General features: G+C 44.2%; 1 protein-coding gene and 1 pseudogene across 1 annotated transcript; one reads left to right on the top strand and one right to left on the bottom strand.

Annotated features, from left to right (window-relative positions):
* Positions 1-15,306: 15,306 nt before the first annotated feature.
* Positions 15,307-15,482, bottom strand: LOC142019405 (U2 spliceosomal RNA; annotated as a pseudogene).
* A 123,933-nt stretch (positions 15,483-139,415) lies between these two features.
* On the top strand, positions 139,416-262,949 carry FAM120A (family with sequence similarity 120 member A). The gene is made up of 18 exons (XM_075005005.1): positions 139,416-140,516; positions 147,617-147,863; positions 156,519-156,601; positions 177,716-177,844; positions 178,619-178,715; positions 181,214-181,311; positions 181,607-181,890; positions 188,342-188,429; positions 204,052-204,276; positions 216,769-216,943; positions 234,136-234,385; positions 239,545-239,659; positions 246,475-246,684; positions 247,717-247,900; positions 249,205-249,342; positions 251,220-251,361; positions 256,854-256,950; positions 261,054-262,949. Exons 1-18 carry the CDS (start codon positions 140,043-140,045, stop codon positions 261,363-261,365), a joined length of 3,348 nt encoding a protein of 1,115 aa, XP_074861106.1. The 5' UTR covers positions 139,416-140,042; the 3' UTR covers positions 261,366-262,949.
* The last annotated feature ends 4,048 nt before the right edge of the window (positions 262,950-266,997 follow it).

Here is a 266,997-nt window from a genome sequence, read left to right as displayed (position 1 = left end):
TCTTACAAAAGCAACGAGGGGTCCCGTGGCACCTTATAGACTAAGAAATGTATGAGCATAAGCTTTCGTGGGCAAAGACCCATTTCATCAGATGCAGACCCACTTCATCCTCTTGCAAAAGGAGGAGAGGGTGACGACACTCAGTGATGCTCCAGCCCAGGATGGGCACTGGGGGATAACCTTCCAGCAAAGCCACATCAGACATGGGAAGGATGAGGGAGTCAGGAACACAAAGCATCTTCCTCAGATAGGGATTACAAGGGGAGGGTGAAACCCCCAGCAAACCCCTGCCTTATCTGCAGAGGGGAGAACATGGGTAGAAGCCCCTAGTGAAGGCACTGGGAAGGAACTACAGACGGATGTATTTTGGGTAGGGGCTGCGCATTCCCAATTCATGAGATTCATCTCCCTTCAGTTACGTCTTGTAAAGACTGCTCCATCCTTGATTCTTGACTGGACAGAACATCTGCCTCCCAACTCCACCCTGCAGAGATCAACCATCACCCCCAGTTCCAATCTCACTGCACCTCTATCATGTCCTCGAATCCCCCAGACATCCCCACCCTGAGCTCAACAACCATGAGGATTTACCGATACCCCTGAATGCTACCCCACTGTTACTCGCTTTCCAAGCCCTGGACTCACCCACCTGATACATGTAGAGCCTTCTGCTGATGCCCCTCAATGCTAAGCTGCATTTTCATTGCTAACCCTGAGCTCACCCAGAACAACTTCACTGATGGCCCTCAGTACCAACCCTCATCTCCTGCGCTAGCCAAGCCCAGTGTTCCTGCTACAACTCTACCAAAGTACCTCTCTCTCAACCCACAGTCCCTCTACTATCTTGGCTCTAGGCTCTTTGCCCTGTCCCCACATCTCTACCAATGCCCCTCTGCTAGCCCAGCTGTGGGCTTTCCGGGGCCATGTGTAAATCTGGGTAGGTATTTAGAGAAAAGGAGCCCTCTTTGACATCTACTGGCAAATTGGAGGGGAGAGAGAAAACGAGCAGAGATTTCACTGTCATGGATGATTTCCACCTGGCCAACGTGATCAATTTTGTCTATTTTGGTTTAAACTGAATGTGAATTGTGGTTGTAGGTGTAATTAAATATTATTTGCCTGACTGCACAATGAACGGGGAGAAGAATTATAGTGAGTATGCCCTACTAAGGGGTCACCCTTTCCCATACCTCAGATTCCAATCACTAACCCTAACTGTGAGACAAATGAAACACTTGGGTTTTGTTGGGGGGGTTGTTGGAGTTGCTTGAGCCTTTCTCTGTGCAGGTTGTATGGTATAATAATAGAGCAGAGTGTACGCCATAGTCAGTCTTCTCCTGCTATGCTGCTAGCTATGGGAGCTGGAATCACTACGGGAGCTGGAATCACTGAGAGCTGGATTATGTTATAAGGTCTCAGAACCCAGCCTTCATATTGGGTCTGAAGACAGCAGTGCCTGGGAGAGAGGCTGTCCTGGGAACAGTACTAACTTCTGACGGCTAAACAAGAGTGGGGGACAGCAGGAGGAAAAGGAGGCAAGTTGTGTGGTAAGGAAATATGTGTTCAGAGGACTTACAGGTGGGGAAACTGAGGTAAGGGAAATTGCCCAAGATATTGTGGAAGAGGATTTTGCTTAGTATTCATTTGGCATGTAGTAGACTTATTGTGTCCCGTATTAATGCTGTTCCTTCCTTTTGTAGGTTTTCTTTGTTTCCTACAGACTTACTGAGGCCTTATGAGAAGGGAAGATCTGAATGTTAAGGATACCTAGGGGGATTCCCCAGGCTTCTGGGTGGGAGCTTGAGCCAATGTGCTTGTTAATTTCAAGAGGAACCTCTAGCTATTCCAGTCAAGCCCTTGCTGCTATTGACAACACCTGGCAGAAGGGGCTGGTCTCTATGCAGTGATCACAGTGTAGGACTTCAAGGGAGTTTGTGTGACTTTTTTTCTATTAATGAAAACTAGGTGTTTTATTTGGGACTAATTCTGTTAAATAGATTGATTAATTATATTGTTAACTTTCTTACTGCCACCAAAGGGCTTATTAAAGCCCGGGGAGTCTGGAGTACAAATATGTCATGATGGCCCTGCTCAGAATCCTACATGACAGTATTGGTCAGCCATGACTTCAGAGGTAGGTCTGTGCTGAGAGGCCCTTGCAGGAGAAAACTCTAAATGACTGTGAAGTAGAATTATACATTGTCAGGTTTTATGTTTCTAGACAGAACTGTAGAAAATGGTGACTGTTTACAGGACCAAACTGATGTAATTTTATTTTTGAATTGCTACTTTGATTTATTTATTTATTTATTTTAAAGAGAAACAGCAGCCAGCTGCCCTTCCACTAAACTCATGTGAAAGGTTCTAGTTTTGTTTGGCCAGGTTAGTTCAGCTCAATGGTGAATGTGTGGTCTGTCCAAATGTAACTCCAGTGTCTAAGGCCGCATCTACACTAGCAAGTGTATATGAATTTGAATATGAAGGTTAATTCTGAGCATTCCCTCTGTAGACCGTTGTTAAAGATCTGAAAGTTTGTGTTCTACTGAAAAGGGACTTTAACACTGGTCTACAGAGGGAATGCTCAGAACTAACATTCATATTTAAATTCGACACACTAACATGTGGTTTGAACAGGGACAGCAATTACCTGGCCCATTATAAGGACTCTTTTATATACTTTGATGTTCTATGCGTCACTGAGGTAGCCGTGTTAGTTTGTGCCTTCAAAAACAACAAGAAGTCCTGTGGCACCATATAGACTAACAGATATTTTGGAGCATAAGCTTTCATGGGCAAAGACCCACTTCATCAGACACGTGAGATGTTGTTGATGTTTTATCTAAATCTTAACTTCTGCACCCCACCTCACCCCCACCCCCGCCACCGTGCCTCTGCTTTTCTGATTTGTCAACCTTGATAACAATTTTTGGATCTCTGTGCTTAATATAGTGAGTCTGTTCTGGTATGGCTATGATCAGAAGAGTGGGTCTGTCTCACAAAAACTCATCACCTAATAAATTATTTTGTTAGCCTTTAAAGTGCTACGACTGCTTTTTTGTTTTGATAGAATACAGAATAACACGGCTACCTCTCTGTCGCTTTTCTGGTGTTGTCTTAGACACCTAAAGATCTAAGAAGTTAGATCCTGAAATCTTGAAATAATGTCCAGATAAACCTTGAACAGAGTCGCCTGAAATACCTGCTGTTTTGGAACTTCAGAACTCACAGTCCCTCAACACCAGCTGAAGTGTGGAAAGCGAGAGCTCAGGAAATTGCCAATCTTCTCGTACCCAGAGTTCCATCTTCCCATCCCTTCCTGTTTAGATGGTTGCTGTCTGACTGCAGAGCTCCATGCAGGGCAATAACTGCAGAGTTTGGGTGTCAGTGCTGGCCTAGGAAGACACCCCCTGCCTCATGCATAGTACAGAAAGAAGCCAGGATGTTCTGAGCCCCTTGGCTGAAGGCTGGACAGTGCAGGGAACGATGCTGCCTAACAGTGGAAGACTGGATGAGAAATTGCGTGGGGGGAATAAATAGCGAATGGGAGCCTCTCATGGAAAGTCCCTTGTCCAATGCCCTGGTCTCTTATACAGTAAATCCTCTATTTTGTGGACCCCAATTTAGGGGACTTCAGGAACAACGGACATCGGCCAGCCCCCCGCTCCACCCCATTGTTCCTGAAGTCCACTAAATCCACCAGGCCCTCCCGCCCCCAAGCCATTCGCCACAGTTGGAAGAGCCTCTGCGGCCGCCTGCACATCTGCTGGACCCACCGCAAGCTCTTCCCACCGGCGTGGGGCACGTACGCGGGCAGATGGCACTCGGGTCCGTGCCCCAAGCCTGGCAGGAGGAGCACATGGCAGTGGCTCCAGTGAGTTCTCTTCAAGTAGTGAGTTGGTGGCATTTATCTGGGGGGCCACGGAGGGCCTGGCTGGGGAGGGCGCTATGTAATGCTGAACAGACTTGCGGGCTTAAGCGACACCCCTTCCCCGCATTTGTGCGTTGGATGGAGGGTTTATGGTACTGACCCAAGGGAGAGGGATCGCCCCCGCCATAAGCGGCTTCGGACTCACCCCGGTCCCCCCCTCCCGCTCACAATCCCGTAGCACAGCACAGAGGGGCCGGAGCGCCCAGGCTTCCCCCTGCAAAGGGGCTCTGCCCCCAGGCCGGTGCCTGTGAACTGCACCAGCCGCTGGTTGTCCCCTGTGGGGTCACCCCCGCAGCGCTGCCTGCTCTCGCTGTCTCCGGTACGCAGCCCCACAGCCCGGGGCTGTATAGTTCCTTTGCTGCCCTCTGGTGGTAGCGGCGCCCCCTAGCAGCCCACCAGCGAGCGCAGCGCACGCGCAATAGCCTCACACAGCCCCGGCGACTCAAGGTGGGCGCCGCGCCTGCGCGCTTTGAAACCACCCCGCCCCCATTCCGCGCTGATCTCATATTGGCTCGGGCGGCGAAGGGGCGGGGCACGTGCTACCGAACGCGGCCGCGCCCGGAGTGACGTGAGGCGCGAGTGAGGTGCGGGCTGGGTCTGCTTTGCACCGCCTGCGGGTGAGGGGCCCAGGCTCGGTGACGCTCTGACTCTCTCCCGGTGGCTGAGCCCCAGGCTGCACCCCCTGCACCCCCACCCCCCCAACGGCCGAGCCCCAGGCTGCTCCCCTCTACATCCCCCCACCCCCAACGGCCGAGCCCCAGGCTGCTCCCCTCTACACCCCCCCACCCCCAACGGCCGAGCCCCAGGCTGCCCCCCTTGCACCCCCACCCCCCAGCGGCTGAGCCCCAGACTGCTCCCCTCTACACCTCCTGGTGGCTGAGCCCCAGGCTGCTCCCCACCATACCCCCCACCCCCCAATGGCTGAGCCCCAGACTGCTCCCCTTGCACCCCCAGCGGCTGAGCCCCAGGCTGCTCCCCTCTACACCTCCCGGTGGCTGAGCCCCAGGCTGCTCCCCTCTACACCCCCACCCCCCAACGGCCGAGCCCCAGGCTGCCCCCCTTGCACCCCCACCCCCCAATGGCTGAGCCCCAGACTGCTCCCCTTGCACCCCCAGCGGCTGAGCCCCAGGCTGCTCCCCTCTACACCTCCCGGTGGCTGAGCCCCAGGCTGCTCCCCTCTACACCCCCACCCCCCAATGGCCGAGCCCCAGGCTGCCCCCCTTGCACCCCCACCCCCCAATGGCCGAGCCCCAGGCTGCTCCCCTCTACACCCCCCACCCCCCCAACAGCTGAGCCCCAGGCTGCTCCCTTGCACCCCCATGCCCTGGTGGCTGAGCCCCAGGCTGCCCCCCTTGCACCCCCACCCCCCAGTGGCTGAGCCCCAGGGTGCCCCCCCAACACCCCCCACCCCCTCAATGGCTGAGCCCCAGGCTGCCCCCCCTACACCCCCCACCCCCCTGGTGGCTGAGCCCCAGGCTGCCCCCCTTGCACCCCTACCCCCCGGTGACTGAGCCCCAGGCTGCCCTCCTTCTAACCCCCTTGACCCTCCATCTCCTCGTGGCTGAGCCCCAGGCTACCGTCCCTCTGAGCCACTCCCTGGAACACCCCACCAGGTGGTCAAGCCAGGCTATTCTCCTGAAGTCCCCGTACTGCTTAGGGTGGGGCCTTGTCTCTGCAGTGGAGGGGGGCTGTCAGGGCTCTGGCTCACCTGTCCCCAAGCGGAGACTGGCTCTGACTTGGGGAACAGAGAGCTCTGGCCCAAGAGCTGCGTTGGCCGCTTGAAGTGTCCCTTCAGAGCACGAGGTGGGGCGGTGCTCGTGTGATTGGTGCGTGAGATGTGTAGTGCTTTCAACTTTTGTTCAGCCCAGGCAGACCTGCCTTGGGATGCCCTGTCTCCAGTGGCCCCTTCCTGCGTCTTCCAGTCATTGCTCCTACCTCTCCCTCTGGGGAGGTAGGGGGAGGCTTAGAGGTGGTGCAGGGAATTGGCCAGGAGGTGACTGAGCAGTGCCAGCATATCCTGGCAGAAAGGAGCAGTGGGCATGTGACCATGCATTGTCCCCTCACCTATGTGATACTTCTGGTAGCGTCCTGTGGGCAGGTGGACTACCTGCTCCTGTCACTGTACTGAGTGGCTACAATGAAGTACTAGGATGGTATCAAAACAAAAAAGAAGTCCAGTAGCACTTTAAAGACTAACAAAATAATTTATTAGGTGATGACCTTTTGTGGGACAGACCCACTTCTTCAGATCATAGCCATACCAGAACAGACTCAATATTTAAGGCACAGAGAATCAAAAATAGTAATCAAGGTTGACAAATCAGAAAAATTATTACCAAGGTGAGCAAATCAGAGAGCAGAGGGGCAGAAGGAGGAGGGGAGCGTAAAGAATTAGATAAAGCAAAGTATGTAAAAGAGCCCCTATAATGAGCCAGAAAATTGCCAACCTGGTTCAAACCACGTGTTAATGTGTCGAATTTGAATATAAAAGAGAGCTCAGCAGCCTCTTTTTCCAAACTGCTGTGAAAGTTCCTTTTCAGTAAAACACAGACTTTCAGGTCATTAACAGAATGGCTCACTCCATTAAACTGCTGGCTGACAGGTTTGTGAATCAGGAGTGTTTTTATGTCTGTTTTATGCCCATTAATTCTTCGTCTTAGAGAATTTGAAGTTTGTCCAATATACAAAGCATCTGGGCATTGTTGGCACATGATGGCATATATTATATTAGTTGAGGAACATGAGAATGTGCCCATGATTCTGTGAATAACCTGGTTAGGTCCAGTGATGGTATCTCCAGAATAGATATGTGGAGAAAGTGGGCAGCGGGCCTTGTTGCAAGGAAAAGTTCTAGGATTGGTGTTCCTGCGGTATATATTGTGGATATTGGTGAGAATCCTCATCAAGTTGGGAGGTTGTCTGTAGGAGAGAACAGGCCTGTGACCTATGGCCTTCTGGAGTGTGGCATCCTCATTAAGGATAGGTTTTAATAATGTGTTGCAGTGGTTTGAGTTGGGGGCTGTAGGTAATGACCAGTAGTGTTCTGTTCTTGGCTTTTTTGGGCCTATCTTGGAGTAGCTGATCTCTGGGTATTCGTCTGGCCCTGTCAATTTGTTTTTTTTTTAATTTTTCCTGGTGGGTAATTCAGGTTTATGAATATTTGGTAAAGATGTTGTAGTTTTTGGTCTCTGTCATTAGGATCAGAGCAAATGTGATTGTACCTAAGGGCTTGACTGTAAACAATGGATCTACTTGTGTGTGCAGGATGGAAGCTAAAAGCGTGTAGGTAAGTATGGCGATCAGTGGGTTTCCGGTAGAGTGTGGTACTGATCAGGCCATCCTTGATTTGTACTGTAGTGTCCAGGAAATTTATTGCTTGTGTGAAGTAGTCGAGGCATAAGTTGATGGTTGGGTTCTGATTGTTAAAGTCTCTGTGGAATTCTTCTAGAGTCTCTAGACCATGGGTCCAAATCATAAAGATGTCATTGATGTATCGTAAGTAAAGGAGGGGTAATAGGCGACGAGAGCTGAGGAATCTTTGTTCCAGGTCAGCCATAAATATATTAGCATATTGTGGGGCCATGCGGGTGCCCATAGCAGTTCCACTAATCTGGAGGTGTAAATTGTCCCCAAATTGGAAATAATTGTAGGTGAGAACAAAGTTACAGAGGTCAGACACCAGATTGGCTGTGGTGACATCAGGGACGGTATTCCTGATCGCTTGTAATCCGTCTTCGTGTAGACTATTAGTGTACAGGGCCTCTACATCCATGGTGGCAAGGATGGTGTTGTCAGGAACTTATATATTTTTTATATATATATATATATATATATATATATATATATATATATATATATATATATGCTTATATCGCTTCCGCTGGCCCCCAATGCTCCTCCGTCCTTCCTCCAATTAGGAAAACAGAATCTGGTGTGGAAGGCGCTGATCAGGCATCCAAACCACGTGACCAGTTCAATGAAGTTGTTGATGAATGATAATTTTTTCAATGCTGGTCATGTTTGACTCTTCCAGGATGCTAGTGTTTGTGCGCCTATCCTCCCAAGAGATATTTAGGCTTCTCCTGAGGCAACGTTGATTATATTGTTTAAGTGCCTTCAAATGATTCTTGTACGCTGTCCAGGTTTCACAAGCATACAGTAGCATTGGAACAACTACTGCATGGTATACAAGGAACTTTATCTTGGTATAGATGTCCTGGTTCTCAAAGACCTTTTGTCTCAGGTGGGTGAAAGCAGAGCTTGCATGGCTCAGATGATGTTAGATTTCCGCATCAATGTCGACTTCCAAAGATGACTTCCAAGGCATGGGAAGTGCTCCACATTTTCCAGCAGTTCTCCACTGACTTCTCCAAAGGAAGAAAAGTGAATTCATGAAGTAGGATTTGCCTTCAAGAACGAACTGACAAAGATCCCGTCTGAAGCCCGTGTCAGCCTCAATGATCATCACATGACTCTCTGCTTAAAGCTTGCCAAAAAGCGACGGGCAACTCTCATCAGTGCTTATGCACCAACTCTAGATACCAAAGATGATGTGAAGGAAAAGTTCTACGCCCAACTGGATACAGTCCTGAAATACATACCCCAAGAACACAAGATTATTCAGGGTCGGAAGAGACGCGGCTCTCTGGCAGACTACCCTTGAGAAAGGAGGCATCAGGAACAACAACTCCAATGGAGTGCTCCTCCTTACAAAATGTGTGGAACACGAGCTAGTCACCATGAGCACCCTGTTCCCCCAGAAAAACAAATTTCAAATCTCCTGGCAACATCCTTGATCGAAGCACTGGCACCTCATAGGCTATGTCATCATCTGCGGTTGGGATCAGCGTGATGTTCTCACGCATGCAAGGACTAGTGCTGATGGCTGCTGGACTGATCGCTGCCTTATTCGATCCACAATGGCAATTAAGATTGTCACCAAATGGAGAAGTCAGAGGAAATAGATCCGACAAAATATCAACATACAAGGCTTGAAGGACCCCATCTGATGAAGTGACTTCCAGATAGTGCGCCAAAGGAAGCTGCCAACAGTACACCCTGAAGATGTGGAAGAACACTGGTGTCAATTGAAAAATGCCATCACTGGAGCTTGTGGAGAAGCCATTGGCTACCAGACCTGGAAGCATCAGGACTGGTTGGATGAGAACGATGTGGAAGATGAGTGGTTAATTGAGGCAAAAAAGGAAAGCCTTTAGGGCCTGGCAAAGCACTGTCATTTGCACGATGAAGAGAGAAGCATATGCCAAGGCAGAAGTGCAGTATAGAACAAAGACTGAAAAACCGGTGAACTGAGAAGGTGTGAGAACTCCAGCATCTCGCGGACATCAAAATTACAAGAAGTTTCTTCAATGCTACCAGAGTTTTTTGTGGACCAAGAAACCATGGAATCAGTCCCCTGAGATCAAAGGATGGCACCTAACTCTTGAAAGACAATAAAGCCATTGCTTCTCACTCGAGGGACCACTATAACGAGCTCTTGAACCACCCTTCCACCATGGTCTTAGTATCCCTTGATCAAGTCCCTCAGCAACCCCCTAGAGACAATTTTGCAACACTTTCTACGCTGAGTGAGGACCAAGCTGCCATCAAAGCGATGAAGTGGAACAAGGTAACTGGACTAGATGGAATCGCCACTGAAGTCTTCAAGGAAGGTGGTCCAGAACTCCACAAACACCTCCTGATTCTCAAGATAGGGAGTAGATGCCACAAGATTTCAGAGATGCACTGATTGTCAGTCTTTTCAAGAAGGGCAGCAAGTCAGTCTGTGGATACTATCATGGCCTCTCCCTCCAGGCAACACCAGGGAAAATCTTAGCTCAAATACTTGCAAACCAGGTCCCGTCACTGTCAGAAGAAATTCTTCCAGAATCCCAGTGTGGCTTCTGATTGTTACAAGGAACAGCGGACATGATCTTCACTGCCTGGCAATTGCAAGAAAAATGTCATGAACACAACCAAGCTATAAGAGTTTCATCGACCTGACCAAAGCATTCAACTCAGTCAGTCATAGCGCCCTGTTCACCGTCCTCTCAAAGATTGGCTGCACCAAAAAATTTGTTAGCATTTTAAGGCTGCTTTATGACAACATGACTGCCACAGTATTGAGCAACAACGGCTCCCAAAGCAACCCCTTTTGAGGTCAAAACAGGAGTTGAGCAAGGCTGTGTCATTGCCCCATCACTGTTCTGCATCTTCATCACCATGACCCTTCACCTCATTGATGGCAAGCTTCCAGATGGTGTGAAGATTATCTATAGATGAATGGGAAGCTTTTCAATCTTGAGACTGAAGGCTAAAAGCAAGACCACCACCACCTCAGTCATGGAGCTCCAGTACGTGGATGACCATATGGTTGTTGCCTTTTCTCCCACAGCCCTTCCGACCATCTTCAGTGCCTTTGCTGAAGCATACTTGAATCTTGGCCTCACACTGAACATCAAAAAGACCTAGATGCTCCACCAACCTTCACTGACTGGACACTCTCAAGGAAATAAATTCTGTTACCTGGTCACACTTCCAGGGTAGTCTGTAAGCCTGGGACTGCAATAAGGAATGCAGGTAAACATCAGTCAGTCTAGATACTTCTGGCTCCCATCCCTGCAGTCTCTCTGCACTTTGTGATTATTAAGGGATTCTGTACTTGCTTGTAAAGTATTTGATAGAGACCCTGGGACATTAAATGACTAGTCCAACCCATGTAAGGAACTTGGTCCATATTTTTAAAGGTATTTAGGTGCCAAACTCCCATTGAAATCAGTGGAAATTAAGCATCTAAATACCTTTTGGCGGTCAGAGCTGGGCTTTTGTGGGTGAGTTAGGAACAGAATCTAGGACTTTGCATGCTCACTTCACTACCCCTACCTAATGAATTCGTAGTGCCCAAACTGTAGCTGAGGAGCCAATGAAGTGCAGTATGCAAGCCTCCTCCATCTCTGCATTCTCCACCTACCAGCTGGGGTGGAGCTCAGGAACCTCTGCCTTGCAGTGGGGTGGTGGGATAGGTGCTTTTGCCCAATGAGGAGGTGGTGGGCGTGGGTCACAGGGCTTCAGCCCTTTGGTGCGCACCTGTTGGGACTTGGGACTTTAGCAAAAGTGGGGCTGAAGCCCCAAGTAGTGGCTCCTGGCAGGTGGGCTCTGACTTTTGAACTTCTGGAGATTGCCATATGCAGCTCAGGCTACGTCAAGACTGCAGACATCTGTCGACCAAACAGACCGAGGGCACATCCAGACTGCCGATCTCTCAGGAGAGATCTGCTGAATGCGAGCATTCTGTCAACATCCCTGTAGACCTTGCTCCACAAGGAAGAAGGGATGTCTCAACAGAGGGAGGGTTTTCTGACATATGGCCTCACGCAACAGAACTGTTGGCAAAAGATAGGTAGATGTCACTCCCTCTGCTGAATATCTAACATCTAAGCAAAGCAGGAGCAAACTGTATTTACATAGACACACCTGGGATCTCTCCCCACTGCCAGCTAGCTTTAAGGGACTCGTTCCTTCAGGTCCTGCATACATGGATGCTCTGTAATATTTTTGTCCTAACTTCTTTGTGCTTTCTGAACAATGGCTGGTCCTCTGTAAATCCTGTCATAGCCCCTGGAAGACAGCAGAAATGCAAGTGCTGCAGTGAAGTCAAATGTTCTGGGATAAGTATAGTGCATTACAGCTTAAAACCTTGGTCTGGGAGCAGAGACGTTGATGCCTAGTCCTGAGATCTGCATGGAGGTGCTCACAAGGAGGCGAGTCAGGAGAGAGGCTGTTATGCAGGAGCTGGGACAGTAGACATGCCCCAACTTATTTTTCTTCCCTGGTCGTGTAGCTATCCTTCCTGCTGGGGCAGGGAAAGGCATGGCCTGGGGAAGAGAGGTGTTGTCCCAGTCCTTCCCCAGGCTTACAAGGAGGGTGTCACATGGCCAGTGGCCCCCATCTCACTTCTCACCAGTCACCTGTAGTGACATCTGATGGTACCTGTGGTGGTCCATCCCATAATGTGCTCTGCTTCTTGGGTGGAGAGTCATCCTTTGGTTTTGAATGTGTTAATATACCCATCACAAACTCTCTCCCCAGTGTGGTCTATGTTATCTGAGTGCTTGCCTTGGTGTGCTTGGGGTGGTTACTGGATCTGTAAAGGTAGATGTGGTAGGTGGGTTTCCTTTATATAGTTGTCTTGGTGGGGCTGACAGCCACTGCAAGACCTGGGGCAAGGTGTGAGGGGAGCTGCCTCCACTTCCCCAGCAGGGATGGAGCCTTGTGCAGAAGGGGTGGGGCCAAGGGCAGTCAGCTCTTAGCACAGCCTGGAGCACAGCACCAGCCCTGTATCCCCCGCTAGCCACGTGGAGCTGCGGAGTGACACTCCCACAGCATTTCAAAGGGGCCCATAGCTCCTGGCTGCTGCCAGTGCTACAAGCCTGAGTTGTTTATAGCAGGGGTGAGCAAACCTTTTACTCCCATCATCGTCAATAACCGTGGGCTCAGCACCCGTTGGTGTTTGATGCCTTTCTCACTGTTCCTTTCCATCGTTCCCTGTCCAGTGCGGACTTAGTTTCTGTAGACTATTTCTGCCCCAATCTACTATATCATCTACCCATTCTCTGTGGGGTCTGCCTTTTACTCTGCCCCCACCTTTTCATCCTTGCAACTAGCAGGACCCCCAACCTTTCTAGTGTAATCCAAACGGACATAAATTTCTGATCTGCCGATATGAAAAAAGACCCTTTTGGCACGTTTCAGAAAAGAAGTCTGCAGAGTATGAAAACGTTATTAATTGGTGTATAAATGTGAACACAGAAAAACAGTTACATTTCACCATTTTTAATGATAAGGATGAGCGTGAGACCCAGCAGCCAATTGTGCTGCACCCCACTTATGAAATGTCATGACCCCCCTGAGGGGACCTGCCCCCCACTTTGTGCACCCCTGCTCTGTGGGTTCCAGGCATTGGCAAACACTGACCTGTATGTACACTTGATTGCCCAAAGGGGAGTGCGTGAGGTGGCACCGGGGGGTTTTGGTGTTCAGGGAATATTAGGATTTTGGGGCTGTTGGCGCCTTGCAGGGCCAAGGCCTTTGACTGTATTTGTAATATACACTTACGGAGAGTGCACATAAATACTTCCTTGTTGATGATAGGAACATTTTTGCAGGTATACACTGGAACATTTTGTATAGACCTTAGTAATGGAGCCAGATTGAAACTTACCCCATGGGCAACTTATTTCACAGTTCAGGGCTTCTTTCACCTTGCTGTCAAACATTTGTTACTGACCACAGTTGGAGACAGGGATAGTGGAATTGCAGGAAACTCCTTTTTGTTGTTTTTGTGTAAACTCAAAGAAGCAGGGTAGAGTAAAGGGAGTTGGAAGCCCCCCTCTGGCTAATCTGCTGCAAAGGAGCCAAAGGACTGACTGGTTTCACCTCAAACCCATTATCAGCCAATAACAGAAAAGTCTGAAAGCCATTCAGCTGCATGTAGAGCTCAGTATAGACCGGTAGTCCCAAACCTTTTCATGCTCAAGATCATGTTCAAAATTTAAGGGCAACTCAAGATCTTCCTGCCCCTTCTCCCACCACCCCTCTCTCCATCGCTCAGTCTTTCCCACCTGTCCCTCACTTTTACTAGGTTGCGATGGGGGTTGAGGGTCAGGAGGGGAATTGGGGTACAGGAGGGGGTATAGGTGTTGGCTTTGGGAGGTGGCTCAGGGTGAGCCCTGGGGTGTGTAGGATGGGGTTGCTGCTGGCTCTGGGGGGTAGAGCTGAGTTGGGGTGTGCAGGAGAGCAGGGTTATAATTTGGGCATGAGGGGGATGGCTCTGAGGAAGGGTCAGGTCAGGGGCAAGAATGCAGGGGTGCTGGTTCTGACGAGGGGCCAGAGCTGGGGTGGGGATGCAGAGGGAGTGCTGGCTCTGAGGAGAGGGCTGGGGGTTGTGGTGCAGGCTCCTGTTGATTAGCAGTTACTACTGGTGGCTCCAGGTCGGTGAGGCAGGGCAGGTGAAGCAGGCTCCCTTCCTGCCCCAGTCCTAGGCTAGAGCCCTGTGCCGATACAAATGTCTCCCCGCAAATAGACATCAGTGCCTGCTGATCTGCAGGGCTGTCCTCCCAAGAGCCACTCCAGCGAAGGAGAGGAGTGTGGAGCCACCACTACTTGCTCCCTTTCCTTCACACACACACCGGGCAGCCCTGGCCATTCCTGAGCCTGGACTGGCGGCATGTGAACCGGATGGGCTGGGAGCCTGCAGAGTGCTGAGCGCAATGGACTGGGAGACCCCCCCAGGATCGACCATGTGATCGGGCTCAGCTGGTTGGTAACTATTGATTTAGACTCTTCTGGTAGTTCTCTGAACCTGTCTGCGAGAGGGGTCACAGGTCTGTGTTTAGGAGACAACTGGGTGAATTTTGTTCTTAGGTAGAAGATCAGTGACGGATGGGCCCAGGTGCCCAGGGTTGTCCCTGTCGATGTGCAGAACGCACAGCCGTGTGGAACACCATGAATTTTTGGGGTATTAACTTGCCCCAGATTTCATGGTGCCCTATGGAGCTACGTGCTATATGTGAGCTCTGGTGCCGTCCCCTTCATGGGCTCAGCACTGGGGCTCAGGGAGCCACCATCCCCCTGCTGTCCACTGCCCAGAACTCTGCCCTGGTCTGACAGCCTCATCTCCTAGCTGTACCTGCTGCCCCCCAGCCTCTCCCTGCTCACCAGGCAGCAGTGCGTGGTGTAAGTGTGGGCCTGAGGACTCAGGTGGTGCAGGGGGCAGCTGCGAACTGGTGGCTGGAGGGAGGTGGTGGTTTCCCCTTCAAAGCACTCCTCCTTGGTGGGCTGTGCAGCCAGCTCCTGCCTCACCTGAGTCTTCCAGCCTGCTGCTGCTTGCCCCTCCCATCTGCTCCCCTAAGGCTGCAGGTGAGCCTCCCTCCTAGGGTTGTTGATGGTGTATGGCCTGGGAGAGTTGGCAACCCCCTTTCTCCCAGAGCTTCTGCCTGCACAGGCCCCCCTCCTTCCACAAAGTGGCCACTTCCTCCATGGGGAGGGTACAGGTGCTGGGCTGGGTAGGGCACCAGCACTGGTAGGGATGGGCCTACAGGTGTCCTGCAACACTTCATAATAAAACCGCCACATTGGCCCCCTACTAGTGCAGTGGGTATTTTTCTAATCTGGAAAAGTCCAGGCTAGTCTGATACCTCGTGCTTGTGTAGGTGGGGGATTTAGGCACAGAGAAGTCCAAGGTAACAGAGGGCTGGATATAGATCTCCAAAGTCACAAGGTGGTCCCCACAGCAGTTCTGCATCTTAGAAAGAGGGACACCAGACCTTAAAACAGCACACTCTCAAAACAGCTCAGCTGTTTTCCACAGTCTGCCTGAGGGGAGGTGTCCTGGTTCTGCTATACCGGGTCGATGCGTGGAGTGGATGGAGCAAGCTCCTGTTTCATCTCCCTGTTCCAAAAATCCTTTTAATACATAGTCCTCAGGTAGAGCACATATCAGATATTAAACTGACAAGAACAGGGTTAAAATTTATTAAATCTAATGTTAAATTATCCAAAGTACAGGTTTAATAAAAAGATGTTGTACATCTGAATATGCTTAAGTTGCCCAAAAGTATGAAGTTTTGATTTAAAACGTCACAAAATATATAGTGTATAATCTGCAGTATTCCAAATTAGGGTTAATAAATATAATGATGCAGTTCAAATATCAACATCCAAACATTTGGCATCCTAACTCACAAAAAGTTAGGCTAAGAGCAGCTTGTTGAAGGCAAATAAGGGTAAATTATCCCTTAGTAGTTAAGAACATCAGCTATATTGTCCCTTAAACAAGAAGTGAGGCTGCAGTTGTTACTCTGAGCTGTGGAGCCATCCAGTTCTCCCTGTGTGCCTGTGACTTAGGCTGGGGAGGTGTGTTAATTACCGTAACACTTTCACAATTTATAATCTGACTGTAACTGCTTCACTTAATATCTCCATCGTAACCATTCAAAGCAAACCACCTTCTGAAGCTGAATTTTCAGACCCAATAGATCATTTCCCTGAGCTTGCTAGCTGCTGCCTTGTTGCTTCTTTTTGCACCTGAAAGGTACTTTTTTGCCCAAAGCCAGCCACTTTGTGGCCACAGGATGATACCTGGTTGCTAATCGTGTCATTGCATATTTACACTTGGTGCCCTGCTCTTTCTCCCTCCGTCAGACATAATTTTCTTCCCTTTGTCAAGGGTTTTTATCCTACTCATTCCTGATATCTGTCCCTATGAAGTCTCCATGGCCTAAGTGGTGGTGTTGAAAGTGTTGAAATACCAAATTTCACAAACACGTGGAATTTTGGTTTTCGGGATGGGGATGGGGCCGGGGCAGGAGAAAGATGGAAGAATGCTTGGATGAATCCCTCCATGACATTTCCCATTACACTAGCAGAGCTCAGTATAACGAGTGGCCCTCCTTCATCTCAGTGGGCCACGAGATTGTCATAATCAAGATGGTCTACAGGCTTAGGGTAATCTTGCTAACTGCGCTTGTGTACCTAAAATTCGCAGGGTGTGCTGACTGAACTGTAGCAGCGCTTTGATTGGATGCAGAGGGAGCAATCAGCACACACGTCACTTCACGTGCCTTCGCTTTACGTGCATGTTGCTGTAGTAATACCAGTAGGAGAAAACTAGGCAGATGGAAACCATCAGAAACTGGCAATCCTGAATGTGCGCAATGGGAAACAAAATGACTTGTGGGCCGTATGCAGGACACTGATGGGCTGTAGGTTGCCCACCACTGCTTTAGACGGCAGGTTCTGGGGATCCTAGTGGCCAGCTCTGTTCAGACTCCAGAGCTCTCATTTCATTTTGGCAGCGTCCTCTTTTTATGGTTGGCTGTGGAGCTTTGGCACCACCTGCTGGTTTTGATTTCAAAGTTTGGTCGAAAAATATAACTGCAAGGGAAGGGGAAGCAACTTTCTCACTGAGGGCCTCATCTGCACTTACAGGTAGGTCAAAGCTCCAGAGATCAGCCTCCAGTGCCTAATTCTGTACAACTGACCTTAAGGGTATGTCGGCCCCAAACTTAAGAGAGACCATTTAGAGTTAGGGAAAGAGGAAAAAATAACTGTGTTTTGGTGTGAGCAGGACAATGGAGGAGCGGAGTCTCTGTTTATTTTTTATTCTCTCTGCACATAGTTGAAGGACATTGAATCTGTGGACAATCAGCAGCATATTATTGAAGTGGTGCAGCATACTGACAATCAATCATCAGATTTTGCTTTTAAAAATGAATTCAGATAATATATACAGCTTTTGAACTTCAATCTAGATGCCTTATGTAGAAAAAGGAAATCTGGAGAATAAACTCAGAACTTGGGGATACAAAAATAAAGGTACCCAGATATAAGTGGCCGCTCAGTAGAACTGCCAACAATTGAAATAATAGTGCAGGGTTAAAAACCAGTATCACTGCAAATAGTTGAATTCAAAAACTGAGGAGGTAAATTCTGATAGGCCTTGACCAGGTAATTAGAATTCAGCTCTTGGTTGATAATATTTCAGTGAAGTTGGGCAATTCTGCCAAGTGTCCACTTATTTTTGGATAACCCACAAAGCTCGAGTTCTTCTTTACGTGTCCTTCCCAAACTGCATTTTGATCTGTTAACTTTTATTCCTGGATGAAGAAATGGGCTGTAGAGCTGCTTGCTACCACTGCAGCGTGCTGGACTCAGCAGCTTGCAAATAGAAGAAACAGCCGAGGAGGGAGCTGGAGAGTTCTGGGTAGCCGCAGTTCCCAAAATGCCCTGAAAGGAGGCGTTATGCAGGGAACTCCTTACAAGCTCAATACTCAGAATCAGACTGTTTCACCCTCTGGATCCCTTGGCTCTGGAGGTTGGGGTGTTAGGGTGTCTGGGTTGGACTCTGGTGGGGAAGGGGTGTTAGAGTATTGGCTGAGGTAGCCACATAGGGGCTCTTCTGGGGAAGAGGTATGGGTGTCCAGGCTGATGGGGCAGAGTTGCAAGTCTCTGGGCTGGGGGTATTCTATGGCTGTGTTCTGGTGGGGCAGGTGTGTGTGTGCATGGCTTCATGATGGGTTTGGGAGGGAAGAGAACAGAGAAACAGGAGCAGGGATGTTGTAGGAGTTTCCTTAACTATCTACTCCAGGGTTTGTTTTTTTTTATTTGTATTGTTGCAGATATAATTGCCAATAGGTATTTCGAAATAAATGATCAAAAAAATAAGGGAAACTGGCATGATTATAGAATGTTATTTTGACAAGTAAAATATGTGGAATTTTAAAATATTGTGCACGCAGGTTTTAATTTTTGGCACAGAATTCCCCCTGGAGTAAACATCATTCGATGTTAACTCTTTCTGTGCATTTCTCATAGACTGTTTTTGGCATGATGGATGTCAGATCAAGTAAGAAACATTATTACTAGTGTTCCTCTGCTGGCAATGTATCATGGGAATCACACCTTGCATAGAAAGTCTTGCATGGCCTCTGGGAACGATTTTCAAATGCTTCATTGGGACTGGTGCTCCTAAATCAACTAACGTTCTTTGGAAGCCCAGAATATTTTTTCTAAAGTGTCACTATACAATGGAATAAAAAAAATTGGTCATCTGATGTATTGAAAGCTGAGAAGTTTCAGATAGTTTTGTTTACCCCTGCTCTTATCAATTTAATATATCCCCTACTTTAGGACTACAAAAGGGATTTTTTGAACAGGGAAATGGACTAGGAACTAGCTTCATGCACTTCAAACATCCGTCTGGTATTTCGTGGTATTGGAAGTGAGAACTCAAATGCCAACCTTCTTCTTCAAACTTGTGCACAGCATGAGCTTGCTATTGTAAGCACATTCTTCCAACAGGTGAACAAATACAGAACAACTTGGATGCACCCTTGGTCTAAGCATTGGCACGTAATCGACTACTTCATCGCAAAACTAAGATCTTTCTGATGTTAAGTTCACTTGTGCAATGCATGGCACTGGCTCCTGGTCTGTACCTCAGAAGCGGACTGTCCTCTATCATAAAGGTAGATGATGATGTAGCTGCTCAATTAGCCGAAACCAGCGCTGCCTTCAGAAGATTGAGCAAATGCCTGTGGAATGACCCTGGTGTTAAACATGGCATGCAGTGTTGTCTCCTGAACCTTTGTCATTCTGCTGTATGCCAGAAAAAGCTGGATGTAGGTAAACTTAAAATTCCTGAGCCACAAGTGGTGTTTCAACTGTCTTGACACTTCCTTAATCAGCAGTATTGTGGATGATTGGATTAATGTCAACCTATAGAACTGCTGTCAAAATCCTCACTTTCCAAAAATGCAAACACAAGGACTGGCTTGACAAAGACAAAGATGCCCAAGCTTTTCTTCTTGAGATGCATGTGATGCACCTGGCCTGGATCAACAATAGAGTGTCTCCAGAAAATCACCATATATTTGAGCTAAGCAGGAGACACAAGTCAAATGATGGTGAATTAAAGGACTGCTGGAATTATAAAGCAGTTAAACATCAGGATGCAGCTGATGGACGTGATTTTAAAGCAGTCTATGACAGGCTCAAGGCAATCTATGTTGCTGGCTTGTCACCAGCGTGCTCTGCTGATGGACTTTAATCACAGATTGTGCTAAAATGCTTGACTGCTTGGCTGAACATTTGCCAAAATATTAAACCAGATCTCAGCTTTTGATAGCAGTGTTCTTGGAGAGATTCCTCAGTGGACTAATGATTCAGAGCTGGTCATACCGCCAGCTCTTGATGAGGTACAAAAAGCTGCTAAACAGACAAAATCTGGGCAGATACCTGCCACTGACACAATTCCATTAGCAATTTATAAAGCTGCTGGTGGCCAGCTCATGTACCATCTCACCCATTTATTTTATACCATTTGGGAGTATGAGCTAGTCCCCCAGGACTTCAACGATGACCTGATTGTACACACGTACTGTGATGACCATCTGGGCGTCTGTGTGCTCTCTCTAGCTGATAAGAGCCTGCATCCTTTACAACCGGCTTTCACTACATGTGTTCATAAATGGCATTATTCTGGAAAACCAGTGCAGATTTCATGCTGGTCAAAGCACTGTGGTGATATTTACAGCCAGACATATACAAGAGAAATGTAGAGAGCAACATCAGGATCTCTGTGTGATTTTCATTGACTTGACTAAGGTGTTCGACAGGTCAACAGAAGTACTTGGGCAAATTGGCTGTCTGAAAAATGTATCAGCTTTGTTTGTCTTTTCACCATGGCATGCTTGGTCATGTCCTTAACAATGGAGAGACATCAGTACCTTTTTGAAATATCAAACAATACAAAGCTAGGATGTGTTCTTTGTCCTCTCCTGTTCAGCATCTACCTCTCAATGACGCTGTTAGCTGCTTTCAGGGACTGCATGTTGGGCTTACCTATTCAGTTCCAAACAGACGGTAGTATTTTCAACCCCCGGAGACTTCAGGCTTGCACCAAAGTGTTTACAACAACTATCTGTCCCTTCTGTTTGCTGATGACTGTGCATTGTTGGCCCATTCAGTCAAGGATGCACAGGAGCTTTTTGATTGCTTTATTACTTCTGCTTACCATTTTGGACACTCAGTGAGCCTCAAGAAGACAGAGGCTTCCTGTTCAGAAATTGCTCAGCCCTCCAGTGATCACTGCTGTTAGTATTGTCCTTAAGGCTGTTGTCAAGTTCCTCTACCTTGGAAGTGTACTATCCTCTAGCACAGGGGTCTACAACCTGCGGCTCCGGAGCCACTTGCAGCTGGGCGTGGACTTTTTTGTGGCTCCCAACACTACAGTTGCAAAGGGAAAAAAGAACCTCCTAATTATTTCCGATAAATGGTGAATGTCTAAGAGCCCGCCAATGAACAACTCATCTAAATAGCAAACAATATATGATCTTGAAATGCTGGATAACTCCCCCTTTAATATGTGCAGTACATTGCAGGATATGATACTGTCTGTGTTTTGGTCATGGTGCTTATAAAATCTTCATTCTGAAAAGGAAAAAGGAGCTTGCGGCATTCCTGCTATGAAGGGCAACACACATTTTAAGAAAGAAAACTGAAATTAAGCGTGAAGTAACATTGGCCTAATTAAAGTGGCCTCGGGAGTGAAAGTCAGGAAGACAGTGGTTTAAACGCACATGTAAAGTGTGAGGAAAGAGAGTGTGTAAAAAGTTTATGACTGTCCTGCAGTGAACATGTAATCCCATTAAAAATTTTTGTGTGTGCGGTGTTCTTAAAATAGGGGTTACAAAGACTACGGTTTGATGTTACTTATTCAGGACCATCTTTTGTATTCAAGTGCATTGCTGCTCTTAAATTATTGAGTGTTTACCAAATTTGGAAAGAAATGGGTCTTCTTGGCAGTGCTTTTTTTTTTTCCTAGAAAAAAGGTGGTGGAACTCAAGCCCCAACCCTACCCCACCCTGTGCCAGAACTCAAGCCCCAAACCACCCCCCTGCAGCTCCAAATTGCCCCCAAGCTTCACCCCCCGACAGCTCCAGCCCCTCCTCCCTGCTCTAAATGAATGTCCTCCCCCAGAGTCAGGCACCACCAGCCCCTCCACTCTTGCCCCCTCTCCAGAGCCAGGCACCCAGTCCCCCCTCCCACACCATCCTTCACCCCACCCCAACCCACCCTCCTGCAACACTGACTCACCATTGCAAGTGGGAACGCCACATGGTTCTTCACCAGCCATCTGCCATTTATAGCGGCTGCGCTGGCTCTCCCACATAAAACAGCAGGGGTGGCTCCCAGTGCCCTGGCATGCTGAAGCAAGGACTCAACTTAATTGGTTTACTGGCCTGCCATTAAACCAATTAAGCTGGGTCCCTTGCTACAGCATGCCAGAGCACTGTGAGACAGAAGCAAGGATGACAGCATCAGCAGAAAGAGCCCCAAGCTGCATATTGTCATCTTAAAGACCCACACGTGAGGTTCAGAGCAGTTAAAAAATGGTGGCACTGGTGTTGGTGCCAGAAAAAAAGACTGTGAAACACTGTTTCATGGCATTCTGCCAGAAAAAAGGCCCTGCTTTTTGCTATCTTGGTTGCCAACCCCTGCTCTAGAAGGTGGATTACGATATATCTGCTCAATTAGCCAAAGCCAGCACTGCCTTCGGAAGATTGACCGAATGACCATGGTGTTAAAGTCCATACCAAAATAGCCATTTACCAGGCTGTTGTCCTGAATATCCTGTTATATGGCTCAGAGTCGTGGACAACATATTGCCATCATGTTTTGAAACTGTCAGTTCCATATGCGCTGCCTGAGGAAGACTGCTCACATGAATTCATGGGATAAAATTTTTAACATGGAGGTTCTTAAGCTGTGTGGTATCATGGGTCTGGAAGCAATGCTTATGAACAGTTTCACTGGATTGCTCATATTATAAGGATGGATGATACACAGATACTAAAGATGGTCTTCTATGGCCAGTTTGGTCATGGGAAAGTGCTCTCTTGGTGGTCAGTATAAGCACTATAAAGACCTCTTTAAAGGCCAGCGTGAAGTCATGTGGCATATCTCCCAGTGATCTGGAAATTCGAGTTCAGGACATATTGTCCTGGTGGCAAATCAGCGTACAGGCTCTCAAATGCTTCGAGAGTCAGCATGTTCAGGCATTATAGGAAAAGCCTAGGATCCAAAAAGAACGTACAAAACCCACAGTTGGAGGATTTTTATGTGATATCCGTAGTCAGCTCTGCCGATCAAGGATTGGTTTAGTCACTTACCAATGGCATCATAGAAGATAAGATCCATTGATTGATGGCTCAGTCCACCCACGCTAGACCTGCTCGGTTGATCTCTACAGCATTGGTCTCCCAGTAAGTGCAGACAAGACCTGAGTTGTTTTTCCCAGACCACCTGAAGAAAAGCTCTGTGTCAGCTGAAAAGCTGCTGCTCATCTCTCTCACCAACAGAGATTGCTTCAGTAAAAGATCTTACCTCCCCCACAGAGCACTGAGGACAAAAAATTGTGGGGAAAAATATTCCATAAATATTGTCACCTGAGGGGTACACGGGGGCCACATCCACCCCCATGCTTCCCCCTCCCCTCCTTTGCCACTTCTGATACGTACGGAGGCAGTTCCATGCCTCCCCCACAGTAGCATGGCCCAAAAGCACTAGTCCTAGGCTGTGCTGCTCCAGGGGGACAGCCCCCACACCCACTGTAAGTGGCACAACACTTCTGTAGGAAGAGGCAGGCAGGGGCAGGAAGAGGGTGGGGCATGGGTGGAGCAGGGCAGAAGGGGAAGGGGTGGGGCAGAGGCAGGGAGGGGGTACTTGGCCAGTGGGGCCCCCCCCCCCCAATCTCCACACTGGTTACCTCTGCTATAAAACAACAAACAGTCTACCTATGCTAGCCTTACCAGGTATTACCCATCAGCCACGGGGGATCCTGGTAGAGCCGTACAGGAATTGGCAGTCCTTTATTCCAGGATGCTGCACCCATAAGTCCATTTAGTCTGATACTTAACTTTTGACACTCTAGAGGTGAAAGCTACAATATGCACTTCTCTACACAATGGGATTTCTAGTCATGTTTACTTGTTCTAGGGGGTTGGACTAATTAACTGATGATTCCAGATTCCACAGGAAACCCATTCAGCCAGTCAAGAACACAAAAACAAATTCACTATTTATTGATGTGATCATCTAAGGGTAGTTTTTCCACTCATATCATCTGGCATATCTCACTGTAACAGACTTTGAAGTTTCCTTCCTTCTATTTCAAATCTCTGACGTGCATCACATATAGATATGACCTAGCTGAAGGGCATAAAACGGGACAGGAACAGATGAGGTTATTAGAATTGCAGTGTGTTTAAAGGCAAAGCACCAAGAGGAGGGGGGATTCATAGGGAGTCACAGCAGGAAATAGTGCCTGGCCCTCCCTTACAAAAAGAAACTTCTAAATTCTCCCTTTCCCAGTCTCAACCTGGGCTGCAGTCACTTGGGGCAGACAAATACTAATAGTGTAGCATCTGCACAGCTGTGCTAATGAGCTCTGTGGCACCAAGGCTTCCAGAACTACAAGACTGGGGGCATTAAGAGATAGAAAAGCACAATTAGGGAGTTGGAGTCTTTATTATTATGGAGTGACCCAAGTTGAGGTTGTGGATCCATTGTGAAAAGCACAGTACGGACACAGATGGAGAAACAGCCTTTGCTTCAAAGGTGTTTGTTCAGCCTTTTCAGTTGGCAATGGACTGTAACATCATCTTAGAGGAGGTGCCTGAGACACAACATGAATTTGGTGATATGTTACAAACAGCAACCTCTTCCAAGCTCACCTTACCAATCAACCCAGCGATCATGGATCCAGACAGGACTGTTTGACAGATGTGTGCCATAGTACCACCTACATGCAAGCGAGTGGACAGAAAATAATATGCTCCACCTGGAGGATCTGAATTCCTATTCACTTCTCCCATTCCAAATTCTCTCATGGTTGATGCTGCTCACAAAATATAAAATAAAATTTGATTCACGCCATCTCATTGTGATAGCAAATGCCTGGATTTGACTGTAAAATTTACATGTAATCCAGGCTTCAGTTTTGCGTGGCTCACTAAACTGCACTTCTTAGTAAGTACAACCACAAGAATTACTCAACATTTAATGACATCCTGGATGTGGAAAAGCAGCAATTCAGAGCAGTTATAGCTGAGTCATATGATCTCCTGAATGGCCCTACAAGCTGCTCTTGACTTGGCAGATGCAGCTGCCAGATCCACTGTCACTGTAGTTGTTATAAGGTGGGTATTCCAGTTCAATTTGGCAGCCTTCCCACATGAAAGATCTCCCCTTTGATGGAGACAATTATTCTAAGCAGATACCAACACTGTCTTACACACAATGAAGGACTCCAGAGCCACACTCCATTCCCTTGAAATTTATACACCTGCAACCAGGAGAAGACAATACAGATACCACCCTTATCCAAGGCCATGATATCGGCTATATATCCACAACACAACATGAGACAAGACCAGCAACAGAACCAGTGCAATAGAAAAAGGTCTCAGAGGTGGCGCCCACCTTCAGATAACATGCACCAACCTCCTCAACCCAATAAGGAGAATTAAGGGCATTGTTGAGGGATTAGAAAACGACTCATTTTCTCCAATGTCACCAGCTGTCTCTAATTTTTTTGATCAGTGTCCCCTGCTGTTTTATTCTAACTGGCAAACTGTAACATCAGATAAATGGGTTCTGAAAACGAGCAGACTGGGATACACTGTCCCCTACCCCATCTCTCTGCAGGGACCATTCTCAAGATCTGATGCTCCAATGAGGTGCAACATGTTGCACTTGGAGCTATAGAGCTGGTCCCTCTCCACTACTTAGGGAATGGGATTTATTCCTATGACTTTCTGCCAGAGAAGAAAACTGCGGGGGGTGGTGCCCAATCTTTGAACTCAGAGCCCTCCACAAATATGCAAAGAAACTTTAAGAAAAAAATTTAAAAAAACCTAAACCATTTAGACTCTTGCCTCAGCTGTGCGTATTGATAGATCAAAGTAAGAAGGATGCAGAGACATTCACACTGGCTTTCAGACTGTATTCGACTTTGCTGCACCTCTCCAGATATGCTAATCCTCTGACCAACATTAGAGTGCTGTTCACCAGCACCACAGCTGCATCCATAGCCTTCTACACAAGGTGCCAATATCTGACATTTTGTAGAGCTGCCACTTGGTTCTCTGACCACACTTTGGCTAGACACTGTGTCCTAACACAAAGCCTACTTTCTGACCTCTGAGAAGCTAAACCTGTTTTGTCTACAGCTTTCCTTCCATAGCCGAAGTCCCCGCCTCCTTAAACACACGTTGCTTTACAATGGCCCACGGTGGCGCATCCATGGGGACAGCTCTCCAAGCAAAGGCGGTTACTCATCTTGTGCAGTGACTGATGTTCTTCAAGAAGGATGTCCCTGTGGGTGCACCACACCCCTCCCTCTCTCCCCCTCTCTCTCTCGCTCTTGGGTAGAGAAGGAACTGAAAGGGAGGGAGGTTGCAGATGTGCAGTAGCGAGCCACTGAGGGTGTGTAGTGCACACACACGTCCTCCCAGCTCTGAGGACGCTGCTCTGAAAGATGCCAATCAGTGGCACATGGGCGCATCATGATTCTCAGTCCTTGGTCCTGCCCCCACCCACCTCCAGGTGGAAAGCCTGAGCAAAGCATATAGGATCAAGGGCTAGTATGGGTTGATGCTCTCACACATCTTCCCCATCTGGACTTTGGATGTCTAGTCAGCACATCTAACTGGACACTGCCAAGTCCTCTTTTGGACTGGCTTTTCTGGTCAAAAACGGGATTCCTGGCAACCCTACCGACTGGCGGCACAGTTAGCAGAGAGCGCAGGTTCACTCTTAACTGTTCAGGAAGTGAGTGGGCCCTGTCACACTGGTCCACAGGGAAGCTCAACAGTTTCTTGTACTATAAATGTTTTGTGGTATTTGCATTACTATTGAGCTTACGATTGCCTTGTGTTTCGAAAAGAACCTTCCTTCTCTCTCCCCACTGTGCAAACTGCATGTGCCTTCAGTGAGCAATGAGGTTCAGCTACTTGGTGCAGCCTCCATTTTTTTGTCCTGCTGAGACTTTATAAAACTTCTTTGGGGTGCGTGAAGGAAGTTTAAAACAGGATTGGGGTAAGGATTTTTTTGTGCTAGGCACAAGTGCCAGCAGGAGTGGAGGATCTCACAGATCACTTTATACAAGAAACTCTTTGATGGCACTATGCTATTAAGTTCTCTCATCTGTTCAGTGGTATATCCTGACCTACCAGATCATTGACAGAAGGAGGAAGGCTACCTATTATGTGTTCAGGCACCCGCATTTCTATATGAGAACATTTTCAATTTCCCAAGCTTAGCCTGTCCTTGGGAATAACAAGTAAGGGAGAGTTGGCAGATGCCCCTTTCTCACATGTCCCGAGAGAGTAATTTTGAATTGTTTGGAGGCGCCAATATTAGTTGTTGAATAGTGGAGAAGCCGAGGACTTTATACTCATTTCCCGCCTAGGCCTCAGCTGAGGGGGTTAGATTGGTTGGTGCCAAAAAGAGGAGGTGGTGTTCACCCTGTTATTCTGAGTATTAGCCACTTGAAGGAATGAGACTAACATAAGAGGTGAATCATATGTCACTGTTGGGTTGAAAATGACCAGTTTTGCAATACAAATAACACTCCTCAGGGAGAAGAATGTAAGTTTAGCAGCTTTGCTGTTTCCCTTTTTCTTTTTTTGGGAAGTGTTGTGTTCTCTGGCCAGTGCATAACTCCTGGAGTTGTACCAACGCTGCTTGGTCAGTACAGACAAGTGTGCCCCCATTTTTGTGGAGTACAGTGGATGGGCATAACCTGGGATTCGGGGGAGAGGGGTAGGATACAGGTGGGGACAAAGCAACACTCACTTTCCAGCTCTCGGTGATTCAGTTTCACAAGGGCAGCCTGCTGCCAATCCGTCCGACCTGAACATAAGAGTTACATGTATCTTTGTTGCCTTTGGATGACTGTAATGCAATGTTGTGTGAGCCTGTAGATGCCATATGTGTCTGAAGAGGTATGGCTCTCTTGCTCACCCCAAATTCAAGTCTAAGGACATTCTGAGTCACACAGTGCATCAAGCAATCACTGACACATTTTCACAAAAGAGAGTTTGTTTACGGAGATACTTGCTTACGTTTCATTGCCAATGACACTTCATTCTGGTTTACGTTTGCAGTTTTTAAAGTTAATGTACTTGAACTGATGACTAGAAAATCACATGTACCCCTTCAGGAGTACAGTGCTTGTATTTAAGCTTCACAGTTCCAGCTGGAAAGTGATGTAAAAATAATTTGCGAGGTGTGTTTTATTTTCAATCTGCTTGTGTGTTTTAATTTTCATTTTGAAAAATTCCCAAGGCTCACAACTGAAGCATTCGGTCAGTTTTGTCCCATTTTCTTCTGCAAATGCTTTTATTCTACTGGTTAGTGGTATTTAAATTTTAAAGACGTTTTAGAAGTTAGACTGAGACACTGATCTAAACAGTAGTGAAATGTATTATAACTTTAAAAACATGAACAATAAAAGCGGTATATAAATACCGCTTTCAGGGAGTACAATTCATACTGTTCAGCAATTTCTGGTAAAGTCATTGTCAGTGACTTTATGTGACAGGAGCTGCCATGTATGCCATCATGTCCCAGCACTGCCCCTCCGCCATATACATTGGACTAACTGGACAGTCACTGTCCTAAATAAATGGACATAAATCTGCCATCAGGAATGCTTACATACACAAACCTTTTAAGCAATCATTTTAACTTCCCTGGACATTCAATAAGGGATTTAGAAGTAGCTGGTGTTCTACAAAATAATTTTACCACAATATTTCAGAATTTGAATTGGAATTAATTTACAAGTTTAATACATTCAACCTTGGCCTGAATAGAAATTTCATCAGGCTTATGCATTAGAAGAACAATTTCGCCACCTTTGATATTTGCAGGAGTGAGATGAATCCAGTTTAATTTGCTCCATTAACTGGTTTTACAGGTTGAACCTTTCTCATCCTGCACCTTCAGGACCTGGCTGGCACTGGATGAGAGAATTTGCCAGACTACGAGAGGTCAGTGTTGTGTAGTAGCATTTCCAACACTTCCACTGCTTACTGGGCTCTTTAAAGACATTTATGGGTAAATTACAGCTAAATAACAGCACAGAACACTGAGAGCCAGGACTGGTAGGCTGGAAACCCTCGATTCTGTTTTTCCACTGGAATGGATACTAAAAGTAGTCTGCAAAGGCCACAAGATCTTTTCCTGTCCCCCCAGCCACAAGGGCCTTCAGTAAAATCCTGAAAACCATTCCTTTCTAAATGCTCTGGAAACTGGCCATGAGTAGCGAAGAATTAACATTCTTACAAAATGCTATCACTAATTATTAAGCCCTACCCCGTGTGACTTGTCTGTGCCTCCAGGTGCTTTGAGGAAGGTGAAGAACTCCCTAGGTTTCTGCCAACCTGGGAATGGGAAGACAGATCCACACCGCACAGCACTGAGTTGCTAAAGACACAATCCCTCTGTTGTTTGGTGTGGCTCTATCTTACTTATTCAGAGCACTGAGGCTGGGCTCAGCTTTTGTTGACTTTTGAACCTTCATGGCTCAACAAATATCATTGCTGAATGGCATTTCCTGCTAGGGAATGATTTGCAAGTCTCCCAGCAAATACAAAACGAGTAAAGTGCTCTGTATTTGCTGAGTAACTTGTATAGTATTTTCTGCTTCTGTGCTAAAATAAACAGAAATATTTACTAAAGTTTACCTCATGTACGTATTCCCAAGAGGTCTTTTTGGTTCAGTTGTTGGCCACATTGTGGGAAAATTGGCTGTTGATTTATAATGTACCCAACTGCAATGCGTCAATGAGTCTAACCCCCAGGTCTACACTACTGGCACCATAGTTATGACCGCATAACTCGGTAGTGAAGATGCTGCCTACACCAATGAAAGGGAATTTTCTGTTGCTGTCAGAACACTACCTCCCTTAGCAACAGTAACTTGGTCAACTGAAGCATTCTTCCATCAAAATACGAGTGTTTACACTGGGGGCTAGGTCGGCATACCTATGCCCATGGTAGATGTGGATTTTTCACACCACCATTCAACCAGCTCTACCCACCTAAATCTTAAGGTCAGACCAGGCCTTAGTGCAGTCCACGTGGCAGTAGTGGAATACTGGCATAATCCAGGTTTCCAGCTAACCAAACACCCAGGAAATGTGGAAAAGTCCACTCTGCAATAGGCTATCCAGACAGAAAGTTACAACGCTGGTGAAGATCAGCATATGTTGATCAGGAAAAATGCATTGTAAAAAAAATCACATAGCTTGTTATTGGGATTTATTTTTCAGGCCAGACAGCTTCTTTAAGAAACTGTCTAATATCCCTCTTCCCCATGTACTTTCTTTTTCATCCAGACTGCCTGGGGCAAGTGTATGAAATAAAATCAGTTTCCCTGTATGAAACCCCCTCTGCCCCAGCTCAAGGACAAGGTTTTTGCGTTTAATGATTTTTCCTGCATTTATTTATGGAGTTAAGGACATCACCAAATGCCGAGATCTCACCCTGTCTATAGAGACTTCTGTCTGGCTTTAGAATTTTAGAGGCATTCTCGGGACTGTGGAAAAATTAGTGCAGGACTCTGTAGACCTGGATTCTCTCTGTGAGTTTTGTAGCTGACTTATGTGAAGATGTGCAATGATTTGTGTGAGAAATTATGATCCACGCTACGCAATTGTAGTAATTTCTTTCTAAGCACTTTTTGTTACAGTTGGCAATGCAAAAATGTTATGTAAAATATTTGAGGGTGGGGAATTTTGTTCAAATTTTCTTCTGCTGTGAGTTTAAGAGTTGAGCTTTGAGTAGCTTATGGAGAAGAGGAGATGGGAAACTGTTTTGTTTAACAATTTTGCAAGCAAACTCCTTGTGATTTTCCAGCAGTCAAAGGATGCTCAACTCAAGGGCTTTATGTTACATGGTATAAACAAAAGATGCCTTTTGCTGACTCACTTAAAAGGTTTGGCCTCTACCCAGGACAGGCTTTTAGGTTTTAAGACAGGCTCATCCTTCATCCCCTGCCCCAGCTTCACTCAGAACTTTTCCTTTGGAAGAAAAAAGCAAGCCTTTTTTTTGCTATGTTTATTGGTCCCTGATTGGCTTCTGGTCACTCCCTGCCTTTCTTGCTGCTGGAAGGCTATTTCTCATTGGTTCTGCCGGCAGCTGATCCTGGGTAGCCTCCTGAGACAGGTCCTGAAGGAATAAACGTGCTGGTTTTTTTGCCCCATAAAGAACAGCTTTGGGTGGGGTCCACCAAAATGGTGGGCCCACCTGCAGGGGGCAGCAAATGCCTGATATATACCGTCATTAATATGTCTGGAGTCTACGCACCACTACAAGTTCTTTCATACAATCATCACTTAAGTAGCTTTCAGAAGGTAAGACTAGGGCTATTTATTCAAATGTTAGTAGAATGAGAAAAAAATTCCAGTTCCACTTATGTGTCTCCCAGTCATTAAAAAATCATTACAGGTAATATTCTTTTAAAAATCCACTAAGGAAAACCTGGAGAGAACTTTACTGGATAGCAAGCTTGTTACTTCACATTTTTTATTTACAGACTAGCCATGTTTTCTGGCCATAGTTAGATACCATTGTCGTGTGTCTTCCACTGTTAAGTCTAAAAAGGTTCTGAGAGAGAGTCGGTAATTGGCGCAAGACACTTTAAAAGAGCCTTCAAGCTAAAATTACGTGCTGGGTGATCTATGTTGAGTCACTTAAAACAGCTTGTGACTCTCCCCTGGGTGGAGATGATGTAAAAATTAGTATGGAGCAATAATCTCATGAGTGAACATTCACTGCAGGGCGTTTGGGAGTGGGTAGCTTTTTCAGTGTTGTCATTGGCGAAGGGGGAAATTGTGGCCACGAACCCTGTTATTCATACTCTTCCAGCTGTTGTGCAGCCAAAGATTCAGTTTACTTTTCTTCTATCCAGGTTCTAACTGGAGACCTTTGACCTGTCACCTCTACTTCTATGGCTGCATCTACACCACATGCCACTTGCGTATAGGCTATGTGAAATTATCTGCCTTGCTAAAAACAGGCTGCATCCACTCTGATGTGGAGCTCCATGTATCAGTGAAAGGCCTTTGCAGGAAAACAGCAAAGTAGGTTAAGGAGGCTCAGCTCTGGCAGCAGAATTGTGTGTAGGATCTCTATGCTGGGTTTCAGGTGTGTCTTCACTCACCTGAGCAGTGTCTCATTGTCTGCACTGTAACTTATATTCCTGCTGGAGGGGTGTGCAGTTACCAATGGGAGAGGCCAGTGTAGACGTTCCTTATGATAACATGGCAGTAGGAAGTCCTGTTTCACCACAAACTTCACGCTCATCATCTCCTCCTGTGAAGGCTGGAGCGTGACACAGTGTATTGTGACACATTGTTAGCCTGCCACATCTGTCTCTTCCAAACCTCTGTTCTAAACAATAACATGTAGATTCCAGTCTTCACTCACTCACTAACTACTTCCCTTCACGCAGAGCTCTGATATTGTAGGTTCTTTTGCCTCCTGCACATGTGTACATGGAAGATGCAAAGTGTAGGAATACAGAAAGCATAAGCCATAAATTTTAATCAACCAGAACTGAATACCTTGACTCAGTAAATCATAGCAGCCAATCACCATGCTGTACATGCAGTAAAAGTCTACATAGAAGCAGGGTCACAGATAATCACTTTGTAGACTAAACTGGGAATGAAGAGCAGCTGCAGAGGGACTGTGTTCCTAATGTTCAGCTGTTGTGCCACCCATTTTACCTAGATTTAAGGGAATTGAAGCTGGAGGCTGTTTCTAAATGATAACAGTTTTTATTTGCTTCTGGCTTTTTGGCAGGTAAAGTAGACAAGCATTGGTCCCCTTGCACATGGGTGACAGGTGTAAATAAGTCTGTAAGCATCTCACTGAATAGTAAAAACAACCTCCATCTTATATATTCTATGACTCACTTTGATTTTTATGGCTTCTTGCTTCTTTCTCTGTGCTTCCCTCAAGCACAGTGAGTAAGAAATACCTTCCAGTGCAGTTCTGTCAAACAGCTGTGGGAGTAACCAGCACCCTCCGCACAGAGGATTAGTGCATGTCAAATCACACAGCTTTCTGGTGGGCGTGGCAGCAAATCACCACACAGCAGCCTGGCTTGGTATGTTTACTCTCCCACAGTTTGAATAGATCCCCTGCGTAATGGCATTACCACCAGACAAGAGCTCCAAATCTTGTCCTTCCTCCAGGGCTTCTACTGCAGCACATTCCCTGAAGTGTGACCTTTTGTCCCTCACTCCTGTCTTTAGGCACAGGTCTGTGGCCCCAATGAGCTCAGCAGGGCTTCTCTGTACCTCTTTAGGGGGAGCCTTTGGGTCACTGCAGCATAGCTGGGAGAGTATAACCCTTTCTAGAGATTGGTCATTAATGTTCTTATAGCTTTTCAGTCTCGCTTGTAAATACGCTGCTTGTATTACAGCATTAAATGAGATGTTACAGAACGTGCCAAGTGGAGATGAATCACTGAGTTCATGCCATCTGATTCATTGCTTGGGATTCATCAAGGAGGAAGAATTGTTTTCTGCATGATCACTTTCTGTTGAACCTCGAGTTCTGGTCAGACCCATTGGAACGTCCTTCCATAGGTTAGAGAGGAGCAGCACACACTTGGTTTAGCGTTTCATCTGAAACGTTTCCTTTTGTCCATTGTGGACCCCTCTAAACTTTGGCTCCTCAGCTCCTGGGCCACTAAGGCCTCAACACCAGCAGTTAAAATGCTGTGCTACAATAACTAGATTCAAAAGCAGGGCCTCTTGCAGCCCTGTCACATTCCACCACCTTCATGAGGTGTATTAACAAATGGGGCTGATGTAGCAACCTATTGCCACACTATTCTGGTGAGGTCCAGAAGGGGGGGAGGGGGGAGAGTGTGTGTGTGTGTGTATATGTAGGGGGTGTGTGTGTGATGTTTTGCTTGCACCAGTACTTGTGTTAATTTCCCACAGTTTGCTTTTCTTATGTGTGGCTTAGTAGAAGGATGAATGTGCTTTCTGATACATTTCTGCTGAGTAAAGGTCACTGAGTCACACAGATATAAGCAAGGTGGAGTATTGACATTGCAGGGTTAACAAAACAAGAGATGCATGAAAGGAGGAATAGTCAAAAGCACTGAATGCAAACTCCTCCCTAAAATGCAAAGTGTGGTCCCTGCCTGAGTGAAGGCAGTCAAAGATAGTTTTCTTCTCACTGACACAGAAGTGGGGTTGCAAGGAGTAACCTCTTCCTGATACAAATCATAAAGGCAGCATGGGGTAGTAGTTAGTGCATTGGGTTGAAAGCCCAGTGGGTTCTATTCCCACCTATATTTTGGACTTGCTGTGTGACATGAGCAAGTCACTCTAGGTATGTCTGCAGTGGAGCTAGCTTGGGTAATTCCCAGCTTCAGCAGAGATGCCTATGCTAATACATTGAAAATAGAAATGTGGTGCAAGTGATAGGAGAGGCTACTTACCCAGAGTATGGGGTTTTGGTCAGGCAGCTAGCAAAGGTAGGGAAGATATCTTTTATTGGGCCTATTTCTGTTGGTGAAACAGAGAGAGCTTCACAGGTTTTTCTTCAGGTGACCTAACTGCAGAAGGGGAGATGTAGTCCAGCCAGAAAGCCTGGCTCATAGGAGGGAATGGGGCATCGTGGTCCAGAACTACAATTCCCACAAAGCAATGTGCCACTACAGGAAAATGCAATTTAATATCAAAGTTATTTGAAACTACAAATTTTCGATTAGTTCATTAAACTGAAACAAAACCTTTTAGTTTTGATGAAGTAAAGTGTTTCATTTTGATGAAAAATATTAAAACAAAATATCTGGGTATTTCTCAAAAGAAATATTTGGAGTTTTGGTACCACAGAGTTTTGAAATGTCTGGGTTTTGTCCCAACGTGAGACGCAAGATGTCAAAAATTGTCACTTTTGCTTAGCACTTTGAACAAACATACTTATGTAGATGGAGGGGCAGGCTGGGAAAGAGACAGGGGAGACTGAGCAGCCGCGACACGACTGTGGAGGAGGGTGATATATAAAAATCATTCTTGATCTGCCTCTGTGTGGAGGCCCTTCCCGGTCTGGACCAACTTGCTCGTTCTGGGTTCTGCACCCTATCCAAAACAGCCCTGCTGAGATGTAAGGGTGCTACAACTGATTACAACTACCTTTTAACCCACTAGAGCATTGGATTTGAAAGGTCAATTGATGTGAATTTTGTGGATGAGACAGTCAACTTTTCCACCCAACTGGGACACATGCCATTGCTCCAAATGGTGTCCAACTGGAAAAGCTGATGATCCTAGAGCTGAGACACAGCTGTGATGTTGATATCTGTGTAAAGTACCACTTATCATAGAGTCTTAGGGCTGGAAAGGACCTCAGGAGGTCATCAAGTCCAGCTCCCTGCCTAAAGCAGGATCAACCCCAACTAAATCATCCCAGCCAGGACTTCGTCAAGCTGGGACGTAAAAACCTCTAGGGATAGAGATTCCATCACCTCTCTTGGTAATGCATTCCAGAGCTTCACCACCATCGTGGTGAAATAGTTTTTCCTAATATCCAACCTAGACATCCCCCACTGCAACTTGAGACCATTGCTCCTTGTTCTGCCATCCATCGCTACAGAGAACAGTCTCTACATCCTCTTTAGAGCTCCCCTTCAGGAAGTCGAAGGCTGCTATCAAATTCCCCCTCACTCTGCTTCAAAATAAATAATCCCAGATCCCCCAGTCTCTCTTGATAGGTCATGCGCTTCAGCCCTCTAATCATTTTCGTTGCCCTCCACTGGACACACTCCAATACATCCACATCCTTTTTATACTGAGGGCCCAGAACTGGACACAGTACCCTAGAAGTGGCCTCATTAGCGCCAAATAGAGTGGAATAATAACTTTTCTAGACCTGCTGGAAATGCTTCTCCTAGTGTACCCCAATATGCCATTAGCCTTCTTGGCTACAAGGACACACTGTTGTCTCACATCCAGGCTCTTATGCACTCTAATCCCCAGGTCCTTTTCTGTTGCACTGCTACTTAACCAGTTGGACCTGAGCCTGTCACATGCTTGGGATTCTTCCATTTCAAGTGCAGGACTCTGCACTTGTCCTTGTTGAACCTCATCAGATTTCTTTTGCCCCAATCCTCCAATTTATCTGGGTCACTCTGGAGCCTATCCCTACCCTCCAACGTGTCTACCTGTCCCCCTAGGTTAGTGTCATCTGCAAATTTGCTGAGGGTGCAGTCTATGCCATCATCCAGCTCATTAACAAAGATGTTGAACAATACCAGCCTTAGAACTGATCCTTGGGGCACCCCACTTGAAACTGACCACCAACCAGACATTATGCCATTGATTGCTAACCATTGGGCCTGATCATCTAGCCCGCTCTCTATCTACCTTAGAATCCATGTATCCAATACATACTTCCTTAATTTATGGGCAAGAATGTTGTGGGAGACTGCATCAAAAACTTTGCTAAAGTCAAGGTATGTCACATCCATTGACCTCCCCATGTCGACAGAGCCAGTTACCTCATCGTAGAAGCTAATCAGATTGGTCAGGCATGACTTGCCTTTGGTGAATGCATGTTGACTACTCTTGATCACTTTGCCCTCTTTCAAGTGCCTCAAAATGGATTGTTTGAGGAGCCCCTCCATGATTTTTCCAGGGACTGAGGTAAGACTGACCAGTGTATAGTTCCTTGGATTGTCTGTCTTTTCTTTTTTAAAGATGGGCACTACATTTGCCTTTTTCCAGTCATCCAGGACCTCTCCCAATCTCCACAAGTTTTCAGATATAATATCCAAAGGCTCTGCAGTGACATCTGCCAATTCCCTCAGTACCCTTGGATGCATTAAATCTGGACGCATGGATTTGTGTGCGTCTGGCTTTTCTAAATAGCTCTTTAACTGTTCTTTCCCCAGTGAGGGCTGCTCACCTCTTTCCCATACTGCATTGCCTAGTGCTGTAGTCTGGGAACTGACCTTGTCCACGAAGACTGAGGCAAAAAAGTATTGAAAAGTTCAGCTTTAATACATCATGTCACCAGCCTGCCTCTCTCATCCAGTAATGGCCCTGCACCCTCCCTGATCACCCTTCTTGTTGCCCTTCACATTCCTTGCTAGCTACAATTCCAGTTGTGCTTTTGCCTTCCTGATTCTCCCACGGCATTCTTCATCCATATATTTATACTCCTCCTTAGTCATCTGTCCAAGTTTCTACTTCTTATAGGCATCCTTTTTGAGTTTAAGCTCATCAGTGATTTTACTGGTAAGCCAACCTGGTTGCCTACCATACTTGCTTTTCTTTTTGCCCATTGGAATGGTTTGCTCCTGTGCCTTCAATAAGGCTTCTGTTAAATTCTCCCAGTTCTCCTGAACTCTTTTCCCAGACTACAGTACTAAGCTTCCCAGGTGATCCTGCCCATCAGTTTTCTGAGGGATTCAAAATCTGCTCTTCTGAAATCAAGGGTCTGTATTTTACTGCTCACCTTTCTTCCTTTTGTCAGGATCCTGAAATCCACCATCTCATGATCACTGCAGCCCAGCACCTCTGTTTCTCCTACTAGTTCTTCCCTGTTTGTGAGCAGCAGGTCACACTGCACATGGCCCCTGGTCCATTCCTTCAGCACTTGTATCAAGAAGTTAGCCCCAGCATTGTCCATAAACTTCCTGGCTTGAACTGGTCCCCTGTCTAGCAATCCAACAATGGTGTTCCCTGAATTTATAAGATTAAAACTAACCGTAAAACAGCTTTTTGGTAGAAATAGCTGGTATTTTTAAAAGGGCTCTTGTCTAATCAACCGTCAAAGATCAGATGAGCCCACTCTGAAAAAAGATGATGAGATTTCCCATATATTGTCCAACTCAATCAGAAACACCGTGCTGGATGCAATCCTTGATTTCTAATGCATTTGAAAACATGGAGAGAGTACGGAGACAGAGAGTACAGAACAACTGCAGCGCTTAAAGGCAGCGTCCCGTGGGACCACATAGCTAGTTTCTGTTGTACTACTTTATAGCTGTAATTTGTCTTGTATTTACCCAGAAAAATTGTTCCCAGGATCTATTTGTTTCAGCAAGGCCCTGTTTTTAATCCTATTTTGAACAAAGATAACTAATGCATGTGCAAGATAACTGCCCAAGGTCAAAAGCTTCAGTCAGCTTCTCACCAAAAAACTAAGGAACAGCTTTATGGCTCTAAATTCAGGCATTCTGCCTGCCTAAAAACAGCTTTCTGTTTCCACAAAGTAACACCTAGTCACAGCTAGGCACCAGAGAACCTTGCAACATATTTTGTCAATTTAATCTGGTTTCATAATCCTCCAGTTCAGACCTTTACAGACCTGGTCAGAGAGAGGGAGCACTGAAAGGCATTTGCCCGGGGCAGTTTACATTTTAGTGAGTAACAGAGAACACAGTAATTTTGCTGCCTTTTTTTTTTTGGCGGGGGGCGGTGGCCTGCAAGACAAGATCATTTCAGATCCAAGGACTTCATTTTTCATAGTTTCTTTAAACCATTGTCACTTCTTGGAGAGCGCTATAGTGTTACCTCTTTTGGCCTCTTGGTTAGCCAATATTCAGGGTCTTGTGGTTGTTCCTGTTGGAAGGAGAAATTAATGGTAGTCAGGTACTTATTTCATGCAATCCTGTTGCTTTACAAAGAACGCACGCAAAGTCCTATCAAAACAAAAAAGCAGTCCAGTAGCACTTTAAAGACTTGCAAAATAATTGATTATGTGATGAGCTTTCGTGGGACAGACCCACTTCTCATGAAAGCTCATCTCCTAATAAATGCTTTTGTTAGACTTTAAAGTGCTACTGGACTGCTTTTTTGTTTTGATAATATATAGACTAGCATGCCTATCTCTCTGTTACTACACAAAGTCCTGTTTCTGTTAAGGTACTTGGAAGCAAACAATTGCAGATCATTCCCTTGCTTCGTATTCCAGGTCTCTTTCCAGCAAGCACTCTGTCCAAACAGCTCTTGTGGCTGATAGGGACTCAGCCAGCAATATCTGGAGAGAGTCCAGCAGAGGGCAACAAAAATTATTTGGGGGCTGGAGCACATTTTAGGATTTAGGCTTATTTATTTACACACAAGAGTGAGGGGGGGATTTGATAGCAGCCTTCAGCTACCTATAGGGAGATTACAAAGATGATGGAGGGAGGCTGTTTTCAGTGATGACAGAAAGAGGAGCAATGGTTTCAAGTTGCAGAGGGAGAGGTCTAGGCTGGATATTAGGAAAAACTATTTCACCAGGAGGGTGGTGAAGCACTGGAATAAGTTACCTGGAGAGGTGGTGGAACCATCATTGCTAGAGGTTTTTAAGTCCTGTCTTGACAACGGATGATTTAGTTGGGATTGGTCCTGCTTTGAGTGGTTGGACTTAATGGCCTCCTGAGAGTCTCTTCCAAATGGTGTCCAGGATTTTTGGAAGACCACATTATATGACGCATACGAATGGTTTGTGTCATTGTAGAGCAGGAATTATATGCGCTCCATGGGGGAAGGATTACCGCACTTGCTTCAGGAAGTGAAAATTGTAGGGAATGATTATGGCAAATCACTCAGGTTCTAATGCCACCAAGAGGTAGCGCCTTCAATGAAGGGTCACATATTTTGGTTCATACTGTAGTCTCTACAGACTAAGGCTGTTTCTACACAGGCCACTTTCTTTGAAAGTGGCATGGTAATACATGGCCCGAAATATGCTAATGAGGTGCGGATGCAAATTCCCCATGCCTCATTAGCATACAGTCACGTGATTTGGAGTCCGGAAGACCGTTCGTCTGGACTGCAAAACGCCAGGTAGAAGTGTGGCCCTGGGGGTGCTTCCGGAAGGAAGTCCTTCTTCCGGAGGCCGCTTCTTTCCAAAAATTTTTGGGAAGAAGGGGCCTCCAGAAGGACTTCCTTCTGGAAGACGCCCTGGGGGCTGCACTTCTAAATGGCGTTTTGGAGTCCGGAAGTACGGTCTTCCGGACTCTAAATCATGTGACCATATGCTAATGAGGCATGGGGAATTTGCATCTGTGCCTCATTAGCATATTCCAGGCCATGTATTACCATGCCACTTTCAGAGAAAGTTGCCTGTGTAGAAATGGCCTAAGAGACAAAAAAGGACTCTTGGATAAATAGTTTGGGCTTAAACTACCTGGGGGCTTTCTTCGTGATCCAGCAAACAGGGCCCCCTTGTGATAGGGCTGGAAAGACTCGGGCTCATGGGTTTGCATGCACATAGGAACTTTTATTGCTTTTTCAAAAACAATTAGGCTGTGTGTACACTTGCGTTCCTCTTTTGAAATAGGTATGCAAATGAGGTAAATTGAAAATGCAAATGAGGTGCATATTTGCATATCTGGCACCTCATTTGCATAGTCTTATTTCAAAAGAGCATCTTTCGACAGAAGAAAACCAGTGTAGAGACTGCTCTTTCAAAAGTAAATCCCATCTTTGCAAGCATCCTTCTTCCCTTAAAAAAAGAGAAGGAGGATTCTTTTGAAGATGGGGTTTACTTTCGAAAGAGCAGTGTCTGCGCTGGTTTTCTTCTGTCGAAAGATGCTCTTTTGAAATGACTATGCAAATGAGGTGTTGGATATGCAAATCTGCACCTCATTTGCATTTTCAATTTCCCTCATTTGCAAACCTATTTCAAAAGAGGAATGCAAGTGTTGACACAGCCTTATTCTCCAGATACGAGTATTATAGAGGACATACATGTACTTGCTTAGAAACAGCTGTGTGGCAACCATGGGCACCATTTCAGGGGTGAGGGGGCAGCCATGCATTTTGGGATACCGCTTGCTTTTCCCATTCCCTGGACTGTCAGGGAGTGACAGGAAAGTCCATGGCTTGCATGCATGCCCCTCACTCTTGGCTGGTGAGGGTAGGGGGCAGAGGAGTGATTCATGGAATCTGTGCACTTTCCCCTCGCTCCCTGACAGAAGAATGGGAAGAAGAGCAAGGAGTGTTCCAGTCTGCATGTTTGCTGCCCCCTGCCCTCCTGAAATGCCAGCAAGTGCAGTGGCTATAGACCTGAGAGAAAAAGCAAAGCACAGGGGCTGGCCTTTTAATTAGATTGCCTTGGCAGGAATTTTGCAGGATAATCCCAGGACAGTGTAGCCTTAAAACTTCTGGTCAGGAGGCAGTGACAGAAGGGTCTCTGCCTAAGAGAGGCGAGTCAGAGCCATTGAAGTGTGAGCCTGCAATGGACCTTGGAGTGGGAATTCCAGGATACCCCACAGTGGTGACAGTGCTCTGATTGTACTCCTTACAAGTGTCTCTTTGGCTGGTCTCAGCTTTCTGCTGCCTTCTGTGCCTGTTTATGTAGCTCACACATACACAGCATCAGCAGAAATACTATCAAGCCTTCTACGTTTGCTTTTAACCTGCAGCGATGCCCCTCTGTTCACACAGCGCAACCTCTGCCCAGTCTTGCCCATGGCCTGTTTGTTGGGTGATGACACCTACCGCTCCAGCTCTTTTACTCCTGAGAGCTGAAACACTTCTGACATTTATCCTGAATGAAGGGTAGTTATTACTCCCACCCGCTTTCCCCAGGTTTCACCCAACTCCCAGCATAACAATATAGATGTCGTGCAACATGACGGCTGATTTGTTATGACTGTTTCCTTGCTGATGTGGTGAGACAGCACTTATTTGTGAGTAAACTTCTCCTTTGCTTTCTGAAGATAAATATCAGAGGAGCTCACTGTAAAATGTAGAGTGAAATTCCAAAAGGCTGGAGAGACCTGTATGACTGGGAAAAGAACAAGTTTGCTTTTCTGTTTAAAATACTAAGTGCTAAGTCCACTACGCAGTAGGTGCAGAACTTGAAGCAGCGCCACAAAGGGGTCTTTTGATGGCATTTTAATCCTGCAGCTGGTAGTCCTGGCAGGGGCCACAAAATCCTAGTGGGATTTGCTGGATCATGGCAGCACTCTGGCTATGCCCCCACAGCATTAGGAGGAATGGATGGTACAGAGCTGTGATGCCAGTTCTAAGCCCCTAAGGGACTTCTTGTCTGGCTCTGGTCGCGACTTGCTGGTAGCTGCAGTCTGATGTTATGGAGAGAAATAATAGCATCAGAAGAATGAGCTGTGAATGCAGAGCCCTAATCAGTAAGCCTACATCCACACTTACCGGAGAAAATCGACTGCTCTGGGTTGATCTTTCGGGGTGCTGTTTTGTACATGCTTGAAACGGCTTGTTCCAGGGTCGACATTGACTCTGGAACTCCTCCTGCATTGCATGGAAGTTAAAGAAGGTCGACGGGAGGAGTGCTGTCGACCTTCTGTCGTGAAGACAGGCACAGAAGTCGACGGCTTCAAAGTCATTTTTTGGTACGCAATTGGTGTACCAAAAATCACGTCGCAGCTGTCAACTTTCACGATAAGTCTAGATGCTGCCTGAATTACTGAAGTGACACCAAAATTCATAGCTGTTAACATGAAAGCTCTTTTTACAGGAAGCAGTCCCGAATCCAGGATTAAAAAGTATGGCTTATGCAGGCCGCAAATCATTGTCTGTAATTATCACACAGTAACTAAGTCTCATGCAGATTCTGTGCTGGTCATATCAGGAGTTACCTTGCTCTGTCCATTTTTAGGTCCCACGTGCTTGCTTGCTTGCTTTCAGAAGAGAGAAATGGTTGTGTAATTATCCTGTCATTACAAGATTCTGTTCTCATCATACAGTTCTTGTCAACAGTGATCCAAGGAAAATGACAGTCACGAGAGTTTGCACAACGATGCATTACAAAAACATGTAATGCCCAATTCCTAGTGTTACCTAAAAATAAAGTTAAAACAACACGTATAGTGGGTCTCCCCCCTAGTCATCTGTGCATAATTTTTGATTGGCTGAAATTGGCTTTTATGTAGCAGCAGCAATTGTCTCCAGTTCCTTGTCATGGTGATTCAGTAATACTTCACTGTTGTCATGGTTGCAGGCTTACAACTAAAGCCATAGCAGTTGCAGTGCTGTTTTTATTCATAGTCTGAGTGTATAAACTAATTAAGTAAACTACCAGCAGCAGTCTATTTTCTGGGCCTTGTTTTTGTAGTACTCAGTTTTAGAATCACTGTGGTTTTTTTTTGTTTTGTTTTGTTTTTGTTTTTTACAATCACCCTAAAAATCACCCCTTGCAATACCTGAGTCTCTGTGGGTAATTCTAGTGTCCTAAGCCTGCACAAAGTTCACTGATTATTTGATTGCCTGAGAAATGTCCTCTTGAAATCACAAAGGCTCCTGGAGACTCTTTTGAAGAGTTAAATTAAAGCTGTTAGTCCATGCATTTCCACCAAGTTCCATTCCATATTGCTGCCCTGCTCATGGCAGGCACCCAATAAAAATGTTTGGTTTCTGAGTTCATGCTTTGCTTTGTAAAAATAGTGGCAAAATGATACAGAGAGAGTCTGATCCGAGGCATGTCACTCCCCTAGCAAGCAAAAGGGTCTGGGAGCAGGGAGTGATCAACATTCTGACAAATAGCCAAAAATACCAGCTGCCAAGTAGTGCACAAAATGTTCTCCTATATCTGGAAAGATCAACTGATTCCATGCTATGATGTGCAAATTTATTTTCTATTTAAAAACTAGCATTAAAATAAACCACACCAAATGGCCACCCTGATAACACTGGGGGGACTAGCATTTGGGGGTGTGTAAGAATAATAGGTATGGCATGCAGTAAAGATGTGATGCAAGCATGAATTTTGTCTCTGCAAGTCTTGAATGAATGCTCCAGCTGTACTTGAACTGAAGCTATATACAGGTCAGTAAGTGGCAATACAGACACACTGCTTTTTGCTTAACTGAGGCTGTCTATACTAGACAAAGTCAGTCAACTGCAGATACACAATGCTAGCTACCCTTCTGTGCTCAGCTTACTTGGCCATCCCTACGGCACAAGGTTGATGGGAAGCCTCCTCCCTTACTCCTTGTGCCTCATACACGAGTTGACTGCGACCCCTGAGAGGTCGATCTTCTAGGGTATCATAGAATCATAGGGCTGGAAGGGACCTCAGGAGATCAACTAGTCCAGCCCCTTGCGTCAAGCAGGATCAACCCCCACCAAGTCATCCCAGCCAGGACCTTGTCAAGCTGTGACTTAAAAACCTCTATTTCTGATATATCTTATAAGACTGTAGTGACCAGTCCTGGACACTATGCTCCCAGTGAGTATACCACTGATTTATAAAATTGCATTAGAATATTTCCAGTGTAAATCCCTAATTCTTTAAACATCCTAGCGCTTTGTTTGCTTTTTGACCATCACTGCACATTGTTCAGTTCTTCGAGAACAACAAGAAGTCCTGTGGCACCTTATAGACTAACAGATATTTTGGAGCATAAGCTTTCGTGAGCAAATAACCGCTTTGTCAGATGGTCAAAAAGCAAACCGGTTGTTTGCCCACGAAAGCTTATGCTCTAAAATATCTGTTTGTCTATAAGGTGCTGCAGGACTTCTTACTGTTTTCATTCCATGACAGCCCTTTGTCGTGCCTTAGGACTGCTCCATAGAGTTTACTTAAATCATCTCTTTGCCACAGGCTTTGGAAAAGGTTTCATGAAAGTTTCAGTAATTTGTCTACTGGAGCTCCTTAATTTTTTTACCCTGTAGGCATGGTCAGAATTCTAGTAGTTTGGAGAGGTATATTTTTCCTTTGAAGAAGCTGTGGTTTTATCCTCCCAAATAGTTCTGGGGGTTTTAAAGCTCTAATTAGTAATTCGGACAATTTATCTTCTACTGAAATAATAATCTGACTTCTTATAGGCACTATTCATCAGTGGAATTCATAGCATTTTACAAAGAAGGTCAGTATCATCCCCATTGTACAGGTGGGGAAAACTGAGGCACAGAGTAGGGAAGTGACTTGATTACTTAGCAAGCCAGTGGCCAAGCTGGGAATGGGACACGGTTCTCCCCAGTCCCCGCTGACTGCTCTGCCCATTAGACTGCATTCCCTACAGTTTACCAGTTTATAACCGCCAAGATCACTCTTTGAACGGGGCTGCTCTGGAAACTGGTGTCATGTTCCATCGAGAGCGAATTTCCTGGTTTTCCTCCTGTGGGTTCTTCGCAGTGGCGTTCCCCAGGAGCAGGCGATTCTAGCCGCCGCTGGAGTCCTGACAGGGCTGCCAGGTGCCCCGTGGTCGGGCTCCCTGTCCGGTTAAAAACGTCAAGACACCGGACATGTGAATACCCGGGATTTTCGTGGCGGGAGGGCATCTGGCAGCCCCGGTGCGGGGCGCCGGCGGCCAGGACTGCATGGCTCCGCGCGCCTCCTCCGGCCGCCGCCGCATCCCGGGCCTGCCCGCTCCGGGCCGCCGCCCCGCGCCAGCCGCTGGCACCCCCCTGCCCCGAGTGAGAGTCTCCAACCAGCGCCGGTGGGGCGCCTGCGCCGCGGGGCATGCTGGGAGCAGGCGGACTCCTTTCCGGCGCGGGAGGGAGTGGAGCCGTCAGTGGCGGGCAGGCGCGGGCCACTCCAGCGGGGCGGGGCTCCCTCCCACTAGCGTGGGGGCGCGTCCCCACTGCCGGTGTCGGTGCGCGTTGCCCGAGCCTGGTTCCTGCCCTGGCGCACCGTGAGCAGGTTTTGCCTCGCGTCCCTCTGCAGCTCCTCCAGGCAGCCCCTCCGGCTGGGTGCAGCTGCTGCCCGCGTTCAGCTGCACAGCAGCGAGCTCCTCCCTGGAGTGCTGTGACGTGCGCCTCAGTGCCTGTCAGCAACCCTGCAGCAGCAGATCAGCCGTGGGATTCCCCCGCGTGATGAGTGGCCTCCCTCCACTCTCCCACCCTGCCCAGCACTGTGGCCAGGGAGCAGCGTTGGGGCATGAGGCCTTCCCCTGCTCTGGGGCAGGAGCACCAGGCAGAATGAAAGAAGCCCCAGTGTCCTGACCCATCTCCCTCCAGCAGGAGTGTTGGGCAGGGGGGCTGGGCAGGCGACTTGCTACACTCTGACCACGTTTTCCAGGCAGGGGTGTGTGGGTTTTTTTTTAACACCCCCACAGCTGCTGGCGTCTGCTATTTTTGTGGAGAACATCTGGCAACCTTTGGACTCCTGAGCTATGGTGACTGACGCTCGATACTTGCCGTGGTGAGCTGTCTTTGGCTCAGCAACCTACTGGATAGATGCGAAGAGGGAGCATGCCAATACGTGGTTCTCACAACAAATGTGCAGTCACCAACTCTTGCTAGTGCCTGCACTGACAATTTTTCCTAAGACAGTTAATTAGCTTCGGGAAAAATAAAAGAAATATAAATACACATGTCCAAATTATTGTAATTTACTTATGTAGGGCTTATTTAGAGACCCAGTAATAAAAAACAATGTACAATTGTCTCTATTCTGTACTGCACCTAAACAGAATGGAAACACAAAATAAGGGGTTTTGCACAATCTTTATTCTCCTTTCTTTTGCTTTTTTTAGACTTGTTAGCTAGTAAGTCTGATGTGAGATGTGATCTTTACAAACATGTAAATACCACTTTTCACGGCAGATTTACTCTGCCCTGGTAAGTGCAGGGACAAATTAGCTTGGTGTGAGGAAGTGGGTATGGAGGCAGCAGGGGCCAAAGCAATGGTGGGTGGCCAGAGCCTGCCACCATGCAGCTGGGGATCAGAGCCTGCAGAGCCCCAGGTCCTGTGACTGGAATCTGCCACAGGGTCAAAGCCTGACCCCACTGTCCTCTGAAAGGCGATAGGTCATCTTTATGAATTTGGCCCTGGAGAGATTGTGATATATGATTAGCTGCCACATAACTGTGAGCTAGGTTAAACCTTGTTATCGGTAGGGTTAAAACTGATGCATGAACATGTTCTTTCATTCAGATAGCTCAGACAATAGAGAAGCCACACCTGAAACAAGGCTAAATAATCTCACCAGAAATTAGAACCATGAAGGCTGAGGATTTGACCACATTTCTTTTGTCTGCCCCGGTGGGCTTATGTTCTGTGAGTGAAAAAAGAGAGGTCAGGATGAAAGATGCAGAAGGTCAGAGAATCAGGGGTGAAAAGCTGGAACGCTGAACAATAGCCTCGGAGCACAGAGTCGGGCTTGTCTACGCATATAGCGCTGCAGAGGTGCCACTGCAGGAGTGTAGGTGTGACTACACCAGTGCGAGAGCTTTGCCCACCTGTCAGAGGTGGATTAACTACGTCAACAGTGGAAACTCTCCCATTGGCATAGTGGTGTTTGCACCAGTATAATTATGTCACTTCGTATGTGGATTTTTTACACCCCTGAACAACATAAATTATGCCAATGTATGTTTGTAGTACTGACCTGGCCTATGACTCTCTGGACAAAGTGTGTGTGTGAGAGAGAAAGAGAGCTTTTGGGTTTTATATTGGCTAACAAAGCTTACACCTATTTTGTTTGTTTGTTTGTTTCTTGTTCCTCCTGCATTCAGAGAAGCACGTCCTTGTATATCCCTTGCAAATCAACAAGGTTGCATCGAAGAAAAAACTGCACTTATAGATTTTTGCTTCCGACTGGAACCTCCCTAGGACCATCAACTTTGACTAGTCATTCAGATCAAAATGGGGTAACAGTAAAGCTGCTGATAGTGCTGACAGCAGAGGGGCCCTGTTACGGATTAAGCCATGAAATATAACAGCCTTAGACACTAATGGAAAGACTGGGCTGCCAGTTTAGGAGGAAAGAATTGATAGTTGCCTACTTCTCCTTTTTAATCTCCCTAGCTACATTTGAATGCAGTGAGGTGACCTGTGAAGCCCTGTTAAATGCTTGCTGTGACTGCTCTCCAGGGATTCTTTGTGCTTATGGGCTATAAATTAAAAAATAAACTACTTCTGCCTTTTTCTCTCTCCCCCACATTTCCCCTCGGTGAAGGTAAGAGCGTTTGGCAGGTTCTTCTGCAGTACTGGAGTGAGAAGCAGGTCACCGGGGAGACTGACAAAACTTTGATGCAATTGCTAACAAAAACTCTGTAAATATGGGCTTTTCTGTCTCCTGTGCCACGGTATTGCAGCAGGACACGTGGCTGAGAATGGAAATCTGGGACTGTCCCACTGGGAATGAGACATTAAATGTCTTTGTTGCGCTGAAGGTGGTGATCTGAATGCATGATGTGGGAGGGCCTGAATGCCTGTATGATGCTGAGTGCTAATCAATGCTGACATCAGATGCTTGAGCAACAGGCTGTCCAAGAAAGATGCTGTGCCCTGCTTTTTAATCCCCTCTCATTCAGTAATCTGTAGCAAGGCGGCTCCTTTTAGATGTTCTGCAACAAGTAATGAACACCAGAGTATCTCCTTCAGTTAGAAAGCCCTGCATCTAGAATTGGAACAGTTTTCATTAAGCCCACTGTTAATAAATCAGTACTAAGACGCCAGCAACAAAGAATCACCTGGATTACAAGTGACAGACAGATATATTTTTCTAAATCTGGACAATGACTTGCCAAGTCATGTTACCATAGCATGTCCTGTGCAGCCATGCTATATGGCATTAACCAAAAATCAAGACAAAATCAATGCTTTTCGTTGCACTGAGCGATGAAGTTGCTGGATCAGAATCAGGTTTCCCATCTGAAGAGAACGAACTTTTCAAAAAGAAATGATGGCTATTTTAGAAGAAGGTAGTTAATCTGAGCCAACAGTTCCTAATAAATTGCTGTAATCTGAGGAACGCCATTACTAAACTAAGAATGATCCAATCTGTGTTTAATTAGTTTAATTGAATAAAAAGCAATCAGTGTTTTCCACCTTAACGCTGTTCTACATTCAGATTTGGCAGAAGCTATTTCTGTCTCATAATTATATTTGTTTTTGTAGCTCTGCATGTATGCTGGGAGCATCAATTTATTCTGTAAAATATATCAGTTTCTCTTAGACAATCAGCGTGAACAATTTCCTCTGCTTGGACAGGAACTGAGCTGCCAACACCAGCTGCAGATCTGACTGCAGCAGAGTGCATGTTGTGCCTTACCTTTAGTGGTAGATGCTGTTGCACATTTGCTAAATAGACACATTTGAAATGGCATTTCATATCCTGTTATCACCAACTGAGTCTTTTCTTGGTAACAATCAAACATAAAATATTAGAAATGTGTGTCTAGAATGATTGTAGTGATATTTTTACTGCTGTCACCTAAAGATGTTAATTTTCAAAGATAAAACAATATAATTTGCTGTAACCTCATCTATTTAAAGCTGATTCCAGATAACATTTAGCTTTTGAAAGGTGCTGAGTACCTCAAATTTAAATAGTGCAATTGTAAGGAGAGAATACTCCCAGAAAGCTTCCCCCCCGCCCTTAGGGTTACTTACATTATTGATAGAAGATTGGTTTTAAAAAGATTCCATAAAATCTAAAAGCAATTTACTTTGAAGAAATGTCCTAAATTGCAAAAATACTTAGATTTACTTCAGTCCCTAAAACAATATTCAATAGCTGTTTTTTTTAATTTGAGTACGTATTTCTTTCGGGGGGCGGGGGAGGATATGTTTACATTCTGCTTTATAACTGCACATTTGCAAGAAAAATTACTCAATGAAGTGTAGGGCCTGATTTGAGGAATGCAGCCTCCGTTTTTTCAGACTCACTGTTATGCCTGTAATTAATTATGGATGTAAAAATGCCAGCTTGGAACCATTTTAAAAATCAGGCTTATTACCTTGCATCATTAGATATGGAAAGACAAGATTCAGAAGAGTAAACTCAGTATCAAAGGGGTATTACAATCTCAGATTTTGTACGAGTGTCAAATAGTTAAAAATATTACAGTGTAAAACAATATAGCAATGCTTATGTGAGTAATGTAAAACATTAAAATATGAATAACCTAATATCTTTAGGGTTGTAGGTAAATAGAGCAGCATAAAATATTTGCCACAGACATTGCAGCTGTCCAGTCAAGAAAAGGCAGTAGTTTTCTCTGATTGTATTTTTATTGTTTGGAATTATTTGTTGAATAATTTTTGGACCTGGACTGAAAAAGGAGGGGGACACAGAGCCATTGGTAAGTTTCTGTTCTAGAATCAAACTTGTGAAGCAAATGTTTGCAATCACATTTCAGAAACTTGCTTTTCATAAATATTCTGGAATATTTTGTTTTTTGAGCAAGTGTTCTTGCCATGAACGTCATTTGCTATAATTTGTTTGAAAAATGAACACAAAAGGAAACACAAATGGGCATTGGGATTACATTTATGTTACACATCCCTGGTACACAACTGGGGATCTGTTACAGCTTCAGTTACAGCACTTAATCCTTTAGCTGAAGCTGCAGAACTCTGGCAGTCCTGGTTCACACCCTGTCATGTCCAGGAGACAGGGTGTGTCTCACAAAAAGGAAGCTTGATTAGAACTGCTCTGGCTCTTAGAAACTCAGGGAGTCATCTTCTGTTTAGATACTTGAGAACTGGGGTTTAGCCACTAAGGAGTCTGAGATTATAACCCCCACATACAGTGGATTTCCTTAAGCATGTATGTAAGGAATTTTTTGATCAAAAGTTTTCCATTGCTTCAGTGACCTACTGGTATGAAATGTGCATTTGCAAAAATGTAAGTCACTGCGTAAGTCTGCCTTAAATTTTAATTCTTTTTGTCCACAGTACAAGCGTGGTTTTGTGCCTGAATATTCGTATGGGGAGGATTGTGTGTACTGAAGAAAGAACCCTCTTTGGGAACAGCACTGATAGAAGCAGCATTGTTGTACTGTGCTTTTCTATACAGCTTGTAGGGACTCATGCTGCAAGTGCCTCTCAGATAAAGCACAGCAAGGGCCTATGCACAGCAATAACTACAATGAGAGACTGTGTCCTGCTAACATAACTCATTTGTCAGGGTAAAATGTCTGGGAATACAAAATGATCGTTAAAACCGAGCGCACAGGAAAACTGTTTCCTTGATTGTGGTGTTTATGAATACTCTGGCTATGCAGTGGACAATGTTTAATATTCTTGTACTGTCAGCATAATGAGACAAAGCAAGAGCCTTGTAGTTACACGTGAAATAACTTCATTATTTAAACTTTGACCACAAATCAGTTTGCTAACCAATGTGCATTGTTATTTCCATGACCCAGGAAAAGGCTGACCAGTCCTAGGGCAGCCTTACAAATTTATTACATAGGTTACCAGTTGTCAGAGGAAAGTGCCAAAAGTTAGGTTAAAACAAAAATGAGGGATCCCCCACCCTTAAGCAGCAAAAGCTTTGACCATGTGTGGTTTCATCTGGCTTCTGTTGGAGTTACGGGTACACAGCCTCTAAGCAAACAAGGTCATTTAATCTACACCTGCAAACTTTAGCCATCTTTTTTCAAATGCAGCCACATTTGGGTTTAACAATGCAACCCCTTGATAACAGAGAGCATTGATACATCAGCTTAGTGATGAGGAGTGTTCTACCTACCTGAAACTATGGCGGAGGGACTCTTGGAGGCAGAAGGTATTTGGAGAGGAGCCTGGGGCCAACCAGCCTGACTTAGCTCTTGTATTTTTGAAAGGTGGCCTCCAAAATCAGAGTACCCCTAAAGCTGTGCAGTGGAGTCAGCACTGACTCTGAGGGGAAGAGTGCCACCTACTGAATCACTCAGATTATGTTTTCAAGCACACTGGGTTTTAACCATCCAAGTACAGATGAACCCGGCTTTTGAGATCGGCCACGCTCGTTCATGGCCTAAGGCGGTATTATATCTAATTATAACTGTACGTGGATGTTCCCTCCTATAATCAAGGAGCTCATCCTCTCAGACAGTGAGGCTGTTCCATTTTACAATAGAGGCCTCTGCATAGAGCCACAGCATTTTAGATCCTTCCTTATTTCTGCTCTTTTGTTTTGTTGGAGCGCAGACTAACACAGCTACCTCTCCGTTATTATTTCTGTTGTGTATGTAGCGGAACTCACGGTTAGTGACCTTGATTCTAATATGTTGAAAAGGAACGAAAGTTCAGAATTTCTTTGGTTCACTTCAGTGGACTTTGAAGTCTCTATAGTGAAGACTGGTTTCACTTGCCTGGAATGTGGTATACAGTTCTGCAATGTACCAGCCAGGTCGGCATTAAGTGCTTTGCTTCTTCAGTGCTGTTTGAACTGAGGTCAGGCAGTTAAAAGTCAGTGTTCAGTGAGAATGAGGATTTCTTGCTTTTGATTTGCTGCAGCTGCTCTAATCAGGAGTTGGGACATTAGAGGGGTCCGTCTTGTTCCAGTTGCTCCTTATTATGAGTGAGGATACAATTTTGATGTTTATTAAGGATGTTCATTATGGCAGTGCCTGAGGGCAAACCAAGAGTGTGCAAGGCACTGTGCAAACATGGAGGAATAGTCCCTGCCTGGCAGAATCTACAGCAGGGGTGGGCAATCAGCGGCCCATGGGCCAGACACAGTTCACCAAGGTTAGCCATAAACTTTATTTACCTGCACATCCACAGGTATGGCTACTCACAGTGCCCACTGGCTGCAGATCACCAGTCCCAGCCAATGGTAGCTGCGGGAAGTGGCACGGACTGGGACACGCCGTTCTCCAGCCAACAGGAGCTATGAGCAGCCGTACCTGTGGGGAAACAGTAAATAAAGCACCTGGGCTTGCCGGGCGCTAACCCTGGTGCCCTGCATTTGGCCCTTGGGCTGCTTATTTCCCCTGCCAGCTTACAGTCTAAACAGGCAGGTGAGACATTGGGCAGGGACGGGGTAAAACACAGAGTGAACAATGGGGCACCAGCAAATGCCATGTGCGTTAGTTCCCTGATTTTTAAAGGTGGGCTTTGTGAGGAAGGCTAAGCAAATTATAGAGGGAGGGAAGTGACAGGAGAGGGGATGCTGAGAGGATGGGGCCTGAGGGGGACAAGGTGGAAGGTCAGAGGGCAGATGGGGAGTGAAGCTGAGGTGAAGAGCCTGGGTATGTCTACATTGCAATCAGGAGATGTGGTTATTCCTGATGTATAGCCAGGGTGAAAGTAACAAATTTCTTAGGAGTATCAGAGGGGTAGCTGAGTTAGTCTGTATCTTCAAAAACAACAAGAAGTCCTATGGCCCCTTATAGATAATAGATATTTTGGAGCATAAATTTTTGTGGGCACAGACCTGCTTCATCAGATACATGAGTGGGTGAGGGTGGGGTTTAGAGGTGAATTTAAAGAGGGAGTCTCAATCAAGGGGAGGGCCAGAGCTAATAAGGTCTGTTTAGTCAGGGTAGATATGGTCCATTATTGGCAGTTAATGTGGAGTTGTGAACATTAAGAGAGGAGAAAACAAGTCAGTTCAGTCGGGGGGATGTGTCCCATTGTCAGATGCTAATGTGGAGCTGTGAACATCAAGAGTGGAGAAACTGCTTTTGTAAGGGGCCAACCACTCCCAGTCTCTGTTCAATCCTTGGTTGATGGAATCAAATTTATAAATGAATTGCAGCTCTGACATTTCTCTTTGCATTTTATTTTTGAAATATTTTTGTTGTAGGACGGCTACTTTTAAATCTGTTACCGAGTGTCCAGGGAGATCGAAGTGTTCTCCTACAGTTTTTTGTATGTTACCATTCCTGATATGTGTCCATTTATTCTTTACATAGAGACTGTCTGGCTTGGCCAATGTAAATTGCAGTGGGGCATTGGTGGCACATGATGGCATGTATTATATTAGTAGAGGGGCAGGTAAAGGAGCCCCTGATGGTATGATTGACATTAAGTCTTGTGATGATATTGGTGGTGTAGGTAGGTGAGCAGAGTTGGTACCAAGGTTTGGTGCGGGGATTGGTTCCAGGTTTAGAGTTACTGTGATGTGGTCTATAGCTGCTGATGAGAATCCGTTTCAGGTTGGCAGGCTGTCTGTAGGCAAGGACAGGCCTGCCTCCCAAGGTCTGTGGGAGTGAAGGATCGTTGTCCAGGATGGGTTGCAGATCACTGATGATGCTCTGGAGAGGCTTTAGCTGGGGGCTCTATGTGGTGGCCAGTGGTCTATTGTTATCCTCGTTCTTACAGGTTCTGTCATATTGCAGCTCTCCCCCCGGTGGACCCTCAGCTGTGACGTGACAGTGCCTGCAAGAAAGGTAAATGTGGGGTGGAGTGTGGGCTCAAGGCAGAGGGTTGCAGGGGGTCAGGGCTTGGGGGGAGCTTAGGGCAGGGGATGGGGATGTGGAGCATGCAAGAGTCAGAGTTAAGGGACAAGGAGGGGCTTAGCACCGTGTGGGGGGGTGCAGGAATCAGGGCAGGGGGGTGGAGTGTGTGTAGAGAGGTGCCTGGGAAGGGCAGGGAAGGCTGAAGGCCCACCCCCCAGCTTCATACCAGGACTGTGCTTGCTCGTCCCCTGACTGTCATGGTGAGGGAGTGAGAGGATGGTGCACAGCTCGTCTGCCCCCTGCCCTCCACAACCAGGGGGAGAGGAATGTTCTGTGGCTCCCCGACAGTGGTGGGAACGGGGAGAGCAAAGCAACATCCTGGTATGAGTTTCCAGGAAGGACTTCAGCGCCACTCCCACCCCCATTGGTGCGCGGGGGGTGGCCTCTGGGGATGGGGCTATCCTGGATTGGTCAGAGGGCTGTGCACCCAGTGACCCCTTTAATGTGTGTGGCTGCCTGCTGCTTAGTGTGGCAGCCTACAGGAGAGCCAGGGAGCTGGCTGGATGCAGGCTGCGCTCCTCCTGCACCTGAGCGCCCCAACCCACTGACCCCTTCTCGATGGGCCAGTGCACAGGGAGCACTGGCTTATCTCCACCTCGCGGAGCAGCTCTGGTCTAGTTCATGGAACAATAGCAGTGTAGTCATGGCAGTGGGGGTGTGCCTCTACACCTCCAGCAGGACCCTGCTGTCCACGCTGCTGCTGCTGCTTCACTGCTATTGTTACTCTCAAATAGCTTCGATTTAGCTAGATCACAAGTAGCTTGTGTGTGTCTCAGTGGGTTAAAATTACATGTTCGGGGGAGGTGGCACCATAGACACATCTGGTGGGGCGGGGGGAGGCTGGAACAAGCAGCCAATCAGCAGAGGGCAGAAAAAGTCCAGACCAAAGTGTACAACAGGGTTGGCAATAATTTTGAAGTGGGGCGTGAGGGGGGAATGCCAAGATTTTGGTAAATGGTCAAGGGCTGCACTTTTCTACGGAGAGGGTGCGGGGTGTGGGACAGAGATTAGAATCATAGAATCCTAGGGCTGGAGGGGCTTTAGGAAGTGCTGTCCCTGCCTGAAGCAGGATTAACCCCAATTCAATCATCCCAGCCAGGACTTCGTCAAGCCAGGATTAAAAACCTCTAGGGATGGAGATTCCACCACCTATCTTGGTAACGCATTCCAGTGCTTCACCACCCTCCTGGTGAAATTGTTTTTCCTAATATCCAAGCTACACCTCTCCCTCTGTAACTTCAAACCATTGCTCCTTGTTCTGCCGTCTGTCACCACTGAGAACAGCTTATTCATCCTCTTTGGAACCCTGCTTCAGGAACTTAAAGGCTGCTATAAAGTCCCCCCTCACTCTTCTGCAAAATAAATAAGCCCAGATCTCTCAGTCTCTCCTCATAGGTCATGTGCTTCAGCCCCCAAATCATTTTTGTTTCCTCTGCTGGACATGCTCCAGTGCATCCACATCCTTTCTGTACCGGGGGCACAGAACAATACTCCAGATGAGGCCTCACCAGTGCCAAGCAGAGGGGAATAATAACTTCTGTAGATCTGCTGGAAATGCTTCTCTTATTGCACCCCCATATGCCATTAGCCTTCTTGGCTACAAGGCACACTGTTGACTCATATCCAACCTCCCACCCAATCTAATACCCAGGTCCTTTTCTGCTGTACTGCTACTTAGCCAGTCGGTCCCCAGCCTGTCACGTGCTTGGGATTCTTCCATTTCAAGTGCAGGACTCTGCCCTTGTCCTTGTTGATCCTCATCAGATTTCTTTTGCCCCAATACTCCAATTTATCTGGGTCACTCTGTACCCTTTCTCTACCCTCCAGTGTATCTACCTGTCCCCCTAGCTTAGTATCATCTGCAAATTTGCTGAGGGTGCAGTTTATCCCCTCATCCAGATCATTAATAAAGATGTTAAACAATATCAGCTTTAGAACCGATCCTTGGGGTACCCCACTTGAAACTGACCCGCCAACCATTGAGCCATCGATCACTATCAGTTGGGCCCGACCATCTAGCCCGCTCTCTATCCACCTTCGAGTCCATGTATCCAATACATACTTCCTTAACTTATGGGCAATAATGTTGTGGGAGACTGTATCAAAAGCTGTGCTACAGTCAAGGTGTATCACATCCATTGACCTCCCCATGTCCACAGAGCCTGTTACCTCATCATAAAAGCTAATCACATGAGTCAGGCACGACTTGCCCTTGGTGAATGCATGATCACTCCTTGATCACTTTCCCCACTTCCAAGTGCTTCAGAATGGATTGTTTGAGGATCCCCTCCATGATTTTTCCAGGGACTGAGGTAAGACTGACCGTTCCTTGGATTGTCTGTCTCTCCTTATTTTAAGATGAGCACTGTAGTTCGCTTTTTCCAATCATCTGGGACCTCTCCTGATCTCTACGAGTTTTCAAAGATAATAGCCTTGACAACAGCAACGACATCTGCCAGTTCCGTCAGTACCCATGGATGCATTGAATCCAGGCCCATGGATTTGTGTGCATCTGGCTTTTCTAAATGACTCTTAACACGCTCTTTCCCCACCGAGGGTTACCACCTCCTTCCCATACTGCATTACCTAGTGCTGTAGTCTGGGAGCTGACCTTGTCCATGACGACTGAGGCAAAAAAAAACATTTGAGTACTTCAGCCTTTCATACATCATCTGTCACCAGGTTGCCTCGCTCGGCCCCACACTTTCCTTGATAACCCTCTTATTGTAAACATGCCTGTAGAAACCCTTCTTGTTGCCTTTCACATTCCTTGCTAGCTGCAATCCCAGTTGTGCTTTCACTTTACTGATTCTCCCATCGCATTCTTCACCCATATGTTTATACTCCTCCTTAGTCGTCTGTCCAAGTTTCCACTTCTTATACGCAGGCTTTTTGAGTTTAAGCTCACCAAGGATTTCCCTTGTAAGCCAAGCTGGTTGCCTCTCATATTTGCTTTTCTTACAGTGCATCAGGATGGTTTGGTCCTGTGCCTTCAGTAAGACTTTAAAATACAGCTAGTTCTCCTGAACTCCTTTCCCCTTCATATTAGCTTCCCAGGGGATCCTGCCCATCTGTTCTCTGATGGAACAGAAGTCAGCTCTTCTGAAATCAAGGGGCTGTATTTTACTGCACAGCTTCCTGCCTTTTGTCAGAATCCTGAAATTGAGCATCTCGTGATCACTGCAGCCCAGGTTACAACCCACTTCTATTTCTCCTACTAGTTCTTCCTGGTTTGTGAGCAGCAGGTCAAACTGCACACAGTCCCTGGTTGGTTCCTTCAGCACTTGTGCCAGGATGTTATCTCCAGCATTCTTCAAAAACTTCCTGGAATGTGTGTGTGCTGCTGTATTGGTCTCCCAACAAATGTCTCAGTGATTAAAGTCTCCCATGAGAACCAGGGCCTGTGATTTGGAAGCTTCTCTTAGTTGTCTGAACAAATCCTGAAGAAATCTACCTGATCTGGTGGCCTATAGCAGATACCAAACACAACACCAGCTCTGTTGCCTCTGCTTCTAAGCTTAACGCAAAGACTCTCAACTGACTTTTCTCCCTCCAAATACTGGTGCTCTGAGCAATTGTACTGCTCTCTCCCATACATCCACAACTCCTCCTCCTTTTCTCCCCTCAACAGTTTATACCCTTCCATGACCATACTCCAGTTATGTGAGTCATCCCACCAAGTCTCTATTATTCCAGTCATCTTATACTTCTTTTACTGTGGCAGGGCCTCTGATTCTTCCTGTTTGTTTCCCAGGCTTCTCGCATTTGTGTACAAACACCTTAGACAGGTAGCTGATTGGCTTACCTTCTTTTGAGTCAGGGGTCCTCCTTTGTTGTTCCTTCTTCCTTCCCCATTTACCTCAGGACTTGCGTCACTGTCCCCCAGTGAACCTAGTTTAAAACCCTTCTCACTAGGTTTGCAAGCCTGCCCGCAGAGATGCTCTTTCCTCTCTTCGTTAGGTGGATCCTGTCACTTCCTAACAATCATTGGTCTCAGAACAGAATCCCATGGTCGAAGAAACCAAATTGCTCTCTCTGACACCACCGGTGCAAAGTCGTATTTACTTCCACGATTCGACAATCCCTCTAGGATCCCTATCTTCAACTGGGAGGAAGGACAAGAACGCTATTTGTGTTCCATATTCCTTGAGCTTCCTTCCCAGTTATATAATCCACAGTGATCGGCTCAAGGTTGTTCTTTGCTGTGTCATTAGCTCCTAGGTGGAGAAGTAGGAAGGGGTAATAATCCGCAGGTGCAGAAGGAAACTTGGGGTAGGGAGCTGGGGGGCAGGAGAGGGCATGGGGTCTGAGAGAGAGTTTGAGTGAAAGAGGGGGTTGTGACCTGGGGCGGGGGTTGGGGTGCATGGTTGGGAAAGGGGTATGGGTGCAGGAGATGTTTCTGGCCTGGTGGAGGGTTGTCAGAGGATGTGCAGGGTCTGGGAGGGAGTTGTGACCTGGGGAACAGAGGGGCAGAGGGTTTTGATGGTGACATGGTGCAGGAGGGGTTGGTGATCTGGGGTAGGGACCTGGGATGTGGGAGGGGGTGAGGTGCCTAAGGCAGGCTTTGGCTGGAAGGTGCTTATCTAGGCAGCTCCTGGAAGGCCCACTTCTGTGGGAGGTGGTGTGCAAAAGGGGCAGTTGCCTCAGGCCCTTTTGAAGTGCTACAGCAGCACTGCTCTGTGTGGCTGTGAGAAAAGTGGGGGCAGCACTGTGGTTCCGGTGGTGCTAAGGGCTGATTGCCCTAGGCCCTGTCCCTTCTGTCCTTGGCCCCATCCTTCTGGGGCATGGAACTGGGCACCCCTCCCACCTTGCTCTGGGCCCATGGTGGCTGTCAGTCCCACTGGCTCCTGGCCAGCATCCCAGTGGAACCCCAAGGCAGACTCCCTGCTTGCTGCAGCTCCAAGCTGCTCAGAATGGCTGGAGGCTCTCTCCATGTGCCTTTCTGCCCCTTGCGAGGGAAGACTTTGTATACTGCCCCACCCCCAGCCCGATCATCACGGCTCCCATTGGCCAGTTTCCAGCCAACGGGAGCTGCAACGATTGAGCTGTGGCCTGGAGCAGAGTACAAAGTCTCCCCACCTTGTGGGCCAGATCTAAAGGCTCGGTGAGCCAAATCCAGCATGTGGGCCGTATCTTACCTGCCTAAGCTGTAGAAAGTCTTCAGAATGTCCAGAGGACCCTGGTTTGGCTTTGGTGGCTCTTTGTCCTGGCTGGAATCTCTGACTGGCTTCTGTTGGCAGTTTTCCCCCAAAGCTGTATGGTGGGGCAGAGGCCCCACCACAGCCCAGTTTCACAATGTACTACAGCTGGAAGTGGTGAGGTGAGGCCATGTCAGCACTCCCAGGTTAATAAAATGGAGATTCATTGCTCCCTTGTTTATTGTTGAATTCTGCCGAAAGGAACGTCTTTGTGCTGGGGGAATTGATTTTGAAAAGTCCACTCCACTATTCAAATGTCAGCTTCCAGACTTCCGTTCTTTCCGGGGCATTTAAATAAGCGTCACATGTGTCAGTGGCATTTTGTGTAACATTGGGCAAGTGTACCGAAGATTCAAAAGCAGGTTTATGTTTTGAGATGTGTGCAACGACCTTTGCAAAGTTGGAACTTTTTTAGAGGGGAAGAAAGTTTGGAGAGGCTACAGGGTGTGGGAGAAGAGTTCAGATTTCCAGAACTTGTTTTGGTCAAGGATCATGCAAGATGAAATAATCTATCAGGTGGATCACCTATTGGTCTGTATTTATTCTAAAGCTACAGCAGTAACAAGCCTGTAAAATGTCACCACATTAGAGCATGACATCTCTTCCATCATCCTAATTAATCACATTGGGCAGATCGTGATTATGGTCCTTGTGCTCAGCAGGCCCGCAGAGCCTAGCAATAAAAAGAATTAAAGCAACCCACAAGGCAGGCCCACTATTATTCCCTTGTAACTGCATTTAAAGGTAATTGATGGACTTTTTTGACTTCCTAGGCCCCACAAAAATAGCCTGCAGGAGGGAATGCTGCATAATGTCATGAAAATCTAGACTAACTGATAAACAATAAACAATGGAATCCTGATTAAATAAATATCATTTATCCAGTTGCAGATGAGCTTTGCTTTCAGTTAAAACTTCCAGGCCATTATCTGAAGTATTGTATTTCCATTAAAATACGGGTCTGCAGCCTGAGGAGCATATTCAGCTATCAGCATGCATGGAATGTCTCTGCTTCCCATTAATAAGAAATATGCATGTGGACTTTCCTTGCATACCACCACCTGCTCTCAAGCCCCTGTGAACCGTGGCCCAGATTGTCACCCATGTTTGGGTTCTTTTCTCCATGTGGTGAAGTGTCCACCCCATTCTGCACTGAGTGTGTTGAAATGGCCGGGTGGCCTAAGTGACTATGCAGGCTGCACCCAGGAAGCCGAGAACGGAGTAGGTGTAAACAAGCTCCCCTGTGCAGCAACAGGCAGTAGGGCTGTCCCTACCAACAGGCAAAACCCACAGCCTCGTAGGGCACCACCAAATGTGGGGCACCAAATTGCCTCAAATTCTGCAGTGCCCTGCGGGCTGCATATGGGGCAGAGGTAGCTCTGGTTGCCATCCCCATCCCTCTCAGGCTGTGCCCCGGAAGGCCATCCTGGGGGGACAGCAGCCACAAGGAGGCGACTGCAGCTGCTGGAGCAGGAGGGCAGCAGTCAGACACGTGGCCTGGTGAGTTCCCAGGATGGGTATCAGGAGGGGCCACTGTGATGAAAGGGCCCTGTGAAACTCCCAGCGAAGCAAAAAGGAGTTTGGTGCCTTGTTCACCAGCAAGGCTTAGTCCTGGCATTTGGGACTACTTGGGCCTCAGTAGGCCCAGGCCCTGTTTCAGGGCAGGGAAACAAACACTTGCAGTTCAAACAAGAGTCACTCGGCCTAGGCCCAGGCCCTGGCTAAGGGCAGGGCAACAGACAATAGCAGCTGAAAGGGCAGGCCTCCTCGCCAGGCAGAGGGCTGACAAACCCAGGCGTGTGCCTGGAACAGGACAAGGGGAGACTGCCACCCATGGATCAGAGGTGGGGGGGGACACAGGCCCACCCACTCCACTGCACCCCAGCCCAGAGCCCTACAAGTGGCAGATCAGTCTGCCACTGAGGTCAGCCAGGATCCAAACTGCGACACATTGACCCAGCTCTCCCTGGTCCATTTCCACACGACCCCTCTGGATCGTACTTTACGGGGTTGCAAGTCAGGTTCCTCCATGCCTGGCGAGTGTGGGATCTCCGTCCTGGCTTGTAGCTCCTCTTTGGTGAGGCCTGGTGGTCCAGGCCAGTCTTAGACTTTCTGGAGTGCGGTTCTGGCATCCCAGCCTGGGAGCTCCAGACCAGCATCTGCCTTCTCTGGTGGCTGGGCCCCGACTGGGCTTCTCCCCAGGGCTTTTATGCACATAGTCCTTCCCCCTCCAACTTCCAACCAGATAAGGGGGCAGGGCTTGACTCTGCCCAGCAGGGCTTGGGGAGGGGTTCTTCCCTGTCTTGCTCAGTGAATGGCCACCTCTGCTTACTATGTCTAAAGACCTTCAATAATTTGGGTACTGGTGACAGGAGGCTCCAACTGTCAGCGACCCCTCAGTGGAAGGTTGGTTCCTAGGAGCTATGCTTTCCAGTAGCTTGAGGGGAAGATGTACAAGGAAGCCTGTTATAATGTTCACTGGGGCCTCATGTGCCCTCATAGCTCATCCATAAGCTTAGTATCCTGGCCACTGTCTTGATGAGCTTTGCTGCAGATCTGTGTGGGGATGTGAGAGTGCACATTATGCTAATGAATAAATTGAAACCTTTCAAGGGTGCCTTGTACGTGGGCATGTGGAAGATATTTGGAGGATCCAAATGAATAATTAAAAAATTCAAATGAAGGCTTGGACACATCTTTCTCTTCGCCATGTGGAAGGATGAATCACAGCTCATTGTTGGTAACTCACTTAGTTGTGCTTATTTCCCCAGTAAAAATAAATCCCATGTGACATCTAACTGAGACATCATAACCCTTCCAGCTTTCGTTTCCAGCTTGTTGGTGAGCTAAGTTTTCTAGCCTCTCCTTAGGGGCTGGTTAAATCTTTCCTGTGATGGTGATAAAGGGGTAGTCTTTGGTGGACTCTCTTAGGCAGCCATTTTGGCTTTTCATTTGTGTTGTTTTTGTGCAATGTTACATATTTGTGGCATTATTTCAAACAATCCCAGCCAGTCTAGAGAGCATCCTATCCAGGCTTGAAGGTTGTTATGGAGGTCAATGTCCTCTCCTGCCTAAAGGAGCAGTACGGTATGTGTCAGATCCTCAGTTTTGTAAATTAGTGTCATTCCATAGTCTTCAACGGAGCTATGCTACTTTACACCAGCTGAGGATCTGTCCCACTTTCAACTGGAGAGGAACATGGTAGAGAATCTTGTGCACAGTACTGAATATGAAGTTGTCTAGGAGGTCTGAAGACTCCTGGAAAGGCTGAGATTGGTGGTGTTCTCTGAATACTCAAATTTAAACTGCTAATTATTTAACCAGAAGACACAGTTATTCTCAGAGCACTTTGGGCCATTCTGTAAGTTACTGATGACAAATGATAGGGTCAAATGGCAGGAAGTAAATATATGTTATTTGGAGGGTAAGTTGTTCAGGCCAGGGACTGTCTAGTACGCTGTACAATACATGATGGGCTGGGGCTTGCCATCTTGCTGGCCATTGAACAGGGTAAATAGCTCCCCTGCCCCAAATCACTCCCCGCCCCTCCCTTGGCCGCAGTGCTGGAATGGGGAAATGGGGCATGGAGAGCGGGGATGGAGGGAGGGAGAAAAGGCCCCTGCCAGCTTGGGGGTGGGGATGGGGATGAGTGGAAAAAAGGCTGCTGCTGGAGATGGAGGGGATAGAAAGCCCCACCACCTCCTGGAGGAGCCACAGCTCACCCCTCAGCACTTCAAGGTTGCCCAGTGCACCTGCCCTCAGTCAGCCTGCATGACCACCCCGCCCCACTGCCCCTGGCTGGCCCAGGGAGAAGCCAGAGGGTAGGTTGCAAGGTTCCTGCTGCCCTGTGCCACCCCTGGGGAGAAGCTGGCAGGTGCTCCGATTCTGTCCCCCCGTCTCCCCTGAGGTTTCCCTCCTCCCAATGACCTGCCCTGACTCCTGCACCCCCACCACACCTTGCCATGAGCCCCTCTTCATCCCCAGCACTTGCTCTCATCCCCCAACATCCCCAGCACTCTGCCATGAGTCCCTCCTCTCCCCACACATCCCCAGCATCCTGCCAGGCGTCCTTCATGTCCTCGAGGCATTGGCTTGACTCCTGCACCCTCCATGCCACCAGCCCAGAAGAACCAAGCAATACTGTCTTCTAGTTTAAACTAAATCAGATATCCTGCAAACTGACTATGCTACAGACATTGGCACCTGACAGTTGGGTTCCTAAATCCATGTTTGGATACCTGCCTGGTTGTGAGCTTAGCAGTGGATGGGATCCTGTTGTGTATCTGGAAGCTGATGGCTATTAGCAGTGGGGAACTTACAGTAAATGTGGTTGTAATAATCCTGCAGGGATGGGCTGCACAGAAACACCCATAACAATCAGTTTGTCCTAAGTTTTCAGAAGTGAGTAATGATTTTTGGGGTGAACAACTTTCTAGGTGTTTAAACTGAGCTACCTTGGAGTCAGATTTTCAGACCTGCTGGGTTCCTGCCCTCTGAAACTCAGTCTTCTTTGAAATAGTCAGCACTCAAAATCATTAGTCACTTGTGAGAGCTACATTCTTGATCATTGAACATAAAATTAATTAATCACTTTGTTAGACAGCATAGATCAAAAAAATTCCTGCTGCTCAGACATGGGGAAGAGATAACATCTTGGTAACAGCTAAAGGAATTTATGAGAAGTCATAAAGACTATCTAATTTCATACTCCAACAGCAAGACCATAGCTGTTTAGTTTGGAGGAAGTCTCTGTTTTTAGGGTGTTTCTACACTGGCTGAGACAATGGTATCCTAGGAAGGTCATATGTTTTAAAACGTGTGGCAAACTACGCTCTTTCCCCTTACAGTCCTTCCTATGCAAACATCTTTGTGTAATGCTACATTCCTTTGTTGGAGTATTTTTCGTGAGAACAAAAGCTCTTCAACAGGCAGGAGCCAGCTGCTGTTAGGATGCTTCACAAGGAACATACTCATTTTCGTTTTGTAAACTCAAAAATGGCATCAGGTATTTGAAAAGTGTGAGGTGGTGAAAAAATTTCTGGCAATGGGTATCTTTCTTTTGCTCAATTAATTTCACAGTAATTATTACTCTCCACAACTCCTTAGAATGTCATAATTTTGACAGGAGCTCTCTCGCTCTCTTTCTGTTTTGTTTTATTTTCCACATTCTGGCTTGCTTTCCTTTTTCCCTTTGGCCAGTTCCTCCAGTAAGAACAAATTTTTCGTATCTGCGACAATGCCTTTTGCCCTGACAAATGCTCCACTTTCTATTTTCACTGGTGAAAAGCTCTTTCACAAGCCTTTTATTTTAATGGGAAAAATGAGACAGTTGAAGAGAAGCTGTAAAATGATATCTCCTCCCCCCTCCTCTAGCTGGATTTGCCAACTCTTTATAAATTCACACTGCAGAAGAGTCCAGGTCCTGCTTTTAAAGTCCTGTAATTTGCCTCTTTGGCTCTTTTTTTCGGGGGTGATTAAAAACCCACTCAAGAAATTCCCATCCCATTTAGATAATGCGGCTTCAATTCCCCAAAGAACAAGCTGTTTGAGTCTGAAGTGAAAGAGCATTCCCTTTCAGGCTGGTTGGTGTGGAGTATTTGGCTGTTTGCATAGCGTCTCCTCAGCCAGATAATCAGATTATGGTGTGTGGCTCAGCAGCCCTGAAGGCAAGGAAAGAAAGTAGCAGACAGGCTGTAGGAGCAATATCCGTCTTGTTCAGAATGCTGCAGTTTCATGGCATAGGGAAAAAATGAAGGAGTGGGAAGCAGTATGTCTAAATGGAGGTGAGGGACAGAAATGATCGCAGTAGTGGAAATGAGGGTTTGGCAGATGGAAATCTACAGGTACTTGGATCTCAGCTACGGAACCCAAGAGGAATGATTTTATTTTTCTGTTAAGGTTCCCAATATGTTAGGTGTGGAACAAGCACAAAGGAAAGAACAGTCCATGCCCTGAATTGCTCGCCCTCTAGTAAAACAAAGAGACTTCCTTGCAGATAGTGGTACAACAACATACAAATGCTGTGGATCATGGTGAGTGGACATGTTGCAATGCAAGGATTTTAAAAGGCCTCTAACTGACTTATAGCGGTCCTTCAACTTCTGAGACAGTGGCTATGTCTACACTATGAGATACATTCAAATTTAAGGCAGTTAGCTCAATATTAAAACATCACTGTCTTCACTGTAAATACCATTAGCTCGAATTAGGGAGCACTAATATCAATATCATATCATCGGAACTCTCTGGGTGTAGTGTCAAGTTTGAATTTAAAAGTTCAAATAAAGGCCAGTGTGGAAGCGCCATGTCTTAAAATCAAATTTATTAACTTCCAGAAGTGTCCTATACATATCCCACAAAGCTACATGGTTACCCGCTATGTATGGCCACTTCTGTCTTCTCTGCTCTCCAGGTGTGCAGGAAGGAGGTCACAGGAAGCCCATGAATTTGAATTTGATTTCATCAGCACCCAAGCCTGGAAATATAAAGGGTGCTAACAATGGAAAATATCTTTTACCAATCACATTGCACTGCATCGCTAGCCATCGCATCGGTAGCCATCTCCTGCAATCATGAGCACTCAGGGTGGTGATCTGCCTAGTAGTTCTCAGGCTCACAAGAGAGCTCCAGTGTGGAGCCATTAGGAGATTCTGGATCTTCTCACAGTGTGGGGAGAGGAATCAGTGGTGAGCAGACTCTGGGTGTCCAAGAGAAATGTGTGTATATATGATAAGATCTTGCAGTTGATGATTTCCAGAGGTCACTCCCAGGATTCTGTGCAATGCTGAGGGAAGGGGAAAGGCCTGATGTATTGCAGCTTCCACTGTAGCACACCTTGCCACACCAGGCTACCAGATAGCAGTACCACACCAGGCTACCAGTGTCATGGCACCACATAGAATTTTGGCAAATTTTCCCAGGCTTGTGGTCACACAGGATGAACAGCTCTTCTTTCTTGATATCTGTTAGTTTGAGGAGGGTGAGGCCTTCTGTGGCAACCTAAAGAAGCACAGGAGTTTGGGCTGGATTTTTTTGCAATGCTTCCTTCCTTCTTACTTTCCCTGGAGTTCATTGCCATACTATGTGGCTGGCGGGTGCTCCATCTCCCCCTCTTCTGTGTGGGTGGAAGGCTCTCTGGGCCTTCTGCCCTCCCATTTCCCTTTCCCCCCACATTTCCTTTCACTTAACAGGGATCTTTCCCCACCCAGCCATCCCTGCATCTGGAATCAAACCTTTTCCTACCCTTCCCCTTTGCCATGTGGCTGTCGGGCTCTGCGGACGCTGCTGCCACAAAACAGCCTATGCAGCTCATGGAGCGGTCTGAAGCAGAAACCATTGACATGAAAAGGGACAATACACAGCAATGGCAGAATACACCACAGTGGTGGCAGAGAATGCTTGAGTTCCTGTGAAAGCAAGTGGCAAAACAAAGGGAGGACGCAGCAAAGCTCATAATGGCAGTGAGTGACCAAATGGAGGTCCTGGGCTCCATGTTGGAACTTCAGAGGGGCTCTTAACACAGTAGTGCGGGCTACACTCGCTTCTTTCCGGGGTCCCCTGAAAACAGGTTGCCCTACGCCCTATTGTCGTGGCCCCAAACACAGGGAGGGAGGGCAAGGACAACCACTCTAGCCTCAAGGACCACTGCAAAAGGCTATTCCATCACCCTTGACAATATTTCTTTTCTCTGCCACTTAAATCTCTCTTCCCCCCAAAATAAACTTATTCTTTTGAGCTTGGTGTGATTTTTTTGGCATGCATGAGTGGCAGGGTGCATAAATAATTGCGGGGATCTGGGTGGGAGATGGAGCGGGCTGATAGCACAGCTGCCAGCCACTACACTAAGGTCTTCAGAGGACTCGTGGCAGAGGTACCCAGGTGGGGGTGGAGAGGGCTGATAGCACAGCTGCCCGCTGTTATGGCAGGGTCCATAGACAACTCGTGGGAGAGGCACCCAGGTGGCAGGGAGAGGGCTAAAAGCACAGGGACCCTTTTTTTAGGAAAATAACCCTCCCTCCACATCCATTCTTCTTCTGCAACTTAACCCCCTCCCATTAAGTAAAAGCATTCTTTCTGTGTAAGACAGAATCTGATTCAGGTTCATATTTTGATTGGGAGCACAAATCAGTTTGGTGAGTGGGGGTGGGGGTTGGTTGGTATTACAACAGAGAAATACATTGCTGTCATGTATTATTCATGAAGCTATGTTTTAAAGCTTCCCTGATTGCTGCTATCTTTGCATGGCTATTGGTGAATGGCCATGGAGGCAGCTGCAAGTAAGCCCTAGTCATAGCCTCAGCCTCAGAATTCCAGGTGTTCAGGAAATCCTCCCACCTGGATTCACAAATGTCATGCAAAATAACGCACACTGTAATCACGGTGGGGGCATTAGTTTAATAAAGGTCAAAATGGGTCAATAGGCATCTGAACCTCACTTTTAAATGGCCAAAGGTGCGTTCCACCACCATTCTGCACTTGCTGAGTCTTTGATTGCAGTTTTTCTTGCTGCAGTCCAGGCCTCCTCTGTAGAGTTTCATAAGGCAAGGGAGCAGAGGGTAAGCAAGTTCATGCAGTATTACAATAGGCATCTCCAAGTCGCCAAGCTTGATTTTCTGGTCTGGGAAAAAAGTCCTATCCATGAACTTTCTGTACAGACCAGAATCTGAAGATGTGCTCATCATGAACCTTCCCTGACCATCCCACATTGATGTCGGTGAAACAACCTTTGTGATCTACCACACCTGGAAAACAATGGAGGAGTACCCCTTTCTGTTTATATGTGCAGAGGCCAGGTGGTCCAGGGCCATGATGGGGACGTGTGTGTCGTCCAGGGCCATGATGGGGGTGTGTGTGCCATCTATTGTCCCAATACTGTCAGGAAACCCTTGGCCAGCAAAGCCATCCACTATTGTCTGTACATCTTCCAGGGTCACAGTTTCCCTAGGAGATGTTGACAGATTGCATTGGCTACCTGTATCATCAAAGCCCCCACTGTATGTCTGTCCACCCCAAACTGATTTGCCACTGACCAGTAACTGTCGGGTGTTGCATACCTCTTCAGAGCAATTGCCACTTGCTACTGAACTGTTAAAGCCTGCCTCATTCTCGTGTTGCTGTGCTTCAGGGCAGGGGCCAGCAAATCACAAAGTTCCATAAAAGCGGACTTGCACATGTGAAAGTTCTGCACCCACGGCTGGTCACCCCAGGACTCCAGAACGATGTGGTCCCATGGGTCCAAAACTGCCACTTCACTGTCAGCAATGCATTCAGGGCAGCCAGACTGTGTGAGTTCATGGACCACGGTTGAAAGATTTCCTCTTCAAAAACCTTCGTTGTCATCATCATCACCATACTCAACCATCATCGCCCTTTTTAATCAAAAGAAAAATTGCATGACAGCCTGGGAAGTTGCTGTAATGGTGTGTGCAGTGAGCTGAAGTATTTGGGGATCCATGCTTGCACTAGCACTGTGCTGGAGAAAACGGCGTGATCTCCCATTCATTTTCATGCAGCTACTGGGTGCTCTGTGTTCTGGGACAGTGCTTTGCATTCTGGGATTGTGACATCAAACACCCACAAACAACCGGGGCTAAGACACTGTGGGATAGGTGCCCATAATGCATTGCTCATGCAGTTGAACTTGGATAAGGCAATGGGGACATGGCAAGTCAACATGGAGGAATGGTGGGTTGAATTTCCAGGTTTGTGGAAACTTAAATTCGAATTCATAAGAATGAGGTTAAAAATCGAATTTATCTCATAGTGTAGATACAGCCAGTGTCAGAGGGGAGCTTTAAAGTGTGACTAAGGGAGAAAGAGTACAGGAGGGAGCAATGAGTGGATAGGAAGGGATGAGATTAGAGGAACAGGTGAATGGGTCAGTTTTCTGACTGCAGGTGAGAAACCCCAGTGTTAGTTACCAAGATGAATTATGATGAGTGTCAGAGTGAAGGCTTGGGGTCACAATTCAAGAACAAAGTGGGCGGGGACATAGATATCAGCTGGATGATGTGCTGTCTTGAAGACAAAAGGGGAAGGAAATGGCAGGGATCCAGATGTGCTAGTCCTTTGGTGATGACTGTGGTGAAAGGGGGCAAGTGGAGGGCAGGCTGCTGGCAGAAGTAGTGCTACGAGGGATTATCCAGGTATCGGGTATGACAGAAGATTGAGAAAGTGAAGGGACCTTGAGAAGTAGAGTAGGTCAAAGGAAGATAACTAAGGCCAAGGCCAAGACTTTCTACTCCTGGGAGGCCTAAGATGACTTGAAGGAGGTGATCTCTTCTGAGGCAGGGATTCGTTTTCTATGATTAAAAACAAGCTCTAACAGGTCTAACAATGATTTGAACAGGAACAGAATTGAGCCTCCTTGTAGCAAAGATTACATGATGACTGGGACATGGCACAAATCAAAGCAGTTTACTTTTTTAAAGGTGTCTAATACCTTAGTGCAAATCTGAAATTCTTCGGCCTACTTTGAATGCCAGAGCTGAGACTTCTGATTGAGACACGGTTTCATGTGATAGATGTGTTCCTAATAAAGTTCACCCAGCATTCTTTTGAGAAGAAACTAGTCAACAGTGAGTGATGGCCGTCCAAGGTTATACCTTCATTAATGACAACCCAAAAAAGAGAGCAATTCTCAGGGGTGCCATCAGTGATGCTAATATACAAGTTACAGAGTGAGTTAGTGTGTGCGTGCTTACAGGTGTGCAAACAGAGAATGGAGACAAAAAGAAGACACAAACAAAACAGCACTGTAGCTCATCCATAAGATAGTGATGATATCCTGCCTTCATAACAGCAGGGAAAATCATTCTCAACCCTGCTTTGGGATACCAGGACACTTTAACTAATGTTTAAGGAGGTAACCTGATACCAGGTCATTCAAGCAATATCCACGTTTGAGGCAAAAGGATAATCTGTTGGATCTGTGGTTGTACCAACTGGTAATCTGGAAGGGTCTTCTGGCAAAGAAAAGCAGGAACTAATTAGTGCTTGTCAGATTAAAGTCCTGTGCAAACATCAATTATCATGATGTCATTGTAATATGGGTGTCACCCTTCTTTCACAGCATGAGATTAGTTACTTGAGTCACTGAACAAGTCAATAGTGGAGAATAGGTTAGAAGTTGGGTGTGTCTTGTTCTCCGTCCTGTGCTTAAAACCCCTGGACAAGGAGGCAAAGGATACTGTCTCTCTAGAATCTGGAGATGTTGTTCTAAGTTCTGTACCATATCCCCGAGGTGGGGGCTACGTGCTGAGAGCAACCCACTTCTCCCTGTTTTTGCTTCCACCAGTCTTGCAAAGTGTAAGGAAATGGGACTTCTGCAGAATATTTTTAGGCACATTTTCCCCCAAAGAGTGAGCTCAGAGAGACTACAGGTTGAACCTCACTCGTCCGGCACCCTTGGGACCTGACTAGTGCTGGACGAGAGAATTTTCCAGACAATGAGAGGTCAATATTTTCTAGCAAGTTAATAACACTTCTGCTGCATACTCAGCTCTTAGAAGATACTTAGGGGTAACAGCTAACTAACAGCCCAGAGCACTGAGAGCCAGGACTGGTGGCTATAAATAAACTTTATGGACCACAGGGCAACTTGGCCACACTCATGATAAGTGGTCATCTGGCTAACTAAAATTGTGCTGGATTACAGGTTTTGCCAGATGAGAGAGTTCCTGAATAGAGAGGTTCAGCCTGTACTTACATGTCAAGCTAAGCATGTGGAAAAGTGTAAGCAGGGTTGGGGTCTGTGTTACCCTTTGTCAAGTTTTTTTGCATCCTGCATAATAGATCAAGCTTTTGTAACAGAGAGGAAGCCGTGCTAGTCTATACACTATCAAAACAAAAAGCAGTCAAGTAGCACTTTAGAGACTAGCAAAATAGTTTATTAGGTGAGCTTTCGTGGGACAGACCCACTTCTTCAGACCATAGCCAGACCAGAACAGAAGAAGTGGGTCTGTCCCATGAAAGCTCACCTAATAAAGTATTTTGCTAGTCTTTAAAGTGCTACTTGACTGCTTTTTGTTTTAACTCTGTGTTGTGCTAACGGTGCCTCAGCAACTAGTGTCTTACCACTGTTGCAGCAGGTAAGTCAATGAGTGAAAATTATGAGAGCCTTTTGAAAACATTAGAGCTAACCTGATAGTGACCTCTTGGCAGGCGGTGAACTGGTAGCATGTGTCCCAAAGACATGTAGCTGACAGTTCTGAAGGCAGCAGAAACGAACAATGGCATTTCTGTAATGTCCAAGAAAAGACTGTGAGGAAGGGGTTCTTGCATGGCACCAATGAAATTAACTCACTGTTGAAAATGACAAGCTGTGTCCTTTTGATGACTGTGACATGTTAGGGAAGGGTCTCTGTTTGTACTTGCATAAGAAAGATGGCACCACAGGTTAGAGCTGGCTGAAAAAATTAGATAAAAAGAAAATTCCGTTTAGTGTTGAAAACACATTAAAAGAAAATTCGTTTTCTGCATTCCCTTTCAGCCAGCTCTACTAGAGGGAGGGATATAGAGAACAGGGAGTCTTTTCAGAGGGTCGCTCTCTAATGGCAGCTGGCCTTTGATCCATTGATAAACTGTTAATGGAGTTGTCAACAGCAAGAAGTGAATGGTGCTGGGAGGTGTATGGGCCAGATCAGCACAGCCCACGGCTTAGGTCCTGGGTCTTGACATAGCCCCTTTGTGCTGTTCCCTGGGTGCAAATGTCTGTGAGAGCAGCTGAGGCCTGTGGGCACAAATCCCAAGCTGTGGCGTAGGTGGTGTGATGGGGACACAGCTGGAGAGACAGTGTGGCTAGAGAGTGTCTGTACTCAGGTTCAGATGGTGTATTAGCCCCTGGGTACAAGCTGACACAAGTCAAGGGTGGATGAGCCATCCTAAAAGAGGGGAGGTCCCAGGGTTGCCCCCATGGCCTCCTCTCTGCCTCTCCTCTTTCACCAAAGACTATGTCTGTGGTGAAGCCAGAGGTGGGCTGGGACCCCATCAGCTTGGGGTGTGAGGGCTCTGAGAATAGCCTCTGGCACATATTGCCACCCCTGGGCCTTCCAGCCCATGGCAAATGGAAGGTCCACAGCTCCACCCCCAGCTGCCCCCACAGCTCTTACCTCAACCTGCCTCCAGCTAGGGGTGGGAGACCTCAGAGTCTCAACCCAGCCACAATACGTGTAATAGGAAGAGAGCTTGAGACATAAGCCCTTGTATTGGAGGCCTGGTATGAGGCACTGTCTGGCAAGAATAGGGTTGATACTGCAGAAATACATGTTCCTAAGAAATTCTGGGCACAGAGTACTCAAGCAAACACATCCCAATATCAAGTGGTACCAGAACATCCCAGCATCAAGGGTGGTAGAAAACTATTCCCTGAGGATAACAGAAACATGCCAAAAAGATGAGGTCAGGATGATAGTAGCTAACCTGTATATATTAAAATGTGAAGATATCTCTCAGAGGAAGTGTATTTGGCCAGCATTGGAGGCAGCAGGAAATCCGACAACCACTTGCCAAGCTGTGTCCATTGTGACAGGCATACATATTTTAGTATCCTTGTAGTGTCTGTCACATGCTATTACTGTGCTTCATTGAGAATAAATTTGGCCTGGTGCCTTTGTCCCTTAATGAACATGTGGTCATTGGGCAGTTCACTCAAGGTCTGCTGTGCTAGCTGTTTGCACAGGGCTGGGGCAGCACACACAGGAAACACACATGCAGTCAAACCTCTGTCACATCACAATAAGAAGTACCCTAGCAGCTGTGGGGAACCGTGGACCCTCCTTGGATGCCATGGATGGGGGCATAGCCATGTGCTGCTCTCGGGGTCCGCCCATCCCTGGTTGGTGGAAAGACCTGGGCTTCTCACAGCTTCCAGGAGCTGAATGGTGCTTAGATGGAGATTATGCAATGATTCAGTGTCGTCACAACTCAGCTGGACCCAACTCGGTGCTCATATCCCCTCAGGGCCTGTTAAGTAGCCTGTCTAAGTGAGAGAAGGTACTATGCTAAATGGAAGTTGTATGCAATCAGCAGTTGGTGTAAGTGTCAGGAGGAGGAGTTGGCTGGGGTGCATTATGGGAGGGAAGCTCCATCCAACCTACTCCTTTGGAACTGTGGGGGTTTTAATTAAATCAGTGGTTCTCAGCCAGGTGGCTGGGGCCACTGGTGGGTAGGGATGGACTGTGAGCAGGTTTTAGGGGCTCCACCAAGGAGGGCTGGCATTAGACTTGCTGGGACCCAGGGCAGAAAGCAGAAGCCCCACCAGTTGGGGATGAAGTTAGATTCTGAGTGGCTTAGCTTCACAGGGCCCCTGTGACATGGGGTCACTCGGAATTGCCCAGCTTGCTATCCCCTAACACTGGCTCTGACTTTCATTTGCAGAAAGGCAGCTGTTGTTGGAGAGTGGGGGCACCAAAAGCAAAAGGTTGCGAATCCCTGATATTCAAATGACTGTTGGCTGGCTCCTGAGGTGAGAGGAAGAAGGATCCTGGGGAAGGGGGGAAGTTCGAGTGTGGTCGGAAAGGACCCTCAGCTGGACTCTTATCAGCTCAGGCTTTTCCTCAGGAGTGAGACGTAGATGGGTTACGGGATGCCTTTGTTATGTTTTATGTGGCTAAGGGCATTTTAGTGGCTTTTCAAACCCAGAGGTCGATAAGGCTTTGGAGAGATCTGCAGAGCCGTCATAATAGATTTAGAAAAGCAGCCAGGATCACCTGATATGTACAGGTGAGTGTTCTAAGACTAAGCTTAGTGCCGGGGAAAGAGCTGTACTAGTGACTCGGAGACACTGGTGGTGAACATGATACGGGCCCAGAAGGGGGCAGAGCATGGCTCTAGGCAAACGTCTTCTCTTGCTGAAAGTTTTCCTCTTTATTTTCGAGGTTAGAAGTGTCTTTCCTTTCTTGATATGATTCTCTAAAATAGCTTTGTGATACAGATCCAGGCACCTCTCCTATTCCTTTAGGAGTCTTAGAGAAAAATATTGGCCGTGGCAATGCTATAACAACATGGTAATCACTAATTAACTCTGCCATGAAGCCTCTGGGGGTTCCAGGCCAGTCCCAAGCCTGGATAAAGGAGGAGGGTCAGTCAGATGAGTGACGATGTGCTGACCGTGAAACAACAATACGAATGAAATTTGGTGCCACTATGTCTTAATGATAAAAGATGCTGGTGCGAGTGATCGTGATTGGGTCGATAAGTTGACTGCCAAAAGAAAATTACAACTAACACATATACTATCAATTGGAACATGGAACGTTTGAACACTGTGGGCAACTGGAATATTACAGCTGTTTTGGAAGAAGATGGAGAGATACTGATGCAGTATACTTGGACTGGCGGAAATGCGTTGGACGGCATCGGGAGAGATGCGCGGTCGCAAAGTCATTTGGTCAGTGAACACAATGAAGGATGAGACAGGAGATGGATTCTTTTTTAGCAAAAGAGCTAGAGATGCATTGTTCAGATACAAACTGGTAAGTGCAAGAATGTTGGTAGTGAGATTCGAAGCAAAACAGTTCAACGTCTTGGTCGTTCAGGTATATGCCCCCACACTGGACAGTACAGAGGAAGAGATCTAGCTATTCTATAAAGACTTGACAAATACGCTGAGGAGATACTGAAGAGAGATGTGTTGATCGTCAGAGTAGATTGGAATATGAAGGTCGGAACAGATAACGAAGATTGGGAGAAAGTCATGGGAAGGTTTGTATATGGAGAAAGAAACGAATGAGGTGAGAAAATACTAGAGTTTGCCATGGAGCATGAGATAGTGATCTGCAACACAAGATTCCAACAAAAGGACTGTAGGAAGTGGACATGGTGATCAAATGACGGGAAGTCCAAGAACATGATAGATATAATTTTGATAAGAAGATGGGTAACATCAGTAGAGCACTGACGAACTTTCCAAGGAGCAGACATAGACTCACACTACAATCTAGTGATCACAAACATCAAGATAAAACTCAAGAGAAAGTGTAAAACATGGTTTAAAAAAAAAAAAGAGACATGGCAAGACTAGGTGAGGAAGAAATAGGGAATGTATACAGAGCAGCGCTCAAAGGGATGATTAGGAATAAGGCCACAGAGAAAGACTTCGATAAGAGAGTCAAGGTATAGCCATGGCAATAGAAGAGGAGAAGATCAATAAGAAGAGGATTATGCAGGAGACACTGAAGTTGGTCCAAGAGAACAGAGTGTTGGAGATCAGAAGGGATGTTTCTGAGAGGGCGGAACAGCAATATAGGGTGAAATGCAATGAGGTGGCCAGGAAAGATAATGTGAAATGGTTAGAGGAGCAGTGTGAAGATATAGAGAGGTATTTCAGTGAATGTAAGAGCAGGGAGGTGTATAAAATGATTAGGAATATGAATAGGAAGTGGCAGCCGAAGCAGACGGCAATCAAAGATGAGAATGAAGAGGTGCTCATGAGCAAGGAGAAGATTGTGCAGTGATGGATGAGATATTGCACCGATCTATACAAAGCACAGTTGGACACAAGTGTCTCAGAGGGACTGATTGAAGAACTGAAAGAGATATCTCCACTGAGCATTGAGAAAGAGAGACCGATATTTTGAAGGAAGAAGTAGAAAAAGCAGTGAAACAACTAAAGAACAACAAGAGCTCAAAATAAGATTGTAGGAGAAATGATTAAATGTGGTGGAAAGAGTATAATTTAGGAAGTACACCAACTATGTAACATAGCATAGAAAGAAGGAAAGGCACCAAAGGAATGGACAAGCTGAGGAGAAGCTTGTGAAAATGGTGCAGGTGCTAAACAAGGAAGGGAAGTGGTACGGACTGATTACGAACATCAATAAAACAAAACCAATGGTATTTGGAAATATTAAGGAAGATCAGGTAGGTGGGATTGAACTAGAGAATGTAGAGAAGTTCACTTATCTGGGGAGCAACATAATGTCTGTGTCTACACGAGCCCCAAACTTCGAAATGGCCACACAAATGGCCATTTCGAAGTTTACAAATGAAGCGCTGAAATGCATGAGCTCATGGGAATAAGGGGACTTCGAAGTAGGCGGGGTCCTTTCGAAAAGGAGCCCCGTCGGGACGCGATACGCGGCGGCAAGCCGTGTCAATTTCGAAGTGCCACAGCCGCCCGCATACTAATGAAGCGCTGAATATGCATTTCAGCGCTTCATTAGTAAACTTCGAAATGGCCATTTGCATGGCCATTTCGAAGTTTGGGGCTCGTGTAGACGTAGCCAGTGTGTGATTTAGACTGTAAGAAGGAAATAGCGACTAGAGTAGCAAAAGCAAGAGCGAGTTTGAAGGTGATTGATAAAATCTGGAAAAGCAAAGTGATTAGCTTAGAAATGAAGCTGTGCATCTTGAAAATGTGTGTATTCAGCAGCATGTTGTATGGATGTGAGAAATGGGTGGTAATGAAAGAAGAGAAAAATATTGGCATTTGAGAGGAGTTGTTATAGAAAGAACCCGAGAATAGGATGGATGCAGAAGGTCACCAATGAGGAATTATATAGGAAGATACAGCTGAAAGAGAACGTGCTGCAGAAGGTTATACAATGGAAGTTACAGCTATTTGAGCATATGTGCAGAATGAACGACAAACAAAACACAGAGCATGGCTAAATAATATAGTAGACTGGTGCGGAAATGGTCTACATAAACTAAGGCACTCCACACTGGACGGGGAAAGATGGAAGGAAATAGTGAGGGAGGCATGAGACACCAACAGGCGCTGAGCTCATGGTTGTTGATGATGATGAATCACTAGTTCATTTGTATTCACTCTTGTAGTGTTAGTCATAAGGCACTCATTTGGCTCAGTGTCAAGCAAAGAGGGGATAATAGATTTGTGACAATCAGCACTAATGGAGATTCACATATCTTTCATTTAAAATGGTTATATCCCTTAATTAGCATCAGAGCAACTTAGGGAGTCTCTATTGCTTTAATATGAATAAAAGATTTTACAGGGTTGGACACAACTTGTCCGAGTGATTTCTGGGGTTGTTTATTTACATCATTAGGATTGTAAGTCACCTGTGCACTACAGCGGTAGCAGCTGAAATGGAATTCTACATCTAGTTGATCAGGCTGTGGCCTTTATTAAGTGTTCTCCTGAGCCTATCTCCCTCACCCCCACCAGGTCAGAGCATCTCTGTTCATTCCTTATACTAACTGAAGCATTGCATGAATAACAGACGTATCCGAAGCAGAACAAAGCAGCAGTCACGTAGCACTTTAAAGACCAACAAAATAATTTATTAGGTGATGAGCTTTCATGGGGCAGCTGCACTCCTCCAGATCTGAAGAAGTGGGTCTGTCCCATGAAAGCTCATCACCTAATAAATTATTTTGTTTTTCTTTAAAGTGCTGCATGACTGCTGGCTTATTTTGTTAGAATACAGTCTAACATGGCTACCTCTCTGTTACAAATGAAGGTGTGATTGTGGCACAGGAAGGTGTATTTATTCTGGTGCTAATTTAGCTAGCACAGGAAACAACAGTGAGGAACATATGACAGCATGGGCATCAACATGGACTAGCAACCAAAGCACATACCTTGACTCCCAGGCCAGCTTGCACTTGGTTAGCTCATGCTGAAACCATGTTGCCATATCTTCATTAGTTGCCTGCCTTTAGCTAATCCCATACAACTTGGTGTTTCCTCCCATTTCTTTGTTCCTCATGTAACTAGTGTGTTCCATCTGATTACCTATACTCTTCAGGTTCAGAAACCGATTTCTGCATTCCAAACTACTTGTGACCTTTGCTTTTTTTTACTGTGTTTCTTCCTGTGTAAAATCGTCAAGTGCCTAATTCGAAGTTTAAAAAGCAAGATAGGTCCATACCAACCAAAATTCTGAGTTAACAGTTAAGTTGGTCTAATTTACTTAAACAAGCTATGGGTCAAATGTTCTTTGCTTTAATCTTCCATGTAGTTCTGCTAGGTAAAGAGAGAGGATTTATGTCTATAAAATTAAGGTCAAGGATTTGAATACATAAAATTCAAGCAATTCAACCTTAATTTTACAGAAGCAAATCCCTTCTTACCTTAGTACAGGGAGATAACTGTGTTAGTCTATATTCTGTCTAAACAAAAAGGCAGTCCAGTAGCACTTTAAAGACTAACAAAATAATTTATTAGGTGGTGAGCTTTCGTGGGACAGACCCACTTCTTCAGACCATAACCATAGCAGAACAGAGAACAAATTGTTATCAAGGTAGACAAATCAGAAAAGCATAATCAAGGTGGGCAAATCAGAAGACCAGAGGCGCGGTAGGAGCTGGGGAAGTCAAGAGTCAGATAAAGCAAAGTATGTAAAAGCGTCCTTTTATGAGCCAGGTAATTGGTGGCCCAGTTCAAGCCACGTCTTAATGTGTCAAATTTGAATATAAAAGAGAGTTCCGCACTTTCTCTTTCAGGTGGTCATTGAAGTTCCTTTTCAGTAAAATGCAGACTTTCAGGTCATTAACAGAACTGCCCACTCCATTAAAGTGCTGGCTGACAGGCTTGTGGATTAAGAGTTTTCTGATGTCTGTTTTATGTCCATTTATTCTTTGTTGAAGAGTGTTTACCATTTGTCCTATGCACATTGTATGTGGGCATTGTTGGCACATGATGGCATATATGATGTTAGTTGAGGAACATGAGAATGTGCTCGTGATTCTGTGAGTAACCTGGCTAGGTCCAGTGATGGTATCTCCAGAATAGACATGTGGACAAACTTGGCAACGGGGCTTGTTGCAAGGAAAAGTTCAAGGATGCCACATTAGAAGAAAAATGGGAAGAGGGCAAATTTACAGTGACTGAGGTGTTTTGAAGTATATCTTGTTCCTGAAGCATTGGAAAAATACTGACAAATGACCATACATCTCTATGGGCTTCTCTACACTACCACCTTCCTTCGAAGGAAGGATGGTAATTAGGGTGTTGGGAGTTTACTAATGAGGTGCTGCTGTGCATAGGCAGCACTTCATTAAGCAGATTCCTCCCCATGGCAACTTCAAAGTTTGAAACTTCGAAGTACCAGCATGTGTCTAGCTGAGGCTCACCTGCCGGTACTTCAAAGTGCTGGGGCAACTTCAAAGTCACCTTACTCCTCAAAATTTTGAGGGTGAGCTATGGCCAGATGCGTGCCGGTACTTCGAAGTTTATAACTTGGAAGTTGCCGCGGGGCGGAATTTGAGTAATGAAGTGCTGCGTATACACAGCAGCATTTCATTAGTAAACTCCCAACACCCTAATTACCATCCTTCCTTGACCTAGGTGTGTTGTATCTACACTCAAATTCATCTCCAGCAGAGGTAGGCACCCTGTTTCCACGATACCATTATCTCACTTTCGTGAACGGTGTTGGGCCATGGTCAACGTGTTTTGGTTGGTACAGTAGAACTGTAGACACTGTATGACCTACGTTGACACTACCTATCCTGCAGCACTTGTCCCAGATGCCCCTCGCTGAATGTTCTGGTCAGTTGTGGTCATAACTGCTCAGGGTTCACAGAGACAGGACACCGCCCAATGCCTTCAGAATCCTCCTATATTCTAGAGATGCTGTTTCCTCATGCCCAGAAACACATAGTGGCCCTCCCTTTTTGTGTGCAGGTGCCCACCCAATCATGCCAATAAGTGCAGTATGTTATCAGTGAAGAAGAGGCAACTTTCCTTCACCATGATGGCATGCTAACTCACTTTTGGCTTCATTAACCCCAGCGAATGGTGAGAGCCATTGCGATGAATGGGACTGCAATTCCAACAGTGGGGGACATCAACATTTAGTTAGGGCTCTGTCACTGCTGTGCCAGAGAGATCACCTGAGGGACAAGTGTCAGAGGGGTAGCTGTGTTAGTCTGTATCTTCAAAAACAACAAGAAGTCCTGTGACACCTTATGGACTAACAGATATTTTGGAGCATACGCTGTCGTGGGAAAAGACCTGCTTTGTCAGATGCACGTTATGCTCCAGAAAATCTATTTGTCTATAAGGTGCCATGGGACTTCTTGTTGAACCTGAGGGGATGGTTCTGTCAGTGCATGCCCAGTGGCCTATGCAGCAGAGGTTGCTGATGCAGTATTTCATTGCCACCTCCTTTTCACTGCCCTGGACATACTTGTCTGAAGACATGGGTTGGTCCCACAAAAGCTCATTACCTAATAAATCATTTTGTTAGTCTTTAAATTGCTACGTGACTGCTGATTTGTTTTGTCAGAATACAGACTAACACTGCTACCGCTCTGTTACTATTTATATCTGAAGCAAGTTAAGACATCTGGGTAATATCCAGGGGTGAAAACAACTTCAAAGTTCTTACAGGTACTGTCCGATTGCAACCTGGGCTCCTGCCAGCTCTTCAGATAGTTCCCTTTTGGTTTTTGCCACAGCTGGAGCTGCGCACCGTGGTGCGCGAACTCACTTTCACCACTGGTAATACATTCATCATACTTGAGTATCTTCCTTGTGAACTGGAGACAGAGGGGACCATAGGTGGCTCTCTCAAATTTGAGTAGATAGGGATGTGGTCATGTCTATTGTACCACCCCACGTGCCTCCCCTCACCCGTCAAGAGAAGGAGAAGGCCAGTCCTTGGGTCTGGGCAGCAGGAAGAGGGCGGAGACTGGATAGACCTAAGAAGTGGCATGGGAGGCCAAGCCGAGGTATGTTTTGTCCACTTCTCAGCTCCATGCGGAATCCTGGAGGAGATTCTCTGTGCAAAGGGGTCCAGAAAGCAGGTTTGGCTGGGGGAGTCCAAGCTGCTGCAGCTTAGACGTGGGAGGCACCATCAAGGACATAACAAATTTCACTTATTTTTTTCTCCATAGGGACAAGCTCCCTCCTCCTAATGGAAAGAGATGGAGGAAGAGGGCTCATTATGAAGATATCCTCCCCTACAGCCACATCCTGTATGTTTTCCAGGGAAGGGTTATTCTGGGCCTCTGCCATTATTGTCTACTGCTTGTTAGGCTTGGACAATGATCACAGTGCTGGACAGACACAAAGCAGATACATCCTGCCTCAAAGAACTTACATAAGAACCTCCATACTGGGTCAGACTAAGGGTCCATCTAGCCCCGTACCCTATCTTCTGACAGTGGCAATTGCAATACGCTTCAGAGGGAATGAACGGAAGAGGGCAATGATCCACCCTGTGTCATGTAGCCCCAGTTTCTGGCAGTCAGAGGTTTAGGTACACCCAGAGCATGGTGTTGGCTTGGCTAACAGCCTTTGATGGACCTATCCTCTGTGAACTTATCTGATTCCTATGGAACCCAGGTGCACGTCACAACATCCCCGACCACAAATTCCGTAGCTGATTGTTCATTTTGTGAAGTATCTCTTACGTTTTAAACTGATCTCTATTCATTTCTTTGGATGAGCCCAGTTCTTGTGTTACAGAGAGTGGTAAATAACACATTCCTAGTTAATTTCTTCATTCCATTCATGACTGTGTAGACCTCTGTCACGTTCCCTTGGCCATCTCTTTCCTAAACTAAACAGTCTCGATCTTGTACATCTTTCCTTATATGGAAGCTGTTTCATACCCCTCATAATTTTTGTTCCCTTCTTTGTTTTTTTCAATTCTAATCCAGGTTGAACCTCTTAAATTGGGTACTCTCTTGTCTGACAACATCCATGGTCCAGCAGGAACAGGGAGTCCCTGGGCAGGGGCTAGACCCACATACAGGGGGCAGAGACTGCGGCTGTGGCTGGCAGCCTGGCCCAGGCCAGAACTGGAGCCCCTGCCAGTCCTGCTTCAGCACAGGGCTGGGGCTGGGGCCTGATCCCCCTACTGGAGCTCTTCACTGCGCATGGCTGGCACCCCCCGCACCACCGCTGGAGCCCTGTGGCAGCCTTGGGAAGTCCGGTGTCCCTGGGGAACAGGAGGTGGAGGCTTCCTGGTCTGGCAAATTCTGTCATTCGGGACCTGTCCAGTCCTGACCATGCCAGACCAGGGAGATCAAACCTGTATAACATTTCTGAGCGTAGACAACCAGAACTGCATGAAATATTGAAGGGGTGGGTATACCATGGATTTATATAGCACCATTACATTTTCTGTCTTCTTCTCTATCCCTTACCTAACGGTTCCTCGCACTGTTAGCTTTTTTGACTGCTGCTGCATGCTGAGTACATATTTTCAGAGAACTAACCACAATGAGTCCAATATCTTTCTTGAGTGGTAGCAGTTATGTGTAGCTGGGATCACATTCTCCAGTGCATTTCTTTGTACTTATCAACACTAAATTTCAGCTGCTCTTTTGTTGCCCAGTCACCCAGTCTTTGAGATCCCTTTGTAACTGTTCCGCTGCAGGAGGGGGCTCATGACTGTGAGCTCCAGAAGGCATGGCAGAAACCCCAAATTGGTTGTGTGCTCTAAAATTAGATTTCACTAACCTAGGAACAAGTGTGAACTCCTGAAGTGCTATAAGCATCTTAACATGGAGTCACAGAGAGGTCCCTTGGGCACTCCAGGCTACCTGGCCACTTAGGCAAATTGGTCTATGTGATGGATAACAGAGAGGTCACGGTGTTAGTCTGTACTCCAACAAAACAAAGCAGCAGAAATGTAGCACTTTAAATACTAACAAAATGACTTCCTTGGTGATGAGCTTTCCTGGGACAGACCCACTTCATCAGATCAATCTTATTTCCAATAGACACTGACATGAGTACAGAGGACCAAAAAAAAAAAATTGCAATAAAAACTGAGAAATCAAATTGGATTGAAGGAGGGGGGTGAGAGGTTGGAGGATGCTGATTGTCCTGTCTGAGATAATTACAAGCATCAAAGGAAGGGAAGTAATCCTTGTAATGCGTGAGGTAATTGATGTCTCTGTTCAGTACAGTGGAAAGGGACCTAGGGATTATAGTGGATGAAAGGCTGGATATGAGTAAACAGTGTGCTCTTGTAGCCAAGAAGGCCAATGGCATATTGGGATGCATTAGGAGGAGCATTTCAAGGAGATCTAGAGAAATTGTTCCCCTCTGTTCAGCGCTGGTGAGGTCACATCCGGACTATTGCGTCCAGTTTTTGGTGCCCCAGTGTAGAAAAGATGTGGATGTGCTGGAGCAGGTTCAGCGGAAGGCAACAAAAATGATTAAGGGGCTGGAGCACATGACTTATGAGGAGAAGCTGAGGGATTTGGGCTTATTTAGTTTGCAGAAGAGAAGACTGAGGGGTGATTTAAAAGCCGCCTTCAACTTCCCGAAAGGGAACTCCAAAGAGGATGGAGAGAAACTGTTCTCAGTGGTGACAGACAGCAGAACAGGGAGCAATGGTCTGAAGCTACAGGAGAGGTGTAGGTTGGATATTAGGAAAAACTACTTCACCAGGAAGGCGGTGAAGCACTGGGATGTGTTGCCTAGAGAGGTGATGGAATCTCCATCCCTAGAGGTGTTTAAGTCCTGGCTTGACATAGTCATGGCTGGGATAACTTAGTTGGAGTTGATCCTACTTAAAGAAGGGTGCTGGACTCGATGACCTCTCAAGGTCCCTTCCAGCTCTGTGATTCTTTGATTCTATGAAAAATTGGTTGTTGCCGGCAGATCTGAGTGAATAATTTGCAGTTTCATATTTGTTTGAGATATTTCTCTTCTTCCTCTGTTCACTATTTGTCCATGAACAGATTGAATTTCTTGAATTTGCGTCAGAAAATACGTTCAGAATAATTTCTACAAGTTGTTCTGTCTGTAAGTGATTCAGAGGAATTTGTTGTCAGAATTCAGTATTTGAAATTTGAACCTGCTGTGTATATTAGTTTGGATTGGATCTTCATCACATGCTCTGTTCCTCTTCCAACTTGTGGGCACAGAATGCTGTAGAATTCAGGACCCATTTAAGCAGATGTTTCTGAGAACACTTCTACGTGTAAACTTATTCTGCGAGGATGTGTAGGGAAAACAAATACAGAAAGGAATTTGAACACACTTCAAGTTGTTTAAACCCTCAAATATCCGCTGAAATTTTTGCAGTCTTCACCCAGCTGTAGTTACCACACCCCCCCCCGGTACAGTAAATTCTTTCATATCTGGCATTCTATCATCCAAAACCCTCCCCTCCAATAACTGGCATTTTGGCCATAAATAAATTTTAGTTACGCTTTGCATAAGTACAGTATAGGGAAAATAAATACAGCAAATACAGTATCAGTTTACAGGGTACACTATTGTTGGTAAATAAAGTACTCTGCATACCTTTTTGTTTGTTTCTTAATACCTAATCTTGTTTTTCTTTAGTGTTATGTTTATTGCCAGGTATATCTCTGTGTTAACCAGAATATTTGAATAGCTGGCAACCTCCCGGTCCCAGAGTTGCCGGATATGAAAGAGTTTACTGTATCTAGAATTATGATTATGTACTAAGATAGCTTCCCACCCTAAAGAAATGATCTAGGCAGTTCTCACCTTGAATCTATTTGTAATGATACTTTCTTCTGCCTCATCTCAATTAACTGAACTTTTAGAGTATCACAAGAGTTGGTGTGACTTGCAGGAAATGTGAGATATAAGGTAGTCAGGTTCCAAATAATAATCAAAGCTATGAATGTGCTCAGGATAGGCGGCTATTTATTCCCCAGAAATATTTCCAGAAGACAGCTGCATATTGCTAAATCTTAATGAAAACTTCCATAGTTTCAATTTTTTTAAGCTCCTAGGTGGGGCTGGATCTAGAGAAAAATCCACCATTGTATTTGCTGCAGCTCAGTCAGGCTCTGACTGCAGAAATTGATTATCTTGAAGCTCTTTTCGTCGTCTGAAGAGAAAATATTTACCTCTGTGAGAAAAATGTAAAACCATGATTGTAATGTCTACAGAGGTTTGCATGCTTCACCCTGAGACCTCGTTGAAAGAGGGTATTGAAATGAATATATAAGTTGAATCTCTAAAAACTGTGACTCTCTGGTCTGCCAACATCTGTGGTCCAGCAGGATCCTGGATGTTCCCGGGGCCAGAGACCCCCAGTGGTTGGGAGTTTGGGGAACAGGAAGGTCTTGGGGCTGGGAGCCATGCCACACCCAGCGGCAAGAGGGCTGGCTGGCCAGGAGTGCAGCCAGGACCAGTGGTGGCGGGACTTTGGGTATGACCAGGAACCTGGCCGGAACTAGTGGTAGAAGGGCTGGTCAGCCAGGAGTCTGGCTGGCAGCAGGCCCAGCAGCATGGGCAGTGGCAACAGTTCTGGTAGCCCATCGAGGAGTCTGTCCAGCAGCAGTGGGCCCAGCAGCTTAGTTGGGCTTTGCAACAGCAGGGTGGGTAGCCTGATCAGAGCAGTGGCTGTGAGTGGGAGAGGAAGTATAGCCTAGTGGGGGGAGATATCTGCTGGGGCCTGGAGCAGAGCCAGGCAGCGGGGCTGGCAACTAGGGCTAGTGATGGGAGGTTGGGGCAGCTGAGACAGGGAGTGGAGTCAGACATGGGGGGCTGGAGCTGACCTCCCATTATCCAGCAAACTCCCTTGTTCAGGACCAGTGAGGTCCTGAGGGTGCTGGAGGGAGAGGTCCAACCTGTACAAAGTGGAATGTAATGAAAAAGACATCTCAAATGCACAGTGCATCCATAATCAATATTCAGGTCATAGGGAGGATTTCAGATGTAAGGTTTTGCCTTTCTTAGGTGAATTACGGCACAGATTCCCAAAACTGGGGTCTATGGATAACTGGTATTACATAGAGAACTGACTGATTGTATAGAGTTTGTTCTCTATCCTTATTGCTGGTTGCTAATCTGCATTAGAAAATTAAAAATTCACAACACATCTTACTTTTCAACGTAAAAAAATGCTGAAACCGTCACAGAGAACTTCCATAATTCTGAAGGGGAGAGAAGGTTGTCTACATGCTCATGAGTTGTTGAGGAGAGGGCTTTTGGGGACTGTAAATGGGAGGAAGGTGTGAGAAACCATCTCTGTATTTAATCTCTCTAGTTACGTGGTGTCCTCATGATGAAGCCCTCTGATCTCAGGGATCAGGAACAAATCTCGAGAATGAATCAGAAATTTGTGAAACAGAAAAATTTCATGGTATAGATATTTGTGCAGACATTTCCAGTGGATTTAGCTTGTGAGGGTTTTTGCAAATTGATTTTCACTGTGAGATATCGGCGTCAAATATTTAAATCTAAACAGTTAAAATTATTGAGCTGAGAACTGGTCACAAATTTCCAAACCATGGTTAGACCAGACCCGACCTCTTGTTTTGTTTTGTTTTCCAAATATAGTTTTAGAGCTGGTGTAAAAATCCAAGATTTCGGCAAAATAGAGATAAGATTTTTACAAGGAATTCAAAAAAAATTCTGGTATTCAATCAGCTGTAACTGAGTAGCCTGCATTTAGATCTTTGCATCAATTTCCAAAAGGTATCTGTTCAAAACCAGAAGTTAGCTGAGCTTCAACCAACAGATTTGTGAAACTTTCAGAAATACAATTTAATGAACCTGTTCTGAATATTATACAAACCAGTGGAGGAGAACAGACTTAATGCACTTCAAAACAAAAAGCAGTCAAGTAGCACTTTAAAGACTAGTGTTATAGACTAGCACAGCTTCCTCTTTCTTAATACTCTTCAGTGTGCCCAAGGCAGTCATCATTACAGCAACTTTTGCTGCTAATCCAGTAAACTGTTGAGATGAACGGAGATTTGAGAACTCTCCCTCTCTCTCTCACACACACACAAAGCAAGTCTATTATTATAAAAGAAATATTGGTGCTAAAGATCACTAGACATCACCAGTTTTTCTTGACAGTAGTCTCTGTTTCATAAAGGCACATAAACAGCCAAGATTTCAGAACAATATCTTCTTTCGCATGACTATTCTGGTAGGGGTGGGAAACGGAGCACTTGAGGGAATTCAAATGTAGTTACTATTTTATAAGCATGTGATTTTGACCGTCTTTGCCTGAAACTGAAAAAGTAAAAACAAAAAAGTCCAGTAGCACTTTAAAGACTAACAAAAGGATTTATTTGGTGATGAGTTTTTGTGAGACAGACCCACTTCTTCAGATAAAAAAAGAAAAAGTGAAAAAGTGAGTGTTTGTTTGAATGACTTGTTGCTTGTTTAAATGATCTGTTGAATTTGCTCAGGAGCAATTTAATTTCTGCTTTTCAGACCTTTATTAATATATTTTCTTTTTGTTTGGGTCACCAGCCATTGTTTTCTGTATGTGTTTCTCAACCATTCACTGAGCCAATTTCCAGAGACTCATTTTAGGCACCTCCATGCCAATTAGAACATCTAAGTTTAGTGCCCAAATTTAGTGTGCATTGGATGGGTGTGTCACACATATCCAGAAGTTTAGCAATCTGAATATTAATTTAATCTATATTGGCCACATTTTTTTCTCATTTCAGAGAGGTAACTGTTTTGTTCTGTTTCAGCAAAAACTATGAGAAGTCTTGTTGCACCTTAAAGACTAACAAACTTATTAGAGCAGCAGAAATGTAACACTTTAAAGACTAACAAAATGATTTGTTGGGTGATGAGCTTTTGTGGGACACACCCACTTCATCAGATCAATTTCATTTCCAATACAGATGAAGTGGGTCTGTCGCACGAAAGCTCATCACCGAATACATGATTTTGTTAAAATGCTGCATTTCTGCTGCGTTGTTTTGTTGGAGTACAGATTAACACAGCTACCTCTCTCTGTTCCTATTAAACTTATTAGGGTATAAACATCTGACAGAGTCTGCTTCTCTCAGTACAAAAACCTCAGTCTGTGTCTTTAATATGTCCTTGTGGCTGTTTAACCACCAGCTTGAGCTCAGCATGACTACAACAGGTTCTGAATCCTCCTTCCCAAACCTTCCCCATTAACACCCTCCTTAATGACGGTGGACAATATTACGTCCTGCCTGTCATGCAGGCCTGTAATCTGGGTGTGTATCTGAGTCTTTAAGAATCTGCAGGACTTCTCATTGTTTTTACAGTTTTTCTGCTTTCCTATCTAAGGGTATTTCTACCCTTACAACAAGGTTGAAGCCGCGTAGATCGATATTCTGGGGTTCAATTTAGTGAATCTAGTAGGGACACGCTATATCGAACACTGAGGGTGTCCCTGTCAACCCTGGTACTCCTCGCAGTAAGAGAAGTTAATGGGAGAGTTTCTTCTCTCAACCTCCTGTGGGTGGGGATGGTGGAGAAAGTCAACATAAGGTATGTTGACTCCAGCTATGCTATTCTAAGTGATCTCTGGCTGGCCAGAACAGGCATTTATGCTATTACAAAAAGTTAAAAGACAGGCAGCCCCAAACGAGTTATCTGGTAGAAACACTGAGCTGTAACAGACATTTAACAAATACCAGCCATTTCCTGCCTTGGACTGTAAATTCACCATTGAACAGTAATTTCCAATTCAATGACTGCATGGAAGCAGAATTGCTGGGGGCTCAATATTTGAGTTTCACTAATTTGCATAAGGCCAGCAGGTAAAGCCAACAGGTCTGATTGGCTCATAAGAATTCTGAGAGTGTTGGCTGTGATACAGAACAGTTAAGCTTGAAATCTTAGAATAATTTGTGATAGAGCTGCTTAAAATCACAGTGAAGCATTTCATTCTAGCATGAAAATGATATTTTATTTATTTACATCTACTTTTGATGGAGGGGTACAGCACCCAACCCAGCACGCTAAGGAGGAATTAATACGATTCATGCCCTATCATGTCATATTGCTAGTCTTCCTGAGTGAGCTTTTTTGTCACTTCATCCATAAATCTAGTTCTCCTAGATAGGAAAATTATTATGAAGCAAAATACTAATAGCTTACATTTCACCTTTTCCTCTACATTAAATAGATCAAGCTGCCCTAGGACCATTCTCCTCTGTTGTAATGTTAAAATATGTGTTTGGCAGCAGCAAATGAAATAAACACTTTGATTCAATTATTTAGTTTCCCAAAGCAATGGTGCATGCATCTTATAAGAATCATTAGTAGTATTTAAAATGGGCTGAACTCCAGTAGGCCGGGGCAAATCTTGATACTTATGTTGAGCAGGTTTAATTTTATGCATAGCTTAATGTCAAAAATCAATCACTCCACATAGCTAAAAAGAAAGTTTTGTCTATAGGCCTGATCCAAAGCCCACTGAAAGGCAGATGGGGTCTTTCTATTAACTTCAGTGGGTGTTGGTTCCAGCCCCACGTCCAGTGTAAGACTTCTTTAGGAATATCTCCCCCTATGCTCCAGATCCATGGGTTTGCAACTGATGGGAGGTCAGCACCTAAATCTTTGTGAAGGTCTGGGCTGACACACATGTTGATGTGTGTCCCCATGGTACCATCTGGTGTTCATAATACATACTTTAAGGTATAAAAGAATGCTATAGGCCATACTGAATATATGCACAGCACAGTAAAGGTATCAGAGAGCATATTCCTACCAAGGGTGGGAATGGGGTTGTTCTCAGAAATGAAATTTATATTTAAATAAATACATAGAAAGAACTTCAAAGTATGAAGACCCAATTTTAAAAAAAAAAGTGTATGTGGGTTTAAGGGTGAAGATTTCAAAAGCAGCCTGTCTGAATTTATTGTCTCAATGCCACAATGCCCAGGTTTTGTAATCTTTTTGGCATGGGTAATTCTGCCTGAACAAGCTGGAAGGCTGAGAGAGGGTTGCCAGGCATATGGTTTTTGACTGGAATGCCTGGTCAAAATGGACCTTAGCAGCTCTGGTCGGCACAGCCAGCCAGGCCATTAAAAGTTCAGTCCCACACAGCAGGGGCCCAGGGCCAGGGCGGGCTCCATATCTGCATTTGCTCTGCACAGCTTCTGGAAGTGGCTGCCAGGTCCCCATGGCCCCTGCGTGCAGGAAGGCTCCGTCTGGGGGCTGCCCTCTTGCCCACAGGCACTGCCTGCCTCCAAGGTCCCGTTAGCGGGGTCAACATCCTTGCCAGGCCCCTGGGCAGGGGAGAGGGGAAAGGAGCCTGTCTTTGTGCCCCTGGAAGAGATGAGAGTTGGGCAGAAGTGGTGGGGCTAGAGTTAACCTTCCTCCGGCAGCCCACAGTGCTGGGTGGGGCTCTGGAGTCAATTTAAAGGGTTCAGAGATATGGGAGTGGCCCCGGGGCAGTTCCCCCCCACTTCCCTTTGGTAGCAGAGCCACCCCAAGGGGGACGCGGGGCCTGGGGCAGACCTCCAGCGCCCCAGATGCAGGGCATGGGCAACCCCCCACTCCACCCCAAGCCCTGCTCCTCCTCTGCCGTGCTCCCTCCTTCCTTTCCTCTGAGCAGTGTGGCTGAGGGGACTAGAGGGGCCTGGCATGGTGGCAGCAGAGTTTGCTGCCCCCACTTCACCGCACGGGTGGTGGAAGCTGGAGTGGCTGGATTAAGCAAGATGCAGCGGGCTGGGAGGGTGACGTGGGAGGGCAGAGCAGGTTTCCAGGATGCTCTGGCTCCCACCGCCGATGTGGTGAGTGTGGGGGAGGGTAACCCTGCTGATACAGCGCCAGGCCCCCTGCAATGCCCAGCTCCATCTGGCCCACAGGATGGTTGAAGCAGCCATTGCAGGGCTCCCGAAGTGCAGGACCTGGGATGCCTGCCCTGGTTTATCCCGTGGACAGGATGGCTTTGGTTGGCAGGTCTGCTCGTGGTTCCCAGCGCATGGGTGCTGCGGGGCCATTGTTGGAGGCCAGGGCAGCATGTGGCGTGCGAGTGCTGCAGCTACCATTGGCCAGGAACCACAACCAATGAAAGATGTGGTGGTCACAGCATGCAGAGTCAGAGCCTTCCTATGCCCAGAGGCTGCTGGGAATTTGCGGCTGCTTTCTGGGAGGTGCAGTAAGCCCTGTCAGCATCCTGCACCAGCCCAGAGCAGGCCTGCTGATGCAGTTGCAGGGGGCAACAGGGGGCAGTTGTCCTGGGCCTCAACATTTCAAAGAGACCCGGAGCTCTGGCTGCTATCCTGGTCCCACCCAAGAGCCTGCGCTCCCAATGCAGAGCCCTCACCAATTCCTTGCACTCAGTCCTCCTGCCCCAGCCTGGAACTCCCTCCTGCCTCCCCAGTCGCTCCTCCTTGGCCCTGCCCCAGCTCCTATACCCCCAGCCAGGGCCCTCGCCCCCTTTCACTTCCCAGCTGCCTGCCCCAGCCTGGTAAAAAGTGAGTGAGGTTGCGGGGGAGAGAGTAACAGAGGGAGGGGAGATGGAGTGAGCTGGGGTGGGGCCTCAGAGAAATGATGGGGCAGGAGCAAGGGCAAGGGTGTTTGGCTTTGTGTGATCAGAAAGTTTGTAGCCCTACATATGGCCGGTTTGGAAAACAGGCCGAGAAGCCCCCCACGAGAAGAGGACTTTAAAGTTAGTAGCATGTTATAACTGGAATTTACTCATTGTTCTTAAAATCTAATTAAATAAACAGACGGTTGTTTCAAAGAAGAAAATCATGAGAATTCTCCTGTACTTCCTGTGTTTAGCTGATTTCCCCACACCCAAGGATTCCATTAGATGGCAAATTTGACTTTTGGATGCTCATGAAATTACAGATGGCACAAATTTTAATGTGGTAGTATTAATAATATTGTCTTTCTCCTCCCCCCATGCCAGTCGTTTGGCTCTGTTTGTATAAATATATTTGTGAAACATGTTCAATCGCGATGTGGAACATATATTAAACTTTTTCATATCTGGCAGCCTCAGGACTGGGAGGTTGCCAGATAGTCAGATATTTCTGGTTAAGAGAGAGGTATACCTGGCAATGCATAACACCAAAGAAAAACAGATTAGATGTTAAGAAACAAACAAAAATGAATGCAGAGTACTTTATTTACCAATAACAGTGGTATTGTGCACTGTAAACTTATACTGTATTTGCTGTATTTATTTGTACTTACTTTCACTATTCTGTACTTACAGAAAACATAACTAAAATTTACTTATGGTTAAAATGCCAGTTATTTGAGCCAACAATGCCCTGACACTATGTACATTGGATAGACTGGGCAAAACCTTTGCCAAAGAATAAAAGGACACAGAGCAAACATCAAGAAACTCAATACACATAAGCTGGTCAGTGAACACTTCGGTGGAATGGGCCATTCTGTTAAAGACCTGAGAATTTTTGTCCTGTAACAGAGAATTTAACAACTGATTAGAGTGAGAGATTTGTGAGTTCGAGTACATATTCAAATTCGACACATTAACACGTGGTATGAACAGAGACATCAACTACCTCATGAATTACAAGGACTGCTTCCCTTCCTTCGATGCTCGTAATTATCTCAGACAGGACAACCCACCTCTCACCCCCTTCCTTTAATCCTATTTGATTTGTTAGTTTTTATTGCAATTTTATTTTTTTTGGTCCTCTGTACTTATAAATGTCAGTCTGTATTGGAAAAGAAATTGATCTGATGAAGTGGGTCTGTCCCATGAAAGCTCATCACCAAATAAAGCATTCTGCTAGTCTTTAAAGTGCTACATTTCTGCTGCTTAGTTATTTGAGAGTCCTGGATGATAGAATGCCAGATATGAAAGAGTTCACTGTATCATGAATCCAAGGGAATAAAATATAAGAAGCCTATTTTCTTTCACACACAAGACAGGAAAAGCGCTTGGATTAGAAAAAAACAAATAAAAATAAAAGAAAAAAATTAAGCCTGAAGAGTTGATACCCAGAAACTATCCAATGGCATTTATACCTTTCTGAGGGTTGCAAAATAGAAACAGCATAGGCTCGAAAAGCAGCGTGTTCAGCTTTATTAACCAGAATCCATGGAGATGATTTAAATAACAGCATTGTCTGCAGATTCGTATGCTGTGCCCTACCTGTGGTTCACATCTATCTAGAGCAATAAGGAAGTCTTGTTAAATAGCATTGCGCTGTGCTGTGCTTCACTGGAGGAAGTGATGTGAAGTAACACAAAATAACGTACACTGTGCACCATGTACCCTTGTTGGATGGAGCAGATGTACTCTTTGTAATTATACTATAACCACATGGCAAATAGCAGTGAAATACATAACTGCCTGTTTCTGCAGCTTTCTTGTTAATTATGCAATGTTACCAAGTAGCTCAAAGGTAAACTACCACAGAACTTGTACCTTTTAACTGTCTGAGGGGTCCCTACTTTAGAAACTTGTGTAATAAAGTTGTTCACATGCTGTATTGGTTTTATTCCATTGTACACTGGAATGAGGAAGAGACAGGGCCCACTTATTTACCCCCAAAGCACCAGAGATTCAGTGCAGCTACTTTATTGGGTATCTCTAGTGCTGGATCTGTGAGGTACTTGAGGGAAAACCTACTTGAAATTTCTACTTGGAGGTCTGGAGAATTTCAGCAAACTCTTTAATTAGACATCCTACGAAAAGATCTTATAGGCAATCATTCATACCGACGTGGAAGGAAACTAGCTATGTTCTTCTGACACAGTCTGCATAATTGCATCTTAACAGAAAGAAATCATGGTCCCATTGATCTTAGTGACTCTAGAATTTCACCCATAGAGCTGACTATCCAGCAGTTCTTTTAAAAGCTGATATTCAATTACATAGGAAGTATATGCAGAGGCACAAGAACATTAGTTTGCTCATCTCAAGTCTACCTTGGGGCCAGAGTTACATGATTCCTCCATCTGTAGGCCCGTGTTCCCTCAATGGAGGGGTTTAGCTTCTGGGAGGGAGCTCAGGGCTGTGAAGTATCCAGTTGAGGCAGTTGGCTCTGGGGTGGGGAGTTTGGGCTGCAGTCCCTGCTCAGCACTGCAATGGTGAGAGAGGATTGCCTCCAGCTCTCTCTCCCTGCTGCAGCAGCTCTAGGGCACCTGCATGGCCCTTGGTAGCCTGCTGTGCAGCTGCGCAGGTTAGAAGGAACTTAGCTGTAGACTGTATTTTATAACTGAAAGGTTTAAAGGCAATCTGTTTATCCTAGAGAAAACTGTCTTTTTTGAAATTTGCTCTTCCCAAGGTGAATCTTCCTTCAGTGCAATCATTTTTGTGATGGTTTGGTTGACTGGCGTGTCCTTTATATTGATGGGTTATCTCTGTGACCGTTTCTCTTCTCCTGTTTCATATCATTCACGTGCCCAGGCAGAATCAGCAAAGGGTTGCTGACAGCTGAAACTGCTGCTTTAAATTTGAGATATTATTCAGAATTCCTGCCTGGCAACAGGTACAAAAGTTTTGGGTTATTTATGCCACAGAACTTAAGCTATAAACCATCCACCAGCTGTCTTAACAGTAACACATTTTTAAAATAACTATTTTATATTAACCTAGTGCAAGAAAGAAATTTTCTTCTCATGGAAAATTTTAGTTCCTTAATATATAGGGTTTAATACTGTTAGGAATGGTAGGTCACATACAATTTGGGGATTTAAATAACATATTTCTTCTTATTTGCTTGTTTTATCATAGTGCGCAGGAGCTGTAGTCATGGATGAAGACTCCACTTTGCTGTGTGCTGTATGAACGCAGAACAAAGAGATGATGTGTGCCCAAAGAGGCTGCAATCAACAGATGGATATGGGCAGAGGGCGCATGTAAGGAAAAATGGGACCTTATTGGTCAGCATGGTAGGCTGCGGTATCTGTGCCCCAATGGGTGAATGATAGTCTATAATTTTTGTGGACAATGTGGAAAAGGAGAGATTTGAAGAAGGATAGTGAAGTGTCTTCGTGCATATTTACAGGGAGCGCTCACAAATACAAGCAGCAGTGTGGGAGAAAGAGCGGGGACAAACTGTGAAGGGCCTTCAAAGTGAGGACAAGCAGCTGAGGTTTGATGTGATAATGAACAGGACGCCAGAGGAGCAATAGAAAGAGAAGGGCAATGTGGCAGGTGTGGTAAATGCATTCTGAATGGGTATGAGTGGGAACAGATGGCATTTGTTAAGGCAAGAGAGAAGGTTGAAGAAACTGGGAAGTGAGATGGTAAGAGTCTGGAAGACAGTTTTAGCTAAGTGATTGGATCAGAAAAGCCACATCTTAGAGATGTTATGCAGAAAGAGTCAGTACGTTTTGGACGTAGCTTGGATGTGAGATCCTAGAGGGAGGTCAGAGCTGAAGATGTATCAGAGAGGTAGCCCTGTTAGCTTGTATCTTTGAGAACAACAAGAAGTCCTGTGGCACCTTATAGACTAATAGATATTTTGGAGCATAAGCTTTTGTGGACAAAGACGCGCTTCATCAGATGCGTGGTGGGGGTTCAGAGGAGTATTTAATGAGTGGGGTCGCAATAAAAGGGAGGGCCAGAACTGACAAGATCTATTCCATTATCAGTAGTATAAATCAAGAGAGGAGAAAAAACAAGTAAGATCAGTCAGGGGGGATGTGGTCCGTTGTCAGAGTGCAATGTGAAGGTGTGAAGTTCCATAGCAGAAAAACTGCTTTTGTAAGGGGCTAACCACTCCCATTCTCTGTTTAATTCTTGGTTGATGGAGTCAAATTTGTAAATGAATTGCAGCTCAGAGATTTCTCTCCCCATTTTATTTTTGAATTTTTTTTTTGTAGGACGGCTACTTTTAAATCTGTTACTGAGTGTCCAGGGAGATCAAAGTGTTCTGCTACAGGTTTATGTATGGTACCGTTCCTGATGTCTGATTTATGTCCATTTATTCTTTTACATAGAGACTGTCCAGTTTGGCCAATGTAAATTGCAGTGGGGCATTGGTGGCACATGATGGCATATATTATACTAGTAAATGTGTAGGTAAAGGAGTCCCGATAGTATGGTTTATGTTAGGTCCTGTGATAATATCGCTGGTGTAGATATGTGAGTAGAGTTGGTACCGAGGTTTGGTGCAGGGATTGGTTCCAGGGTTAGATTTACTGTGTTGTGGTCTCTAGTTGCTGGTGAGAATTGGTTTAAGGTTGGCAGGCTGTCTGTAGGCAAGGACAGGCTGCCTCCCAAGGTCTGTGAGAGTGAAGGATCATTGTCCAGGAGGGTTACAGATCACTGATGATGCGTTGGAGAGGCTTTAGCTGGGGGCTGTATGTGATGGCCAGTGGTGTTTTCTTGTTTTCCTTGTGAGGCCTGTATTGTAGCAGGTGGCTTCTGGGTACCTGTGTGGCTCTGTCAATCTGTTTCTTCACTTCCTTAGCTGGGTATTATAGTTTGAGGAAAGTTTGGTAAAGGTCTTGTAGATGTTTGTCTCTGTCTGATGGATCGCAGCAAATATGGTTGTACCTTAGTGCCTGGCTGCGTACAATGGATCATGTAGTGTGCTCTGCATGGAAGCTGGAGGCGTGTAGATAAGCATAGTGGTCCGTGGGTTTTTGGTATAGGGTGGTATTTATGTGACCATTGCTTATCTGCACAGTAGTGTCCAGGAAGTGGATCTCTTATATGGACTGGTCCAGGCTAAGGTTGATGGTGAGGTGGAAACTGTTGAAATCATGGTGAAACTCTTCAAGAGCCTCCTTCCCAGAGGTCCAGATGATGAAGATGTCATTGATGTAGCGCAGGTGGAGGAGGGGCGCTAGGGGACAAGAACTGGGGAAACATTGTCTCAGGTCAGCCATAAAAATGTTTGCATAGTGTGGGGCCGTACGGGTGCCCATAACAGCGCCACTGATTTGAAGGTATAAATTGTCCACAAATCTGAAATAGTTGTGGGTGAGGACAAAGTCGCAAAGCTCTGCCACCATTTGTGCCTCACTCTCATCAGGGATAATGTTCCTAACAGCTTGGAGTCCATCTTCATGTGGGATATTTGTGTAAAGGGCCTCTACATCCATGGTGGCCAGAATGGTGTTTTCAGGAAGGTCACCAATGAATTGTAGTTTCCTGAGTAAGTTGGTGGTATCTTGAAGAAAGCTGGGAATGCTGGTAGCATAGGGTCTAAGTAGAGAGTCCACATATCCAGACAATCCTGTGGTGAGGGCGCCAATGCCTGAGATGATGGGGCATCCAGGTTTCCCAGGTTTATGGATCTTGCGTAGAAGGTAGAATAAACCTGGTTTGGGTTCAAGGGGTGTGCCTGTGTAAATTTGTTCCTGTGTTTTTATGAGTTGAAGATGAACATCCCGATTGAAGGCCTGTTGCTGCCACGTTGAGCTTGAGTTGGTGGCTAAGCATCCACAAGGAGATATCCAAGACAGGTCGAGCTTTTAGTTCAGATGGAAGGAAGTGGGTCTGGAATAAAGAGATGGTAATTTAAATATGTGGATGAGATGGCCCACAGATAAGATGTGGAGGGAGAAAAGGACAAAGCACAGAATTCTATGGAATCTCCACAGAAAGCTGGAAGGGGGACAAGGAGGATCCTCTGAAGGGCCTAAGAAGGAAGAGATTAGAGAGGTAGGTGGAAAACCAGGAGAGGACAGATTCATGAAACCAAAGCAGGATGAAATATCAAAAAGAAGGGTATGGCTGGTGATCCTGAAGGTGGTTGGCAGATGGAGGATGATGAAGATGGAGTACTGGTTCTAAGATTTAGCTAGGAAGAGGTCATTAGAGACTCCAGAAAGAGCAATTTCAGTGGAGTGCTTCATTGGGCAGAGCCCCAACCCTGGACAGCCTTCCAAACCAGCAATGAAAGTTGGTTGCACCCAGCACTGCAACCAGTACTGCACCAGAGCTCACCACCACCCCATCTGGGTTCAGCACAGAGAAAGGCCTGTCGCCCATGCATACTCCAACCCTGCTTGCTTGTTTTTCTAAATTCAGTTTTGAGTACCCTCCCTTCCCACAGGCTCTCAACAAATTTGACACATTGCTTCCACACTGAAATCACCAAACATTGACTGTTGGAGCAGTGCATTGAGAGAAACTATCCCACAGTTCCCTCAGCCCTGCATTCTGAGCCAGGCCACCCTGGTCAGTTTCCTGGCTCCTGCTAGTACAGTAAACACCCCCTTAATGGACTAATAGGGGACTAATAAGACTTCTTCCCCATAGTCCCTTAAATGTGAAGGTTTACTCCCCCTCCCCACAGGCTCCCCTAGCCCCAGTCCTACCCCAGTTTTCCCCCAAAAAACAGCCCCCTGAAAAGAACCCCCCCCCCAAAGCACTCCCCCATCCAAAAAAAAACCCTCTCCAAAAAATCCAAACCCCTGCCACTCACGGGCTCTGGTGGAAGAGCTGCTGGAGCCTGCTGGCTGGGGGCGCCTGGTCACAAGTGGCCAAGGGTGCCTGCAAGGTGTGTGCCTGCCCATGGGCGTCTGTCCCCCTGCATCAGGAGCCGCCTGGCCACCGGATGCCTGGACCTGCGTAGCTCCAACTGCTTGGCTGCGGGGTGCCTGGCCCCATGTGGCTTGAGCTGCCTGGCCATGGAGTGCCTTGCCCCATGTGGCTTGAGCTGCCCAGCGGAGGGGTGCCTGGCCCCATGCGGCTCAAGCTGCTTGACTGCAGGGTGCCTGGCCCGGCAGAGCTCAAGCTGCCTGGCCCCTGGGTGCCTGGCCCCTTGGTGCCACAGGAGTGCAGCAGCCTGGTCAGTTTCCCAGCTCCCGCTAGTAGTGGGGAGCTGGGAGCCAGGTGCAGCACACACAGCTTTGTGGAATACATAGGGGACACTTCTGGAGGCTAATAAATTCAATTTGAAAACATGGCACTTCCACCCTGGCCTTTCATCGAACTTCTGAATTCGAACTCGACGCTATACCCATCAGGTAACTGCGATTTGGTAATCTCAAGATTAGTGCACCTGACATTGAGCTAATGGTATTTACAGTGAAGACAGTCACGTGGTAATATCGAGCTAACTGCCTTAAATTTGAATTTATTTCATAGTGTAGATGCAGCCTTTGAAAGCAAGTTTTTAACTACAGTAATTAAAATTAAAATATGCATTTTAGATAAGGTTGGTCTGTTGAAGAATTTATTTAAAAAATATATGTTGGAATATCCAAGCATTTCAGGCTAAAGATGAACACTCAGATTGTGCATCTAGATAGCTACGCAAGTATAAGGAATGTGCCAGCAGGAATGCAATGCTGCTGAAGGCTGGGAGGAACTGTGTCTCCCAGAGCTCATTTGCATGAGAATACAAAGGTGTGCATATGTGATACCTTGCAAGCCTGGTGGATAGCAAGGAAATAATGGGATTTTGTTGTAAACACATTGTTGCAAAATCACAATTTATGCAAACACTCAGTATAAGAATTGTGAAATGTCACCAATGCTTGAAGTCGTTGTTGGGGGAACAGGGCAGTCATCATAACTACTTAAGACATGGATGGCCCAGGGCTCCCCTGGTCTAAAGCATTGTAAAGCAGAAGGGGAGTGGGTACTGGTTGGATCAGCTAGTTGAGTGGTTTGCTGTGCCTAAGACTTGGCCATACAGATATAAGCCTGGTTTGACTAGCCTTCCCCACATGTTAAAAGATAGAGCAGGATACTAGTGTTTGTATTTTTATGAGACTCTACTTTGGTAGATATTGAGAGCTGAAATCACAGGGTGGCAGCTGAGGCCCCCCAAGAGCTGAAATCACAGGGTTGTGCCTCAGGCCAAACCCACAGTGGTCAGCACGGCTGGTAGGAGGGTCAGCAGATGGATGGACAGTGTGACTGGTGAACGGCCAGTAGGAGGAGCAGCAGACGGACGGACAGCGCAACTGGCGGATGGCCGGTAGGAGGCGCAGTGTTTGGACGGCAGTTGACAGGAAGCTGTGAACAAGCGGACAGCTAGCACTGCCATGGTGACGTATCTGAGGATTCTGCGTCTTGGACTGCACCGTGAGAGGTACACTGTATAAGTGTGTGGGGCGGGGAGGGGTAAAGCAAACAGCCCTCAGCAAGAGACTTGGTTCTATAAGGTGTTGGAATGGTACCTTGTTAATGGGGTTCAGCTGTCCATTGTTTAGCTATATTGCATATGTCACTGTGTAAACTTGGGGTAGGCTATTGTTATTAAACAAGCTTTTTCTATCTTAGACTCTGTGCTTGCGAGAGGGGAAGAACTGCCTGACAGGCACCCAGCAGGTGGGGTGAGATTGTCCCAGGTCACTGGGTGGGGGCTCAAGCCGGTTGGTTGCATCATTGACAGAAAACCCCCTAGGAGCTGAATCCAGCCCTTCTGTCAGGCACCTGGCGTTAATAGAAGGGTTACACAAGGATTTTAGAGATGTGATATTTATAATCTTGAGCCACAGACTAGTGAAATAGTTAAAGGAAATTTTAAACTAAAGCCCTGTAGACATACTAACGCACAACTGTTTTTGTCAGTAAACGGGGTTGGGGCATGCCTGCTGAATGTTTTCATTACTACTAAAATGGCTCTTTCACAGTTTCAATGTTATAGCAATGAAGGGTCCTGTGGCACCTTATGGACTAACAGAAAAGTTTTGAGCATGAGCTTTCGTGAGCACAGACTCACTTCATCAGATGCTGGTCTTGGAAATCTGCAGGGCCAAATAAATAAGCCAGAGCAAGGGTGGGGATAACAAGGTTAGCTCAGTCAGCAAGGGTGAGGCTTACTACCAGCAGTTGATCTGGAGGTGTGAACACCAAGGGAGGGGAAGCTGCTTCTGTATTTAGCCAGCCATTCGCAGTCTTTGTTTAAGCCAGAGCTGAGGGCATCGAATTTGCAGATGAATTGTAGCTCAGAAATTTCTCTTTGGAGTCTGGTCTTGAAATTTCTTTGCTGTAGGATAGCTGCTTTTAAGTCTGCTACTGTGTGGCCTGGGAGATTGAAGTGCTCTCCTATGGGTTTTTGTATATTGCCATTGGCCTGGCAAGCTGGAAGGCTTTTCACTTGTTAGGTGAACAGATCCACTTTGGGGGAAGACTCATCAGTTTCCAGGCTTCAACAACCTGCTGTGGGATACTTCAAGAATGTTCAGAATAGGGGAAGAAGAGGGAAGAAGTTGAATTCTAGGACCCAGGAGCACCGTTGCTTCCCTTTGCCTCTTATACCTGCCACCTATGCTTTTTGGTTGGAGTTATCACCACTGCAGCTGCAAAACCCAGCGCTACTCTGTCTGGCACAAGGCCCAGTACCTAAGAGTCAGCTCCATGGACTCTACTACCACTCTCAGTGCCACACCCAGCATTGCAACTGTGATGGCATCTACAATGACATTTTCCTCAGGGACTGTGACCTCTCCCATCCTACCAGCTCACATGCCCACCAGGGTGCCGACCTCCATACTCCAGGCCCCCAGTATCATTGTTGCTCAACAGACACTGCTTTTCCACATTGAGGCAGTGAGACAGGAGGATGCACCAGTCTTCAATAACTTCTTATCCTCCTCACCCAGTGAGGCTATGGCTGGCACATCTACCTACCTCCCTACCCACAATGGACAGCCAAGCCCACCAGGACCTGCTCTGCAGGTTGGAAGCTAATTTGGCCCTACCAGCTGAGGAGGACGTAGAGGACATCAACCTCATAGTGGATATTCTGAGACTGGAAGGTCTGTCTAGAGTGGCCCTTCCTTTTATAAAGATGGTGTCTTCAAATACTGACATGGTCTGGCAGACCCCAGCATCTATTCCCCCTACCATTAAAGGGTAGAATGTCCTTATGGCTGATATGGTGAACGTCAACAAAGATCAGGACAGCAAGAGCTCCATCCCACATCAAACAAGGAGAAGAGGCTGGACTTTTCTGGGAGAAAAGTTTATTCAACTGCAGTTCTTCAGTTATGGATTGCTAACCAGCAGGCAGTCCTTAGTAGATACAAACATAACACCTGGTCCTCTATGCAGAAGTTTGCAGACCATCTTCCTGCAGAGCCTAACCCATTGTTTTTGGCTATTGTTGAGGAAGGCCAAATTGTCTTCTGAACATCCCTCGAGATGGCATTGGGTACAGCAGATGTGATGGCCTGATATGTAGGCAGAGGGGTGGTACTCCAGGGGAATTCCTGGCTGCAGGATTTAGACCTACTACCAGTGGTCCAGCAGATGATTCAGGACATCTCCTTTGATGGGTCTTCTCTTTTCTTTGAAAATACCAATTCCGGGATCATGAGCCTAAAGGACATAAGGTCTACATTAAAGTCCTTGGGATTGCATATTCCTGCACCACAGAGAAAAAACTTCAAACCACTGCCATGGTTGCTCCAGGTACACCTTGCAGTGGTCTCAGCTTTCCATCCTGGAGAAGACCATAGCAGAGTCATCACAGACCCAAAGGTGGTGAGGTTCTTGAAATGGTTAGACGGAGTATTCCCTCATTCAACAGGAGCAAGCTCATGGGGATGCTGTTCAAACTTCTGGCTACCTGCTCTTTACTCAACTTATTTTGGAAGGTCGTCCTTTTAGTAGCAATCACATTGGCTCCCAAGGTCTCAAAGTTGAGAGTGCTTACATCTGAGTCTCCATATATCATTTTCTACAGAGAAAAAGTACAGTTAAAACCACATCCAGCTTTCCTTCCCAACATGGTCACAGATCTCTATGAGTATCAGGACATATTTCTTCTGGTTTTCTTTCGGAAACCTAATGTCAATATCAGGGCCTTGCTTGCCAGAATGTGCGGAGGGTGTTGGCTTTCTATAGAATGGACAAAGCTTTTCTGAAGGATGACCCAACCATTCATTGTTATGGCAGACAGAATGAAGGGGCTTCCGATTTCATCACAATGCATCTCAGCATGGCTTACTGCTTGCATTAAGTCCTGCTATGTTCTAGCCAAGCTTACTCCTCCGTCTTTAAATGCACACTCCATCCAAGCAAAAGCCACCTGAATGGCCTACTTGGCTCAAGTGCCAATCTGAGACATTTATTGAGCTGCTACATGGTCCTCAATGCACGCTTTCACCATGTTATGCAATTCACACACAATCTGCGGACAATGCCACATTTGGCAAAGCAGTCTTCAACTCAGCCTCGCAATAATCTGACTCCCTCCACCTATGTGTTCCTTGGTACTTACCACTCTGGGAATGGACATGAGCAATCACTCAAAGAAGAAAAGAGTTACGTATCTTCTGTAACTGTTTTTCTTCTAGATGTGTTGTTCATGTCCATTCCCATTCCCTCCTGCCTTCCCACTGTTGGATACAACTATTGCTGGCCTTTCTGGCAATAAGAAATTGTGTGGGGAAGGGGTCAGCAGTCGTATATTTTCAGCTCCATAAAGGCATCACTCTAGGGGGTTCCACAGCCGACCAACCGATACTGCTAAGAGAAAATTCCTCTGATGACAGTGCACAGTGTGCATACACCACTCTGGGAATGGACACGAGTAACACATCTCAAAGAACAACGGTTATGGGAGCTATGTAACCATCTTTTAATGTAAAATTCTTCACACTATAACACCTTTTCATATTTATGATCCAATGTATATTAACTATCCTTGAACAGCAAACACATTAGAAGTGATAATTGCTGAGATCCAGGTGTTTTTCCCCCAGAGGCTACTCAGCTCTTCAGTGAGAAGACTTCATCATATGCAGAATCAAACAATACACTTGACATTTTAATAGCAAAGTTGTTTTTCCAAGTAACCATTATATGGGTTTAGAATGAAGACAGGCTATACATTCTCAGCTCCCCACTAGTCCGATGAATAGAGCAAATTGAGGCAGTAATTAGGGTTGCTACTGACTTGTCTTTGGAGATATCTTGGTTTGGATGGGGTTTCACTGTTCCAGGTTTGCCCATTTTTAAAAGTGGTTATATTCCTTCATTAATCCCAGAGCAACTCAGAAAATTGACAGAAATTCTTAGTACTTTTCTAATTGCACAGAGGAGAACCATCTTAGTAATACAAAGAGAAATGCAAATTCTTTCTTCACACTTGGGAACCTGATCTTGCATCTATTGAAGTCCATGGCAAAATTCCCACTGACTTCAATAGTAGGAGCGTTGGCTCTAGTATCAGTGATGCAAGCTTGTTATTCCTCTAATGCAAATACAAACTAAATCTTGTGAATAGAGAATATACGCATTAATAACTGTTCTAGAGGGACATGGTTCCTCTGAAATTCATGTTTTGAGACTTGCTTTTGCCCAAAAACAACAACAAAAAAAGTCGAAGAGATGGGAGAATTAATTAAAACCAAGAATCTCTCATAGAACTAGTCAGCAGAACGCTGCATTCAAGATCACGATAGCTGCCAATTAAAAGAAATGTCAACAACTCAGTGGCAGCAGTTTCAAAGGGGAACCTTTTTTCTCTCTCTCACATGCATTCTTCATGAGCAACATCAAGTAGTGTAACATGCTAATAGCTAATAAAACAGAGAATATGATTCACTACTTTACAGGCTGCATAATTTACAGCATATCAAAGGAATTGTTTTCTCACTTCTTTTTCTTTTTTTAGATCTAATACTAAGATAGGTGGTATTAAGAAATTGCAAGTGAACAGACTACGAGGCATCTTTGAATTTGTCCTTCCTGGAACGTAGCTTTGTTGTTTATATGGGATGATTGTTCATGGTTAAATGAACCATGTATGCTCCACTCTCCTTATAATGCTTGTAGTAGCTGCTCTCTGGTAAGATTACTGTACTCTGGCTATAAACTCTATTAAAAAGGTAGCCTTGCTGTAATATCATTATCACTTTAAAACACTCAGATGTTTAGCTGTCCTAGAATCTCTGGCTGTCCATCTTTGTTCTTTTCCTTTAGAGATACTGCTGTCTCTGGGTACCATTTTGTAGTGTCTTGGTGCAGCTTTTGACTATTTTAATTCCACGTATGGAGTGCAAACTCTCAGAGTTGCCTGATCATATCTGTTCTGATCCTGTCATCAGGTGCTCAAACCTTCTGAAATATTAACCTTTTCAGGCAGAGGGTTTTTTTATTGTGTAACAGCTGCTCCAGCCATTGTGGCTCCATTTGTGCTAGGAGCTGTACACACAATGTACTAAGAGACAGTACCCACCTTAAAGAATTTACAGTCTAGCTAGACAAGGCTGGGGAGTTCAGGCACAGGGAGATTGAGTGAGGTGTCCAACCTGAAACACAAATTCTGCAAATGAGTTGGTGAGTAAATCGAGATCATCTGAGCCCTGGTCCTTTGCTTTAAGCACAAAGCCATTTTTCCTCTCAGATACATTTAAGCCATATGTTTCTGGACTCTCAGGGAGCGAGGGAGCTTGTAAATTTACTTTCCTTCTTCAGGTATATGTGCACACGAGAATAAACAGAATGTTTTTAGCAGATCTAGCAGCTAAAGAACAAAATACAGAATGTTGTACTTTGAGCAGTACCTCTAAATGTTCTGAAAACTGGATTTGATTTGATGGAATCATCACCCACTGAAAATAGTGTTATATTTACAGTAAACCCTCAAGTTAAGTGGGGGTTGCTTTCCTACAACCCCCATGTAACTCAAATTTTTGTGCAAGTTTTGGGGAGACAGGAACCAGGCTACAGCCTCACTCCTGGCTCTCCTGGGCTTGCAGGAGCTGGGAAACTGACCAGCCATGGTCATTAGGGCTGGTCAGTTTCCTGGCTCCCAGAGTGGCAGGGATCCAGGAACTAGGGGGCAGTCTGGTTCCCATCTCCCCGCAGCTTGTGGGACCCAGGAAACTGACCAGCCATGTTCCTCTTATACCCATGTGCCGGTCAGTCTCCTGGGTCCCACAAGCAGTGGGGAGATGGGAACCAAGAGGCAGCCTGGTTCCCAGCTCCCTGCTAATTGCAGGACCTAGGAAACTGACCAGCTCACAGCTGGTCAATCTCCTGGTTCCCTTCAGTGCAGGGCAGCTGGGAACCAGGATGGTGCTTGATTCCCAGTACCCTGCCACTTAGGGGACCTGAGAAACTGACCAGCCATGAACTGGTTAGTTTCCCAGGCCCTGGGTGTGGCAGGGAGCTGGGAACCAGGCAGCAGTCTGGCTCCCAGCTCCCCTCCCCTTGCAGAACCAGGAAAGTGACCAGGGCACCAGCCTTGGTGGGTTTCCTGGTTCCAGCCAGCGGAGGGGAGCTGGAAACCAGGGGCAGCCTGGCTCCCAGTTCCCCTCCAGTCCTTGGAACCAGCAAACTGACCAGAGCTCCTGCCCTGGTCAATTTCCCTGCTCTGCCAGCGGAGGGGAGCTGGGAGCCAGGCTGCTGCCTGGTTCCCAGATCCCCCCACTCCAGGGACTGTGAAACCATTCCTGTTGGGGCAGCAGCCAAGAGTTAGGCTGCTGCCCCTGAGAACAGCAGTTTCCCCGCTCCTGTCAGGGATGGCAGCCTGACTCTCATCTGCCGCCCCTGACAGGAGCAGCTGCCACCCCTGACAGGAGCAGGAAACCACTCCTGTCGGGTGACAAGTGTCAGGCTGCTGTCCCGGACAGGAGCAGTTTCCCACTTCTGTCAGGGGCAGCACTTGCATTAATCCAAGACACGGTCAATTTGGTTGAGTGTATCTCAAGGGCTTACTGTAGGCTCAGGAAATGTTAAATGGTAATGCTCAACTCTTGAAGGGCCCAGCAAGGTGCATGGCTAACTTTGCTACATATTGGGCTTGTCTACACTGGCTCCCTACTTCGAAGGGAGCATGGTAAGTAGGGTGTTGGGAGTTTATTAATGAAGTGCTGCAGTGCATACACAGCACTTCATTAAGCAAATTCCTCCCCGCGGCAACTGAGAAACCCTTCTCACAGTTCATTTTAAGGTGTGATTTTGAGTGGTGCACATTTGAGGAGCTCATCTGATTTCCAAGAATGCTTTACTTCACATACAAACTATTAATATTATCAAATACAATGGGAAACCAGCTAAAACTATCTCAAGAAGAATCAACTATCAATAGACTTATTTGTTCACATTGTGTCTATATTAATGAAGCCTCATCTCAGTGACTCAGACTAGAGCCAATGACAGTATCAAAGATTAGCTTCAAAGATGTGAAACACAATTAAATGAAAATGTCAGTCACTATCTGAAAGGAGCGGAAAATTTCCGTAGTTTTCTTTGAGGTCTTTTGGATAACAAGTTAAATCTTAAACAGGGCATGCTGTCACAGTGGGCTACATGTTGACTGACACTGCTTTCCTCTACTGATATTCAAACAGCAAGCATAATGTTTTGGGTGATGTCCCTTTAACAGGAGATAGGACAGAATGTTGGAACCCAAGGTTTTGTGGCAGATGGAGTGACATTTGCAATTGGGAAGAAACAAAGACAGGTTGCCAAAATGTTGAGGTTCCCTCATAAATGTTCTGCCTCAAAGATACATGTGAATTTCTCTAGTAGAACACTTCCCTCCAAAGGAAATGCCATCATTCCAATACTACTTGCCTCCACATAACACACAAATCCATTAATGCTACATTGTCTCATCCCCATCCAATCTCCCCTCCCCCCATCAATAAATTCATTCTCCCAAAATCCATCCACTCAACCCCTCTCACCCTTCGTGCCCTCCCACATCACAATACCTCACGGAGGCTCCCCAGAGTGGCTCTTCTGCCTGGCCGGTATTTCTGACAGCAGTGGTGGTGATGATAAAGGGCAAGCTGTCTGGCAATCTGGTGGCTGGTCAGGTTGCAGATTTCAGGCTGTGGACTTAAGTCAAATGTAGAATGTCTTTGCCGAGAATACCCCCTTATCCTTGTATTGTCTAGAAATTTCTGATTTATCTTCTCTATCCCATGTATTTGGAATATACATTATCTGGTCCCCTCTTACTCGCTTTCCCTCTAAGATAACCGATGTCATCTTTTCAAACTCAGAACATTGTTCTAGAGCGCTTTAGTGAATTTTCATCCTGTGAGTAGGCCATGGCTGTTTTTCCATGCCCTGTGAGATCTTTGCATGTATGTCTGCATTTCTTTTGCTGCTTCATAGCTTCACCACCACAGATTCATTCCCTCCTTTAGCAGTGAGGTCCTGGATCTCCTGCATGCTCCATGCTGGAGGCCATCTGTGACCCTGTGAATTCATGTCCAGATGTGCTGCTCAGGTGTGCTTCTCAGGTGTGCTGCCTGCATTGCTTGCCATGCCGGCCACACAGGAAATGAATTCAAATTTACTGGGCTGCCTCCTGCACACCTGGGCTACGTCTACACGTGCACCCAACTTCGAAATAGCTTATTTCGATGTTGCGACATCGAAATAGGCTATTTCGATGAATAACGTCTACACGTCCTCCATGGCTGGCAGCGTCGATGTTCAACTTCGACGTTGCTCAGCCCAACATCGAAATAGGCACAGCGAGGGAACGTCTACACGCCAAAGTAGCACACATCGAAATAAGGGAGCCAGGCACAGCTGCAGACAGGGTCACGGGGCGGACTCAACAGCAAGTCGCTCCCTTAAAGGGCCCCTCCCAGACACGCTTTCATTAAACAGTGCAAGATACACAGAGCCAACAACTAGTTGCAGACCCTGTATATGCAGCACGGACCCCCAGCTGCAGCAGCAGCAGCCAGAAGCCCTGGGCTAAGGGCTGCTGCCCACGGTGACCACAGAGCCCCGCAAGGGCTGGAGAGAGAGTATCTCTCAACCCCCCAGCTGATGGCCGCCATGGAGGACCCCGCTATTTCGATGTTGCGGGACGCGGATCGTCTACACGTCCCTACTTCGATGTTGAACGTCGACGTAGGGCGCTATTCCCATCCCCTCATGGGGTTAGCGACTTCGACGTCTCGCCGCCTAACGTCGATTTCAACTTCGAAATAGCGCCCAACACGTGTAGACGTGACGGGCGCTATTTCGAAGTTACTGCCGCTACTTCGAAGTAGCGTGCACGTGTAGACGCAGCTCTGGAGAGCAGTGCAGCTGAAAGCAATGGCCATATTGGACACATTGGGGCACTGTGGGACACATCAGGAGGCCAAAAAGTGTCAAATTTAATAGCACTCCATACTCCTCGTGAAAAGTAGGAGTATAAAAGTTGACCTTAAGAGCCCTTGAAATTAACAGAATGATTCCTGTAGTGAGGACTGATTCACTATAAAATCAACCTAACTCACCTAAATTCGAATTAAACTCCTATTGTAGACCAAGCTTGAGTGACCACACAGGCATTCAGCTTCCAGGGAACACTGGTCTTGCATGTCAGAGGAATCTTCTGCAAGCATTTCCATTTGTGGTGATAGGACAAAGGCAGGTTAGTCTTGCTTTCACCTCACAGGTAGAGATAAGATAATTCTTTCTGGTTATAACAAAATCTGTGCTTGCTAAGGAAAAGTTATGGAGGATGGTGTGGGTTGGACAGTATAAGTAATTTTATCTTCAATCTCAGTTCCAGCATTTCAAGCCAGTAGTGAAGGAGGCAGACTGCTCAAGCCTATTTAAAATAAGATTATAATAGAGGAGGAGCCTCAGCTACTTTAGAATAAATTAGAGACTACCTCAACAACACAATCTGTTATGCAGTAAGGTTATCACTACAATTAATGCCAGAGGTCATGGAAAACTCTCTTTGTCTGTAGAGTGACCCGATACTGACAGTACCTGGGCTCTCCAGCAAATGAACGCTCAAGCACTGATGTGCCAGAGAACTAGATGGCATGGAGGATGCACTGAAGCATTAGATTAGCATCCCTATATTGGTTGTTGAACAAGAGTAGGGAGCTATGAGAAAAGTCCACTTCATAGTCAAGTGTGCTTACGGTACTCATAGCTCTGAGCTGAGCGGTGCATCTTATGTTCTGTATTTTCATTTTCCATGGTCAGGTAATATCACTAGACAGTGATTTTCTGGTGAGAAGTTTGGATACTTGACACTCTGATCCACATTTTTCCCCCGGTGTCTTCCTAGTCAGGTAACTTGATTACCACTTTCATCCAGCTACAGTACTCTCTCATAATATCCTTCAACTTACATTAGCATACTCCAGCACAGACAGGACGATGCAAATCTCATATGATCCACCTATATTTGATACTCAGTCAGACTTGCAAAATTCTCATTGCTGCTTGAATATTTTAATGTGCTTTTCTTTGATGGGAGTAAAGTACCTTTACTTTTTAATGAAAAGCACCATTAAGGTTAAGATAATCATCTCAGATCCACAGATACCTTCTAATCTAACAAGCAAAAAGTCACTATGGGTGTGTCTACACTACAAAGAGATTTCGAAAGGGGGAACATCGAAAAACAAAATCGAAATAAGGGATTTCAAAATAGCGCGGCTACACACACAAAATGGATCGCTGTACTGATCCTCTACTTTGAAAGAACTCCCCCCATGCTTCGAAAGGGAGCGTCCACACAGGAACACGGGCTCTTTCGAAATAAGTAGCTAGGAAACACACCACAGATGGGGGGGGGGTCACATGGCCGACAAGCCCTTCTGGGTCCCACAGCCAGCAGCCACCTTAAAGGGCCCCTCCCAAACATGCCCACCCTGCGCACACAGAGCACCACAGAGCAGCACACGGCACTGCGTGCACTGGGCTCCAAGAACAGGAGGAGAATGGAGCAACAGCAGCTGCCCAAGGCCGATGCCCCCACGCACACTGGGACCCAGGTGGTGGTTGCCATCCTGGGCATGGTGGATGCCATGGGGCCCACCTCCCCCCGCTACAGGTGTCCTGCAGGCCCTGGCAACGGGGCAACCGCCACTCCCCATCCCCTGTCCCCCACGGTGCCTCTGGAGTCACCCCAGCAGTGGGGACTGGTGGGAGAGGCTGGTACTGGGCCAGTGGGATGATGAAAGGTAGCTCCAGAACTTTGGAATGATGAAGCAGACATTCCTGGAGCTGTGTCAATGGCTCACACCTGCCCTGCAGCACGTGGACACCCACATGCGGCCCGCGCTCCCAGTCGAGAAGCGGGTGGGGATTGCCCTCTGGAAGCTCGCCACCCTGGACAGCCACCATTCAGTGGGGCACCAATTCGGGGCAGGCAGGGTCACCGTCGGAGCCGTCCTCCTGGTGGTAAGTCAGACAAGGGCCCCACACCCACCCCAGGAAGGGGGAGGGGGCAGGGGAGCCCCCAGGTGGGGAGCTGGCAGTGGGGCTCCCCGATGTGCAGGCCCCACATGTCGGTGCCCCCCTTCTACAGGTGGTCCAGGCCATCAATCGCCTCATCCTGCAGAGGGCCGGCCGCCTCGGCGACTTGGACGACACCATGGCGGGATTCGCAGCCCTTGATTTCCCATACTGCTTTGGCACGCTCAATGGCACCCACATAGCTATCTGTGCCCCGGACCATAGTGCGGGACGCTACATAAACCGCAAGGGGTACCACTCAGTGGTGCTCCAAGTGCTCGTTGATGCTCGGGGCCGGTTCTGTGACATTTGTGTGGGCTGGTCTGGGCGAGGCCACAACGCCCGAGTATTATGCAACTCCTGGCTGGGGCGGCGCATGGTGGAGGGCACCTGCATCCCTGCATGGAAGCTCCCTATGGGGGACACAACGATGCCACCACGTATTGTGGCCGATGGGGCGTACCCTTTGCAGCTGTGGCTGATGCACCCCTACATTGGGCGCACCACCGCCAGCCAGAACATCTTTAACAACCGCCTGAACCACACCAGCAACACTGCAGAGCAAGCCTTAGGATGCCTCAAGGGGCATTTCCAATACCTGACTGCACGGCTCGATGTCAGCCTGCCCAATGTCCCCAGGGTGGTCTCTGCCTGTTGTGCTCTGCACAATATAGTGGAGGGCAAGCATGAGTGCTACATGCCAGGGTGGGCTGTGGACCACAGCCCCGGCTGTGAGCAGCCGCCCACAGCTCCGTGCCGACAGGCACATCGAGAAGGGGTTAGGGTCTGGGAAGCTCTCCGAGAGGCCTTCAAGCAGGAGCCACGCTGACCTCCACCTGGCACATGGCTCACACCCACCCTGGAACATGCCCCCCCCCACAGGGGACACAGGGGTGCACAAAAAGGGTTTATTAACTGGGGGGCCAACTATATACATGTAATAAACACCTCTGAAGAATTGTGCGGGGTCTTCCTACGGGAGCTAAATATGGGGGAATGGGGGAGGACTATATATAATGAGCAGGGGCATGCCCCCATGGCTGAGGCCACAGGCATGGGCAGTGGGGGGGTGAGACCCCCCCCAGCGGGCACAGGGGCCTCTGCCGCCCCGGGTATGGGGGCCCTGTCAGGGCCGGGAGGGGCTGGCAGGTAGGATCGGCCAGGGGGTAAGGGATGGGGTGGGCTGGGTGAGGCGGGGGAGGGGACGGGTGGGAGATTCTCCTCCTGGCTTGCACAGGCAATCAGCCAGCGGCCCAGGGCGAGCCGGGTGGATGGGGTGAGGGCGGTTGGGATGAGGGCGGTGAGTTCGGGGGCAGTGGGAGCGAGTTTGGGGGTGGTGGTGGGGCCGGAAGGGGGGCGGCAGCCGTCGGAGGGCTACAGCCGCCTCAGCCCACACCTCCCTCTGCCAGGCCCTGTCCTCCTGCTCCATCTGCAGCCACTCCCAGAGCACGGTGGTCTGCTCCCAGAGGGCTGCAGTGTGGGCCTCTGCCGCCTCCTGTGGGTCGTAGCGGTGTCGCAATCGGGCCCTCCGGGGCTGGGCAGGCGGCAGCCTAGGCGATGGGGAGGAGAGCTCTCTGGCTCCATCAGATGGTGGTGCAGGTGTGGTCTGGCTCTCAGAGGACGATGCTGTGGAGACACAAGAGGGAGAGAGGCCACCCGTCAGTGGTGTCACCCGGGCCTGGGTGCTCCACCCACGCCACCCCCGCCATCTCTGGACCATCCCCCGAGGTGGTGCCTCCCCTGCTGACACCCTCTTGGGGCTCTCATGTGCCTGCTGGGACCTCATCTGTGGGGCAATTACTGGCTGCGGCCTGGCCCCCTCATTCCTTCCCAGTCAGGAGGACTGGGGTGCTGTCCACAGGTGTGGGTGCTGGATGGCGCCATGCCTGGGTCTGAGATGGGGCAGGGGACTGTGGGATAGGCCCCCCCAGCCAGGCTGCCTGATCCACCCGTTACCTACCTGGGGCTCTGGAGAACAGGTCCAGGGACACTGGCCTCAAGGGGACCTGGCTGGAGGTACCGGAGCTGACTGTGATCTCGAGTGGGCCCCCCTCCTCTGAGTCGCTCCCTGGCTCTGCAGGTGTGGTCTGGCGGGAGGGTCCTGGCTGTTCATGCAGGTCTGTTTCCCGGTCACTGTTGGGCCCGCATGTGTCGACCAGCACCGAGGGGATGTCCTTTGGGCCAAGGAGCTGTTCCAGTGCTCAGTAATGTGGGCCCCCGGCCTCCGATAGCCTGTGTGCATCCCTGGCCCAGCTATAGGCCTGCCTCAGCTCCTTCACCTTTGAGCAGACCTGAACGGCCCTGTGCTGGGGATGTCTCCGCCTCTGCAGTCCCAGTGACAGCCGCTCAAAGGCGGCTGCGTTGCGGGCTGCCTGGTGCCGTGGAGCAGCACCTCCTCCTCCACCCAGAGGCCAGGGAGGTCTTTCACCTCGGCCTCTGTCCAGGAGGGGCCCCTCCTTTTCTGGCCCTGGCTCTCCTCAGGTGACCCCTCAGGCTGGGAGAAGGGGGCCTCCTGCGGGTCCATAGAATGTGGGGGGCTCGCCATCTAGATGATCGGCTGTGTGGTGCGTCTGGCTGGCTGCTGGAGCATGTGACAGGGAGAGCTCGTGCTCCTCAGGCACGCTTTCAGCTTTCTGCATGGGGTTTCTGGGGCCGTGCGGCTTTAAGGGGCTGGCCTGGGGACCACAGAGCCCTGCCAGGGCTTGCTAGTGCGTCTCCATGATCCCTGGAGCCGCTGCTATGGCAGACCTGCAATTTTGAAATTGTGGCCCCAGAGTGTCTACACATGCCCTATTTTGAAATTTGGTTTTGAAAGGGGCTGCTCTTCCCAATCCCAGATGGGAAGAGTGGTTTTGAAATTTGTGCCCCTTTTCGCCGAAACCAATTTCAAAATTAATTTCGAAATAAGGGGCAAGTTTAGACGCACCCTGTGTCTGTAAAAAATACTATAAAATGCAGGCATAAGAAAGACTTTTGTCTGTGTAGGCTGTGTTGCTAGACTGATTTTTGCCCCAGATTTCAGCAGTCAACAATACTGCTTGCTTGGTGTTAAATGCTACACTAAAGAACAGTTGCTGGTATTATGTCTCTGAGACCTACATACTATAGTCAATAGAGTGCATCTCAACTAGCAACACTTCAGACAAGTCCTATGCTTCTAGTAGCATCGTAAGATCCATCTGATATAAAAGATATAAAAAAATTGAGTAAAAATAAAATTACAGAAGCTTCTTCCATATAATAGCTTTTAGTGCAATAATCAATATTAGGTTAGTTGTGGAGCTATCATATTTGCTTGGATATTTTTATTTATTTTTCCTTTCAACTTAAATGTTTCCTTGGTACATCATACAAGCTAAAGTCTTTTCCTTCTGATCTGTTGATGGAAGTAAAATCTTTTCATAGCTTTACTGAGTTAAGTACTGTCAATGCTGTAAAATGGGTACTGATCCTGCTGTCTCCTTTCCATAACTTATGTTTCCCACCAGTAAGCATGAATCATGAAATAGGATGATAAGAACCACTGAAATGATTTGCTGCTGAGAAATTAGGCTTAGCCCTCTAATTTTGATATGTGTGTTTACAACCTAAAGACACTTAATACCAGGCTGGATTGATTTAAAGCTTTGATTTAAATCACCCAAAAAAATTGTTGATTTAAATCACATCAACAAAAAAGATAAGACTGACTGTACTTAGAGGGCTCTTAATTTTGGAATAAGCCCCACTGAACTCACTTGAGAAAACAGAACGGGATTCCCTTGAAAAAAAACTGAGTTGTGCTGAAGTAAAATAGAGAATGGACTTACAAGATCACCAGTATGGTCTGTGGCCACGACGTTCCAAAATAAGGGGTATATATTATGTAATATAACATAAGCATATGACACTCAGTTGCAACTGGCAACTCTAGATTTCTTTTACTGTGGCTTTCTGTATCATATACCTGAGCGATAGAATCTAATCTAAACCTAGTTAACTAACTAAGTAAGCCCTAAAGCTTAGTTAAGCTAAATGTTTTTTCTAGCAACATACAACCCAGCAAACAGCTTGGGAATTTACTTGTCAAATCACATTTATACTAAAAGGCATCGAGAGTGTCTTGAAGCGTTGCAAAGTGAATTATTTAAGTTACTAACCAGCCATATCCACAGCTTCATCCACATCATTATTTCCCAATGAGCAGTTTTCTTTATGATGTATAATTCTTGCAGCTAGGCCCTGCATCATCTTCTTGCACTTGACATGTTTTCATTTTTTGACCCAGAGAATGAATTTCTTCAAAACATTCCCAGTTAGGCTCTCATGCCCAGAAGCCGTGTCAGATTTTCTGTGGCAAAAATGTGGGGGAATACAGGAAGCTGTGTGTACGCTGAACAATGGCTTCTTTTCTTTCCAGTCCACACCACTGCTCCTTTCTATGCTGTCTTCATCCTTTCCTATATATTATCTCTCTGTCTTTAAGACAGTGTCTTAACTAACTCCTCTGCTGTGTTAGGCCAAGGTCCACCACCACCTAAGCACAGAACAAAACCAATCTTATCCAGCTTGTGTCCTTCTTTGCACATGTTACTTTTTAATCGGATTTGAAAAACAGGAAGCAAAGGCCTAGAACTTTGAAGACACGAGAGCTTATAATTAGGCTGGACAGACTAGAGCCATTCATTCATTTTTATGAGACTGTGTTGCATTTGTGGTGAGATTTAATTGTAACTTATTTTTAAATGAGAAATTTATATTCTATTGAAGATTTTAAAAAAATCTGATATTTGTCCACCCCTGCTTAACACTATATAGGTGTGACATGTTTTACATTTGACTTAAATGTCCCTAAAATAGCTTATTACATGTAACACCACTGAAAATATGGAAAACACAGTCAAAACCAGGGTGAAATCCTGGCCCCACTGACTTAAGCGGTGCCAGAATTTGACTCCATATTTTTGCCATGATGAGAAATTCTCCTCTGATCAAAGCATTAGGGTTTGTCTATATTAGCACTTTCATGGGCAAAGCTTTTGTCAGTCAGGGGTGTGTAAACCCCCCCAACTGACATGTTTCACCAACAAGAGCAGTGGTGTGGACTGTTCTTTGTTGGTAGGAGACCATCTCCACTTACACAGCCACCATTGCTTCTTGGAGTGTGTGTGTGATTGAATTGTGCTTCTGGAAGAGCTCTCTTCCTCTGGCATAGAACAGCTAAACAGGAGACCTTACAGCACCACAGATCCAGTGGTACATCTGCACAACTGGGAAGACATTAAAATAGTCTCTCAGGATATGCACGTATTCCAAATTTTGGGTAAATTGCGGGGGGGCGGGGCTTGGGCAGTGGATTGGGGCCGAGAGGTTAAGCCTGGGGTGGGTTAGGGCTGCTGGGGTGGGGCGGGAGGGTGGAGCTGAGCCAGGGTATGTGGGGGTTGGAGCCAGGTTTGCGTAGGTTGGAGCAGGGTCTGTGGGGGTGGTGGGCAGAGTGCTGGAGCCCAAGCCCTGTGTGCTGCACTGGGGGGTGGAGCCTCCCTCCCCCCGTATGGGGCTGAAGTGTGCCAGGGGCTGGGAGCCCCATGTGTGTGTTGGGGCTGAGCTGGGGCCATGGGGGTGGGGCTGGTACTGGGGGAGGGAACGGGGATTTTAGCCCCCCCCGGCTGCCTGCAGCAGTGATTAGCTGGGGCTTAAAACCCTTCTCCCTACCTTTCCAGAGTGGCGCCACTGTCAGCTTGACAGCAGCACCGCTCTGGGAAGGAGGTTTTAGCCCGCCTGACTGCCCACAGCAGCAGACAGCTAGGCAGGCTAAAAGCCTTCCCCTTGCCTTCCCAGGGTGGTGCCTAGCGCTGCTCTGCGAAGGAATGGGGAAGGGCCTCTTAGCTTGCCTAGCTGCCTGCAGCTGCGGGAAACTAGGCAGGCTGACAGCCACACATCTTCAGGTTGGGTGAAACTCACCTTAAAGCGAGTTTTGCACAACCTGAAGCCGCATGAAGTGAGGGTTTACTGTAGTGTAGACATAGCCTGAATTGTTCATGTTCATGGAGTATTCTTGAAGTGCAGTGTCCCAAGAAACATTGCTTTGAATCAGGTTTCACTGTGACATTAATTATTTCTGCTATTGTAGAAGGAAGAATGAGCGCTCTTTTCAAAGGATGGTGTTGGCAAGTTTTTATTCATAAACTAATGTCGGTAGTAATTGGACAACAGGAAATGGAATAACCAACATAGAACACCAAGTGGAGGGGATTGTTTAACTTGTTCAAGTGCTTTCATCAGTTGCTGTATTCCACCCCAGAATGGGCTGTACAGCAGTATCAGTGAAATACGTATCACTTGTAAAGCCATTAAGGACCTTTCTGAATATGTGGAGTCCTAAATCACAGACAAATAGGGCATTAAAGAAAGAGATATTAATAAATTTCAATGTAATCTTTTTAAACTCAGTAGTACAAAATACACAGAATATAGATTATTATTCCAAAATCATATTTCAATCAGTAGCAAGACATTGGTTAAATGACCTGCACTTAGACCATTTCTAGCTCTTATCTTCCCCATTTACAATGTTTACAGCAGTTTCCTTTAAGTGTAGGCCTAAATCCTTATGTACAGTGTAGAAGCTACACCCTGCTGGTATAATTTACCTGTAAACCTGACTTAGTGGTCCAGTGAGGTCCTCCTATTGAGGGGATGATTGTACAGTGGCATAGAGCCCATATAGGGACTCCTAATCAGCACATCCCCCTCACTGATGGCATAAGAGGAGCCCCTGGGTGTGGCTATAGAAGAGGTAGTGTAGTGAGTATGCCCCTCAGCTATACCTGTTATGGGCTGTGATTTTAACGTCCTTTCATCATTAAAGGCCTGTGTAAGTCAGACCAGTTGTAAGGTTGCTCTAATACAACAGAGGGCCGTGGCTTGTGCAGTACAGCACCAGGATCAGAGCAGTACAGGAGAGAGCTTCAAGTCAGTTTTGCATATCGCCTACTAATTGTCCCTTTTGATTGTACCTGAGGATTTGGCTCCTCATAAATAGGAAATATTAGCCAGTGTTCATTGTTTATCTTAGAGTGCCTTTTCCTCTTGTCTCTTGCCCATGCATCATAATGCTCCTGGATAGGAGCACCAGTGACAACTTCTGAGCCCAAGACCTATAGATCTAAAAGCACCAGCCTCAAACTGTAGCAGACTCAAATCCCTGAGGCGTAGCCACGAACAGGGGACCGAGAGCCACACTGTTAGTATAGTTACGCATGGCATAGTTGCACTTATTACGGAGATACCAGTAGCCCTATTCTTAACACTTTTCCTAATTCAGACCTTTACTCATGTCACCAATGATGTTTTGCATCAAAGCATACAGGGCATCAGTTAGAAAAGCCTGGTTCTATTGGCAACTCTGACCTGACTTCAGGTAAGTCATTTAACTTTCCTGTACCTCAGTTCCACAGTCTGTAAAATGGTTGCACTTCTCTTCCTCTTCAAAGTTATTTGAGATCTTTGGATGACAAGTATGATTAGATTAGTTTGACTACATTTGCCCAGTTTAAAAATAAAACCACGGATTCTCTTCTAGTGCAAACCTGTATGGAAGCCAATTCAGTATGTTTTATCTGTCCCAGGTTCCCCCCGCCCCAGCTCTAAATTTAAATTTTTTGTCAATGGAAAGCAGTAAAAGTAAGATGGTGTAATCCTCTAAACCCTTCCGTTTAGCTCTTTTTCTGGAGAAGTTTTCTAGAGCTTAATTTTTTTCATACATTGCTGCTTCTCTCTCCCTTTTGTGATTTTGGACCATTCATCCCCTTTGCCTCCCCCAGCACTTCCCTGATTTCCACAAGTTCCATTCTGCTGCACACTGTTGCTTAGCAACATGTTCTTCTCTTCTGTACTTTACCAGAGAGGAGCAGATCAAAGACACCCACAGTTCTGACTTATTTTGTAAATTAATTTAAAGAGACACTTTCCCCAAATTGTATTACTTTTGGGGAGATCAAAAAGTGGCTTATTTGCTGGAAATGTCATGGAAATTAAGTTGTGCTCTCAAAATAAGTGCTTTGATTATTAAATATGCAATATTTACATATTTGAGGCTTTCTTTTCAGAAATGATCATTAATGTTATGTTTGTTAATGTCATGTTATGAAGTTAAATGTCGGCCTGTATGGTATGCTAATATATATTTATATTGCTTGTCAGAGGTCACAGTGTTGTTCCATCAACCAATGGCAGTTTTTAAAACTCCTTCCACCTGTTGCAAAAGAAATACCACCACCATTTGGAAATACTTCATTTCCTACTCTATAACTAGCTTCTTGTTTTAAGAAGAAAACAAATAGATTATAAGGAAACAGTAGGGAGTGCTGGAACCAGGTGTGCTGGGATGCATCAGTATCCGCCCCGCCCGCTTTAAGTCGTTTCCACTATATACAGGATTTTCAGTTTGGTTCAATGGCTTTCAGCACCCTCACTATAAAAATTATTCCCCTGCTACTGTCTGATTGGTCATCTTTCTCATCTTCATTATAAAAAGTCTGTACCTGATTGTAGCAGCCCTCAGCTGAAAAAAGAGAAAGTAATACCCAATTGGAGGGGACTGAAAAATGTAAAATTGTAAAAAAAAAAAAATCATAGGGGAATGCTTGAGCTTCAAAAAGAAGCATTGTCTCACCATGGCTACGTCTACAGGTGTAGCGACATCGAAATTGGCTATTTCGATGAGTAGCGTCTACAAGTCCTCCAGGGCTGGTGCCGTCGACGTTCAACGTCGACGTTGGGCAGCACCACATCGAAGTAGGCACTGCAGGGGAGCATCTACACACCAAAGTAGCACACATTGAAATAAGGGTGCCAGGAACAGCTGCAGAGAGGGTCACAGGGCAGATTAGCACTTCCAGGGCAACAGCTAGCCGCTCCCTTAAAGGGCCCCTCCCAGACACACTCAGCCTGCACAGGACGCGGTTTGCAGAGCCATAGGCACGCAGACCTCGGCAACGCAGTTATGGACCCCCAGCAGCAGCAGCAGCAGCAGCAGCAGCCAGAGGTCCACCCAGCCGCCCCTGCAGGAGCAGTGCTCGCTCTGCTCAATGCCATGCAGGAGGCAGCTGATCACATTCTAGCCACAGAAGAGGAGCTGCCCCCAGGGGAGGAGGAAGCAACCCCAGACCCTGCAGCCCCCCGCCCCCCCGCTGCACACGCCGCCGGCTGTGGAGCTACCCCACGAGCACCGACTGGTGGGAGCGGCTGGTGCTCGGCGAGTGGGACGACGACCGCTGGCTCCAGAACTTTCGTATGAGCCGGCAGACATTTCTGGAGCTCTGCCAGTGGCTCACCCCTGCACTGAGGCACCAGGACACCGCCATGCGGTGTGCCCTCAGCGTGGAGAAATGGATCGGCATCGCTGTCTGGAAGCTGGCCACTCCAGACAGCTACCAACCTGTGGGCCAGCAGTTTGGCGTCAGCAAGGCCACCGTGGGGGCTGTCCTCATGGAGGTAAGAGGACTCACAGGGAGGAGGAGGCAGCCCTGGGGGTGGAGGGGAGCCCTGCGGAGGGGAGGGGAGGGGAGCCCTGGCAGGGGAGGGCCAGACACACCCTGCACAACCCTCCTCATTGGTGCTCTCCCATGTCCTTCCCCTGCAGGTCGTCCGCGCCATCAACGCCCTGCTCCTCCACAGGCTTGTGCGGCTTGGGGACCCAGGTGCCGCCATCGCGGGGTTTGCACTCTGGGGTTCCCAAATTGCTTTGGGGCTCTGGATGGGATCCATATCCCCATCCGTGCCCCGGAGCACAGTGGAGGACGCTTCTTGAACAGGAAGGGCTACCATTCAGTGGTCCTCCAGGCCTTGGTGGACAGCCGGGGCCGCTTCCTGGACATATATGTTGGCTGGCCTGGCAGCACCCACGCTATTTCGAAGTTGACATCGACGTAAGGCGGCGAGACGTCGAAGTCGCTATCCTCATGAGGGGATGGGAATAGCGCTCTACTTTGACGTTCAACATTGAAGTAGGGCACACGTAGCTGATGCGCGTCCCGCAACATCGAAATAGCGGGGTCCGCCATGGTGGCCATCAGCTGAGGAGTTGAGAGACGCTCTCTCCAGCCCCTGAGCTCGATGGTCGCCGCGTGCAGCGGCCCCTTAAAGGTCCCCACCCCCTGCCTTCCTGTGCAGGAAGCTGAGAGAGCATGCAGGCGGCAACACAGCCACGCGGCCAGCCTGCACGTCTCACAGCAGCCGCAGCCCAACAGCCTGAACCCATGGCAACCAGCCAGCCCCCTCCTCATGGAGGTAAGAGGACCCACGGGGAGGGGGAGGCTTCGAAGTAGCCGGCACGTGTAGACGCGGCTCATGTCAGTCCTTCTCTGGCATCTGTCCAAACTTACTTTTCAGTACAGTGGTGAGATTTTTCAAGAGTGCTGGCAGGAAAAGTCAGCACATCATAGAAGATAAGAATTATTTGCTTTTTCGTATTTACTCAGTTCACAGAGCCATCAGTTAAAAAGAAAGAGACAGGGCAGTAAAAAAATAAGATCTTCTCGGGGGAAGATCTTAGAGATGATGATCTTTGCAAACCCCCTGAGGAAAAAGGAAAGAGGACACTAGGAACATAGCCAGAGCAGTAGGCAGACATCAGAAACAGCCCATTTAAGCGGAACACAAATCTCACTGGCAAACTGTCTGCAACTGCACCTGTGAAGTTACGTATGCAAATACAGCAGTCCTGTGATCGACTACTGAATTTGCTAGTGAGCAGGTTCAGGCTTGGTTGGTGAGAGCCAGTGCTTTTGCATTCCTACAGGTACAAATTCAGAGTTCTTTTAAGAAAAATGGGCCCAGGACCTTATGCCATGTTCTTTTTTACAGTGTGCGGAGATTACTTTTAGCGTTCCTTTCAGTGAAGTGAAGTTATGATAATATTTTGAGATCAATTCCCAATATACTGCAAGATCTTAGAGTTCTTACTGTATTTTTATCAACTTATGCATGTAACACTGAGAACCGGATGGTGTTTACTCATGTTCATCCTATCTTTCAGTGAAAATGCAAGCACAAATCTTTAATTACACCTAACAGATTAGTAAACAAAGAACCCAACAAACTAGTCAAAGTTTTATTATTTATGTTCTCCATTTATGTTCTGAGCTATTGTACTACAGTTTGTGTATTTTTGAACTGAAATCAAATACTATAATAGGTATTGAAAGAAGAGGGAGCTTAGCTAGCTTTTCCATCATTTGCTAATTATCAGCTCTATTGCTGAGTGGTGTATGAATGTGGCTGAGCAGTGTATTTCATACATTGGTTGGCCGGGTGGGGTGTGTTTATGTGTATAATCTGGATTGTAACTGTGTAGTTAGTGGTTAACAGATCTATCTGCTTCTTGGCTGAATGTGTGAGTGCAGAGTTGTGACATGTGTTTCAAGCATTTTTTTCCCCTGGAGAACAGAATCCACAATCATCCATGGGCATCCTTTACCAAAATACAAGGCAATATTCTAAAAGGAAATTTAATGCTTCTGTAAAGTATTGACTTGCAAGTCCTGGAGGCTGAAGTATTTAGTGACCCATGTAACTAGCACAAAACACGCTGGCTGTGTCTGCACTTGGCCAAAATTTTGAAATGGCCATGCTAATGGCCAAATTGGAGAATACTAACGAGGCGATGAAATGAATATTCAGCGCCTCATTAGCATGCTGCTGGCTGCAGCACTTTGCAAGTGCTGCATTTTGATCACACACGGCTCGTCTACACAGGGCCCTTTTGGAAAGGACCCCACAAACGTCGAAATCCCCTTATTCTTGTCACCACTGGCGCCATCCTGATGCAGGCAAGGTGCTCCCGGGCTGCAGGCCCTGCCTGGAGGGCAAGGGGTCCTGGCACAGGGGACCCTTGGGGAGCAGGTGGAGGTGCAAGAGGGGAATGGGAAGGGGGAAGCCCTGTCCCACGGGCATTGCGCTGTCCCACTCACTCACAGCCCTTTTGCATGGGGAGGGGTGACCTCCCAGGAGGGTGCCTGACGGGGCGGGGTGGGCTGAAGCGGATGGGGAACACCCTGGGGCCAAGGGCCTGACCACCCCAGTCCCTCACTCATGTGCCCCACGTCCTCTCCCCACAGGTTGTAAGGGCCATCAACTCCCTGCTGCTGCGGAGGCTTGTCTGCCTGGACACTGTCAATGCTGCGGTGGATGGACTCAGGGGCCTAGGGTCCCCCAACTGCTTTGGGGCCACTGATGGGACCCACGTTCCTATTCATGCGGCACAGACCAGAGTGCGGCACAGTTCATCAACAGGAAGGGGTCCTACTCAGTCATGCTGTAGGTCCTGTTGGACCACTGCGGGCACTTCACTGATGTGTATGTTGGCGGACTGGCCATGTGCACAATATGTGGGTGTTCTGGAACTCTGGCCTCTTCTGGATGATGGAGAAGGGCACCTTCGTCCCCTGCTGGGAACTGGCCTTCAGGCATGTGGGCATGCCCCTAATACCATGGCTCATGTGGCCCTATACTGGACACCTGGACCCCACCCAGGAACTCTTTAATGCGCACCTGAACTGGGCCCATTTGCTTGTGGGGCATGCCTTTGGCTATCTGAAGGCCTGGTTCCAGTGTTTACTCATGAGCCTGGATGTGGGGGAGGGCAATATACCCCAAGTGGTGGGGGCTTGCTGTGCCCTCCACAATCTTTTGGAGGGCAAGGGAGAGGCCTTGCTCCTGCCAGGGGGCCAGACCCCCGGGTGCACCTATGGGGAACCTGGCACAGCTCCCATTTGCCAGGCCTACTGAGATGGGCTGTGCATCTAGGAGGTCCTGTGGGATCAGTTCTCCCAGGGAGCCCAATAACCCTCCCCTTCCTCTGGGGCACCGCCTGTGGAGGTTTCAGGACTGCTGCCCCACTCTGGCCCCTCCCTTTGCCCACCCAGCACTCCACAGCCCCTCCCCAATAACTAGAGACACGGGCTGTGAACAAATAAACCTCGACTTTTAACAGATGAATGTGTGTGCAACCCCCCCACACCTCAAATGAACTATTTACAAAGTGCAGGGGGAATGAACTATGTACAGTGAGGTTGGGGTTTGGAATGGGGGTGGAACAGGTCTCACTCCAGGCAGGGGGTGGTGGGTTGCAACCCCGCAGGAGAGTGGGACCCCTAGCGGCCCCAGCCATGGGATCCTATTCAGCCATGGGTTTGGGGTCCCCATAGGGGATGGGTAGGGGTCAGTGGGATGGGGAGGTGTGGGTGGGGAGGGGCCATGGCAGGGTCAGGATCTGCTGTGGAGGCCTTGGGGGCAAGGGGGTCAGGTGTGGCTGGGGGATCCATCGTGCGAGGTCCAGGACAGCTGGGGGGGAAGGGCAGCGGGGCAGGGGGAGTGGGGGTGCACATGCGGCTCGGGGCACTGTCCGTGGGTGCGGGTGCTGCCTGTGTCCTGCAGGCATGCCTGCGCCCATAGGGTCATGGTTTCCAGTGGTGTGTCTGGGGTTGGGCCCTTGCCTGTGTGGCTGTCCCACCCCCACCCATGTTGGGGCAGGCAGGCCCACCCCCAGGGCCCTGTGAGCCTCCCTTGGAGCTGGCAGTGTGCTGGTGCCTGTGCCCTGAAGCTGCGTGGTTGGGCCGGGTGGACCACAGTGCCTTCAGCACATGTGCAGGTGCTGGATTCCCAGGGGGAGATCCCACCCGAGCCGGCCCAGAGGGGATTGCGGCATGCCCCCTACCCCTGGGGTGTGTGGCCCATGGTGTACTCGTCCGCAGGAACCTTGAAAAGGTCCTGGGAGGCCCTGGAGGTGTCCTGGCTGGAGGAGGGGACGGACTCCAAGGTGATGGTCAGGGTCCTATCACTGGCCAGGGAGGTGGTTTCGCCCTTGAGCTGTTGCTCCCCTTGGGTAGAATTCTAGCTCCGTGGGGGAGGCCTCTCCAGAGGTGTCCTCCACCCAAAGTTGCTCATGTAGCTCCCTGTAATGGGGCAGCTGAGATGTTGTGCCCCTGAGCGGTGGGCATTGTCCAGAGCCTGGATATAGCCCTGCCAGAGTTCTTTTGTTAACTGCACAAATTTCTCATCCCTTCCACGCTCAGGGACATACACACCTTTACCCAACTGTAGGGCTCAAGGCGTGACCCTGTTAATTTAAACTCCCGCCCTTACCCAATTCCTAGGGCTCGGAGCGGAACTCCCTGTGAGTATGCAGGATCTGTGCCGCTGAAAAAGCCTTACGCAGGAATATTCTTATTCTCTATTTATTTACAGTTGCCAAGAAAGCAGAATACGTGCTAAGCACACAGTATCATGCTCACCAGTCCTGATAAAGCAGGCAGGCAGACTTCCCCTGTTGGGACAAAGTCACTCTCTGGATGCTGGTTGCTGCACTTCAGGGTCTTGGGGGAGTGTTGGGGGTGAATCCTCCTTAAGGTGTTCCTTCTTCCTTCTTGCTCGATAGTCTGTTCTTCTTTTCCCCCTTGATGTTCTGTTTGTCCTTCTTTCTTCTTGGATCCCAGTTTTTAAGTAGTGAAACTTGAGTCCTGCTTAGCTATACCTTGACCAATTATTTTAGTACAATTTTTACTAACCAATCATAGCCTATGGTAACAGAATTACCTAACCAACGGTAACAGAATTACCTAACCAATCATAACCCACCACCTTAACTGATTTACACCTAACAAAATTAATTATACAGCAGACAGGAGCAATTACAAACCAGACAGAGAATATACAGAAAACAGTAGAAAAGCAAAGACAGTCATCAGAGAATGGTGGGTCCACCTCAGCTATTGATAAGTTGTTGCCTAGCAGACGAAATGCTGTTAACTAAGTTTTCTTTACCCATCTTGAGATCTGTTTAACAGTGGGTGGCATTAGGATGTGGTCTTCTTCTTAACAGCCCGATGTGACACTATTGTACTGGAATGTAGATGGAATGTGAGTATGTGACTTGTAGCTTCATAGTTAAAGGCTGCTGCTCTTTAGTCTGGCTGCAGACAAGCTATAGGCCTCTCAAAATGGCTAGAGAAACCATATTGGTTATACTGTTACACTTAGATTTTTGCCCAGACCTGCTCCATGGTCTGGGCAGGGTGTCCCTGGCCTGCCAGGGCTGTTGCAACCCGGCTGTAGCCTGGGGCGTTCACCTCTTTGCTGCTGGGTTTAGCAGCACTGTCTTCTCCACCCAGACACTGATAAGGTCTCGGAATTCAGGGTCTGTCCAGGATGGGGCACGCTTCTTCCTAGCTGGGGGTGAGTCTGGGAGCTCCTCTCCCTACTCGCTGGTGGGCCAGGCTGCTGCCATCACTGTGCAGTGGCTGCAGGGCATGGCGGCGGGCAGGCTGCAAGCACATGTGCTGGCTGGCCTGCTCACACATTTCCTACTTCCTGCTGTGGAGTTTCCAGGGCTTCTGTGCCTTTAAGGCTGACTGGAGGAGCAGAGCATAGAGCTCTGCTTGCGGTGGACACAGTGTCTCCCAGCTCCAGGTGGCTGACGCCATGGAGGACCCCTCTGTCGACGGAAGAGCGTCTACACTATTCTTATGTTGAAATAATCTGTCTACAGAGGCGCTATGTCTCAAACTTGCCAGGCAGAACTCTGCTGGGAAAACTGCTGTGTTCTGTTGATAGATTCTCGACAGAATGCATTTGTCGCATGGACGCTCCCTAGTTTCATCGACAGAAGGCCTCTTCTGTTGTCAAACGTTTGTAGTGTACACACAGCGTAAGTGTACACAAGCCCTTAAAGAATGGTAGTACAGGAGTGCTCTTGCCAGACTGTGTTGGGATGGCAAGATTATCAATGGCTGCTGGTTAAATAAGGGAAGTCTAAAAAGAAGCAAAAACTAATGCATCCCATGTGTTGGGAGGAATGAGGGAAGATCAGGAACTCTTGAGGGAATGGGATTGTGAAGGAAGGAATGCTGCTGGATTGTGTGGCACTCCAGTTCAGCCAATGAAAGACATTGGCAGTATAAGATAAAATGAAAATATTGAGGCTTTTATTAAGTATTAGTTAAACTGAATCCAATCCACAAATTGAATATTATTTTTGCTGTAACCAAAGTTTTGGGTTTCAGTGTGCCACAGATTTTTTTTTTTTTTTCACTGTAGTGGGATAAGTAGATTGCAGAAATAGTTAGGGAAGGTGGAGGTTTTGGCTGCTGAAAAGGAGGGAATGCTGTTGGCAGCCAGGAAGGTGTAAAAGACAGTTTTGGATACAAATAATAATACTAAGCATTTTTATAATGCAGTGTATATTTGCAGCACTGTGCAGAGTGTTAGTAATTAACATTAACTGCATGTCTGTTTGAAATGGTAGGCAGTAATTTTATATTAGCACTAATTCTAACATTAACACTTAAATTATCATAAACCTGCAAATGTAGTAGCTCATTGAGATAGGGTCATTCACACCTATAATAGACTTAGCCACAGCCATGAAATTAAGGAGTATATGGACCTTACCTTGAGTTATTTATGACTATGTCAAATACCTGCACTTTGGGTGCTAGAAATATCCCTGTGTTTTGGTACAGTAGGCAAGTGGTTCACAACCAGAGGTAGGTACCCAGAGCTTTTCCAGAGGGTACATTAACTCAGTGTTCCTCAGCCTTTTTTTATGAATTAAAAAAATTGGACTAATTTTGTGTTCATCTAATATTTTTATTTATCTCTTTTGCACAATCATTTATCCCATTTGCCCAGTTACGAATAAGTTGTTTAACCAAATGTTGTGATGATAGAAAAACTGTGTGTCTGAAAATTGTAGGTACTGGGGATATTTATAATTTTTTCTAAGAAAGGGGTACCTTATAAAAAACGGTTGAGGAACCCTGCAGTAGGTGATACAATACTGGATCATAGAGTTGTAGCAATATAGGGCTGGAAGGCTATGTCTACATGGCGACGGAAGGTTACGTCTATATTTGTATCCCAAAATAGCAACACCATGGCTTTTCTCCAGGCTCAAAGTAGCGCTGCCATTTTGAGCACGGTATTCTGGTTCTGGTACCCCTCATCATATGAGGGGTAATGGGACTTTTGGAATAGCTGCTTATTCCGAACTCTAGTGCCGTTTGGATGGCACCAAGTTTGGAATAAGGAATTATTAAATAGCACAAATTGCATAAATTATTTTGAAAACAACTCACCAGGTAGACACAGCTGAAGAGACCTCACAGTCATCAAACACTGTTCCCTGCATTGAGATAGAACTATGGACACCTCCACTTCTGATAAGTTTGTTCAACCTGTTTACAGTCATGGGGATTCCATAACATTCTTTGGATCTGTTCCAGATCTTACCTATCCTTTTAGTTAGGTTTTTTTTCTATATCTAAATCTCACTTGCTCCTGATTAAGACAATTCCTTCTTGTCCTACCTTCATGAAGAACAATTTATCACTGTCCTTTGCAACAACCTTTAATATGTGAAGACTATTATCAGGTTCCACCTCAGTCCTCTTTTCACAGGTTTAAACAGCCCATATTTTAACCTTTCTTCATCGGTCTGCCCTGATGTTGTAGAGATGGAACACACTCTAAACTGTCTTGGTCACATTTGGTTGTAACAGTCACTGACTACAGCATTTGGCTTTCTTAATCAAGTTGATGTTTAAGGAATCTTCAAGTTCTGAAAATGGCTGTGCTTATCAAGAAACATATAGCTATAAATCAATATATGTTAGTCCCATAGAAGGGATATCATGGCTTATATAATTGGCACTGCTCCTGTGAAGCACTTTAAATGTTATATCATATTCTACAATATAGCTTTTTTGTGTGTCACAGGTATTAATTAATATCAGTGTATCTCAGCTTGCTGTTGTTTATTTTCTTTCCTATGTTCTGATACAGTATCGCTTTTTAAAAGCTCTTATTATATTTTTCTTAATACCTGTATTATTTACTCTTTGCTCTTGGAAAACTGGGATATTTAGAGGTTAACTAGTGGTTTGTTTGTTTATTTATTTTTTAAGTTTTCTTTAAAGAAGGGAAAAGTGACCTAATGCAGCTTGTGTACTCTGTGCTCTGGCTGAGTTTTTCTTGCAGTGAAAGCAGCGACTATACTCTAGCCAGAGTCATTCATTCTTTCAGACAGTATCAGTTTTACTCCTCAACGGATGTTTTTTTCCCAGGGACAAAGCAAAGTACACGTCAGGGCTGTTCTAGCCCTGACTCAGCTCTTGGGGCAGAGACTGACATTTCGGAGATGTCTGTACAGGGTTTAGCACAGCATGGACCCGAACAGGTTGGCTTCTAGGGTTCTCTGCAGACTTCACTAATAGCAAATTGTAGCGCCAAGACAAATGCCTGACACTGAAAAAGATGGAGGAGGCACAGATTCAGAACTGCTAGCCCAACAAGATTACGGCCAAGACTCCAAAGCAAAGTGATCAAGTTTCCAATGGAGATTACACTATCAAGGGCAATGAAAAATTGCAAAAGAATATGGTAGAAAGGCAGCACAGTCTCCAACCTGAAGGTCAGAGTTTCAGTGAATCTGAAAAACTGCAAGCATGGAATAAATCATAACCACTAAGAAGGTGCAATTCTGTCCCCCCAGAACACCAGCTAGTTTAATCAGACAATGGTGCATTCAGATCTCCCGTAATTGCAAATTAAAATGAAGAGCGCTGGAATGCTGGAGCACAGGAATGGCTGATAGGGAAGGGTAGATAAAAATGGAAATGTCATCAGTATGTACCACAAGAAAAGAGTAAATGTTATAAAAGATACTATAAATAACTGCATAAAAGATTGTTGGAAGAGTATTCCTTGTTTATAATGAGGAAATATTTAGCATTTAGGTCACATTACTCCATTAACATTGACTAGTAACCTATCAGTTGTTGCAGTCTTACTTCTTGCAGGAAGCTGGAAAAAGTAAGTAGCCCTAAAAATAGAATAAAACTTATTTGAGAGATAATACTGTTGGAGAGACTGACAAGCCTTAGAATGACTTAGTTGAATATCCCATCATATGAAAATCTTCTCCTTTTTAAGAAGAAAATATTCAATCAAAAGCTATTCAAGATATTAAGAAGAAACTACTGTATATTAAAACTAAGTAGTATCTGTGAATCTTTTTCAAAAAGATTACATGAAAGATTACAGTTGTGAATGTTATATGTATAATGCTATTAATTGAAAATGTATTTAGCTTTCTTCCTAAGAAGTCCTTTCATTATGTAACTTTCATTTCTGATCTTATTATATATGATTTAGTTGCATAAAATTAAGAAAAAAGGTCACTCCATTTTCTTTCAGCTATACAAAGAAAATATTGTTCATTGGCTAGCTACAGCTGTGGTACAGTTAGCATCAAAGGCTACAGCGACTGACAAAACTTGAATGGAAGACTAAAAGCAAAACAAGAAAATTAGGAAGAACATAAACATAAGTTCAGCACAACAAATAGTGGTACTTGTTATAGCTGAAAGAAAAGGACTTGAAATAACATGCCTATTGAGAACTGGAATAAGCTCCTAGCAGAGGAGCCTAAGTAGTATTTGGCTTTGATTACAATCATACCAAGGCTTCTGAACCAAACTAAACCACTGCTGAAGTTGAAATGATCCTAATTTGGAGCTATAGGCATACACTACTACAGAGGTAAAGGGAACAAACAATCTAAAGGGAAATCAAAATGTAATTTCACTGCTACCTGTTGACCTGGTATTACCACTAGGAGAGAACAATGAGAGGAACAATAAATAGGATGCCAGAAGTATACAGTGCTTAAACGCCAAACTCAGGCACTCCACTTGTGGGCAAAGCAGAGATGGACAAGAACACAGAATGGAACACCTGAACTTACTGAAAACTTATTTGACAATATTCTAAAGAACAGGCAAAAAGGCATATCCCAAGTCCTCATCCAAGTCAGCTACAGAAGAAAGCAAGCATCAGCAGGAACTGGAAGGAAATTGCCGTATAGAGCAAGACAGTCGCCTGCCTCTCGTAACTGTTGCTCTTTGAGATGTGTTTCTCATGTCCATTCTGATAGGTGTGCGTGCGATACGTGCCCAGCTGTCGGAGAGCTTTCCCTACCAGTGGCCATTGGGTCTGCTGTGGAGCCCTCTGGAGTGGCACCGGTATGGCAGCTCATACATGCAACTGCTGACCCCCTGCCTGCTCAGTTCCTTCTTGCTGGGGCATTCCGACAGGGGAGGTGGGTGGGATTCGGAATGGACTTGAGTCACACCTCTCAAAGAATAACAGTTTGTCTTTGAGTGATTGCTCATGTTGATTCCGATCGGTGCCTTCCAAGCAGTGCTCCAAGAGGAAAGGTTGGTGTTCACCTGGTCGCTGATTGCAGCATCCCTGGCACATTGCTTCATGAGCAACAGAAGTATGTATGGAGCACCCATGTTGCTCCCCTACAGATGTCCTGAACTGGGATCTGTGCAAGGCAAGCTGCAAATGACGACCGTGCCTTTGTGGAATGTGCTGTCAGCATGCGGGAAGGCACTTTTGCTAACCAATAACATGTTCGTGTACAGGACATGATCCAGACCAAGATACATTGCAAGGCAAGGCACTGACCCCTCATTCTCTCAGCAATGGCAATAAAGAGCTGTGTAGGCCTGTAAAATGACTTTGCGAGGGCAATATAAAACACCAGCACACGTCTGACATCCAGGAAATCACGCCCTTGTTTCCTATTGTGTGCATGGGGTTTAGGGAAGAACATTGGGAGGAAAATGTCTGGATATGAAAATGGGAGACCACATTAGATATGAAAGTGAGGTGAGGACACAGCTAAACCTTATTCTTATAAAAAGTATATGCAGAGGGCCAGACATGAGCGCTTGCAGCTCAGAAACCCTCTTTGCAGGCGAGATGGCCACTAAAAACAGTTTTTCATGCCAGGTAAGAAAGTGGGCGGGTGGCCATAGACTCAAATGGGGGACCCCATGAGTTTGTTTGGAGATGACAGCCATTACATAGCAAAGGGTTTCCCCTTATCCTGCACAACTGGTGCCATGGTGGGTACCATGAAGGTTGGATGGGCTGGAGCTGGTTACACACCTGGTATCATAGACACTGCTGGCATCAAGGTAGCAGACAGTGCCGCGGGTGGTGCTGTCACTGGTACTGCTGGTGGTGCTGAGATGGAGGCTGCTTGTGGTGCTGTTTGCAGCACTGTGTGAGGCTGTCAATTCTATGAGGGCACACACACCTTCAAGTGTGTCAGGAGTGGAGGGGAGATCCAAATTCCTCCTCCAAAGCCTCTGTGACTGGAAACTCGATGGGTACTGTGCTTGATGGACTCATCCTTGGAGCTGGAGGTGATGGCACTGGGGCTCATTGGCTTACACGCCACTATACTTCAGTGCTTGGTCTAGTTGGGGACCTGTCTCCGCTCATCTTTTTATGCAGTCCTGGGGAATGGGAACAGTGCCAGCCGCTCACACCCTGTATGTGTGCTGGGGAGCAGTGCTGGTGGCCTTTAAGCGAATTGTGCACTGACACCTGTACACTGGAGGAGGCTGGTGCTGACTCCACTGACTGTGATCTAAGTGCTGCCTCTATTAACAAGAGTTTGAGAAAGTAATCTCTCCCTTTGAAGGAGGGAGAAACTCCCAGCAAATGAGGCACTTGTCTGTCTGGTGCCCTTTTCCCAGACACTTCAAACAGGCCTTGTGAGGTCTCCTTAGGCATAGGTTTCCCACACATTCTGCAGGCTTTGAACCCTAAGATCACAGCATGTGGGCTGGGGAAGCATAACACAGGAGAGTTAACCTCCAAATAATTGTAACCAATTATTAACTATTGTAACTATAACTAACCACAAGAACTATAACTACAGGTTGTACCCCCAGGGCTCCACCATGGAGCTCCTGGGCTCCTCCTGGCCTCTGCCAGGGTTCCTGCAGCTGCGGGCGGAGCCCTGTGCTCCAGCCAGCTCCCTGCTGCAGGTCTGCCAGTGTTTTCCCAACCCCAGTCAGAGTCCCTCCTCTACGGGGTTGCCAGCTGGGGCTCTGTGCCCCAGCTGGCTACCTGCTGCTGCAGGGCTTCTGGTGGACTCCAGAATGGGGCTGGACTCCCCATGGTGGGGTTCTCCAACCCTGATGGGCTCCCAGTAGTGGGGCTCCCTGACCTGGCTGCCTGCCCTTGGGCTGCCTCTGGGGCTCTCCAGAGCTGGCTGCCAGTGGGGCTCTCTGCCACCAGCAGGAGCTCTCTTGTCCAGCAACATCCATTATCCTGTCGAAGAGAGATCTTGCTGAATGAGAGAGTTTTAACCTGTACAACAATAACTCAAGCTGGAGTATAAAAATGGGCTTCCAAGGCAAGGGCTCCGAGCTCCAATGACTGCCACTGGTGGTAAGAAGGAACTGAACCGGCAGCAGGTCACCAATTACACATATGCACTGCCAGATGGGTGCTACTCCTGGGGGATCCATAGCCAACCCAATGGGTACCATTTGGGAGAACTCTTTGATGACTGTGCACACAGCATGTGCACATATCTGTTGGAATCAACACGAGCAATCACTCAAAGATCTTAGGGATTCCCTCTATATATTGAACTTCCATATCATCCCGAGAGGCAAATTCCTCAGAGATACCAAAGGGCCATGGGAAAAGAGAGAAACTATTGTAACCAAAGGCTAGTGAACTGTGCAACTTAAGACCAAGGGTTGAAGGTTATGGCTACAATTTTAAGATTTTTATTTCAGACATTGTCAATTTAAACTAATATAGAAAGAAATAATAGAATGAAAAGCTTCATATTCAACAAGGAGATAAATAGGAAGGGTAAAAGAGAATTTATCCACAGAGCAATGCTCTTATCCCATTTGGTGTGGATACAGATGTAGATAGGAAGGTTTGGTAGATTTTCCTTAGAAGGGAGAAAATGTTTGGGGCAGTTAGGAGAGGCAGTCACAGAGGTTGGAAGAAAGTACAAAGAGCGGCAAGCCTAATCCCCACCTCCAGGAGAGAGATGGAGAAGAAAAATGAAGGTGGCCAGATAAAACGTGAAAATGTATGAAGTGTCCCCTATGGGCAGGGCAGATATGCCCCTTCCTAATGTATCCTACAGACACTGGACAAACTCCAAGTTCATGCTCTTCTTCGAGAGCCACTGATGAACTGACAACATTCATCTCAAACCTTGAGCCCTGGCTTGGCTGCTCATAAAGAGTCTTCCCTCGCTGCAGTTCAGTTTCTTCCTTCCAGAAAGTCACTCCCAATTCTCTTATTTTCAGGTTGACTAATGAGTCACTGACATTAATGAGTCACTTTTTTAACCTTTTCCCAGCCAGTCTGATACTTGGTAACAGAGAAACAGTGCCAATCTGTACAAACAAGTTATTTTATAACTGTCTATAATGAGATTTCTTGCACCTGCCTTTGAAGCCTCTTGACCCACTGATCTGAGCTAGTATGGCAATTCCTCTTTTGACACTTCGGCCTCTGAAAGTACCTCATGCTAATTACTTAAATTGTAGGCCAGGGAACATGTCCCTACTTTAGCCTCAGTGGTGAAGATGGGAGCAAAGAAATCATTTAGCCTCAATGATTTCTCCTCAATTGCTGCCTTAACTTGCTTACACTCCAAATCTCCCACTGATTCTCTCACAGGTTTTCTTCTTTTAAAATGTTGCATTTGCTTTGGTGTCTTTGGCTATTTGCTCTCAAATCCATTTTAGAATCATAGGGGTTGTCTGCACTAGCTCCCTATTTCGAAGGGAGCATGGTAAGTAGGGTGTTGGGAGTTTATTAATAAAGTGCTGCAGTGCATACGCAGCACATCATTAAGTAAATTCCACCCCCCGCAGCAACTTTGAAGTGTTAAACTTCGAAGCGCTGGCTCGCGTCTAGTGGCGGCTCACCCGCTGGTACTTCAAAGTGCCCAGGGTACTTAGAAGTCACTTTACTCCTCAAAATGTTGAGATTTTGAGAGCAAAATTTTGAGAAGTAAAGGGACTTCGAAGTACCCTGGGCATTTTGAAGTATCGGCGGGTGAGCCGCAGCTAGACGCGAGCCGGCATTTGAAGTTTAACACTTGAAGTTTAACACTTCAGAGTTGCTGTGGGGGGGAATTTGCTTAATGAAGTGCTGCATATGCACGGCAGCACTTCATTAATAAACTCCCAATACCCTACATACCATGCTCCCTTTGAAGCAGGGAGCTAGTGTAGACAAGCCTATAGGACTGAAAGAGATCTCAAGAGGTCACCGAGTCCAGTCCCCTGCCCAAAGCAGGACCAACCCTAACTAAATCATCCCATACATTTTAGTTTTTCTAATTTCCATCTTAATTGTGCCTGCCAGTTTATGCTTGTTTTCTATTGGCTTTACTTGGCTCAGATGTGCAATTTCTGCAAAAATACCGTGTTTGAGTTGAATAATACCTCAAGCTCAGTCCTGTTCTTTCTCACTCAAAATTCACATGAAGCCATTGGGGGAGCTTGTTAGAGAACATAACTTGAAGCTCCGGCAATGTGCAGATGGCACCTTGTTTACCCTGACATCAGTGTTACTGCAGATTTAAAGACCACCACTTCCACATCAGCACCCAGATCTCCTGTAATCCCTGCCCTTTTTCAGTTATCCATGTCTGGGGGAGTTGCTTTTAAGTCGTTTCTCTTTCTCTTGGAATATGTAGTGAATTCATTTTGGTGCATGATTTTAGTATATTTATTTTTTAAAACAGTATAACCATAATCATGCCATATTTTTTAAACTAATTTGAATGGGGATCTCTTGGTTTGTGTGCATTTCAGGAATGGGTTGGAAGTCACTCTCTCGCTCTTGGTGGTAACTCAATAATGAGTAGGATAATAGAGCTGCAGGTCTTATAACAGAAGGGGCAGGTGTTAGTAGCTGCTGGAGGGGCGCAGGGCATTTTTTGCAGCTTTTTTCTCCTTCTCTGCCTCTCCTCATCTGTACTTTAGTGGGCCCTCTCAAATCGCACCACCCCCTCATGGATTAACTGGACACTTAAGGTGTGCTTGAAGTAGCAGGTGTCAGCATAAGCTTAGCAACGTATGCTTTTCAATTAAACTACCTTTACCTTAGAGTGCCAGAAAGTTTTGAGCAAAGGCAATTTGGCCTTTCTCGACACTTGGGCTCAAATCTTCAAAAGTATTTCAACTTACAAAACTTCTTAATGTGTAGTGCACAGAGTTTCAGGTAATTATAACAGTGAAAGAAGAGTTATTTAAGGGCTAATGTTGGGACAAGAACAAATGGCAAAAAAAAAAAAAAAAGGCCCTCAACAGGTTTCAAGTTCTGTAACAGCCTTGGAGGGGAGTAGTGAGGGCAAAATAGCATAACATTTCAGGACGTAGGTTGGTAAGTTTATGGAGGGGATGATATGATGAGTTTGCCTACAATGCCATATGGCCCATCTGCATCTGCTGTTAGCAAATATCACCAATGGCTGAAGATGAGGCACTAGATGAGTAAGGCTCTGAGTTACTAAAAAGAATTCTTATTTGGTGGTAAGTGTCACCCATGTGCTCAGGGTCTAATTATTATATTAATAATAATATAATTGTTATAATATAATAATATAATAACATTATATTAATATAATAATATTAATATATAATTATATATATGATATATAATATAATATAATATAATACAATGTATATAATAATATAATTATTAGTATAATATAATTAGTAATACTTATTATATTATTAATATAATATAATTATTATTATATGTGGGGGTCAGTAAGGATTTTCTTCTTAGGTCTAATTGACTTTAGGGGTTTTTCACCTTCTTCTGCAATGTGGGCCATGGGTCACTTGCTCCTCTGCATTAGAGTAAATGATGGACTCTCTGTAACTTGAAGTCTTTAAAACCAGATTTGAGGATTTACAGTAATCCAGACACAGGTTGTGGGCCAATCACAGGAGTGGATGGGAGAGGTTCTGTGGCCTGCAATGTACAGGAGGTCAGACTAGATGATCATGATTGGCCCTCCTGGTCTATATGACATTGGCACCAAGGGAGTTGGGCAGGGTTTCAGTGGTACAGCCATTGCAACTACAATCATCTATTTTGAATCAGTCATCCTTAATTACATGTTTAGAAAGAATTATTGCTGATTGCATCCAGTGTGTCTCTTTTACGTTTTGCCCTTTCAGTGTTGCTCCATACAAAAGAGATATAGAAATCCTCTTGTGCTGGAATTGGAAGCCACATATGGAATAGTTCTAAATTGTGGCACGATTGAGCAGGATACAGTGTGGTAGATCCTCAGCTAAGAAGTACATTGAAGCCAATTAAGCTATCAAATTTACACCAGCTTATGATCTGCCCCAATGACTCCTCCACACCATTGCTAACTGGTTGGGCTGAATCTTTAAATTGTTTAAGTTTCTTCAGAATATTGATGGACCCCCCAATTCTTCACTAGCCCTGACAGAACATCATTGGTTTTCTGGCCTGAGATTGGATTGATTTGTAATCTTTACATTAATTGTTTAAGAGTCTGAATGATCTATTATTAAGTTACATTAACTATCATTTATGTGTTCCTGATCAAACACTGTGCTTCCCTTTGCTGGACCATTTACTGTATCTCGGGGTACAGACTCTATTGATGACCAGTTTTAATTTTTATGATCTGCAGTCATGGCATTAATCATTCAGGTGGTCAAGCTCTGCTGAATCTTTCGATATTAAAAAAAAACAAAACAAAACTGAAATCCTCTCTCCTCTGTCAAATCCCCAATTAATTGCAATGTTTATTGAGAGTAATATTTTATATTACTGTAAACTATTTTAAGGTGTTTTGCTGTAGTATCCTTAATGTTATAACAAAATTAGTGACTGCACTTTGAAAGAAGAATCCATTTAAGCCTTGGAATGAAGGCTAAATTAAGAAAAATCTCTTACTAGACATTTACGTAACAGCAACGAAGGGTCCTGTGGCACCTTATAGACTAACAGAAAACTTTTCTGTTAGTCTATAAGGTGCCACAGGACCCTTGATTGCTGTTACAGATCCAGACTAACACGGCTACCCCTCCGATACTAGATATTTATGAATACCTTTGGAGAAAGTTAACTGAAAAGGTACTGCTTATTTTCTTCACTGGTTTTTAAAAACCAACTTTTTTCAGGAACATTTGTTTATTAAGGACTTTCACAAAGTTTTCTGTATACTTTATCACACCATCCTTATGGAGTCCATCAGTCACTCTTGGACACAAATGTCCTCCAACAGGGTTAAGTTAGCATTGCTCAGGAGGGAAGGATCCCATCCCCCCGGGAAACAGTCACCACCAAGTGAGTTGCAAGAGAATATTTATTTTAGGTGCTAATCTGGCCAAAAAACTGCAATCTCCTAAAATGAAATGTATCTTTGCCAGTAAAATACTAACTTTGGTATAAGACATCTGCAGAATTTGACCGTTTCCCAGAGTTGAGGAATACAGAGACATTATGTTGATATTTCTAAGACAGTTAGGTATACTCTGACAGGAAACATGTAAGGTCAAATCTGGGCCTTTTTAAACAATTTCACTAACTGAAACTGGAGAGAGCAAATCATCCACCATAACACTGAAGGTTGTTTCAAAGAGGATAACAGATCATATTCTGTTTGTTCATATACCACTGAGTACATGTTGCCATGGTTTTAAATGCATGCCCTGATCAGTAACCAGTTGTGCTTGGCAAATTTTTGGCACACGTGAATAGAATTAGTTTTAATATATGCTCTTGATTCACACGTGTCCTCCCTGCATTTTTTAAGGTTTTCTGAAAGTGTTAAAAGAAAAAAGTAGTCCAGTACCACTTTAAAGACTAACAAAATAATTCATGAGGTGGTGAACTTTTGTGGGATAGGCCCACTTCTTCAGACCATAGCCATACCAAGTCTTTACTGGATGTGAGTTGAGGTTCCTTTCCTAATATTGGGTTTCTTTTGAAATAACCGCTGTTATTATATTTGTGTGGAGCCAGCAAATTTTATACCCCTCTTGTCTGTGCCAACTTTAGAAAAACAATCTGTGACTATGCCAGTTTTATATTGTTGGTGTTGGGCATTACACAAGTCTGTGTGGGAACAGTGTGAAGCAAAGTATTGCTTGATGGTATCTCAATGAACTTGTATTTTGTTGGCTGATACCTCCTAAGCCAGCAAAATCAAAACAAGAGGGAAAGATGATCCATCTCCTCAGAGGTGTTTGTTTTTAAAGATTTGTTTTCCTTCTATCTGAGCATTGATGTTAAAAACTAAGTCGCTTTTATTTTACATAAAGGTGAAAAAATAGCAATTCTAGAAGCACAGAATAATTTACCTGTGACTTTATTTGTTGCCATGTCCCCCATTCCTAAGGCTCGAGGTCTGTGGTGCCCAAGCTGTGGTCCACAGACCCCTGGGAGTTTGCGAACTAGCTCTACGATTTCCAAAGGGGCAGGGTTTGCCAACGAGAGGAGGTTGAAAAGCCCTGCTGGGGGCTAGCGTACAGCCTGGGCCTGGCACAAAGCAGCACTGGTTTCGCTAGGTGAATGCCCGCGGGGTGCGAGCTGCCCACACGAAGTGCGTGCCCTGCTCGGGGCCTGGGTGAGCAGCTGGCGCGGACGGGCAGAGAGCGACCCCTCCGCCTGTGACGGGCACATGCCTCAGAGCGCCGCTGCCATTGGCTGCCCGACGTGCAGCTCGCGGTACTTCCTGCCCAGCCGCGCGCCGCCTGGGATGTGCGGCGCGGCAGCCCACTCCCCCGAGCGCGAGCGAGGCCGCTCGCTGGGGCAGGCCGAGGGGGCAGCCACGTTTCTCCCAGCGGCTCCCCCTGCCTAAGGCGAAGGGCCTCACTTCGTCGCCAGCGGCTTCGGCCCGGAGGGGGCTGTGGAGCGGCCGCCATCCTACCACCTGCTGCCCGGGGCTGGCCTCCTCCATGTCCCCTCCCCTTTGCGGCCTCCTCCAGCAAGCCCCCTTGGGCGCTATCGTCCAGCGCCCCCGGCCCACGTGACACACTTCGTCGCCCCCCTCCCCAGCTTCTGCGCGTAGTAGCCCCCGCCCGCCGGAGCGCAGGGCGCATGCCTGGGTTATGCAACAGCCCTGGCCGCCCAGGCCCCACCGCCCGAGTGCCGCAGCGGCAGGCCCGGGTACCGTGTAGGTGGCGGAGGCTGGGTCGGTGGGGCGAGCTCGCCGCCCGCGCCCCCCTCCGGGTGCTGGCCCCGAGGCCGGAGTGTGCGCGGCGTGGCGCGGCGCGGCGGGCCCGTGAGTGGCAGCGGGGGCCGCCGCCAAGTCCCGCCTGTTCCGCTCTCCCTGCTGCAGGCGGCGGCGGCGGGGTGGCTTCCTGCGCGCGGTGCCGCTCCCCCTCCCCCTCCCCCCGGCAGTAGGAGCCGCAGCGGCAGCAGCCCGGGTCCCTGAGCCATGGCTCTGTGAGAGCAGCACATGGCGGCCGCAGCTGCCATGAGCCCCCAACCAATCCACACAACTCCCCCCTGAACGGCACCTCCAGCAGCAGCGCCCCCGCCAGCTCCACCGCTCCCACTCCGCCCGCAACTCCAGCCACAGCCCATCGCCCGGCCAGCACCCAGACCCCGCCGCCGGGCCTGCACCCGCCCGCCGCCGCTGCCCGCCCGCCCGGACCTCGCCATGGGAGTGCAGGGATTCCAGGACTACATCGAGAAGCACTGCCCCAGCGCCGTGGTGCCCGTGGAGCTGCAGAAGCTGGCGCGGGGCAGCCTCGTGGGTGGGGGCCGACAGCGGCCCCCTCAGACCCCGCTGCGCCTCCTCATCGACGCCGACAACTGCCTGCACCGGCTCTACGGCGGCTTCTACACGGACTGGGTGAGCGGCGGGCAGTGGAACCACATGCTGGGCTACCTGGCGGCGCTGGCCAAGGCCTGCTTCAACGGCAACATCGAGCTCTTCGTCTTCTTCAACGGCGCCCTGGAGAAGGCCCGGCTCCACGAGTGGGTGAAGCGCCAGGGCAACGAGCGCCAGACGGCGCAGCAGATCGTCAGCCACGTCCAGAACAAGGGTACCCCGCCGCCCAAGGTCTGGTTCCTGCCGCCCGTCTGCATGGCGCACTGCATCCGCCTGGCCCTCATCCGCTTCCACATCAAGGTGAGCCACGGGGCCCGGCGGCCTTCCCGGCAGCGGCTTCCCTGCGCCACCAGCGCCCCCGTTCGCCGCGCTCTCCGGGGGCTCCTGGTCGCCGCGCTCCCTGGAGCCCCTACCTCCCCCAGAGCGCCCCCGCTGTGCGCGCTCCGTGGGCTCTCCACCTCCACTAGAGCGCCCCGACGCCCCCGCTCGCCGCGCTCCTTGGGTCCCCATCTCTCCCTCAGGGCGCCCGCCCGCCCCGCTTCTTGGTGTCCCCCATCTTCCCCGGGGTGCCACCGGCGCCCCGCTTGCCGCGCTCCTTGGGGGGGCTCATCGCCCCTAGCGCACCAGCGTCCCGCTGGCAGTTCCCGGCGCTACGGCCTGGGGAGGCTGCGATGGCGCTGGGGAGGGGTAGGGCTCTAAGATGGCAGCAGCATTGCCCTCCCGGTAATGTCCGTACCGAGTTCAGGGAGGGGAGGGAGGCTCGTGTATTCCCATATCTGCAAAATGTCGTCAAAACCTGGCGCTGCTGGCGGCTCGGCCTGGGAGAGGAGGTTCCGTGAGCTCCCTGGGAGCGGCCTCCCGGCTGGCCGACGGCAGCTGCACAACAGAAGGTGGCCAAAGTTTATACTGCTGCAGCTGCCTTCGCCGCCGAGCCCCTGAGGCTGGAGCAAAACCAGGCAGGCTTGCTGCCGCCTGGGAGCTGCAGGGGGCCCTTAGCTAGCGGAGGCGAGGGGGTAGTGAGCACCTTGGTGTCCTCAATCTCCCGGGGATTTTCTATTTATACCCACCTACCTACCTGTCAGCCTGCTGAGGGAAAATGAGGGTGACTTCCAGCGTCCCGGGAGAGCCCCTCCCCAGCCGAATTGCCCAAATGGGCCACAGAAAGGAAAATGACAATTTCAGCGTGCCTTCAAAATGGGGAGTAACAAAAACTTCATGGCTTCAAAAACAGGACTAGTTATGTTGCTTTTCCAGGGTTTTCCTTTTATCTGCTTCTTTCAGTGCATTTTCCGTTATTTGGTCTGCTTCCTGTCACTTTTAAGTGTCAGTTTTCTATCCTTATTTCTCCTTTCTGTTGTATTTTCTGTCCCTTTATTTGCATTTCTCTTCTCCACTCCACTTTTCGCTTCCCTTCATGCCTTCTCAGTGTAGAAACCAGAGAGCGCCCTGTTTACCCACCAACCCTGACTGATGATATTTTTTGGAAGGGGGGAGTGAATTTGCAGGTATCATCCTCAAAATGGTGATAAATTGACAAATCTTATTTATGAAGTTGGGTAGTTGCTTTTGCTCTAAGGCTGGGTGCAGTGTTCGGTGCCAAATACTCTGCCTCCATGTTCTTTTGGGGGCCATTGTTCCATTCATTTATCTGACTTGTAAAATGTCCTTTGCCTCCTGTAGTTCCTTCTTAGAAATATGCTTAGCTCATTTGCTCTACAGGTAACAATACGTTCTGCTTTTTGCATCTTTGTGTACGATCTTACATGTTTTTTGCCAAGAGTTTCAGTGGACCTTAAAACAGTTCCAAAAAAGTCCGTAAAGTTGTAGTGCACCTGATAGGCCAGCAACAAGTTGTATCATGAGGCAAGATGTTAATTTTCATTTAAAATGAAAATGTTTTGCTTAAGTGAAGTGCATTACTGCAGGCTAAAATACAGAAGTTAAGAATCTGTGGTTGAAAAGCTAAAAGTTACTTGTCAAATATGAAGAAAACCAGGATACTCTCAGGGAGTTCAATAGTTTAATCCATTTTTCTACGATAAATTAACACGAAGTAGTGTCATAACCTATTTGTCTTGTATACTAGAACTGCTTAATATACAGTCAATTATTCAGCTAGAGTTCAAACTGTTTATTTTAAACAAGTATCAATTTGTTCATAGTTTTGATTGCTGTTGGGGGCATTTCTGAGGTTTATAATTCTTTTTTTCTCTACCATCCCAACAGATGAAGGCTGTAAAATATTTTACATACAGTTTATTCACCTTTTCCGATTTTTAGTAATCTTACAGTAATGTTGATTTAAAATTGTGATGCGTATAATGAATATTGTTTATCACAGAAAGAAAATTTTGAATCTAAAACCTAGAATGAAAATTCTAGCAATTTGTTTTAACTTCCACAAAAGAGCAGAAGTTGGAACACACTAAATAGAAGCCAACTCTATTATTTCTGTAGTTTACTAAATATTGCGTGTCCATCAGAGTTGTGCCACAGATCAGTAACTGGAATGTAGCATTGTCTAGCTTTTGTGCGGTCACTTTTGGTAGATTACAGTATAGCTCTAATTCTGTGGAAGGATAACTCTAGGGTTGGGACAAGTTTCCATAAAGATTGCTTTCTTGAAAGAGATTTGAAGAAGTGATTTTTTTTCAATGTTTAGCAATAGGGAGAAACAGCAAAATAACTTATTTTCTGGAATTTTGTGAGGCTGAGAGACACGTTAGATTCGCAGAGGAAGATTTACAGTTTTATTGTCCATCTCATACTGAAGGTCGAGAGGCTCAGCATTAAAAAAACATCCTGCATTTTAGAGGCAGTTAGAGCTCAGCCTAAGCTGCTGGTGGAAGTCCCACCCCTTGATCCCATTGTAACTGGTGAAAATTTTTATAACTTTGTGGATTCATGTATCTAGTGTACTGATTGGTTAACAGGAATGACAGACATAAAGTGAGTTACTATTATTGACAGGTTAGTGTGAATTATCCTCCTGTTCCTGTAGGTTTGTATTTTTTTTTATGTGAGAGCTTGTGGCTAACAGGAGAGGTGAGATTCCATCTTCCTGTGTTAATCAGATATGGCATATACCTGGAATAAACTGCCCACCAGGATAGAAAGTTTCTCTTTCACATTAGTCTCTCTTACGTAGTACAAAAACATTGAGATGTGACATTTATTTAGTTAAGGACTATGGTTGCTTTCGCTGTGGTGGTAGCATGATGGCATTTTTAAAAGTTTCTAAGGGAAAGAACATTAAAGGTTGTATGAATGGAAGTATCAAGTTTGATGTGCAGTTCTGGTTATAACTGTCTTTTTGTTTTTCTGGGATGTAGATAATAAGGTTAGGATTATTTTTTGTTTAATTTCTCCTACGAGATGCCTTTGCTAATGTTTAAGTGGATTCTGTGATCTGATATCAGGGTGCATAATGTGCAAATTCTGGATGCTGAAGAATATTTTTTGCCTTTGAGTCCCAGAGACCTGAGGATTTCCGAGCAGTAAAATAAAGGTTTTATTTCTTACTTAAATAGATGAGTTTATGGAATGTTTTGGCACTATTGGCTGATAAACATGCAACAAATCAGCAATATGTTTTAACCAATTGTAATTAATTTTTTCATAGCTTGTATCTACACGATCACATTTGTCGGTCAGGGGTGTGGAGGAGAAATCTCCCGATCTTGACAGACATAAGTTTCACTGACAGCCACTGGTGTGGACACCTATATTGGTGAGAGATGCTCTCCTGCCTCTTAATTTGTTGATGGGAGACCTCTCTGGACATTACATTGCCACAGCTGCAAGGGTACAGCTGTACCATTGGAAGGTCTCTAGTGTAGACCTAGCCCGGGTCACTTAAGCAATACGTAAACTGAATTTGTATGTTGTTTCTACTATTTGAAGTACATAAATGTATGTAAAGTTGCTGAATTTGACAGCTTGATGGCCTGAAGCTGTACATTTACGAAAAAGAGGAGCTAGCTACAGCATGAGTTTCTCTCTGCCACGGTGCCTACAACTTGACCTGGGGAAAAAAACAAATTTAGCGACAACAGCAGTTCATACGTACTGAATCCTTGGCCATTTTTATGAGGTTGAGAATAAAGGATCAGTTGTGGTGGATTTTGTGGACACCCATCTCTTGCGGAACTGAATTTATCCCACCAGAGCACTTGGAAGGTATCAAAGAGTAATCCTTTTTTAGTCACTGCCAGTTTTGGAGAGGTTGAAATTATAGGCCTGGAGATGGAAGGAAGGCAACGCTGTATTGTGCTCCATTTATTTGAGCTGGCCAGCCCTCTGTGAACTGAGAATTTGTTTGTAATCCTAATAGATGACCAGTTTATACAATTATCATACCTGATTGTAAAGATAGGAGTGTATATAGCGATGATTTTAATATTAGACCATATGTTTTCTGTTTTTTATTAATAACTTATTTTCAGGATTATCTATTTAAACTCACTTAGCTATGCTTTTATTCTCGCACACTATTTTTGTTTATTAGTCATAGTTCTGGTGTTTATTGTATAATCCTCAAATATAATCCTCAAATGTACTCCTCTCCTGTTCAACCCTTATCTCAAACCCCATCATGCTCTTGCTTCAGAATTTCTGGCAAAGCCTTGGGGGGGCAAGAGTAAATGGAACTTTTTTATGCATGTGCATAAGGCGATAAAACCTCACTGCAGAATGGAGTATCTTATTTTACTTTGGCGTTTTTAAAGAACATTACTTTTGAGAACAGTTGTAAAAAGTTTAAAATATGATCTTATCTTCAGAAATCTTATGGTGTTAAGGCCTTCCTTCACTCTTACAAACTGTTTTGTGCTAAGAAAAATTTAAATACTTCCCACCCAGAGCTTTTTAAAAGAATTTTACATTCCTTGAGCATAACATAAAACAGTTTCTGTGGGAAATTAAATGTTGTACCGATCCTTATTTTTCTCTTGAACTACTGTTTGTTGTCCATTGACTGACATAAATGTAATTCATGAAACAAACTTGTTTTTATGCGAAGCACGTTTTTTAGCATTTAAATGATTAAGCAGTGCGTGGACCTAGCATTGTTAGTACTTTGGCAGAACCTCATTTTCTTTTGTGTATGTGTCAGGTAGTAAATCTTAAATTATTTTCTCTTGTGGCATCATTTACATATGACTTAAACTTTAATTTTTGTCTTTTTAAGCACTGATGATAGTTTTAAACTACTTGCTGTTTTCAGATTATTTCTGATTTTTCACCTCAGTGCTTTATTTTGGCATAATAAGCATGTTCAAACTAGCTTGTGTACAAGTTTTTGACCTTTTATCTCTAGTTTCTATACTTATTTTATATTGGCTTGGGCTTTTGTAAAACTGAAAATTTTGCCATATCTTGACAGGCTGTCATTACAGCTCTTCATCATGTACAGCTCAACTTTTTTTTTTTTTTGAGTAACACAAAATAATTATCAGAGAGGTAGCCTTGTTAGTCTGACGAAGTGGGTCTTTTGCTCACGAAAACTTGGGCTCCAAAATATGTTAGTCTGCAAGGTGCCACGGGACTTCTTGTTCTCAAAAAAAGTTGTCCAATAATATGAGCCCAGCATTTGCATGATACATATCTTGCTAGTAACTACAATTAATTCTATTACATTTTTCATAAAAATTGTGCTAGTAACATTCTCAAGTTGAATATTTTGTAGATACGATTTTTGAACTTTTTTTTTTTGGGTGACTGCAGGCTAGTATTGTCTCTGACAACTTGATAACCTGTATGAAAGAGTTTTTCAGTCTTACTTGGACATGAACAAAGTAGTCACACACGTTGGTATAACTAATTAGATACTTTAATAAATGTCTCTTAGGATGTTACCTTTGCAGTGGGTACTTTGAGAAGTTTCTGTGTACCATTGACCTTAAATGCAGATTACAGGAATCAGGATAACTTTGATATGGAGTTAAAAGTTGAAGTTAAAAAAACTGAGATGGTAGATGAGTATAACTTTTCCCCTATTTCCTTGATTTTTAACAAATATACCAAACGTATTTTCCTTCAGTAAAAGTTTAAGAAAATAGTACATTTCAGCAAACTTTAAATTGACTGTATATGCAAAATATCAAATAAGATGCTGATGGTCCATTATCTCAAGCCATGGTTTCTAAATATGGGTCGGTCATGAAGTTAGGTGTAGAAATGTTGAATTTTTACCTTTGTATCCTTACCAAAGTTTGATAAAATATGACTTAACATGCAGATACAATGAAATATTAAGCAAAGCACAAGGGCTGCTTTGCTTCAACAACTTTTAAATTTTGTTTTTAGAACTAAAACATCTTTTTACTAAATAATAAAAGTGTTAGTTTAAACAATTCTAATTGGACTGAAGCATGGTAATACAACTTTTAAGTGTGTTATCATAGTGTATAGGAGGCCTGGTCATGGACCAGGATCCTGTTGTGGTGGGTACTGCAGAAATACAGAGCAAAATGACAGTCCATGTGCCAGGGTTATGTTACAAACTAACACTTAAATTTGGTTAATTTATCACTAAATCTAAGTTTATAACTGGATAAACGGGTGAGTGAGATGAGTGGAACTGCTATTTTACCTTTATTATGTTTGCTCTTTTTCTTAGGCTTGAATAGGTATCTCAAGGTATTTTACTATTCATTGCTTTTAAATTTAGATTCTTGTTGAGGCTAGGTTGTACCAGCATGAAAACTTTCAGCCTTTTACTAAATCTGACTAATACTTTGGGATGTTGGTAAAAAAACAGAGGGGAAAGGAGTGAGTTTTCATAAACACTATGTTTTATTTCAGTTTGTTCAGAGGCTGATGTTGCAGTTGTGATCTGTGTAATTTCTTGGAGTCATAGGAAGTTCAGCATGAGGAAAGGCTGGCTATAGAATGTTGGATATTTTGTCTAACTATTTTTAAAATTATTATTATACAATACCTTTGTCTGATCAGGAAGTTTACTTATTTTCAACATCAGAAATTGGTCTTTTATTTGACTTACTTGAGCCCTTTGTAATTATGTTTCCATTGGGACCATTCATGTTTTAGTCCTTTCAGTGGCTAGGAAGGTACATCCTTGAGAGTATTTTTTTCCAGTAGGTTGGCTGATATTTACTGGTGTGTAATAGTGTATTGTAAAAAAGTATTCAACAGCTCAGTATTATTGCACTTCAGTTTTTTTAGTATCATTTCTGTCCTAATACCTTTCAGATCATAGTGTTTTCACAATGTTATCAGTAACGTATGAAATTTCTGATCAAAATGCTTTCTTTGGATCTTTGCTTTATTTTAAACTTGTTCCAAGTGTTTAGTTTAAGGAAAACCTGCAGCTATGGATCTCAGTGTATCATACTAAATATGAGAAAAGACTGTTAATGCTTTTTTCTCTTGTTTTCTAGGTTGCACAGAGCATTGAGGATCACCATCAAGAAGTAATCGCTTTCTGCAGAGAAAAAGGTTTCCATGGTTTGGTTGCATATGACTCCGATTATGCATTGTGCAACATCCCGTACTATTTCAGTGCCCATGCCCTAAAACTGAGCCGTAATGGGAAAAGTCTCACAACAAGCCAATATTTGATGCATGAAGTTGCCAAGCAACTGGACCTGAATCCGAACCGCTTTCCTATTTTTGCTGCTCTGTTAGGTAGGTTAAGTAGTAAGAGAATTTTACATAATGTGACTACAGAAACTTTGAAACTTTTATTTCTATTAACAATAAATGATTTGTAAAAGGTGTGTGTCTATAGTACCTTTAGCAAAGCTCTTTCCTTGTATGACCTGTTTCCCTTTCCATTGTTTTTGAGCCATTGTGTTCTATCACTCCATATGCACAGCGACTTTAGGTTCCCTGTGGCACTGACTTGTGCATGTCTATGAATGCAATCAACTTTTGAGTCTCTGGATGGGTGCTCTGTGAATAGCTACAAAGATTGTGAACAGAGTAAGGCAGATCTCTTATGGAAATAAAGGCATTCCGTGAAAGCCAAAATTAACCAAAATTTTTTACTTCATGAATGGGAACAAAGTTTTCAGGCATCTTTAGTCATATTAATATAGAGTATTTCAGCTCTACTTTAATTACTGCGGTTTGTCTGAGGAAGCTTTTAGCTGGGCAGATACACTTGTGTACTCTGCCAGTGGCGTCCAAAAGGAAGGCACCTGATCGGCACATACTGCCCCCCCCAGCCCCACTCCTCGTGGCCAGGCACCCTATCACCCCCACAGCCGAAAACCCTACCCCTCGCCACCCCTCTAGACTCACTAGAGTCATTCAGCTCCAAGCTGCGCAGCCTCAAGAGCTGGTGTCAAGGTTCTGGGAGCTCTCACAATGGCAGCTCAGGCACTGCGCCACATGGTGCTTGGGGGTGCATGGCTCCAGCAGTGCAGTGCCCCAGCTGCCACATCAGCCTGCCAACCTGCATTTGTCACAGTGCTTTCCTGTTCGCCACGTGTGGAGAACGGGGAGTATATTGGACGCCTCGGCTCTAAGCATTCATACTAATAATGTTGAGTTGTGTGTAGGTATCTTGCACTTCCAGGGAAATTTTTATCTCCGATACAAGTGTTGTACAAACATGGCAGTGCCTCAGATGCCTGGATCGCTTCTCTGTGACTGAGTTGGATTTGAGCAGCTGTTTAACTGCGTGACAGTTTATGTCCAGAACTGAAAAGTATTGTATTTAATTAAAACTACAGGGAAGTCCTGATAGGTAGAATGTAACTGTCTACTGGAGTTTAGCTGAGACACTCTGGTGGTACCTGCCATGAGATCTTAAGTGACTCCAACCAATGAAGACCTCAGTTCCATGTCTCATTTGAAAGTTGTCAGTTCTAGCAGTGCAGAGCTGCCAGCACCATTCTAGCACTTGGTTCTGTTACTGACTTGCCATCTATTGCAGCACTGAGATTTTTATGGGAGACTGCCAAAGACTAAGACTTATATAGACCATTGTCCTAAGTTATGTCTGGGCAAAAGGTATTTAATGTTTTTCTTCATGGTGTGCTGGATAGAGCACCAGACTAGACTGAGAGACTTGGATTTTGTTTCTCTCCCCTTCTCTGCCCCCAAACCCCCCCGCCCCCACTCCGCATTGACTGGTTGAGTGACCTTGGGCAAATTTCATAATCCCTTTGCTTTAGTTCTTTCTCATCTGTAAAATGAGTATGCTTCAGGAGCTTTGAAATCTATAGTTGAAAAGTGCCATGCGTTACTCCCTTGATATGCTAATAGTCATATGTACTCACTTTATCAAGGCTAATTTTCCTACTATGAAGTGAAGTCCAGCTTTAGATAGGAATGGAAAGAGCTATATAGTAGTGAATGATTAAAAAAGGACTTGAAGTGTGCCATGCAGGAAACAGATAATATTTCTAATCATGTCATTTCATGTTTCTTTTGGTGTCAAGAGTAGATATCACAACCACCCTCCAAGTATATAAATTACTATTAATATGAAGTACAGGTTGAAGAGCTAGTGGTATTAGGAGCTTTATGTGGATGATAGTTGGTAATGCTGTTGTTTAGAATGTATCTAAACTGACATTTAAATTAAAAATAGTCTTTAATATTTGCTTTTACTAGAGAAAAACCTGTTCTGTCTGGCCGTTTCTACACAGGCCACTTCCTTTGGAAGTGGCATGCTAATACACAGAACAAAAGATGCTAATGAGGCGTGGATGAAAAATTTTGGGGAAGAAGGGGCCTCCGGAAGAGGGACTTCCTTCTGGAAGCACCCCCGGGGCCGCGCTTCTACATGGCATTTTGGAGTCCGGAAGAACGGTCTTCTGGACTCCAAATCACGTGACATTATGCTAAAGAGGCACGGGAAATTTGCATCCGTGCCTCACTAGTATCTTTCGCTCTGTGTATTAGCATGCCACTTCTGAAGAAAGTGGCCTGTGTAGAAACAGCCTCTGTGATTTAATGTTTTGAATAACTTGTAGAGATGTTGAAGTATATTCCACTGGCATTTATAAAACCAGACACTAACTCTTTGAGATTTAAAAAAAAATCTATCTATCTATCTATCTATCTTTATTTATTTTATTTTTTTACCAGGTATTTTTGTGGCTTGCTTCATGTTGGTTCAGACCTTGAATGATCATTGGCTAACATCTTGATTTAGTATTTTCCTGTTTTGTGGCGTCAAAGGTTATGTCTACACTAGGAAGTTTTGTCGACAAAACCCAGGAACGTCCATATTCCCAAGGCATTCTGTTGACAGTAAATTGATGGAATGCAGCACTTTTGTTGACAGCGTTTTACTGCTCCCCCATGTGGCAAAACACCTCTGACAGAAGGGAATTCTGGATGTTCCTGGGAGCCTTCTGTCAACGGACAGGGCTTTTGAGACACCCGGCAGCCCTGTCTGCTGGGCTTCTGGTTGCCTGTTTTGTCGAGAGAGCGGCTGGGCAGTCCAGCTGTTCTCTGTTGACAGAGCAGATCGCTCATTCGATTCTCTTGGCATTCTGACTGCAATCTGTTGACAGAAGTTCAGTCAGAAGATATCTTCTGACCCCGACGGTAAAGTCTGTTGACAGATAGCTCTAGTGTAAACATAGCCTAAATGATGTAGCTATAGAACATTTTTTTTTATGGCCCCTGGGTGCTTGAAATGTAGGATTCTGCAGTCTTATCAGTACTGTGTTGTTCATCTTTTGAATATTGTGATGCATGTTACTGAATTAGGCACTGCAGTAATATAAATAATTAACAAACTCATAAAGGTTTATAGGAAGGGTTGTTGGTGTATTTGTTTATAATGTCACTAAGGTATCTCAATTTTGAGATATTCTTGAAAGATAGCGTGTAATTCTAATAGAATCTTAAATACAAGTTAAGTTGTAAGTAATTTGGTAAAAATTTAAAAGCAGTGTGTCTCTTGTAACCTGAATAAAACTACAGATGGGCTGCGTGTTTTTTGATTGCTCAGACACGGCCTCTGTGATTTCTAGGGTGTTCTCTAAACCTCATAGATGTGCAAGCATTCCATAGTGGTAAAGATGCCTAAGGGCTTGTCTAAGTAGCGTAAAGAACTGCCATTATTGTAGTGAAATAATTATTCGATTATGGCTTTGTTAGTATAACTCCCCTTTGTGAACACACTATTCTGGAAAAATTAAAATTAAGGTAAAAATCATCTTTGTGTCTAGAACAGCTGACACTTATTTCATAATAAATTACTGCTATAGCTGAATAAAGTAATTTATATCAGAATAGTGTGTCCAGATGGGAGATTTATACCAGCATAGCCACAACAGAATGATGATTTCACTTTAGTTATGCTGGTCTGTTTTCCTGTTTAGAAGAGCTCTTGGTGTTCCTGATTTTACTCTGTTACTAGTTGCTGGCTCCCTGTTAAAGTTCACTTTTTGGGCTGAAAGTTTTTATACTTGCTGCTACCAAAAGGAGAATTGTTTTTGAAACATTGAGGATGAGAGAGCCTCCACCATTATTGAGTATGAACAAAGTGAAGACAAATGGTGACCTCTCTTTGAAAAAAGAAACAAAATAGTTGGGGTTAAAAAGTTGAAACTTGGCAAGGAAGTCTTTTTGAGGGTTCCAGCAAAGTGTTTGAGTCAATTTTTGGGGTCTAAAACATGCATTCTGGGATAGGCATATGGGTACATACATACAGATCTCATAGAGCTAGAAGGGACCTTGGGTCATCTGGTCCAGTCCCCTGCCCTTGGCGGAACCAAGCACCATCCCTGACAATTTTTCAGTCTATTTGCCCCCGAAGGATTGGGCTCTCAACCCTGGGTTTACAAGGCCAGTGCTGAAACCACTGAGCTATCCTTCCTCAAGCTGCTCTGGTAGTTTTCCCTAACTAGAGAACGTAGTTTGTATTGTTACGGCTTAGTTAAGCTGTGTATTGTAGGAAGCAGAGTGCTTCACATATTGGGCTGTTAAAATGCTGCCCATGGACACCCTCTTTTGAGTCGTTTTTGTGCATCTGATCAGACTCAAAAACAATGGGAGTTTGGATCCCTTCAGTAGATATTGTACACTTGAAAAACTTGGTGTGAACCTTAGTGGAAAACTAAGCACAGTGTGAGGTATGAGGCTCTTATTCAGTGTACTCCTTAGAGGGGACAAAGTCTTTAATTGGCATCTCACATTTTTATTTATAAAAAAAAAAAAGAAAAAATTTGAGGTTGAATAGTTAAGTCCTCAGATCAGGAAATGGAAGTGTGAAGGTTGCTTGCGTAACCTTAATCTCTTCCCCATTGTGCGTATGTAATATAAGGAGTCTAATTACACATGCACAAACAAAATGCAGATTTTTGGTGTTTGTAAAACTTTTGATACATTTCATAGTGTGTAGTATCTATATATGATATATTAGACATAGTAACTAAGTTCAGCTGCGTCTTCTACTGTTCATCTTGAATTTTATTTAAAAATAAAGGAGAAACGATCATGTGCATATATATAATATATATATATTAGCAGTTTGATTACAAGTTCACAGAGTTAATCAGATTGACGCAAGTGGACGTGATAGTGTTGAATATCAGGCTTGAGGGCTGGAAACATACTTATTTAAAATGAAATCTTAGATTGGGCTGAAGTTGCTGGGAATCACTGAGAAAAGCCTTCTACTTTCTGATGTTGAATGGCTTTTTCGGCTTTGAGTTGGTTTACTGATTCTTTCTTAAGTTGGACTCCAGTGACTTAGGAGTCTGTAGCGATGGAGTAATTGCTCTGTGCAAATGTTTTAGTCTTTTTCCTAATAGTCACATATAAGGACAAATAACATAATTTCTCTCCTTGGCTACGTCTACACGTGAAGCCTACATCGAAGTAGCCTATTTCGATGTGAAAACGTCTACACGTCCTCCAGGGCTGGCAACGTCGATGTTCAACATTGACGTTGCGCAGCACCACATCGAAATAGGCGCAGCGAGGGAACGTCTACATGCCACAGTAGCACACATCGAAATAAGGGTGCCAGGCACAGCTGCAGACAGGGTCACACGGCGGACTCAACAGCCACCTGCTCCCTTAAAGGGCCCCTCCCAGACACAGTTGCACTAAACACCACAAGGTCCACAGAGCCGACAACGAGTTGCAGACCCTGTGCATGCAGCATGAATCCCCCGCTGCAGCAGCAGCAGCCAGAAGCCCTGGACTAAGGGCTGCTGCACACGGTGACCATAGAGCCCCGCACGGGCTGGAGAGACAGCGTCTCTCAACCCCCCAGCTGATGGCTGCCATGGAGGACCCCACAATTTCGACGTTGCGGGACGCGGATCATCTACACGGTCCCTACTTCGACGTTGAACGTCGAAGTAGGGTGCTATTCCGATCCCCTCATGAGGTTAGCGACTTCGACGTCTCGCCGCCTAACGTCGAAGTTAACTTCGAAATAGCGCCCGACGCGTGTAGCCACGACGGGCGCTATTTCGAAGTTAGTGCCGCTACTTCGAAGTAGCATGCACGTGTAGACACAGCTCTTGACGGCAGTCTCAGCAGGAAGTGAAGCATCTGAATGGACAAGTAGACTAAACTCCTAAAATTTGTCCATTTAGGTAAGGAGTGAGATATTCTGCTTGATTCGTTTGAAGGATTTTGAACTGTTTTTTGTCTCTGCAGTTATTAAAGTTGGCAGTCCTCAAACTGTGATGCAGAGGGTATCCTCTGGTAGTGTGGAGAGGGTGGCTAACAGCATGGTGTTGGTTTCCCTCAAGTTACTTCAAATTCTTTCCTTTCCTAATATTAATTTTTTTTATAAATATTTCTGTAGTTGCCACAGCAACACGTGATTTATGAATGGGAAGGAAGAGTTCAGGCCTGATCTACACTGAACAATTAAGTGTACTTAGCTTCATTGCTCAGGGTTATCCAGAAATTCGGCATTATAGTTAGGTTGCCCAATGTAGATACAGTTAAGCTGATAGAAAAATTCTTCCGTTGAGCTAACCACAACCACTAGGAGTGGTGATACTGAGAATCCACTTCCATCAGTGTAGGAAGCATCTACATTATGGCAGAGGCACAGTTGTAGTGCTATATGTGTGCTGCTACTGTAGCAAATGTAAAGTGGAGATACCCTAAGATGCTGAAGCTGTGAAAAAGTTTGAAAAATTTTGCTTTAAATAATGTGACAGCACTAGAGAATAAGCCTGTTGCGTTCTTCAAATGTATTAAATATGAAAAAACACTTTGCTACATTTATGATGTTAAATTTAACCAAGTCTGTAAGGATTTATTATGCTTTGTAAAATCCATTTTTAGAGCTGCTGTAATCTGTGGCTTTGTCATCACTGAATCATTTTCTTGCTGTATTCAAGTTGTTGCTTCCCATTTCTGCAGTTACTTTTTTTCTGACTACAACGTAATATGTTTTGGAAGATCAAAATTTAATAAATTAACTTTCCATTTTGGTAAATGGGTTTAGGTGGTAAATGACCACGTAGCTTGGTCATTAATTTGCCAGACCTTTTCATTCTCAGTATGACTAATTGACTGAAGGTAATACAGATTGAACCTCTCTAGTTTGGCACTCTCTTGTCCAGCAACAGCCGTAATCCGACATGATTATAGTTAGCCGGATATCCACTTATAAGGTCTGTTTACAGCCACCAGTCCTGGCTCTCACTGTTTTGTGCTAAAATTGGCGGTAACTTACCCCTGAATGTCTAAGAGCCCAGTTAGCGGTGGAAGTGTTGATAATGCTGCTAGACAATATTGACTTCCTGTGGTATGGCAAATTCTCTCAATTTGGCATTGATCAGGTCCTGAGGTTGCCATGCTAGAGAGGTTCAACCTGTATTTACTAAGTAATTAGTAAAATGGAATTCTTTAATAAATGATATTTAAAATTAGCTTATAGTAAAATTAGCAAATATAATGAAAATATTGGGTGAGAATAGCTTCAGATGGTGGCTTTGTTCCATTTTTGAAAGTAGAATTTTATTAGGCTTGTTTCCAGCATAGTCAGACCAACCGGTTTGCCTCATATTTCTTGTGTGTGTTGTTTACTGAGGGCAGACTTACATTGGAAAGATTTTTCAAAGGTGATTGGACAGGCTACTTGGAAAATACAAGAGCTTTATAAAAGAGCAGTCCTTAGTATTATGAAAGTTTCCTTACAGTTTTCTGCAACCTTATGTCAAAATGGCTTCGTCCTGTTACTTCAGATTTGGGTTTTTTTCTCCTTTTTTTTTTTTTTTTTTGGTTTTTTCCTCCTGTTGGCATCAGTGAGGATTGGCAGCTTTGATTATTTTTGGAAAGTGTCTGCTCTGTGTTAACTTAAAGACCTTTGAGGACTATATTTGAATTTCCTTAATCTTGGTATCTAGCTGTAATCTGGGAACACCTGTGGTTTGGACCCCAGTGCTATTATGATGATCTAAGTTTAAATAGATTTATATACTGTACTGTTTAGCACAGATTTAACTTGTAAACATGAGAAATGGCAGAGCGCTGTACTGTGCAGTTAGTGGTTTTCTGCTTAATTACACGTGATAATAAAAACAAAATAACAGTTTAAATACAGTGCATGAAGCATTTATTTTATGACATGTTATGTACACACATACACGGTACTCTGTTTTGAGCTGTTCATATAAAAGCTTGAGTAACAAACTTCGTTTTCTCTTTATTATGGCAAACATTCACGGTTTGAAATGTTCCGTAATCTGGCATATCCTATTTCCCAAAGATGCCAGTTTAAAGAGAATGAATCACATTAACTTAAATAAGAGATGGCTGCAGAGTTTTAGACACTCAAGTGCATTGTATAGAGTTTGGAAAGGCTCTCAGCCAGGAGGGGAAACAGGGTTAAGAAGTGTCTGCAAGGGAAGTTTTAAGAAGTTACCTTTTTGACTTCTGGAGAGGTTGCGTCTCCCACAGGAGTACCAGCTCTTTCTGTGTTCTGAGTTAAAGTGATTCCAGATATAAAGCTTTACAATAGATTATAGTAGTATATACAGATCATTCCAGGGGGAAAAAAATAGAACATTTTGGCTATTAAAGGTTAGATAATATCACATTAATGTGAAAATTCAAAGATAAGGTTGGATTTGAAAAATCTGGAAGTGCAGAGTTAGTATTTGGCTTTTAATATAGGACCTTCACGTTCTGGAAATAAGTGCCCTTCTATAACAACACTAAGTTTTATGGCATAATAGATTCTTGTTTACAAACTTAACTCCTCCCCTGCCCTCTAGGATAAACCTATATTTATATGGATTTGACTGCAAATCTGTTTTGCTGCAGACTCAGTTTATACAAAGTGTTTGGTTTTTAAAGGTGTACTTTTTTAAAAGTTCTGCATGTTGTATATTCTAGGTAATCACATTCTTCCTGATGAAGATTTGGCTTCCTTTCATTGGAGTTTACTTGGTCCAGAACATCCACTAGCCTCACTTAAGGTACAAACCTAATCTGATTTCTAGCAGTTAAACATCATAGTCCATTATAGCAATAAACCACAGCAATTTGTGCTTAATAGGCATCTGATTCACATCTTAGGTGTTTTTGAGGTACAGTAATGAAGACTAGGCATCATCAGCTTCTGAGAAACAAATATACCAATAGATACCTAATGACATGTGGGTGCAAGGTATAGTACTCTAGTCTGCACACCTTTTAATGAACTGCTTACACTGTCATTTACCTCAGTACTAAAATTGGCCCCTTATTTGTAATAAAATATTTAAAATTTTGAATATAATTTGAAAAATTTTTTGAAAATTAGTTGGACATCTAAATTCTCTGACTTCCCATGAGTTTGGTTGTCCTGTCTAGAGCGATTCATGGCTCAGTGACCAGTTTAATTCTTTCTTTTGGTTAAATACTAGCTTGAGGACCCTTTTCTGTCATGAATTAAAAATAAGCTAAAAACTGCTGCTGTGAAAGAGTGGCTGGCTTCACTGGGGAGAGGCCACAATTCAGAACTGTCACTTTTCCTCCTCTTTACTCAAATACAGTTAACTGTTTCCCCTGTCCTGAAGTTTATAGCATAAGCACTCAACTTGCTGACCTACATTTTAGGTTAAAATTATTAAAATAAGTTATTTTGACTGTCTCTAGAAACCTGAGGCTGGGTAAGGGAAACCGTTACTACTTCTGCCATCCCAGCTAAATGTGGAGGTAGTGGAGCATTTTTTAAGCCTAATTTTGATTTAGAAATTGGAATTGGGCACGGATTTATAGCTCCCAATTCAGTTACTAAGCTGCAGCTTAGGGGAGAGGAAAAGAGGTACTCCTGGCTCTTTAGAATAATCCTGTAGTGCACTGGTTCTTAAAATGTCGTTATGGAGCCACAAGAGACCCACCAAGCCCTCCTCCATCTATTTAAACTAGATTGTTAGAGACAGTCATTCTGTGGTTAAAGTCTATGGAATGGAAAAAAAGTAGAATCAATAGTTTATTGGAAAAGAAATTCCCAGAGTTGTAAAAACCCATCTCTTTCTTATTTAATGGGGTCTAGGGATTTTCCTTGCTGTTTCAGATGTCAGATGTTCACCAGTGGGAGATGGTTTACAGATGTAACATTAACTGAAGGTCAAAATAACTGGTTCAGAATATGACTTCAAAAAATATGACCACGGTCATGTTCTATAAGATACTTGCCAAATATATGCTCTACGTTACTTGCATATTATGAAAACAAAATAATTCTAATTAAGATGTATTCTGCCTTGCTTGCCTTTAAATTAACTTCATTCTTTATTTAAAAGACCTGCCAGATACTTCCAAAACTTTACTTTTCTTTTCTTTTCTTTTTCTACTCTTCTGTGTATATCAACTGCTCTTTTGCTTTTCCATTTGTCAGATATTGCCTTCCTGAGTTTCTAAGATAACTAACTTAACATGGCTCAATGCCTTTAATTCCATTTGGTGCAGTAGCATCAGTGATATCACAACTCTAGCATTTGGTTAACTGTCGGTGTGACAAAAACAAACACAAAATACTTTTTTTCTCCCACAGACACTAAAAAGCCCCCAAACAAACCAATCCTGCCACCATGTTTACAAGTTGAGGGGGGAGAGCGGCTAGGTGCTAGGATCGAGGCAGAGAACCTTTTGGGTTGGGGACCCACTGACTCAGACAGATCACTTGGGAGTTGAAACAAAATCCTCATTGATGGGGGCCAGGGCTGTGGGGTTTGGGTGGGAGAGAGGGGTACAGAAGCAGGCTAGAAATTGGGGGGGTGGGTGATCTGGGCTGGAGTGGAGTGCCTGTGGGGGTTTGAGTTCCCATCGACTTAAGTCGGACTGCCTCGGCACTTCAGAAAACCAGAATCTGGCTTTTTATCAATAAGAGAGACAAGATACGTTATGGTCCCTGGAAGTGTTTTCTTTGTGACATTCTCAGTCCTTTTTATTGTGCAGTAATAAAGTAGTGATGCTATCAAGAGTGAAGCTTTGTCTTTCAGCCTGCTTTGAAGCATACAAGGAGGCAAAGTGTCAGCAGTGCTGTTGGAGAAAGTGTAATAATTTTACTTTACTCCATTTGCCCAAGAATTACCAGGGTGAGGTGGGGGAAAGCAAAGGTAGAATAACCTTTTCTCCCTTTTTCAAAGGGTTAAGTGGCTGAACCAGCTAAGTTATAAGCCTCATGAGCAGTAATTTGCAGAGGGTGCAGGAGAAGGCAAAACTCCAATCAGAATTCTCAGAACAGAGCCTCCAGCTTCCCTTGGCTCTCTTGCTAGATGTTCACTCCTTGAAGGTTTGAACCTTGCTGTTTTGACTTTGACGTCATTCAGTCAGCTAGAGAAAAGTGAACATAACGCTTTGCCTGCAAGAACCACCTTCCCTTTGGAAAAAGGGTGGAGCAGGAGTGGGCAGTAAGTAGCCCACAGGCCAGATGCAACTTGGCAGGGTTAGGCCCTCATAGGCCACCGGCCACTTTATTTGCCTGCACGTATGGCTGTTCGCAGCTCCCTTTGGCTGTGGATAGCCAGTTGGAGTTGCAGGAAGCAGCGTCCCAATCTGTGCTGTTTCCCACAGCTCCCATTGGTTGGGAATGACGATCTGCGGCCAGTGGGAGCTGCAAGCAGATGGATATGTGGATAAATAAAGCACCAGTGACCTGGCAAACTGCGTCCCCTTTATTGCCACCTGTGGTGTGGAGTATTATGGTTAGCTTCAAGGGAAGAGATCTGAATTGCTATTGCTGCCACGGAGGAAAGAACCAAAGAAGCTATTTAGAACAAAAGTCCTTTGGGTCAAGGGCTTTGGCTGTTTGTGTAAAGTGTTTGGCAGGCTTTCAGTGCTACAGATAAATTATTGTGTTTGGAATGAAAGATATTAAACATCGTGCTAATCAATCACAAAGGCCACTGGAATGACTTCCTAAATGGCAACTGGAGCAGGAAGCGGATTTTTAGGCGGAGTAGGGGCAGAAACCACTAGATGCCATGTGAGAGGTCAGTCACGGTGCTTGTGTAAGAAGGCAGGAATCCTACTGCTACAGATTTGAGTAATCTATCATTCTAGGTGTGGACTTTTCAGGGGAAGCAGAGAAGAAAAGAGCTCTTAGCAAAGAGAGCTAAGGGCCTGAGATGTGTTTATGGCACTCATAATCAGTCATAATAAGGACCTTTTTGATGCAAAGGTCTGGAACGATCAGTGGATCATATAGCTCCCCATAGCTCTTTCTGTTGAGTTGGAGCCATGGGAACTGTCATCTTTTCCTCCCCTGGTCTGATTTTTTTTGCCTTGGAATGAGCTGGACAGGGCAATTCAAGAGAATGTGGCACCAATGAAGGGCAGTTTCCTTGTAGGTCTGTGAGGAATGTAGTCCTAAAGTCAAGCACCATTGTTACTTTGCTTCCAAAGGGATTTGCCCTAAGTTGTGTCTGGCAAGGCTACTCTAGAACAGCCATCCTAATTTCAAGTGAATTGTCTTCCAGTTCAGGCAGTCACAGGGCTCCGTAGGCAAAGACTGATTACAAAATTTATAGCCCAATGTAAATGAAAAATGTTCTTTGGGGCAGTTTCTGTAGCTACCTTGTAGGGTAACACCTGTTTGGGTTGAGTAAATAGCTATCTGATCATCATCCTTGCCTCATAATCATGTGACTGTGTATGGGTCATTGGAAATTTATACTGAGAGTGGTCTCATGTACCTGGAGATGTTGGAATCTATTTTAGATTAACAGTAGAAGAGAGTCCTACAGAAGGACATTGAGCATCTGAGGATTCTTGTGGCTAAGCATGCCCAGAACATTTAGCTATGTCCTTAATTGCCTCTTCTGGTTCTCCAAGATTTTCTGTCTTTCAGATTAATGGCCCAGGTCAGCTGTTCAGTTAGGTTACAGAGAATCTCTCAAACTGCCTAAAACAAAAAAGCAATCCTGTAGGGCTTTAAAAACTAACAGAATAATTTATTAGGCGATGAGCTTTTGTGGGACAGACCCATTTCTTCAGATCTGGAAAATTGTGACCTGAACTCAAACTGCCTGTTCTCTGTGGATCCCAACTCATCTTACTGGGGTTGATGTATTCCATCTCATCCTGTGAATTGGTCATTGGTTCTTCAGAAAGTTGAACCCAGGGTATTGTGCACTTCCAGCCTCCAAGATGATGTAGATTCTGTTTCAGACAGGTTCTGAAACACCAAAATTAAGTCTATTTTGTGGTCTAAAAATCACTGCATGACAAGGAGCTGAAAAAAAGTAGACTTTCTGGCAGCACTGTTTGACAGTAAAGGTTGAAGATGCATTAAACCAACAACCAAGTTTGTTGTACGTTAATTCAGTTACCCCTAACCTGCGCATCCAACAGTCCAAGTTTTGAAAAGGAAAACTCTGACCCAGGGCTCCCTCCATATTCTCTGCTAATTGGATAATAAGAAGAGACCACAAGCTTGCAGCTGGCCTCTCCATTTAGTGCTCTCATCAACTGGGGAAGTGTGATGAAGAGGATATACCTCTCATTAGCAGTAAGCATTAAACTAAATCAGGATTGCAGGGAAGTATCTCTATTCCCCCCCAAGAAAAAAAAGTAGAGGAAGAAAAATTAAAAACAAACAAACGTAAAGTGCCCAGAAAACCATGTTTGACTGAGAACATGGCATTGCCACATCTGAACAGAACAGTCTTCTGTCTGTCTTGGCAGTGAGTTTCATACATCAATTGTATATAATACGATTGGGGAAAATGTTTTCTTTTCATCATATTTAAATACTTTTTAAATGTCACATGACTATTTCATGGTTATTGTACTTCGGGTATTTTTATTTAACATCTCAGCTTGCCTTTGGAGCAATTGTGAGATGGCTGCTGAAGCATGAAAACCATTGTCCCTTCTTTTCCCTGTGGCTAACAGTTTTTTGAAAGGAAACTGCTTCCTTAAAAATCTGTCTTTCTACGTTCATATCGTAGTTCTTTATGAACGTGATGAGATCTTTCTCCTGCATTACTTTGCAGGCAACTTCTTAGAGTTCTCTGTGGTAGAAGTGTGTTTTTTAACCTCTCTTCTGACTTCCTCGCTCTTTCCCCGTAGACGCTAGCAGGAGTTTTCTTTCAGGTACTGGAAAGCTTCATTTTTTTTTCCCCCTGTTTCATTTTCTACGTCTGGAAAAGATGCTTTTCTCTCCCTGTTTCCTTCTCTTCAGGAAAAGGACATTTATTTTTATCTGAGTAAACTTTCTACTAGGTAGGCAAGGCCTACACTGAAATTTTAGGCAGACACAGTTACATCAGTCACAAGTGTGAAAAATCCACAGCCTTGAGAAGTGTACCATACATAGTTGTTTGTTAGCCCATTTGTTTATAAGATGACCTCCCAAACATGAATTTGTAATATGTCGAAACCCTATTACACTTTCAAAAGATGACCCTATATTTCAAGGGTTGGTAAACATTGGCTCTGTCAGGGTAAGGTGCTGGCACACTTACACATTTTGTTTGCCTGGAATATCTGGAGGCATGGAGCCCTGCAGCTCTCAGTGACTGTGATTCACCCATCCCTGCGAATGGGAGCAACAGAAGTGGGGCCAAGGAGCATGCTGGCCACATGCTGCATCTCACAGCTCCCATTGGCTGGGAACAGCAAATTGCAGCCACTGGGAGTTGAGCAGCTCCATGCCTGTGGAGGCTTCAGGTAAACAAAACATCCTAGCACACCACCATCCTTCCCTGACAGGCTAGGAGTCAAAGTTTGCTGACCCCTGTTGTTGATCGCTGATGATGGAATGCTAGTTCTGGACTTGCATCTTTACAAAAGTGCTAAAATTTAATTTTTACTTAAATAGGATACTTGTTATAATTGAAGTAAAAGAAGTTAATATAAATAAAAAATACGGGTATTGATAAAAAAAAATTTTTTTTAGTTCCAAATCACTTAAAAACATGTGCTGCCCTAAAGTTCAATTTTCCTAGTACCAGCTGTTTGCTTTTTCTTGTATTGTTCTACAACAGTACTAGATTATAATTTCTAGTATTTTTATAGCATTTATTTATATTCATCATAAAAATGTGATGTCAATACTGTGGCTATTTACAAGTGCAAAGGCTTTGTTTAGTAGAGTTAGATTTGCTTGAAATGAATGTTAACAACACTGCTGCAGGTCTGCATGCAATTTGACCCTTACATTTCACAAAATACTAGTCCATATAAGCCAATCAGAGAAATAAAATGAATGGTTGTATTGGTATCAGTCTGCTATTGTGTAATTTGATCTCTTCATGCATATTGACCACTGGACCTCATAAGTCTTGAGCCAATCTGAAAATATAATGCGCAGAATCAATGGAATCTGTAACAAAATTTAAATAGCCTGTTATCTCCGCAGACATGCCAATCTGCAGGCCTGCTTTGAAATAAAGAACAACAATAACTTGACTGTGATAAAGCAGGTGACATTCCTATATAAAGCTATACAAAATGTAAAACTAAATTATCTTCTAAGCTTTTTATACTAACATTTAAAATAAACAGTGGTGAAATCAAAAGAAAACAGTCTGCTTTGTGATGCAGCATTAAAATGTAAAGTAGTTGAATATGCAGATACAAACAAAAATTGTGCTGCTACTCAAGAATTCTGTAATGAGAATTAAGTAAGAGAGTGGTCCAAAAAAAAAAAGACATGACAAGAAACAAGAAAAAATGTCTATCAAGATGCACTTCTTTTCCTGGCTGGAGAAAGATCTTAGTGATTGGGTTATTGAATGTCAACAAACCGGGTACCTTGTCACTAGAACTGGAATTAATCTGTGTGCTCTGCAAATGTGAAAAGGTGACAGAAGTCAGTAAAGCCATCAGTGTGTGTCACATTGATGGGCTGGTGTACTTGTTTCATGAACTGTCATAGTCTCCCTTAATTTTATCAAGGGAACAAAGATAGCATTAAAGCTGCTGAGATATATATAAGCAAAAATCTAATCTTTCCAAAGGTGTGCTTATAAAATGTTGCAAGGAATATGCATTTTAGCTATCACAAACAGGAAATATGGATGGAATACTGATGATCTTTGATCTCACGACCAACCGATAACAATTGTTGGTGGAAATAAAAAAACAGTTTTAATTAAAACCACGGGCCATGGAAAAAATCCATTTTCATTTGGCCAGTGGCGTAGAACTTCCACCTGTTGTTTTTTAAAAAGAAAAACCTTGCCTAAAAACATGACATTTCCTGCTGGTGTCATCGTATGCACACATGGAAAGGGATGGATGAAAGTGGGAATATTGAACTGCTGGAAAATGTGTGGATCAAGAGACCAGGAGCACTTCTCAAGAAACCTGCTATGCTCATTTGGCAGGTATTCAGAGCACACAAGATGGACGAGGTGAAACATGGCCAAATACATGAAAATTGTTTGGAAAATTAATTACCTGGAGGTTTAAATTTTGCTCTACAGGCTACACAGAATGTGGTCTGACTGGATGTGCTCAGGCATGGGAAAGTTGAGAAAAGGCAGGAATCTTATGGAGCCTGACATTGGTCTCCCAATGGGCCAAGGATGTCTATCCATTTTGTAAATGCTATGTCAGCAGTGCACTTGATGGATCAGAAGATGACGACTTATTTGCTGTTGGATGTATTTGAGGCTGCTGCCGAGAATGAATCTGAAGATGCTGCTGCTGACATCTGCAATGACAATGTGGGAACAGCTATGACTGAAGCAGCGTTTAATGAACTGTGTGGTGAATTGGAGAATGATTCAGACTTGGGAGGATTTTAAGACTTCTTAAATAAGTACATTAGAATAATGTGAGACTTTAAAATCAGTAAATGAATATTTAAAACAATGTCAAAGGTATGTAAATACATATTGAGTTATTATAACGTATTTTCATTAGATTACATTAAAATAATTCTAGTAAAACTTTTACATGTTTCTTATGACTCCAACTTTTTAAAATATATCTGGGTCAGCAAACTGGCTCCTGGCCCATTAGGGTAAGCCACTGGCATTTGTGGATGTTTTGTGTGCCTGGAGCATCCACAGGCATGGAGCCCCTCAGCTCCCAGTAGCTGAAATTTGCTGTTCTCGGCCAACAGGACTGGCAGGAAGTGGCGTGGGATGAACTGGTGCTCTATCCTGCCGCTCTTGTAGACCAGGAAGAGAGAATCTGAGCCACTGGGAGCTGAGGGGCTCCAGGTAGACAAAACATCCCAGCGTACCAGTGGGTTACGCTGACTGGCTGGAAGCCAAAGTTTGCTGACTGCAATCTACCGTGACAGTATAGACCCCCTGATAAGCTGACTGCTGCTCTTTGATGCTTCATTTTTTTTTACCAAAAGATTTTGACTTGTACGTATATACAGTAGTGCCGTGATTTACACGAGGGTTGTGTTCCCACGTACCCTTGCATAACTTAAATTTCGTGTAATTTGGTGGGTGGCTTTTTTCCCTGCTGGAGCAGATGTTCTGCTGCCAGGGAAGCAGCAGGAGCACCTAGAGCTCCTTTTGAAAGGTAAGTCCCTGGGGTTGGGGAGGGGCAGTTGGGGAGAGTTAAGCCTGGGGTGGGTTTGGGCTGCAGAGGGGGCAGGAGGTGGACTTGAACTGGAGCTGTGCGCAGGTGGTGGGGGAGGGGGCAGTTGAGCTGGGGGGTGTGAGTTAGAGCCACGCGTGGGGGTGGTGAGCCGGGCCACGGGTTTGAACTGGGGACAGGGGGTTGAGCTGGAGCCAAGCTGCGTGTGGAGAGTTTGAACCGGGGCGATGAGCTGGAGTTGTGTTCGGGGGTGGGGGCGTGTTGAGCTGGGCGCAAGGGTGGGGGGTAAGCAGGGTGGGGGGGTTGAGGTGAGGCTGGGGGGAGCGGGATTTTGAGTTGCGCTTAAGTCACATTAATCCAAGTTAAGCACAACTCGAAATTGTGCATTTTGAGGGTTTACTGTGTATAGAATATGTTCTGGGAATCACTTGTTTGTAAATATGTACAAAGAAATGATAGAGGGACTGGAATAGGTAGAATATGAATTCAGGGGTAGGTGCAGATTAACATCCCTACTCATACAACAGTTCAGTGGAATCATTATTTATTACAGGTAGTTAGGATTTTGTTTTTTCAGTTGCTAGCTTTCTCTGTCATAAAGACTTGTTACCTGCATCTTAGGTTTTGTGGAACGTTGTTTGCTCTGCACTTACTTTCCATAGCACTCAAATTTTGCTTCAGTTCCATCACTTATGCGTGATGTGGTTAACTACTTTCTGCCATTGATATAGTTTCATACAATTATTTCCCACAACTAATTCCTATTAATATTAAATTTTATTCTAAAACTGTTGGTTGAAAGGACCTCAGACACTTGCGAGGTCAATGGAATCAGGAAATAATAAAATCTTAAAACTAAAATTAAGTTGAACACGTGTCTCCTGCAGCAGTAACAGATCTAATGCTGAAGTTTTCCTTTGTGGACTGTCACGGATTTCTAATAGAGAGTGAAAATTAAAGCATTTCCAGGATTAGCATTTTGCTTCTGTACTGCAAGTCTCTGTGAGTGATGTCACTACCTTCCACAATATTATCATAATACCTCAGTTTCATTGGAAATATTGTGGTACATTTTTTGTGTAAAGTGTATCTTACGCCGATGCATTTCTCTCTTATGGCTGCAGGACTTGTGGTATTGCATTCTTGTTCAATTTTTGACAGTGTGTATGTAGAACTAGTTTCTTTGACCATGTTAATCTTCTCAAAGTATACCAATAGAGCAATTTCTTTTTCTCTACCAACCTAGAGAGTGAACTTAAATATTTTCAGTTGGAAAAGAAGTCTTCCAGTTTCAGGGATATGTCACTTATGTTGCAGTCTCTTTAGAAGCGGAACATCTCCCCAGTATTTTCCATTTAAAACCTCTTTCCCCCTAAATTACATGGTTAGGAGGACTTATCTAGGTGAGAAGAAACTTCTTGATGGAAATTTAGTGAAGTATGATTTCAAGGCCTATTACTTATTTCTGAGAGATGCTGAAAGTGTTTCAAAACAAAGTTTGTATTAAACTATTTACATATTTTTAATGTTTTTTGCTGCTGAGACTTTCCTAATTTTTGTTCACTTCCACTGTTTGCCAACTTCTTGACTAGTCTGTTATTTAAATATACTTAATAACCTTGTGTTAGAAGTCTTAACAGCTTATCTTAAAATACAAAATTTCAGAGTTCAAATTCTAATGAATTTCTAATTGTTGAATTCTGATTGTTTTAAAAGGTTGTTGGTGTACGTAACAAACCACTTGACCTCTTATGTTAAGGTCTGAAAACTTGACTTTTCTATCTAATTGTTGGAGAGATTTGAGTTTTTGTTCTCAAATTGCGATCTTAAAAACTTTTAAAATAATCGATTCACTCTGTGAATAACTCTCTTCTGTCCCCATGTACAAACGGAATGGTGGTTGAAGATACCTAGATTTTATTTCAGCTACCTTTAAATTGGCAGTATATATTTATAAGGGCCTCTCGTGAGCTGTTTGAGGTACAGTAACTATCCTGCAGTTCTCAGTACTTGTTAACAAGTTGCTAATACCAGAAATGACTGTGTAGCTAAGGTACTTTTGCTAAATTTCTGAGCATGCCCCATGTTGTGAGCTAGATGTAAATTGGGCGTTTGTTTACGTACATGCTATGGCCTCTCACCTCACAAACCTGGCTGTGTGAAACTTAGTAAATATGACTGGCTATGTCTATGCTAGCTCCCAACTTCGAAGGGAGCATGGTAAGTAGGGTTTTGGGAGATTAGCTTAATGAAGTGCTGCATATGCACTGCAGCACTTCATTAGTAATTCTCCCCCAGGGCAACTTCGAAGCGGCAAACTTCAAAGTGCAGGCTTGCATGTAGCTGACGGTATTTCGAAGTGCCTGGGCTACATCGAACTAATTTTGAGGAGTAAAGGGACTTAGAAGTAGCCCAGGCACTCTGAAGCACCAGCAGGTGAGCTGAGGCTACACAGAAGCCAGTGCTTCCACGTTGCCGCGAGGGACAGTTAGCTTAATGAGGTGCTACATATGCACCGCAGCACTTCATTAGTAATCTCCCAACACCCTACTTACCATGTTCCCTTCAAAGTTGGGAGCCAGTGTAGACACAGCCACTGTGTTTTGGAAGTTATGTGGAATTAAAGATGGATCACTTACTTTTACTCAGATCTGTTTTTCAGGTATCAGTTTTAATTCTTAGGTTCAAAACTGCCTTTCTTTGGAATCCATTAGATGGCATCAAAGTATCACAAATGCTTTTGAATCCATTTATTGTCATCAGAGGTGCCGTTCTGATTCCAAAAAATATAGCTGCATCAGACTCCCATGTATTTTTTGTGTTCCAAGTTTGCCCTTATGTATAGCAAATATTTAACAACTCTTTACCATTAGAATGAAGTGTATAAAACTTGGGTATTCAAGTTACAGATGCGTCCAAACTTTTGTATGTGTATAGAGGTTGGTGAATCTGCATTAGTTTTGCTATAATAGTCCTTAAAAATTAAAAGACCAAAATTCTGGCTCAAATCCTTACTATGCAGTGACTTCTAGTATTACAGGGTGCGTTAGTAATTGTTACATTATCATTTTATCTGAAGTGGAAACAAAACATCTGTGGAAGAATGTTTTGAGTGAAACTCACTTCCATATGCATATATTTTTTAAATCACAAAGGATTAACATGATTCAGCTAGCTGACTGTTACTGTCTCCTAATTTCATTTGGTTAGTCCAGGAGGGTTATTCAGAAGCCATAAGAGCAATAACCATGAATTTATTGTGTAAGGATCTTAATACTTGTTACTGATCTTACTTGGGTGAATAAAAGATAGAGCAGAGATAGTGGGGTGGGGGTCAAAGGGGTTCTATATCCGACTCCAAGAGTAGAACTTGGACTGGAACCAAGCAGAGTAACCTTTCTGGGGAAGATAATCTTCCACTCTGCTTTTAGAGCTGATTACCCAGCTCGTAACAGAGAGATAGCTGTGTTAGTCTATATACTATCAAAACAAAAAAGAAGTCCAGTCGCACTCTCTGGAGAGGGCACTGGCAAATTGTGGAGCAGAGCTCTAACCTTGCACTGTTCTAGAGGGATTGGCTGTGCTAAAGTCCTGCCACATATACACGTGTACAGGTATGTGTGGGGAAAAATGAATCCCAAGGGCTTGCCCATGGAAATTTGCAAAGTGCAGTCTACTTAACCCATGCCCCTATGCCTGTTCAGGTTGATGTAGGAGCCAGCTATCCAAGTTTTGCACTTTTTTGTGGCTTCTCTGTCAGGTGACTCACCAACTGGGAAGCTGGCTGGTTTTCTCACTTTGTGCCCCCTGAATGATGCAAAGGCGAGGAGCAAACCAATACAGCCCAAAACATTTTTCCTTGGTATGACAGCATCAGAAGTCTTCTGCTTTGTTTCTGCTGAACTCTGACATTATTGCTACCCTTATATATTGTGGAAAAGGAGCCATGGAGTCTGGTGATGTTCTCATTTCTTCCTTTGGTATTTCATACTGAGAATGGATCTTTTGCTGCACAGTCTGAAGTTACTGTTGGCTTCTTTGACCTTCATGGAACTGGACTTCAGTATGCCCTGATGGCTTGATTCAGTGCCTGTTGAAATCACTGAGGGCTTGTCTACACTAGTCCCCTCCTTCGAAGGGGGCACGTAAACGAGCACGAGTGGGCAATAGCAATGAGCTATTGCACTGCATATGTAGCACCTCATTAGCCTAAGTCCTGCCACATGAACTTCAAAGTTACTAACTTCGAAGCTCTGGCAGGCCATGCGGGCACAGGCACTTTGAAGTACTCACATAACTTCAAAATGCTCTTACTCCCAAAATGTTTTGCTATTCCCCTCTCAGGTTCGTTTACATGCCCCGTTCCAGGAATGGGCTGGTGTAGAGAAGCCCTGAGAGTCTTTTCCTGCTCTGTCTTGCAAGTTCCATGAACAGCTTTCATCAGCTTGGGCCATGGACAAACCCGTGGTCCTTTATGACCATGACCTTACAAAGTAGCAAACTTTAAAGAGAGGAGCCACATGTTGAACAAACATCCTTTACCTTATCAAAAAGTCTAGGATATGGGAGGTGCACGGATTTTTTTTTTTAAAGGGAAGGTGGAAAATAACATTCCCAAGCATTAAAAACACATACATAGGGAGGCATTCAAACAAATACATCACGCATTCTCCAATTTTGAATTGTTTGACAAAGGATGTCCCTGTGTATTCTGAAGAACTAAATGTATGCCTGTGCAGGAAGAGCACCAGTTGTGTTTGCATTAAAGCCTACATGATACTATGGTGGGGATCAACGTTCTGAGATTGATCCATTGCGGGTCAGTTTAGCAGGTCTTGTGAAGAGCTGCCGAATTGACTTCAGATCACTCTCTGGTCATCTCTGTTACTCTATCCTGGACAAGGAGATAAAGGGAAGTTGATGGGAGTTTGTCCCTTGTAGACTCCGTGGTAACTTGACTTAAGGTACATTGACTCCAGGAACTTCATTCACATAGCTGGAGTTGTGTGCCTTATGTTGACTTTCTGCTTTAATGTAGAGGTAGCAGAGATGTCTAAATGGAGCAGAAGGAAGCCACGCTAGTTTGCAAATCAGTGTGTCAGTTGTTGGTTCAAAGAACTCTTCTCTTTACCCAGGTTTTAACTTTAAGCACATAAATCCTTGCAAAATTGGGACAGACCAATTTATTAGTGCAGTATGGTTCAGCAGTGTGAATCTAGCCCATATGCTCAGGGTGAAACTGATTGCCATGTTTGAAGTAGGGGAGGAATTTTGGCAGAGATCATGAGGGATTTTTGCCTTTTTTTGCAACATAGGGCATGGGTTGCTTGCGGGCTTAAATTAGTGTAAATAATGAATTTTTTGTAACTTGAAGTTTTTAAGCCATGATTTGAGGACTTCAGTAAGTCAAGCAATGATTAGTCTCTTAGAGGAGTGGGTGAGGTCCTGTGACCTGCAGTGTGTAGGAGATCAGACGAAACAATTACGAATGTTCCATCTGACCTTGAAGTTGATGACTCCATGAGCAATGTCCGTTCCCATACATACACGTGAGCATATTATAAGATTAGCCATATTGGATCAGAGCAGCAGTCCATCTAGTTCCGGTATCATGTCTTGCAGTAGTGGCCAGTACCAGATTTGTCAGTGGGAGTAAACAAGGTAATTGCCCAGTGATAATTGAGTCCTGTGCATGGAACTGTGTCCCTCACCATCTTGGCTAATATCCATTGATGAGCCTATCCTCCATGAGCTTACCCAGTTCTCTTTAAATTTCATTATAGTTTGGGCCTTCACAACATGACTGACAAAAAGTTACGCAGGTGGGCTGTTCATGGAATGAAGTATTTCCTACTTTTCTTCTTTTTTTTTTTTTTTTTTTTTTTAAACCAATAGCCTATTAATTTCATTTGGTTATCTTTGGTTCATATGTTGTGTGAAGAGGTAAATAACACTTCCTTAGTTGCTTTCTCTAAAACATTATTTTATAGATTTCTGTCATAGAATCATAGAATACTAGGACTAGAAGGGACCTCAAGAGGCTGTTGAGTCCAGCCCCTTGCCCTAATGGCAGGACCAAGTACAGTCTAAACCATCCCTGATAGACATCTAACTTGTTCTTAAATATCTCCAGCGATGGAGATGCTACAACCTCCCTTGGCAATTTATTCCACTCTTTGACCACCCCGACAGTTAGGAACTTTTTCCTAATGTCCAACCTAAACCTCCCTTGCTGCAGTTTAAGTCTATTGCCTCTTGTTCTATCCTCAGAGTCCAAAAAGAACAAGTTTTCTCCCTCCTCCTTATGACACCTTTTTAGATACCTGAAAACTATCATGTCCCCCCATAGTCTTCTCTTTTCCAAACTGAACGAGCCTGGTTCTTTCAGCCTTTCTTCATAGGTGACATTCTCTAGACCTTTAATTATTCTTGTTGCTCTTTTCTGGACCCTCCCTAATTTCTCCACATCTTTCTTGAACTGCGGTGCCCAGGACTGGACACAATACTCCAGCTGAGGCCTAACCAGCGCAGAGTAGAGCAGAAGAATGACTTTTTGTGTCTTGTTCACAACACACCTGTTAATGCATCCCAGAATCATGTTTGCTTTTTTTGCAACAGCATCTATTTAGCTTGTGGTCCACTATCACGCCTAGATCCCTTTTTGCTGTAGTCATTCCTAGACAGTCTCTCCCCATTCTGTTTGTGTGAAACTGACTGTTCCTTCCCCAGTGGAGCACTTTGCATTTGTTTTTATTAAACTACATCCTGTTTGCCTCAGACCATTTCTCCAATTTATCCAGTTCATTTTGAATTATGACCCTATCTTCCAAAGCAGTTGCAGACTTTCCCAGCTTGGTATCATCTGCATACATAATAAGCGTACTTTCTATGCCAATATCTAAATCGTTGATGAAGATATTGAACAGAACCGGTCCTAAAACAGACCCCTGTGCAACCCCACTTGTTATACTTTTCCAGCAGGATTGAGAACCATTAAGAACCACTGTCTGAGAACAGCATGAAGGGTCCTGTGGCACCTTATAGACTAACAGAAAAGTTTTGAGCATGAAGTTTCGTGAGCACAGACTCACTTCATCAGATGCTCAAGTGAGTCTGTGCTCACGAAAGCTCATGCTCAGAACTTTTCTGTTAGTCTATAAGGTGCCACAGGACCCTTCGTTGCTGTTACAGATCCAGATTAACACAGCTACCCCTCCAATGTCTGAGAACAGTTATCCAGCCAGTTACGCACCCACCTTATAGTAGCCTCATCTATACTGTATTTGCCTAATTTTTTTTAATAAGAATATCATGCGAGACCATATCAAATGGTTTACTGAAGTCTAGGTATACCACATCTATCGCTTCTCCCCTATGCACAAGGCTCATTATCCTATCAAAGAAAGTTATCAGATTGGTTTGACATGAGTTGTTCTTTACAAATCCATGCTGGCTGTTCTCTATCACCGTACGATATTCCAAGTGCTTGCAGATGATTTCTTTAATTACCTGCTCCATTATCTTTCCTGGCACATAAGTTAAGCTGACTGGCCTGTAGTTTCCTGGGTTATTCTTATTCCCCTTTTTATAGATGGGCACTCTATTTGCCCTTTTTCAGTCTTCTGGAATCTCTCCTGTCTCCCATGATTTTCCAAAGATGATAGATAAAGGCTCAGATACCTCCTCTGTCAGCTCCTTGAGTATTCAAGGATGCATCTCATCAGGCCCTGGTGACTTGCAGACGTCAAATTTTTCTAAGTGATTTTTAACTTGTTCTTTTTTTATTTCAACTTCTAACCCTACCTCTTTCCCCACTAGCATTCACTGTTAGGCGTTCCTTCATCAGACTTCTCAGTGAAGATCGAAACAAAGAAGTCATTAAGCATCTCTGCCATTTCCAAGTTCCCTGTTACTGTTTCTCCCTCCTCACTGAGCAATGGCCCTACCCTGTCCCTGGTCTTCCTCTTGAAGCCTTCATGTTTCCCTTTATGCCTGTCGTATCCTGCCCATGTTGTAGTCCTCTTTTCTAAGCGGAACAGTCCAATGCTCTTCTTTTCTTCTTACACGAAAGTTGTTCCATATCCCTAATAATTTTTGTTGTCCTTTTTGTATCTTTTCCAGGTCTAATGCGTCTTTGTTTTCTTGGGTTTTTTTTTTAAAGGAGGAGGCGTCCATAACTGCACAAAGTACTCAAGGTGTTGACATACTGTGGATTTAGATATTGGCATGAGGTTTCCTGTCTTATGTATCCCTTGCCTAATGGTTCCTAATATTCAGTTAGCTTTTTTGACTGCTGCAGCACAATGAGCAGATGTTTTCAGAGAGCTATCCATGATGACTCCAAGGCCTTCCATGAGCGGTAATAGCTAATTCAGACACATCACTTTGCTTACATAGATGGAGTTACGCTTTCCAATGTGTGTTACTGTGCATTTACCAACACTGAATTTCATCTGCCCTTTTGTTGCCCAGTCAATCAGTTTTACGAGATCCCCTTTGTAACTCTTTATAGCCAGCTTTGGACTTAACTATCTTGTGTACTTTAATGTAATGCTAACTTTGCCACCTCACTTCTTACTGCCTTTTCCAGATCTTTTATGAACAAGTTGAACAGTATTGTGCCCTGTGCGGATGCTTGGTGGACCCTACTATTTATCACTTTGCATTATGGAGAAAGACAGTTTATTCCTATCTTTTGTTTCCTGTCTTTTAACTAGATGCTGATCCATGAGACCTTCCTTTTTATTACATAACTCCTTCCTTTGCCTCAGAGCCTTTTATGAAGGATCCTCTTGAAGCCTTTCAGAACGTTCTAGTGCACATGTCCATTGGCTCACTCTTATTTGTACATTTGTGCAGTCAAAGAATAATTTGAGGTGTGCCATGTGGACCTTTCCTAAACATAAGTCGTTTCTTTATGCTAATTTCAACCAGTGTTCCTGTTCCTTAAGTTATTTGTACCAGCCTGTAATTGCCAGGATCACCTGGAGCCTTTTTAAAAAATTGGTGTTATGTGAGTGGTATTCCAGTCATCTTGTACAAAGCATGAGTTAAGTGATAGGTTGCATATCATAGTTAGTAATTCTGCAGTTTCATATTTGAATTCCTTCAGAACTTTGGTTGAAGACCATTGGGTTTTGGTGATTTATTATTTTCAGTTTGTTCCAAAATCTCCTCTCTGATATCTCAATCTGAGACAATTCCTCAGATTTTTCTGAAAAAAAAAATGGTCAAATGTGAGATTCTCCTTTACATCTTCTCCAGTGAAGACTGATTCTGCAGTGGCCTTGTCTTTCATTGCTCCGTTAGCACCTGAATCATCCAGTTGACCCACTTACTGTTTAATAGGCTTCATACGTCTTATGTACTTAATTTATTTTTGCAGATTTTGTCTTTTGAAAGTAGTTCTTCAGATTCTTTTATTGGCCTGTTGAACTGTGTTTTTTATAATAATTTAAATGTAATTTAGACATTGATTTGCCATATTTTATGCTACTTTGACTCCTAAATTGAAAAAGATACTGTTTTGCTTCCACCTGCTGATTTTTATTGTACTATTTCTCCATGGTGATGTGTTCTTTGCTTCTCTTAGGCTGTGTAGGCTATGTCTATGCTAGCTCCCAGCTCAAAGGGAGCATGATAAATAGGGTGTCAGGAGATTACTAATGAAGTGCTGCAGTGCACGTGCACCACTTCATTAAGCTAATTCTCCACCACAGGAACTTCGAAGCGGCAAACTTTGAAGTGCTGGCTTGCATATAGCCATGGTTAATCTGCAGGTGCTTCAAAGTACCCAGGCTACTTTGAAGGGACTTCAGAGTACCAGCAGGTTAGCTGCGGCTAAATGCCAGTTGGCACTTGGAAGTTTGCGGCTTCAAAGTTGCTGCAGGGGAGAATTAGCTTAATGAAGTGCTGCATATGCACCGCAGCACTTCATTAGTAATCTCCCAACACCCTACTTACCATGTTCCCTTTGAAGTTGGGAGCTCGTGTAGATGCAGCCTTACTGTTTTCTTTGTTTTATTTTTTTTAAATCTGGGGTACACATTTAGTTGAGCCTCTATAATGGTATTTTTAAATAGTTTCCTGGTAGCTTTTGCTGTCATGTTGCTGCTGTGACTCTTTCTTTTCATATCTGTTGAAGTAGCATCTTTGTTTTTGTACTACTTATTTTGAAGTTAAATGCTTCTATGAGGGGTTTCTTTGGTATTTCCCCCCACAAAGATGTTAAATTTAAGTACATTATGGATGCTATTGTTGAGTTCAATAATACTGCTTGGATTAGATCCTGTGCTCCCTTTTGGACTACATGTGTGCACATGTGTGAGAGAACTTTAGACAAACATGTTTAGCCATTTTTATATATGACATAAATTCATGAAGAAAAGAGCTTGCATAAAAATCTTTTGGTTTCACTATCACCTGGCATCCAATTTATGATACCAAACTTCATGGCATGTCTGTGCTTGCATTCCTCTTTCGAAAGAGGAATGCAAATGCGGGAAATCGAAAATACAAGTGAAGTGTTGATTTACGTATCTTGTGCTTCATTTGCATACTCTCTTTTCAGAAGAGTTTTTTTTTTTTTTTTGAAAGAAAAAAAACAGTATAGTCAGGGCTCTTTCGAAAATAAACCCAGTCTTCAAAAGAGCCCTTGTTCCTGAAACAAAATAGGAAGAAGGGTATTTTCAAAGATGGGGTTTATTTTTGAAAGAGCCCTGTCTACGCTGCTTTTTTCTTTCGAAAACATTTCTTCCGAAAAGAGTATGCAAATGTAGCACAAGATATGTAAATCAGCACTTAATTTGCATTTTTGATTTCCCACATTTACATTCCTCTTTCAAAAGAGGAATGCAAGTGTAGACGTAGCCCATGTGAAGAGTACAGTTCAGGAGTGTTGCAAGACAGGATTTGATATTAAGCATTTGAGAGCCTGATTGCTTTAAAATTTTCAGTAAGTCTCTATTGTCAGGAACAGATCATTTTGGAAGGTAAATGTGTAGTTTCTAGAAGAGCAACTGACATTTCTGCAATATCTTGGACTAGTAAATCATTTAGGCATCCTCATTCTTGCAGAACCTTATACACATTCTTAAAGTCAAGTGCATGAGCAAGACCTTTACCGGATCAAGTTCTTAGCAGTGCCTGAAGAATTCAAGTTTTAGGCATCTTAACCAGTTGTAAATTGGTGGGTTACAGCTGATTATTTAGGGTTTCATCTTGTTTTTGAATTGTTAATTAGTCCATATTAGTAGCTATATCTTGCCTCACACCTTTATTTTCAAGAACCACTGTGAACTTTCACTCCTAGTAATTAAGAAACAAAATTCCCTTTGTCTTTACAATGACTGGGCATCCTTTATCCCATCAGTTTTTTGTGTACTAAGTGTAAACTTTTGGTGATTACATATTTTGGGTTGTTTGTATTACAGTAGCACTTACAAGGTCCCAGGCATCGCCGAGAGTCATTGTATACATAGTGTGAACAAGAATGATTTTTTTAAATAATATTTTCATTTTTGATGTTAGAAGTGAATGGTCATGAATTTCTGTTTGTTGTATATTCTAGGCATTCAGCAGGAACACTTGAAATCTGGGACATTTTATGAAATTCTGTAGCTTTGTATCCTCTCCAAATTCTATGAAACGTGTTTCAATTTCAGAGAAAAGTCTGAAATTTTATTTAAAAAGTGGCAGAGAGAGCCATGTTAGCCTGTATTCTATCAAAACAAAAAAGCAGGTAAGTAGCACTTTAAAAACTAGCACAATTTATTAGGTGATGAGCTTGCGTGGGACAGATGCACTTCTTCAGAGGAAGTGTAAGAACTCTGAAGAAGTGGGTCTGTCCCACGAAAGCTCATCACCTAATAAATTATTGTGTTAGTTTTTAAAGTGCTACTGGACTGCTTTTTTGTTTTTATTTAAAAAGCCTGCAAGATATTGACAACCTTTTATTGTAGCTTTAAATGAAACATGGATTTATTTTCAAGTCTTGTCTTAAAAAGAAATATACCCATGGAAGCATATTTTTTCCCCTTCCTGGGATTCAATTGTTGTACGCAAGGAGAATTTCTTTTCCTTCTAGGCTTTCTCATGCTTCTTCATGTTAGATTTGTAAATGGAATACTAAACCATGTCAAAATAAAAAAAAATATTAATTTAAGACTTGAAACCACATGCCTTTGAGAGATACTTCATATGATGGAAGCATATTGCATAAAACACACCACTTGGGCATTTCTTCTAAAATGTTAAGCAGAAAAAATTAGTAATTGTTGACATTTGAGATGTCTCTCATTGGGTTAGAGCTCATATTTCACTGCATTGCATGGCACAATTAATACATCCTTAAGAGTATTGTTGTAGCACATTGCATTTGGAAGGTTATTCTTGCAAAACAAAGGCAGAAAATAGGTAGCAAAATTGAGATACCAGAGGTCCATGCATTCTCAGTCTGCTCTGTAGAATGGAATTTCTGTTTTATGTATTTATAGTGGACCATCAGACTGTTCCTCAGTAACAAAACTTGAATGTCCTGGAGTGTTTTTGGCATTACATAAGCTTATTGGATGTTAACACATGTTTTCTCATAGGTACGTGCACATCAGTTAGTTTTACCACCTTGTGATGTAGTGATCAAGGCTGTAGCTGACTACGTCCGCAATATTCAGGATACCACTGATTTGGATGCCATAGCAAAAGATGTTTTTCAACATTCACAGGTAAAGTTGGGCTGGCACAGAAATATGTAAGTTTGGTTCAGATAAGTGTGTGAAAACATCAAGTTTATGTACGTATGTCTTGATTTTCAAAATTTAGTACAGGTTGAACCTCTTTAGTTCAGCACCCTTGGGACCTGAACAAGAGAACTTGCTGGACCAGGGAACGTCATTATTGTCTAGCAGCATTGCAATATTTCTACTGCTTACTGGGCTCTTAGAAGCCATTACAGCTAAGTAACAGCACAGAACACTGAGAGCCAGGTCTGGTGGCTATAAACAAACTATGGGACCGTGGGAAAGTTGGACACACCCTGATAAGTGGTTACCCAGCTAACTAAAATCTTGTCAGGTCATGGATGTTTCTGGACAAGAGTGTTCTGGACTAGAGAGGTTCAACTTGTATTCAGCAGTTGAAAAATCACTTTTCCTTGTCTGCACTTAACAGTTGGGTGTATGAGTACTGAAATATCATTACGTCTTTCCATCTTGCCTTTTAGCTTGATTTAAGTTCATTGTTGTTATGTTTACTTTTCTACACTGGAAACATGCTTTGTTCCTATAGCGGTTGTTAATAAAAGTGGACATTATATCTACTTAGTCACCATGATTATTAAAAATAATTTTCTGTATCAGTGTGCCATAAGATACTGGTTCATTGATCCATAGATAAATTTAATTTTATATATGGCATTAATAAGCATGTTACAGTATTATGCCATGATGTGTAAGTCACATGGGTATGTTTGTTTACAAAGCCTATTTTCTTTTGTTCAGTCTAGAACAGAAGACAAAGTTACTCGATTTAAGAGAGCAGTTGCGTATTATTCAGCAACTAATAAACCAATGCCATTTCATCCACAACATTACCTAGGTAAGTAACACAAGTCTGTTTATAAGAAAACTGGCTGAGATAATCCTAAATTAAAAATAGTGACATTGAGGAGTTTGTCTTTACATTCATTACTTTTACTTTTAAAACATAATATTCAGTGCAGTGGCTTTATTGCTTTTAAAATAGGGTGGACAGATAGGTTGAGCTCATTCTCCAAAATGAGTTTCCAATACAGCAACAAAACTGAAAAGACTTCTACGCTTACAGGAAGATTAATGTGCTGGTTGTCAAACTTCCAGGGTTTGATTTAGTACGCTTAGTGGGGATGTGCTAAATTGAACTGTCATAGTGCTGCTATCAACCCCCTGTACTCCTGGCTGTTGCGAGGAGTAAGGGAAGTCAGCAGGAGAGTTTCTCCTATTGGCCTCTCACTGTGTGGATGGTGGCAAAAAAGCAATTTTAGGTAAGTCAACTCCAGCTGTGCAATTCTTGTAGTTGGATTTGTGTATCTAAAATCGATTTTTACCTCCTAGTTTAAACCTGGCTTTATTGTTTTTCATGCTAAGCAGTGCCTAATTAATTTCTGTGTTGAGATACTTAAATAGTTGTCAAGTAAAAACTGATCAACAACTCCAGCAGGAAAATAACTGTACTATACTTTTTTTGCACAAAACAAAATTCCTTTTTCTTCCCAGCTTTTTCCGAGAGCGATACTCCATTGTGTACATGAGTAGGGTGGCCGGACGGCGAGTATGAAATATTGGGATGAGATGAGGGATAATAGGCGCCTATACAAAAAAAAACCCAAGAAGCCCAGAACCTTGAATATTGGGACCGTGCCTATAAAATTAAGACATTTGGTCACCTGATAACATGCATATATAAAAGTACTGAAGTTATGTTTTACAGAAGTGGTAGTTTGTAGTTTAAGCTGTTACAACCAAAGCTTGGATACGCAAATACTAAATGTGACGAAACCATTGTAGGAACTTTGAAAACATATTCTCATCTTATTTTATATTCTTTGTTTTTAAATGAAGGGCTAAAGTGAAAGTATATTAACATTGCAGAATCAAGTGCTTGGAAATTTACTTGTGCTCAGATACATTGTGCATTTTTTATTTGTTGGTGCTGCAGACTGAATGGTGTTGGCAGACACGTGCTACTACAAGTCTCCCTTGTGGCCCTGCATTGGCTCTGTCCCCATATATCTACCTTCATTTGCCTTACTTGTGCAGTTACACTCAGCACTATGATCTCCTTCCTGGGTTGCCACTGTTTTTGGATCTCTCTCTCCTTTAGGCTCCGTTCATTTGCCACATTTAGGCTATATCTACACTATCCCCCGCCTTTCAAAAGGAGGATGCTAGTGAGACACTTTGGGATATGCTAATGAGGGGCTACCATAAATATGCAGTGCCTCATTAGCATAAAGTGCCACTTTCGAATCACACGCTGCCCGTGTAGACAGGAACCTTTCGAAGGGATTCCCCAGTCTTCAAAAGCCCCTTAATTCCTATTTGGTCTACGTGGGTGGCGTGTGATTTGAAAAATGCATTATGCTAAAGAAGTGCTACCATGAATATCCCAAAGTGTGGTGTTGGCCTTAGACTCCTGAGCTGTAACTCTTCTGAAGTAGAGTCTGTCCTAAGACCCCCGAGACCTCCAGAGAATTAAAATAGCTGAATGTTTTTCAGTCTGCCAGATGATGCCATCTCAACTCTGTTACAGTTATTGTCATAATTTTCTTATTCTGCTAATCAATCAGCCCATCGGGGCCGGAGGGGCGGGGGTTGCAAGCTCAGGTAGGTGTGAACAGAGGAAAGTGAGTGCAAGAAAAGTTCTTAAAGATAAAAAGGAAGTGATCTCCAGACATTTTTTTTATATTATAGTACACTAATCTAACATGTATTCTTCTGAAGCAGATATAAACAAGATTGTTTCTTCTAACAAGGGTTGAGTACGAATAGTGTGTTCTGCTTTTACGATGCTTGTTGGACAGCTAGCATTCTTAAAGTTAGCACCTAGAAAGTTAAGACTTCAAGTTCCACTGCTTGTCATGTGGAACTGCAGTATGTTGAGAATGTCAGTCTCCTTTCACTGAAGGGTTGTGTGAATTGAATGCTAAATGTGATGGTATTTGGAGAATAAAAGTAGCAGAATAATGGGAGGAGAGTGAGAAATGGAATCAAAATGGAGAGACGTTAAGGCAAGTTAATATCAACTTGATAAAGTACAGAATTGTAGAGAGAATTAGTAAAAATCAGAAATGAGCTCAGGATGGTAAAACTAGACAGTAAAACACAAGATCAAATAAACTGAAAGGGCAGAATATATAAATAAAATAATTAGGTCCAATGTAAAACTCAGTGAAATTTGATTTATTTTTTAACATAGATTAGTTACTTAAAATACACATGGGACCACTACGTTTTAACCAGACTTCAGGTGTGGGGATGAGTATATAAAAAGAGTACTACTATCTCATGTTTTCCTGTTTTTATTTCCTCCCTTTTCCCTATTTGCTATTCAAACAGCCAGACCACATCAGTTTGGTATGCCTGGTATAGTGCCACCGTACGTACCTTCTCAGATGCTCAACATTCCACAGAATGCTCTACAAGCAAAACCTGTGGCAAGTATTTTCTTCTCTTTTTCTTGAATTAATAACCATTAGAAATGTGGTTTGCTGGATGCCTGAAAATCCACATAAGGAAGTAAAAATGTAGCATTGTTTTTCAAAATTAGTGTTCTTGGAAGAAACTCATCTTTTAACTGCAGTGACTCTGCACACTCCAGTGAAAGTGTTGCTCACAAGTGGTCTGGACGGCGTAACGCTATGCGTTTAAAAATAGGCTATTTAAATAACATAATTTGTATTATTATTCTTTTTTGTTACCTTTCTTTGAAAATATATATGTATATTGTAGGCCCCGCAAATACCCAGTCAGGGTGGAGCCCAAGGTCCTGGTCCATACCCATATAGTGTCTCTGAGTCAGCCATCACCTTGGAAACAGGTGGGAAAAGTCTTTCTGAGCAGAACAACTACAGTAACATTCCTCATGAAGGAAAACATACTCCATTGTATGAACGGTCCTCTCCAATAAATCCAGCTCAGAGTGGGAGCCCAAATCATGTGGATTCAGCCTATTTTCCTGCCTCTTCCACATCATCTTCCTCTGACAATGATGAAGGCAATGGAGGTGCTGTGAAGTAAGTAATGGATGGGATCATTTCAGTAACAGTTTACATGTATTGAAATACTTACTCATTACAGTTTGAACCTCTCTAGTCCAGATCTGTCTTGTCTGGCAACATTTGTAATCCGGCATGAATTTAGTTGTCATGGGTGTGACCAAGATTCCCATGATCCATAAAGTGTGTTTACAGCCACCAGTCCTGGCTCTCAGTGTTCTCTGCTGTTATTTAGCTGTAATTTACCCCAAATGTCTTCCAAAAGCCCAGTGAGCAGTCAAAGTGCTGGTAGTGCTTCTAGACCAACCTTTTTTCATCGGGGGCCGCACAGCAGTTTTTTTACATAGCTCCAGAGGCCAAACTGCCATCCACCCCCTGCCCTCAGCCTTGAACCCCTCACAGCCCAAAACTGTCTCTATCCTTAAACCCAATGCCCCCCACAGCCCTGTAGCCCAGCTTCTCCATGTGTCTGTCTCAGTTCTCCCAACTGCCTCTTCAGCTCAGCCTGTCCATCTACCCCAACAACTCCCCACTGCCCCTGCAGCCCCACCGGTTCATCTGCCCCAGCATCACCGCCCAGCCCTGTCCATCTGTCTGTACCAGCACTCTCCCACTGCCCGTCCAGTGCAGTCGGTCTATCTGTCATCTGTCTGTCCGTCTTGGCGCCGCTACCTTGAGGATGTCACTCAACTTGGCGAACAGGGTGCGGAACTCCTGCAGCACTGCCTCGCGGTAGGGTAGAACTGGCTCCGCAGCAGCTCCTTGGTGGTGCCAGCCTGGCTGTAATAGGCAGGCTTATGTGATGCTATTATTCAGCAGTGTGCTCAGAAGCTTGATGCCCTTGGTTGGGCGGCTCCACCTCCATGCTGGCTGGGGAGTGAGCGAACAAGTGCACTCCAGGACTACTCACTGCGGATGCTATGTGGAGACAAGCCCTGTTGAGAGGTGGAGCCTGCATTCTCCATATTGACCCCTGCTAGCTTGCCCCACATACATCATGGCTAGGAGCTGCCCCTGCCGTGCTATATGGGAGCCAAAGGAGGAGGCGGCGGCAGCAGGAGCCACAAGTGGCTCTTTAGAAATTGTGCCAGTGCCACCTCAGGGGGCTGGATGAGAAGCTCTGTGGGACAGATTCTGGCCCATAGGCCACGTGTTGGACGCCCCTGTGGTCTGGCAGATTCTCTCGTTTGGCACGATCAAGTCCTGAGGGTGCCAGACTAGATAGGTTCAACCTGTAGCAGAACCTTTTATCAGTATCTTGTGAATACAGGAAGACTTGAAGGATACTAACAGAAATATTATATTCTGTTGGGTCACTGTAGTTGCCAAGATACTTGCTTTGTATTCTCCCCATGCTGTTGCAGAATTTTTTCACCCTACACTCTTGTATCGTACCCTAAAAATAAAATCTATGCATTGTGAGATCCTGATAATTGAGAACCTCCTCTTTTCAACTCCATGCTAGAAAAATACCCCTCAGCAATATGTATTACAGTTCTAATAGATGATGGTAAATCCCTTACTCAACTTCTGTGCACTTTTATAGCTTTGGAAAAATGGAATCATGCAGTGAAATTTAGTGTTTATGCAAAGATTAACAGTCCTAGAAAGTGACTGATGGCCCTCATCCACAGAGCAGAGACAGCACAGAGAGTAGCACTGAAAACTTCCTTGTTCTGCCTTACCAATGTGCCTTACCCCTTGCTTGGAGTGGAAAGGTAATTCAGCCTAATTCATATGTTCAGGTTGGTAAGATAGTTGTAAAGTCTGTGTGTGTACTATTTAGTAATTTCCAAGAGGAGATCTGGTGGGGACTATCTGCATGTAACCTGAAGTAGAGGTAAACCCAGTGCATGCGCAACAGTGTATGGCTCTGCTTAGTCTAAAGATGCCTTTGGACATTAAAATGTGTGTTGCTTAGTTCACTGCTGCGAATGTCTCTCTCAGTGGCAGTAAATTTTGAGATTGTCTGCAATTAATGGCAGTAACCCTAAATTTTATGTTTCATGGTGTTGTCACCATACATTAGGGATATGTGGACCCCATTGTGCTAGCTGTGCTTAACAGTGTACAATTACTTATTTATCCACAACGAAAATTTTAGAATTGGTATATACAAGATACCTGAGAAAAATAATTTATAGTCCCTCCCCTTGCATCCCCCCCAATACATCTGTTTATGTTGAATAATGAATTCAGAACAAATTTAGAAATTGGTATCCAGACAGTATCACATACATCATGTTTTGAGACAGTCTCTTAAATGGGAAATTACTTGGTAAGTTGGCAGACATTAGAACTTCTTTCAGGATGATTTTTCTAAATTTAATAGATAAGGTGGTAAGTAACTACATGGATTTGTCAAGATCAAATAGTGTGAAACTAATCTGATCACTTTTTTTGACACAGTAATAAGGCTTGTGATCAGGGTGGGAAGTGGTAGATGAAGTATGTTAATAAGGTTTTGATGTTGTTTTACATGACCCTCAGATAAACCAACTAGAGAAATACAACCTGGGTCATAGATGGAGATACAGTTAGCTGGCTGCAAAATTGGTTGATGATGGTCCTCAGAGGCCGTGTCTACACTAGCCCCAAACTTTGAAATAGCCACGCAAATGGCCATTTCAAAGTTTACTAATGAAGCGCTGAAATGCATATTCAGTGCGTCATTAGCATGCGGGCGGCCGCGGCACTTCGAAATTGACGTGGTTCGCCGCCGCGCATCTCATCTGATGGGGCTCCTTTTCGAAAGGACCCCGCCTACTTCGAAGTCCCCTTGTTCCTATGAGCAGATGGGAATAAGGGGACTTCGAAGTAGGTGGGGTCCTTTCAAAAAGGAGCCGTGTCGGGATGAGCCGTGTGGCGGCGAGCTGCGTCAATTTCGAAGTGCTGCGGCCGCCCGCATGCTAATGAAGCACTGAATATGCATTTCAGCGCTTCAGTAGTAAACTTCGAAATGGCCATTTGCGTGGCCATTTTGAAGTTTGGGGCTAGTGTAGACACGACCAGAGAGTAGTTACTAGTGGTTCATAGTCAGGCTGGAAGGGCTTAGCATTTGGGCTACATCCACACAGCAGCCTTATTTCAAATAGCTCTTTTGAAATAGGGCTGCTACACACACACATTTCAAATAGCAGTTAGCTATTTTGAAATACACAGTCTGTACACACAGTGCTTTTGAAATAGCCCCTATTAAATAGACAGGGAATAATGCTTATTTCAAATTAGCTCTTCCTCCTGTAATAGTTTCCTGATTTTGAAAAACAGAATAGAGTGAGAAATTTGTGAGTTGGAATTCATATTCAAATTCGACACTAATACGTGGTCTGAACAGAGACATCAGTTATCTCATGCATTACAAGGACTGCTTCCCTTCCTTTGATGCTTTTACTTACCCGAGGCAGGGCAATTAACATTCCCTCACCCATCATCCCCCTCGTATGTATTTGATTTCAGTTTTTATTGCAATAGCTTTTTTTTGTCCTCTGTACTTGTAAATGTCAGCCTGTGTTGGAAATGAGATTGATCTGATGAAGTGGTCTGTCCCACAAAAGCTTATCGCTGAATAAATCATTTTGTTAGTCTTCAAAGTGCTACATTTCTGCTGTTTGGTCTTGTTGGAGGACAGGCGAACACAGCTACCTCTCTGTGATTTCGAAATAACACACTTGCTATTTTGAATTTATTTTGAAATAGCAGTTGTGTAGCGTAGATAATAGCAAAGTTATTTGGAAAACAACTGTTACCTTGAAATAACTTTGTTGTGTGCCTGTAGCTTTGGCATGCGGCAGGGATTGGTCTGGGATCTGGTTCTGTTCTGTATCCTCATCCATAATTTAGAGCAGTGGTTCCCAAACTTTTTGGCATCATGCCTTCTCCCTTTTGATTTTTGAGAAACCCTCATGCCCCCCACCTCTTCTTTACCATCATCCAACCCTCTTTTTAATAAAAAAAAAAATTCAATATTGTAATTTCAAATAAACATAAATTTGAAATAAAATGTTGTTTAAAGTTAAAAATAAGCACAAATAGTTTTTCTTGACCCTTTGCGGGTGTCTGGTGCAACCCTAGTTGAACAGCTGCCTGAGCCCCATGCCAGCTGCCCGCCCACCTCAGATCTGCGCTGCCAGAGTTGCCCGCCTGAACCCTGCACCACTGGGGCCAGCTGTCCGCCCACCACGTGCTGGGACCAGCTGGCTGCCCAAGCCGCCTGCCCGAGCTCCACGCTGCTGGGGCCAGCCGCCCAAGCCCTGTGAGTCCTGCAAGGTGGCTGGCCACCTGAGCTCTGCAAGCCCCGTAAGCCTCCCGTCCAAGCTCCTCCTCTCCCACAAAGCCAGCGCCACCAGACCCCCCCACCCCCACCCCCTTACATTAGCCAGGCACCACCAGGCCTCATGTAATCCCATTCCCACCCCCACCCCCCCAGCCCACACTCACTCAGCTTTACAAGTGGGTTTTTGCTGGCTACCTGCTTTTTATAGCGGCTTTGCTGGGTCACCCATGTAAAATGGCAGGAGCTGAGAGCCAGAAGCAAAGGGTGGGGGAGTGATGGGGAGCCTCGGTTGCCTCATGCCCTCCCAGGGGGCACACCTCCCCCAGTTTGGGAAACCGTGGTTTAGATAATGGCATAAAGAGTACATTTTTGACATTTATGGCTTATACTAAGATGGGAGGGGTTGCAAGTGCTTTGGAGGTTAGGATTAACATTCAAAATTATTCTGGCAAAATGGAGAAATGGCCAACAGTTAGGATGAAATGAAACAAGCATAAATACAAAGTATTCCATATAGGAAGGAAAACTCAATTACACATATACAGAATGGGAAATGACTGTTCAGGAAGGAGTGGTGAAGAAAAGGATCTGGGGTCATGGTGAATCACATGCTAAATATGATTCAGTAGTATAACACTGTCCCAAAAAATCATTCTGGGTTGTGAGAGTAAGAGTGCCACAAGCAAGAGATAAGAAAAGTAATTCTGCTATTTACCCCCTGCTGATATGGCCTCAGCTGGAGTATTGAGTTTAGTTCTTGTCATCACATTTCAGGAAAGATGTAAAAAAATTGGAGAAAGAAAGAGGAGAACAAAAATGCTTGAAGGTCTTAACAAATATGACTGAGGAAAGAGTGAAAACATAGTTTATGTTGGAGATGACTTAGGGTACGTCTACACTTGGGAGTCAAGTTAAATTTATTGAAGTTAACTTTTTAACACTAGACGCTCCCCTGGTTGATTTTCATTGCCTCTCTCTATGCTTTCTTGTTTTTCCTTGTGTTCTGTTGCTGAAAATTTCTGGTCAGGATCTCTGCCTCTGCCCCCAAACTGCATGAAATTCTCCTCCTTTGCCTCACAAAAATTATGAAGATACAGCAAGGGTACTGTTTTCTTCACTAAGGTCTGAGCGGGTCAGAGGGTCATTGCTGCAACATGACATGTATCACATCAGTGGTGGTTCAGGTGGATGAGGCCCTGATGGTGTACCTGCTCTGGTTAGGTCCAGTGATGGTGTCTCGAGTACAGTAGTCCTTTGAGTTATGTGAGGTTTGCATTCCCATGCACCCTTGCATAACTCAAATTTTGCATAAGTTGGGGGGCAGTTTTTCCCCTGGTGGAACGCATATTCTGCAGCTGGCGGAACAGCAGGAGCTCCTAGAGCTCCTTTTGAAAGGTAAGTCCTGGGGTTGGGGGGGAAGGGGAGGGCCAGTTGAGGAGGGTTAAGCCTGGTGGTGGGTTGGGACCATGGGAGGGGGCAAGGGAGTTAAGCCTGGGGTGGGTTAGGGCTGCAGGGTGCGTTGCGGGGGTGGAGTTGAGCGAGAGCCAGGCATGGTGGAGTTTGAACTAGGGTTGGGGAGTTGAGCTGGAGCCGCATGGGGAGTGGGGGAGTTTGAGCCAGAGCTGGGCTGCAGGGGGTTTGAACCGGGACAGGGAAGGTTGAGCTGGGCACTGGGGGTGGTGAGCTAGAGCTGAGCACAGGGGTGAAGGGTGAGCCAGAGGTGGGCATGGGCAGTGAGCGGGGCCGTGGAGGTGCATTTGAACTGGGGTTGGGACTGGGGAGAGGGTTGAAGTGGGGCCATATGGGGCTGAGGGAGCAGGATTTTGAGTTGTGCTTAATTCATGTTAATGTGAGTTAAGCACAATTCGAAATCGTGCTTTTTGAGGGTTTACTGTATAGATATGTTGTGAATATCAAAGGTGGGCAAGTTGAGAAAAGGTGGGCATATTAAGGTGCTACAGGACTGCTTGTTTTTGTGAAACTGTAGACTAGCATGGCTACTCCTCTGAGATAACTATGGGGTTGCTATGTTGCTTTCTATACACTTCTTTATATTGGCATTTTTAATTTATGTGATGTCTTTTAAAATTATCATATTTACTGAGTGATAAAAATCTTGGGTTATTAATAATGTTAACATGCATCTTACATTTTGCACTAAATACTGTAATTTTTTTGTATGTATTTATTCAGCCATGTCAGTGGGAACAAACTGAGCTGGGAGAAACCAAGAACCCAATCAGAAAACCAAACACATGGAGACCCGGGAGACCAAACAAAGGTAATACCCTTAAGTTCCAAACCTCCACATTTATTGCTACAGCCTTACAAGCATATTGGTGAAACCTTCAAAAGCACTTTTCTGAGTTATTTTAAAAAGATAAACTATACTATACAGTGAGAAATGGCTCAAAATGTGTTGTATTATGTGCATAAAATTGTAAAGTAAGATTAACTCACTGACATTCTTAGGTATTTCTTCACATTTGATATGTATGATAATGTTAGCATTATATTGTGTACTTTTTTATTTGAGAATAAATTAATGCTTAACCTCTATTACAGGCTTGGTTTATATTGGAGGTACAGGTTGAACCTCTTTGGTCTGGCACCCTTGGGATGTGACTGGAGCCACATGAGAGAATTTGCTGAACATTGGGAGGGCCTTATTGTTTAGCAGCATTATCCACACTTCCACTGCTTACTGGGCCCTTAGAAGATATTTAGTGGCAAATTAGAGCTAAATAACAGCACAGAACACTGTGAGCCTGGACCAAGTGACTGTAAAACAACTTTGTAGGACCACAGGAAACATGGCCACACCCATGATAAATGGAGATCTGGCTAATTAAAGTCATGCAGGACCACAGATGTTGCCAGACCAGAGAATGCCAGACTAGAAGAGTTCAACTCATAGAAATATTTTGTGTTTTCACTCGTGTGCTTGTAACTTGCCACATCTGCCACTATGTCCATCAAATTGCCAGTGGTTTGGGAACTTTTTACCGTCATATTTTTAAATCCTTGTCAATATTTTAAGGTACCGACTGTGCCATCCTTACAATAAGTGTAGTACTTTGAATAACTCCATTCAGACTCAAAATTACTAGTCATTCCATAATTTGCCCCTGTATTTGTAAAAGTTAAATGTCTTAACTAGTAAATAAGAGTATTACTTCATGTTGAGATTCTCATGCATGTAATTCATAATGGCTACAGAGTTCTCAGTTTGCATTTTTGGCCTAACTTCAAATGTCCGGGGTGGAAATGCTCTCAACTGACAAGTAGAACATGTGGAGCTTTGTGTGTGCTCTAACTTTACAAAAAAAATTTCACATTGGAATCAGATGTATGTGAAGGTTTAAGGTAGATTGTTTAGGGAGTTGGAAGTGTGACCTATCACAGAAAACTGGTGGCAACCTTGAGGGTAATGTTTCCTTATCCTTTGTTCCATTCAGTTAATTCGCAAGCTCTTGGAGCAGAGACTGTTCCACTGTGTGTTTATACAGTATCTGGGACACAGGGCTTCACATCTCAGGCCTTCTAGGTATTACAGTAATGCAAGTAAATACTAACAATAGTAAGACTTCAATTGTGGAGGTACTGGTGGTTTCTTGGATCAGTCAGTTAGATACTGTTGCATTGGATGCAATTTTGGTTGAATATTAGGGTGGTTTGATTTAAATCATTGCTTTTCATTGTGTATTGCAATTGTGCTGTTTATTTTCCTAAAAGAAGTGGTTAACCATTGAAACATATTGGCTGTGTCTACACTGGCCCACATCTTCGAAATGGCCATGCAAATGGCCATTTCGAAGATTGCTAATGAGGTGCTGAAATACATATTCGGTGCCTCATTAGCATGCTGGTGGCTGCAGCTCTTCGAAATTGCCGCTTTTCGCTTCCATGCGGCTTGTCCAGACAGGAGTCCTTTTCGAAAGGACCCCTCCAACTTCAAAATCCCCTTATTCCTGTGAGCAAATTTGGGCTAGTGTAGACATAGCCTTTGACTTTCAAATAGAAATAGTCTGTGTGCTTAATTTGGTGCTGCTTTTTGCTATCCAGGAAGAGATATTGCTTAAGTTACTTACACCTATCCTTCGATTTACAGACTCTTGGTTTATGAATTTTTGCTACAGCAATGTAAATTTAGACCCATTTTTCAATTAACAAACATATGTTCACTACAAAGAAGAAACAAACTTCATCTGAGCATCTGCTTCATAAGTAACGAACGCAGAGGAATACCTCAGAACGTAGTGTGAGGCTGACTCCTTTCCCTCAGCCATCCAGTTTTTCCCAGTCGGTTTACGTGCTTCATTGTGTTTGTGTCGTCTTGACTGTGAGTGACATTAATCTTCAAACATCTTTGTTATTTGTGATAAGGATGGGTCCTAGATAAGAAAAAGTTTCTTCAGGAATTGTTACTAAGGCCAAGAAGCCAAGGAAAGCAAACCAGGCTTAGCCCTCCCCCACTGCCTCCTGCCCCAGCCCCGGGACTTACTTTTCAAAGGGCTACTAAACTTGAAGTTATTAAAAGAATTGAAGAGGGCTGGCAATCGAAAGACATTGCTGCCAGTTTCATGCTAAACATTGACAGTGCCTGCAATCTTTGTGCAGAAAAAAAAAGAAATGGCAGAAATGTATGTTGGTGGAGCTAAAAGGTGCATAACACAATAAAGGCCAGTGATGCAATAATGGGTCAACTTGAAAGACTTTTAATACATTGGATCGACAGCCGTAATGAATGCAACATGCCTTTGAGCTTCTTCATCAAAAGGGAGACAACCCTATCTTTGTTTGAGGATCTGAAGAAGAAAGCTGAGGAACAGAGGCAAGTTGGGATCGCCGAAGTAATGTTCAAAAAAGTCATGGTTGGTTTTAGTGCTCTAAAGTGTGTTCACATTATCATAGTCTGCACATTACAGGTGAAGCAGCATCTGCTGATATTCAGGCAGCTAGCATTTTCCCAGCCACATTGCAACAAATGAGTGACAAAGGTAAGCATTCTCCAAACAAATATTTAGTGTTGACGAAACGGCGCTTTTCTGGAAAAGAATGCCTTCTCAAGCCTTTATTTCAAGGGATAAAACAAAAGCAACAGGTTTCAAGGCCTCAAAGGATCGACTGACATTACTTCTTGGTGGAAATTTGGAAGGAGATGTGAAATTGAAGCCTCTCCTTGTTCACGGCTTAGAAAATCCAAGGGCACGTAAAGGCTTAAACAAGGCATCGTTACCTGTGGTCTGGCGTTCTAATCGAAAGGCCTGGGTGACGAAGCAGGCTTTTGCTGTTTACATAACAAAGTATATTTCATCATTCATCTCTAAATATTGTGCTGAAAATAATCTGGATAATAAATGTTTACAGATTCTTGATAATGCTCCTAGTCACCATATCAATGTCCCAAAACAATGATGATAATATTTGAGTGGTTTTTTCCTCCAAATACCACTTCCATCCTTCAGACAATGGTTCAAGGCATCACTGCTATATTTAAAACTTACTGTCTGTAACTGGTGATGAGGTATATTGTATTTGCATCGGATGGAGAAGATAAACCAACAATTAAGCAGTTGTGGAATATCCACATCTTCAAGATGGCTATAGAAAAATCTCACAGCTGCATGGAATAAAATTACCCAAAGTATCCTGATTGGTGTTTGGAAACAGCTATTGCTGAAATATGTTCATGATTTCCATGGTTTTGAGGGTGAAGTGAAAGACATTCAAATTCTGTTGTGCAACTGGCAACTGTAGTAGAATTCAATAAGGTAGACACAGATGATTTTCAAGACGTGATTGTCACATGGTAAAGAATTGGATAATAAAGAATTAATTCAGGTGGATGCAGAAAGGTTATTGGAAAAGGAGGAGGAGGAATTGGATTAACCAGAAGAAATGCTGGACACTAAAACTCTCTCAAAATTCTTCATTGCATTTGGAGGCAACTACACAAATTCTCAGTGACAATGACCCAAACTTAGAACAGAGTTCGGTGTGGAGGTTGCAAATTCATGAATTGGTCCAGTGGTATCAGGAGTTGTATGACAGGAAAAAGAGGGCTTCAGTACAAACTTCAATTATATCATTTTTTCATCCTTCAGCTTCATCACCACCTCCTTAAACCCTCATCACAGTCAGCTCAACTGAAGGCAGAACCCCAATTAAGGAGGTTGAAGTCACTGTGGATCTGTTTCTGATGATGGCACAGATGATCCCATGGAACTTGCATAAACACCACCTTCTTCACCACTGTCTAAGAGCTGACTAGTGGTAATAAATGTCATAAAAAGCAATAAAATAGCACTGTTCTTATTTTTATGATTGTATAGTATTGTAACGTGGGAAAAATACTGGGTGATGTGGGGGAGGGAGGCAGGAGCCAGTCAGTTTTTTACATTGAAATTAATGGAAATTTGGTTTTCAATTTATGAATTTTCACCTTACAAAACAGTTTTCATAGAACAAATTATGTTCGTAAATTAAGGGATTGGTATAGTCAGATTCTGAAGTTTTTCGTTTCTTTATTAGTATTTTTTGGGGTTTTTTTTGTGCTGGTACTTTGTTACTGAGCACCGGCACCTCAGGAGGCCCAGCCATGGGACTGGCTCAGGGAGGGGGCGAGGAGCCATCTGAGTACCAGCACTTTTTTTAAATAAAACAGGCGCCGATTAGAAGTATTATTCATAATCAGTGAATTGAACTTGTTTCTGGTAATGATGTCATCAAGATTTAAGAACTACCAGATTTAATCTTTTCACACCTAATGACGGGATGGTGAGAGGAAAATCAGCTTGCCTTCTTTTTCTATTTCCAGTTGGTTTCTAAACTTGGAACAAACCAATCATTGAACTAAACTAGCTGAAAAAACTGAAATGAAGAAACTAATCTCTGCATTTGCAGAAGGTTATTGCTGTCAAAAGGTGGTTTAACACGGAGACAAACTATGGTTCCAGGTATAAGCCATTGACTTCTATCAGCTCAGTGGTGTTACTTTTGTGAAAACTTGTAAGCAAATATGTGGTCCTTCATATTTTTGAATTTAACATAAATGCTTTTAATAGATTATATGTGAAGGCATTAACATAGTTTTGTCAATGTCAGATTTATTTTAAAAAAATAAGCCTGTATTAATTTTTTTAAAAAATATTTCTAAATCTATTTTTATTTGGCCTGGTAATAACCTAGACAATGCAACTACTTGAGCATCTTGCGGTAGTACACTCTAGTAACTAGATATTTTTGCCCCCTTCGGTAGCAACACAGTTGTGTAAAGCAGTTTTGTGTAAATCCTTATCTGTAGTACAAGTCGAACCTCCCTACTCTTGTCTGACAACATCCGTAATCTGGAATTACTTTAGTTACCCAGATGACCATTTATTATGGGTGTGGCCAAATTTCATGTGGTCCCATAAACTTTACTTATAGCCACCAGTCCTGGCTTTCATTGTTCTTTGCACTGCTTAGGTTGTGAGAGTGCTGTACTAGAGAGGTTCACCTGAACCAGTTCAGTGTCTTTTAAATACATTGTTAGAGCTCCTACAATTGGGGATAGGAATTTGCTTACAATAATTAAATTTACATAAAATACATCAGAAATATTACACCTTGGTTCTGACGAGTGCATGTAAAAATTTTTATGTGAGAGCTATGGCCTGAAAAAAGTACTATAACAAATAGTTTTGTTCTACCATTCCTTTCATATATAATGAAAAAGGTCTAAATCTAGATTATATATAGACTCAAGTAATCTGGAAGGGGCAGTGCACACTTTATTTTTTATAATTCGTGTTCTTAGAGAACAACTCTTCTGAATAGTGTGCCTTGACTTCTTTCAAAGCCTTATTTTTTTTTTTTTAAATAAGGATTTGTCTGCGTCCCTTTTGATATTTAGGATGACCAGAGGGGTGAAACAGGAATTACCTCAAATAAGCTGGGCCCATGCACACCTTTCTGTGTGCAGGGATGTTCACATGAGCAAAAACCATGAAACGGATTAATCGTAAAGGGCTGTCAATGCACAAAGCTAAAAACCTTGATTTTTCTGATATAGGAGTTTTAGGAATGACTTTTAATATTAGAAATCAAATTCAGGAAAAAAAGACTTATGGTTTCCTAAAGCGAGAGATTTGTCAGTAGTGAGATTTTTTGGGGTTCTCTGCTTTTACTTTTAAATACCTCTGAAAGCAGTTATCCAAGTACAGGTTGAACCTCTCTAGTCCAGCACCCTCAGGACCTAACTGATGCTGAACAAGAGAATTTTCTGAACGATGGAAGGTCAATATTATTTAGCACATTACCAACACTTCCACTGCTTACTGGACTCTTAGAAGAAATTTAGGGATAAATTAGAGCTAAATAACAGCACAGAACTTGGAGCCAGAAATGGTGGCTATAAGCAAAGTTTATGGGACCACGTGAAACTTGCCAACACCCATTGTAAGTGGTCATCAGGCTTACTAAATTCATGCCAGCTTCTGGATGTTGCTGGGTGAGAGAGTGCCTGAATAGAGAGGTTCAACCTGTACTTTTCCTTGTTGGATAAGTCTAACAACGTCACTTTTGTTTGTAAATCGTAATAATTAATTGAATTTCTGGAGCAGAGTGAAATGCTTTTCTAGCAACTGTTAATCACAAGAGGTTGCAGAAGTCTTGAGTCAAGTCCTCTTATCACAGAGAATAACGTCATTCACAATGGGGAAAAACATAGGTTCTTCTTCGAGTGTCCCCGTGGGTGCTCCACAATAGGTGTCGGGCTCGCCCAGCGCCGCAGATCGGAAATCTTCCAGCAGTTTCTCCTGGATCGTGCATGCGCCGGCGCGCACCGCCCCCCTGCGCGCTCCCGGCCGCGTGCGTGATCCGGTCCCCGCCAGTTCCTTCTCAACCGCCATCGGCTGCAGACGGAATTTAGTCAGGCGAAGGCCAGAGTCAGATTAAATAGTCGTTTTTTTCTACGTGTCATTTGTTGTTTTTGGTTAAAAAAAAAAAAAAGAGAGAAAGCAAAGACAAAAAGAATATCAGCGAAAAACGAAAACAGAGGAGTGGAGAAGAGAAGAGCAGACGTGAAGGCCATTTAGGCCGACCGCTGCCCCGCAGGCCGGTGATCACTATTTGGGGTGGAAAGGCACGGATTAAGTGCTAAGTACCCTATTAACAGTAAAGGACTCACCGCAATGGCCTCTTCAGGTTTTAAAAAGCGTGAGTCATGCCGTGAAGCAATGCCAGCCTCCATGGGGCATAGCGAATGCATCCGATGCCTGGGGGAATCACAGGCTACCCAGAAGTGTTCTCACTTTGCTAAGCTCACAGCCAGGGCCAGGAAGGACAGAGCGATGAGGCGTAAAATGCTCTTGTTGATAAGGTTCTCCAGCCGGACTTGCTGGAGAAACCTCACCCAGAAGGGCCCTTTGGGTTGCATAAGAGGAGGGCAATTTTCTCTGACCCCCTCGGTGCAGAAACGGAGGAAACTCTCCCTGGCTCGATCCTTGCCAGCGTTTGCAGCGAGCAGGACGAGCGGAGCACACAGCCCCCAGCCACATATTCAGGCAAGCGGCAGTGCACATGGCAGAGGCTGAGCCTCCGGTTATACAACAGCCGGCACGCGCGGCGCCTAGAGAGTCAGCGAGGCAAGCACCGGACCCGGCGGCACTGCCACAGGTGGCACTGGCCCCCACGGCACCAACGGTGCAGGGGCGCCAGGCACGGAGCCTGCAGGCACCGGAGGAGGATACCTGCGCGGCACCACAGCTGACGGTGCCGAGCGCGGTGCTGACAGCGGGGCCGAGATCCCCGGCACGGAAGGGGCGGTGCCGGCCCCGCAGGGGAGGGGCAAGGCGAAATCAAAAGCCCGGCACCGCAGTCCATCTCCGGACAGGCCTGCGCTGCTGTTAGCACCAAGCCCTCCCCCTGTGATACACACGCCGCACCGAAGGCCTGTGTCTCCACCGGCCCATCCGGAACCACCTCCTCCGTTCCTCCAACCAACGTCACCATGGCTTGGGCCACCTTCACCATTTCTGGGATTGGATCCCCTGGAGTACTATCACAAGCCAGTTTCACCTCTATCTGTGTCGTCGCGGAGGTCTCGCTCTCCCAGACATCGGGGGTACACACCCCGTGAGTGGTCTAGGTCTCCATCCCCGGACCCTTGCCCAAGCTGCCATGGTCGTCCTTATCATGCTGGACACAGACACCACAGGCCTACACCCAGGGGCAGGTCCCGCCCCCCGGCCGCTCAATACCCCCGTGGGCACTCCCGATCGGGGACGGAAACACAGTTGTCTCAAGGTGAGTTAATTTTAGAACCCCAAGACTTTCCTTCACAATTCTCCAGCGAGCACGTGTATCATTGACCGCAGGAGCCCGAGGGTTCGAGGGAGGTTTACCCTAGTGGTTCCTCCTCATCCTCCCCAGATGAGGCCATGGCCCCCAGGGATGTCTCTCCCCCGGATGACCTTAAACAGTTTCAGGAGCTGTTTAAAAGGGTGGCTTTCACGCAAGACATTCAAACGGCAGAGGTGCAGGAGAAACATCACAAACTCCTGGAAAATTTGAGACTCCCGGCTTCGTCCAAAATTGCTCTTCCGCTGGACGAAGCCATTCTGGAGTCAGCCATTACTATATGGCAGACTCCAGCCTCTGTTCCGCCTACGACCAAGAGAGCGGATAAGAAGTACTTCATCCCGGCAAAGGGCATGGAGTTCCTCTTCAGTCACCCACAACCAAATTCTTTGGTGGTCGAGTCGTCCCAGCAGAGGTCAAAGGCTTCTCAGTACAAACTGGGGGGGATCAGACAAAGATGCTAAGAAGCTAGAGCTGTTTGGCAGGAAGGTATACTCCTCTTCTACCCTGCTATTGAGAGTGGCAAATTGTGGGCACACCAAGCAAACCATAATTTTGATAATTACTCCAGGCTTACTCCCCTCATGGATTCACTTCTGGAAGACACAAAGCCGGTGTTAAAGGCGATTATTCAAGGGGGCTACGCAGCATCGCAGATGGGAGTCCAGATTGCCCTGGACATGGCGGACACGGCGGCACGTTCAACGGCTACAGTAGTGGTTATGCGTAGAGAATCCTGGCCCCAGACGTCGGGTATCCCGAGGGACCTACAGGCGAAGATCGTGGACCTTCCCTTTGATACATAAAAACTGTTTGCAGACTCAACCGACTCGGTCCCTCACTCCAGTAAGGACTCAAGTGGTACACTTAGAACCTTGGGCATTTATACTCCCCCATACAGGAGGGAAAAATTTTATCGTCAGCAAAGATGCTACGCTTACAACCACAGCGTGCTCAATATCAACGGGGCTACGGCCAAGGGCACTATCAACAGCAGCAACAGTACAGAACTCCGAGACGACGTTCTCAACAAAGCCATACGCCCTCGGGTCAGGCCCAAAGGCAACAAGTTTGACGGGTATGTCGGGGGCTGCACTATCAATACCCTCGCTCAATGCCACTCATATCTCATGTTCCATCATCGCCTCAGATCGTTCCACTCCCAATGGCAAAAGATCACCACAGACAAATGGGTGCCGGAGATCATAGCCACGGGTTACGCGATCCCCTTCCAGTCGCTTCCACCGACGAAGCCTCCCACCAGGCCTCACCTCAGGGACGCTGCCACGAGGCGAGGCTCAAGCAAGCAGAAGGTGAATCACCTTATGTTCATAGGGGAGGTGGAAAGAGTGCCGGAATAATTCCAGGGGAATATTTTTATTCACGCTGCTTCCTACCAGAGAAGAAAACAGGAGACTGGAGGCCCATCTTAGATCTTCGGGGCCTCAACCGTTACTTGCGCAAGTGTTTTCAGATGATCACAGTTGCCTTGATACTCACGGCACTGGACGATGGAGACTGGGTTGCAGCACTCGACTTACAAGATGCTTACTTTCATATAACAATCCATCCGGCACACAGGCGCTTTCTCCGCTTCACGGTCGGCCAGGAGCACTTCCAGCACAGGGTTCTTCCGTTCGGCCTCTCCTCGGCCCCCAGAGTCTTCACCAAAACCCTGGCAGTGGTGTCAGCCTACCTGCATAGACGGGGGGTGTTTATTTTTCCCATATCTGGGTGACTGCCTGCTAAAAGGGGCCTCGAAGGCAGCGGTCTCACGCATGATACGCATCACAGCGGACACGTTTTTCTTCGCTGGGCCTAGTCATCAACCTCGCAAAGTCAAAGTCTGAACCCACACAAGATATAGAGTTCATAGGGGCACGCATAAAATCTATCACAGCCAGGGTGTACCTACCCGACGCCCGCTTCCGCGCCATCGGTTCACTGGTGCAAGTCATCACATACAGCCCCACGGTGCTGGTCTTAACGTGTTTACAGCTGCTGCGCCACATGGCGGCAGCGACGTTTGTGGTACAGAATGCCAGGTTGCACATGTGAAGCCTGCAGCATTGGCTGGCGAGCGTTTACAAACCGGCATCCCACGCTGTCCACAGGGTGGTGTCGCCCACAACAGAGGTGCGCAGATCCCTGGCGTGGTGGGAAAACCCCAAGAATTTGCTAATGGGGGGTGCCTTTTTCACCAACCACAAATTTCTATTTTTTCTTACTACCGACGCCTCCCACATAGGATGGGGAGCGCACATCAGCGACAAGGTAATGCAAAGGCAATGGTCCCCTGCGGAACAGACACTGCACATAACCATGCTGGAGCTCAGAGCAGTGTTCAACACCTGCAAACATTTTCGAGATTACCTACATGGCAAAGTAGTCGGGATTCAATACCGACAATACCTCCACTGTGTCTTACATCAATCGACAAGGAGGAGCACGATCCCGTGCCCTATGTGCGGAAGCAGTCCAATTGTAGAATTGGTGCATCGCCAACAACATAATGTTGAAAGCCTCGTACTTGCCAGGCGCTCACACTGTGAAAGCAGATCAGCTGAGCAGGCACTTCGCAATCAGGCACAAATGGCAGATCCGCTCCGATCTGCTACGGCGCATTTTTCGTACGTGGGGGTTTTCCCAGATCGATCTGTTTGCCACAAGGTCTTGCACAAAGCCAGAAGGGAGAGAGCTCGCATGATACTCATAGCCCCGCTTGGGATCGGCAGCAATGGCTTCCCTTGCTTTTGCGCATGTCGGACCACCCACCGCTCCCTCTACCGGTGGCGCCGGACTTACTCACGCAGGCTCAGGGGTCCTTAGTGCACCCGCACCCTCAGGGTCTGCACCTACAAGCATGGCTAATCCATGGCTCAGCTCTTTAAAGAGCACGTGTACGGAGGGAGTACAACAAGTCCTGGAATGTAGCCAAAGGACCTCCACCAGGAGGACTTACAAGCAGAAATGGACCGGATTCACAGCCTGGTGTTCCGCCAAGCAGTTAGCTCCCCTTGATGTTCCTATACCTGTAATACTAGAATACTTATTGGACTTCAAGAGAGGCGGGCTTTCTCTATCCTCGCTAAAGGTCCACCTCGCCGCTATATCAGCCTTTCGGCATACAGAGGAAGGGCCCACGGTATTCGCCCATCCTATCGTTACCAGGTTCTTGAAGGGGCTGGTAAGCCTGTACCCCCCTCGGAAATCGCTTCCACGATCGTGGAATTTGGACTTGGCGCTCAGCACGCTATCGGGTCCACCTTTTGAACCATTAGCCACAGTTCCCATACGTCTCCTTACGATAAAAAAAAACAAACCAAAAAATAATCTTCCTCCTTGCAACTACGTCAGCCCGCAGGGTGAGTGAGCTCGCGGCAGTGATGGCAACGCCGCACTGCACAGTATTCTCAAAGGAGGTGGTAACCTTAAGGCTGCACCCAGCCTTTGTTCCAAAAGTCTCTTCGGAGTCCAATCTTAACGAGCCAATAGTTTTACCCTCGTTTTACTCGAAGCCTCACAGCTCCGGCAAGGAGGCACGCCTGCATCTCCTGGATGTGAGGAGGGCGTTGGCCTTCTACATAGACAGAACTAAGTCCTTCCGGAAAACGGACAGGCTCCTAGTCTCTCTCTCTCCCAGGTCAAAAGGAGAAGGTCTCTCTCCACAGAGAATCTCTAAGCACATTGTGTCCTGTATAAAAATGTGTTACGAGCTTCAAAATGCTCCTTTGCTGGCCCCGCCCAGGGCTCACTCCACCAGGGCAGTGGCGGCATCAACAGCCTTCTTCAAGGGCATCGCGTTAAAAAAACATCTGTAGAGCGGCGACCTGGTCATCTTACGACACCTTCACCGAGCATTATGCCCTGCCTCGGGTATTCGAAGAAGATAACCGTCTGTCGACAGCAGTCCTCTCGGGGGCAAGCTGCACATAAACCGATTACCCACCTCCTTACTTGGGTTACTGCTGGGTAGTCACCTATTGTGGAGCACCCACGGGGACACTCGAAGAAGAAAGAGAAGTTACTCACCGTAGTAATGGTGGTTCTTCGAGATGTGTCCCCGTGGGTGCTCCACCACCCGCCCATCCTCCCCGCTTCGGATCTCTGTCTAGTGTTTTTCAGGAGCATCTGAGGTGGTTGGTCAAGGAACTGGCGGGGACTGGATCACGCACACGGCCGGGGGCACACAGGGGGGTGGCGTGCGCCGGCACATGCGCGATCCAGGAGAAACTGCTGGAAGATTTCCGATCTGTGGCTCCGGGTGAGCCCGACACCTATTGTGGCGCACCCACGGGGACACATCTCGAAGAACCACCGTTACTACGGTGAGTAACTTCTCTCTCCTCAAGATCAATCACATTGGCCGTTTCTACACAGGCCACTTCCTTTGGAAGTGGCATGCTAATACACGGAGCGAAAGATGCTAACGAGGCACGGATGTCACGTGATTTGGAGTCTGGAAGTTCGTGACATTATGTTAATGAGGCATGGGGAATTTGCATCCACGCCTCATGAGCATCTTTCACTCTGTGTGGAAGTGGCCTGTGTAGAAACGGCCATTGTGTTTGGTGCTTACAGGCTTTCCCATTTTGTTCAAGAAATGAGCAGAGGAAGTTTGTTTATTTTTGAGTTTTCCAGGTTTTTTTCCTGGGCTGGAGAAGTTGAAGGCCCTCTGTTTTGCCTTTGTCCGATTAATGAGTGGCTCCTCAGAAATGTTTGTGAGCAATGCTATTGCAATATTAGGAACATAGAAGTGTGAACATTGTTCACTCATATTCAGTTTGTGATCTGTGGCTCCCAGATTCATTTCAGCAGTGCTGCTGTCCAGACAGTTATTCCTCTTTTTGTAGTTGTGTATTTGTGTAGGAGGATTGGAAAAGCGGCCACCACTCTGTCCAGACTCAGCAAGAGAGTGTGGAATAACAACAAGCTGTACACTCACACCAAAATGCAAGTCTACAGAGCCTGCATCCTCAGCACCCTCCTTTATGGCAGTGAGGCTTGGACCCTGTATGCCCGCCAGGAAAAGAGACTGAACGTCTTCCACTTGCGCTGCCTCAGGCGCATCCTTGGAATATCATGGAAGGACAGAGTGACCAACACCGCTGTCCTTGAGCAAGCTGGAATCCCAACCATGCACACCCTCCTCAGGCAGCGTTGCCTCCGCTGGCTTGGCCACGTCCACAGGATGAATGATGGAAGGATTCCAAAAGACATCCTGTATGGTGAGCTAGCCTCTGGCAAAAGACCTCCCGGACGCCCCCAGTTGCGCTACAAAGATGTCTGCAAGAGGGACCTCAGAGAGGTAGACATCGAGCTGGACAACTGGGAAGAACTAGCAGACGACTGCAGCAGATGGAGGCAGGGGTTACACAAGGGCCTTCAGAAGGGCGAGGTGAGGATCAGACAGCTAGCCGAGGAGAAGCGAGCGCACAGAAAGCACACTAAGGACTTGCCAGACACCCACGACATCTGCAAGAGATGCAGCAAGGACTGTCACTCTCGTGTGGGTCTTCACCGTCACAATAGACGCTGTAAATGAAGTCCTCAATTGAAACTTTAAAGGGCACGATCCATAGTCTATGCAGACTGAAGGATGCCTGCCCCACTGAGTTGTGTATGTGATTCTTTCTTGCTATGTCCTCACTCATGGCAGCATTTAGAGTAAATGCACTACACATGTAGCTAGGTGCTGCAATGACATGCTCAGGCAGTAGGAAAAGCTCTGGTAGCTCCTTTCTGTAAGAGCCTTTCACTGTGGCAGGGAAAGGATGTGGCAGATGAGAGGCAGTGGGACATTACACTGCTAAAAATTGTGTCCTGGAGGTTCAGGTATGTTGAGCAGTCTAACTGCCTAAGCCATGCCTTGCTATCTGCACTGCTGTTTGTACTCATGCTAACTGGGTGTGTGATGTCTGTGTTTTACGTATGGCTGTAAGTATAGATCTGCAGTGTCTACTACATTTGCCTCTCGCCGCCTGTGGTGAATAGAACACTGTGTTGTGGTGAATAAGGTTCTGAAGCCACATGTGGCAAATAAGGTTCTGGAGCCCTTAAATGTGTCTCCTTCTGAGAGCTGCACATGGGGAATGTCATCTCTCCATTCTGTGCACACTCCCCACAGCTTAGTTAGAGAAGAAAGTGGCAACAGCGGCCCTGGCAGCAGATCCAGCCTGGTTCTAGGGGAGGGGGATGGCGTTATTTTGTGGGTGGGGGGGCTGGGAGTGCCTGGCTCTGGGGGAGGGCATTCGTTTAGAGCAGGAATGGGGGGTGGTATTGGCAAATATGGAAAGTTGACAACCACAAGTGTGGTAATATTTAAATTCGTATTGGATATCGATGGTGTAGATGTATTTTAAGCATAGTACATTACACTTCTCATGTTTGCAGCTTCTGTAGCTGCTTTCGGGTAATCAGTTCTGTATGTTTGCACTTTCATATAGTTTAAAAAATCAGTGTTTTCATTTGTGAGACAAGGTGGGTGATGGTAATATCTTCTGCTGGAATTGTTTCTGGTGGTGAAAGAGACAGGAACCTAGTTCATGCTAGAAAATTAAGTTGGTTTTACCAAGTTCCTTAGGTATCTGAAATATCTGAGTGGCATAGTTAAGCTCAACATAACAATGGCATAGACAGCACTAAATTGAAGGAATAATTCATCTGTCAGCCCAGGTATCACCTTTTTAGGAAGGTGGATTACACATGCCAGTGTCTGCAGTGGAGTGTGGCTGCTATTGCATCAGTGCTGCTCTCGATTTCGAGTGTAGACAAGCCCGAGTTTTCAAGCTGCACTGAGCTCTTTGTCAGGTCTGGGAAAGGCGCGCTGGGCATGCTACATTTAAAATGCCACAGCTGTGCTGCTGCTGCACTTCCGTGTAGACACTACCATCGCTGATAGAAGGGGCTCTCCTACTGGCGGAGGTAATTCACTTCCCCAACAGGCACTAACTAGATTTTTTTCTGTCGATCTACCACTGTCTACACAGGGACTTAGGTCACCTCACCTGTGTCATAAAGGGGTAGACGTTTCCCATGCCTGACCAATGTAGTTAAACTAACTTAATTTTCTAGTGTAAATCAGGCTCCAGAGAGTCTGTCTACACAGCAAAGGAAAACCCAAGACAGGCCCATCTCAGCTGAATTGGGCTCACAGGACTGTTTCATTGCTGTGTAGCCTTCCGGGTTGGGTTCAGAATTCAGGACCCTGGAGCCTTGGGATTTTCTTTGCTGTGTTGACGTATCCAGAGTGGCACAGCTGAATAAATACAAGGTGAACTAGATGGTTTAGCTGAGATTCCATTCAAGGTGAAGTGGCCTGTTAACACTTCTGCTGCCATAGCATAAAAATACGTAGTGGATTATACTGCTTGTTGTAATAAACAATTAAGCTTGTGCCTTTTATTACGATCACAGTTTTTAGTGCCTGGCAAAGTTACGAATTTACGTTCTAACTGTGGGTGTAGAGCATGACATCATGACATTGAAATTGCCTTTTTTCTGTTATGTACAGGTGTTTGGTTTTTTTTTGCACTCAACTTTTGTGTGATGTATTACAGGCAGAAGGTTCCTCGACTGCCTCCTCAGGAAGCCAGGCAGCCGAAGTCAAAGGGAATCAAGCCAGCAGTCCACAAATCCCATGTCTGTTGTCAATGCCCACCAGAAACCATATGGATATTACCACCCCTCCATTACCTCCTGTAGCACCTGAAGTATTAAGAGTGGCAGAACACAGGCACAAGAAGGGATTAATGTATCCCTACATCTTTCATGTCCTAACCAAGGTATGACACGAAAACTCGGGTATTGGGATGTGATGATTCTGTAAAGATATTCATTCATAGCCTAAATATTGGACCAGAGGGTGTCATTGGGGTGATGTGTGGTTGCTCTTGCTAGTCTAGCCTATTAGCGTTTCTAACAATTGGTGTAAAAGGAGCTCCAGAAAGTATTTCTGGGAGTGACTAGCACAACAGGCGCTTGACCCTTGTTTTTAAAACTGCATACTCACAAAGTATCTGAAATTCTTTTTTCCATATTACTCTCTCTTGTTTTTAAAAGGTTTGGTTTGTGTGGGGAGCTGCTTGAGGCTTTGGCCCCTCTGCTAGCTTAGTTCTGACATATTTGTTTATTTTGCAATAGTTAGGGTAGTGACACAGATGTGATTGTTGCTTGTCTCTCGTTCCCCTTACTGTTTCTTTTTTTCTCGGTGTCCCTGAAGAGAAGCAGCCTGGCAGCTTTAAGAATTCACCAAAGTGTGGCCATAGTAATGTTTATTAGGGACAAACATGATTTCTATTTCGAATGCTGGGCGAAAACGTGACCAAGAGACAGGTCTTTGGGGTGATCATTTGAACACGCCAGCACTTCTGGGGCCAACAGAAATCTCTCTGCATGGCCTGAGAGAGCAAATCTTCCATAACAATGGAAGAGAATTCCTCACATTACCACAAAGAGGCTGTTTTCAATTCCAGTGGATTCAGTGTAGTAGGATTTTTCAAAGCTGTGTGTTTTGGGTTAGCACTGTCCCAGTCATTAGAGCTAGTGGGGTATGTTAAGTGATGCCTGTGTCACCATTGTTTTGGATTCAGCAGACAAGCTTCAATCCAAAGTTCCCTCTACATGCAGGTTGAAAAGATCCTACAATTTGATTCTTCTGACTGGTCTCATCTTCCCACATTCCTGTTCAAAGCAGCTTGATACCATTAGTAATTCCGTCCACAACAGTTTTGAGAGCAGTAAGTCCAGTCACCATATCATTAAACCATATCAATATCGTTAAAACCAGAATGTCATTTAATTTGTGGGTGCATACGCCATGCTCTTTCAGGCATGCCCTATGCCTTTGTTATATTCATAGAATGAAGCTGGGACTCCTCTGTCCATAGATAATGTTGACAGATGAAATTAATTATCCCACATTGACTTCATTTACATCCTTTGGACTCTGTGATTTTGCACTTTGAATACACTTTGAGTTAGTGGGGGTTTTTTGTGTGTGTGTGGTGGTTTGTTTTTTTTTTGAAGTTGCGGGGGGTTCTGGATGAGTGATTTGCAGGACTCCCCTGATACATTCTGTATTGCCACATAAGGAGAAGAAAAAATAGCTATCTCCTTCCTGCCCAGCTCTCTCACAATGCTACTTGGTCATCACGATGCTGGAGACCATCTCCTTGAAGAATTTTCAAGGAGTTCTTTATTTTTTGTCAATTGCTTATACACGTCCATTCCAGTGTAAGTATGTGTCCGCCCTGAGCAGAGTTGCTGGAATTTTTTCCCCCAGCAGATGGGATGGCTCCAGTGCCCTCTGGTCGCATTCTCTCTTAAGAACATAAGAATGGCCATACTGGGTCAGACCAAAGGTCCATCTAGCCCAGTAGCCTGTCTGCTGACAGTAGCCAATGCCAGGTGCCCCAGAGGAGGTGAACCAAAGACAATGATCAAGCAATTTGTCTCCTGCCATCCATCTCCCGCCTTCGACAAAAGGCTAGGCACATACCTTACCCCTTGCTAATAGCCATCTATGGACCTAACCTCCAAATATTTATCGAGATCTTTTTTAAACTCTGTTGGAGTCCTGGCCTTCACAGCGTCCTCTGGTAAGGAGTTCCACAGGTTGACTGTGCACTGTGTGAAGAAAAACTTCCTTTTATTAGTTTTGAACCTGCTACCCATTAATTTCATTTGGTGTCCTCTTGTCCCTATATTATGGGAACAAGTAAATAACTTCTCTGTATTCACTTTCTCCACACCGTTCATGATTTTATATACCTCTATCATATCGCCCCCTCAGTCTCCTCTTTTCTAGACTGAAAAGTCCCAGTCTCTCTAGCCTCTCCTCATATGGGACCTGTTCTAAACCCTTAATCATTTTAGTTGCCCTTTTCTTAGCATAAGTGTAAAGGTCCCCACTGATCCTACTCCCCTTTCAGCTCGTTATCACCCATGACAGTTTCTGGGACCTGTGATTGCTCAGACATTTAATCTCCTATTGGCTTTCTCCATTTTTAGTGTAAATAGTTATTGTAACTTAGTAGTTAGGAATTTGTTTAGTAGTTTTTAGGACCTAAGCATTTCCTCTGTGCTTAGTTAGTGGGGTTATTGGCTTCTGGGGGCTCTGGGAGGGGCTCATGCTTCTGTTGTCAGATCTCAAGCTCCATTGGTACATCTGTGCCTTTGAGCAACGCAAACTCCAGCTGTCTCAAGTTCTTGGGGGAAGCTGATAGGACAGACTGCTGTCAAATCTGCAGGGATTGCAGACCTCAAACTACAAACAACTGGCCACAAGACTGAAAGGCCACTTTGTGGGGCAACCATAAGACTCAAATTCTGTACCAGCACTACTCCAGTGGCTCATGACTGTTGATGCCAGCCCTTTTCTCTTGATGTCTCTGGTACTGCTTTTTTGGCATTGTGGAAGAGTCATTCCCTGATGGTGAAGAAGACTGGGACAGAGCAAGATCTACACTGGGTCAGTTTTCATCTCTGGCGCCACATCATCCGGTGTGTATCGCTCCAGTGCTGCAGTAGGCTGACAGTTTTTCAGGCAGTGTGAGGTGACAGGGTTGCTGCCTGGGAGAAAACCATGGTTTACAGCCTGAAGCTCTAACCTCAGTAACCTACTCTAGCACAAAGGCGCCCGGCGCCACCCTGTTCTCTGCACTGCAGTTTGCCCTCCTCTGAGGAGGGATATTACCCCTCTTGTCAGCACAGCTTACCTTGCTGTTCCACCGAGCCCCAAGTTCAGTGCTACCTCCAGAGGTTTAGCTACTGGGTCCATGGGGACAGGTGGCTATTTAGTGGCTCTTTGGGAACTCTTGCAGGTTTCCCTCACCACACAGCTCTCCCTCAAGGTGCTCTGACTCTGTTGCCTTGGAGGCTAGGGCATGACCAGAACTGCACCAACTGACTGCGACCCTGGACTCTGGTATTGAGCATGGCACCAAGCCTCAGAAGGGCACCCCATAGGCTCCTGTGCATGCTGGTGAACCAATAGAGGCTCCTCAGACTGTTCTAGATGCCACAACCTCCCCTCTGAATGAGGCAATATTGATGTTGTGTGTCTTCCCCACCACAAGTTCACCACAAAGCATGCAAGGGGTGGTTAATAAAAGTGCATGGCTTCAAATTTGGGGGTCCGAGTGGAAGTGATTGAGCTGCTAACACTCAGTCTCTTAGACATTTGGCTGCTGGTGCCCCCCCCCCCACCCTCCAGTGTCTCTACAACTTAATGAAGCCATCAGTCTGATAAGGCCCTTTTTCAAAGCCTGGCCTGCTTCCCTCCTGACAGCAAAGCCCACAGAGTGCAAGCATTTTAGGCTGGCCAAAGAGAGAGAGAATTTGCACTCACCCCCTCTCCTGGCATCCTGTTTATAGTGGCTGCCAACAAAAGGTATCGCCAAGGGCAGGCTACTTCTGCGTCCAAGGCAAAGGACCTAAAACTGGCAAACCACATCCTTAATTTTAAGTTTCCAAACTTTCTGTTAATCTTTGCAGAGCTTGTGTGTGTGTTGGAGCTCTGATTTGCCAAATATATGTTTGGCATTGTTATTTCAGTACAAAACGGACATTAGTGCAGTGATGGAGAATTGACTTAGGTAAGTGTACCTGCATCAGGGTTTAGTTTTGTTTCAGTTCTCAGCTTTAACATGGCATTGATATATTTTTCCTCCACTTAATTTCCATATTTGTAAAAGGAAGACAGAAGCAAAAGAACTTGGGGACAAGTGTCTGATTAATTTCATTATGTGAAGAGTCAAATACTTTATTTGATGTTGTGCTGTTTAAAAGTGCTATCTGAATATGTGATCATAAAATGCGGAACAGTATCTAAAGAATTAAATATCAAAAGAAGAATTATAGTGTGAGGAAATCAGTTCCAGTAATTAACCAACTTATATGCAGTAGGGCAATCAGTACTCAAAGACTGTTTGTTTGTTTTTTTTCTTTTTTCTTTTTTCCAGTGACTAGAAATAGTGAATTATTCTTAAATGGCTGCATTATTATTTTCCAGAAACTAATTTGTGTCTAGTCCTCATGTTTGTTGGGTAACCTTAAACATAAATTGAATGTTACTGGTGCAATGTTTCTTTGAGTTCTTGCTCATGTTCATTCCAGGTTAGGTGAGCACGCACTCCTAATGTGGCATGGACATGAGCAACACACCTTGAAGAACACCAGCTATGGAAGAAAACATAGCAGTCTTCTTCCGAGTTTGCCAGGAGCGCAAAACAAGGTCTGCAAGGAATGAGCACTGAAGTCTTTTTGACAGTTTATATTGCTATTTTATCAGAAATTGCTTCTAATATATTAATTTGTCTGTGTTGGGAGTAGTGGCCACTATTGGGGAAGGATGCAGTGGAGCAGCTAATTGCTACCAAGGATTTACTCTCTCATTCTCAAATCGAAAACACCTTTGCCCTTCCCCAAAATGGAGGGGAGGGTACAGTTCACCCCCTTCCCAGTACCAAGCACAACTTTCATATTTTCTGGGTACCAAAAGCCTCAACTTCCCCTGCCTAGTTTCTGCAAAGCTAGTTTCCCTGACAATGTTTACAGGACAGTTCCTTATTTAACACAGAAAATCTGCAGCACCCTTAAAATCCAAACTCTGAGAGGAAGGGGTTTGAAGTAGTGTGTGTCATACAGTCTCAGAGAGGTAGGTTATCTTGCTTTGTGATTTCAGGGGTGATACTGCTTGGACTAATTTTTGTTAAGGAATTTAATTAAAAAACAAAGAGCAAATTAAATCTTTAACTGTGGGTAAATTATATAAGTATATATAAACAAAACATTGAATGCTTGTATAGTAGGTAATACTGTAGAGTAAACTGGGATTTTTAACATCTTAAATTGAGACTCTGAAGGGAAAAGTAAGTTAGTGAACGCTTTTAATTTTCTTAAAAAGCCTATTCTAAAGTGAGGGGTGTGGGCTGGGTGACTACTTAAACGTACTAGGGACATAGAGTACTGCTGATCCACTCACACAGTTCATGTTAGTATTGGTGGCATTTCTCTGTGTTCATGATGGAAAGCAGTCTGTGACCCTACATAAATTATTGTTGCAGACTTTTGTCAGACTAGACTAGGAATAAGGAATAGTTAAGATTTAAAATTCTTAATAGGTAGAAGATGGTGTTGTTGTTTGCCTGGTAACTCTTGATTGCCCACATAATTTTAAATGCTCTCCGATTGCATGTGTGAACTCTGTAGGCTTACAGTTTATCGCGGGTAGTATCTACCTTAGATACTCTGGTTGTTCCCAGGACTTGAATGGGAGCTCTCTGAAGCTTGAGCCTTCCCTAGCGCCAGTTGCTTCAATGTGAAAGATAGTTTCATCTACCATGTCTGTCTCAGTAAAATAAAACAAATCAGCCTTTAAACCTTGGGGGTGGTATAATATGAGATAAGCAGAGAGAAGTGTGGAGCTGAGCTTCTGTCAAAACAAACATTAAAATCTACTTTGCTAAATTTAACTTATGATTGCTCTTTTAGAATGGAGGAATAACTTTTGTGGTTCAAAAGGTTTATATAAGCTTATTTGATAAGCTGTGTCCTTATTATTGTCCCAGTAAACTCAGCACAGTCTAGTGATCTTTGTGTAGCAAAGTTCAGTTTCAGGACAGTATTCCCTGATTTCAGAGTCTGAAGACAAGGTAACTGTTTGGCTAATTTAAGACATAGCCTTGTGTGAATAATCCTCCCAAAACAACTGTCATGGAATCACAGCATCCTGGGGCTGGAAGAGACCTCAGAAAGTCATTGAGTCCAGCCCCTTGCCCAAAGCAAGATCAACCCTAACAAAATCATCCCAGACAGGACTTTGTCTAGCCAGTACTTAAAAAAGCTGGCGCTTAAAATGGAAGATTGCTTGAACATTTACTGATACATTATTTTTATAGGTAGGGATGAGCGAATCTCTGATATAAATACAAATCCATACATTTTAAAATATGAACAAATGATGGAAGCATTGAGTTATGCAACAGAGTAAGTCCGAATTCATACAGTCAAAGATGTTGCAACTAATGTGTAATAGAATAGTATAACTTAAACATTCCTCAGCCTAACTTCCGCTTGTATTGCTAGTAAATTCACAGACGAGCCTTGTTCACTATGGAAGCACTGTTAACATTAAAAAAAAAAAAAAAAGCTCTCAGCAGTTGTAATACATGTAGGATGAGCTGTTTGCGCATACCTTGCAGCTATGCGTTCATGATGATCATTTATTGAAAACTGACGCAATCCTGGCATAACTGGAGGGGTGCTGTAATGTCAGTAGGAGGAGATCAGTGATTGTGACAGTGTAAAGGAGATACTCCCTGTCTATGTTAATGAGTGAAACATCTGGGCCCATTTGTACCACATGAGAAATTCAGTAAAAATTTCTCCAGGTTCGGGCTTGGAGATGGCAGTGGGGTTGGACTTACATAAAGACACTATGCTTGTGGAGTTCTGTGCTGTCAAGAGACACATTGAAATAGGCAGAGAACAGATACTAACATTATGAATTCTTGTAAGTTAGATAAATACTAACTATCCCCCACATTACAGTGAACGGGGAGGGTTGAAGATGATAAAATGTAGGTAAGATCTGATGATGTCAAAAAAAAGAGCCTTATTCAGTGACACAGTGTAATGGCAGGCATCTAAAAAGTGGCAAGTTTTTAAAGTGCTTTAAAGTACTTTACAAATGCTAGAAGTATAAATAAAATAGATGAATTAGAATTGCCTTACATTAAATGACATTAATATAGGCATCTTAGAAACCCAGCAGAATTTGGATAATAAGTGGGACACCGTAATACCAGGGTACAAAATATCAGAAGAACAAGAACAGGTTATGCTGTGGGAGTGGCACTATATGTGAAAGAAAGCATAGAATTAAATGAAGTAAAAATCTTAAATGAACCAAACTGTGCAATAGAATCTCTCTGGATAGTAATTCCATGCTTTAATAGTAAGAATATAGCAGTATGGATTTATTACCGACTACCTGACTAGTAGGATGATAGTGACTGTGAAATGCTAAGGGAGGTTAGAGAGGCCATAAAAATAAAAAACTCAATACTAATAGTAGGGGATTAAATGCAGAGATAGTTTCCTGACACCTTAAATGACTGCTTTTCAGAGGGGATGTGATTCTTGGTTTAGTTCTCAGTGGAGCACAAGATGTGAATATATCTGGACTGCTTGGAAACCATGACTATAATATTGCATTTAACACCCCTGTGGCAGAAGAAACACCACTGCAGCCTTAATACAGTAGCATTTAATTTCAGAGAAGGGGACAATGCAAAAAATGAGGAGGCTAAACAGAAATTCAAAGGTACAGCATCAAAAGTGAAATCCTTGCAAGCTGCATGGAACTTTTCAAAGACACCATAATAGAGGCTCAACTTAAATGTATATCCCAGATTTAAAAAAAAAAAAGAAAAAGTGAGAATTGAAAAAAAGTGCCACCATGGCTTAACAACCGAGTGAAAGAAGCAGTGAGAAAGGAAAAGACTTTGTTTGAAAAGTGGAAGTTAAATCCTAGTCAGGAAAATAGAAATGATCCTAATCACCGTAAAATGAAGTATAAAAATATAACTGGAAAGGCCAGAACAGAATCTGAAGAACAGCTACCCATAAATTCAAAAAGCAATAGTAAAATTTCTTTTAAATACATCAGAACAAGGAAGCTTGCTAAAGAGCCATTGGGCTATGAGATGATTGATAGGCTAAAGGAGCTTTCATGGATGAAACGGTCATTGTGTGGAAACTAAATGAATTGTTTGTATTTGTCTTCATGGCTGAAGTTGTGAAGGAGATAACCAAACTTAAGACGTTATTTGTAGGTGACAGATCTGAGGAACTGTCCCAGACTGAAGTTGTCTTTAAAAGAGATTTTGCAACAACTTAATAAAGCTAAACAGTAATAAATCACAAGGATCAGCTGGTATTCAGCCGAAAGTTCTGAAAGAACTCAAATGTGAAATTGCAGAACTACTAAATGTGGTTTGTAATCGGTCCTTTAAAATAACTTCTGCGCTAAGTGACTGGAGGATAGCTAATACAACGCCAATTACAGGTCAGTAACTCTGTCTTCAGTACTGAGCAAACCGGTTGAAACTGTGGTAAAGAACAGAATTGTCAGACACGTACATGAACATGATTTATTGGGAAAGAGTCAACACCGGTTTTGTAAAGGGAATTCTTGCTTCACCAATTTACTAAACCAGTGGTGTCCAAGAGAAATTTAACCAATCACCACAGGTGCCTCCACCCCTCACCTCGACCATGAGATTACTCACTTAATGCTGCATGAACCTCTCCAGGCTGGAGCTCTGCTAGCTGCCCCGTGGCTGGAGCCAGAGGAGCTGCCTCTGCCACCACTACCACGTGCTTATTCCACCATGTGGTGTGTTGCATGCACAGAGCAGCTGGAGGGGTGTCCCACATGTGCGGCTGTCCCAAGTTGCATTTTGCCGCAGTAAGTGAATGGGGGGCATATAGGACACCACAGTACTAGAATTCTATGAGCGAGGTCAACAAGCATGTGAATACGGGCAATGCAGTGAATATAAAGTACTTAGATTTTCAGAAAGCCTTTGATAAGATCTCTCACAAAAGACTCTTAAGCTCTTGTGGAATAAGAGGGAAGGTCCTTTCATGGATTGTTAACAGGTTAAAAGAGGAAACAAAGAATAAGAATAAATGGTAAGCCTTCAGAAGGGGAAAGTTAACTCGTGGTGTCCGCCAAGTGACCGTAGTGGGACCAGTCCTACTCAACATATAAGTGATATGGAAAAAGGGGGTAAATGGTGAGGTGGCAAAACCTGATGATATAAAACTGCTCCAAGTAGTGTGGCTAAGTTCCGACTTTGCCCTGGGGGTCCTGCACTCTAGGCAGATTGTAAGCCTCTGAGGCAAAGTCTGTGTCCCTCAGTATAGCCTCTCACTCTTTACTAGCAACAAGGGTCCCAGTCTACTGAGCCATCATCATTATAGTCCATTCAAGCATATTTGAGGTGAACTCCTTTTTAGTCCCAAACTCTCCCTTTAGGGTGCTGGCTTTCATGGTGATGCAGGGAGGGTTGGGAAGAGCCTGGCCCCACTCTCTGGTTTCCAGCCCAGGGACCCTAATGGCAGTGGCAGCAGGTCGTAACTCCTACACCACAAGAGTTGCACTTTTTCCCTGGGCCATTTCCTCAAGCGACTCCTCTAAGTACCTTTCACCTGGTACCTGATCACGATCTTCCACTCTTCCCTAGCACACCTCTTCACTCCCAGCCTGTGGCCTCCTGAAGAGAGGCTTTTAAAACTAGCCTCAGCAGGTCCTTAATGGGTTGCAGATGTTCTTATGTGCTAGTTGTTTCTGACAAGTTCTTAAATTGGCCACAGGTACCTGCCTGACTTAACTGAGTTGCAGCAGCTCCTGCCCTGGTCACTAATGGAAGAGAAAACTATTCATCCAGTGGCTAGTAAATCTACCTACTGTTAGACTTCCCTAACCTACTGGTCTGTCACAGTAGCTAGTCCAGAGCAGACTGTGAAGAGCTTCAGAAGGATCTTGTAAAACTAGGTGACTTGGCAACAACATGGCAGATGAAATTCAGTGTTGGTACATGTGGGCTGTGGCCACACTTGGCCAAAACTTCGAAATGGCCGTGCTAATAGCCATATCGAAGAATACTAATGAGGTGCTGAATTGAATATTCAGCGCCTATTAGCATTCATGTGCTGCTGGCTGTGGTGCTTCAAAAGCGCCGCTTTGGAATGTGTGTAGCTCAGCATGGCTACACAGGGGTCCTTTTTGAATGGACCCCACACATTTCGAAATCCCGTATTTCTCTCAGCTGAGAGGAATAAGGGGATTTCAAAATGTGCAGGATCCATTCAAAAAGGATGCCCGTGTAGCCGTGCTGAGCCATGTGCGCTTTCAAAGCGCCACGGCTGGCAGCACGTGAATGCTAATGAGGCACTGAATATTCAGTTGAACACCTCATTAGTATTCTTCAAGTTGGCCATTAGCATGGCCATTTCGAAGTTTTGGCCAAGTGTGGTCACAGCCGTAGCGTAATGCATATTTGAAAACATAATGTCAACTGTATGTGAAAAATTGTGGGGACTAAATTAGCTATTACCACTCGAGAGAAATCTTGGCATAATTGTGAGTGGATGTTGTCATAGATCTATCCAACGTGCAGTGACAGTCAAAAAAGCAAATATTGTTGGGAAGCATTAAGAACTGGACAGAGAATAAGATTATTTTATGGCCTCTGTGGATTCATGGTATGCCTGTATCTTGGGTACTGCATGCAGATGTGGTTGCCTCATCTCAAAAAAGATTGGCACTGGTAAAGATTCAGAAAAGCACAACAAAAATTATTAGGTGTTTGGAATTGCTGTCGTATGAGGAGAGATTAATAAGACTGACTGTTCAGCTTGGAAAAGAGATGACTAAGAGGGGGGACTCTGCTAGAGTTCTATAAAACCATGATTTGTTTGGAGAAAGTAATTTTTAAGAAGTTATTTACTCTTTCTCATAACAAGAGCTAGGGGTCATGAAAGGAAATTAACAGGTTGCAGATTTAAACAAAAAGTAGTACTTCACATAGTGCAAAGTCAGCCTGCAGAACTCCTTGCCAGAGGATGTTGTGAAGGTCAAGGCTACATCAAGGTTAAAAAAAAGACTGAGATAAATTCATGGAAGATAGGTCCAGCAATGGCTATAAGACAGGATGGGCAGAGGTGGTATCCCAGACCTCTGATTTTGTCAGAAGCAGAGAATGTGCAATAGGGAATGGATCACTTGATGACTACCAGTGCTGTTCGTTGGGGTACCTGTTGTCTTCTCTGGGGCACTTGGCATTGGCCCCTGTTAGGAAACAGGATGCTGTGCTAGAAGGATGTTTGGTTTCACTCAGTGTGGTTGTTCTTATGTTCTTTTTATGTTCAGATTGACAGGTTAGGCAACCTGCTCTAAACCAGTACAACCAGGGAGTAGGGGTTATGACTTCCAGCCCTCAGTGCTGCACTCTCCCAACAGTTATGGCCTACAAGAAGAGCTATACAGTAAACTTTATCATATCTGGCAGCCCTGGGATTGGGAGGTTGCCAGATATTCAAATATTCTGGGTAATAGAGAGGTATACCTAGCAGTGCATAACACTAAAGAACAAGATTAGATGTTAAGAAACAAAGATGTATGCAGAGTACTATATTTACCAACAGTGGTAGTACGGTACACTGTAAACTTATACTGTATTTCCTGTATTTATTTGTATTTACTTTCACTATCCTGTACCTGTGGAAAACATAACTAAAATTTACTTATGGTTAAAAGTTCTGGATAATAGAATAATATCAGAGTTCTGAATAATAAAATGCCAGATATGGAAGAGTTTACTGTACTAGTGTAATTGTGTAAATTCTTATTCATAGTGAGCATAAAAGTATGCTATGCACTTTTTATTTTAAAATTATTGTATCTACACCTTTATGTATCTTTTCAGTTTATGCAACATTTTAGACTACATAGTTCACTTAGTGCTTCATGTTTCACACTTAGTACAAAACTATGCCAGATAATCAATGGATAGCTAAGTCACTTTACTTATAGCACAGTTTAATTACAAATATATGTCTAACTTTATTATAAAACAGCTTTTATTAATTTACAGAATATTGTTGTATCTGAGTTCCCCTGTTAAGCTCTTGAAAGCAGTTGGCTAGTATTTGGGATCATTTGAAAAAAAAAAAAAGTTTAACCATATCACTAATTGTTTGTTTATTGGTAAAATGCTCAATTTTGAATATTTTTGCAAGTTCGTGATATTAATATATTTCTTGGATATTTAAAAGGCTTCGTATAACCTGCATAATTGTGTATGGTCAGTGACTCAGAAGCACCAAATTTATTTCAGATTTGGGGGACCTAGGGGGCAGATTTTCAAAGTCCACGAGGTATTTAGGAGCATACAATCTGTGGCACTTGTGTTGCTAAATCACTTGCGTGCTTCTGAAAGTTGTTCATGAATTCTAGCTTAACTTTTGGCATCTGATCCTGCTTGAAGCAGGGGGCTGGATTAGATGACCTCCTGAGGTCCCTTCGAGCCCTGTGATTGTGTTATTCTGTGATCTGTTCTTCAAATATATCCTGGGCAATGATAAAATAATTATATGACTAAAATGGTTTTAAAGCAGGATTGTGTTAGCATACAGATTTTTGTATTGAATGGAAATAAAAATACATATATATGCAATATTATTCTGCTTTCTTCCATGCAAAGGGTGAAATCAAAATTGCTGTTTCTATTGAAGACGAAGCCAACAAAGACCTGCCGCCTGCTGCTCTGCTTTATAGGCCAGTTCGTCAGTATGTTTACGGAGTCCTGTTTAGTTTGGCAGAAAGCAGAAAGAAAACTGAAAGACTTGCTTTTAGGAAGAACAGACTTCCACCAGAATGTATGTACTATAGCCACCATTTTTCTCTTCAAAACTCATAATCTTGTGCACATTTTGAGCGAGATTGAAAATGAGTGATGATTAGGCTTTCATTAATAAACTGAGTTAAAGTTTTAATTTTCTACCGGGACGAAAGTGGCAGATTTTATGGGTCCTTATAAATTAATTACTTTGTTATCTTTTTTCCTAGTATATTTATTTCCTATAATTGTTTCATGAATATAAAAGAGGCATTATTATACAAGATCAGAGGTTTATAGTTGGAAAACTGACATGAAAAAAAATGGTCTGGCTACTGCTTAACTTTTCGTGAATAGTTTTGTCATTTTTGGTTCTGCTGTGCTGTTTAGATTTAAAGTATTATGCTTGAACTTGAATGTAAGAAAATTTTTTCTCACAAATATTAAAATAGTTTTAACTGAAATGCTAAATGCATATGTCAAGGTTTTCGCTATTTTTCCTCTCTGCCTTTCCAGAATACTCGGCCTAGTAAAGAGTGGCTAACCAATTAGCGACAAGAGCCAAAATAGCTGTGGATAGAGTGCAAAGAGCCATGTATTTATACTTATTTTTCTATATCGATATCTATAAGTAGGTATCTAATAGATATCCAGTGCTTTTTTTGTGCCAGTACTTGCTGGTACTGAGTACCAGTGCCTCAGCCATGAGATCCTGGCTGGGCAGTGGGGGTAACCTGCCAGCCCCGCAGCTGGGAGCTGACAGGGGCACAGCACCCCACTTGCAGCCCTAGCTGTGGGAACCCCAGAGGTGGGGTGTGGCAAGCTGGCTCAGTAGCAGCTCATTTTTTTTAAATAACAAAACAAAGCACTGTATATATCTATATGGGTAGACGTATAATGCATGACTCAATGACCTCCCACTCCCCCAGAGTCAGGCACTCCCAGCCCCTGCCCCCACTCTAATCCAATGCACCCATCCCTCCCCCAGAATGTCTTCCCAGCTCTGCTCTAGCCCAATGCCTCAGACTCACTGCTTGCACTTCCACACCCCTCTCCCTCCAAGAGCTGGGAGGTGTGCACAGAGCAGCAGTAAACACTCCTGGTAATGTTTACTACACCACAGTTTGCTTAAACTTCAGGTATAACAATTTACTCATAAACCAATTTATGACTTAAAAAGTACACTTTTGCAAGCAGATGTATTACAAGGGCTTTTTGGTAATGCAGTCAAAAGCAGGAGTGCTAGCACTCATATTAATCAGCTACCCACATTTTCAAATCTGTAGTTGCCAGTGATTCATTTGAAAAAAATCCCAATTTACATATGGAAAGGTGTTCTTAATCTCAGACATATACCAAGAAGTGATGTAACCTATGTAACAAAATCTTAGGAAGGTTAGGGCAAAGCAAAATATTGAATGGATGACTGTAAACAGGAGAAAAAGTAACAACGTTTATTTGTAGGATTCTGCTGTCAATAGACAAAATTTAAAAAGCAGTTATTTCGACTTGTTTGTTGTAAAGGTGTCCATTTTTGATTTGCATGTGTAAGACCATATATATGTAATAATAATTTGTATGCCTTACTTTCATTTACACCCTTCTCTTCCCTCAATTTTTAATGGGAACAAGCCATTCTTATGAAATATGTTGTGACCCTGATAGGCAGGTGGAGAAGGTTTCATTGAGATTCAGAAGTTGTAAAGTAAGAAATAATTTTGAAATAGTCAGATTACTATTTCTGGGTCCCTTTTTAATTTGCCTCTTTCTCAGGTAGGACAGGTTTCAAACACACAAGTACGTTAGTGTCGATTTTAAACATTTTGTGTGTAACAGAATTTTAGGAGATTGGCTTTAAAATGATAAAGTTCTTTCTACGCAGTGTTGATAGTTGCTAACTTTGATCACTGTCTTTGAAGCTGCCGTATGGCTTTATTTAAAGTTTTATGCACCTAATAGCTCAAGTGCTTACAGCAAATAAGTTTCTGAAGCCCAAAACTAACTTAACTTTAAACAGGTTTCCTTTTTTATCTCTTGAGTTTATAAGCTACCTGATGGACACCCTTCTTCCCTCCCTTAGTTTACTCAGCTTTTCAGAGTTTCTTTGGTCTTTGGAAGCAGAAGATGCTGCTGTCTTAGCTCTCTCTGTCCACTGGTATTCCTAACGAGGGTGGGTCCAGTGATGAGGGGATGGCATACCAGCTCTCCCTTTTGGTCTCCTTAAACTCTTATGTTTCTAGAAGTAAAATGTCTTCTCTTTTCTGAATCACTTCTGCTATTTGCTTCTATCACTATGTCTACACTAAGCTGTGTAAGTCAACCGTTAATGTGCAGTTCTAGTAGATAAGGCAGTTTGGTAGCTAAAATCAACATATCTGCGCTCAGTTTACTTGGTTGTCCTTTCCGGATTAAGGTCGATGGGCAAGTTAAGGGGTCGACTGCAACTCCTGAGAGGTCAGTTTCGCACATCCATACTAGGTGCACGAAATTAAACCCCAGAAGATTGATCCTGAGCAGGTTGGTCTTCTGAGGTAGTATAGATGTGTAGCCTAAGAATAACAAACTCCTACCAGAGGCATTCTTTCTATGTTAGAAATTCTCATACAATGTTGTGTGTTTATTGCAGTATTATTCCAGCTCCTCAGTTTTCGTTCTTACTGTGCTAGGTACAGTATCTGTAATGAAGACACACAACTTGAGCTTAAAAGAAGTTCAGTCTCCAACTCTTCCCAAGCATGTTGGTGCAATAAGGAGCCAATAATATAAGATACAGTGGGTGCCGCTTAATAGCAATTCTGATATGAATGACTTCTGGATAATAGCAGCATTTTGCCTGGAACCAGTCCTGTCCCATTTACTTTAAAGGTGTTGGATGCTGACATCTTTTTTTGAAATGCCTTTCTTGTCTGCAACACTGTACACCTTCCTGCAGCTGGAACGGGAGACTGTGGACAAGGCACCAACAGAGAGGGAGAGCATCAGCCTTGTTACTGATGGCTTCCCTTGCTGGGGGCCTGCAGCACTACACAATACCTTTGTGCTCTTCAGGCTGTGCCTGACCCTGGCACAAGAGGCCCAGTGTCACAATGTCCTAGTACCTCTTTTCCTGGCTGCAGCTGCATAAACCTGCTTGTGCAACTGCAGGCCAGGGAAAGGGATCTGGGAAGTGTTGAGTAGCAGCCAATGCCAGTTTTCTGGAGCTGGCTACAGGGAGGGATGCCAGGCACATCTCAGCATTTTCTTCCTTGGCTGCAGCCCTTTAAACCTTACTGCTGCTTATCGGCAGCCTCCAGAAAGTACCTTCTTTTTGTCAGGAACCAAGAGGTTGCTAATAAGCAGAATCTATTTTAAGGTTAATAGGAACATGCAGTTGCTGCTCTGAAGAGCTTAAAATCTAAAAAGAAAAAACTGAAGGGTAGAGGCAAGGGCTACAACATACAAGCAAAGCATGCAGTGTTGTGATGGCTTTTTCATGTCTTTATTTAAAGAATTTTTATTTCTTAATTTTTTTTTTTATTATCGTGGTGGCTAGGGATATGGCGAAATTGGTTGAGTAAAGAAGATCAATCCATTTTAACGCAAAGAGACAAGGGAGGGGGAAATGGATGAAGATAATCGTTGAAACCACAGATATTTAGTTAAAGTATATTTAAGTTGCTCTATGCATCTAAAAAATGCAGCATTCAAAAATGAACAGTTAAAAGTATGGAAATGAACAGCTAAAGCAGTGTGTATATATTTATGTATACACTTTATATATTTGTTTAATAGCTGTACTGACGCCTAAAAATTTGCTATATATGTTTTACAAACTTGAATTCTTATCTACAGTATTCATTGTTGAGCTCTGTCAGCCTGACTTTTGTCAGTTTATATATATAACATATAGTAAGTAAAGTGTGTGTATTTAAGAGTATCGGGGGTAGCAGTGTTAGTCTATATCTTTGTAAAAAACCAAGCGGTTCTGTGGCACCTTAAAGACTAATACATTTATTTTTGAGTATGTAACTGTTACGAGTCGGAGTTAGGGTTTGAAATAGACGATAAACTTTGTGTTATCATTGTCTTTATATAAATATTTAATTACCTTACAGTTTGTATATTCAAACTGACCACTGCCATACTGTTATATTTTGATGTTCTTCGTATGAGTCATTTGAAAAAATCATTAGAAGGTGTAGTTAGTGAATTTTTTTTTTTTTAAGAAGGCCAAACGAAAATGACTGGTGTTCTTCAAGTATGGATTTGTGCTTTTGCACCCAAGGTTGAAATCTTTTGAACAGAAGCATCCATTACGCTATGCCTGTACGATGCATGTCCTTGTGCCCCCTCTCACCACGTGAGGGCATAAAGAGCAGAACACCTGCACCAGCCTCTTAATACTTCTTAGAGTGATGATTTCTGTGTGTAAGGATTAAGGGACTAGTATCTGGGTCTGCAGAGCCTGGGACAGCGGATGTTTGTGCAGAGACACAGCCAGGAAGCACTGTGGAGAGTAGGTACTGCAGAAGGCACAGCCCAGGAGACCCAGAATGATATATAGACCTCCATTGGCCAAGCACCCTATTTAGCCCCAGGAGTTGCCCCAGAAAGTTGCCTGGATAATGGCACAGATTTGTTTGCTTTAGAGCTAGACTTTGCTTCTTCTCCAGTCCCAGCCTGTGACCCTCATTCCTGCCTCACAATTCTAGCCTGGTGCTGTCTCTGATCTCCAACTCCAGCCTGATTCTGACCCTGATTCCAGTCTGGTACTGCCTCTGATTCTGGTCTCCCAACTTCAGCCTGATTCTTGCTTATTGGGACCTTTGAGGCTCGTGATTCCTCAAACTCCTGGTTGGTGACTACCATCCCCAGTGTGCAGACCTCACCCCTGCTGTGACTGCTAGACCAGACTGCCTGTGCACTGGTCCTTGGCAGTAGGAGTGCTCCATGTCGGGCACATGTGCCTGTGTAGATTGTTGCAAGTACTGTCTGAGTGGCCCATGCATAATCTGACTAGCTCTGTATCCCTTACTGAGGAGATACAGGGTAGTGCCTCCCCACCTACACTTGAAACAAGGGCTTTACTGTTCTGCATTGCCCACTTTAGGTACATGATAAATACATGGGTGAATAGTATTAGTTTGGTGGTTAGTGTGGTGATTAATTTTGTTTGTACAGTTAATAAGTTATAGCTTTAGAAAAATTTTATTGGGACATAGTGTTTATTCCCCCCATGTTTTCTCAATTCTCTAGTCAGAAGGGGAACTTAATTTTGCAGGTTTACTGTTTTCTTGATGAGAGTGCTTAAATCCCCTTGCTTATAGGCCTGTGATATTTGCAGGGATATATGCTTTGAATGACAACCACACAAGTTTTCTCTATTGTTTAGTAGCAGTTTATGTTCTTCCAAGTTAAATATTTTTAGATAATTTTGGAGGCTAACTAAATAGGTCAGAGAAACCAAATTAGGAATGCTTGTCATTTGTATAAGGAAATGTAGAAGTTCGGAGTACGTAGCTGAGCTTGGTTTCTGTGATGCCCAGAACCATGTAATTGGTAGGATAATGCAAGGAGATCCTGTTGAAAGTAGTGTTACAATGCCTTCAAAATACAGGAGACGACCTACATTATTTTAAGAAAAGGTGGACAATAAGAGGCTGAAGTTGTCTGAGGGAGTCATCTGATAAGTACATTGCTGAGGTGCTAGGAGATTTCAGTACTCATGCTTTGTTACTGATCAGGAAAATAATTATTTAGGACTAAGTGCTAAATCTTCTGACGCACAGCTTGAGATGGCACTGATATTGAAGCCTGTCTCTATTAGCTTAGGACTCAGTGAACCTCGGTGCCTCTGCTAAGACTACAGTACTGACTGCAGCCGCAGTGTACAGCAAGGAAGCAATACTGGCAATGACTTCGCTAAATAGTTTGCAGTGTCGATGAAGCATTTGTCTGTGGAGGGCCATTTGGTGCCTTGTAACTCTCCGGCCCTTCTGGTACCAACTGTGGCTCGTAGGGGGATAGCTTCCAAGTTGCCTTGTACCTTTATGTCGTCTGTACTGAATAGGTTGATGTTGCCAAAAGACTTAATAATATCAGAAGAACCAGTCTTCTCTCCTGACAGGGGAAAAAGGTGTTTTGGTACTGAAAACGACATTGTCTCCAGGACTGTCTTATTCTGCATTGCTGTCCAGATACAGAGTTTGGTCTCCAATCATTCTACTGTCTTTGGTTCTTCCATTTGAATCTGATGTTTATTAGTCATCAGATTCTTACCTGTGTGTGGAGAACTCACCCAATTCAGGGTTTCCTTCCCAAAGTTCTGCTCAGATAAGGATTGTGTGAAATCTGGACAGGACAAACGTGTAATACCACCTTCAAATGTTCTGCTACTAGTCACTTTGTGGTCCTCACCCATATCTGTATGGGGCACATCAGGCTGCTGTGAGGCTCTTGAGGCTCCTATAAATGTGTATTAACTCAGAATGAACAGGGATTCTGAGACCATGAAGCTGTGGGGGCATCTAGCGCTATTATAAGAACCTCTCTATCAGCCTAATCAGCCATTTGAGGAGGAGGAGGAACATAGTGAAGAGGGAGCTGTAATACCAACAACAGCTGTAGCACCTCTGTCTTAAATGCAGTGAGGTAAGGAAAGCAGCCAGAAAGGATAAGGAGAAATGGTTAGAGGAGCAATGTGAAGATATTGAGAGGTATTACGGCGAATGTAAGACCAGAGGGGTGTATAAGACAATTAGGAATATTAATAGGAAATGGCAACAGAAGCAGATAGTGATCAAAGATGAGAACGAAGAAGTGCTCGTGAACAGGGAGAAGATTGTGCTTCGATGGACGAGATATTGCACTGATCTATACAAAGCGCAGTTGGACCCAAGTGTCTCAGAGACACTGATTGAAGAATTGAAAGAGATATCTCCCCTGAGTATCAAGAGTGAGACCAATATTTCAAAGGAGGAAGTAGAACAAGGAGTGAAACGACAAAAGAACAACAAGAGCCCTGGAAGTAAGATCACGGGAGAGATGATCAAATATGGCGGAGAAAGCATGATTTAGGAAATGTACTGACTGAGTAATATAGCTTGGAAAGAAGGGAAGGCACTTAAGGAATGGACAAGATGTGTGCTAGTGACAATACCCAAGAAAGGAAGTACATTGGAGTGCGAGAACTACAGAATGATTGCCCCAACGAGTCATCTAGGTAAGGTGCTGATGATGATACTGACTGAGAGATTAAGATCGCAAATAGAAGAAGGTATAGCAGACGAGCAAGCAGGGTTCAGAAAAGATAGAAGTACCATACAGCAGGTATTGGCACTAAAACTGATAGCGAAGAAAGCTTGATGAAAGAACAAAAACACATACACTTGCTTTGTCGATTTTCAAAAGGCATTTGACAGTAGAGATCAGAAAGTGACTTGGGCAGTGTTGGAGTCATACGGAGTGGATAGCAGAGTAATGCGGTTGAAAGATATCAATGATAATGCGGAGGCAGCGGTGAGAATATGTGAGGAGTTGGGAGGTTGGTTGAAAACAAGTAGGGGTGCGAGACAAGGAGATCCAATATCACCCAAGTGTATTCATCACACATCTGGAGAGAGTGATGGACAAGATCAAGGAAGAGAGAGAATGGATATCTGTGCATGGGGAAAGAATTAACAACTTGAGGTTCGCAGATGATATAGTTATCATTGAGAAGGATGAGGAGAAGCTAGTGAAAACGGTGCGGGTGTTAAATGAAGAAGGGAAGTGGTACGGACTGATTATGAACATCAATAAAACAAAAACAATGGTATTTGGAGATAAGGAAATAGGAAGGAAGATCAGTGTGGATGATATTGAACTAGAAAATGTAGAGAAGTTCACATATCTGAGGAGCAACATAACGTGTGATCTAGATTGCAAGAAGGAAATAGCAAGTAGAATAGTGAAAGCAAGAGCAAGTTTGAAGGCAATGGATAAGATCTGGAAAAGCAAAGCAATTAGCTTAAGAACGAAGCTGGGCGTCTTGAAAACGTGTGTATTCAGCAGCATGTTGTACAGATGTGAGACATGGGTGATAACGAAAGATTCGAAAAGAAGAATATTGGTGTTCGAAAGGAGTTGTTATAGAAAGATTCTGAGAATAGGATGGATGCAGAAGGTCACCAATGAGGAATTATATAGAAAGATACAGCTGAAAGAGAACCTGCTGCAGAAGGTTGTAAAACGGAAGCTACAACTATTTGGACATATTTGCAGAATGAACGATGAATGAAAAATCAAGACCCTAGTATTTGGCATAATGGATCTTTTGAATAGGAGAGGCAGACCCCACAGAGAATGGATAGATTGATGTGGAGCTAGTCTGCAGAAACTAAGCCATTCTGCACTGGGTAGGGAAAGATGGAAGGAAATAGTGAGAGAGACATCAGACACCAATGGGCACCGAGCCCACGGTTACTGATGATGATGATGATCTCTGCCTTGCCTGATGAGGCTGTAATCATAAAGTCATAGAATCCTAGGGCTGGCAGGGACCTCAGGAGGTCATTGAGTCTCGCCTCCTGCCTGAAGCAGGATCAAACTTAACGAAATCATCCCAGCAAGGACTTTGTCAAGCTGGGACTTAAAAACCTCTAAGGATGGAGATTCCACCATCTCTGTAGGTAATGCATTCCAGTGCTTCACCACTTTCCTGGTAAAATAGTTTTTCCTAATATCCGAACTACATGTCCCCTTCTGTAACTTGAGACCCTTGTTCCTACGTCTGCCATCCATCACTGCTGAGAACAGCCTCTCCATCCTTTTTAAAGCCTGTCTTCAGGAAGTTGAAGGCTGCTATCAAATCACCCTTCATTCTTCTCTTCTGTAAACTAAATAAGCCCAAATCCTTTAGCCTCTCCTCATAGATCATGTGCTCCAGCCTCCTAATAATTTTTGTCACCCTCCGCTGGACTTACTCCAATGCATCCACATCCTTTCTATACTGGGGGGGGGGCAAAAGTGGGCGCGGTAGTCCAAGTGTGGCCTGACCAGTGCTGAATAAAGGAGACTAATAACTTCTCTATATCTGCTGGAAACACTCCTCCTAATACATCCCAATATGTTGTTAGCTTCTTGGCTACAAGGGCACACTGTTGACTCATATCCAGCCTCTCATCCACTATATTCCCCAGGTCCTTTTCTGCTGCACTGCTACTTAGCCAGTTGGTCCCCAGCCTGTAACAATAACTGGGATTCTTGTTAACCCTCATCAGATTACTTTTGGCCCAATCCTTCAGTTTATGTAGGTCATTTTGGACCCTGTCCCTACCCTCCAGTGTATCTACCTGTGCCCCCAGCTTGGTGTCATCTGCAGATTTGCAGGCAGAGCAATCCATCCCCTCACCCAGGTCATTAATAAAGATGTTGAACAGTACCGGCCCTAGAACTGATGCTTGGGGCACTCCACTTGAAACCAACTGCTAACAAGACATTGAGCTGTTGGCCAGTACCCATTGGACCCAACTGTCTAGCCAGCTTTCTGTCCATTTATCCAATCCATGCTTTAACTTACAGACATGAATGTTGTGTGAGCCTGTATCAAAAGCTGTGCTAAAGTCCAGATATATCACATCCATTTGACTTCCCCAAGTTCACAGAACTAGTTACCTCACCATAAAAGCAGATCAGATTGGTCAGGCATGACTTGCCTTTGGTAAGTGCATGTTTGCTATTCCCGATCACTTCCCCTCTTCCAAATGCTTCAAAATGGATCCAAATTCTGGCAGTTCTAAGCAAGTGTTGATAAAATTGGTAGCTGAATCACAACAGATGACCTTGAAAGAAATCCAAGAAGCCCCACAGTTTCCTGGAGCTTCTGTGTTTCAGCCACATGGTGAGTAGCCCTGTTTATTAATAATGCCCTGCTGGAGACAGTTAAGATGGTTATTATGCAAGGATCACAGTGGGCCCCTGACTTATGTGTAGGTGGCATTTCTGGGCAACAATGTGTAAATCAAATTTTGCGTAAATTGGGACCAAGTAGGGGAGGGGCCCTTTTGCCTTCGGGTCCCCGGTCTTGGCTGCGCCTGTCTCCCTGCTCTCGTGAGTGGTGGGGAGCAGGCGTAGCAGCGCTAGTCTGTTTCTTGGCTCCTGGGAGTATTGGGCAGCTGGGAGCCAGGTGCAGCAGTGCGGGTCGGTTTTGAGGGCTCCGCAAGCAGAGCACTGCTGTGCTGGTCAGTTTCCTGGCTCCTGCAACTGGAGGGGAACCAGTCTGCCACTTGGCTCCCAGCTCCCCGCCGCTCCTGATTTCCGCTCACGTTATTGCAAGAAATGCATAAGTTGAAACTTTGTAAGTCAGCAGTCAGCTGTACCTTTTTACCCCACCCAGCATCATTAGTTGTCACTTAATAAACAACTTAACCAGCAGCTTTCTAAAACAATGATATGCGAGGGAAGAATCAAAATCATTTGGATCTCTTTGGTTGTAAGACCTACTTATACATTAGCTTGCAATTCAGAGTTGAAAACTACCTTACCATACTCTTATGGCAAAATACAACTATAGAAATGATGATAAACTTGCCTACTTTATTAAGCAACTACCATAAGAGCATGGAACAGTTTGTTCATCATCACTGAGGGTCAACTTACAGCCAAGCCATCTAAACATGTGTCCTAATTTGTGTATCTTGGCTCCATCCAACACAGGTCCAGACGCTCTCGTTGTAGGAGCCAAAACTTTTCAGTGAGAGGACAGCAGAGTCACTTAATTCATGTAGGGCTTGTCTGCACTTGCCCCCAACTTCGAAGGGGTCATGTTAATCAGGGCGATGGGAGGTTACCAATAAAGTGCTGTGGTGAATACGCAGCACTTCAGTAGGCTAATTCTCCCCCGCGGCAACTTCAAAGTATCAAACTTTGAAGTGCCGGCATGTGTGTAGCCACAGGCACTTGGAAGTGCTCATGCTACTTCAAAGTGCCTTTACTCTTCAAAATTTTGATTTTGACACTTTGAAGTTGCCGCGGGGGGAGAATTAGCCTAATGGAGTGCTGCGTATTCACTGCCGCACTTCATTAGTATGGTCACATTGCCCTGATTAACAGGCCCCCTTTGATTGAGCATAAGTGTAGACCCAGCCCTAATGTTCCGGAGTGATCCTTTGTTCTCTTGCAATCTACACTTCTGCTAAAGAAGAACATATATTAGGCTTCAGTCATTTAAGTTTCAGCAAATAAATCTGACACTCAGGAAGTGCCAAGATTCCAGAATGAAGCACCGTGATCTCTGCAAACCTGACTACGTAGCAGGACTCATCTGGCCAGTATTCATTTTGGTAGCTCAGGTTCAGAACTGCAAACCAGGCTACCCTTCAGATTCAAAGTTCCATTTTTCCTTTTCGTCTCCCAGTATTTACAAATGGTCTGACCCGTCCGGGTGTTCTGGGGAAAGATGACAATCCCTTATGTGAAAGTGGGAAGTAATAACATTTGTTTACACCATCCACTTCCATTCTGTGCTGGTTCCTCACCCACCTTCACTGGTGGGTTCTGTGACCCATGAATGAACTAAGCAGACTAGAAGCACCCCAAAAGATATAGATCTAAAAAATTGCTTGTTTGGAATAAAGGACAGTTCATCAGTATCAGCTCTGCAAATAGTCCCATACGTGGCCACAGAACTAGCTGATGTGTCTTGTGCATCTACATCTGCCTGTTACTAGCATTTTGATGGTTCATTGACCTTCCACAATAATGCATTTCAGATTCTACTCTGGAGTCTTATATTCTCCTTCATAGCTGACCTTCTGTACTACCCCAAATTGTATCTTGAAGATAAGGCCTCATAACTGACAATCTTCCCAAAGAACCACACAAGTCAAGTTCTGGCTTGACTCTCTTTACACAGCATTACACAGAGATAAGGTTTGGTAGACAAAAGTAACTTACATGTCCACAGTCTGTTCAGTTTTAAAAGGTTAAATATGCCTGTCTCTGAATCTTCCTTACAATTTTTATTGTTTAACACCTCTGCTTTCCTTTGAGTATTTTCTCTCTCTCTCCTCTTTTGCTGTGTGAAAGACCCACACCAACAGGCAAATCTTGATTCTGGTTGAACAAAATATAAAAAGTGAACAAGTGGAAAATAGATTTCTCTCCCCACGTTCCCTGCCAATAGCTTTCATTTACAATTATAGGAAGTTTGGCACGGGTTTGGGGGCGGGGTAGTGATTTCCTTTTTTATACAAGTATCATTTTTAATTGACTGTCCTTAAAAGCTCTGAGAAACATATTATTCTTTTGAAGTAAATAGTGACATTTACTGTTGAAGTGATGCAGGGGAAAGCCTTTTTTTTTTTTTTTTTTTTTCCCAATGAAGAAGCAGCCTATTGGACAAACAAATCTAATTGGAAATTTGGATTGAAAAAAAATATGTAGCTATTTCCTGTCTGGCAATTAACTTAAATTTGTTCATATAGAATTTCCAGTTCTAGGGACTGATTCATCTCTGGCATTAAATTTACCAACATGTTAGTAGTGCCTGCTTTTCCCTTGAGTAAGGGAAGAGTTACACTGCAATCATTTAGACTTCTGCCAACATGTCTCTTCGTTGTTTAGATCTAAACAAAGCCATTTTGTACTTCATTTGATTTTAGAATGCCCTTGTGCTTCTGTTTAGGGCAGTGATGGGCAAACTAGGTTAGTGAGTTGGCTGCATGAGTGGTCCTCCATTATCCCAGAGGGCCAAAAGATTGTAATCAAGGCAGCCTTCTTGGATAGGGTAGCTTTGCTAACTGTGCTTGTTCGTCTGGAATTGGCAGGGTGTGCTGATTGAACCACAGCAGCGTTTTGTTTGAATGCACAGGGTGCACGTGGTTCTGAAACAATGTTGTGTGCAGTCGGCACACATTTTGTTTCATGTGCACTTGCTTTATGCATGTCTCGCTTTGTTGATAACAGTAGGGAAAAGACAGAATGAAACCAGTGGAATTTGGCAACCCAGTGTATAGTTGGTATTTCTCAGCCTATTTTTTTTTATAAAGCACATCTTTTTAAAAGAAAAAGAATTAAGTACCCCCACCCCCAGTACCCACAATTTTCACACATGCAGTTTTTTCCCCATCATTGTAACACACTTGTTTAAACAACTTAATTGTAACGGGTTGGTTGGAAGAAATTGCCTACAGGCAATAATCTTGCCAGGGTACTTATGACTGCTCAAAGAGGGTAAATTTAAAAAAAATTAGATGAACATAAGATAAGTCCAGTTTATTTATTCATATATATGTGTATATATTATGCAAACAATGAACAGTGATCAATGAAATTTCAAGAAATTGATGTGAAATTTGAGCTTGTCTGGATGAAATCATATGCTTAAACCTAGGTTTCAAAATGCTAAGGGCTACAAATAAATCAGTGTTTCTGATACGGTTTCCTGGTTACTACCTTCTTCCAAATCATCAGTTTTATTCTTTGTTTCGAAAGGAATCAGTCCATTTTAAACCCTCTCAGGTGTAATTATAAATACTAAACTAAAATTGTACAAATAGCAATTTTATCACTTACTTCAGACGAGCATAATATTCCACAGCCAGGTAACCCCAGCTCCCCACTTTAACCCATTTCCCCCCACCTTCTCCAAAGCCAGGCACCCCCAGCTCTCTGCTTTTACCTGATTTTTTTCCTCCCTTCCCTTCCTCCAGAGCCAGGCATCCCACTCCATTCCCCCCCACCCCCCGCCGGTGTAATCCAATGCCAGCGACTCAGTGGAGCTGCTGCTGCCGCTGCCACCATTGCTGCTGCCACATGCATCTCCCTCTAGGTGCTGGGGAGGGATGTGTGTGCAGAGTGGTGCACAGTGCTCTCGCACTGCTGAGCATATTATTGCTCAAAGAGCCGCACACAGCTCCAACGCGCGAACTCTTTGGACTTTTCTCGCATATCCTTAAGGGTATGCATGCCACACATTGAGAAACAGTGGTGTAGGTGATGGTAAACAAAATGTCTTGTGGCCACACCTAGAATTGTGATCAGCCTCACGTGGGTTGCAGGTTGCCCACCATTCATCTAGGGCAAGGTCTTAAATCCCACCCGTTCTTCCCATTGGTTACTTGCTTCAGTCTGATTATACATAACTTAAATTTTTATCCTCATATCAGAAGTGGAATTGACCACAGGTTATCTTCTGTTTTTGAAACCAGTTAGAACATTTACAACAAGAAGTCTTGTGGCACCTTATAGACTAAGATATTTTGGAGTGCCACAAGACTTCTTGTTCTCAAAGCTACCAGCACAGCTACCTTTCTGATACTTTTAGATCATTTAGTCATTTGAATTTTAATGATTGTTTTCTTCAGATATAATATTTTGTGCCAAGGAGTCAGCTTTTCTCATTGAAATGTCCACTACAACGCTGAGATCATAGTTAGAAAGTACACAAAAATACTTCGTTCTGGCTTTGTGCATATACTGAATGAGAATCGTAACAAGACAGAGCCCTGCAACACCCTGCATAGGAATGTCCTTAGGATTCATGATACAAATATAACTCACTGGGGCATCAGCCTACGAGTAACAAAGCTGCTCATTATATGAACAACTTCAGGCAAGTCAACAGTACTTCATGTTCAAGAGAATTGATGGCAGCCAATAAATCAAATATCGCTGTGGACAACTGATTGCTACTAATGTCTGGGATGAGATTGTTGTCCAATACAACACGTATGATTTCTGTTCAGTATACAGATCTATAATAAGATTAATGGAGTCCCGGACAGCTAACACTTCTGGTTATTGTGATTCTTTTTGCTATAGTCTTCTCAGTTATCAGCTGTGGCAGTTGAGCAGCTATGTATCCATGTTGTATAATCTCAGAGAGAGATGTGACGTATATTGCACACACGTATGTACAAATATATTCTTCAAGCATGTGTCACTATCTGTCTCACTGTAGGTGTGCATGGCAGATAGTAAAGCTGACATCTGTAGACTCTCACAAGAAGACCATCTTATTGATAGCTCTTAAGTTGAAGGTGCTTATGAAACATTGCTCCTCCAAAGACAAAGACCCTAAGCAATCAGACTGAGAGATCCAGCACTGATCTGGCACTGGGGCACCTGCCGAAGCTCAATAAGGGCACAAACTGTGCCCTGGAGGCATGTTCCTAGTACTGAAAAAGTGACTGTCACTGGAAACTGCTCCATATTTCCCCATGACATCATCTGAAAAAGAGTAGTTCTCCTCACCATCATTGACATTCCTTGGCAACATCAAGCAAAGATAATCTTCTGTGCCAATGGAGAATGACCCCAAAGAGTGTGATGGAACTTCCTTCAGATCACTGTCCGAAAGGTGTGAGATTGGGACTGGGTTGGCCTGACTGAACTGCAGTGGTACCTGTATGGCGTTCCAGTTTAGTCAAATTGGCTTTTTACTGAGGTCCTTCATCCTGTGTTTCACAGAAATCACCTTCTTGTGCTTCTTGCAGGAAGAGATCCCATTTTCTGCAATTCTCATTGGCTGGGTCACCCACACTGGAAATGTAGGGCTGCAGGAAATCACAGGGGGCACCACAATGATCCCTGTCTCCTTCAGGAAAACATTCTTATCTCTGAGTGAAGCAGTGACCCCAGCCTAGCCCAACTCACCTATGGGCTTGTCTACATTACCACTTTCCTTCGAAGGAAGATGGTAATTAGGGTGTTGGGCGTTTACAGCACACGCGCGCACACACGCGTGCGCACACGTGCAGCAGCAACGTTGAAGCTTTAAACTTCAAAGTACTGGCATGCGTCTCGCAGTGGCTCACCTGCTGGTACTTTGAAGTGCTGGGGCGGGGGGGGTGGGGTATTTGCTTAATGAATCGCTGTGTATGCAGCACAGCACTTCATTAGTAAACTCCCAACACCCTAATTACCATCCTTCCTTCGAAGGAAGGTGGTAGTGTAGACAAGCCCTATGATTGTTACTCGTCATTTTTGCACACCAAGAAAAATTGAGTTCACTTAAACATACTCATATTGACAAGGATCCTAGGAAATAAGACTTTTTTTTTTTTTGTTTAATGCAAAGCATATTTATCAGCCTCATGGTCGCTTTCAGTAGGGAACTACCAGGTATTATTCACCAAATAGAGTTGCTTCACACATGAGGGTTACTTATTTCCTGTCAAAAATCCTAGAGGAGTACAGAGATGAAATAAAGGAGATCATTTACAGGTTTGGATGGATACAAGCAAGTTGCTGCAGGAAGCTGTGGTCACATCTGATATCTTTGCCAGGTCAGTCTTGTAGCTGGTGACATCATGCATACCAAGTACAGTTCCTGAAAGAGAACATACCCTTTCATGAGACAGAGCTCTTCAATCGGAGGACAAAACCTAGTGCTCCATTCCCACTGTGATTCATGATACACATGGTCTCCTTGCAAAAAGCCATACGAGTACCTGTCAGGAAAGGCAATGAATATTTTCCTGTTGCCAACGCTGACAACGCATAAAGCAAAACCCAGGTATTGCAGGGGACTCCAGTCTTCTGCTTCCTTAACCAACCCAGTGTCTTCACAGAGAGCTGATTTGACTGACGTGTGAAGGGTTGCATCAATTTGTCATATTGCTGGTGACCTGAAGTTGGTCCCCATGCCTAGGGACCACCTTGCCACTTTACACCAGGCCTGTGTGGTTATCACTGCTGACAAGTGTGCATGAATAACACAGCCCAAGACTTCCTTTTTCATTTCCACTCCCTATTCACCCTTCCTTTCCAGTCTTTATGTGCTTTGTAAGCCTCTGCCTCCTGCTCATCACAATATAGAGATAAAGCTGTAGGGATGAACGTAGCTGGTGCTTGGGAAGTATTTTGTGTTTATGTGCTGTGTGGGGAAATAGTCTTCATTTTACATCGCTACGGCTCCTTAATCATAGAGAAATTAAATAGCTAATCTTCCATTATGTTAAAGAAAAATACTTTGAGTAGTAAACTAGTTGTGTGAAAAATAGTCAGTAATAGTCACATATATATTTGTATTTAGATATTAGAGAATGTGTTGAAGTGCATGCGTGTGAAAGAAACCATCCTTGAGGATCTTGCTGCTTGGTTATGAGTTCCGCAAATTAGCGTACTTGATGCAGAATTAGTACAGCCAGTATCTTACCTTAAAACACCACTTAGATTAAAATGACCTCTCGATTTAAATGTGGAGAGTATCTGTGTATAAGTTTAAAATGTACAAGACTTTGAATTTTTTAATTTGTTTTTGTTCTGTAGTTTCACCAGTGATAATTAAAGAATGGGCTGCTTACAAAGGAAAATCACCCCAGACTCCTGAACTAGTGGAAGCACTTGCATTCAGGGAGTGGACGTGTCCCAATCTGAAGAAGCTGTGGCTGGGAAAAGCAGTAGAGGACAAGAACAGAAGAATGAGGGCATTTTTGGCCTGTATGAGATCAGATACACCAGCAATGCTCAATCCAGCTAATGTGCCCACTCATCTTATGGTGCTCTGTTGTGTATTAAGGTGAGGGTTTTTCCACACGTTAAATTGCCACGAAATAAATGTTACTACACTACGTAATATAATGCTCTCAAGTCTTTCTCTAGTCCCGCATTAAACCATGTTTTTGAAAAATAATTCATATTGCTAGTGTTTTTGGAAGAAATTACTTCCTTGCTTATGTAATTCTTAAAGGTGTGCTAGCTACTTTTCCATTTTTCAGCTAATTGCATGAGAGTTGAAAGAAGAAAAATTACCTGTTTTGTCACAGTTGCTTCTTTCCACTTGAATTGGTTTAGCTTTATTTGTTAGGCTTCTGAGTAGCCAGGCAGACACACTGCCTCGTGGATCACAGGAACTGGCGCTGTACATTTCCTAAGAAAACCAATAGACTTCGTAGAATATAGTTTTAGTAGCTTTTCAGGATTGGAAAGCTCATGTAAATGATTTCCCACTTTCCAGGTACTAGGATTCACTGTACTAGGTGTATTGGTTCCCTTACTTGATTTGATTGGCCCATCTGAAAGGTGCTGAATTAAGAAGGGAGAGAATAATCTTCCATTTTGGAGCTGAATTATGAATGAGAGCTTTGGGGAGAGAGAGGAGTCCGTAATCTTTTAAGACACAGCTCTTGCTGCTTAATCTGGCAGGTCCCAAGATGTCAGGCTGAAAGGTTGTAAAATATATATGAATGGAAGAGAGATTTTAGGTACATTTTTGAGAGAATAAATGTGTTTGTTTCCAATATAATATTAATTTCTCCTGCCCTGTGAGCCATGTATAATGCTTTGCAGGATGGTCCTTTTTGCATTCCACTGAGGATTATGGGCATGTGACAGGAGCCAGAGCTTTTAAAAGGAGTAGTGTTCATTGGTCTTTGTGTGGCTAGTTTACTGTAGCTGGTTGGACACCCTGACTTTACAGGGTAGTGCAAAATGGTAAGGCACCTGGCTTTATAGGAGTAGAATACAAGTGTTTCAATAAAATGTTACTGGAACTGTTTAACACATTTGTGAAATAGTTCTTCTGTGTTGTGACGCATTTGGTTTGTGAGATGTAGCAGTTTTATTGGGGCTTGTTTGGAATGACTTACATAAATCTGTGACTTCACTTCTGAGTAATGTTCATCTCAAGCTCATGTTAATGAAGACTTTACACTACACCATTATGTCTTATTTTTGTGTATGTCATCGTGCTGCACTTTTAGGACAGGTCATTAAAATACTGCCGACTCTGTTACTGAAAGTTATGTGGTGTGGTGGTGGTGGTGATGTGCTGTGGAGTGAGTTCAGAGACAGCAGCAGCATCTCATCTGTATGTTTTGCTCGGACATTTGCATCAAGTATTTTCCTAATTTGTCTACTCTAAAGCAATCTCAAGGGGCTTAATGTAATAAATAATGTCAAATGTTACTGTTTTTGAGTACCTTTAACCAAATACATGTTTTTATATTGTACAAAAGTATACAAAAAGGACAATAATTAACTTGGACAAGGTGGGTGAGACAATCTTTTACTGGACCAACTTACGCTGATGAAAAACAGCCTGTCAAGCTACACAGACAACACTTACCATATCTCTTATTATGGCTACAACAGTACTGCAAACAGTAATTAATTTGTCATTATCAACTAGGGGTATTACCAAAATATACTTCAATCTTTTTAGCTATGTCTTTTTTTTTTTTCCTTTGAAATCCAAGCAAAAAGTTTATGGTTTCATTCCAGTGACTTTTCTGTTCAGACAGTAATATCTCTTCCTTTAGTTATTAAAGTGAGGACTCTGAGGAAGTCTCTGAGTGATGGTACATATCCATTCAACAGTAGGTGTTTGTGCTCTCCTGTGCATAGTTGTCAGGCTTTTTCCCTCGGCAGTACCTGTTGCGGCAAGTTGAGCATCCTCTGCTGTCTTGTGGATGTTGGAAATGCATAAAGGCTGAGTACTCCACACCCACCTCAGTGCCTTACTACCATCTGTTATAGTTATTGGCACTTTGTCCTTGGTTCTGCAAGTCTTTCTGAATACTTGTGTGTACATACATATGTGTAGTTAGTGTAGTTTAGTAGTTATTCAGTTTAGTTAAAAAACGTTGTTTTTGTTTGGGCATGTACCAGCATGTACAGGAGGTATCCCACACTATGAATTTCAAGCATTGACACTTTTGTGGCAGTTTTATTTGGCTGTGCCAAATAGTGGCCCTCACTCCAGCTGCCTTAAGTGCTTAGAGGAAGCTCATGTGAGAGTCAACTGCAGCATTTTTAAGGGCTTTAAGCCCTGTTCAGAAAAAAGACAGGGGAGTTGAGTTAAAATATCTGCTCACATAATTGACACTGACTTCCATCTGAGCCTTCTATATTGCTCTGGGTACAGAGCACCTTGGTGTTTATCACTGAGACAAATTGGTACAATTTATTACGTGATGAGCTTTCATGGGGCAGACCCATTTCTTCACATCTGGAAATTGTGATAAAAGTAAACTGGCACACAAGACTTTAACAGAAAAAAAATGAAAACAGACAAATCAGTTACATAGACAGAAGGAGGTGAGATGAAAGGTGGAAAGGGGAAAGAAAATTACTTACTGCAAGTGTCAAGTTAAGTGAGTTGCCTGAGGTCACTCTGAATATCAAAGATGGGGAAACTGACCTTGTAATGTGTAAAGTAATTACTATCTTTATTGAGACCAGGGCGTAAAGTGTCAAACTTGAATAAATTCCAGTTAAGGTATCTCCCTTTGTAATCTGGTGGTAGTCTTTTAGTTTCAGGATTCAGGTTTTCAGGGCTTAGAAGATGAGTGTTAATGGTTAGAAACCATTTCTCTTTGCAGGAGTTTGTTGACTCTAGAAGCCAGTGTGGGCCTGTCAAAGCCATCTCCCTAAACCTCTTTATTGGCACCTCCTTTCCCTGTTGTACCAGAGAGTTTCTTACTGGTACGACATCTGCTTCTGAGGTGTTTGAGGCTTTAAAAGGGTTGTTGAGCCTCAGTGCTGACCCAGCCAGTGGTTCAGCAGTCTCACCTGGCACCAAAGCCGATGATACCATCTCTAGTTCCTTGCCTTTCCCTCTGAGCAGCTCCACTAGCTGTGGTACCAGGTTACCAGGAAGGCTGGTACCATTCATGGGAAAGGCATAGATGTCTCTGCTTCACACTCAGACTTCTTCTGCAGTACTGTTTGGTACAGCACCACCTTTGGATCAAGAAAAAGATTCACCCTTATCGGACTGTGAAGTTGGTTCCTGTGTTTTCCAACCTGACAATATGATCGCCATGTTTTATGTAACCCTGTCTTTACTAGATAAGAAGCAATCCTACACTGGGACAGCAGTGCTCTATTTCTGAAGGAGGCTGACCCTCCCAGAGGCTCTCAGAACATGCTGGAAGGCTGCATGAGCAGCTTGATACTTAATCACCAGGAGCGATCCTTTCACCCAGGCATAACAAGGACCATTTTCAAGTTGTAGGGAACTCCTCCGGAGTAAATCTGTTCACAGCCAAAAGTGACAACGCGAAATGTCACCACAGCAGGTCGCAGCCCATGTTCAGTGAGTGATGCTTTGCTGCTGCTATTAGAGGGTTTGCTGTATACTTTGTCCCTGTCTCTGTTGTGCCTAGATTTCTACACAAGGCAAAACAGGTCAGGGCTGATCTTACACTGATTGTCCTGTCATGGCCTCCTCAACTCTGGTTTTCACAGCTCTCAGTTCCCCTCCATTACTTCCAATTCACACTAACCAAGTTTTATAGAATTGTGGCTGCCACCTTCACACCACCTGGTTTCACATGGTGGCCTGGAGACTTCCTGATGGTCATCAGCAGAAGAGTCCGCCAGATAGTTACGGGAAGCAGTGTTGCGTAATAAAACCATTGAGGATGACAGCTGCTTAAGTGGAGAATGGTTTTTGCATGGTTGAGACGGAAGGGGATCTCCCTAGTTCTTCTATCAGCAGATGCTCATTTGTCTTTTGTATGTGAAACATCAAAGATTAGTTCAATTAGAGTACACCTTAGGAGTTGTATCATTGTTTCACTTGGCTGTGGATAATCATTCTCTTTTTTCAGACTGATGGCTGTAAGATTTTTAAGTAGCTTAGACAGGATATTTCACACATACAGAGCCCTGTTCCTTCCCGGAGCCTGAATTTGTCTTAAAGCTGATGGGTCCCCCACTCTGAGTCTCTAGTGGCCCGCTCTATGTGAAAGTTCAGTGAAAGTTGCATTTTTAGTAACCATGACATCTGCCCCAAAATTAGGAGAGTTGAGGTTATTAGTATCACACCTTCAATATTAGATTTTTTTTTTACTCAGATAAAATGTATCTTTGTCCCTGTCCAAGGTTCCTTATGGAAGTCTTCTCCTCTTTTCACATCAACTAGGCAATTTTACTTACCATGCTTCTTCCCAAAGCATCACAGTAACAGGGAAGGAAATTAGTGTTTTATTTGGAGTAGACTGTGCCATTAAGATACTATCTCAATTGTTTGTTGCATTTGTGGACAGAATGAAGGGTAGCCACGTTTTTACGCTGAGGCTTTTGTTATGGCTATCTGGTTGTATTTGTCTGTGTTACCAGTGAGCTGTGTTACCAGAGTGGGTGGATAGAGTACTGGGTCATTTGATTAGATCCCAACTGGACTTTGAGGCATTTCTTCTGTCTCATGTACTGATATTGGACATTTGCAAGGCAGCAACGTGATCAGAATGTTGTATGTTTGCCTTTCACTATGCAATCTCACAAATCTAGAGATGAAGCTAAATTTGGAGGGGTGGTCCCCCAGTCTTTTTGTTCAACTACCTCCAAGTAGAACTTCTTGTGATCTACATACAGTGGATCTGTGCAATCCTTCAAAGAAAAACAGTTACTAAATTTTCTGTGGCTGTTGTTCTTCAAGGTGCATTGTGTGTGTCCATTCCACAACCTGCCCTCGTTCATATTTCTGTCCAACTAATTGTGGTGGGAGGGAGTGGAGGGAACCCTGTTGTGTCTCAGTCCTTTACGCCTACCTAATATGCACAAGGCAACATAGAGAACTCAGGCTAACCTGACAGTAACTGCTAAGGATAACAATTCTCCAACTATGCCTTGAAGTCTACCGACACCTACGTGAAATACACATATGCAACATAGTGCAAAGAACAGCAGTTACAGGAATGTTAGTAACAACTCTTTTTATCTTGATTATAGGTATATGGTGCAGTGGCCTGGGATCCGTATACTTCGTCGCCAGGAGCTTGATGCTTTTCTTTCTCAAGCATTGTCTCCGAAACTCTATGAACCTGACCAGCTACAGGAACTTAAGGTAATTTTTAATGCCGTTTCCTTCACTAGATAAGTCTGACCACCAACTGAGCCATAATATTAATATGAACAAATGGTGTTTACTCTAAAAACATTAAGCATTGAAGGCCTAGTTTTTGGTTTTTGGTTTGTTTTTTTTAAGGCTCTTTAGGTATCCACTTTGCCTTATTTGTGCTGGGAAGCTTCTTCAGGATATTTCATCTGCTGTGTTCTGCATAATGTACCGCTCTTCAAACTTATTCTACCATTGTTTATTGAATTCTTAGAAGTAGTAAATGTCTTGCTAGAACAATGAAGAAAAAGGCACTGGGAAGTGACAGTGTGTAATCGATTTAGGAGCCTATTTTTCATTTTCAGAAAGAATTTAGGCACTTGAAAGTCAGTAAATTTTAGGTTCCTAAATTGGAAGTTGGAACACGGAATATCATAATGTCTGAATATCTTTCAAAGTCTGGTCTGTCTTTGCAGCCCATAGAGTTTACTTAGTATATGAAATGAAAACTTTTTTTTAAGTATGGCAAAGACTAGTAGTCTCTCAGATGTGTTGTTTCTATTATGAAAATAAAATTTTAGAGGGTATTTTTGGTGAGATTTTATTCTTATTATTTTATGATAGACCTTTGAAAGCTTAAACTAGAAATCTGTTTCTGAACAGCTTTATTTTTCTTCTTTTGAGACTGATCTTGAATGATCACCTTGTCGATTTAAACATTTGTTTGGTTTAGAGTCAAAAGATACTTGAAGCATTTTAGATGGCGGAATACTTAGAGAAGCATATATAGATTTGAAAGCATAAATAAAGCAGTTATGGAAGTAGTCGTCTAGCATTGTATTTCATAAATATTATTTTGCATACTTGCAAGACTTTAGCACACATGTTTATTTTTTGAAATCCAATTACATATTTTAATATAAACATAACTAGCTAAACAGTGGGCTTTATTTTCTGTATGCCTCCTGCACAGTGTAAAGTATTGGTCAACCTGTGCAACATCTTATCATTGCTATGGGAAATCTTTTTCTAAACCTTTGTATCTCCATCTGTCTTGAGAATGGCACCCTCTTAGAACCTCTATCCAAAATTCCACACCCCAGAATAAAGAAAATGGCAGGGTTTAGTCCTGTGTTATTAACAGATGGACTCTAGCCCTTGCTGCCCTTGGCTAAATGAAAATGAAAGTAAGCTTTAGCATGGGGCAGAGAGTTGGTGCTGCACTGGTCGGTTTCCCAGCTCCTGTCAGGGGGCACAGCCTGAGGGGTAGGAACTGAGAGTCAGGCTCTTGGCTGCCATCACTGACAGCAGCTGGTCAGTTTCCTGGCTCCCCTGAGTGGTGGGCAGCCCAGAGCCAGGCACCAGCTCCCCACCACTCAGTCACATTAACCTGAGATTCATGCCAGCAAAGCCACAGGAGATTTGAAGATTCAAAATCCTACAGTCATTTGAAGCCAGTGCATGAGCATATGATGTACTGAGCTGAATGGGCAGACAGCAAAAGCATTTATTTTCTTCAAGTTGAGGTTTTCATTCAGAAGACACTGCGGAGAACAGAATGAAGCCATTGTCATTACTTTCCCTGGGAAATGAAGCAGATGCATTTGCCTTCATTTCAACTTTTTTAACAGATAATCCTGAGTCTAGATCCGAATCTTATTTGGATTATTATTCAGCAAGTGGAGAGAATGAATCACTTCCCAGGATCCTTGCAGCTCAAGGAAGCCTGAAAAACATAGATATGTAGATATATATCTCCCCAAAAAGAAACAAGGGAAGAGATTCATCATTGTCATCTTTCTCTTTAAGCTTTTAATTACTGGAAGAAAGGAAATAATGAGACTCAGGACAGAATGCAGTCAGCCAAGTTGAGCACATACTGGGTTTTTACAGGACTGCTCATCTATCTGACGAAGCGGGTCTTTGCCCATGAAAGCTTATGCTCCCAAAATATCTGTTGGTCTATAAGGTGCCACAGGACTTCTTTTTGTTCTCGAACATACAGAGTAACACGGCTCCCTCTCTCATACTTCTCAAAGGAAGAGCGCTCAAGAAGCATGTTTCAGTGGTTGTGGATGTGATCCTTTGTGGAAGTTCTTGGTTGTTTCATATTCCTGAGAGCAGCATCATTAAGCCCTTCCATCATTCATGCTTGCCCACATGGAGCCTGAACTGAGTTGGTCAGGAGAATTGCCGAGATCAGTGTCTCTTTATTTTCTCAAATTCAGTTGTGGTTGTCACCTTCTTAAGGAAACTCTTAAAATAAATGCTTTAATCATCCACCTACAGGATGTCACCTTCCTTCAGGGTAAGGTGTTGTAATGGTGCTCATTCAGTAATCGGACCAAAGGATAAATATCTTTTCACACAGACTGAGAGGCAATGAACATCACTCCCAGAAAATACATAGCTAGCAACTGTGTCCACATCATAAACATCCCTTGAGGGAGGCACTTTAAATGTTTGGAATTATGAACAAAATATATTTGCATGTTTGAAGTGGACAGAAATCAACACAAGTACTTGATCCTGCAGCAGCCTTGTGGGGGGAGCCATGTAAAGTCGTAATAGCCGGATGGATCAAGACATACATCTCAGGTCTCATAAAGCTAACTGAGCAGCCTTACTTGTAGGCAATATCTAGTTTACAGGGATTTGTCAGCAGAAGTTTGTGTTGGAAGAAATCTTGTGACAAACCTTTTGTTGACAGATCATGTCCAGACCACAGGGAGTATCAAAAGAGCAATCTGCTCTGTCAACAGAGAGTGGCCAACTGCCCAGCTGCTCTATTGGCAAAACAGCTGCACGGAACCACAGCAAACAGGATTGCATAGCACCCAGAGGCCTTTTCTGTTGACAGAAGGCCCCCCAAAACATTCTGACGTGTTTTGTTGACAGATCTCAGTTGACAATGGCGTTCTTCCTTGTGGCAAGCAGGGTACGGCTGTTGACAAAAGCCCTATGTTCTGTCAACTTACTGTCAACAGAATACACTTGGCCATCTGGATGTTCTGTGGGTTTTGTCAACAAAATGGCCATTTTGTCGACAAAATCCTTTCATCTAGACATAGACATAGGTATTGATGAGCACTCGAATGGCAACTTCATGGCCAGAAGATGGGATGTGACACGTGAGGATATCTGAAAGGCAAGCACTTGGTCTTCATTCTGCATATTCTAACCTAACAATATATACATAAGGTCTTCTGCAGATTTTTTTTCTGGGTGTTAACAAAGTGAACAGTCTTGTCCCTGTCTATAGTTTCAGTGATTAGAGAAGGAAAAGCTCCCAGGGATGCTGCTGGACACACAGGTACCAGCAAAAGAATTCCCAGAGAAAATTTTTCCATCTCTGAAAAAAATGAGTGGCAGAGATAAAGCCACTGATAAACAGGATATTATAATTTAAAATGTGGTATTTCTACATCAACAACTTTTATTTTTAGGTTGTGTGTAGGAGAAGTATGGAATATTTCCATAATACTTGTTGGTAACTGATAATTTAATACTTGATGCTCCGTTGTTACTGTCTTCACACACAGCTGCTGCTGCTTTCTGTTGAAAGCAGGCACAGAAGGAGCATATGAGTTTGAACACAGCTGCATATCTGCAAAGAGATTTGGATTGTCTTTATGATCGTGTAGATTTCAGATTATGTGTATGAAATATAAATCAATTTAATTATCTTTATAAATTAATTCCAAATTTATCAGGAAAGGATTGATATGTCAACTGAAAGGCAGTGTTCTCTTGTTTACACACCAAAAATAAAATGCTCTTAATTTTCTTCTTCTCCTTCAACCAGTCTGTTTTACCATCACCTACCCATTTTTTACTCTTTCAGCTTTAACTGTTCATGTATCAACAGAAAAAAAACAAAATTTCATAAATACAAGTCTGCCTCACCCAAATGCTACAGATGCTGATGCAATTTTTTGAAGATGGCAACCTAAAGCTAATAGAAATTCATTTGCAGTGGAAGTGGCCCAGACAGGGAAATACAATGTTTCAGAACCAAAACATTGAAAAAAACCAACATCTTAAAGTTGAGTTTTCCTGAGATTTTCCACCATGGAAGATCCACTGAAAACATTAGGTGCAGAGAATTTCATAGAAATCTCTTAACTTTTATTTGTTGTAACGGGCTTGAAGACTGAAACATTTATGTAAGTGGCTGCAATAGTACATTGGTGGTGGTGCTCTTAAAATAGCAGTAAACTGTAGTGTGCACATTGTAAGATTTACACACGTAATTCCAAACTTTAAGGTTCAGCAGAGATGTTCTCAGCATAGGACCTGAGGAGGTAAGGGAGATGGGTGGTTTTATTCCTATTTCCTCAGTTCAGAGGCCTGATCAGCTCCAGTGCAATTTACTGCAGCTTCAGTATTTTCAGAGGTTCATTAGAAATCACTGTAATCTTATATAGATTACCCCAACTTTGATCAAAATGGGTTTAGAATTACATCATAGGTGAGTAATGGGGCTTTTTAATACATGGATAATTACAATCACCAAATGATATACTCAGGCCAGGTCTACACTATAAAAAAATTTTTTTTTTGACTTAACGCAGTTTCAGTTACAAGAATTATGTGGCCGGACTTGATGTACCTTTAGTCAAATTTCTGGTATGTCCTTGCTGCTGGAGAAACTGTGGCAGCCTTGCTGCTTGCAGAAACTTTCCCGACACCTTCCTTTACTCTTCACGACTGTGCGGCAAACCAGAGCTGATATGTTAGCAGAAAAGGACCCGGGGATTACAGTGGATGAGAGGCTGGATATGAGTCGATAGTGTGCCTGTGCAGCCACAAAGGCTAATAGCTTATTGGTGTGCCTTAGGAGAAGCATTTCCAGCAGATCTAGAGAAGTTATTATTCCCCTCTACTTGGCACTGGTGAGGCCACATCTACAGTATTGCATCCAGTTCTGGGACCTCCAGTATAGATGCATTGGAGTGGGTTCAGTGGAGGGTAACGAAAATGATTAAGGGGCTGGAGCACATGACCTATGAGGAGAAGCTGAGGGGTTTGGGCTCGTTTACTTTGCAGAAGAGAAGAGTGATGGATGATTTGATAGCAGCCTTCAACTTCCTGAGAGGGGGCTTTAAAGAGGATAGAGAGAGACTATTCACAGGGTGACAGATGGCAGATCAAGGAGCAGTGGTCTGAACTTAGAGGGAGAGGTGTAGGTTAGGTATTAGGAAAAAGCTATTTTACCAAAAGGGTGGTGAAGCACTGGAATGCAGAGGTGTTGGAATCTCCATCCTTAGAGGATTTTAAGTTCTGGCTTAACATGGTCTTGGCTGGGATGATTTAGTTGGGGTTGATCCTGCTTTGGGCAGGGGGCTGGACTAGATGACCTCCTGAGGTCCCTTCCAGCCTTAGAATTCTATGATTCAACATTTATTTTAGCATGTCCCTAAATGCTAAATTGAACCCTGGAAGATCGGCCTCCAGAGCCTCAATCTTCATGTAAGTATAGACATGCCTTCTAGAGTTAAGCACATTGCTTTTCTTGTAGACTTACCTGTCAACTTCTTTTAACATCAGAGCATGAGTAAGTAAATGGAAGCTGTATTCCGATCAATGGAATACTTAAAACTTAAAAATTCTGTTCTTTAAACGAAAAAGTATCTTCAGTGCGTGGGGTGGGTAGGGAGAAGAAGGTCTTCTACTTGACTCTCCAAATAATTACAACCAATACTTTCTTATTTAGGGAGAAGAATAGCACTGGTGTTTCTTATCCTGCACTTGACTTCTAACTCTTTTGTAATACTTAATAGTTAAGCAAGCCCTATTTGAAGATGTACCTTTTCTCTCAGGGATGTGGTGAAGTCAGAGATCAGCTACTCAACTGTCAGTGCATGGAAACGTTACTTTAAATCTCACACTGGCAATCCTTGCTTGACATCATAAGCCAACAATGCTGTCTTTGTCCTATTGGGAAAAAAATTAATAAATTATACCATCCCAAACAATCGTTAAGTCACAGAACACATTTAAGGTAGCGTCCTTATTCTAGTCACATGATCACTTCCCTCTCCCACCAATTTTTGAGTTTTACTTTGGCATGAATTTCATAAGCAACGCTAAAAAGGTGAAGCAATATCTTTTGCAGGACAGACTTCACGTATCTTGTGCCTCTCGTGTCCTCATACCAACATATCTGTAACACTTCAGCAAACATGAGTTTTCATTCTTCTCTTCTTTAAATTCCATTTCTATAGTTCATCCACTCTTTGTGATGCATGGATGAATATTAAAATATGAAATGAAAACTAGCACTGTTTGAGATAAAATGATTTATTTTACTTACTCGTTTACTTGATCTGAAAGCAATTTTACTGCCTTAGTGTTTCTAGCTTTGGTATTGATAGGTCATGACAAGTTGGGCATGTTTTTATTGTTAATCTATTTTTTCTCCTTGGCTATTTCCAACATTCAGGTGAGCAATAGCTCAGTATTCCTTAGAGTTAAAAAAGATAGTGTGTGTTATGCCTGTGATTTTCAACCTGTGGTAAACAGATCCCTGGCAGTCCGTGGACTCAGTGGGTTGTTACTGTTGAACGCTGGTCTGCAGATCCTTGGGGCTGCAGACTGTTTAGGATTTCCAAAAGGGTCTGCACTTCCATTCAAAAGAAATTTGTGTGTGTGTGTGTGGGGGGGAGAGTTTCCACAAATGAAAAATGTTGAAAATCACTGCTTTACACCATTTGGAAGCCAAATGCAAATCTTACTTGGTTTTACATGGATTTTTAAAGCAGCTCTTAAGACAGGGGATGGTACTTTCCTCTTGTTCATCTGAAATTTCATTTTTCTTGAAGATTGAGAATCTAGATCCCCGAGGAATTCAGCTGTCTGCTTTGTTTATGAGTGGTGTGGATATGGCACTCTTTGCAAATGATGCTTGTGGACAGCCAATCCCATGGGAGCACTGCTGTCCGTGGATGTATTTTGATGGGAAACTCTTCCAGACCAAACTCATCAAAGCAAGCCGGGAGAAAGTTCCTCTCATTGACCTCTGTGATGGTCAGGTAGGAGGTTTCTGAAAAGTATTTGTTTTATTTTTTTTTAACGTAGTCTGAATTTTCTTTAGTGTCTAATTGGGTTTGTTTGGCAGTTATTGTTGATGCAAGATTGTGTGTCTATCTGGAATGTGGCTATATTTAGGGATGGGAAATGGACTTTAACTATTATGGCTCTGAGGAGAAACGGCAGTTTAATTTTAATAGACTTTGAAGGAAGTAGAAAGACTTTCCACTGACCTCTAATCTCAGTAAATGGACTCAAGGATTCACTAGTTACTTCGAGGATGTACATGAATTCACATTATCAAAAGACTATTATGCATACATACGTAAGACACTGACCCAGAATTTGACATCTTGTGCATTCTGAAGGTAATGAGCACATCAAGCAGAGCTGGCTATGTTCCTGCTCAGCCTCAACATCATGTTTTTCATCAGGATGGCAAAGCTGTGAAAAAGGGCTAAGCTAACGTTACTTTTATAAACCAAACAAAATCCAGTACCTCATTTATTTGACAGACAGTTGAAAAGAATGACATCAGGATTACAACACACCCGTGCACAAAAAAACTTTAATTTCTTACAGAAAGCAGAATTTAAAAAAAATAATATATAGGTATCGCAAAACACCAAGTCACTGCGTATGGCAGTTAATTATACGTCAATATTTCCTTTTCTTGGAAGGATGTTGCATAGTATAACAAATGTTCATTCCCTTTTTTGAATTCCTGGGTGATCTTGAAGAGGGAGTTGCTGTTAAGACCACCATTTGGTATTCCTGATACTTGGAAAGTTTATAGTAGTTTACTGTATTGGCTCAAATATAGGGATTTCTTGTGAATCAGTGAAATATGGGTAGTAGATTGTTACCCATGATAGCAAATTTTGTTTATCCATTTCTCGCTAGCTTTATTAAGAAATACAGGTGTGTGTCAGCACTGCTGCATTTAGCATTCCTTCAGTTAGGTTAATATGCATAATTTGCACAGTGCAATGCAAGATTTTGACATTTATTTGTGTACTTTGGTTTACTTATAGGCTGAACAGGCTGCCAAGGTTGAAAAGATGCGTCAGAGTATCCTAGAAGGATTAAATTTCTCCAGGCAGAATCATCCACTTCCTTTCCCACCTCCACCTGCCATGCCTTTCTATCCAGCGTCAATGTATCCTCGACACTTTGGGCCAGTCCCACCACCTCAGGGCAGGGGGAGAGGCTTTGCTGGTAAGTAGCTGACGATACCTGTACGTGGATTCAAATTGATATGAAATAAATATTGTCATATCATTTGCATTCCAATATTGTGGTTTGATTCCTCAACCCAACCGTATAGCAGTAGTACAGTAGAATAAACAGCCCGAATGTGGTCCAGCACATCTGCTACTGGACATATAATTTTTATTGGCTGTGCCCGAATAACTGAGAAGCCTTCAGTAATACCATTTGTTTCCTTCAACACTGAAGTAGCTGTGCCAGTACAGAATGCCTGGGATGCAATTGTTTGTAGGTGGAGGAAAAAAGAGGCATAAATCAGCACAGAAGGATAGGGAAAGTATATATGATAGAACCACCTTGCTGTAAATGTTCACATCCGTAGATGTAAAGTATGACTGGAGGGCTTAGTTTATGAAAGGAACAGAGGAGCTGTTGGGGCTGAAGACACCAACTGCCCCACCGCCCCCTTTTAAAAATCTAATTTTAGTATTTTCATTTGCTACATCCTTGAGTAAGTACAGGAGACCACTGAACCATCACACCATTTGCCCCATACACCAAGGGTCACATATGAATTTATATTTAATAGTTAGGAAGTTGAATAGGATTTTGGGGGAGGGGGCAAATGCTATCATGGCAACTTGCTGCCTCAAAATTTGTTCAAACCTTTTAACACCACTTCCACAGTGGAGATTCAGATCCTCAGAGTTACAAGTGTATTTCCTACCCAAATAAAGGGTATGTCTACCCTTTAATGGGAGGTCAGTCTCCCAGAGTTCAATTTCATGCATCTGGTAAAGACTCGCAAAATCGATCTCTCTGGGGTCTGCAGGCAATCCCCTGTACTCCTGCTCTCGCAAGGAGTAAGGGAGGTCAGTGGGAGTAGTGCTCCTGTCAACCTCCCTCAGTGAGGACAGACCTTACAGTCAACTGCAGATATGTCTATCCTAGCTACGCAGTTGCCGTAGCTAGAATTGCGTATTTGCAGTTGACTGTAAGGTTTAGTGTAGACCAAGCCTAAAGGGCTAGGAGACACCTAGGCCAAGGTTGCAGCTACTCTGGATAGATCCTCTCACTGGTGGTGAGTTGGCACTTCACCAGCCTCTGCTGTGGCTGGGCAGTGGGATTCCCGTATTGCTTTAGACCCTCTGGCTGCTAAACCAGCAGCCTTTGTCCTGCCTTATGTGTTGAATGGCCATAGTCACTGTGGCTCTAAAAGGAAAGTGACATCAAGCTTATCTTTCAGGGAATTCCCATATACCCGGCCCCCCTCACAGCTTTTCCCCTGTCTTTCTTTACCCTGGGTCTAACAGGAGTCTGTGGCTTTGGAGGCCCTTATGGGGAAACAGTAGCAACAGGCGCTTACCGGGCCTTCCGGGTGGCAGCAGCGGCAGGACACTCCGGAGCCTTCTCTGGCAATGACAACAACAGGACTAGCAAGTTTCAGGGCGGTAATTATACCAAACCCCTTTTCTTAGAGCTTCTGGCAACAGCTTCTTTCACTTCACACTCTGGTCTCAGGCTTGCCACTGGCTGCCAGTTGTACTGTCCCTAACTGTCTCCGGCTATCGCTCTTGTAGAATCTTTTCGGGTTGCTGTGAACTCACTCGCTCACTCACTGCTGTACTCTACCGGACTCTTCTCCCTAAGTGCCTGTGGCAGTCTGCGTGTTACGTTAACATAACAGTCTGGTTCAAATATAAAGATGTTTTAACATTTTAAGTAGAAGTTCTGTTTTTTTGTGCTTCACAATGTTAGGCTGTGTTATAACATGCTCAGCTTTGCTTGGATAGGTTAAAGATCTTCTAAAATTGGAGAGCAATAAGGCATCTTGAAAAAGTGACAGAGCAGAAGTTCTTGTCTTTGTGGTACTGTTAATTCATGCTTCACTGTTGCCTCAGGTCAGAGTTTGCATTTCTGGCTTAAGTTAATATAAGTGTTTAGATTCCATTGTCCATTGTTTTTCTCTTCTGTACTGGGGGACAGTAGAAAATCCATGAATTCTAGTTACTTACTTGGGCGACAGGTTTCCCATATATGTAGCTATAGTATTTAAGCCAGGGGTTTCAAACTCATAGTGCACGGGCCCTCCCTGGACAGAGCAGTTGTGCACGCTGGCCTGTGAGTACATGTCTGTCTGTCTCTGTCTTTCTGTCCGTCCGTCCCTGTCCCCAGGGATGCAGTCTTGAGGTTGTGGGGAAGGTGCCTGGATGGCAGCAGCATTGAGCCCTCCCCTGCGCTCTCAGTGCCAGGCCTCCTCCATAATCCCTGAGAATGGAACCCTGGGAGACGGGTTGCAATAAGGGGAAAGGGGCTGGGGTGGTGGTAGGAAAGGCCAGGCTTAGTGGGTGGGAATGTGCAGCCTGCTGCTACCCCTGGGCTGAATTATGCAACTGCTTCGGCCAGGGATGGGTTTTGAATTTGAGACGCTGATTTAAAGCTTTTATTTTAAAAAAAACTAAGCAAATATTTCTCGTACACTATTGCAAAAATAACCTAGTCAGTGTCTACAGTACACAATTAAAGCTGAAGGAATTATACAGAGAAATATGAACCTTTTCTATTTAACCAGTGCTGTAATTTTTAAGCCTATTAACCTTTAAAAACTAACTACATTAGGAGAAACGCTATCACTTTTAAGCCTTGTATTGCTGTTGGTCTTATCAGTAACATTTAGCTCTAGTGTGTTTACCTGGATTTCTGGAAATGGGTTATGCTCTGATCTGGTGTTAATTTGTAAGGACATTTGGTATTAAAAAAGCAAATTTAGAATATGAGTCATACTGATATTCTCTGTTGTGTAGATACTCAGGTTTTTGCTTCTGTCTCAAAAAAAGAAGTGTGAAAGTAGTGTTTACACTTGACAACTCAAATGCCATTTCTATAACATAGACCAGCGTTAGTAATTTTTATTGCCCGTTTCTTGTCATGGAAGTATATTAATAAATGTAATTAGTTAATTTAGGACAGTAGAATATATAATTTATTCCTTCTTAGTTACCTTTTTACTTCCATCTTGTTTAAAAATTCATTAAATATTGTTTCAGTATTTCCCTTCAGATTCTCAGTATCTAACTAAACATCAACTTACTGAAACTGAAGTAGTTTATTTTTTTAATTTTTAATTCGTCTATTTTAATGAAGGACTCCTAGACTCTAATTTTAGCTATAATTTCTTTAAACAACCATATTATCAAAATTAGTTTCACGGTATCAGAAGAGGAAGCTTTTTGTTTAATGAAGATTGAAAGAACAACTTTTTCCATTCACTAATAAATTCAGTGTCATGATTTTAAAACAACATTTTTGGTTTTGCATTTATGTGCAGGAGTCCAACCTATTCCTTCTCAGGGAGGGAAACTTGAAATAGCTGGCACTGTTGTTGGCCATTGGGCTGGAAGCAGACGTGGACGTGGAGGTAGAGGGCCATTTCCTCTACAGGTGGTTTCTGTTGGAGGACCAGCAAGAGGGTAAGTTCAGAAACTGTTCTTAATGTAATGAAGTGCACTAGAGAAAGAGGTGACAGCAGAATTTGCATAAAGTATTATGCTTACATTGTTTTCTTACTTGCGTGTAAAGTGGACTAAGTAACAGCAATACCATTGCTCAGGAACTCAAGAGCACTTCTTTGTTAATTTTAATGTGTTCTTCTCAGTAGGTCAGATAAATTAAAACATTTCTGCACACAAAAGTCTCTTATTCTGAATCTAACTGCATGCATTTCACATTGTACAAGGATATGACTCGATAGCATTTTGGTTACAAGAATATGAGGAACTTATTTGAGCCACCAACTCCATTCTTGCATTCTTTTTTTTTGAGAATAGTAAAAAGCTTACTTTGCCCATTTTAAATGGTTCCCTGGATGTGCCCCCTTTGTTGGCTCATGTAGGCTTTCTGTCTCTTAGCTTCTCACCCATTTACCTGTCTTAGTACAGACTTTGTTTCCAGCCTGTTAATCCATTTACCTCCCTAATTCTGTCTCCCCAGACATAAGACCTCATCCACATCCAATTTATGTCAAGCTAGGCTGACATTCCATTGCTTTTGTTTTTCTTCTTTATGTCAGTATTTGTTTTATTTGTGGTATATTCCTGGCTTGTACTTTTTTGTAAGTTTATTACTCAACAACACATGACCGGAATAGTTGTAATTATTTGGACTAGCATTAATACTAGACTCCAAGTATGAACTGGGGAGTGTAAGCTTCCTTTTTATAGTATAGCCCATCAGGCTGTAGTTTTACATTATACGCTTGCTCTGCCTTTAAAACATTATTTTCTAATTTTAATTTTGTTTTTTTAAATTGCATTGTAACAAACTGATACAAAGTTGAACTTTTTCATTTATTACTACAAGAAATTTAGGCAGAACATAGCCCTGTTAAAGTAACATTCCCTGGCTCCGTACCAGAATTGATCATTTCAGCTGTCACATAATACTTGTTATTACATATATAGGCAGTTTTTACTTTACCAGTGTCTCTGTATTTCAACCATACTGTGCAATTTGTAGACGGTTCCTCCACGGTGATTCTAGATGCGGGCAACTTACTCTTACACCTGCCCATGTTAAGCCTCCCTCAGGTGCAGACAGGCTTGCACATTTGGTTTTTCAGATCTTTCATTGCCTTACAGTAGTGCTTGAGGAGAAAAAACGTGTGATTTGCAGTGCTTTTATGTTTACCTCTATGGTATTGGATCTTTGTTAATTTTTTTAAATCATGCACCTTCTGATTTTTGCCTTTCTTGCATTAACTTTTTGTGGTGATAAGAGAGATTTGCTTGCTCTGTATCACATAGAGCTCTTTTACCTTGTATAGAATGTATTTTATTCATATTACAAACATTATTAGAATACAGTGACTAAACTTAAATCCTTTTAATTCCATTTGCCGTACCGTTAAGAGTATCTACTTAATCTACTCCAGATGTGTGAATTTTGGGTTTACTTCCCTCTTATCACTACAATTACTTTACCTGTTCCAGACAAGTGGTATGCGAAGTCACAGCATCGCTGTATGTTGGGATTTCCTCTGGGACTGGCGTCTCTAAAATGCCATTCCCCTTAGTATTTTTTTTGTTATGCAACAAGCAAGAATGAGCTGATCAGATTCAAGCATAAGGAGTAGGTATAAAGTATACTAAACATCCAAAGTTACACAGAAAGCCCTTTCCTTTATATAATATAATAATTCCTATATAATATAAAGGAAGGGGCTTTCTGTGTAACTTTGGATGTTTAGAATGTATGTGTGTGTCCATGTATATGTACATAAAATCATGCATTAAATTGCATTTACTATAAACTGTGTCACATGCTTGGGGATTGGCTTGTTTATTTTGTAGGAGTGAATCACTGTACATCATGCACTGTCTATAGACAGTTTACTTATCTTACATACCAGGTTTATCTTGTCCATTGCAAATGGTTCCATGAGCATTTTCCCCTTTTCTTGGCTAGTGCAGGCATTAATGAGCATTAATTTGTAGGGGAATCTGGCTCTATTCCTGGATTGATTTCTGTACCCTGGAATGAGCTAAATGTAGTACTAGTGATTACACCTTTCATGTGGAATAGCACTGGTGATGTATATTGTCAGGATCAAGAGGGAGGGTCCAAGATCAGAACATTGGTGCATATACTTGTAATATTTACTGACTGGAGCATTACCACTAGTTCTTTGAAGCCGCCCTCACCTGCTGGTTAGTCAGGAGTGAGCAAACTTTTTACATCAGGCCCTGCTTTTTGTCCTTGCAATTAGCAGCCCCCGGCCTGCCACCTGTCTAATGTAATCCAAACAGATGGACATTTTGGTTATGTTCATATGAAAAAACCCTTTTGGCACATGTAAGAAAATAAGTATGTAGAATGTACAAACTTTATTCATCAGTATATCAATGTGAACACACACGTATGAAAACAATAACATATTTCAAGATTTTTAATGAGATTGATGAGCCTGAGACCCAGCAGCTGGTAGTGCTGTGCCCTTCTTATGAAACTTCACCCCCCCCAAGTGGGCGCCCCCTAGTTTGCTCACCCCAGTTTTATGTGAGTCTCTTCACGTGTTTGCATTGGAGAAGAGCCTTTCTATTTCCTGGGTACTAGAAGAAACAAATTCATGATCTCTAGCACCTGGACATTAACTATTAGGATGCTAAACTGACATTTTAAATAGGGATTTTGCTGTGTCTGAGGGAACGGTCAAATTGCTTCAAGGATATAATCATTCCCAGCAATACCTATACAGCAATATTCTTAGGAGGTGGCTTGCCCAGAGGAAAGATGAACTCTTTACAAACTTACCTAAGAAGTTTGTGTAGGCAGTTTATCTTGGGAGATTAGTTACCTCCAGATGCTCAGACATATTCTCCACCAGCCAAATCACAATGGATGCTAAATTCTCTGTCATCTCCTTCCTCTTAACAGAAGACAGATCAAGTCCAGGTTTATCTTGATTGTTCTCCTTTGATGCTATGCATCTTATTTCTCAAATGTCTTCTCTATGCAAGCCTCTTATTTTCGGTTTCCTGCATACTGCTAAATGTGACCAGTTCACTTCCATTAACTGTGTCCATCAGTATGCAGTGAGATGTGAAATCTGAATTGCAGACCTGTTTTTCAACTCTCTAGAGGGCACAGTCACCTCATCTTACATGGAGTTAGTAAATAGGATGGGACTGTCTTGTTTTCTTTGTAAATTGATTGAAAAATGCACACCAGATTAACAGAAGCGCGGTCAGATGTGTAAAGTATTCACCACCTCTTTTGGTTTCCTTCTAATTCCATTATTACTTACTACAGTAAACCTTCAATTTTACTGACCCCGATTCAGTGGACTTCGGGAACAGTGGATGCCTGACGGTGCCCCCACCCAGTGGTTCCTGAAGCCTGCTTAATCAGCATCAGTAAAATTCCAAAGGTCCGTCCCATCCCCCCGTGTCCCGCCCCCCCCCCCCCCCCCCGAAAAAAAAAAAAAAAAAAAAAAGGGTAAGGGATTTAGTGGGTCTGCCATGGCTGAACCTATGTGCTGTCCTCCCACCAGGAGTTGGGCGTGTACGTGGGCAGACAACGCTTGCATATGTGCCCCACCCCTGGTGGGAGGAGCATGTAGTGGCAGCGGCAGCTTTCAGCCTTGCATGGTTGCATGCAAGCTCCAACTGTGCACAGTGGGGCTCCCCTAGCTGCACGGCATCAGGTCCCCAGCCATGGTGGGAAAGCTCCAGCCCTGCGGTGGTGGGGTTGGCAGCTCCAGCCACAGCGGTGGGCTCTGGTGGCTTCTCCAGCGGTGGTGGCTCCTTTGGTGAGTTGCAGGCATGTGGGGAGAGGGCTGGGGGAGCCCTGCAAAGGGCAGTAAACCCTCGATTTAATGGACTAATGCAGGAGAGGAGTGTCAGTTAAAGCTAAAAGTCCATTAAATCGAGGGTTTACTGTAGTGCATTGTGGGTGTACACACAGACTGGGGTTGGCATTTGGGATGATTCAGTCTAAATTCTATATAACTTAGCAAAGATGGCAACAAATTGTAGAAGTGGAGTAAGTGGAAGCATTGGGTCAGAACTTGGCTCCTGCAGTGCAAAGCAGCCTTAAAGCTAGCAAAGTCAGCTACTTGGAGAGTCTCCTTGCATAGGGCAATCCTCAGGTAATGTAGAACCAGCTGTGCAGAAACGGAGGCATGGATGGCAAGTGGCAGAAATCAGTAGTTACTGGCATGGCTCAGTGGAGGCTGGTGCAGCCAGCACAGCCTAGAACAGCCCTGAGTCTCTTCTTAACTCCTAGAGATGTTGTGGAGGCTCCTTCACCAGAGGTTTTCTGAAGGGGCTTGGAAAGCCATTTGTCTATAAATAGGTTAGACACAACATATCCTGTATCTTGGCAGGGAGTTAGACTAGATGGCCCATGTGGTCTCTTCTAATCTGATCGTTCTCTGACTCTGAGTTGTGCCTGTGCACCTTATTAGCCTCTGGCTGTCCTGTTTCTCATTCCTGTTCTGTGCCAGATGCAGAGGGGGTAGGTGTAAGGCTTGGTCTCATTGGTTTTGATCTTCATGCTTAGACTAAAGTCAAGAGCAGTCTGATGCTGTTAGAGGCCAATACTGAAAATGAAAACTAATTTATAAATGGAAGAAAAAAGTTCCTGACATCCTGACAGAGTACAGTAAGATTTTTGTGTAATTTCTTAGCATGAAGCATATTTTTGGGGTGTAGATAAGTATTTCACCGCTAGAAACCTGACTTCAAAATTTGTAATGAAGGCCAAATTAAAATCTGTGTGGATCTCATCTAATTCCCATTTAGGTCATTTGAAACCCAGCTTTCTGGTTTGGTGTGACTGGAGCTCTGCTTAGGAGTGTTCCCAAACTCTAAATCATGATTAAGAGAGTGTAGCGGAACAGTGTTGATAACCTTGTACAGTGTCTGCCTGGAGTAGACATGGTTTCAAGTCACTTCTTCCCTTCATAAGCACTTAAATTGCTGGCCAACTTTAATATGCAGCAGCTTTGCATTGTTGAATCTTATTTGTACATAAATTCTCCTGAGTTGCACATTTTGTGTGGGAAGTATTATTGTATGGAAAGAATAGTCTTACAAATATAAACAAATAATTCAGAGTGGCTGTCTCTTTGCAGGCCTTTCTTATATATATGATAAGAATTTTAAAAATTTGCACAATGTTTGAAAGTACTTCTATGTTTGAAGTGAAATTGTGAAATAGACATTTTATAGGTAGGAAAACAAGACTTTGGAAATACAAATCACAGACTTTACACACCTGCAAATAGTCAAATCTTACACTCCTGATTGTTTCTTGGGATGGGGGAGGGTTTGAATCTTTCCTATAGTAATTAGATGGCATTACAAAACAAACAAACAAACAAAACCCACCCTTTTCTGTTTAATTTAAAGTATTTTAAACAAAGTTTAAATGCATTTCCTGTTTGTTTTTTCAATACGTATAGGCGACCTAGAGGAGTTATTTCCACTCCAGTGATAAGAACATTTGGAAGAGGTGGAAGGTACTATGGGAGAGGTTATAAAAACCAGGGAGCAATTCAGGTAATAAAGTGGTGTGTTTTACTTCCATAATTCTGGTTTACGGGCTAGTGTGCTCACAAGCTCCCTAGGCCTGCAAGAGTGGATGGAGACAGTTCTTGGGAGAAAGGCAGGATAGAGTGCTTCTTGCAGTTACTATGGTATATACTAGTCACTGAAACAATAATTACATGCACAGTGATGACAGTTCTCTCAGGGTTGTTCTGTCTGCTTTAGAAGCTAGCTTTGGCTATCTGATTAGAGGAGAAAAATGCACCTTGCTATAAAGAATATCCCTGTGTCCTACATGGACAATCTCGATCAGCTGAAGGAGAGGGATAGGGGGCCTAAACAGCAATCAGTGAGTGAAAACTTAAGGGCAATATGAAGCTGTAGCAAACTGGTATTTATAGCCTTTTCTCCTCCTCTGCCCTGCCCAGTTTTTGTTCCTTTTCATTCTGGTCCTCCAATTCCTTTAAAAATGCAACAAACCCAAATGTAGGTAATGTTTGGATTCTACTTCTGGAGTACTCACTGTAAACACTAATAGAAAATTATGGAATAACCTCTGTCCCACTGGAGTATGTAGTCCCAACTTCGGTGGTGGTACAACGAGTCCATAAGTCATAGCTTCTGTATTTGCCATGGTCTTTGAAACTATGCTACTGAAGCAAATAGTAGATACACATCTGACTATTTGTTCCATGTTCACTTTTCCCTCAGTTTTGTTTAGTTTTTTCATTCTAGGTGCTCAGCACTTTTGAATGTTTGAGTACCATGGGAAATGGATCAGTGGGTGAACAAAAAAAATTACCTGATAAATGCAGTGTGTCGCATGAATAGTAGCAGGTAGGAGTTGACCGAGCAGGATGCCAACAGCTAGAGGAGAGTTGTGAGAGGTGAGGGAGTTCCTCATTTGAAGTAAAAATGTTTTCTAGATATAAAAATTAAAACTTGTTCTATTTACTTCTTTGTAGTTATTGCTGCTTGTCTTCCTCATCCCTGGCTGTGGACACTAATCTAAATTTCAGTGTGTATGATGTCTGCGTGCTAATTCCTGTATTTTAAACTTTAATTCTCATTCCTAGCATCCCATTGTAAAGTATTCTGCTGGAATTCTGTATTGAATTTACAGGCCTAGAAACAGAGGGCCTCTGTTTACTTCTAGAACCAATGTAGTATGTGCAAAGCAGTCCAAGTTTGCTAGTGTCTTCAGTCCCTTTCACAGGGAATACCTTTGGGATTGAGATGGTAGAAGTCTTCACGGTATTTCTGTCTGTGGATATCAGTCAACAATTAAAAGAGAGGAAATAAATACCATGATGAAGTGAATATTGCAAATCTTCCACTAGAGAGAAAGGACCAAATTTTTATATCCTTCCTTATAGTTATGTTTATTATGGTAGTGTGTAAGGACCAGGCACAAAGGGGTTACATTGTGCTGGGCACCGCACAAATATTGAAGCAGCTGGTCCCTGCCCCAAAGACCTTACAGTCTAATGAGACAAGACAAATACAGGCCAGAGACAGATGTAGAACCCTCAAGCAAAATGAACAATGTGTTGGCTGCTAATGTCCTGCAAGTTTATTTTTGAGTGCTAAGGTTTAGTTAGGAGGGGTTTGGCTAAATGAAAAGAGTAAAGGGCACAGGGAAGGGGAGCAGAGGGTATGAGGGGCAGGAGTGCAGTGAAGCTGAGATGTGAGACCTGAGGGAGGAAGAGGGATAGTTGGAAGAAACAGCCAGTCAGGGCAAGGCAGAGCAAGTACCCACATTGTAGCATCTTACCTTCAAAGATTTTCAGTGACTTTACTAAGAAGACTTGTAAAGTAAAGTGCTACTCAGCAGAAGTGGAAGGACAAAGATCTGATCTATAATGAACACATTCTTATGATGTCTTAAGAAATATATATTCTGTCACAGGGTAACACCTTAACTCTGACTTGCAATAAATGCTGTGCTTCCTTAGTAATCTCAAAATATCAACACAGCATAAGAGCTCCTGAATAGGACACCTAGAAAGAACATGTGAACATTGGTGGCATAATATTGATAAGCCTCAAAGGCAAGTCTGCAAAACACATGATTTCACTTTGTATTGATATTACACATTTTCATAGCAAATAACTTATGCAACACTACTCTTAAGGGACAGCATTTTAAATATTTTATCAAAAACAAACCAAAAAAACAAAAAAACCCAGCAGTTCAGATATAACATATTTCCCATGTTGAATAGTAACAGAGAGGAAGCCGTGCTAGTCTATACGCTATCAAAACAAAAAGCAGTCAAGTAGCACTTTAAAGACTAGCAAAATAGTTTATTAGGTGAGCTTTCGTGGGACAGACCCACTTCTTCAGACCATAGCCAGACCAGAACAGACTATTAAATATTGAGTCTGTTCTGGTCTGGCTATGGTCTGAAGAAGTGGGTCTGTCCCACGAAAGCTCACCTAATAAACTATTTTGCTAGTCTTTAAAGTGCTACTTGACTGCTTTTTGTTTTGATATTTCCCACGGTTATAGTTAAGACTGTCATTGTGAAATTGTGGGCTGCATAAGATTTACACTAAGTCCTTAATGCATTCAATTTCTTTGCTTTAATCTGTTCCTGTATCTGAGAGTGCTGGAGAGAACAGCTACTGTGCTTTAGCAGGGTCAACGTGGACACTTAGATGCTGTCTAGATTACAGTGATTGGTCAAGAGAAGTTTCTTTTTAGAAGCTATCTTCCAACAAAACTTTTGTCAACAGATGGCAGCCCAGTTATCAAGCAGATCATAAGAGCGATCCACTCTGTCATCAGAGAGCAGCTAGACTGCCTGCTGCTCTCTTGACAAAACAGCCAGCCAGAAGTACAGCGGACAGGGCTGCTGGGCATCTCAGAAGCCTTGTCTGTTGATAGAGGGCCTCCCAGAACGTCCAGACCAGATCTCTGTTGACAGAGGCATTATGCCTCATGGGGAGCAGGTTAAGACTGTCAACAAAAGTACTACATTCTGTCGATTTACTGTCGACAGAACTCCTTGGGAATCTGAATGTTCCCTGGGTTTTGTCAACAAAACTCAGTAGTGTAGACGTAGTCTTTGTACCTGGAAAGCCAGGGTTGGGATAGGTTTCCTTTCCGCCTAGCCACAAGCTGGAGTGAGTTCATATGGACAAGCCCTAAGTGTTCTGTGTTCATAAACGCTGTGATATGTTGTCACTTAGCAATGACATTTTTTTTAAAGTTTTACTGTTGTGTGTTTTGGAATTGTATGATTTACTTTTTCAGCTATGAAAAATCAAATGTTTTAATTTTCGAGCTCTGCAAGTTTACATTTTCAGTATTAGTTTTCTGGCTTTATTTCATCTGTAGCTTGTTTTCTTGAATACATACTGTGCATTTTTGTGTAATAGAAGTCACTTTTATGGTGTGTCTCTCACATAAGCACAGTACGTGGTATTATATGACAGTATTGATACCTTTATAAAAAAAAAAAAAACGGGGGGAGGGGATTGTGTTTGAGAAGTAGTATGTAGTCATATCATTAGACTATATTACCTGCAAATGGGGATGCAGAGTTAAGGTCTCATGCTAAAACTCAATTTTGGCATTTTCTGACTCTTTTTTTAAATCTAAATGGTACAATTATTTGTCCTGGAGCAAAGTGCAACTAACCAGGGGCATGTTAGAAAACTGGGCTGTGCTAAAAGGTGTTCATATTAATTTTTATTTAGCGGCTAACAGTGATCATAATTGTGATTTTGGTAGCCAACTGCCATATTGGGTCATAAAAAGCCACTTCTGTAACTAGTTAATTTATGGGGGGGGGGGCATGTTTACATTACAACATAAGCCAGGAGACGCTCAGATACATTGTCACAGTTATTCCTCAAAGGTTAAATCAGCATTAGATACTTTGTGTGACCCTTTTGCAGGGATGTAGGCCAATATGTTCGGTCTTTAAATCAGTGCTAACTTGGAGATTGTGTTGTACGCCAAGTAAATTGTGTTTGGAGTATTCCAAGTTAACTTGTAGCACTTCTGTCCGTGTCCGACAGCACACTATCGGAAGTGGTGTCAGGATAATCAGTTACACATATGCAATAGTAACTTCTTCAATAATATATTGTCTTTTTTAAAACAGGGCAAACCTCCTTATGCTGCTTCAGCAGAAGAAGTGGCCAAAGAACTTAAATCAAAATCAGAGGAATCTAAATCCTCAATTGTGTCTTCAGATGGATCCCTGGCTGAAAATGGAGTAGTGAATGAGGAGAAGCCAGCTTCCCAGATGAATGGGAATACAGGAGACATCAGGGGTTCCAACCAGTCTGAAAGTGCCTTGAGTAATGACTCTAAAATGTGCAATACAAATCCTCACTTAAATGCACTAAATGCAGACAGTGTTTGCCATAAAGATGATACTCTTGAGGCTGCTGTCTTAAAAAAAGAAGAGTAAACTTATTTTTTATAGAGGGTGAAGGATGTTGGGAAGGGTCAGGATTAGGAATATCTGGAAAGAAAGAGAGCCTACAGTTACGTACATTTTTTCCTTTCCGTAAGAGAAAAATGAGGACTTTGGAAATTCGGATCCCTCTTTGATGTCAGAGATTTAAACAACACATTTTTAGTTTTAACCAGTTGTAGTCAAAATGCTACAATAAAACAAAAAAGAAAGAGAATGAAGAGCATTTGACTCCCGCACTTAAAATGAAGTATACATAAAGTTTAAACTGGTTATGACAAAAGCTTGTAGTTTTGTTTCTTGAAATATAAGGAAAACAAATTTTGGCAGTCTTTAAGTATATATAGCTTAAAATATAATTTTTAGTACTTGGCACCATATGTATGCCATTATATTTGATTTTGCATTACTGTGTCACAATAAAGCTTTCTTTAAGGCTTTGATTTCATGATTATGGGGGAAAAAGGCACAACCACAGTTTTTCTTTCTTAAATTTCATCACTGTTGATGTGGTTCTTTTGTGTTAAAATGTGCAAACTATCGAAACAAAAAATTATAGAGTAATATTGCAGTTCTGCTGATTTTAAATATACATCATACATACTTTACAAGGAAGTTAAATGGAGATAAACTTGAAATCATAGAAGATACAAATGACCTTTCAAAATAAACACAATGTGTTCTGAAACTTTTTGTGACTAATACCATGCATCCGTGATCAATGAACTATGTGGTTTTGAATCAGACGTAGACCATTAGTACTACTATTTGAGCTAAACTTCTGCATGGTTCATAATTTTTAAAGTGTGTAGTTAATATTATGCATGTTATTGTCCTCTTTCTTCCATTCTTACAAGTACTGTGCCCATTTGCAAAACAAAAAGCTAATAATCAGTAATAGTCCTATAAAAGATGTTAACTATGTTTAGTCATTGACTGATCTTGCTCTAACCTTAAAATTTTGTGATTATTGACCTCTGTTGCATTTATTCTAAAACTTAAAAAAATTATCTAGCCGTTTTTTGAATATCAACGTTACCCTGGTGTACTCATTGCTGTATGCATTATTGTTCTCTGTTGCTGTTTTATGCCTTCATATTAGCAAATATGGAATTCTGTGAAAAACAAAAAAAACAAAAAAAGCTTTGATCTTCAAAAAATACCCCCCTTCTGTAGCAGGAAACAAATGGCTTGTTCTTGAGAACTTTCCCATCAAGAATTTAGTATAAGCAAATATACCTGTATCATTTTGATGTTTTTGTTAGTGTTTCCAAACTTAATGTACTTCAAAATCAGAATCATTTCTTTATATTCGTTTTCATATAATTCTCCTGATGCTCTTCATCACACATTAGTGATCAGAAATGAGGTGTAATTCCCCATTCCCTGCCCGCAAGAGCTAAGTAGGTATCTTAATGTAAGTTGAAGGGAGTTCTGCCCCAACTCATGGATTGTGCAAGAATGAACTACTGTTGGGTTTGATTGGTTGTAGATGGATTGTGGTGTGGTGTATTTGAAGGCTATTGAATGCAACTTACAATGCTTAATAAAAATCTTTATTCTTTTAGTATAAAATAATGTATGCCTCTTTTATTCTCATGTAGACCTTTGTGAATAAGTTTTCCTGTACACAAATAAGGTAATTGTTAATGAATGACAGCAGGTTGAGACAGGAAGCAAAGCATTTTGTCATTGTCCTGACATGGGGGGGTTGTTGCCCTTGATTAGAACAACGCTCAGTTATAGCTTCTTTTGTAGAACAACACAGGTTTCATGACTTGGTTAGTAAGTTGCAGGTGTTCAGCTCAAGTCCTGAGGGAAGCTGCAGAAATACAGTTGATCTGAAATTTGAGGGGGGCGGTATATTTTCTCTGGAAAAAAGTTATTCAAAGCTCCACTGCCAGAGAATAAAAAAATGCAGTAAATAACAAATGAAGAGGTAAAATGATTGTTGTTGTGGTTACTTCAGAAGCTACTGTGTTTTTGCATTAGCACAAATGGATGAAACATTGAGAAGCAAATTTTCAGAAGCTAAGGTGCTAGAATCTTCCCAGGAAGAAGCTTTTATTTCCAAAAGAAATGGTGCCCTGTGCCTTGTTCCAGTTCTGTACAAGTGGCACAAATAACCCAGGAAAATCAAATTCCATACAATTTCTCTGGCAGACTTACTCCCTTTTCTCACTCCTCAGCCTATTCGGGTTCCTTGACCTTCACCATGCCTCAGATTTTGCATTACTAATAGAGGCTCGTGAGGAGCAGCAGCTACTGCCTGTATGGTGAAAGCAGTACCCAGGATGTTCTCAGAGTGCTTGTAATGACTTGCCTGCACAGGTAATTTTCCAGTTGTAGTTACTAGGTACTCATATTCCAGAATGAGTTGCTCCTCTTGGTTTAGCTTACAACCCTGCCAAACCAACATGAATTAATATCCATGTGGGATTCATTATACCAGTATAACCATAAATTGACCCCATAGCTTATACTACTATAATTTTCCAGCATAGACAAACCTTAGTGGTTGCTGTTTCTATCTAAAAAAATACCTATTTCGTTGGTTTATGTGAGGTCTTAAAGACCTCGCTAGGGCTCAATACATATTGGAGAGAGTCCCTGCTTGGAGTTCAGTCTGAAAGACAACGCTTGCACAGGTGAGAAAAGGTAAGTATTCTCTCTGGGAGTTGATCATACCCAGCTTACACTGTGTTGCATCCTGCCTTAAACTAAGGCTATGACTACACTGCAGACTTTGAAGCAGCAAAGCTGTGCTTCTGCAGCTGTGCCAATATAAGGTCTCCTGTGTAGCTTGTCTATACTGTCGAGAGAGCTCTCTCCTGCCAGCATAATTAAACCCCCGCTTCCCAGCAGCTCTTCTCTGAGCTCAGGGATTCAGGCTACTGATATTGTATTTTACTGGCAAATCTCCATTGTTCTGTCCTTCCTAATTTCACTGCTGTGCCAAGCCGTATGTCGACTAATTGGTGCTGCAACCAGAATACTGTCCTGTGTGGAAAGGTGTGTTATCTTCTCCAGGAAAACAGGGCACCCCTTGTCTCAGAGTCTAGCAGCAGAAGACAGCTCCTTGCCATGTGTGGCTGTAATTGGTGAGTAACAAGTCAAGTTCCAACAGAGGGCAGGAAAAAAACCAAGGGGAATGTGTCCACGGACAATGGGCAGGGCTTGCGTGCATAGTCAAGCTGGAGTTCGTTCTTCTCCATGCTGAGTGGTGAGGTTAGAAAGACCAAGATTGTCCCCGTCCAGGAGCAGGACTAGATATTCTTCAGTGTGTGTGCTTTGCTTGTGTAACATGCCTCCCCCCACCCTTGTTTTTATAGGCAACTAAGACATCCCTACTGGTCACCCCCTACCCCCCAAGAATGGGAGCAAAAGTGAGAGACTTCTAGGCTATGTCTTTGTTGCCCAGCAGTGTGATCTTTACATAGAGAACTTTCCTGAGTTAGCTCGCCCAACATACGATCCTAGTGCGGATGTGGCATCAAGTAGGTTTTGCCTTGAAAGAGATGGTTGCGGTCAACTATATAATTCCTGCCTGGAGTTGACTTAAGATGGCAAAGCTGAAAAGGAAACTGCAGCTGATATATTCATGGGGACAACCCCATTTTAAAAACACCCCCTTTTTGTTTGTTTTTTTATTTTCTTTTCCGGAAAGTCAAAGCTGTATCTACTCTACTTTTCAAGAAAGTCAATGTGTAAAATGAGACCAGGCAGGTAAGGTAAGATCTGTTCTAACAACTTCTGTGGGAGAAAGAGACAAGCTTTGGAGCTACACCGAGCTCTTCGTTTGGTCACTCTAAGCTAATCTATGCCACTGTGGAAGGGAGAAACTCTCGACCTTCCCATTAAGACCAACAAGTTAGCCGAGCATAGATATGCCAGTTTTAGCAACACAATTGGCATAGCTAAAATTGCATAGCTGTGGTCAACTTCTGTCTAGTATGGACATAGCCTTTGTCTTGCTCCCCTACAAAAGTTGGCCCTAATATTCTGAAACCAACATAGCTACTGCAATACTACAAGTAGTATGTAAAATGTCCCTCTTGGAAGTATTCAGCTGTAAAAAGTGATGGAGCTTGCTTGTGGGAAGCCATAAAGCAACGGGAGTCCCTAAATGATCTGAGTGAAATGAACTTTGTTGCCTTAGCTACCCCTCGGCCTTTTTGTTCTTTTTTTTTGTAGAATTAGTTGCTAATTATTTTAACTGTGGTGTTAACTTTCTAGTAATGATCTGTCCGCGTTCCAGTTAATGCATTGTATCCAGTGTTTCGTGAACTGGGTGAATGGTTAGTGACAATAGGGATTTAGGGCCTTCAGTAAACTGCATTGTGTACTGAAGGGCTCAGAGGCTTCAATGGGTGAAAAGGAAGGAGTCAGAAATTTATGGGGAGAGCTGATTATGGAAGGCTAATACTGATACCTACCACTTGTATACCATAGCACTTTTCATCCCTGCTCGTAAGGCACACATAAGGGTAAGCATCTTTACATTCCAAAAGTCAGGGATGGAGAGGCTAAGTGACTTGACAAGTGACACAGGGAGTGAGTGGCAGAGGTGTGAGAAGTCTCTAACCCAGGGATAGGCAATAGGTTTTGCAGTGGGGCCACTCCATGAATTCTGAGACTGCTAGTGGACTCGCTCTGCACACCCCAGAAGGGGTGGAGCTGGGGGCTGCAGAGTGAAACTGTGAGAGTGTGAAAGAGAAACACTGTGTGACAGACATTGTCACACATTGAGTGTGTGCTGCAGTGTAAGTAACAAGCACTGTGTGGGGCACAGACTGGGTAAGCGTGACGGTGACCCTGTGTGTGTGCTGGCTGCTGCTGGGTAAGTTTCTGAGAGAAGCCACCCTCTGTCTCGTTAAGGAAAATGTGTCCTGCTGCGTCGTCTCCTCCCTCCCCTGCTCTACACTCCTGAGTCTCACCATCCATGCTTCAGGCTGGAGCAGCTCCGCTGTGCATCTCCCTCTCCCCAGTCCCTGCTCTGCAGAGATAGTGAACAGGGACAAAGGAACGCCCTAACTTCAGCACTCTGCTCTCCCCTCCACACAGCTACAGGAGAATCCTAGCAGCAGCTGCGCACATGCTGCTGGCTGTCAGTATGCATGCTCTGCTAATCAGCTGCATGGGTTGGAGAGAAGTGGCTGTCCTCCAAGCGTGATTTTGCCCACCCCAGGCTAACCCTTCTGAGTCGCTGTCTGATGCACTAGAGCAGGGGGGAGCAAACTTTTTATGAGGGTTCCTGCAGTTAGCAGAGCCCCCCCAACCTGTGTGGTGTAATCCAAACAGATGGAAATTTTTGATCTGTTCATACGGAAAAAAATCTTTTGGTACACGTAAGGAAATAAGTCTGTAGAATGTAAAAACTTCAATAATTGGTATATGAATATGAATACACAGACATAAAAACAGTGACATATTTCAACATTTTAAATGAGATAAGCCTGAAACTCAGCAGCCAATAGTGCTGGCTCCCCCACTTATGAAATTTCATGCCTCCTCTGCAAGTTGACCCCCCCCCGCGACTTTGCACACTCCTAGCACTAGTGTATTCGGAAAATTCCTGTCTTTTCTCCCCCTGCTCATTGTTGTGTTTAAATTGTATCATTTGTTA

Source organism: Carettochelys insculpta, chromosome 11, assembly GCF_033958435.1.
Source record: "Carettochelys insculpta isolate YL-2023 chromosome 11, ASM3395843v1, whole genome shotgun sequence".
In the NCBI taxonomy this organism is placed as follows: Eukaryota; Metazoa; Chordata; order Testudines; family Carettochelyidae; genus Carettochelys; species Carettochelys insculpta.
The sequence above is the reverse complement of the archived record's forward strand: the minus strand, read 5'-3'. Positions and strand labels throughout refer to the sequence as shown.

Bases quoted from the DNA above. Each gene is read 5' to 3' on its own strand.
- FAM120A (XM_075005005.1), top strand. From the start codon at position 140,043: ATGGGAGTGCAGGGATTCCAGGACTACATCGAGAAGCACTGCCCCAGC. The intron at 140,517-147,616 runs GTGAGCCACGGG...CTTGTTTTCTAG, and splicing joins TCATCCGCTTCCACATCAAG to GTTGCACAGAGCATTGAGGA. The intron at 251,362-256,853 runs GTAAGTTCAGAA...CAATACGTATAG, and splicing joins GTTGGAGGACCAGCAAGAGG to GCGACCTAGAGGAGTTATTT.